We start from the raw sequence: 285,137 nt of genomic DNA, 5'->3' as shown, positions 1-285,137 counted from the left end.
TTCTTGTGGCTTCTTTGTAATCGTCACTTCTGGGTGGGCCCGGATAATTGTGTTTGTTCCTGGTGCTTGGCTGGATTTAGATAAGGAAACCCACCCCCTGGCACCTGAGCTGAAGGTCAGGCTGACAACACACCTGCCTCTGGCAAGGTATGTTTCCAGGGCATGGCTCTGCCGGGCACCGCTGGATTGAGATGACAATCTGCTCAGGGGCCTTTCCCAGGTGCTCTCTACAGATGAGAATTGACATCACAGCGGTGAGCTGTCTCTGAGCCTGTTATTTCATCTGTGAAATGGGACGATGACAGATTTGAAATTCTGCGTGAAGACAAGTGTTGGGTAATTTGACAAGCGTTTGAGCCACACGTCTCCCATCTGCCAGTAGGCCAGCAGGCTGGGGACAGTGGCAGGGTTTTTAAGAGCCACAAGGGAGTAAACCTCGAGGCCTAGCTCTTTAAAGCAAGTCGCACCGCCGGGTTGAAGGGGTGGGGAAATTGATGGGCTGGAGAGAATTTGGCCAGTTTTGCCATCTACTATGGTTGTTTTGAGGATAAAATGCGGTCACGTAAGTAGAGCTCTGGTTAGCACTGGGAGTGCTCAACACATGTATTGACAACGATGACATTTCTCCCTTCCAGTTCTTAATAATAAAACGGTAGATGTAACAGTAGGTATGAAACAGTGAGTTTGAATGTTTGTGGGTGTCTCGTCTTCGTCCCTGTGGACCCGGTGGCGGGTGGAGGTGAGGATGGAGGCGAGGGATTTGCAGAGCCTGGTGCAGGCCCACAGGAGTTCCTATTATTGGTATAAGATCCATGTCTCCACCTCCTCCCCCTGCACACACAAAGGCAACCCAGACTTGATCGCTTTTACCTTCTTGTTTTATTTGGACCCACATCCCACTTTTCAAAACCCCGGAGGCTGGGAGCTGTTTGCAGGAACTCCCTGCGGGCTGTCTTTTCTTCCGCTGCCTTCCCCGCATCTCCCTCCCTGGAGGCACCTCCTTCCCTTGTATTTCATCCCCCTTCCTCTGTGGTGGCCCCCTGGATGCCTAGGGGGCTGCTCCCAGCAAAGCTTCAGGGACTTCTGAACTACCGGGAGCCACAAGGCCCTTTCAGGGAAGGATGGAGAAGGCGGGGAAGTGCTGGGCACCTGTCAGGGCTCTAACTATCTAAGTATCTTCCAGTGGCTCTGAGTGGCTCTTCCTCCCCGTCTGTGAAGGGCAGGAGCCCCTCCACCCCACACCTTCCCAAGGTTTGGGCACCGGGGCTCTAAGCAGCTCCGTCCGTGGGAAGCTCCTCTGTGGTCAGACAGCCTGGGAAAATGCTTCATGCGCTGAGCCTGGGAAGCTCAAGTCAGCAGCCAGTCCGTTCTTCACCACCCACCCCACTAGGGGCGCAGAGGCGCAGGGTCTCCACACCTAGATGACCTAAAATATCAATAACTCGAGCACACCCTAGACCTCGTCGGACCAAATGGCGCCCCTGCAGCTTAAATGTCAGACCCTGGCCTCCCCGGAGCGGGCTCGGGCAGCCCCCTGCGGAAGACACCAGACCCACTTTGGAGCAGTCCCTGGGCTGGGTGCTTTACACACATTCTCTTAGTTCTTATAACATCCACGATGGGCTGGCAGTGGCGAACCCATTTTACAGGTGCAGATAATGAGGGTCAGAGTTTAAGAAAGGTTTGAGTTCCAAGTTCAAGGATAGAGCGTGACTGATTGGTGTGGGCGGAGAAGGGACTGGGGACAGCTCAGATGACAGCTGATGCCCTGAGAGGGGAGTGGAAAGACACTATGCGGGGAGTAGGCCCGGGTCCAGTATGCTCTTAAGGCAACTGAGGGTCTTTGAACTTCGCCACGAAGGGCAAGTTCTTTTGAACTCTCTGAGCCTCAGTTTTCTCACCTGTAAAATGGGACTGTTGTGAGGATCCGTGAGATGCTGCTATGCAGGAAGCATCTCGTCCAGTGCCTGCATGTGCAGATCAGGGGCTCCATCTCACAGCTCCAGGAACAACTCAGGGTGGGACACCTGGGATGGCCCCTCCAGACAGCTCTCCTTTCAGGCTGGGCATTTCCAAGGGCAGCCCTGTGCCCTGCAGTCTGAGGGGGGCCCAGGCCCCAGCCCTGCTTTCACAACCCTGCTATTCTGGACACGACCTAGGCTGGGCTTCTCTTGTAAATATTGATGAAGGCCTCAGACAGAGAGGAAGAGGAAAACAAGGGACGTTTTATTTATGATAGAAAAAGAAACCAACAGAAAAAAAATCTACAAGCCCAACAGGGCGGGTGTGGGGGGATCTTAAATAAACCGTGGTGCAGCCACTGGGTGGAATGTTGTGCAACGATTGAAATGATGTTTACCGAGGGTTTGTAATAACACGGGAAAATGCTTATTTTCAAAAGTGAGGTGAAAAAAAAAAGGAAGCAGAACTGATTCAGCATAATCACACCTAGGCCAGAATCAAGCCCGACCGAAATCACACACAGAAGAGACAGGCTGGAGAGACCGTGTCACAGCAGGGGTTAATTGGGGAGATTTTTTTCATACTTTTCTCTCTTTTCCAATTTTTCTATAATGGCATGGTTGGCCTAATGTAAAAAGCAACCCAAATTTAAGATTCTTTTTTATTTTCCCCTGAAGGAGAAAGAACTCTTGTTGGGAAAGCAGATGGCCCAGGGACAAGCTTTATTTGACAAACAGGCCACTCTGAGGCTGTGGGCCGCAGGTGAGCAAACCCGGCTATTCACCCAGGTCAGGTGGAAATCCTAGACCCTGAACCCGTGGTGTCACGTGGGCCGCCTGACACCCAGCCACACACCCAGCTGTGGCGGCGGTGATGTCCTGGAAATTATTTGGACTCTCCTCTCTGAATGTGCGAACACGGCTTCTCTCCTGGGAATGCACTTTCTATCCATGCAAGGAACCTCTCTTACAAATGTCAGCGAGACAGGATTCTCTCCGTTAGGTGAAGGGCTGCAGCAGAAGAGCTGGACTCCGGCCAGTTCACCCCATTCCCCTGAGATGGAGCTCCCAGGAGGAGGACCCGCCTCTCCCGCCCATGTGACAAAGGCTCTCAGGTGCAAGGCCGGGCTTCCTGGGCCCTGAGGCACCCCCGTCTTTGCAGGCCCCCAGGTTTGCACTCAGGTCTCTGCTCAGTGTGTCTTATCAGGAAGGCCTGCTCACACTATCCCGCTCGCCTGCTTAGCTGGCTCGGTGACTCGTATCTGACATGGGTTCTATTATTTATGTATCTTTTCCAGAATTGCCCATTCTCCTGCACTACAATGTGAGCTCCTGTAGGGCAGGCACGAACAGTCCTGGCCTCTCCTTCTGTAACTGAACCTGACCATCATGCCCCCAGGTGGTCATTGAGGGCCCCCTGAACTATCCCCTCCTGTCACCATGGCCCTGCCCGCTCTCATCCCTGAGCCCAGCTCCAGAGAGAGAGCACACCTGCTCTAGTCGGTAACGAGGCCCGGGGTCAGCTTGAGGGGTCACTGGGGGTCACCTGGCACCTGAATGGTGGTTGTGATAAGGCTGTGCCCCTAAAGTGTGCTAGGGTCCTGGGAACCCCCCCTCCCCCAATTCAGACTTGAAGCCATCCCGGGAGATGTGGCTGCCCTCGGCCTGGAGCACCAGGCCCTAGCTCTATTTCACCCTCGCCCTCTGCAGCCTGCTGGCACCAAAGCATCTCGGAGCCCAGCCACTGACGGAGGTAGGACTGGAATTCACCTTCTGCAGCCAAACTCCTGGCCGCCTGGTCTCCCAGAAACGGCCCATGGAGCGGCGGGCAGGGGGGGTGCTCTTTGCCTCCAGCTTTGCAGGAGGAGCCCAGCAGGGGGGCAGCTAGACCCTGGTCTGAGGCACATGGGGGCTGGGCAAGGTCAGGACCGTGGGCAGGAGGGTGCCCTGCGGGGAGGGGAAGCTGCGCAGCTCCTTGGGCACAAACCTGGGCGAGATGTTGTCAGCCAGGAAGAGGAGCGTGCGCCGGCGCCCCACGCAGTAGATGAGGCTGTCCACCACGGCGCACTGGAAGGCGTCCGGGTAGGGCGTCCGGTACGTGGCGCACTCGTACCAGAGACGGGCACTGGCGCTGCAGCGGTACACGCTGATGCCCAGGCTGCGGTTGAGGTCGAAGCGGTAGAGGAAGCCATCGACCGCCACCATCTCGGCCGTGCGGTCCTTGCCGCCCCCCGTGGGACCGACCTGCCAGCGCTGCTCCAGGGCCGAGAAGCGGAGCAGCAGGTAGCGCAGGGTGCCGCCCGTGACGAAGATGTCCCCGGCACACGCCGTGGCCGTGTGCGCCAGGGCGAAGGTGTCGTTGGGGAGGGGCGGGGCAAAGGCCCAGCGGTCCACGCGAGGGTCGTAGCGCTCCACTGTGTTCAGACACTCGCCCCCAATGGCGTACAGGTAGCCGTCCAGGGCCACCAGGCGGCAGTGCGGCCGGGCTTGGTTCAGTGGGCACACCTCGCTCCAGATCCCGGTCAGAGGGTTGTAGCAGAAGACCCGGCTGGAGGGCCGGCACCCGGACCCCTGGCACCCGGACACCACGAACACATAATTGAAGAGGCTGCAGATGGCACAGCCGCGGGACACAGCCTCCGGGGGCAGAGGGGCCAGCAGGTGCCAGACGTCCTGCTCATCGTCATAGCAACAGAGGCGGCCAGCATCTTCCTGGGGGCACATGTCGGCCACCACCAGGTGCTTGCGGCCCCTCAGCCGCCTCTGGAGGACCAGCTCCCGCTCGGCCCCGCTCAGGCGCCCGTAGATGTCCGGGCTGCGCAGGACCTGGAGGTAGTTGTCACTCATCACCTTGTAGGCGGCCTCCTTCAGGGCCTCCAGGTTCTGCCTCTTGGCCAAGGTCAGCACCTCGTAGCAATTGCCCAGGTCCAGGCGGACATCAGGGGCTGACCCTGGGGTGAGGGGGAAGTGGAAGAAATTGGTCCCGGCCACGAGCAGCAGGTTGGGGTCCCCGCTGCTTCCGGTGGCGCTGGACTCCAGAGGCTCCCCGGATATGGGGGGGCTGGATGGGGCCGTCTGGTCTGTGCAGGATGCAGGGGGGCTCCCGAAACCGTGGAGCTGCAGCTGAAACTCGGGGTTGTCCACGATCTGGAGGAGGCTCTCCTTCCTGCTGAAGCCCCCCGCGGGGGGCAGCACAGGCTGGGGGGAGGCAGCTGGATCGACTGCGCCTTCTCTGTCATCGGCAAGGCCTCTGGGGACTGTCCCTGTTCCCAGGGGGCCTGGCACGGGAGGTGGCGCCTCCGCCAGGGCCGCGGTCCTGGGGGCCAGCCTGCCTCTGGAGGTGGCCTGGGAGGTAGATTGCACGTAGTACTCGTACACCTTGCCCTGCAGCCTGGGCCGCATCCCCGCCACCTTCTCCTGTAGGAAACTCTCCTCTACTCGAACCCGGGCCACCGAGGAGAAGGTGTAGGAGGCGTTGGTGGCCCCCTCCTGCTGATGCAGGGCCAGGCCCATGTCGGAGGCAGCCCGCAGGGCCCCTGCCTCTTCCCTGCAGGCCCCCAGCACGCGGGCGAGGACCCAGCTCTGGCTCACGTCAGTCTTGCCTTCCGAGTGGGCCATCCAGGGCTGGAGGGGGGACGCCTGCTCCCCATCCCCTGGCTGCTCGGGGAGCCCGCCGTCCTGCCATGGAGCAGGCCTACCCCCCGCACCGCTGCCGTCCACCGCAGCCAGGACAGCTGGGGAGCTTTTGGGTTCAGTGCCCAGAGGGGGGAGGTGGGGCAGCTCGGGCTTATTGCCAGCAGCTGTTCCGGCGTCCTGGCCGCTGCCGCGAGGAGGTGCCAGGCCGGACTCCAGGCACCGCCCACCCTCGTCCTCACCAGCTCCTTTCCTCTCGGGCTTCCAAGTCTCTCCGGCTTCCAAGTCGCTGGAAGGGGTTCCCAGGACCCGGGAGCCCCCCGGATTCTCCCAGCTGCCGCCCAGCGGTACTCCAGGTCCCTTGCTTCCGCTCCGGCATCTCAGGCCCCGATGGGGTGCCCCAGGAGCAGCCCCCTGGGCTTCGGGCTGCCCGGAGCCCTCTGCCTCCTCCTCGGCCTTGGCCTTGGTGCTCCTGCCCCACAGCGGGGCTTGGGCAGGCCTCGACTTGTACAGCCTGTAGGCTGCGGTCAGCAGGAGCAGGGCGGCCGCGGACAGCACCACCTTGCCCGTCAGCTGCATGTCCAAATGCCAGTCCTGGGCCTCGGCTCCGCCTCCTCCTTCAGGGAGCATGTTTCCCAAGCCAACCTGGGGCGGAGGAATGTCAAGAATCTGATTAATAATTGCCCAATGGGGGCCCGGCTCCTGGTTCCTGCTGAGCTGAGCGGAGGGGGTTCTGGGCCAGCTCTGGCCAGCTGAGGAGTTAGAGCAAAGGTGACTTTGAGCTGGCGGAGGGTGGCCACCAAGCCCGGCCGGCCGGCCGGCAGATCCTGGCGCTGGCCTCCTGGGACCCGGCAGTGCCTGCCCTGGGGGTGGGGTCTGCCCCGGGGCTGAACTTGTGATCAGCCACCTGAGCCCGCAGCAGCTGGAGGATGTCAGGAGTGTCCGAGGCTCGTGAAGAGGGAGGAAGCTCTTGACCAAACATCACCCGATGCCAGGAGACGCATGGGGTTGGTCACTATTTGTGTGCGTGCTTTATTTTCTCTTTTGCAAATCAGCTGTGCTGGGTGGGTTGGGTGTGGCGAGTGTGGGGCAGGTGGAGCCTCGGCAGGTGTGGCAGGAGACCCGCCTGGGTCCCTTTCCTCCCTCTTGGGGGCCCCCTGGTTCCCACAGTGGGGTTGGGGTCTGCAGTGAGCAGCAGGGGAGGCTGAGCCTGGGAGTGCTGCCAAGCCACCTGACCCGGCTCTTGGTGCCTCTGTTCTCCTGAGAAAGCTCGGAAAAAACACATGGCATTCATGCCCGGGCCAGGGGCAGCGTGGGGCACAGTCTCACCCTCCAAACCAGACAGCTCCCGGGATGAGAGGCCGAGGGAGACTCACCCGCACCATCTCACCAGGGCTAGGGGTTCCAGGTCCAGACTACCCAGCTCTACCACTTACCAGCTGTGTGACAATAGGCAAGTGACCTCACCTCTCTGGGCCTCAATGTCTTCATCTGAAAAATGGGGGTGATAGCATACCAACCTCATCAGGTTGTGGTGAGAGCAAAAATGGGTTAATGTGGGGAAAGCCTCGTAGAAGCTCAGTCACTGTCAGCCATTCTTTTCCTCTCTTCTCTTCCTCCTTCTCCTCATCCATGTCCTTGTCACTCTGTTAATCAGCTTCAGCTGGACCTTCCGTAGCACAAATCTAATTGTGTCCTCCGTAGACCGAGGTCCTCTCTGGGTCCCCAAAGGCCAGGGTAGGGATCTCAAACCCGGGCACCCCACAGGGGCTGGGCAGGTAAACCGAGGATTCACCCCGTGATGGTGCCAGCCGGGCAGGCCCTGCACTGCCAGGCCCCACTGTTCAGAGATGCTTACTCTAGGCAGTGATGCGATCCGTTGTGATTTCTAAATGATGGCATCAATTTAAAAATGAGAATAATCCCCTCTCTGTGAGGAATTGGTCTCTGAAGCCTTGACGAGGAGAAAATCCTGACTCATGCCTGTGTCCACAGCCCCTCACACTCCCTCCTCGGTTTACCACCCCGCCCCCGCCCCCAAGTTCATTTCCCGTTGGCTGCCTCACGTGCCTGCGCAGGGCTGGGGCTCCGCCCGACCTTCTCTGATGGTGCACATCCCTGCAGCCCTGTGGAGTCGACTCAAAGACTGTGCCTCCCGTGCCTTCTTCCCGGTGAATCCATCTTCCACCATCATCTTCTCCTTCGTTGGGTCTCTTGTTCTTTTCTCCTCTTTTAGCCTCTATCATGGGCCGTGGGTCAAAGTGCATTCTGTTCGCAGGTGCTGGATTGGGGCCAGGTGCAATAAGGACAACAGCCCGTGTCTTACAGGCGCCGTGGACGGAGGTGGGCGCGGGACGAATCTCCTCTCCTGCTCAGTGTTTGTTAAAGAAAACTACAGCTGTCACCCCGACTTTATGGCAGCACCACACTTATGTCACTTTGCTTGTAAACAGGGACTTCCCTCTCTGTTTCCAGACCCCCGAGTTTTGCAGACCTGAGTTCATCCAGTTGGCACCCCCCCCCCCGCCCCACTGGTGACGGGCAGCAGGATCCCTGTCTCCCCATCGTGGCCAAGGCAGTGATTCTGAATTCCACAGGCACTGACACGGAGGGTGTGTGTTAGAAATTCACTTTCCAAGCCCACCCCTCCCCATCCCTTACTGATTCAGGAGGTTTGGGGTGGCTCCCAGGAAATCCCCATTTTCCCACAATCCTCTCCGGAGATTTCGGTGGGTCTAGGGATGTGTACTAGGTCAGCGTTTCTACCCACCTGCTGAGAATTCCTCTTTGTCCTGGGTGGGGCGAGCAGTTACTCCCTAGATCACCAAGGTGAGGCCCAGGGAACAAGGGGGCGGGGATGAAGTCCTGGGCACTTTGCATAAGTAAAGTCATTTCGTTTCCCAGGAATTTGGAGAGGGGGTATTGTCAACAGGTGAGGAAACTGAGGCTCAGAGGGATGTGTTAATGTCACATTGGTGGTGAGTGGCAGGTCTTGATTTATAACCAGGCCTCTGCAGCTGCATGGCCCATGGGTCTTCCCCGGGGAAGGAGAGGACCGGGTGTGAATGGCAATAAAAAGGATGTGTCCAGTGGTGGAGCCAGGGCTTTGGGGCTGATGTGGGGTGGGGACAGCTGTGGGACTCTTCTACCGTGGAGAGGGGGGGACTTGTTGCACACACCCCAGGTGTGTGGTGACCTCTCAGATGCCACCTGGTGAGCAGGGTCTGGGCCCTTTTGATGTGGGCTTTTCTACCCAATGAAGGCTCCACTGTGCCCGGAGTGTTCTCCCAATGGCTCCAGGGTAAACCAATGGAGTCAGGCAATCACCCCTTCCAGCTGGAACTTGCTCTTGGGCACTGCGTGTGGCCAGACCGAGCCCCTGGGGCAGCAGGGAAAGGCGGTGGGGGGGGGGGGGGGCGTGGGAACCATAGACTCAGCCTCAGCCCCAGGGGACTGATGTCCTGATCGGGAAGACGGCACATGCCCCTAAGTTATGATCAAGCCACAATCTATCACAAAGGGAAAATTAATGAGGCCAGGGAAGGGTTCTAGAAAGAGGTGCTTAGCATTGACTATTTTTTAAAAAATATATTTTATTGATATTTTACAGAGAGGAAGGGAGAGGGATAGAGAGCTAGAAACATCGATGAGAGAGAAACATCGATCAGCTGCCTCCTGCACACCTCCCACTGGGGATGTGCCTGCAACCAAGGTACATGCCCTTGACCGGAATCGAACCCGGGACCATTCAGTCTGCAGGCCGACGCTCTATCCACTGAGCCAAACCGGTTTCGGCAGCATTGACTATTGATAAAGGAAGCAGGGGCATAGACTGATGGATTGCTTGAACCCATATTTACCAGATGCTTATCATGTACCAGGCCCTGTGTTGGGATGCAGTGACATAGGTTAAAGAAACACGCGTGGCCCAGCCAGCGTGGTTCAGTGGTTGAGCCTTGTTCTATGAACCAGGAGGTCATGGTTCTATTCCCAGTCAGGTCACATGCCCGGGTTGTGGGCTCAATCCCCTGTAGGGGGCGTGCAGGAGGCAGCCGATCAGTGATTCTCATCATGGGTGTTCCTATCGCGCTCTCCCTCTCCCTTCCTCTCTGAAACCAATAAGAAGCAGTATCTATATGTAAAAAGAAACACAGGTGGCCCCTGTGCCCATGGAGTCTGCCCGACTCTGGGGGAGGAAGGTGCTGAGTGAGGTGGTGAAGTGTGACGATGCTCCTGCCGGCGTGGCGCTTCCTGGGACCTTCCCTAGTCTGAGGGCAGAAGTGACACCTGTGACACAGCTGAGCACAGAGGAGCCTTCATTAAGCGAGGCTTCCCGCTGTCCGCCCTCCAGTGGAGCTCTGAGAACACAGCCACCCGAGATTGTGTTAAAATGCAGGTTTTATTGTTATTCAAGTTCGGTGAGGCTAACACATCAGGAGATGAGTGCTGTTGAAAGATAGTTTGTTACTCCCAGTTCCCATGAGGAGTTCCCCCTTTTCCAACAGGCCACGCCAGACAGGGCCACACTGGGAGGCACCGGGGGCTGTAGGGAGGCAGAGCGGGGGCTGCGGGGGGAGCCTAAAAGCCTTTATTGTGGTTTTCCTGGGATGGAGCAAACACAGCAGGGTTAGCAGGGTTAGGATTGGCTCACTTGAGTCATTTCGGGGCCTCCAGGCTGCCTGTGGTTGATCAGTGCCTGGTCTGGGGGTGCGTGATAAGGGCAGGGAATGTTGGCCCAGGTGAGTAAGAGCCTTGTGAGAACCTGAGAAAGGTGGTGGTTGGGGTAATGGCTTTGGATTGGTTCATCTGCACGTGAAATGTGTCCTAGGTGAGTCATTGGCTATCTAGGAACTAGCTAACCTGGGCGGGGAAGTCCCTCCCCACTTAAGGTTAGCAGGCCTGGATGTCAGAGCATAGCAGTGCAATTTACAGTAGCTAAGCTCTGGAAACAGTCCACATACCCATCAGTAGATGAGTGGATGAAAAAGCTGTGGTGCATTTATACCATAGGATACGATGCAGCAGTAAAAAAGAAGGATCTCTTACCCTTTGAGACAGCATGGAGGGACCTGAAGAGTATTGTGCTAAGAGAAATAAGCCAGTCAGAGAAAGACATGTATCACATGATCTCATACATATGTGGAATGTGAAGAACGAAATAAACTGATGAGCAAAATAGATCCATGGACATAGAAGCATGGAGCAGACTGTGGAATCTCAGAGGGAAGGCGGGGGTGGATGGGAAGAGATCAGCTAAAGAACGTGTATGCATATATGCATAACCCGTGGAACAGAGAATAAGGGTGGTGAGGCCTGGGGTGGGAGGGGGGTGGGCTAGAAGGGGTCAATGGGGAATAAGAGGGGACACCTGTAATGCTTTCAACAATAAAGATTATAAAAAAGAAAACAGAGAATAAGAGGATATAGTCACTATAGAGTCAGAAGACACAGGAGCAAGGACTTGGGGCCCCTACGAGGCAGGGCCATTGGAGTGAGCTTTCGACTCTACCCTGAGGTCCCTTTCCTCTGACAGGTGAACCCAACACTCCCACTGGCTGACTTCAGACTCCATAAATTCAAGCTTATTTTTTTAGTCCGTTTGGAAAAAGTGAAATGAACAAATGAAGACAGGAGCGAAATTAAAAGATAATTGGAAGTCTATATTGGGCTTCTGCGAACGTGCGTGCGTGCCTCCAATCTGGCCTCTCTGTGCGGGCAGGATAAATTGAGAACTCCTCAGTTGACTCAGAGGGTGGATAAAACAGGCAGAGACGAATGCGTGCCATGCAAATAAACAGCCCATCTTCCAGTGATTAGCTCTGACTCCATCCGGCCGGTGCCCCCCCAGGTCTTCTCAGCCTGGGGCTGCCTTTACCAAAGGCTCATCATGTGGGTGGGGCAAGTGAGGCCCTGAGTGGTGGGCAGAGACTGGGAGGAGGTGGGCCTGGGCACCTGGAGAAGTGAGGTGTGTGTGCAGAGAGGGGTTGGAGATGTCAGAAAGGGAGGCACATCCATGCATCCATGCACACACGATCCCACATGCACACACACGCATGCATATACCCATGCGCACACGTGTGCACTCACATGCAAACATATGCATGCATGAGCGTGCACACACACACACACACACACACTTATAGGGGAGTGTGGACCTTTCAGTCTACACTCCGATAAACAGGTCATAGTTTGACCAATAGGGAGACTGAGGCCTAGAGTGAGAAAGCGTCTGTCTGGCTGGGACTAGGACTCAGGGGGTCTCACTGGGTCCAGGGGTGGAGGAAGAGGTCAAGGTTAAAATCCTACTGGTCTGCAGGATAGTTAGTGAGTATTTGGTGGTGGTGACATGTTGGGCAGTGCCGGAGGCTGCATCCCCAGCTGGGTGCACGCCATGTCCACACCGGTGCTTAAAACACTGAACTATTTCCATTCTGCCCCAGCCCTCCAGCCTGGCTGCCGTCACCCCAGCTCCCTCTGTCCTCCCCACTATGTATGAACTACAAGTCAGCGCTTGGAAGGGCAAGTGCCTCAAACTCTGCACCACTCAGCTCGGGCGCTGCCACACCTGGCCAGGAGGTCAGATGCCGAATATTCCCACCCCGGCTCTGCCTCCCCCCAGACCCCCCAGTCCGCGCATCTAGGGTGATGCTGGCTTGGGACTGAGGACACCACCTCAGTCGGGATTCAGAGCCTGCAAAGGTGTGTCAAACCAGGACCCTGGTGGACCTGCCGTGGTGAATGACACCTGCCAGGGCATCTGAACAAGGCTTCCATTCACACGAGCTCAACAGATAGCTGCCATGGTGGTTGTGGGCACAGTCCCTGACTGGGTACTTCTGACTCTACTGCCCCGTGGGGTCTGCATTATCACCCCCATTTTATAGATGAGGCTCCCCAGAGGCGAGGTGACCTCGCTTGAGGTCTCACTGCTGGTGAGTGGCACGCAGGTGAGACTCCAAACTAGTCTCCTCTTTGACCTTGGACCCTGCACCTGCTGCTCACCCCGCTGCCTCTGCGGAAACTCAAAGGAGGCCAACATGGCTCTCCCAGGAGACAGGTCACTGCTGTTCCCTTCCCTCCTGGGATGAGCAGTGGCCTGGGGCAGGTGTGGCGAGGAATTTGGAGAGGGCGAGGCATGCTGCAGCCAGCAAAGGGGAGGGGGAGGGTCTGGCCTGGAAAAGGAGTTTTAAAGAGTTGGAAATGCCAAGGGCATGAAGAAATGTCCTACTTACAATTTTCACCGCACAGGCCATTAAGAAATGGAATAATGGCATGCGATACGTGCCTGTGAATTTGATGGGGAAATTGAATGTGAAACGATTCGTGGGTGCCGTTTGAGATGGCAGAGTGCATCCTGATTTTTTGCTCCTGGGGTGGAATGAGTTGAAGCAAAGGAAGAATCCTGAGGTTTGAGTATGTGGCATCACCCTCTGCCTGCATGTAGGGAGACAGCTCTCACAGAGGGCTCAGAGCCAACAGTAATAATAATAATTAATAATAGCAGCTGATGTTCGCTGGGTGCCCACTCTGTGTCAGACCCTGTGCTCTGCTGAGGCTGCAGGCACCATCTCCATAAATCTTCACACCAGCCCTGCAGGGGAGGTAAGACCCATTCTACAGATGGGGAAACTGAGGCTTAGGCTCTTCCCCAAGGCCCAGTCTGTTTTACTCCTAAGCCATTCTCTAGAAACCCTTGCTACTTAAAGAAGTGTTTCCCGGAAGTTTGTTAGCATGCAGGATCTCCCAGCCTCAAGAAGCAGAATCCTCACGGTAAGCAGAAGCCTACGTGAAGCCCTATGAACACCTGGGTCAGGACCCCACCCACCCAAGAATCCATCAGCTGTGTGACCTTGAACATGGTCAAGAGCATGCATGTTCTCTCACCCTGGGTCAGAGAGAGGTCACGCTCTTGTCTCTGACCCCCTGGCATCTGACTTCCCACAACAACCTCCCTGCTGATTCTGGTTATGAAAACAGCCATTGTGCCTCTGCTTCCTTATCTCTCCAATGAAGGCGCGATGCCATCCACCGATGGGGCTATTGTTAGAAAGCACATTAGGGTGCCTCCGAGAGCCCTCCGTGCGGGTACATAACGGGGACTGATGAGTGTTTACGGAACGAATTGGTGGGTCGTGAGAGAAGCCATCATTGCCGGGGGCTGGCCGTGTGCCATGCGCTGGGTGAAGAGCGTCAGAGGCAGTTTCTCACTTAAGGGAATCTTCACAACTTTACCAAGCAGGCACGGTGAGCCCTGTTTTAAGAGGAAGAAACTAGGAGTGTTCAATTATTCTCCCAAAGCCTCACAGCCAGGAAATGGCAGGCCCGAGGCTCAACCCAGGCACCTCTAGGTCTAAAGACCTTGCTCGCAGCCGGCCGTCTCCTCCCTGCAGCCGCCAGCCCTGAGAGCCCTTCCAGGGGCAGCACGCTCCCCCATCCAGCTCCGGGATCCACCGAGCCTCATCCAGGGGGCTCCCCTCTCCCCTCTCCCCTCTCCCCGCCCCTCTCCCCTCCTCTTCCTTAAAGCCCTTCCTGAGCCCCACTGCCGGCTCCAGCACATGCGGGGCTCCCCTTGGCCTCTCCCAGCCCATCTAAACGCCGGGCCTGTTCTCCAAGGTCCCTTCCACACCCCGACCTCATTTGTCACTGTTCCCAAACTCCCGTTCTGCTCCAGCCAAGCTCGTCGCTTTACTGTCCCCTCGTCCCTGCTGCTGCACGGGCTATTTCTCCCACTCACGCTGCTCCTCGCCACGTCTCTGCCGTGCTGTTCGCTTTTGCAAACCCCCGGATTAACACTGTGCCTTCTCTACAGGGACTCAGGCCAGGGGAGGGGTTCTTCACTCATGCCTGGTCCCGGTTCTTCACTCATGCCTGGTCCCGGGCTCCTCTGAGGATCTACTGGGAGTTACGAACCCTTTCTAGCTAGAAAAATGCGCACACATCCTATTTCACGTGCAAATTCTGGAAGGCCCAGGTCCTTGGGGTCCTGGTTAAGAACCCCTCCGCTAGGGGAGGGCACACGCTGAGCCTTTGGAAGTTATGTGTCAGACTGGCCACAGGGTGAGAAACAGGCCCAGCTGAGGGTGACAGTGTGTGCCCGGCTTGCTCCATGCAGAAAAGGTTTCCTGGCAGTTAAGTTTAGAAAATACTGCTTTGTGACTTCTGAGCCTCGATTTCTTTTTTTATTCCCCCCCACCCAAACCCCCCAATTACTTTTATTTATAACATGGGGCCAATCAAACCTGCTTTTGTATAAGTTGTCATGGTGATCGGGTGAGCTAAGGTGAGGTGAGGACCATCCTGTCTTTGGGCCCCCTCATCTTGTTCTCTTTTCAGGAGACTACCAGGGGGGAGACCCTCTCCTGCCCACCCCTAGTGGACAGTGGGCGTGGCTGTGGCTCCCAGCTGCTCCCAAAACCAGCAGGGCAGGGCTGTGTGAGGAAGTGAGCGCGGGCCTTGCTGGGAGAGGCCAGATCTGACTCTTGTTTCTCCCAGAGGCTGGAGAGCTGTCTGGCTCCAGAGATGCAGGGCAGGTTTGCGTTCCACAGTCCTGCGCCTCTAATGGAGCTAACTCAGCGCAGCCCGCCTCACTGGCCCATTAGAGCCACCCTGGCCGAGAGCAAATCAATGCTCTGAAAAGAGACAGGTGCGCAGGTGCGGAAGGTGGAGAAAGCAGCCCCAGGTAAGCTGCAGAGAGCCAGAGGAGAGAGGGAGGAGGGAGGAGGAGGGAGGGGAGAGGTGGGAAGAAGGAGGAGACGGAAGGAGGGAGGAGGAAAGGGAGGCTGGAGGGAGAGCAGCCAGGGAGGCCTGGCTGGGGGCCCGAGGGCCTGCACCGAGCACCTGCGACCTCTGCTAGGAGCCTGACCCAGGCTGGTTCTGGGGATGGGGAAACAATGGAGAATAAGCAGCTTTTTTGAGCACCTACTATGTGCCAGCAACTAGGGTAGGAACTCCGCATTCTTTGTCATTTAATCCTCATGACAACCCTGTGGCAGAGACAAGGCTGTGGTTCAACCAAATCCTGGTTCAGTTTCCTTTTCTGGGCACCCAGGAAAACGGCATTTCCCAGACCCCCTGCAGCATGCACGTGCGCGCACACTTGTGTATGTGTGTGTGTGTGTGTGTGTGTGTGTGTGTGTGTGCGCGCGCGCATATGTGTGCATGTGTGTCCTAGGAAGGGCAAGCAGAAGTGACTCGAGTGGCACTTGGGATGAGGCGGTGAAGAGACAGTGTGTGGCCTGCTTCCTCAATCCCCACGCCGTGGTGACCCCAGAGGCCACATGTCCCAGGTGGATGAGGGACCCCCGCCACATAAGACTGTAACAATAAACTGGTAGTGGGTGAAGCCACTGAGAGTTCAGGGTTTGTGGGTTGCCAAAGCCAGAGTAATTCCCTGGCCTGTATAAGGTTCATGGTAGAAGGGCTTGCTCCCATTTTGCAGATGGGAACACTGAAGTCCAGAGAGGCTCAGCTCACTCAGCTAGCAGGCTCAGCCCAGGCGTGGCGCCCTATGAGACCCATCCCAGCCCCCCAGAAACTCATGGGGACAGGACCGCATCAGACCCAATCATGATGACACATGACAGGGGGTCCATGGGGTGCCATGGAAACAAGAAGGACAAAGCCAGGGCTTTGAGGCAGCTTCCCAGCGCTGAGTCTTGAGGGATTTGGCAGGTGGGCAAGGTAGGGAGAGGGCAGCTGAAGTAGAGGGCGCACTGGGTCTCAGCACTCGAAAACGTATAGGATGTTGAAGTGGCCAGAATGAGTCCTCACCTGGGTGGGAATGCCATGGAGACCAGATGAGCTCTAGGACTTAAAGCAAGACAGACTGAGATAAGAACTGAGGAAGGACTTCCCTTGATGGGAACATTCCAACTAACACCAGGTGTGAGGCTCCCCCATCAGCAGTCACCCCAAGCTGGCAGGAGACAGGAGGAGTGACAGTTCCAAGCTGGAGAGGGGGCGGCCTAAACTGTGTTTCCTGGCCCGTGCCCCCCAGTGTGACCCCGTTCTTCCTGTCCCCCACGCCCCATGGTTCTTTTCTGTGTTCTGTGTTCCGAGTTCTTATTTCCCAAGTTCCATCTGTTCAGGCCTGAGTCCGGCCCTGTACTCTGGGCCCCTGATGGGAGGGGATGGGGCGCTTTGCCTGATGGTTTTGGTTCACAGCCCTTGAGCTGGCGAAGGCTGAATGCCGCTTATTTTGTCCTCCATCTTCAGAGGTGTTGTGTTTCCGTCTTCATCGCTGTCTGAGAGCCCGGGGCTGGGGCGGCGGGGACGGGGGGTGGTGGGGGCGGGCGAGGGGGGGCCAGGGAGCACGCAAAGGAAGCTTACGCCTCTCAGGGCAGAGCCTTGATAGCCGCTGTGTCCAGGCAGCCAGCTGGCTTTCCCAGTGATCTGAGCTGAAAGAGGCCTTGCGGGGCGCGCAGTCCAGTCCTCTCGTACCGCAGGTGGAGAGCGAACGGAGGGACCCCCCACATCCCTAGGAGAGCATCCTGCAGTGCCTTTGCTTTAGGCACGAAAAGCTCAGCCCAGGACCCCACAGCCTCCCACGGTCCTCACCCTCACCCCATGTGCGCAGGCCGCTGCCCCATCCCACAGCACACCCCTGAGCTGGGAGCCCCCCGCGCTGTTACACAAAAGAGAAACAGAGGCCCAGAAGGACGGGAGCTGCCCACGACCCTGGCTCAGAGGTGGCAGAGCTGGGGGGCTGTCCACTGGAACTCCGGGGCCGCCAGGGGGATGCAGGAGGTTCAGAAGCCTCCAGAGCTATCGCCTGGCAGCGTCCGAGAACAGGGGAGAGACCCTCACCTACCTGGCCAGGTTCCTGATGGGACAGCTCCTGAGACAAAGGCAGAGCCCCAGGGTCACCCAGCACCCACCAGCCGCTACCAGGGGCCCGTGATGCCTCCCCCAGGGGCGCCCTCCCCACAAGAAGGAGAGCGGCCGGCGGGCGGGCTGTGTACACGGTGAGTGTCTGCTCGGTGTTGGTGCTCAGAAAACATTTGTTGAAGAAACGAATGAATGAATGAGAACGAGAGGTGAATCCATGTTAATGAGAGCAAATGAATAGAGTACAGATGGAGCCTTCGATTGCTTTAAATATCGAGGGGCAGGGCCAGTGAGCCGATGTCCGCAGGGCCAAGAACCGGTAGGGCGGCTGAGGGCAGGGGGGTGTGGTTTGCAGAGGTCACGGGGAGGGCATTTGGGGGGAGGGACAGGTGTGCAGAGGCTCGAGGTGGGAGGAGCTGCGTTGGATGGAGGTAAGTGACGGTGGCTGGAGCAGTGACATGCGGAACACAGGGGAGTGGAGCTGGCTGCTGTCCCCGAGCTCAGCAATCCATTCTTTCTTGAAGCTACACTCAGAGCTCCAGGACCAGTCCCTTGTGTTGGGTTAGATGTCAGCTCAGGCTTGGAAATGGGAAAGAAAAGAGAGAAACAGAACCGGTGCTGGAGCAGCTGAGCCTAGTCATATCCACACACCGCGGTGGGTCATTTCCTCCGGAATCAGGGCCCCAGGTTGAGGCCTGGCATAGTCAAGAAATAGCTGTGTTCCTGGGCCAGAGACTCCCGTTCTTTGGGCCTCAGTCTCCCCACCTGTGAGTTGAAAGTTTGTCCCAGGGGTCCAAGACCCTGGAACTATGTTCTGCTAGTGGGGACGTGCAGAGGGCAGTGAGTGGAGAATTCAAGATTCTGTCAGCCTTGGGGCCCCATCAGAGCCCTCCCTGTGGTCCTGGAGGCCACGGCGGGGATCTCCAGTCAGGGCCCCATTCTCCCTGGCCTTGGCGCCTGCCCCTGCGCCGTTCCCCTGAGGGGCTGTGCTAGTCCTTTGCCAGCCCGACAGTTCCTCTTGCCTTTAGGATCCAGCTCAAGCATCCGCTCCTCCATGTACTGCAATGAAGTCTTATCACATTATTAGGACAACGAATAGCGTAACATTTTCTGTGCTTTCAACACGTGCCGTGCACTGAGCTAAGCACCTCATTTAACCCCGAGCAACAACGATTCTCAGGTGGGAAAGCTGAGGCTCAGAGGTGTCTGGGAGGGGGGCTGCCACGCTGTAGCTCGGAGCCCGACCCCAGGCTCACCCCAGGGCCCCTCACCTGGGCACCGACCCCTGCCTTTCCCGCTGCAGAGTTAAGGTCGGGCAGGAAGGTGGCCTCCTAGAACTGGTTTTTCTTGCTCTGACTCTGAGCTGGAGGCAGCACCGTGCCACGTCTGGACTCGGAGGATTTGGAAACTGCTCTTTCCGAACCTTCCAGGCCCACAACCTTCTTTTCCCTCCAGGGGCTGGGTGAGGGCAAAGGGAGGCCGCTCAGAGGGTTGGCGCCTGGTGTCTGATCAGCCGCAGAGGACATGTGCAGGTAAGTGGCAGCGGGCAGAGAGCACAGGAGAGTGAGTCAGAGGACTGGACTGGCATGCTGGCTCCGCTGGTAATCGCTGAACGGCTTAGGGTCTGGCACTTCCTGTTCCAGCCTCAGTTTTCCCATCTGTGAAATGAGTGCGTTGTGCAGATCCTAACCAGCTCAGACACAAAGAACAATCAATGCAGTAGTGGCCAAGGTTTATACTGACATTGTATGCACGAGGAGAGGGAGAGGCGTGTGTGTGTGTGTGTGTGTGTGTGTGTGTATGTGTGTGTGTGTGTGTGCACACGTGTGTGCGGGGTGGGGAGGAGCTGGCTCTTTCTCAGGTCAGAGGTGTTGGCACATGGAAGAAGGCGGTGGGAAAGAGTCCCAGATGGACAACCAGGACACCAGATCCTCATCCGGGCTACAGCACTAACTTGCTGTGTGTCCCTGAGAGTGCTGCACCCCCTCTCCGGGCACATGGACCCCCATCTACAAAACAAGAACCGGAGTCCAAATAATCTGTGGTGGCCTATGGCTCTGAGTCTGATTCTGCAGAGTGGCTGGAAGGTAAGAGAGCGGCAGGGTGATGGCGATCTGAGCATGTCCCAGAGCCCGGGGGTCCGGCTATGGCCCCGGGCTCTGCCTCTTGCTGGCTGTGAGCCCTGGGTGGTCCCTTTGCCGGTCCCCAGGGTCTACTTGTCCATCAGGCACAGGGGTCACAGGAGAGCCCGGGACACTTTGAGAGGCCCATGAGATGATTTCACTTCTTTTTAAAAGCAGAAATAAAAAATGAATAGTATCCACCCAAGGAAGTCATACAACATACTTTTAAATATCTTTTCATGAAAGAGGCAAAGTCAGATGTGGCCCAACTCTCCCAGGATTTCATCCACAGGAGGTGCCTCCCCCCCGAAACAAATAGTGAGGATCTGGGGTGAGTGCTGTGATAGCTGAGCAGTGACCCCCCAACGATGTCCACATCTTAACCCTGGAACTTGACCATTAGGTCACAGAGCAAAAGGGAATAAAGGTTGTTCAGCTGCCCTTAGAGTGGCGATGACCCCGGACTCAGGGTGGGCCCAAGGTGAGCACAAAGGTCCTCCCAAGTGGACAAGGGAGGCAGGAGGCAGTGCCAGACTGAAGAGATGGGAGAAAGACTGACTGGCCATTGGGGCCGCTGAAGGAATGTGGCTGAGGATGGGGCTGCCAGCCAAGGAATGTGGGCGGCCTCGAAACTCTAGAAAAGTGAAAGGACACGGTTTCCCCTAGTGCCTGCGCAAAGGAAGACAGCCCTGCTGACACTGGGCCTTAGCCCATGAGACCTGGGTCAGACCCCGATCTCCGGGACTGAGAGGGCATACATCTGTGTCCTTTAGAGCCACTTTGTCTTTGTAGCTGGGACAGCAGCAGTGGGAAACTAACAGAGGAGGTGCAGAGAAACAGCAATGCGGGAAGGAGCTGGGCCCTAGCGCGGCCCCAGCCTCTCTGTGATCAGCCCCCACCTTGCAAAGGCATCCCCCCACCCCCCAGGCCTGGCACAGAAGGCAGAAGGAGGTCGTGCAGGGTCTGAGGGTCAAGGGAGGGGCCAGGCTGGGCTGCTCATGTTTTGTTTCTCCTGATTTGCTCTGTCCCTTGACCCCAGGCTCATTTCTTCTAGGAGAGCAGACAGCTGGCGATGTCCACTCCTGTTCCCATTTCGCTCCCTGAGCCCTGATCCCAGCAGCGCCCCACCCCCCTCTTCTCTGCCCCTCATTCAGCAGAAAAGACTCATTCCCCTCAGGCTGATTAGACTCTGAAATCCACCTCCAGGCCTCCGCCCGCCCTGGCTGGGCCTGTAGATAACCCAGCGCAGGTGCTGGTGGACTTGGCGCCCTTGGGAGGAAAGAATGTGACCTGCAGCCCCCTGTGAGCACCCCTCCTGCTCTTTGAGCTCCAGATCCTTGCCTAAGAACAGGCTTCTCATCTGTACTACTCTCAACAGCAACAACAATAACAATAAAAAACAATAGGCTTCTTCCGGGAATGCTGTTGCCACAAAGGCAGGCTTTGGTACCAGCCCCTGGGAGGAAACAGGCCTTCCTCAGATATGTATACACCCTAGAGGGGAGAAGAGAAGAGGGAGCCATGAGTATAGTTGCTTAGTGTTCAGTCTCTGGGGCCAGAGGGCCTGGGTTCGAATCTTAGCTCGACCACTTGAGACCTCTTACTCTTGGGCACAGAGTTTCTGACTTGGAGGGATGTGCAAAGGCCCTGAGGCAGAAGTCTAATTTATGTAGACTGAAAAGCCAGAGTGGCTGGGCAGGAGAAAGAAACAGGATGTATGGTTAAAGCTGAGGACCTAAAGCAAAACACACTTTAAATAGGTCACGGTAAGCTTCATAGCAGAATGATGGCAACCGGCAGACATGAACACAAACTGGGAGTTTTGTTTTTCCCCCCTCTGGTTTGCATAGAGGTGGGGGAGGTTTTGTCAGGATCAGCCTTAGAAAGGGTTCATCCGGGTAACAGTGATACGATCTAGCGCTCACACTGTACGTGCCCCGCACCAATCCAAACATTTAATTCTCTCAAGAACCCTTTGTACTAGGTGTTCCTATGCCAGCAGTCTGCAGATGAAGAAATGGAGGCTTATGGTATTACCCTTCTTGCCCAATGGTACACAGCTAGTAAGTGGTTAAGCTGGGATTTGGACTTGGGACTTCCGGTTCTAGGGTCCTTACCCAGCAGAGAGAACCACCAGGCAGAAGTGGGAGCCTGGGAAGGATTTACACACACCACCAACCACCTTTATTGTACATCTCCAGTGGCAAGGCACCCAACGAGGCGTGTTAGGAAGGGGTCCCCTGTGATCCTCAAAGCCCCGCCGTTCCCCAGTGGGAACACTGCAGCCCCCCGCCAGGGGCTGGGAGAGGAGCTCTCACTGTGCAGATGGACAGCACAGGGTGCCTCTGAAGACGGGAGAGTTGTGGTTATTTCAGCCTGACATGCCAACCCCCTGCTGTGCTCACACATAATGTGAGATGAAGCAGCAGCGGAGGGAAGAGGCTGGGATGGTGTGTATGTATGTGTGTGTGCTTGTGTGCATGCATGGGTGTGTGACTGTGCATGCACATCTGTATGCATGTGCATGTATCTGCATATGTGTCTGTGTTGCATGTGTGTGCATGCATGTGTATGTGTGTGTAGGCAGAGGCTGGAGGGACATGGGAAGACCTGAGCCAGAGCAGGCAGCAGCACAGTGATTTAATCAGTGCCTGCCTGGCCTGGCAGGGAACACGGGCCCCATGGAGCTTGGTTTAATAAGTAAGAACTGTAGCCTTAGAATCAGCTCCAAATCTTGCATCCACCTCTCACAGGCTGTGCTACTTTGGGCATCGCCTCCCAGGTGCTGGCTTAGTCTTTTCATCTGAAACACGAGGGAGCCGTGTCTATGAGATGGACAGAAGGCCTGGCACATCGTATGGGTTTTGTTCTACCAAATGGGAATGCATGTGAGTAGGTGTGGAGCAGAGAGGGGGTGTGGTCTGACTTTTGAATTCTGTAGTGTTATCACTGTTGGTCACGGTCAGACCTCTATGAGAATAAATGCTTGGTCAGAAAAATAAGAGTCGTCCTGGATTCCTCTTGTATCTGCATATTCCACACCCAACCTGTCTCCACAAATCCTGTCAACTCTCCCTCCAAAATATACCCCACGCTGACCCCCTTTCGCCTTCGCCAGAGTCCACGCTCTCGCCTGAGTGATCTTTGTGAAATGAGATCATGCAGCCTGTGTCATTCCTGGACAAGATGGTCAGCCACTGTAGATGGTATAGAGGAGGGAGGGCTATGATCCAGAGAACTCAGAGCCACAATGTGGAAGGAGTCTGGGTGCCTGGCTGACCCTGAAGAATGGAGCCACCAAACCAGGTGATGAGTGAGACAGACAAAACTTTCCTTTTGTTTGAGCCACGGTTATGTAGGGCCATGGGTGCATGCAGACAAACCTGTATTTAACTAATAACCACCTTATCCAAGAAGGCTCCTGGCCATACTTTGTCCCCTCACCTTGCTTTATATTTCACTTATCACTCCCTGACACTATATTATACGTTGGTTTTGTTATTTATTGTCTGCTTTCTCTCTAGAATGTGAGCTCCATGAGGGCGGGACTTGCCTGTTTGCCTCGACTCCTGCTTGACCCCTGGTCCCAGCCACAGGGCTCAGCACAGAGCTGGGTTCAACACATGTTTGTGAGTAAACAGAAGATGAGCCCCTGCTACGTGCTGCTGTTTCGTTTGCATTATTGCACCTGATGTATGCATGTGCATGTATCTGCATATGTGTCTGTGTTGCATGTGTGTGTCATTTCAGATCCTTTGGAAAGTGGCAGAGCCAAGATTTAAACTCAGGACTGTTTTCCCACCAAATGAGCTCCTCTCTTCTTCTCCCCAAAGCAATTACTATACGAGAATGTGGCTTTAGTAGAACAAACCAGACTCTGACAACCCAGCAGAAGACAAATAACCCAATTAAAATGGGCCAAACAGGTTTTAATTTATATTTCACCAAAGAAGATACACAAATGGCCAATAAGCACATGAAAAGACGCCCAACATCATTAGTTATTAAAGGCAAATTAAAACCACAGTGAGAAACCACTTCATGCCCAGTGCATTGGCTATAATAACAAAATATGGACACTAGCAAGTGTTGGTGAGGATGTGGAGGAATTGGAGTCTGCCTGCCCGCGCCCCCCTGCCCCGCCACTGCTGCTGGGAATGGAAAAAGGTTTGGCAGTTTCTTAAAAAGTTAAGCATAACTTTACCATATAACCTAGAAATTTCATGAGAAATGAAAAGTAAGACTTTCACTCAAAGATCTCTATCTCTATGTGGGTCACTCAAAGATTCATGGTCGCATCATTAGTCATAATAGCCCCAACCTGGAAACAGCCCTAGTGTCCATCAAGTGGTTAATGGATAAGCGAAACGTGGTATAGCCATAGGATGACATCCTGGTTGTCAATAAAAAGGGACATAGTACTCACGCATACCACAGCGTGGAGGGACCTCAAACACACTAAGTGAAAAGCCGGCTACAAAAGACTCAGTGTTGTAGGATTCCATTGATATGAAATGTCCCAAAAAGCACATCTATAAGACACAGGAAGCAGCTGAGTGACTGCCTAGGGCTGGGCGTGGGAAGGATAGTGACTGCTAACGGGCAGGTGGTTTCTTTTTAGAATGATGGAAATGTTCTAAAATTAGATTGTGGTGATCGTTGAACAACTCTATAAAATTTACTAGAAATCACCGAATTCTGCACTTAAAATGGGCGAGCTTTGTAATGTGTCAATTATACTTCAATAAAGTTGTTAAAAATAGATGTATTTTTAGCCTGTAGCATGTCTTCAAAGGCAAGTAGTTAAATTCTTGGGTAGTGTCTCCAGCTTTCTGACAGGGAGGTGGCAGAGAGCAGGGCTGCAGGCCCCAATCTCAGGGCCACAGCCCCAGGCTGGGTCCCCACTCTGCCACTTGCTTGGCGAGTCACTTAAGCTCTCCCAGCCTCAGTGTCCTCATCTGTAAAGTGGGAGCAACAACACCCACCTCGATGTAAGGTTCGAGGCGCAGGAAATGGGAGCCGGAAACCAAGATATATTAAAAGGGAGGTTTATTCCGCAGTAAAGAGTGAGATTCCTTACGGAGGAGGTAGAGAAACCGGGAAACCGGGAGGAGAAGGAGGGAGGGACCCAACCGGACTGACCCCTGCAGAAGGAAGAGACAGTAACACGTGCATAGGTGGAGAGTCCTTTTAAGGGAAGGAACAGGAAGGGGTTGGGTCCAGGGCGGAACGGGAAGGGGTGGGCCCCAGGGCACTCCTAGCACGCTGATTGGTGGTTCAATGTCCCAGAAAGTCTTGGCGGCAGACGTCTATAAAGTCATAACTCCGCCCACCAGTTGGGGGAAGGGAGGATCTCACATTCCAGGCTTTCTGTGGTATTATAAAAAAATTGAGAGTCCGGGCAAGGTCAGGGGCTTGCAGATGCATGCATCGGCTCTGGACTTCCCCCCTGCCTCGACCTAACATCCCGGCCTTTTGGTGATAGGGGGTGCCAAAATTGTCCTGGCTACTTCCTGCTGACCAGGGGCGAAGAGGGTGGGAGATGTAAAAGGCCAGGGTCAGGCAGAGGCGGGTCAGAGGGCAGGAGCTGGTTTACAGTCACCCGAGACTTTTCCACGATCCTGGAGCGGATGAATTTGAGGAGGCACGGAGCTAGGGAAAAAAAAAAGACACAGATGAGAATTAGGGGCCCTGTCAGGGGTAGGATCCAGGTAGCTAAAGGGCTTTGGAGCCAGTCGAAAAGAGAGTTGTCCCGGGAGTGTCTTGCACGTAGCTCTTCACTCAGCTCAGTCAGGGTCTGCACGTTCTGCTCCACCACTCCGGACTCGTTGATGTAGCAGCAGCATTCTTCCTGAAGGAACATGCAGGTTCCCCCTTTTTCCGCAGTGAGAAGGTCTAGGGCCCGTTGGTTCTACAGGGCTATGTGGGCTACCAATGTTACTTGCCGCTGCAGGGAGGCTGAGGAGGTGGTAGTAGACTCCAGGGCTATCTGGAGTTTGTCACTGAAATCCTGAGCAGAGATTATGCTGTTCCCGAGGCCCCCCCCCCCCCCCCCCCCCCAGCTAGGCCTACCGAGGCAGCGATACTTACCCCCAACATGACAGGGAGGAAGGCGGCCCGGCGGGCCCAGGGGTGGGATGACGGGAGCAGCCAGGCAAGCTCGACTCTCCATACAAGGTTAGTTGGGGAACTACTGTGACCCCGAAGCAAGGCCCGGGGTCAGAGGAGTTGATGCAGTTGCTTAAGGTGCCATTGCACCAAAAGAAGGTGCCCGGGCTGGCCTTGGTGGGACCGGCTGCAGTGTGGTTTTGGGTACAGTTCCAGGTGACCCGTCCCCCAGTTACCGGGTTGCTGGTCTGGTAGCATATCCGTGGGGGCAAGGTGGGTTCTGGAGTTCCGGGTTCCCAGAGGGGAATGCCAGCCAGGGGAGGCTGACATTCACCGTGTCCCTGGGTTCCTGGAGGAGTCATGAGTGGGACGGCGGCCAGCAAAGGCCTTTGGAGAGGGACGCATAGAAAGCAGTGTGAGACATTGGGCAGGGTGCGGGTCTCGTTGAGGAATAGTAGAGTGTGTTGGATAAGTTGGAGCCAAGAAGACAGGACTTCTACCCGAGGGAATGAGGCAGCTTCCCTTTAAGGGACTGTTCGGCCTGCAGGATGCTGTTGGAGACCTGGATTTGGGCCTCCTGGGCCATGACATATTCCCGGGAGATGTAGATGGTCCCTGAAGCGGTCGAGCTCCAACCACCCCCATATAGTTTTCCCATAACGCCTGCAACCCATCGCTGGTCTCAGGGGTCCCGGACCCTGATGTTGAAGGTCCCGTCCTTCCAGAAAAAGGGGCCAGACCTGACCTCATTGTAGGCATCATGGATGACACAGCCTGACCAGCAGCAACCCCCATAGGTGCTGACATCTTGATTACACCTGTCTGGGTTCTGCTGATGGTCGTAAGCAAAACAGACGTATGGTTGGCCACTGTTGGACACTGACTGGAGGTTGACAGTAATCCGGATCTCTGCCTGGCATCCGACCAGAGGGCAGTCCTGAGATCCTACCTGCCGGGTGACTTGTGTGCTGTCCTGGTCGTAGGTTTCACAGACCTTGGACCTCCATACATAGCAGGTGGGGGTGGGTGTAGGTTGCCCAGGGCCGGGAGGAGAAGGAGGAGGGGGAGGGCGGCTAAGGCGGCCCTTAGTGGGGCCCAACACCTCACATTTATAGAAGTCATGCTGCTCCGGGGTCCTCTTGAGTCTGGAGAGGTGGTGCCACGATGGATCGCCAAGTAGTTTGGCCGCGGTGGGGGTTGTGAGGATGACTGTGTGAGGTCCCGTCCACCTGGGCTCCAAGGCCTTGGGATTTAGATTCTTAAGGAGGACTGAGTCCCCCAGCTGGAGGGCTGGTCCTCGGGAGTCTTGGTTGGATGGTTCTGGCCTGAGCAGAAACCTGTTAGCATGTTCCCGAAGCAGTTGCCTGAGTAAGGGCAGGTATGGAAGATAAGTTCAAAAGGGCTTAAGAAGGTGGGGTTCCTTGGTGTAGCCCGGATTCCAGTCAGGGCCATGGGCAGGAGGTCTGGCCAGGAGCTGCGAATTTCTAGAGAGAGTTTAGTTAGATGGTCTTTAAGGAAGCCGTTGATCCTCTCGTTCTTACCCGATGATTGTGGGCGATAGGGTATGTGCAGTTTAGTTAAGTCAGGATTAGAGAGAGGAAAATCTGAGAGTCCCGCCTGAGGTTGAGTGAGGGCCTCGACGACCTCGGGGCAGGAGTGCATTGCCTCAGGTTGGGTGGAGGCAGCGGGAAGGAGAGTGGCCGGGTTCAGGGCTGGGGACTGAGTTAGGGAGATGTCAGGATTCTCGAGGAACAGGAGATGGAGTTCCTGCATGTGAGAGGGGGCAAGGAGAGATAAGGATCGGTGGGACAGAAGATCCTGTAGGCTATGGGTGGAGAAGACCTGTAAGGGTTGCTGGAGGCAAATCTTCTGGGCCTCCTCCATGAGAACAGCAGCTGCAGCCAGAGCCCAGAGGCAGGGCTGCCATCCCCAAACCGTGGGATCAAGCTGTCTGGACAGGTAGGCTACAGGGGTGAAGGCTGGCCCTAGAGGCTGGGTGAGGACCCCCATAGCTATTCTCCTAAGGTACTTTGGGGAATGCAAAGGGGATAGGGAAAGGTTTAGCAGGTGCCTAACACAGAGATTGGTTCTTGTTATACATCCTGGCCCCTTCTAGGGGAGCCACAAGGCAGCCTCAGCCCCACTGGTGAGATCCTATTGGGGAGGGGATAATGTGATTCACTAATTCAATGAACTAATTCATCAATCATCTCCTCAGCCCTTGCCCTGTGCCAGGTCCCACCAAGATGAACAAGACCCAGTCTGCACCCTCCAGGGACTCGGGGTCTAAGAGGGTGACAGTCATTTGCAACTCACTTATACTACTGAGGATGTAGAATAGAACTGAGGGAGAGGGCACCAGCCCAGCCTGAAGGAGAGCGGTGAGGGTAGGGGATGCTTCAGAGGGGGTTCTGGGGGTGTGGAGCCTCAGAAGACAGCCAGGAGGTTGAGAAGCAAAGGAGAGGTGTGAGCACCCCGGACTGTGGCGTGAGCTCGCACCAGCCCCGCTCAGCCCATTTGGGCTCTCAGAGGACACGAAGAAAGAGCAGAAGAGAATCTCAGGCCCTCATGTGGGAAGGGATCTTCCAAGGTCATCTCCTCCACCTCCCTGCTTTCTGGGACCTGCACTTCAAAGGCTTCCAGCAAAGGAAGCAGCTGCTCCTTAAGTCAGCATCCCTTTGAAGACGAAGCTGTGAGGCAACACTCTGTGACTTGCAAAGAGAGTTGCAATCAAGTTTCAGGAGCCCAAGGGCCTTGGGGGAATCGCTCAGGATGCAGGGACTGGGTCCATGTTGGTTGAGGTAGAGACGGCGAGGGAAATCCTTCCCATCCGTCCTGTGCTAGGGCCTCCGCAGCAGTCGCCAGTGTCCAGATCTGGGTGGTGGGGCACCCCCACACCCCAGAAATACCCACAGAGTGTAGAGAAGGAAAAGCATTAGTCAACGATTTTGCTAGGGGGCTTCTGGAGGTCCTAGGGGAGGGGGGAGCTCTGAGGATTTAAGTGACTCACCCCAGGTCACACAACTAGAAAGGTCAAGTTCAGCTCTGCTTGCCCCCGAGTTGCTTGCTGCTTCCCACTCCATGCCTTACATGTCCTGCTCGTATCCAACATCCAAGAGCCAGGTCCCTGACATACTGGCACCGCTGGAGATTCCACACTCATTATCATTTGTTGTATTTTAAAATAGGACATTCAAGGCAAGAAAAATTAAAATAGCAACATAAAATAAACACGAAACAAACACAATTTAAAGGAAAGCCTAATGAATAATCCATCCAACGACCCATTCCGCATTTGGGGGGATTCCACCCTTCTAGACCTTTTCCTCGGCCACAGAACTCCTTGTGCTTGCATAGTTGATACCATCTTGCGCATACCATATTGTGCCCTATTTTTTTTTCTTCTCAAAATTGTCTCATAAACACTCCCTGTGCTACTTCAAGTTCCTTGCAAACATTTGGCGGCACAATCTTCATCAATCTGAATGAGTTTGTTTAACCAGTCTCCTGTACTTGGGTATTTAACTCGTTTCCATTTTATTTCTCCATACAGCGTTTTAAACACCGCCTGACAGGTGAAGGTGGGAGCAGCAGCTCCCTCTGGGTCTATAATGAGACACACTGACACATCTGTCTCCCGCTACCCATCCGTCAAGCAGGGAAGGGGAAGGCGGAGGCGACAGCCCAGCGCGTGCCGGGAGCTTCCTGGCCTTTTCCCATTTAGTCTCTTAAGAATCTTGGGAGGTGGGCACGGCTCTCCCAGTGTCACGGTGGGGAAACCAAGGCCCTGGAGGTTCGTGGGCTGGAGCTCATCTTGGAGCCGAGGGAGCCAGGACTCTCACATCAGCCCGACCCCTGGTCCAGCCTCCTCTGTGCCCCATGCTGCTCTCTCCCGAGTGTGGCCCAGAGGACCGCGGTTCTATCCGACGAGCGGACGGCTGCCTCTCCCCGCAGATGGTGGCATAAAAACTCTGCCGCTCCGTAGGGGACAGTAGACTAGAAAACTCAGCTGCTAAAAGCAGTGGTTCCCAGCCTTTGGTTTGGGAGCGGGCAAATCATGGGTGTTCGCCCTTACTCTAATGCCCCTCCTGTTGGCACCCTCTCCGAGACTGTTGCCATTCTAGGGTTAACCTTGAACTTACTCTAATTCATATATATTTTTTAACAAAGCAAATAATTTGCAATTTTTTACACCCTACCCTTTGTGAAGAGACTTAGTTTGGGGGAACCCTCCTCGTATGTCGCAGTGCCCAGATTGAGAACAGCTAATCCAGAACACAGACGAGAACCAGGAAATTACAGAAGACCCTTGAAAATCCCTACACTACAGTTCCTGCATGTGGCTCAGAGGAGAGGGCCTCAATTTCCTAATCTGTAGAACAGGCATCTCTCTTGCCGAGTATTGCTGTGAGGGTTAAGTATGGTAATAGGTAATAATAATAGGTTAAAATGGACTGTGATCGAGAGGAATAATGTTCTTGCCCTAGTTCCCTTGTCCTTCCTGGGCATACAGAGACTACATTTCCCAGCACCCCTTGCAGCTAGGTATGGTCATGTGACTAGTTCTAGCCAATTGAGTGTGAGGAGATATACAGCTTGTCATTTCCAGGCCAAGGCATTTAAAAGTACATGTGAATTCTCCACACTGTCACTTACCCTCCCACGGAGACTCTGGAAGCCACATGTTGGGACAGCAGCATCATAAAGAGGTGGCACCTCCATCAACCTGCCTCTCTGTGCGATTCTAGAGCATAGCCACCTGCTACCTGCATCATGCATCTAACACCAGAGAGAAATAAACCTTTGTTATGTCGAGTCCCTGGGATTCCAGGGTTATATTTGTCACTGCAGCATAACCTACACAATTCCTGACTAATGCAACTCCCAGCACGGGGCCTGGCCCAGGGCAGATGCTCCTGCTTTTCCCTTGTCCCTCCCTTAGTGACTCAGGTAGGCATACGTCACAGGCCAATACAGAAAGGGCAGGTATTAGAGAGAAAGATTTCACTGATCTGGAAATGGTTTGGGCCCCGAGACAGAGCCTTCTGAAAATCCCAGGGGCTGTACATTCCCAAGTTCTGGGTTAAATAAGAAGAAAGGTTTCTTGGTTGATAATCAATAACAGATTGTTGTAACAAAACATCCCCAGAGGGTTCTTTGCAGGTGATTGTCTAAATTGTCCTCTCAGAAATACTCCTTCCTAACTTCTCTGTAGAGGCTTACTCGACTCTTTGATTGCTTAATCCACTGCCGGCTGAATGTGCTCTGCCGAGAACTACACAGAATCAAAGCTTTGGGTCCTAGGCTGTCAGCTCTGAGTGTTTGCTTAGGGATTATTCCTCCCAGTGGGTTACAGGGTTTGTGATGGTTAATTTGATGAGTCAACCAGGCCAGGCCATGGTGCCGGTTGTTGGGTCAAACAAGAGGCTACGTATGACTGTGAAGACATTTCATAGACGTGATTACCAGCTACAATCAGTTATCTTTAAGTACAAGAGATTGCCTTCAGTAATGGGGTGATTGCATCATCCAATCAGCTGAAGCTTTAACAGCAAAACCTGAAATTTCTTGGAGAAGTAATTCTGCCTCAAGATTATAACACGCACCCCGCCCCCTCCTGCCTGAGTTCTCAGCCTGCCGGCTCCCCCCACAAGTTTTACCCTTGCCAGCCCCACAATTGCACAAGCCAGTTCTTTAAAATAAACCCATACCTCTAGCTATCTAGGCTTCTATATGTCTTACTGGTTCTGTTTCTCTGGAGAACCCCAACCGACACAGAGTCCATCTCTCATGCTAATCTGATTAGTTAGCGGCTTTGAAAACTGTGTTAAGAAGGATTCTGAGACCCCAGCCAAACTCAGTGAGTAAGAGTAAAATGAGAGCAAGTTCCACAGAGCGGAGAACTTCTCTATCTTGTAAATTATTGTACCTCCAGTACCTAGGACACCACCTACTTACTACATAGGTGGTACCCTGTGAGGATAAGCACGTTCGTTGAATGAATGAATGAATGAATGAATGATCTTTTAGCAATATCTTCCAAGGGAACAGCAATGGGAGAAGTATACCATTGCTCACTCATTTCACAGAGGAGGACTCTGAGGCCCTACGAGGACTTGGCTCAGTGTCACACAGCTAATGAACAGGTGGCGTATTCAAATGTTAAACGCTCCTTCTGACTTTCTTGCCCCAAACTCTCCGTTATCCTGCCTGAGTAGGGAGTTGAAGAGGAACAGGGAGTTCTCAGGAGAGGAGACCCATCTGCTGGAAAAAGAGGTCCTGTCCTTTATTTTCCAAGAATGACTTTGTGGGTAGAGCGTGGGCCTGAGGACTGAAGGATCACCGGTTCGGTTCCGGTCAAGGGCCCATATCTTGGTTGCAGGCTCAATCCCCGGCCCCGGTTGGGGTGTGTGCAGGAGGCAACCAATGGATGTGTCTCTTTCACATCGATGTTCTCTGTCTCTGTCTCTCTCCCTCCCTTCCACTCTCTCCAAGAATCAATGGAAGAATTACCCTCCGGTGAGGATCAACAACAAAAAGAATGACTTTGAAGAGCGACTGCTAGGGGTCCCAGGGAGACAGGCTTTTCTCCTCTTGCCTCTGCGCGGGGAACCCTCTGCATTCCAGGAGGGCATCCTGGCTACGCCCTGCCGGTCAGTCTCACTCCCTCACCTGCTGCGAGTTCCTTTCTAGGAGGACACCACAGAGTGGCAGCAACGGTTACCCACTGAGGGTCACGATGCCTGCCCCCCATACCTCTAGCTTTGCCCAAATTGGGGCCTGGGTCAGGGAAACCCAACAGGCCCCTTTGGGAGAATTGGTTACCTACGTGGGGGTTTCCTGGTTGCAGTGATGGGGAGGACACAGGTGATTTTCAGGGGAGGCTGACAGTGCCCAGGGCTTACCTTAGGGCCTGGCACACAGCCTGACTCTAATGGAGGTTTGTTCAATGACTGAAGAAGGTCCAAGGCAGATGGAGGTAGGACCGAGGGGAGATAGAGATGCCCAATGGCCATCCACAGTCAGCACGGTTCCTGCTTCTGTCCAGGCCTGGGCACCGGGGTCCCTGTGTTCATTCTGGACCTCACTGGCCGGCCTGAGCGTTCCGGCTGTTTCCATTCCCTAAGTGCAGGGCTGGCTTCTTGCTAGCGGATGGCTCCTTGTCCTGCTCTTTTTATCCCTGTGTTCCTGCTGCGTTGTGGGGCCGAGAATGGCTGTGTCCAGGCCCTGACATGGGCTCAAATTCTGGCTCTGGGAGACCTGGGCATGCTCATACATGTTCGAAGGCTCCATGTCTGCGTGAAGGAGGAGGAGAGTAATAATACTTGCTTCGGGAGGTTGTTTAAGGAGTCAGTGAGTTAGTGTATGCAAAGCTCTACAAATGGGGCTGGTATATAGTAAATGCTCAACTAACATTCGCTACCGTTATGGTAGTGGGGTGACTAAGACGATGCCCACAGGTAACTTCATATCACCACCGCCATCTATGGTTTCCCCACAACCACCTGAGGAGGTAAGCAGACCAGGTACTAACACCCCCGTTTTCAGAAACGTTGAGGCTCAGAGAGGTGAAGTGCCCTTTTCCAGATAAGCCAACTAAAATGGATGAACTTTGGCCTCCGAATCCACATTTTCTACCCAGAAGGAGGGATTGTTCCCATAGGCCTGGGAGAAAGGATGAGAGGTGTGGCTGGGAGCTCCCGTTCCTTGGGAAGTGCTAGGAATTCTAGGGTTCTGAGAAGTTCCTTCAGGGACGTGAGAAGTGAATTGGGTTGTTGTTGTTTTTGAGAAAAGGTGGTCCTGCGTGTGTGTGTGTGTGTGTGTGTGTGTGTGTGTGTGCGTGTGTGTGTGTGCGTGTGTGTGTGTGTGTGTGCGTGTGTGCACGTGTGCGATAGTGGAAGGAGCTGCTCTCTGTTTCTCTGGAGGCAGGTGCTCATCCCGAGGGCTGGAACGGCAGGCGGCAGGCCGGGGCCCCGCTGACTCAGCACCACTGCAGGCCTTTGCAGGGCCTGACTGTGAGGTTGCTGCCCCCCTGGGGCCCCGGGAACCCTCAGGGCCAGGCTCTTTGCATGGGTCACTTCCAACCTGGAGCTGCTCCTCGAGACTGTTAGATGCGTCCTGGAGTCTCCGCCAGTGTGCGCGGGGCAGGCAGTGTGGCTCTCATTTGGTTATTAGCTGCAGTAAAAGAGGATTAAGAAATGAAACCTGCGGCGGGGAAAAAGAATCAGCTCATCGAGTGCACCTCAAAGCCAAAGAGAAATGACTTGTGGATCCTCCGCTGGTTTTGGATTATCTTTGCCTGGATTCCCATCTGCCCACGTGGATTAACTACATCCCGGTGAATGGTGCACGTGGTTCTGGAAGGACTGGGGTGGGGGCTGTGCTGTCCAGGCTGGGCCCGGGGGTGAGGAAAGGTCAGGCCCCATTGGCAGCCAAAATGTGCCTGGTGGGTTTGAGCTGTGGGAGGGACATCAAAGTCCTTTGTTGGGGTCCAGGTGTGGCAGGGGAGGGCTGATTGGGAGGGACAAGGGGTCTGCTCTGAAAGGCAGGCTGGAGAGAAGAGATGGTGCTAATCAGACCATGAATTCAGGCTGAACTCCAGGCCGGTGTGCACCAGGAGGCGAGGGGGGGCAGGGAGAGGTGGAGGGAGGGAGGGGCCTGATGGGGGAGGAGGAAGCTCTCAGAGCAGAAGACAACCCTCCCCACCCCGCTGACAGCCCAGGGACTCAGGTGGTGCGAAGAGCTCGTGCTTTTTCTGTTGTTTATCCACTCTCTTCCTCACAAGTGCCTATTTATTTGTGACAATGTGGCAGGCTGTGTGTTAGGCACTGAAGATACAAGAGTAAACAAGAGAGAAATTGTCACCTCTGTTGTCAGGGATGAGTAAATAGTTACTTAAGTGTTGTTACACCTGATGGGTTCTCACCCTAAACATGATGCGTGGGGGCACAGAACCGTAACTGCACTGGGCAGAGGTAGTCAGGGAGGGCTTCCTGGAGGAAGTGATGTGCAAACTCAGACCTAAAGGATGATATGGATAATAATAATCATATAGCAAATTTTCTATATGTCCCCGTGTTCCTGCTGCACCGTGGGCCTGAGAATGGCGGTGTCCAGGCCCTGACATGGGCTCAGATTCTGGCTCTTGGGGACCTGGGCATGCTCAGTAAGTGTCCTAAGGCTCCGTACGTGAATTTTCTCATTTAACTTCCACAAAAATTCGAATGTTACCTTTGCTTCTCAGACAAGGAAATCAAAGCAGATGGAGGTAGCTTGCCGGGGTCACAAATTAGGAAGCGGGCGATGCAGAAGAAGTAAAGGCTGGGGAGAGAGGGAGGAGAAGCAGGGGTATGGTCCTTTAAGTAGAGGGCATGGCTTGTGCAAAACCAGGGAGGTGACGGGAACAGGGCTGGAAGAAATGGGCTCCCACTTTAACAATAAAATAAAATTTAAAATTAAAAAAAAAGGGGCTCCCGTCTCAAGGGTGGGTGGCCCACACACGGCTGACCTATGTACATCACCCATTGCTGCTGTGGGCTGTCGTCCTGTCACTGGAGACAGACAAAGACCCTGAATTGTTTAAAAACGGCTTCCGGTTGCTGAGCTGGGGCCCTTCGGCCATGACATTGCTGAGACTGAACGCGGAGGCGGCTGTCGTATCCGGGTCATGTACCTCAGCCAGCAGCGCTGCCTTCCCAACCTCGAATGGGGGAAGCGCAGGAAGCAAATTCCCTGGAGGCTGCCTGCCCCGTCCCTGCGGTGGGTAGAGTTCTGACAGCTCCGAGGGGAGTCCATATAGGTCCGCCACACCCTGACCCCCAGAACCCCTAAACACACACACACCACAAGCCTGGCCCAGCTTTCCATGTGTACTAAGAGGTTGTCCCCGGAGCCCATCTCTTCCTCCGAGGGTTGGTTAAGATGAGGACCCCAGACCAATGTTGGGGGCAGGGTTGGGGGAGGTCGGAAACCTTGGTGAGTACGTTTGATGGGCAGGGCTGGGACTAGGGTGAGGCCAGCAAGGCATCTTGGGCCTCACATTGAAGGAGGCACCTGAACCCGGAGTGAGGGCCTCCCCATGTTTTGCACCCGGGGCGTCTCCGCCTGACCCCGGCCCTGGCCCTGTCAATGGAGAAGAGAGACGGCCAAACAGGCTTGCACTGTGGCTCTGCCGCTCCTCTCCGCCTGACCTGGGGAAGACGCGCCTCTCTCAGAACTCCTCACCTGCAGAGCGGGGGTGCCAATGCCTGCCTCACAGGGTCCTTCTCAGAGGTACTAGCCCAGGTTGCTTCCCTTCCTCCCTTCTTAAGGGACCCGCAGCAACGAGGAGAACTATGAGGTTGGGATCATTTTTCCTGATTCACAGACGGGGACACTGTGCACAGCCTGGACGTGGCCCAGCTCGGCCTGGAACCCACACTCGTAGCGAACTATCTTGAGAAACTTCTCTCAGGACTCAGAGACGAGGAGGGCCAAGTTGGAGGGGGTACGCCAGGAAGAAGGGGGCCTTGGAGGAGGTGTGTGGGGGGGCGCCCCTCGTGAGCAATCCCTGATATTGTAGGTGCCCTCTGACTAGGCCATCCGTTCCCTAAGACAGGCGGGTGATTTTAAGTGTAGGTCTTATTATTATTCAGGCACGGTGAGGCCAGGAAATGACTGCCATGGAAAGATGGCAGTTACTCACAGCTCCCCAGAGGAGGGGCGCACCCTGTAGGGTCAGCCAGGGGTGCAGAAAGGGCCAGGGGACACGTGGACACAGAGAGAGCCTGTGTTGTGGTTTTGGCAGGAAGGAGTGAGGCAGGAAGAGCAGGCAGGCTAAGCAGGTTTAGGACTGGCTGCTTTGAATAACCTCCCAGGGCTTTGGAGTGCAGGCAATGCCCCTGGTCGCCTGGCACCTGGCCGTGGGGCGGTCAGGGCAGCGCTGACTTGAGACGGCTCCCTAGGGAGGCGGCTGGGGGTAGGGCCCTGGGTTGGTTGGTCTGCATGTGAAAGGCGCCCTTGAAGAAGGGCAGCTGTTGGCTCTCTCTAGGAACCAGCTAGCCCTGGGGGGACCTCTTTCCCCCGCCAGCAAGGCCCCCAGATGTCAAAGCATCACGCAAATAATAAACCGAAGAAAGTAGTAAAATGTGGCTAATGCACTTTCTGACCCGGGAAGTGCTTGCTTGTCTAGAGAGGTTGAGAAGGCAGAAGAGAAATGTCTGTACTCGAGACACACCTGTCAAGCAAGGCACTTAGCAGTTCTCCAAGCATGAATTAGGCTGAGGGCCGCTCGCAGGGTACAGAGGCCCTGAGGGGAAACCGAGGCACCAAGAGGTCTCAGGCTGCTGCTTCCGGCTGGTCGCCGCCCTCTCACAGTGTGACGCTGGCTATCAGCCTGTGCTTCCTAAGCCCGAGGCTCAGGGCAGTTCGGGGCCACGGCCCTGGAGTCTGGACCATGCCACCCAGGTCCAATTTTTATCTCTGCCACCTGTTAGCTCGGGGACCTTGAGCCAGTCACTAACCCTCTCTGTGCAGCAATTTCCTCATCTGTAAAGTGGGTATAATGACAGTGTCAAGCTAACAGGTAGCTGTAATGACCACATTACAACTCGGCATTTAATGCACATACAGTTCTTAGCCACGCCAGTGATTACAGCTGAACTGGCATCCATGCCTGCACCGCCGGACCAGGGGTTGGTGAGAGTTCAGTGTGGTCACCAGGCGCAGAACAAGCAGTCAATGCATGTTACCTAACCTGATGGTTATCACAGTTAGATTTTACAGTTATTGTTGCCGTAGCAACAATGGACTTGGTGGGTTCCCCTCCCTCAGTCATCCACCATGCTGGTGACCATGGGTGCTGCCATCTGCCCTCTAAAAAGGAAGACAAAGTAGGTGGGGAACAAGCTCAGTAGGCGATGCCCTGGCCTTTTCCACAGCAGGAACCACTGCAGGATCAGTGCTCACCCCCCCTCCACTCGCCTGGCCTGCACCCACTGGCCTCCGCACCCTCAGAGAGGAGGGAGGGAGACAGGCGGCAGCAGGCAGACAGGGCAGGCCGGGACTTGGGCGCAGGTTCAGTCCTTCGTGCAGACGCACAGGGCTGGCGGCCTTGGCATCGGCATGTAGCCTCTCCCTTCTCTGCCCTCCTCCTCTTCCTTTCCATAATGTCTCTTTTAAGTGCTTTTACTTTATCTGTTTGCAAAGTGTAGATTTCTCAATTTTAAAAATCCAAGCAAGATATAAGAAAAAAAAACAAAAACAATTTTCTGGAGTCCCATCACCCAGAAAAAGGGACCAGTCCGGACTTTCTGCTTTGCCTGCAAACACACACACACACACACACACACACACACACACACACACACACTAAGCACTTTGTTTTGCCACTTGCTTCTTTCACTCTCCAGTATCAGGGAGCACCCACACGTGTCATCTTGTTTCATGGCAGCGTGGTGCTTTTTGGCCACACCGTCATTTATTTCATCTATCTTTGGTCAATAGACATGAAGCTGTTTCCATTTTTTGTTTTTTTTTACTACTATAAACAATGCTCATTAAGTATTTTGCACCTACAACTTGTCCCACTTGGTTTGGCACTGATTGTTAGGAGAAGAAATCCGGAGTCAATTTGGCCTATTCATCCACGCATCCACTCACCCACTCATTCATTCGTTCTTTAAGACAGGCTGGGCATCGAGGCCATGCCAAACACTACCCGAGGCGCTGGAGTCACAGCTGTGAGGAAAGCAGGCCGAGGCTAGCCGGTAATGGGCCATACACAAAGCAAATGATTTAGAACATGGCATTCGACATACGTTGTCAAATTTGTCTCCTCCATAAAGCCGGTGCTAATTTTCGTGTCTACCCACAGTGACAGAGGGTGCCACTTCCCCCTGAACTCTTGTCACAGCTAGACAGCGTTCGTCGCCCCCCATAACTCCGGAGCTGAAGCAAATGGCAAATCCTTGCTGACTTTGTCTAACGACTAACATTTACTGAGCATTTACTTAGGTGTCAATTACATGCCCCTCTTTAAAGCTACCATTTACGGTGTAGCAGGCACTGGTCTATGCGAGGCAGGTGCTGTCACGATCCCGGTTTTACAGATAAGGAAACCGAGGCCCCGGGCTGCACGGCCGGACAGTGTGGGGCCAGGACTGGAACCCAGGGCTCTTGGTCTCCAGACTTTAAAGACCAAACCACCTCATGAAGTGCCTCTCCCCGCGCTGCACTGCTGCCTGGGCATCCCTAGTTCTTATTTAGTCAATTGTTATGCATGCCCCTCGTTTTCTTATTGATGTAGAACCTTCTAGGCCCTCCCCATTCTCATCAGTAAATGAGGATAAGTGTCCACCTGGCCCACGAACAAACGCTGGGGACTGAAAGGAGATGGCAGAGAGAGCACGCGGCCCAGCGCCTGGCACATAAGGGCCTCAACACATGTCCTTTGGAAAAAGCAAAAGACAGACAATGCACCGAAAGTGCTCCGTAAGCAAGTGTCTGTGCCAGCGGGGGGATTACCGCTCAGCCGGAGAGAGGGGCCTCGGGGGCCTTCCTGGGAGGCAGGTGTGGAGGCTGGACCTTTGGCTTTGGTTCTGGCCCGTGGGCTGGGCAGTTGGAGTTGGGCCACCCAGGGTGCATATCTGCCTCCCGAAAAGGAAAAGCCTCAGCCAGGTAGCAGAGAGGGCTCCGGGCAAAGATCCCAATGCCCAGGACCTAGGCGCCAGGGTGGCATTGGGGCCGAGGCATTTCTGCATCTATAGACGGGGATCAGAGAGGTAGGGGCTTCAGGAATGGCGACCGAGACCTCGCGTGACAGGGCTGCTGAGACAGTGGACTCGGAGTGGGGACCAGAGCTGGGTGCAGTCACAGCTCCATTACCCACTTACAGGCGCCAGGAAGATGCCAGTGAACAGACAGATGCAGTCCAGCTGCCCGAAGGCAGACCCTCTGCTTCCTTCATGGAGGATGAGGGGAGAGAGGAGAGACCAGGGGCTGCGAGACCAGCCAGAGAGCTCAGGCCCAGACAATGGGGCGAAGAGGCTGGAAGAGAGAGTTTCAAGGCGTGCAACCAACAGGAGTTGTGATGGAGGAGGAGAGGGAAGATGCCCAGGTTCAGGCCTTGGGCAGGGAGGGAAGGTGAGCTGATCTGAGGTAGGGGGCCCAGGGCATTGGGGAGGACATGGGAGACTGTAGTGGGAGAAGCCACAGGGCTGTTGCTTGGATGTGGGCAGTGAGGAAGCAAGGCCCGGAATGACTCTCAGCGGCTGGCCTTGCTGACTGGCTAGGCTAGAGTAAAGCCATTTTACTGAGACAAGACCTGGGCGAGGTGGGGCGGGAGAGGTGGGTGAGGCAGGTGGGAGGTGGGAGGTGGGAGGGGCTTCAGTGTTGGACTTTGAACCAGATGTGCCTAAGGGAACATCTAGGTGGAGATGTCAGCTCTTGAAAGCCAGTTTTCCTGGAATATTGGGGTTTCTTCTCCCTCCCCCACTGGGCCGGGGGGCGGTTTGGGGAAACTCCTGATATTAATCAGAGCTCCTGAAATGGTCAGAAAGGGCCGAGGGCTTTCTACAATGGGGCCAGACAAAAATGACTCAAGCAGGAGATGGGAGTGTTGCCAGGCTGTGCCCACTTTCCTGGATCACGCAGAGAACCCCACAATGGTTGGCCTGGAGCCCCCTGCACCCCTCACCTGACGTGCAGAAGTTCTGTCCTGCTGGGAGGCGAGGGGCGGGGGGGCTGCCATAGGGCCGTTGCTGAGAAAGCCACAGCTGTGGAGGAGAGAACTTCTCTGGGGGTGTCCACCTGAGAAGTGGGCTGAGAGGGGTAGATGGGAGAGGAACAGGGCTGTTGATAAGGTTGGGGACTAACTTTTGGGTCACCTTGAATATACCACGAGAGACTTCGGTAAAGAATGCAATTACTTTAATGATCTCCGGCTGCTAATGTGAGGTTTTGGCGTGAAGATGGCTCTGAGGTTGGGCCAGGGAAGAAGGAACACAAACAAAAGCCACTGTAATTATAACCGCCTGCTTTTTTTTTAGGGTTTTTGGCACAGGACTCTGGGACCAGACTGCTTTTGGCTTCATCTTCTTTCTATCACTTACCTGTTGTACCTCTGTTTCCTCAACTAGGAAACAGAGGGGGTAGTAACTTCTGATGATCTACTGTGTACGAAGCATCCCCAAACTCTAAGGCACGGAGCACCCACTCTTTTATGATGCTCTGGATTCCTTGGGGCAGGGGTTTGCATGTCTCTGAGCTCTCAGCTGGGAGGAGGTGACGGAGGGGTGCGTGCGGGGCGGGGGGGGGGGGGGGGGGGTTGGGCTCTCTGGGACTGCCAGCTACAGCACCCCCATGGGGCTTCTCCATGTAGCTTGAGCTTCCTTGCAGCATGGCGGCCTCAGTATAGTTAGAGTCACTCACGGAGAGTTAGGGCTCCAAGAGGGAGTGTTCCCACCAGCAAGGCAGAAACTGCTGCTTCTTCGCTGACCCAACCTTGAAAGTCACGTGGCACCACTTTTCACTGTATCCCATTAGTTGACATACAACCCACCCTTGGACAATGCCAGGGTTAGGGGCACCAAACGGCCGTGCCTTCGAAAAGCCACGTGTTACAGTGGGCCCACCACATGCTCGGATCCCAGCAGCAGAGATGGCCCTTGGACAACGTGGGTTTGAACTGCTCAGGTCAATTGAAAAAATCCTCATCGAAGCAGACCCTTGCTGTTCAAACTCATGCTGCTCACGGGCCAGCTGTGGTTACAAGCCCACCCAGACCCGAGGGGGTGCGGGGACGTAGACCATGCCTCTTGGTGGGCTGAATGTCAAAGAATCTGGGGTCAGGTTTTATAGCAGCCACTAGTCCTGACCTCCCAGAGTTGTTGTGAGGATTAAACGAATTCGTTAATATATGGAAAGCACGCGGGGCTGGGCCTGGCAGTGAGTAAGTGCTCAGGGAACAGCCATGGCGATGATCGGCAGTGTTGTTATTGGCAGACGCCCTCGTCGGCACAGAGGAGGGCAGGTCAGGTGCTGGGTGCTGAATCTGTCTGCTTCCTTTAGCCTGACGGTCCCAGTGCCCAGTGATCCCTTCCTGATGCTCCCTGATGTGTACCCACTTTTGGTGTCGTTCTCCCTATCCACCCCCCGCCCCGCCCCCGCAGCCCTGAGGCAGAGACGCTCTGGGAACCATTCCTGGCGAATGCGCTCAATTCCAGGAGCACCCTCAGATCTGCACCATTGTCGCTACTAATTTCGTGTCATTAAAACCCAGCGTTATTAGCCCCTTCTCCAACAGGTGATGGGCGCCGCTCCAACTCCAGCTAATGAAGCTTCCTCCGGCGGCTGCTCTTGGGGGTGCATTCAGTCATTTCCTCGGGCCTCCCTGGCTCTGAGAGGACAGGGCACTCAGACCCTGGCCGGGGCCTGCTGCTGCTGGGGTCCACAGGGCCCCATTCTCACCCTGATTCTCCTGCTGGAGACCCAGCTCCTGACAATGACCTACAGCAGGCATTGTGGGTCCCTGTTGAGCTCTGTGGGAGCCTAGATTTTGTCTCAGCAATAGAGCCTGTGAGCTGGGTGACCCTGGACAGCTTCTTATCCCTTCCCAGCCTCAGTTTCCCCAGCTGTGAAAGGGAGAGAACACTGCCTGCCTGGGGTAAATGCAGATCGCTGGTTCTCACCTTGTACCCAGGGAAACGGCTCCCTCTTGCCCTGAGGATGGGGTGGGAGAGCAGGAAGGGGGACGGGGAGTAAAGAAGCAAACTCACTCACCTGGACCAGCACCATGGGGTGCAGGCCCTGCTAGCGGGGGGCTCCAGAGTTGAGGATGCCTTGGTCCTGCCCTCAGCAGGGAGCTGAGAGTTGTGTGTGAATAATGACCACAGCTAGAAATCAATATATGTCAGGTCAGGGTGTAAAAATACAGGCTTGATTGTTGAATCATTCACTTAGAGCAGGATAATTTTATGCAATGTAAATTATCCTATATAATAAAGACCTAATATGCTAATTAGTCCAGATGGCAGAACAACCTTCCAGAAGGACCTTCCGGAACGCCCAGTGGGTGGGGGGCGGGGCCATGAGGCAGACGGGCCGTGAAGGTCTATTCTTGCACGAACTCTGTGCATCGGGCCTGTAGTACCTCAATAAAGCTCTTAAAATACAGCCCAAACCAAAACCAATAAGCAAAGGCTCTGGTGGCCTTTCAGAATGGGAAATGCTTGTTATAGCCAGGGGCATGGTGATCATGGAAGGCTTCCAGGAAGAGGTGGCATTTGCAATGGACTTCCAGGAGTGGGGAGAATTTGGACACTGGAGGTGATGGGAAGCAGGGACACTGGGCAATGGGCCCCGTGTGAAAAGCTTGGGTTTGATAGTCACATTCTGCTACTCTCAGGCTAGGCTGTGTGACCTTGGACAAATGGCTTTACATCTCTGAGTCCCAACTTCCCTCATTTGTAAAATAGAAAGAAAGGGTCTTTAGGAATGTCCAGAACAGTCCCACAGAGCACCTGACACAAAGCGGGCAGATTTCAGGGGCAAGCTAGGCAGAGCCAGGGGCCCATGTGAAGGTCCTTCATTCATTCAGCGAAAGTTCACGCGATTGCTGAACTTTCTTATGTCCTAATGGGCACTCACCAAAGAGGACCAAATGGAGGAGCACTAGCTGGGTGTTCAGGGGTTTGTGGGGGCAGGGGTAGGGACTGATGTTTGGGAGAAGTTGGGGTTTAGTGGAGGCCTAAAACGTTTTGATTTCTCTCAGCTTGTACAGGGAGCAGAGTCTGGAGTAGAGGAACACTGTAATCAGCTCAAGTGTGCATCCTCCCCCTTTCTTCCCTTCTCCCTTCTCCCTCTTCCCCTTCCTCTCCCCCCTCCCTCCCTCCCTCCCAAAATGTCCCTGTGCTGACCCTGGGGTTACCAGACACAGTCTGTCTTCATGATGCTCCCCAGGCAGACTTTAATCAAACGATTCCCTCAAAGACATGTGAAATTTGCAAAATTGCACTCTGATTAGCAGTAAGAGGAGAGGGGTCTGGCGCTATGAGAATTCATGAGAAGAGGGCTAACCTCATCAAGAGGGTCGGGACAACTTCTGGCAGACATGGCCACTGGGCAAGACAGGAAGGATGAGCATGAGTGCAGAGCAAAGGAGGCTGGGACACGGAGGCACAGTGCGGGCCCCAGCTCCAGGGTGGAACCGTCAAGGTGGACATGAGGTCCAGAGGGCACGTGCATGACAGGGCACAGGGTTGGAGGGGACAGGGGACAGGGTTGGAGGAGTTGGGTGATCTCACTCTGGAGGCCACGTGTGGGCTTTGATTTATCCTGAGAGCACCGGGATTTCTTGGCGGGTTTTGGCAGGAGGAGGACGTGATCAGGTGGTTAGTGAAGACCATTAATGTGGTGGGGAGAGCAGTGCTAAGGGGTCCGGAGGGAAGCAGATGTCTTAGCCTGGCATCACTCAAAAGCAGAGCAGAGACGAGGACTTGGGGGCCGGTAGCTTATTGGGAACATGTGTGATAAACTGGGAGGAGGGGTTCGATTTACTGGGATCTGCTCTAGGCAACAGAACTCTATCCTGTTGGCACCCCCTGGGAATCGAGCACAGGCCTCCCAGAATGGCCTACCCGCCCCCAATGGGAGGCTGGGACCTCATCCATCAGGGGGTCGACCTTCCCAAACTTCAGTGTTGAGCGTGAGCGCAGGTCCCCCAACATCAGAGGAGCCTCAGGGCCACCCGAGAAGACTATCACGGCACATGTTTGAGGCCAGACCATGTCAGAATTCGGTGAATCAAGCCGCCGGGAAGTGCCCACTCCAACCTCAGGTGGAACCTGAGGAGGGGCCATGAGGTGAGGCAGGAGCCCGGAAGTATCTGATACCTGTGAGGAGGTGACTGAAGTCATCCCGGTGAGAGAGGAGATGGTCTGGACCAGGTGGGGGCCTCAGGGAGACGAGGAAAGTGGGTGTCCAGGAGTTAACTCAGCAGGTCTTGGTGATGGATTTGGCTGAGGGTGATGCTCTTCAATTCACTAAGACAGAATCTTGGGGCAGGACCAGGTATACAGGTGGGGAGGATGGGCGCCTGGGAGGTCACTTTGAGTTGGAGGTGCCTTTGAGACATCCCACAGGAGGTCCTGAGAAAGCAGCTGAATACTTGGAGGGGGCGCTCTGGGGAGAGGTCCAGACGGAGCCATAACTGTGTGAGTCATCGAAGTCCAGGTGGTGATTGGAGCCACGGGTGAGCATGAGATCACCTGGGGAGAGAAAGAGCTGCAGAGTTGGGCCAGCCTCCCACAGCCGCCCCGCCCCGCCCCACAGCGGCCACCTGCAGCCCCTTCTCTCCCGGCCACCTCCATGCCCACGTCACAGGAGGCAGTGACAGAGGGCACTTGTGATTCTAATTGAGTTTAATTGTCTCCTCCCAGTTACGCTAAAACCTTTTCAAAGTCCCCTGAAATTAGGGAGCATCGATTACACCGCTCCTTGGGGCTTTAATCTGTGTCCTCCCCAAGAACAGCGATTAATTTTTTACGAGCTAATCATATCTCTTAGGCGGGCTGTCAGCAGAGGCCCCATCATCTCTCATCAATAATGAAGTGATCCCAGCTCCTGCCTCTCTCGGCAGCCTCCTGCATAATTCACCAGGAGGGCTTCAAACAAGAAAGCCTGGGGGCTGGCCCTCTTAATTGGTGTCCTTGTAATTATCCTCCAGGCTGGGCGGGGCGGGAGAGGCGGGAGGGGCGGGCAGGGGGGTATAAGGACTGATTGATGGGCCCACCTCTGCCACCCTCCCCTGCCTCTTCCATCAGCCTGACTTCTCTGTACCTCTCCTTGGAACAACTCACCTATATGCTTCTCACTGTTCCCCCCTCCCTCTCCCCCTTCCTCCTTCCTGTCTTTCTTGACATTGTCTTTTGGTCCCCACAGCTAAAGTCCCATGCGAAGCTTTGGGCTCCATTTGACAGATGAGTAAACTAAGGCCCACAGAGGAAAAGCAGCTCACTCAAGGTCACAGAGCCCGCTGGTAGCATTCAGAGCTAGACCCAGTTTGGGGTCTCCCAGACCTCAGCCCCAGTGAGTGGATGGGCCGCCCCATCGCTGCCCCAGTAGTGTCTCTATACTTGGGGGCTGAAGAGGAATTTGGTATTTCCTTCTCCATTAACACTGCAGGCGTCCCCTGGGGATGTACTGCCCCCTGTGCATAGCTGGCCTTGAGTCCTGGCACCCTTTGTGGTCGGTCTCTGAGGCCAAAGGTCAAAAGCACACAGAGGCCTGAGATGGAGTGAGCTGGAAGTGGAGAGACAGAAGGAGAAACGGGACCGAACCGTTTGCCCTCTCTCCTCCTCTTGGTGCCAAGAAGGGACTGTGTCTTCTGGCCAACCGGACAGATTCCAGAAACACGGAAGCCTTGAGCCAAAGCCCTGTGAGGGTCAGTAGCTAAGATAGCATTGAGGGAAGGGTCTTCCCGGACCCCCACTTAGCCGTCGGCCTCTGGAACCCGGTCCAGGGGTCTCTGTGCCCTCTCTGGCCTGGGAAGGAAGACCCCCTCCTCGGAATGGACCCTTCCCTCTCTCTAGGTTCCAGGGGCTCCCCAGTTCTCTGTGGGTGGACCCCAAATCTGGGCCTCTGCCCTGACCTTGTGCTGAAGCAGTGGCCAGGCCTGCTCCCTGAGGGCCCAGCTCTGCATGTCAAAAACTTTATCCATCTCTTTCCCAGCACCCCCCACCCCCCAGTCCCTTTGTCCCATTTATCTGTCATTGCTCGGGTGACCAATGGTCCTGGCTTGCTCAAGAGAAGAGTTTCCAGGGACATAAGACTTTGTTTTAAAGGCGGAGAGTCCTGAGCTAACCAGGAGGAGTTGGTCACCTGAGCGTCCCCTGTCTACCAGGCACCCAGACCGGAGGTGTGAGCATCAGAGAGCAGCAGTGCTGGGGTGGGGGAGGGGGTGGGGCCAGCTCCACCACCCCTGTCCGGTGACCTTGGGAATAATGGTCCCTAAGGCCGCTGAGCCACGGCTGACTCATCTGAAACAGAGTAATAGTAATAAAGACCAACACGATTGCTCTGAGGAGGGAGTGAGGTCCCTATGAAGCTGACTCAGCACAGCATCTGGCTCATACATGGTCACTCTCCTGACCATAGATCCCAGCTTCCCCTTCCCCACCCGCCACACTGTCTGTTGCCAAACGCTGCCAAATCCATCACTTTCCATTGCGGGCAAAATACAGTCCCCGATTCCCAGCTTGGAATTCCAGGCCCTCCAGCCGGCCACAGATGACCTTTGCACCCTCCTGCACCTTCTGTGGGTGCCACCCGGGGTCAGCCTGACAGGACAACTACCCACTTCCTGACTCTGCCTTAGACTCTCCAGTTGTTCCCTCTCCTGACCCGCTCTCCTGCCCACCCCTGAGGCCCAGTGCAAGGGCTGCCTACTGCCAGGAGCTGACCTTGATTTCACACCCAGCATGAAATCTGAGTCCCCTAGAACCCGTCCCTCCCGCCCCCCGCCCCAGTGTGTAGTCCGTACCTCTCTTGAGGCACCCCCACTTTCTGAGTGTGATGAATAGTAATTGTTGCTAATACTGCATTTGTTAAGTTCTTTCTGTGCACCAGACACTGTTCCCAGTTTGGGGGCTTTATAGTCACTCGCTTAATTCCCAGATCCAAGACCCTATAAGGTGGATGTGGCTACTATGTCCATGTTAGAACTAGAAGCAGCAGTGGAGAGAGAACACCACTTACCAGAGGCCACACAGGAGCTGGCTGGAGGGCAGGGTCCGGAGTCGTGGTCAAGAGCCTAACTTTGGGAGTCAGACAAACTTGGGTCCAAATCTAGACACTGGTACCTTCTCCTTGAGTGACCTCTGCAGCCTCCTTACCTCCCTGAGTCTCAGTTTTCCCTTCAACAATGAGGATGCCAAAAGTTACCTCCTAGGACCTTGCGAGGATGAAATGGCATGTTCTCTGCCTGGCACATAGTAGATGCTCAATAAAATACTCCACCCCCCCCCCCCCCCGTTGCTATTAGCTTAATTTATGTGATAGGTTTTTACTTGCTTTCAACTCAAGGATGATTTCTTGGGCCCCTACCCGTTTTTTTCTGAGGACTCAGGTGGTGCCACTCGACACAGAGCGTGGCCTTCCTGGAGTTCCAGAGCCGTAAGAAGGCTCAGTCCTGGCTCCAGGATTTCCCAGCAGTGCGTGACCTTGACAAGGTCTTGCAACCACAGACAGGGCTGGAGGTTAACACCTGCATGCCAACCCAGGTCATGGGGGCCACTGCAGCTGAAGGGAGGCAGGGCACTGACTCAGAGTCCATTACCTGGGCCCCTGTCCCCTGTCCTCCCCAGGCCTGGTTCCAGCAGGTGCCTGCAGCACCTGAAGGATTAAATGGGGGCCCAGAGCTGGCCCAGCTGAGCAGGAGATAGGGGACCACGGTGACTTTAATACTGTTAAGATCCGGATCTCTGGTTCCGGGGGTGACAATGCTGCATTTGCATTTAAATGGAAGTCTGTAAATCTCCATTTCCCAACCACAGAGGCCTCATGGTTAGATGAACCCCTGGAGCCCTGGGGCTTGGTGCCTCTTAAATCCACAGCAGAGACCATGATCAAATGAGGGGTGTTCGGGCAGTGCTCTTCCTCACCTCCTGGGCCAGCGCTGCTTGGAGGCGGGGCTGCCAGTTGCTTGTTCTCCAGGGACCTGGGTAGGAGATACCCGCCACCCCTGCCAGGATGGCATCCAGGATTGCTCAAAAGCAGCGGTCACCTGACACTCCTGCAGCCTTCCCTTCACTTTGCGAAGAGGACGAGCGTGACTGCGATGTGGATTGGGACTCCCCCGTGGCCGTGGGCAGGTAGGTCACGCAACTGTTCTGGGCGGCACCACTCCTAACTAGACCATGTGCTTCCAAATCATGTATGTAACGTCCCTGGCACACAGGAGGGGCTTTCCAAACAGTACTCAATACAGCCCCTCGCTTGAGAAGGACTGGCTTTAAGGCTTTCAGGTGAGTTACTGGGAAGCTCATCTAAAATGCCACCTCAAGCCCGTTCTGATTCCAATCCCAGGAGTATCAAGAAAGGGAGCCTTCTGCAGAGCATGTGCCACGTCAGCCTCCTCTGTGTACCTCTCTCTTTTCCGTGGGAGCCAGCTGCACTGACTTGTCCTACTGTGTGCACATGAATTCAAGTGGTGCCCAGCATGAGGAACTGGGCTCTATGTGCTCAAAATAATGTCTGACCGCCCTGGCTGGTTTGTCCAGTGGTTAGAGCAGCCGTGGGCAAACTACGGCCCGTTTGGCTGTTCTATCCGGCCCACGGAGCTGAAAGAGCGGAGGGTTCTCTTACTCTCCCCTCTGCTCCTTTACTTTGAATTTATATTAGTTCTCGAGAAACCAAGATGGCGGCATAGGTAAGCACCTAAACTGCTGCCTCGCACAACAATTTCAAAACTACAACTAAAAGACAGAACGGACACCATCCAGAACCACAGGAAAGCTGGCTGAGTGAAAATTCTACAACTAGAAGCAAAGAGAAAAGCTCACAGAGAATTGGAGGTACGGCAAAGGGTCTTTGTGCACGCAGAGAGGAAGGGCGGCTGAGAGCCTGGCTGACTTTCTCTGGCGGAAGGGGGAAGGAAGCCCCTGACCGCACTGAACCCCAGTTCTGACTGCACTGAACCCCAGTTCCGGGCGAGCCCCTGGGGACCCAGGCTTTTGTGGGGGGAGTCTGGACTCTTGGGCGGAGACTCGAGCTGGGAAAGGCAGAAGTCTGAAGGAATGCACGTGCCAGTGCGCAAAAAGGCTGCGGAGGTTGCCACAGGCTTTCCCTAGTGGAAGGGAGTCAGAGGCTCCTGATTGCACTGAGCCCCAGTTCTGACTGCACTGAACCCCAGTTCCAGGCGAGCCCCTGGGGACCCACGGTCTTGTGGGCGGAGACTCGGGCGGAGACTTGGGAGCCGGGGAAGGCAGAGGTCTGCGTGTGCGCGCAAGGGCAAGGCTGCAGGGAAGCCAAGACTGTCTGCTCCGCCCTGAGACTCCACCCCATCCAAGCTGAGCACAGAGGCTATTGCAATTTGGCAAGTCTAATCCTATAAGGCTGTCTCCAGCACCGAACTTCTCCCAGCATAGACGCAGTTGATCCTTACAGCCAACTGGCCTGGAGGTCAGTTCCTCCCAGTGATACCAACAACAATCAAGACTTAATTACAACAAGGCTGTACACACAGTCCACAAAGGGGTGCACCAAGAGTGTCCACCTCAGGTTAACTGGGGAGGCCGACCCACTGGGCCATATAGGAAACCTAGCATACAAATTTACCCTACCAACTCAGGGAAGCAGTGAAAATGCGGCGTCAAAGAAACAGATCACAAAAGAAAGAAATGGAGGAAAACAAACGACTGGATATAGAATTCAAAACCACGGTTATAAGGCTTTTCAAGAATATCCTAGAAAAGGCCGATAAATATAATGAGACCCTCGAAGATATGAAAAAGGACCAACTAGAAATTAAACATACACTGACTGAAATAAAAAATATTATACAGAGACCAAAAAACAGACTACAGGAACGCAAGAATCAAGTCAAAGAATTGAAATACAAAGAAGCAAAAAACACTCAACCGAAAAAGCAAAAAGCAAAAAAAAAAAAAATCCAAAAAGTTGAAGATAGTGTAAGAAGACTCTGGGACAACTTCAAGCGTACCAACATCAGAATTATGGGGGTGCCAGAAGAAGAGAGAGAGCAAGATACTGAAAACCTATTTGAAGAAATAATGACTGAAAACTTCCCCCACCTGGTGAAAGAAATAGACTTACAAGTCCAGGAAGCGCACAGAACCCCAAACAAAAGGAATCCAAAGAGGACCACACCAAGACACATCATAATTAAAATGCCAAGAGCAAAAGACAAAGAGAGAATATTAAAAGCAGCAAGAGAAAAACAGTTAATTACCTACAAAGGAGCACCCATATGACTGTCAGCTGATTTCTCAACAGAAACTATGCAGGCCAGAAGGGAGTGGCAAGAAATTTTCAATGTGATGAATAGCAAGAACCTACAACCAAGATTACTCTACCCAGCAAAGCTATCATTCAGAATTGAAGGGCAGATAAAGAGTTTCACAGATAAGAAAAAGCTAAAGGAGTTCATCACCACCAAACCAGTATTATATGAAATGCTGAAAGGTATTCTTAAAGAAGAGGAAGAAGAAAAAAGTAAAGATAAAAATTATGAACAACAAATACATATCTATCAACAAGTGAACCTAAAAATGAAGTGAATTAAAAACCTGAGGAACAGAATAATCTGGTGAATATAATAGAATCAGGGGCATAGAAAGGGAGTGGACTGATAACTCTCAGGGGGAAAGGGGTATGGGGGGTTCATGAAGAGACTGGACAAAAATCATACACCTATGGATGAGGACAGTCGGGGGAGGTAAGGGCAGAAGGTGGGGTGGGAACCGGGTGGAGGGGAGCTATGGGGGGAAAAAGGAGAAACAATTGTAATAATCTGAATAAAGATTTATTTAAAAAAATTAAAAAAATAAAAATCCTTTTGAGAACCACAAAAAAAAAAATAAAAAATAAAAAACCAAAAAAAAAAAAAAAAAAAGAATTTATATTAGTTCACACAAACACTCCATCCATGCTTTTGTTCCGGCCCTCCGGTCCAGTTTAAGAACCCATTGTGGCCCTCGAGTCAAAAAGTTTGCCCACGCCTGGGTTAGAGTGTCAGCCCAAGGACTGAAGGGTCTTGGGTTCCATTCTGGTCAAGGGCATGGACCTCGGTTGCAGGCTCGTTCCCCGGCCCTGGGTCGGGGCACATGTGGGAGGCAACCAATCGATGTATCTCTCTCACATGGAAGTTTCTCTCTTTCTGTCTCTCCCCCTCTCTGTCTAAAAATCAATGGGAAAATAATCCTCGGGTGAGGATTAACAAAACAAAAATAACCCCTGATGCTTTTTTGTTTGTTTGTTTTCAGTTTGTTACTTAGATTCCGCATAGGAGTGCGATCATGTGATACTTGTCTTTCTCTGACTGACTTATTTCACTTGGCATAATATTCTCCAGGTCCTTCCATGCTGTGTCAAAGGGTAAGAGATTCTTCTTCTTCTTCTTTTTTTTCTTTTACTGCTGCATATAATTCCATGGTGTACATGTACCACAGCTTTTTTATCCCCTCATCTGCTGATGGGCACTTGGGCTGTGTCCAGATCTTAGCCATTGTAAATTGTGCTGCTATGCCCATAGGGGGCATACATTCTTTCTGATTGGTGCTTTGGGTTTCTTAGGATATATTCCTAGAAGTGGGATCACTGGGTCAAATGGCAGTTCCATATTTAGTTTTTTGAGGAAACTCCATACTGTTTTCCATAGTAGTTGCACAGTCTGCATTTCCACCAGCAGTGTACCAGGCAGGGTTCCCTTTTTCTCCACATCCTCACCAGCACTTGTCATTTGTTGATGGTAGCTATTCTGACAGGTGTGAGGTGATACCTCATTGTTTAGTTTTAATTTGCATCTCTCTGATGGTCAGTGACTTTGAGCATTTTTTCATATGTCTCTTGGCCATCTGTATGTCCTCTTTGGAGAAGTGTCTATTTAGGTCCTTGGCCCATTTTTCAATTGAATTATTTGTCTTCCTTTTGTTAAGTTGTATGAGTTCCTGCTATATTTTGTGTATTAACCCTTTATCAGATGTATCATTGCCAAATATGTCCTCCCATACAGTGGGCTCTCTTTTCGTTTGCTGATGGTTTCTTGGGCTGTGCCTGATGTTTTTGTGGCCCCTGACGATGTTCTGTTAGTGTGTCACAGCCACACCCACTATCTAGTGAGATCCTTAGAAGAACCTCATGATACCTATATCACTATCCCCTCATTGTGGAAGGAGATAAAGGCTCAGAGAGGGAGAGCTGCTTTCTTGAGGTCACACAGCTGGCAGTGGAACTCAGGCCATTGTGGATTTATGTCCCGTCCCCCCTTCCCCGCCCCTCCACCCCAGTCCCTCCAGGGCTGCTCCCTGTGCCCTGTGCCACCTCACACAGGCTCCAGTGAACACTTCCTGGTCTGTGTTGATGGCTATAACAGGGAGGGGCAAGGTGCCTTCCCGACCTGGCTGGATCCCAGGTTTTGGGCCAGGGCAGGGGCATTTTCAACTTTCCTTTGTCCCTCGAATTCCCGGCTGGGCCCACCAGCAACAACCAGGTCATTCTGGAGCCCGAATAGGAAAGTCTCCAATTTCAGAGAAGTTACTCAAATGCTGGCCAGAAAAAGCAGCAAGGCCTGGGGCCAGGACCCTCACTACACACCTAGGTTACCTGGCAGCCGGAAGTGCTTGCACTCGGGCTTGGCAGACTGGGCTCCTTCACCCCGAAACTGAGAGGTCATAGGCAAGCTTCTGCTTCTCCGTGCCTCAGTTTCCCCACCTGTAAATGAGAATGATAGTATGGAGACTCAGTGAGATGACATATATACTAGTATATAGCACTGATGGCCCAGCTCATGCTGAGTAAGGTAAACACCCAGTGAATGCTGTTGCTGATGTTACCATTATTGTCGCCATCCTCTGGTTGAAGGCCTGTCAGGACTGAAGACATGAGAAGGAGCAATGGGCACAGAAGAACTATCCAACAGGTAGGAGTTATGACTTGGATGTGTGCAATAGTATTCAGGGACATTGTCTGGTTTAGTAGTTAAAGACACCGTCCCTGGCATCGGAAAGACCTGGATTTGAATCCTAGCCTTACCCTTTATTAATTATATGAACTTGCAACAGTTATGAGTTTCTCTAAACCCAGTTCCCTCATCTTTGAAATGAGGAGGAGAACTCTGCCCACGTACATAACAGGGTTGCTAGGATTTGAAGCAGCCAACACAGAGCAAGGGCTCAATAAACTGGGGGCTTATTGAATAAATTGGTTCTCGGGCTCCGGGTGTTCGAATGAACCATTTTCCCTGTGTCTTCAGCAAATGGAATATGCATTTCCATTTTCTCACTTGTAAACGGAGAGGATACTCCTGTCATAGGGTTGCTGTGAAGATTAAGTGATCAATTCAGGTAGTCCAGTGCCTGGTACATAGTGGGCACTCCATAAATGTTAGGCAGCATTTCCTAACTTGCTGTGAAAGCTCCAGGGGAGAGCCCCAACAATCAGCTTCCCCCACCAGAGGGGGACAGAGCATCCTGGCCTTGACCAGACTGACCTGAAGGGCAGAGTGCCCCCTGCCTTTCCAGGGCACCCCTCAGGTCTCCAGCACCCCCTCTCCACCTCTCGCCTCCTCCCTCCCCGATCAGAGTCTACTGTTATCCGCCATTAGATTGGCGGCCCTGACATAGCTGATTGGGAATTTGTTTTATTTCGGCGTCTGTCCCCTGCCTCCTCTCCCCCCTGAAAAAGCAATTAAACTTGTGTTTACCAGAGTGGGTGGCTGTAATCTGTCGTTTGCCCATCTTATCCTGTCGAGCTGCCTTACTCCCAGCCTGCTTTGCTTGGGATGGGAGATTTGCATAATCAGTACAACTCAGGAAAGGGCGGGGGCAGGAGTGGTTTCAGGCCAGCAAATTGTAAGCACGACTCTGGGGACCCGATGAACCTGAGGGTCCTCCCGACCTGGCAGGCCATCGCGGGGTCTTGTCTTCCTGTCCCTGTTGGGCGGGTCAGGGCCTGTCCCTCACCCAGCCTGGTCCATCCCTGGAGGCCAGGCCAAGGCGTTGAGGGGCTGGAGTGTCTGCTGATCATGCCCCTCTCTGCATGCAGCTTGCAGTGGCTCCCCAGTGCCCTAGCTGCCATGTTCCCATCTCATCTTGTCCTCCGCCCCCACCCCAGTCCCTCCAAGGGGCCACGTCGGCAGAATGGAACACATGCTTCGGATTCCAACTCCTGGCTCTGCTATGGACCCTGGGTGGGTTTCCTCAAAGTCAACCCTGAACCAGGACATGGGTGCAGGGACGTTATTTGGGCGGGGATTTCAGGAAGCGCAGGGGGCGAGTGGGGAAAGGGAGTCAGGAAAGAGAGAAAAGCCCATGATCAGGTGTGTGGTCGTGAGTGGGTTACAGCTGTGGGCAGCTGGACCCACATCCTGTGGAGACTCTCGAAGAGCCCAACACCCAGCTAAGAACTGTGCCACTGGGGGCCGGGGAGCTGGCCCACTCGGCACCAGGGGAGGTTGCTAATGCACAGCTCCCCCGTGGGCCGCCCTTCCCTGTCCGCGCCCTGGCAGGGGCCCTTCCCACACGGATGCTGGGCTGGGCCACGTGACTTGCTTTGGCCCACGGACATCAGCACATGTGACCCAAGCAGAGGCTTGACCCAAGTAGGGCTGAGCCCCTGGGCACTCTGTGGCCACCCTGTGAGAAGCCTGCTGTGGACGTGACCCCGTCCTAGGTGGCGAGGTGGGCTGGACCGGACAGGGAGGGAGAGGGACCCGCCCCCTTTCCCTCTGTGGATGGGTGGCCCGGTTTGGGAGGTGGCGCTCGGCCCCTGATTAAACACGGAGCTGGAGCGATTAGGCTGCTCTGCGCGGCCTGGCTGACATCCCATTTCCAACTCTTTCATTTGTGAAGCCGGTTAGGAGGAGGCAGTCTTTTTCTTTTACTTTATTTAAATTAAATTGGAAAAGTTCTACGGAGATCTTTGAAATGTTCAGAGCAGCGGCTCTTTTAAATAAAAGGGAAGATGAAGGAAGCTGGCCCAGTCTCTGGGTCACACGGGAATTGTGTGGCCCCAAACGTTGTTTGAAATGACAAGCATCACCGTTATCCAGGGACCCACTTTGTGGTAGAGGAGATCCTGGGGTTCGTTATCAGGGGTTCGCCCGCCCCCGCCCCCTCCTCTCTGGAGAGCGCTTCCGAGGAGCTGCGTTTCCTATCCATTAGAGCTTCACTCGTCAAGGCGGGAGGCAATAAAACCCATCTGTGGAGCTTCACAGAGCACGTTCAATGACGCCCATTTGACAACGCTAAGAGTGGTCTACAGATGTACGGTACCGTTGGTGGAGGCTGCGATGGCCCGGAGAGGAAGTGACCTTCCCAAGGTCACGGAGCAAGTGGTGGAGGAGCCAGAGAAAGAAGCAGAGCCTCTTGGTCCTGAGGGTTGGACCTTGACTCCTTTCACTTCATTGTCACCCGAACGCCGAGAACAAGGCGGCCACACAGCAAGTCACCTGTTCAACGTGAATACCTTCAACGTTGTCCAGTGAATGAGTGAATGAATGAATGATGCTGTAATGGCCCCGGGGCAGGAAGGACCACTGTGACCCATCCCTGTGGGACCTTCCACTCCCCTAACGGGCATCTGGACTGGCTCCTCTGTCCTCCCACCCACAGAGCACCCCCCTCCCCTGTGGGAGACGGTGACTTAATCCCACTCCTCAGGCCTCCCCAAACCCATGCCCTTTGCAGTTTCTCCCGCTAAAAGGTGGAGGGTAGTTCCCACCCTCTGGCTTTGAGAGGTGGGAGCTATGACCTGGGTTGGCCGATCGGATCAGGTGGCTCTGGGTGAAACAAGGTGGCGGAGCTGGTGTCCACTCGCCGAAGGCTCACAGACAAGGCCACCTTAGGTTAGGGGGCTGGGAAGAGTCTTGGCATGCACAGAGGTCAAGTGCATCCGAGCAAAAGGTGACAGTGACACGCCGTCCCAGGAGGCTGTGTCTTCCTATCAGCTGTCATGGGCACCTCCACAACGATGGTCATTTTGCCAGAGATGACCTTCCATGGCCCCGCCCCTCCGGCCCGGCCCGCAGGCACGGGGCCTCCTCCTGGGGTTTGAGGGGCTTGAGGAGGAAGCACCATCTCAGACCCCCACTTCCCTCTCATCAGACCTGCTTCCTGGGCAGCCAGTTGGACCCCTCTTTCCTCCCACCCCCACTCTCCTCTGAGCCTCTTCGGCTGACAGCGTCCAGGGTGTGACGAGGGAGGCGATCCACCCTCGTCACCCTGAAACGCTGCAGGGGCGAGGCAGCCAGTGAAACAGCTTCAGGCCCAGGCTCTGGGCTGCCCTCGGAAGAGGAGCAAAGTGGGAAATCGGTGATGTGATGTCTCAGAAACACCTCCAGCGTTTCCTGGCCCCCCCCACCCCCGCCCCCTGCCCCCCACCCCCATCCTCCACAGGCGCCTCGGGCGGTTTCCAGAGAAGCCAGCTCCCCAGGCCACGCTTGCCTCAGTGGTGCCCACCATCCAACCAGTTAGCGGGGTCTCAAGGATGGGAATCCCAAATCGCCCCGTTAGTGGGCGCCCCCCTCCCCCGCCCGGGGACCCTTCACCAGAGCCCAAGCCTCCCTCCGCTGTGGGCACTGGACTGAGCAAGGCTATGTCCTGCCCTTTCTGGCAGGGGCTGGAGTCCTGCGTGGAAAGCTGGCCGGGACTCAGGATCTTGGGACACCGGGGCAATGTCCCTGCTCTGCCATCAATGGGACCTGAGACCTTGGCCAAATCACACCGCCCCGTCCAGGCCCAGTTTCCTCCTCTTCAAAATGGGGCTTGAATGCCGAAGAAGTACAGAAAGTTTGCAAAAATTATAAAGGATAATGACAATTAAAGAAAAAGAATAAGGAATGGTTTTGAAAGAGCTTTGTAAATGTCACAGGTACACATAAAATTATGTCTCTCTGCTGGTTCCTCCTTCCAGGCCCGGTAGAGAGTGTAGATGCCAATCTTGCCCACCATTGACCCCAGGAAACGGAGTGATTTCCACCCACCTGACCTTTGCTGATTTAGGGCTGGCTCTGGCCCTAATTTGCCTGCTGACCTGGCAAGTGTCTTCCCCTCTCCAGGCCTCAGTTTTCCCCATCTGCAAAATGGGGACAGGCATCCTCCTGCCCGTCACCTGACCAGCTCTGCAGGTTCCTTCCTTATTGCAGAACTGCCCTCGAGACACGTGTGCTGAAGGCCTCAGCCCAGCGTTTCTCTGAGGGACATTCCAAAGGAGAGTGGGAAACGCTGTCTTAGATGGGCCTTCTTGGAGACTCTGGGGCACATTAGTGCAGTAAGGGCTCTGAGAAGTCGTGCAGTGAGGACATTGTCTGAAGCTCATATGCTCACGGACCCTGCAGAACACTCCCTGGCTACCCTTGAGAGTTGTCAGCCAGAAGGACCCAGAGAAGCTAAGGCCCAAGCACAGACCCACGGGCTCTCCCAGGCCTCCGTCCACCTCAGGAGACAATCTCCCCGCCTCCGGTTTCAGTCCACCTTCGGAGACGATCTTTGAGGCTGAATCACAGTCATCAACTCCAGTTCCTCCTGCTGATCTTGTTCCCAGATGCCTGGAAGTCCCTGAAATTGCTGCGTGAGCTAGAATTCAGAGGCTCTAATACACCGGGTTAATTTTAGTGCCAGTGGCCATGAATGGCCGTCCTCCCTAGTGGGTTGGTTGGATAAATGAGTTAATTTTGTCCAAGCGCCAAGTGTCTTGGGGACTTCGGTGCTGAGGGTGCACACACATGTTGGGGGAGTGGGACTGGCTTGGCATGTGCTCCGGGGCCCCTGGGGACGCCGGGAAGGGGAGCTGTGTGCTCAGCAGAGCAATTAAAAGTGCTGATAATGGCCCGGAGTCAGCCCAGCGGGCGCTTGGCAGGTGGGTGGAATTTCCTTGGGAAACCTCATGTCAGCAGTCTCACCTGTGGGACTGACTGGGTGGGAGGTAGAGGGGCAATTGGGGAACAGCAGTGCCCCACCCTGAGGCTGGGCAAGGCAGGCTGAGGCAGCAGAGGTGGGAGGGGTGACCTTCCAACTGGCCCAAGCATGGTCAGGGACCGGTGTGGGGCCTCTGAGCAGACGGCACCGGGCTGATGAGCTGTGTATCCCTGGGCAGGTCCCCTGCCTCTCCCTCAGTTTTCTCATCTGCAAATGGCGACAGTGCTCCCCTCCCCGTTCCCTCCGAATAATGAATGAGAGGACCTAGAACTGTAGGCGTGGGATCTGTATTCTGCCGCTTCCCTCCTCTCTTTGAAGAAGCTCAGAGAGACTGGCAGAGGCTTTTTTCCCCACGTTTAATTGAAGTATAACATATACGCGGAAAAGTGCATAAATCTTTTTTATTCATTTTTTAATTTAAAATTCATTGCAACTCTTGCGGGCCTGAAAATGGTACAAAACCTTAAGATAAAATGTCTCGCTTTCATTGTTTTTTTTTTTTTTTAATAGCATTAAAGAAGTTATTTTGAAATAATTTAAGACACAATGAGTTGCAAAAATAGTGCAGAGTTCCCAGTCCCTTTTACCCAGCTTTTCTCCATGACCTCTGACACAGCCACGGAGCCCCGTCACAGCCAGACGGCGACATTGGTGTGTGTGATCTTACCGACTAAACTAAAAAGGGCACGTGGCCCAATGGATCTGCACAAAATGATCCCAATTCTGCACCCCGTCCCAGATGAAAAGCGAGGATGACAGCACCCCTCTAGTCAATGTTTCCCTCCTCCCAGGTAACTAGCCACGATGCGGCCTGGCTTCCGACAGCAGAGATTCGCGCGGCCCATCGCTGAACTTGGTGCGCAGGGAATCACCCGAGGTGCTCCTACCTGTTGGCATCTCCTGCTCACCCTCTTGTCTGGCTCCTCCGTGCCGTGGTGTGCGGTGGCCGCTGGCTCATGCTCACTGCTGTGCAGGCAGAGTTTGTAAAGGGCACAACCCTTTGGGATCATGGGACAGAGCGCCCCCCCCCCCCAACACACCTGTCCCGAAGAAGGTCCTTCAAGGCCTCTGGGGCAGCCTGAGGAGTGGCATCTGGTCCCTCAGTCTGAGGATCACTACCGTGGGCTGTGCTGTGTCCCCTCAAGATTCACATGCTCCAGCCTCTCCACCGCCCCCCCCCCCCCCCCCGGTGCCCTGGAATGCGCCTGTATTTGAAGAGAGTCCTTAAGTTAAAATGAGGTCATCAGACGTGTATGGAGGGAAGACCGAGTGATGACACAGGAAGAGACGGCCACCAACCAGCCGAGGAGGGGAAGTGGTGGGGGGCGGGACTCAGAAGAAACCAGCGCTGTGGACACTGGCCTCCCTGCCTGCAGAGCGGCGAGGACAGAGATTTTGGCGTTCAGAGCCCCCGGTGCGTGGAGCTCTGTGACGGCAGCCCCAGCACGTGACACGGCGCCTTCTCCTCCGTCATCTTCTGTGTTTGGAAACCTGCTGGTGGTGCCCGCAGATGACCAGGGCATGCGTCTGTCTCCGCCCAGATCGCGGCCTCCCTGCCTGTCCCAGGCCTGGTGCAAACTGAGCCCAGGGAGGTGTAAGCTGTTCCTTTATTGTCAATTTCAGCTCAGCCCCAAGGCTGGGGGAGCAGGAACTGCTCAAACGTTTCCTGCACCCCACCTGTGGGTGGGGCTTGGGGAGCAGAGCTGCCCTGTTAAGCCTTTGGAGGGTCCCTCAGTGGCATTTGAGAGTGTGTATTTCTTAATTATGGTCCAGCTGGCCTAGGCTGGCCTTGACCCAGGCATCTCTCATCTTCTTTGAACCTGGCACTCAGGCACGTCCCCGGGGTCGGCAGAAGCGCCAGTGGGGAGCAAGCTCACAGGAAGCACATATGAAGGGCCGCTCATGGTGGGTTCACTAACAGCCCATCGGCCAAAGCGAGTGCCCTGGCCCCGTTCAACATCAACGGGGTGCGGAAGGGGAAGTCCATATCACCTGGGAGGTGGTGGCGGGGAGAGAAAATGTGCTGTACAACCATCTAATCTACTGCATTCAATATGCTTTGAACCCGAAAGAAGGATTTTTTTTCCCCTAAAAAAATCCTTAGAACCACTGATTGGGATGCTTGCATCCAGCTTGCATCTCTGCAGCATCATCTTGGGGCCACAGTCCCCACCTGGAGTATTCCCTAGGGCAGTGGTCGGCAAACTCATTAGTCAACAGAGCCAAATATCAACAGTACGACGATTGAAATTTCTTTTGAGAGCCAAATTTTTTCAACTTAAACTTCTTCTAACGCCACTTCTTCAAAATAGACTTGCCCAGGCCGTGGTATTTTGTGGAAGAGCCACACTCAAGGGGCCAAAGAGCCGCAGTTTGCCACTACAGCCCTAGGGACCTTGTAGGTGACACCCATTGACACAGCCTGCCTGGCCCTGAGTTCCCTCCTTGCTCACCTCCGCCCCCTGCTGGCAGAGGAAGGTAGTGGCGAGGCCTGACCTAGACCTGGAGGAAGGACCTCATTCATCCTCAAACAGGTTGTAGGAGAGACAACTTTTCAGAAAAGCCATCAGGGTTCAAATACTGATTCTGCCACTTAGTGGTCTGGGGCCTCGAGAAAGTGCCTTAACCTCTGTAAGCCTCAGGTTCATCGTATATAAAATGGGCATAAATCTAGAACTTTTGTCTTGGAGTTTCCGTAAGGATTAAGAATAAGAACATGCCCAGCTCAGTGGTTGAGCGTCGACCTATGAACCAGGAGGTCATGGTTCAATTCCTGGTCAGGGCACATGCCCGGGTTCTGGGCTTGATCCCCGGTGTGGGGCGTGCAGAAGGCAGCCGATCAATGATTCTCTCTCATTGATGTTTCTCTGAAATCAATAACAATACATTAAAAAGAAAAATCATAAGAAAATAAGGCCTGTGGCCCCCCTGTAGGAGCTCAATAAACATTTGCTGTTGTTGTGCCAGGCGTTTGCTAGGTATGACAGCAGCCACGCCCTCACATCCGGACCCGCCATGCCCTCAAGCCCAGGGAGGGATACATTCTGTGGTGCTGGAATTCAGTCACCGAGGCAACTGGCTCCTAGGGGCTGCCAACATCAGTCCCTGTCCTCTCAGCCCAGAGCACCCCGACTGTGTGAACCGCAACGATGCCTTTTTGTGGATCCTGGCCGCCCACCCAGGGTCAGAGCCTCGAACGTCATGTCCACTTTGGAGCTGCCCCTCTCGATAGGCATGGGCCATCTGGTCCCAGTTTAGGGAGAGAACAGCGCCCGGAGGCTGCCTGGCACACACCTGGGCTCTGTGAACAACGTGGCCCGCGTGCTGAAGTGGGCGGCAAATCCATGTGCCCGGCGTGGCTCAAACCTGCTGGCGCACTGCAGTAAAACCGCCTTCGACTTAATATATGCTAATTAGATTTTAATGGGATTCAGATTTCCAACAGTAGTGCAGTGTTAGCCAGGGTAAGTTATAATCATATCTAATTGGTAATTCTAACATAACAAATTTCTTGGATAAATTATTCTTAGTTAATAGTCCCCCAGGAACAACCTCAACACACACACACACTCACTCACACACACTCACTCACTCACACACATATATATTTTAGGAAAAAAGGAGAAAAAAGAGCGCGGTGGAAGCAGGCAGGCTCACAGCAAGGCTAGCTGCTATTTAAAACCTGGACTCTTGCCCTACCAGTGGTCGGCAAACTCATTAGTCACCAGAGCCAAATATCAACAGTACGACGATTGAAATTTCTTTTGAGAACCAAATTTTTTAAACTTAAACTTCTTCTAACGCCACTTCTTCAAAATAGACTCGCCCAGGCCGTGGTATTTTGTGGAAGAGCCACACTCAAGGGGCCAAAGAGCCGCATGTGGCTCGCGAGCGCAGTTTGCCGACCACGGCCCTAACCAGTTTGGCTCAGTGGATAGAGCATCGGCCTACGGACCGAAAGGTCCCAGGTTCGATTCCGGTCAAGGGCATGTACCTTGGTTGTGGGCACATCCCCAGTAGGGGGTGTGCAGGAGGCAGCTGATTGATGTTTCTCTCTCATCGATGTTTCTAATTCTCTCTCCCTCTCCCTTCCTCTCTCTGTAAAAAATCAATAAACTATATTTAAAAAAATAATAAATAAAACCTGGGCTCTTCAGGACCTTGGCCAGAGCCCCCAGCCAAAGCCTTTGCGTTGCTAGAACCCAGAGTTCAGAGCGCCTGAAGGCAGGACTAGTGATGCGGTTGGGTACCTTCTCTGGTAGACTGCTCCCATCCCCAGGAGGTGGCACCAGGCTCAGGCCTCAGCCCCTACACAGTGCGTGGACCGACCCTACCCCTGGGGAGGCCCTCCCCACCGCAGATGCTCCTCCCCCCCAATCTGTATCGCAATCCTTCCCCAGTGCAGATTCCATGGTTCCAAAGGGATGAGAGGGGGCTCTGCTGGCTGAGTTAATATTTTCTTGACCAGGCAGACAACTGAGTGTTTTTCCAGAAAAAGGGGTGGGTCAGCCATCCTGCCTTCTGGTCATCACTTTGCCACCAGCCTGCTGTAGCCTGGGCAGCTGCCCGGCCTCTGCTCTCCCCGCGGAGAGATGCGGCAACCCTTCCTGATTCAGCCGGAAGAAGGAAGGAGCCTGCTCTCTGGCGCCGGGGGGGGGGGGGGGGGGGGGGGGGGGGGGGGGAGGGCGGACCTCCTGCAGCTCACAGAGGGTCTGCAGGGCAGGCCTCCCGGTTTCCTTCTGCCTTTTCTGTTGGGCCACTCCCTGTCCCCCTCCAGGTCTGCTTTCGGGGGAACCCACTTCAAGCATCGTATTACCTGTGGTTTGGTACAAGGGAAAGATTGCGAGCTCTTCACCAGGCAGCTGTAGGCTCCGATCTCAGAGCTGTGCCTGTAAGCTGTGTGATCATAAACAAATTACTTACCTCTCTGAGCCTCTACTTGCACATCGATAATGGAAGGAACATCCATTCATAGAGCCAGTGAGATGGATGGAATGCCTGGCAAGCGGTTGGATAAATGGTCCCAAATCAGCATCTCTCCTGCACCCCAGACATTCTGGGCACCACCACTGGCACGACCCTCCTCCTCCAAGGTCAGCTGGTCTGGCATCAAGCTTACCGTCCTCTGGTTCTTTCCTGAGTCTCGGCCCATGCAGGCCAAGGTCCCCTGGCTTGTGTCATGGTGCCCCCTCCCTCATGTCTCTCAGCCTCCATTCCTGGGGGGCTCGGCCTCCTCCAAACCTGCGCCCCTCCAGCCCCACTGCTATCCCTGCTCCCGGTGGTCAGACCCACTCCCGCCCTGGCAATGCCTCACACGGAGGGCTTGTCCCTGGGCAAGGTACGCAGCCCCTCTGAGCTTTATCTCCTCATTTGGAAAGTGGGGTGCAGGGTTGTTTTAAGGGCTAACGTATCCAGCACAATGTGCAGTAAGTCATCAGGGCTTGGCACACCTACGGCCTTCCTCTCCAGCCAGGGCCACTGCCCTTCATGGAAACTCCCACCAGAACCAGATAAGTGAGCCACTAACTGGCCTCCTTATGCCAAGAGCAGGCTCCTCAGACTTGACAGGCCCCCACTGACCTGGGATCCTGTTACGATGCAGGTTCTAATCTAGCAGGTTGGGGTGGGGCTGAAGGTTCTGCAGGTGTAGCAAGTTCCCGGGGGATGCTGGGAGCACACTGCGGGAGGAGGCTCTGGAACTGCCCAAGCATCTTCTGTGGTTCTCAAGCTCCCACCAAAGCTGCCTCCCTGTCACACAGTGAGCCCAACGGCAGCTAGCACTGAACACGTACAGTGTCCCAGGGCCTGTCCTCCGAGCTTCCCATCTATTCATTCATGTAATTCTCTGATGAGCGCCATGGGCACCGGCCTGCCCATGTTACAGTCCAGGGAGCAGAGGCACAGAGAGGTTGAGTAAAGCGCCCGAGTTGCAAAGACAGTGTGTGGCGGAGCTGGATTCAGAACCAGGCCGGCCTGTGTGCTTGACCTTGGCAGCACTGCTGGCTCCTCTTACAGCCTGGGAGTTAAGGGACTTGGGGAGGGACTGTCCCTGCGGTCAGAGAGGGAAGGTCCCAGGGGGAGGTTGAGTTTGAGAAGGTGGGGTGGGGACCCCAGTTTAGAAAAGGACTCCTCCAAAGTGCTTTTTGTCTGTGCCCCTCCAGGATCAATGGAATGAGAGGCTGGAGGGAATGGCGGCCTGGGGCTGGGTGGGCGGCTGCCTGGGGCAGGGGAGGGGGTGAGGGGAGAAGAGCAGGGGGGAGGCAGGCCAGGCAGCTGCCAGGAAGCTCTGTCACAAGGTCTGATGCAGCTGGCAGCCCAGGGCTCTGCTGTGTGTGCTGACATTTAGGCCTGCCACTGATGATTGGGCCCATTTCGGAAAAGTGCATGTATTTTGCACATCTATTTCCTTCCACCCGTCACTCAGGGCCGCCGTGCCCACAGGGGGCCAAGGGCGCAATCACGGACATAACAGCCTAAGTGCCTTTCGGAAGGGCCCGCTCTGGCCTGGTTTGCCTCCACCTCCCTGTGGCTGCAGGCTGGTCTCTCCCGCTCCATCCGTGTCTCTCTCCTTTCCCCTTGCTGTCTCTCTGCATCTCACCCTCTTTGTTTCTGTGTCTAGACTGGCTCCCCCCGTTCCCCCACCTCTCTGTATGGCCTGGAAAGTTCTCTTCCAGGATCTCTCTCCCAAGTGATCCCTTCTCTGTCCCCTCCATCCCCCCTCTGAGGACCCTCTTGTCTCCCAGATGTCTGATCCCAGGGTGAGCCTGACCCTAGTGCGCAAGCAGCTCTCCTTGGCCGGGGGCCCCTTCCCCCTCTCCCTCCCCACCCCCTCCCCCCTCTCTTCCCCTCTCCAGGCCAGCTCCTCCCTAGTCCCCTCTCTGCTCCTTCCAGCCTCTTCCCCTCTCCGCTCCCCTGACTCACCTCTGCCCTCAGGACCACCTCCCTCTCCCTGCATCTCCCTTTCCTGACCCTGGCCCACCTGCCTCTGCCCTGGAAACAAACAAGTGCGCATCCAGGTTGGGGCCCGCCTAGGGCTGTCAGCTCCCCTGAGGCAGAGCCCAGGGCCTTGTTTTGGTTTTGTTTTCTCAGCTCCGTGTACACGCGTGCATTTCATAAAGCCAAGGGCCTTTCTGGTCATCAGGGCTGGGCCCTTGACCCTGAGGCACCGGACCCACTTGTAGAAGCCAGAAATCACTGCTCCATGTCTCCCCACAGACAAGGTCATCATGGCCCTGGGCGGAGCTGGCTGCTGGCATTTGGTGTAACTGTGGTGGAACCGGGCCCCCGATCCTCTCCTGCTTGGCTAATAGCTCGGCCAGGGTAGAAGCAGGAGGGCGAATATCTCCATTCCTGGAGATGAGTGGGGCGGAAGAGCCACATGACTCCCCTTGGGGATTCTGTGTCACCCCAAGATTGAGGAGAAGATGGTGACCCCAGGCTTTGCTTCTCTTGCAGGTGCACAGGCCTTGGGACCCCCAGCAGAGCCACCTCCTCCTCTCCTCCCCAGAAGGGGCAGCCCTGGAATGAATGCCGTCTGCCTCCCCCACTTCCCATGACCTGTTCACAGCTCGAAAGCCCAGGCCAGACAAGGGTGGTCCCTCTCGGAGCTGCCACGCATGAGACTGCTAAGAGCTCCACTGACCAGAGGTGGGCTGACACCTGGCCCATGTGCTGAGGATAGCGGTTCTCTGCATCTGCCCCGTCACCTGAGCACCAGAGTCAGTGGGCACCTGGCATAGTGGCCCAAGGGGCCATTGGCCAGCTCGAGGGGCCTCTGCAAAGCCAGAGCACCATGGAGGTGGGGTGTCAACCCATGGTGGACAGGGACAGGCCTGACTTGTGCTGGGAAGAGCAGTAGGCAGAGTTGGAGCTCCCAGGGGACCAGGACTGGGTGGCAGGCCCAGCCCAGCTGCCGTGCATCTGGCTGATCTGCCTTTGAGCCAGGAGGTACCTCAGGGGACAATGCAAACAGGACCAGAACGCGAGGCCCTCCTTCTCCTGTGACTGCAGCGTCTGGGCTGGTGCCCGAGAGACAGCTGAGGCATCTGAACTGACCTGGAGCCAAACTGTGAAGGTGGCAGCATCGACTCCGAGGCCCCCTTCTAGCCTTCAAGTTCTGGCTGCATGTCACCACCTCCTGGGAGCCTCCCTTAACCTCCCCAGGTGGAACAGTCCTTCACCCATTCTGTGACCGCACTGTGCTCTCTCACTTTTCCTTCAATGCTTATTGCATAGGGTTCAATTCTTTTCCCTCTGTCTGTCATTCCAGATGGATCTGGGGCTCTCCATGGCAGATTCTGCCCAGCCTGTCTCTATGCCTCCCTGCCTGGCGTAGAGCCAGGCCAGGGGTGCTAAGGGTTCATCAGCTGAGTGAATGAGCCGGTGGATGAATAAATGAAGCACCCATCTCCCTTCTCAGGCTGGGCTCTGTTTTAGTCATTCTCGCCGCGCCCCTCCCCCCCTTCAATCCCAGGTTGAATGAAGCATGCTCTCCACCCTGCTCGGGACAAGAATCCTCAAGTTCAGTCCCCCATCCACTGTGGTACTCAGCTGGCTTTCTCTGGGTGTGTTCCTTGCCACTTTATGTGGTTTATCCACTTGCTGCTGAGATATTAATGCAACTTCGGGGTCAGTGAAGCCCAGTGACTATGATGTTAATAGGGCAAAGCAATTTCAATTTCATGCCTACATGGGCTTCCCTCTATTAAGGCAAAGAGAGGGAACAAATCCTTTTTTATTCCTTCCAGAAAACAGTCAAAATCATTGTGTGAAAGAGGCTTAGGTAGGATTGCTGGCAGGCGGCAGAGGGGGCAGGAGGCTCGTGTGAGACAGAGCAGGGGAAGAAGGAAGTAGGTTGAGGTGGCCAGCGGTACTATGTGGTTGTTGCGGACTGATCTGGCCTGGGTGTTTATACTGATGCATATCTGAGAGTCTTCAAGGCTTGAAAATCATCTGCTTCAGTGTTGCTATCAACTTGCGAAACGTGGAGAGGCAAATATTCATCGAATGAATGGATCACTTATTTGTTATATTTTTAGAAGAGAAGTTGCTGTGAGGAGTCATTTGGGCTTCTCCGTTTAAATGAGAGTATGTGAACATGGAGGGTGGGAAACCAAGATTCTAGAACAGCCATGGGCAAACTACGGCCCGCGGGCCGGATCCGGCCTGTTCGGCTGTTCTATCCGGCCCGTGGAGCCGAAAGAGCGGAGGGTTCTCTTGCTCTCCCCTCCGCTCCTTTACTTTGAATTTATATTAGTTCACACAAACACTCCATCCATGCTTTTGTTCTGGCCCTCCGGTTCAGTTTAAGAACCCATTGTGGCCCTCGAGTCAAAAAGTTTGCCCACCCCTGTAGAACATCAAGTTCAGAATGTGGGGCTGCTGAAGATTGCAAAAAATGGCCCCAATTCTGCCTCCTGCTGTATCCACATATTATGCAATGTGACTTTGCAAGCTATTCTCATCATTTATTTCTTCACCCTTTGAATCGGGGCAGAACTTACGACCTGCGCTGGCCAAAACAATGTAGCGGAAGTGACAGAGGGCAAGTTTCCCGAGGCCATGAGAGCGTGTGTGCTTCAGGTCTCCCTGGCTCCTCTGTCTTCACCAGGCTCGTCTGCTGGAGGATGAGAGACCCTCTGGGGCTGGGTTAACCCGTCTCAGCAAAGGCCGCTGTGGACCAGCCAGACCCCAGCTGGCTCAGCAGCTGACCTAGATGCAACGGGGGGGTGGGGGGGTGGGGGGCAGCCTCCATAGGCCAAACCTGGCCCGGATCAGCCGCTGACCATAGCCTAACGAGGAATAATAAACAGCCGTTGTTTTAAGCGACTCCGTTTTGGGGATGTTCATTATACAGCACCACTGCGGCAATAGATAACTGATACAAGAGCCACATGACAGTGTTCCCATTTAATGTACAGCATCCATCACACTGCAAGCTTGGCCCATGGTGAGTAGTTAATAAATATTTGTTGAGTAAATTTATGTGCTGTCAGAAGCCCTGATATAACAACTTGTCTTTCCCCTAAATATATACTAAATTGCCTGGGCTCTAGGCCTTTGCTCGTGTTCTCTTTGTCTAGAATATTCTCCATTCTCTGCCTGGTCAGACTCTGTTTTTCTTTCAAAGTTCTGCTCATATGTCACGTGTTCTCCGTGGTCTCCTCTGACCCCCTCGTTGCACCCCGACCACAGAGGAATGAATCTCTAGAGCATGGGGGAGGTTCTGCGCTGAGCACCCGTGGCGGTTTGCGGTTCCTTGGTTGGTTGGATAAATGTTCTCCCCTCATTGGGCTGTGAGCTCCTTCAAGGTGGAGAGCAACTCCTGCTCACCCCTGCAGCCTGGATGCCTAGCACAGAGCCTGGCCCTTAGCATGTCCTTGGGAGGGGCCCACTCACTCATTCATTCATTTAATAAATGGTTGCTGAGCACCTGCCACGTGCCAGGTTCTGGCCTAAGCGCCGAGGACACAGAAGTGGAGGATGCAGGTGGGGTCCCCACACTCAGAGGCTGACATGCTGGCTAAGGGGAAGGGAGAGACTGGCAATAATAAGTAAGTAGGAAAAGCATCTGATCGTGACGTGTTCTCTGCAGAGAATGGCATTAGGATGGTGTGATGGGGAGAGGGGCATGGTGGTCAGGCCGGTCCCTCTGAGGAGGTGATAGTGAAGCTGATACGTAAGTGGAGAGGAGGAGTCAGCCCTACAAAAGTCAAGGGGGGAGGATAGAGAATTCCAAGCAGTGGAAACAGGCTGAACAAAGGTCCATAGGCAGGAACGGGCTTGAAGAGTCTGAGGAATGGGAAGGTGTGTGTGAATGAAGGGGTGGGGGGGGGGGGGAGAAAGAGAGAGAGAAAGAGAGAGAGAGAGAGAGGGAGAGAGAGGAGACCAGGAGAGTGTGACTAAGACAAAGCCAGCAGGCTTTGTAGGACTTATAAGGGGTTTGGATTTATTTCCCGTGTCTTAGTCGGTTTGGGCTGCTATACCAACATACCACAGACTTGGTGGCTTTGAAACAACAGGAATTTATTTCTCATAGTTATGGAGGCAGGAAGTCCCACACCCGGGTGGCAGCATGGTCCGTTCCTCCCAGGTTGCAGGTTGCCAACTTTTTGCTGTGTCCTCAGGTGGTGGAAGGGGCTAGGGCAGGGGTGGGCAAACTTTTTGACTCGAGGGCCACAATGGGTTCTTAAACTGGACCGGGGGGCCGGAACAAAAGCATGGATGGAGTGTTTGTGTGAACTAATATAAATTCAAAGTAAAGGAGCGGAGGGGAGAGCAAGAGAACCCTCCGCACTTTCGGCTCCGCGGGCCGGATAGAACAGCCGAACGGGCCGGATCCGGCCCGCGGGCCGTAGTTTGCCCACGGCTGGGCTAGGGAGCTCTCTGGGGCCTCTTTTATAAGGGCACTAATCCCTTTCATCAGGGCTCCACCCTCGTGACCTCCGCATCTTCTTACATCATGACATTGGGGGTTAGGTTTCAGCGTGTGGATTTGGGGAGAACACAGACATTGGATCTATGGCAGGTGGGAAACCATTGGAGGGTTCTGAGTTGGAGGGCACTGTGGGATGACTTATGTTGAGAAGGATCTCTTTGGCCGCTGTGGGGGACCCGATTATTGGGGTGGCAAGAAGGCTATCTGAAGACCAAACAGGAGGCGGAGGCAGTTTCCAGGTGGCAGGTAGCTTTGTGCAGGGTGGTGGCAGTGGACAAGGAGAGAAGCCAGTGAATTCAGGATGAGTTTTGAGAGCAAAGTCAACAAGCTATTTGATTGGCTGTGGAGGGGTGAAGGAAAGTTGGACCTGGTCAGCTGGGTTGACGGTGGTACCATTTCCTGAAAAGGGGAAACACCATGTTTTGCAAGGGAAAAATCAGAAGTTGGGTTTCAGCCACATGAAGTTGGAAATGCAATGGGAGAGGGGAAAACAGTAGGAAGTTGTACATTCGAGTTTGGAATTCCAGGGAAACGTTATGGAGTCAGAGATTTGGGCATCAAGGTGGAAGTTAATGGAATGGGTCATCCAGGTCCTGACTTGGGCAGAGGCAAAGGGGCGGTGATGACAACGAGAGGACAGAGCCGCTGCTTCATTCCCAGCCTGGTGTGTCGGGGGGCTTGGAGGTATTGTAGGCAGGGGTCCCAATCCCCCGGGACATCTGCACGGACTGGGAGAGGCACAAAGGGCTCAGTGAGGTCACGTATCTCCTGGCTGGGAAGGGAGAGGCCCGGGGCACCCTGCAGCAGCAGAGGCAGGTGAGGGCCTTCCTCCCAGCCTCCTCTGGCTCCTCTGGCCTGTGCCTCTCCATGGCGGACCCAATGCATTGTGCTCACCCTGTACACAGGAAGACTGCATCTCCCAGCCTCCTTTGCAGCTAGGTTGGGGCCATGTGACTACTCTGATCATGGGTTGCAGGCAGAGGTGATCTATGTTGCTACTAAGCGTGGCACTTAAAAAAATCCTATGTCCTTTTCTAAGTTTCCTATTGCTGCTGTAAGGAATTACCACAAGCTCAGTGACTGAAAACAATGCGAATTTATTTCCTTGGAGTCCTGGAGGTGAGACGTCTGGAAAGAATCTATGGTGCAAAGTGTTGGCAGGGCCAGTTCCTCCTGGTGGCTCCAGGGGAGACTCATTTCCCTGCCTCTGTCAGCTTCTAGAGGGGGCCTGCCTGCCCTGGCTCACAGCCCCCTCCTTGCATCACCCCATGTCAATCTGTTGTTTCTGCCGTCACATTTCCTTCTTGTGCCTTCTCTCTGCCCTCTTATAAGGCCCCTGTGATGACACTGGGCTCCGCTGGATGGCCCAGAGCAATCTCCCCATCTCAAAACCCTGAAACGAATCACATCAGCAGAATCGATTTTGCCACGTAACTTAACATGCTCACCGATTCTGGGGATTCAGACGTGGACATCTTTTGGGGGAACTGTTATTCTGCACACTGCACTGGCCCTGTAGCCCCCTTTTCCTCTGCCCTGGAGAAGATTCTAGAAGCCACATGTTCCAGCTGGTGTAGCCACAGGTGAAAGAGGACTGTCCAATCTGCCTTGGGCTTTTCAGAGCCACAGATAACTTTTCCTTGTGCCAATGCCGTGACTCCGGGGATGATGTGTTCCTGCGGGCTAGCCTCTCCCTGCCAGACATTGGTACAGTGTGCCATGGGTTCTCCTTGGTGACTCTCAAGTCTCGGCCCCAGCTCCGAGAGGCCAACCCAGCCCTGCCAATGACGCATTCTTTCCCCCGAGCTAATCACTGAGAGGCATGGGGACGCTTCTAGTTGACTAGAAAGTTCCGGAACCTCTGCCCCTGATTTACATGTGACCTTGATTGATTGACGTTGGCCTTGGCCATGTGACTTGCTTTGGCTAAAGGAGTGGTCATGGACATGACAGGCAGATGCTTTCACAGTGGCTGCATAGTTTGGTTTATTTCTCCAGCTTTGGTGATCTACCATTGAATGGCCAAACGTCAGATAGCCACTTCACCTTTAGCCTGGGCCCCAGAGCAAACACCCTTGGAGGAGACCGGAGCCCGACCCGCAGCCTGGAGGCTAGCCAGGAGTTTAGGAACAACAGGAATTTAGAATAGTCTGCTTGTCACCTGAAGCAGAGGTGCCCACTGAGCCCAGACTGGATCAGCTTTACCACTTCACCCTGAATAGGAACATAATCATAAATGCTTGTTGCAGGCCACTGATATGTGGGTTGGTTTGTTACGCAGCATTATTGTGGCAACAGCAGACCATTACACTTGGCTCTGCGGAACCTTTAATTTCCTGAACGTCTCTGGCTACTCCCCACTCCTGGCTGTTAGGATATGCATGAGACTGAGCTGCATCTCCACCCCTCATCCAGGGAGGATCATGCTCCGTCTCCTTCGTCACCTCCCTCTACCCCAGTGCCTGTCCCGATGCTGGAGGCCAGGAGGCACCCAGTTGCCGTGAGAGAACAAAGGAAGAACACAGAGCCACAGACCCAGGTGGGGAAAATCGTTCTGTTTGTTTTAATTAAACCGACTGAAGAAGCCAAGACACAGACAGAAAGAGACTAAGAACAAGACTGGAAATAGTTTAGAAAAGAAATGAAAAGCGATCGCAGAGGTGTCAGTGCCGGGTGGAGTGGCGGGAGCCGGGCCGAGCCTTCACGTCAGCTCCAGGACCACTGTCAGGGCGAGCACCAGGATGAGCCGGACACCAGCAGGGCCAGAGGCGGAACCTGTGCCGGGCGCAGGGAGCAGGTCAGAGCCCGCAGACCCACCGCGGCGCTTGCTGATGGAGCCTGGGAACGGCGGAGCCTCACAGGGCCCAGCAGAGTCTGGACTTCAGCATCAGGAGGCACTGCATCCGATCCCAGCTCGGCCACCTGTCCCACCTGAGGTGACCCCTTCATTGCCCTGGGCCTGCTGGGCTGAGGTCAGGCTCCCTGGTGGCCATCAGGACCCTCCAGTGGGGACCAGGACTGGGGGCCCCCATTCTGAATTGTGAGATGGGCCCAGTGTGGGGACAGGAGGGCTGGTGGCCTGGGAGCAGTGCCTGGGTCCCTTGGGGTGGTGCCCGGATTGGGGGAATCCTGACGAAGGCAGTCTGAAGGGTCCCAGCAGAGCCAGCTGTCTGTGCTCCCAACTACCCTACGGAGTGGTCCCGCGTCCCAGACATAGCCCCATTGTCAATGCTGGACATGTGTCCTTGGGATCAGGAAGTTGAGCTCTCAGTTAAAAACACTGGAGTCGCTGCCCTGGCCAGTTGCTCAATGGTTAGAGTGTCAGCCAGTGGACTGAAGGGTCACTGGTTCGATTCCTGGCCAAGGGCATGTACCTCAGTTGCAGGTTCGATCCCTGGCCCAGGTCAGGGCATGAGCAGGAGGCAAACAATCAATGTGTCTCTCTCATGGCAATGTATCTCTCTCTCTCTCCCCCTCTTCTCCCTCCCTTCCTCTCTCTCTAGAGAATCAATGGGAAAAAAACTGGAGTCGCTTGCTGTGGATGGTGCTGGGGACACACTTAGTCGCTGGAAATCTCTGCCGCTACTTTGGGGTGCCAAGTCCCCTTTATTGCCTCAGGGCCCACTCCTGACCACCTCTGACCAGATTCTGTGAACTAGAGGCCAGTCTCCTGCCAAGGCTGAGGGCGGGGGGACAGGGGTAGGCAATGGGAGGTTTGGGGACCAGAGCTTCCAGCCTTGAAAATCACACTTTCCAGCAAGGAGCTCTGAGTGGAGACTTACCATTGGAGTCCTCCGTTCCTCTTGGAATATTTGGGTTTTCTGTGGGAAGGAACAGAAAGAGAACTAGAGAGTGGATGGCTTCGGAGCGCAGTAAAGGAGCGCCCCTCTATCCCACACCTGCCGTGTGGTTTCATGTGCTGTCTTGGTGCAGACACACCCCTGTGGGCTGGAGGTGGCAGCCCATTGTACAGATGGAGAAACTGAGGGAGGTTATGTCATTTGCCCAAGGTTGCCCAGCTGCGAAGTGGTGGACCTGGGGTTTGAACCCACAGATCTCTGGTTGTAACTGCTGAACCCCAGTGCCTCCCTGTGGGGCACCCTCTCAGGCCCTTCCTGTCCCCTCCTCCTTGAGACGGTGTCAGCCAGAGCCCTGGGTAGTCCTCCCGATCCCCAGTTGGGCGCAGCGTACCGAACACGATGAGCCGGGTGTGCGTGTCGGTGGAGCCCAGCGGGTTCTGGGCTGTGCAGCGGTACATGGAGCCGTTGAGCTCGGCGGGAACCCGCTCCAGCACCAGCTCCCTCCCGTCGAACTCGGTGCTGCCGTCCAGGAGGCGGCTCCCGACCCGCGTCCATGTGAACAGGGGCTCTGGGAAGACCTCGTTCTGTTGGCCAGAGCAGGGGAAAGTCTGGTCACAGGAGAAGCCACTCTGCCAGAGCAGCAAGGGGTCAGAGCCACGGCCCGGCCAGGCCTGGGGACACAAGCTTATCCCCAGGGTGGGTTCGGAGGGGCTTCCCCCAACACCAGGCAGAGGAGGACTGAGGGCTGGAAAGAAGGTCAAGTCCATGAGGTACGTCTACCCCGGGCTCCAGATGGGTAAGCGAAAACACAGGAACCTCTTGCCCTTTCTCATCGAATTAGCAGACAGATTAGCAGACTGAGGCCCACTGGCAGGGCTGGAGGTGGAGGGGAGGGTCTCAGAGCCTGCTGCCAGGGAGCCCAGTGCCTGGCTGGGGCCGCTCCCACCTCCCACACCCTCCCAGGGGCTCAGAGAGAGGCCGACCTGGAATCCATGGACCAGAATCCTCACTGTGTCCCCGACCCGGGCTCTGCTGGGCGTCATCACGATTTTGGGTCCTTTAGGGGCAACTGTAGGGAGAGGAAGGCCAGGTCAGAGGTGTATGTATGTGTGTGTGTGTGCGGGGGGAGGCGGGGGGGGTGGGTGGGACTGGGCAAGGAAAGCAGGGGCAGGGAAATGGAGGAGAAGGTGCCAGTCCAGTTCTAGTCCAGTTCCAGGATGCTCATCATTCATTCATTCATTCATTCATTCATCCATTCGAGCCTGCCTGTATTCATTCACACACTTTCCCTGAGGCCCTGTGACGAGTCCCACCCTGGCTGGGAGCTGGGGATTCAGCGGTGCACAGAACACGGTCTCTGCCCCAGTGGACAAGGTGTGGGGGATCCTGGGTCTCCGCCCTCCCTGCCCCTCTTCCTTATGCCCTTGTGTCACTTCTCCAAAGCCCCCTTGCACCTCTGAGCGTGGGAGACAGGTGCCCAGGGCACTGCTGTCCTGTGGACAGTCAACATCAGGATGGACGAGCCACTGGGATCACGGGGTCTGTCCCCTCAGGTTTTAGATGGGGAAGCTGAGGCCCATGGGTAACAAAGGGGTCACACGGAGCCAGCTTTCTACACTTCCTCACCTTCAGGCCAGGACTCTGCCCCAGCATCACTCACTCACTCACTCACTCATCCTTTCAACAAGTAATTATTGAGCCAACCCTGTGCCAGGCTGTGGGGCAGGGCTAGGCACAGCGGTGAACAAACCAATGCTGACTTGAGCTTGCCATTTAGTTGCAAACAAGTACACAGACAAGAAACTACCAGGGAGTGTAGCGTTATGCACAGAACCTGGCTAAGGGTGGGTAGTGGCCAGTGTCTCTTCCAAGGAGGTGGCATTTCAGCTGAGACAGGAAGGTCCTGAGGAGGGTTCCAGGCAGAGGGAACAGCCAGGGGGTGGCACTGAGGCAGAGGGTCAGGGGGTCAGGAGGGTGGGAGCTGGGGACAGATTCAGTAGCTTCCTGGGCCCTAGAGTTCTGACCAGAGTGCCAGGCCTGGGCCACGCTCTGTGAATACATCACAGAGTTGTTGGAGGAGAAAGCTCAGTCCCAGGTCCCGGGCTGGCCTGGGGACCTCCCCGCTCTGCCCTTGCCTGCTCGCCTAGCCTCTCCTTCCCACTCAGATGCTCCCAGCGAAATCAGAGCAGCGGGTGATGTGGGTGGTCTCCCAGGTCCTGCCAACTTCATTCTCTGAGAAGGAGACCAAAGGACTGCTAATTAAATCACAAGCAAGACATCTGAGGTGCCCCAGGGGGCGGACGGAGCCTCATTGGGAAGAGCTGGGCCTGCTTGGAGGCGGGAAAGGGCGGGGAAGGCCTGCAGTTGGTTTCTGAGGCTGTACCCATGGGAGCGAGAGGGGTCCTGGCCTGGGAGGCGGAGAGCAAGTTCTGCTCTATTCTGTGTGCGTTGGCCCAGTCACACCACCTGGCATTCCCCCCCCCCCCCCCATGCAAATGGGAACAGTGATAACGGCCAGTGTCCACCCCGCCCTGGATGTTAGGAAAATCAGGAGGCAAAGGTCTGAGGGCCGAGATCTGTCAGGGGCACGTGAAGCCGGGCACTGTGCTCACGCCTTGCGCAAGACCTCATTGAACTTCACGACCTTTCGAGATTGTCCCAAGGAGACGCAAGCTTAGGGGGCTCAAGTCACTTTCCGCCTTCTTTATTCACACTGTAGGTCGGTCCGCAGGTGGGAAGCGCTGCATGCGGCAGGCAGTGCAGCGGCTGGCCGGCTGGCCGTGGGTATTCTGTCTGCTCTCTCTGTCCTGCTGGGGCAGCACTGTCAGGCTGCGGCCAGCAGAGGGCGGGGAAGGGCACCCATGTCCAGGAGAGGCCTGAACCCCTGAAGGTCAAGGCAGACACCTTACCCTTCCAGGTCAGATTCCTCAGGGCCCTGTTTTCTAAAGGCCCATCTCCTCCCTTCAGGCTTGGGCCTGGGCACACTGGCCCCCAAAGAAAGGGACCCTGATCTCCCCGGCCTCCGGCCTGCCATGTCAATGACCCTTACCTAGTAACTGCCCCTGAGGTAATGAACGGGCCTTCCATTCCATGCAGAAAACCTATGTCCCCTGAGCGAATGGGTCTTTCATTTCATACAGAAAACCTCTGTCGCCTCCCGTGTTGCCAGCTGTGATGGAAAAAACCCTCCCTGACCTTCCTGTGACCCGACTCAGCAACTGTCCCTGAGAAGTCCCAGCCCTGTGCTCTTCACTCACCCAGCAAACCTCCCTATGCTTTCCATGGTCAATTTCAACCTTGAAAACCTTCCATGGTTTTTAAAAAAATGTTTTTATTGATTTTAGAGAGAGAGGGAGAGAGAGAAAGATCGATGTGAGAAACATCAATATGGATCGGTCGCCTCTTGCACGAACCCCGACCGGGGACTGAACTGGCAACCTGGGCACCTGCCCTGACTGGGAATCAAACCAGTGACGGTTCGGTGCAAGGGATGATGCTCAACCAACTAAGCCACACCGTCCAGGGCAAAGGCCTTCCGTGTTTTCTAACACTGATGCATATTCTTGATCCTGATGGACCAAACTCCCGTGACCTCTTGTGTCCTGACCTTACCCAGCGAACTCCGCTGGCCTCCCTGGATCTCCCATGCTCTCCTATCCAGCTCAGCAAAGCTCCTTGCAAACGCAGACTTTGACCTCCGTGCCTGACCCTGAGTGCATTTGCTCTACCTCCTCCCTGACTCCATGACGGCCAGCAGCCCAGAGCCCTGCTCCAAGGCTTCCCAACCCCCAGCTCTGCAGGCCCCCCACACCTTACTTACCCAGCGTGACCTCTGCCTGCATGGGCATCGACAGCGCTGGGTGCTTGACCTCACAGCTGAAGAGGGCTTCGTTGTCGATCTGCGGGTTGAGTGTCCAGGTGAGCAGGGCACGCACCTCCACGGTGCCGTCGCTGCCCGGGGTGTGGCTGTGGCGCAGGAAGTAGACAGGCTCGGAGCTGTGGACCCAGCGTGGGAACTCGCGGCTCACCACCGTCTCTGGAATGTTCTCGGTGGTCGGCTGGAGGAGGATGCTGGGGTCTGGGGTCAGGCCGAGGGAGGGGCGCTCCGTGTAGGGACGCCCACCCCGGTTCTCAGTGTCCATCAGGGACAGTGACCTCTGCACCTTGGTGTCATCCAGGTCTCGGTGCAGGAGGCTGCGGAAGGGCCTGCTGTCCTGGAGGGGCCCAGAGCTCGCCGCCGGTGGCTCTGCCAGCGGCACCGCATCGATCGGTTCCCCGTCTCTTTTGAAATAAACCTAAAATTACAAGGAAGGTGCAGGAGAAGGTTTGGTGCCGATGACCTCAGTCTCCCACTGGGCTCTCAGAGGGTATGGCCACAGGAGGCCGGTCCTTCCCGAGCCTCCTCTGCCTGGTAGCCTTCCCGATGGACCTCCTTGTTTATTTCCCTCCAGCACCCGAGACGGGGTCAGCTGGTTCAGGGGGACAGGCCGGTCCAGGGGGCAAAGGCTGTGCCCATCCTTCTCACTTCCCAGCCACAGTTTCCCTACTTCATGGGGTGTGGGATGCCTGGAAACAGTGAGCGGACAGAAGGGCCCTGGACAGCTGGGCAGCCACCAAGGGGTGGTCTGTGCCCCCCTGGGGAGAGCAAGAGGATGGGAGCAGGTGGAGGGTGCTGAGATGAAATGAGACAAGGGAAGAATGAGGAAAGGATGTCTGTGTGCGGTCCCTTTGCAGGTTTTGGAGAGGAGGCAGAGAGCAGGTGTGTGGGGGGGCAGGCAGGGAGCTAGGTGCGGGGGAGGAGGCGAAAGGGGCCATCTTCTTGCTTTCTCTGCTAGCGAGGAATTGAAGTTTTGAGAGGCGGCATTTAATTTAATTTGCTGTCTTTTTATTTTGGTACAGGTGCCCAGAGGCCTGCGGGGATTGGGTGTATTTTTAATAAATCAGATAAATAAATAGATGGGAGACAGGGAGAGCGGAGGGACGGAAGCAGCTTTCAGGATGCTGATGCAGGTGAGGGGGGAAGAGGAGGAGGGGGGAGGGAGGGAGAAGGGTGAGGGGAGGAGGAGGATGCCTGAGGAGAGACAGGAGGAGGGGGAAGAGGGAGAGGTGGGGGAGGCAGTGGAATGTGCAGCATAAAGAATCTGTCAGAGTTTATAGCGCCAAGAAGAATCTCCTATGCACATAATAGGCTGATTTGGGTTTTTTCTTTCTTTCTTTTTTTGAAAAGTGCTTCAGAAGCACATTTGTTATTTATATCAAAGAATTCTTTCAAATTCTGACCTTCCAGGCAAACGTAAGATGAGGAATATGTGTATATATGTTTTCTTACTATATATATTGGAATGTTTTAGTTCTGTGTCTTAAATGGCAGGAGCAGGCAGGCTGGGGGAGGGCTGTTCCCACAGCCGCAGTGCCGGGAGGAAACTTCCTTTCGGCCCTTTGGAAAAATGAGTTTTTCTTTGGAGAAAAAGACCAACTTGCTTGATTTTAGGGAGGCCAGGCCTCTTTATGGGCTCCACAGGGGAAACTTGGGGCCATGTCCTGCTCCCACCAGTGCTGGCTTTGAAGGTGCCTACTTAGCTGTCCCCTCGGGAGTACAGGTGTGAGTGGAGAGCAATGGGCCTCACCAAAGGCTCATCTCTGCCCACCTATTTACTGCCCCACCTGTGCCTGGTGCACCTGCCTACTGCCCCACCTGGGCCTCTCTGCACCTGCCTACTGCCCCACCTGGGCCTGGTGCACCTGCCTACTGCCTCACCTGGGCCTCTCTGCACCTGCCTACTGCCCCACCTGGGCCTCTCTGCACCTGCCTACTGCCCCACCTGGGCCTGGTGCACCTGCCTACTGCCCCACCTGGGCCTGGTGCACCTGCCTACTGCCCCACCTGGGCCTCTCTGCACCTGCCTACTGCCCCACCTGGGCCTGCGTGCACCTGCCTATTGCCCCACCTGGGCCTCTCTGCACCTGCCTACTGCCCCACCTGGGCCTCTCTGCACCTGCCTACTGCCCCACCTGGGCCTCTCTGCACCTGCCTACTGCCCCACCTGGGCCTCTCTGCACCTGCCTACTGCCCCACCTGGGCCTGCGTGCACCTGCTCACTGTCTTGGGTCTTTCTGCACCTGTTTACTGCCCTGTCCTGGGCAGCTGGGTGAGGCTGGCCTGAGCACCCCGGTCACCCCACTGGACGATGCCTGTGAGACAGTCAGGGTCTGGAATGCCTAGCCTCCCACCTTGAACTCTAACCCTTCCTACCATCCCTCACTGATCCTAGTGACGTAAGAAACTCTCAGGGTTAAGACCTGAAGTCCTCCACTACGTCCACACTGGAGGGGCCTTGGGGTCGCGCAGCCCACAGGCTCAGGGTGGCTGTGTGGAGCCCTAAGAGCCAGGGTGCTTCAGGGACCGGTACAGGCCATGTGCCCCCCTTCACTGTTAAATGTTTTATACACTGAGCTTTTGTGTATTTCATTCAGACCGAACGGTCCTACTGCTTCTTAAAAAGCTGAAAAATGTGCACATTGTCCAGCCTCTAAACCTCCTTGCAGAAATGAGCAGCGGAGGGGAGACCCTCCTGCTCAGGGTCATTCAGCGCGTGTGGCAGGCCGGGCTGGAGCCAGCTGTCAGCGGTGGCTCCCTCCATCCCTGCCCCTGCATCAGCGTGCCAACAGCTCTGGTGCTGGACCGAGCCCTCAGCGCAGTTAGGGTGGCTGCAGGAGGAAGCTGGCCCACACAGGGACTCCTTCTCTTACCTTCCCTCCTTCCTCCTCCCTCCTCCCTCCTGCCTCCCTCCCTCCTCCATCCTCCCTCCCTCCTCCCTCCCTCCACACTGGACCTGAGGCTGGAGGACCTGAGCTGGAATCCCAGCTCTGACATGAACACCATGGGTGACTCCGAGATGTCCCTTCCCCTCTCTGGGCCTCATGTATCTGCATCCTGCTCAATAACTGGGGTGAGCACGATGCTGGGATCCCCTAAAAACTGCTCCCACGGTGTAGTTCAAGGATCCCAGGGTCCAGCAGAAGTGGGGTTCCCAGTGCTGAGAGACTGGGAGCAGGAGAGGCGGGCGGCGGAGTGGACAGGGTCAGACCAAGGCAGATGCGGCAGAGTTAACTCTGCAGGCCTCGCCCTCTCCCCGTCATTACGCAGCTGAACAGGCCAGGGGAGGCTGGTCCCAGGGGTACTCACCATGGGCGCTGGCTTCCCTCCGGACACGATGCAGACCAGCGTGAAGTTCTGGGCCTGGTAGCGGTTGAAGGGGGCTGGCGTGTCCGCAGCCACCACTTCGATGGAGGTAGGAGGAGCTACCGAAAGGGAAGCACAAAAAGAAGAAGGCTTAGCTGGGAGGTTCAGGAAGAATCCACCGCTTACCTAAGAGGGGCCAGGCCCCACGCGGAGTGCTGGGCAGGGCTGGGGGCAAATGGTGCCCAACCAGAGGGTGCCACTGCCATCAACCGCAGTGAGAATGTTGTCCCTCCTGGGGTACAGAGAGGCCCTGCCCCACGGGGCTCACAGCCCGGATAAGAGGCTGAATCAAGGGGACACCTGGTTAAGGCAAGTGCACCAGGCCCCAGGAGGTGAACAGAGCGTGAAGGGGCACTGCCCAAGCCTGAGGGAGTGATGCTGCGCTGTGACCGGAGGAAGCAACATGTGCGGGACAAGCATGACAGGTGGCGTGAACAACATGCGCAAAAGCCTGGGGCAGGTTGGGGGGTGGTGGGCAGCAGGAAGGATGGGAGGCAGGCCGTGGTGATGGCAGCTCAAGAATCCAGGGCAGCCGTGGGCAAACTACGGCCCGCAGGCCGGATCCGGCCCATTCGGCTGTTCTATCCGGCCCGCGGAGCCAAAAGAGCGGAGGGTTCTCTTGCTCTCCCCTCCGCTCCTTTACTTTGAATTTATATTAGTTCACACAAACACTCCATCCATGCTTTTGTTCCGGCCCTCCGGTCCAGTTTAAGAACCCATTGTGGCCCTCGAGTCAAAAAGTTTGCCCACCCCTGATCCAGGGGGATGTGCCGGGACTGGACGCATGGTCTGGGCACGGGCCAGGGCGGCTGGTGATGGGTCACACTCCTTGGCTCAGGTTCCCACAGCCCCAGGAGAGCCCGCTGTGGCATTTTCAGGAATTCCGTGAGCCGGTGGTTAAACGGCGGCTAGGCTTGAAACGGGCCACAGAGGGCGTCTCTGCCCCCTGGAGCTCAGCCACAGCTACAGATCGGGGCTTCCTTGCTTGTGTGTTCCTTCCCTGCCCCAGCCGCCCGAGACGGGGTTTACGAGCAGCCACCGGGCCCGAGCTGCTCTTCTTGGTTCTGAGAGCAGTGGGGAGCCACTGAAGGTTTCAGACAAGGGCAGCGACGTGATCTGAGTTGCAGTGTGAAGAGACTGGAAGCAGACTTTAGGCCAGAGAGGTAGCTCCGCCCACGGCGAGGGCAGGAGGAAGAGGGGCTGACTCCGACAGGCACTGGGCGCCAGGAGGCTTCATTCTGGGTGCTGGCCGCTTGTGCCTTGTCCTGCCTCCCACCAGCTCGCCTCACCAGCTGCCACCGGCCGCTTTGCCGAAGCCAGGGCTCCGGGCGCTGTGGGGGTTGGGACGAGTGCATATGGAGCCATTGGGTACACCTGGGTCCAAGTCCCAGCCAAGCCAGCATCCCCTCCATGTCCTTGGGCCAGTGAGCCTCCGGCCCTCTCGGCGTGGCTCAGGGGTTGAGGGCGGACCTATGAACCTGGAGGTCACAGTTCAATTCCTGGTCAGGGCACATGCCCAGGTTGTGGGCTTGATCCCCAGTGGGGGGTGTGCAGGAGGCAGCCGATCAATGGTTCTCTCTCATCATTGATGTTTCTATCTCTCTCTCCCTCTCCCTTCCTCTCTGACGTCAATAAAAATATATTAAAAAAAAAAAAAAAAAGAACAGAAGACAACTGTGTGCCTCAGTTCCCCAGTTTGTGAAACGGGAATCATCCTTGGCAGCCATCTCTGAAGAACCAGCTAATCGATAAAATAGGGCTTACTTAGCACGTGGCCGGCGTTCCCTATCCTGAGATTCCTCCTATTACTTCCCCAACCCCTTGTAATCAGCCCCAAAGCCACGCTCTTAGGCCTTGGCTTGGGAAAGCCTGTCGGTTCTGGCTCATCCGGCCTCGGTCCTGAGCAGTGGGGGGAGCAGAGGAAATGAAGAGGTGTGGGCCTTTCCTTCCGGCAGGGGGTTTTCACCCCAGTTAAGTTTAATTAAATTTGACAAACATTTCCCGACACCTACTAGGTGCAGGGCATGGTGCCAGGTGCTCGCGGCGGGCGCCCAGCGATGAAGCAGACACCGGGGGCGACAGCCGCCTGGCATCTCTATTTTAAGGTCTAGGGAAACGGAGCCAGGTATGAGCCATTCATTCATTCGGGCAGCCACCGCGTGCTGTCAGCGGGGGAAGCAGAGAAACGGGAGACAATGGGAGAACAATAGGCGGAGAATTGTAATTAAGTGTAAGATGGGATGAAACAGATGGTAAGTGGGGTAGGAACTCCGAGGGGGAAGAATACATCCGAACACTTCAATTACCCAGAAGTCGCAGATTCTGCAATCTAATGTTTCTAGAACTACCCTGAAAACCTGGATCCCACAGCAAGCGCCAGCAGCGGCTCACGCTTATGAGCCAGAAGCCCTTCCAAGCCCTTGCCTGTGTTCATTCATTTAATCCGCACCCTCAGTCTAGGAGGTGAGGGTATGTATTCCCACTTACAGACGAGAAAACGTAAGAGGTAAGCAACTTGCCTGGGTTCACGGAGTCAGGGTTTGAACCCAAGGGCCCCCGCTCCAGAGCCTGAACTCGGACATGAAGCTGTGCTACCAGACCTTCGGAAAGAAGGAAGGAAGGAGCTCAGACCCATGGGCACCCGAGCCCAAGTACCATGTTAGCCGCCGGGAACATGCATACCTGGCACATCTCCACTCCCATGGACGCCTTAAGGCTGGATCCCTTGAGAACTGCTCCTGAGGGTGGCTCTGCTTAACTCGTTTGCCCCAAAGATGAAGGGACCATGCCAAGCAGAGTCTGGCACAGAGCTCTGGCACGCTCCTGATGGCATATGTGAGGTGTAAGTACACCCCCCATGATTCCTAGAGGCTCAGAGCTAGGCAGCGGGCACCTTCAAAATCACTCCTTCGTTCTTCCTCGCTTTCATTGAGCAAACAGGAAGCAGGCACCTAGAACCTTCCTTGTGGGGTGGCTTTGAGGAGTACCTGAGATGATGCTGACACAGGAAGCCTGTCTGGTACACAGGAAGCTGGCCAGGCAGTTCAGCAATGTTAACTCATGTTATTTGTAATGCAGGGAGGTAGTCTGGGGCAATGGTTAAGAGGGTGAGCTCTAAACCCCACTACCCAGGGTTCAAAGACCAGGGGACCACTCCCAGGCTGCGTGACCCTGGCATGTTACCTAACCTCTCTGAACCTCGATTTCCTTAGCCGCAGAATGAAATTATAGGGCACCTGCGAGGATTCAACGAAGTAGTGCCTGAGAGTGTTTTCACAGTGTACCCAACCCGTGCCAGCTGCTTTTATTAGCAATATTATTTACGAACATCCTTTCTCAGGGGCTCCTTGCTACCGGCTGGGAGAAAGAACCTGGTCTCCCACTTTGGGGCACCCACAGTTCGATAAGGAGACTAGAGAATGCCCTGGCCTGGTCCCGTTCCATACAGTCATCACCAACCCGGTGTGGCTCCTGAGCACGCAACTGTGGCTTTTTCAAGTTCATATGGCTGTAAGGGTAAAACATGCACGGAATTTTGAAGACAGTCTTAAAAGAATGTTAAATACATTATGAATATTTTATACTGGGTACCTGCTGAAATATCATCTGGGCTATGTTGAACTTAGTAAATATATTACTAAAAATAATCTCACCTTTACAGCTTTTCTCAGCGAAGTTATTGGAAAACTTACAATCACACATGTGGCCGGCACTACACTGAGTGGCCAGATTATTATGATCTTGGAATGCATAATAATCTGGCCACTCAGTGTATATCCTATATAATAAAAGGCTAATATGCAAATTGTCCCCTCAACCAGGAGTTCGACCAGCAGGCAGACCGGCCACCCGCCCATGTCCCCTCCCCCTGGCCACACTGGCAGGACCCCACCCATGCACAAATTCATGCACTGGGCCTCTAATATATATATATATACACACACACACACACACACACACACACATACACTGAGTGGACAGATTATTATGCATTCAGAAATCATAATAATCTGGCCACTCAGTGTATATTTCTATTGTGTAGCACTGGGTCAGACCTTCCATTTACAGGTCAGCAAACTGAGGTCAGAGAGAGGGGGCCATCTGCCTGTGGTTACAGTGTAAGTCCGTGGCAAAGCCTGGATGGCCCCCTGGTGTTACAAATGCAGGCCAGGGTTCTTTGCACAGCACTGGTGTGTCCCCCTCCCCCAACACATACATGCACACACACACACATGCACACACACACACACACACATTTGCGTGCACACACATCCCCATTCTGGAGATCTGCGCCCAAGTCACGCACGCCACCCACACAGAACCTGATTGGGAGCCGTGTTCTCATCCCTCGTTATATTTCTGAGCAGGTGTTAGCAATATGTACAGTTAATCAAGCTCATAAGACAATAACAGATTTCAGTTGTATGGACGATGACACAGCAGAGCTGCTAATATCAGCATGGACAGCCTGGGCTCCCCACTCCGCCAGTCAATGCGTTCCTCAGGACCTGTGGCCCAGAAACATGTCGCTCTGCATCTCGCCTGGCAGGGCTCTGAGGGCCGGCAGTCAGGGGGCTGCTGACACCTGGGGTCCCCGACTGCTTATGGGTGCTCCCCCACGTCACTATCAGCATCTCCCCTCCCTCCTTTGTTTACAAACAGCATTCTTTTCCCCACAACCCACTGCTTTGTAGAATTGTCTGCAGCCTTCCTTCACTCTTAGTCTTCCCAACTATATCCCATCCCCACCTTCATCCTCACCTCCATCCTCACCTCCATCCCATCTCCTCTCTATTTCCTTCTGCACCTCCATCCTCACCTCCATCCCATCTCCTCTCTATTTCCTTCTGCACCTCCATCCTCACCTCCATCCCATCTCCTCTCTATTTCCTTCTGCACCTCCATCCTCACCTCCATCCCATCTCCTCTCTATTTTCTTCTCCACCTCCATCCTCACCTCCATCCCATCTCCTCTCTATTTCCTTCTCCACCTCAATCCCCTTCCCCTTTCCAGTCCTATCTCTATTGCCATTCCCTTCCCCATCCCTAGCTCTACCTCCATTTCTATCCTCACCCCCAACTCAATCCTTATTTCTGTCTCCATCCCTTCCCCAACCCCAACCCCATCTCCATCCTCATCTCCATCCCATCCCTGTTACAATCTCTGACCAAGGTCAAAACGAGCAGCCCCTCACATGCCCATCCTGGAATAGGTCCCATGGCCCCAGAGCTGTGTCCAGTCAAAGGCAGATGGCCAGCTGCAGGCACCAGCCACTTCTTAGACAAGAATAATCCCGAGTTCCAAGCCGGGCTCTGGAATGAGCGGTATAAAGCAGAGCCGCCTGGCACTCTGGGCGGCATAGAATGGCAAAGAGTCACCAACCAAGACCCCCGGCTCGCTAATGTCTCCCCAGCTCTTCTGTGACAGAGTCCAACACCCCCACTGTGAGTGCCTCATTCCTGTGGGCCTGAGACTGTGTCTTCGGAGATGTGCTAGAACAAGGCTCTCCTGGGGGTGGGCCCTGTGCACTGAGATGACCCTCCTCGGGTCAAGAGACACCGAGCCGGCATATGTGGCTTGGGGTGGGGGAGGATAAAGACCCTGGACACGGGCAGAACTTCAGGATTTACCTGCCACACCTGGGTGCATCCTCGCACTGTGCACCCTAGTCCTGGGCAGTAGGAAGAGGCGCCCCCCACCCCCCGATCCTACAAGTCCACCATCATGGTCAAACAGAGGCTACTGCCATAAACTCCCCTGAATCCACTGACTCCAAGTCAGCCAGTGGCCTTCTTAGTTTATTTTGTCTTCGCCTTAAGCAAAGAGGACTGACGCTAGAAGTGTCTTTGATTTAATCTTGTCTCAGGAAAGGTAACGGGCGTTGCATCCAACCGACCCAGCCGTGTGTCACAGCTCGCCTCCGCGTGTCTGTTCCTTGGCCACCACAGGAGGCAGGCGTGGATGTCTTAGACTCCATGGTTAAGACAGACACAGTGAGGTAATGGTCGGGTGATCAGGTTTATGAAATTAATGCTGAAATATCGCCTGCCTTTCTCCTGAAAGCGGAAATTTGTATGGGTCATCATAATTCACTTTGGGGATAATGCGATGGCTCTCTGCTCTGTGAATCATCCTGTAGCCTTTGCAATTTGGGAAACGCTAACCTGGTCTCGAGTAGACCCTAGCATTCCTGGGAAGAGCAGCCTGCCCCATGCCTGTGTGGAACTGTACCCACTAGAGCTAAATTCTCTTCCCACCATGAGGCCCACCCCCACCCACTCCCGCTGGGGGCCTGGCTCTAAGGTTCCAGCCCGGGCTTTGCTACCAACCACCCATTGAGAATTTGGGCAAATCAACTGAGCCCTTCCCCAGGTGTCAGTCTTCTCAACTACAAAATGGGTTCAATAAAACATACCCTGCTGACCTCTCATCTCCCGGAATTTTTGAGAGGAGAAGCAAATGAGAAAATGAACAGAAGCCTCTGTAAGGAGAGCAAAGTGCTGTGCAAACACAAAGAGATTATTTATATTACCGCTTCGATTGCCCACCCCCAACCCTTGGCTGAGAGGCACGTTTGGGGGAGTTTCGGCCCCTCCATTGTCTGGAGGGAAGGATAATCCGTCCTGTTCCTTGGGTACCACTTTATGGTGGTGCTCAGCGCACTTCTGCTCTGAGTGCCATTTATCATGGGGTGGTAATCAATTAGGTTTGGAGGAGGGGTGGGGAAGGGAAGAGACAAGTTCAAAATTATATTATTTGCAAAAATCCATTCTTTCCTCTCAGCATGCCTGCTCTATTGACTGCCTTCCTTTTCAATCAGCTCCTAGTCATTACACCATATTTCAAAGAAGAAAAAAGAAAACCACCCTCTTAATATAAGTGTCCATGAATATAAATGTGCCTCCATGTTCCCTATGTTCATTTCTTCCTACTTTTTATTTCGGGTCCCACATCTCAGTTTTGCTTTCCCATCCTCTCTTCCAGTCTCTCTCTGCGTCTTTAAGATGCTGCTCAAAAGAGCACCTCGTCCAGGAAGTCTTCCCTGCTCCAGCCACCCTGAGCTGCCAAGGTTCCTTCCTCACCTTGTTCGCCTCCACTGTGCCCTGCACATACCAGTCCTTCCTCTAGCAACTCTGCCACATCCTTTAGAGCTGGCGTTTAGGTGTTGCCTCCTCCAGGCAGTCATCCAGGACTTTGCCAGACTCGTGTAGGGCTTATCCTCCAGGTTCTGGGAGCATCCTACTCTTGTCATACTCACAGGTGCTATCTGTCCTGGGTCCTGAAGGTTGGAACTTTGTCCTTCCTCAATAACCTCAGAGCTAGTGCAGGCCCGCCACACAGGAATTCTATTTCAGTTCCTGTTTGTTTCCCTTCTTCTTCCATTTTTCCAGCACAGGCAAGTTTGCAGCCTGTGTGTGGAAGGAATCCCACAAGACCCTGCATGCTGTGGGCCCTGCCCCCATATCTAGCCTTGTCTTGATCTTCCCCACATCACCATGCTCCAAACACAATGAGATTCTTGGACGGGTCCACGAACATCCTAAGATTGTTCCAACCCCAGGGCCTTTGCATCTGTTGCTTCCTCTGCCTGCAGTCCTTCATTCAGCCTTTTGCATGGCTGGGTCCTGTTCATCTTTCAAGTGTCACCCCAAAACCTAAGCCAGGGTCCCTGTTATCGTCTGCCACAGCACTTGCTATTTCTTCAGAGAGGCCGTCATAAAGAATGTATAATTACTTCATGCATTGGTGTGTCCACTTGTCTTTTTCTCCGACATCCCGCACTAGGATGTAAGACCACGAGGGCAGAAACTCTTTTTGTCTACAATCGAATCCCCAGGCCTGACACACTATAATTTACTCAATAAATATTTTATTTGTCACAGGAGGCATTGAGGGGAGGGACCCAGGTGTCCTGCCCTCCAGTTCCTGGCCAGTTTGGAAGGACTGAAACCTCTAGCCCAGGCCCCCGTCTCCCGGCAGGAGCTGGAAGAGGCAGATCCCACAGTGGGGGTGTGACTCCAGCGAGAAAGAGAGAGAAAAAGCACAACTCTTTGGTTTATGGGAAAATTAAATATTGAACTGAGTAATAACAGCAGCCAAGGGGAAAAAACCTGACAAAAAGCCCCCAAATGGAGCCGCCATCAGTGACAAGAGAGATAAACGCAGCGTCTGTGCTTATATGGCTGCAATGGGCCCTTTTATGTGGCAGCTGCTGAGCGGGGCCCACCGCCCCCTCCAGCTTGAAAGCAGTGGGTAGCCTCGTGCTGAAGCAATGGCGGGGTAGGGACCTGGGGTCTAGGTCATTGCCAGTGTGGGTGGCGGCTGCCCAGGACCCTCCGTGCTAGATGGGGGCCTTTCTAAGTGGAGGGGGCGGTCACGAGGGAGCCCAGTGGCTGCGGGCATGATCCATCCATTGCCTCCCACTCCACGGGAGCTGGCTGCAAGCACCCACTCACCTGCCTCGCCCCTCCCCTGCCAGCTGTTGTGCTTTGGCAGCGGTGAAAGATAAAATTAACAACCCAGCCGAGGCTCTGGCTGACTGCTCTGGGGGAGCAGGGCGGGTGCTGGGGTGGGGGCGCAGCATGCTGTGCTAGGCAGGGAGTCAGTAAGGCTGGGCAGAGCGGGACTCTACTCAGGTTACTGCTGAAGAAATAAAACCACACACACACACACACACACACACACACACACACACACACACACTCACTCTTCCGGGAGACCAGGCCGGAGGTTCTGTGAGGATCTGGATCGGTGTTCTAGAGCTATTTTGTAGACTTTGATCTGTTGGTTCTCAAAGTGTGGTCCTGGACCAGCAGCATCAGCCTTCCTTGGGAGCTTGTTAGGAATGCAAATTCTTGAGCCCCCATTCCAGACCTGCTGAACCAGAAACCTCAGCCTGGGGGTAAGGTAGGGTGGGGTCCAGCCACCTGGGTTTTAACAGGCCTTCCAGGAGGTTCTAATGCAAGTTCAGCGTGTGAACCACTCCCTTGACTTTGGAAAGATGCCATCTGCTCACCTCTATATTAGAGATAGCAAGCCTCACTGTGTTATGTGAACTAAGGACTTGGCCCATAGTAGGTGCTCAGTGAACAGTAGTGGAAATTATTACTGATGGGAGGGTAAGGCTCAGGGAAGACAGGCCTCACTAAAGGGGGCATAGGCAGAGCTCTCCAGAGACTCTCTGCACTGATTGGGTCAAAAGACTTCAAATTCCCAAAGCCCCGCCCTCACAGCAGGGCAGCTTTCTGCTCACGCCTTCATTGGCTGTTTGTCAATGTTCCCAGTTTTCTGATTGGTCTCCTAGGCAGTCTCATATGCATGTACCCTGCACCTGGGGTTGGCTGGCTAGAGGCTACCTGTCTGCGGCCACCGCGTGAGGCTGCCTCAACCCCTCCTCGCTGGCCATTGTCATTTATGTGGCAATAGAGCAAGTGTGTTCAGGCCCAGATGGGTGCCATTTCCGCAGAGATGAAATCTATGGGGTGTGACATGAATCCGTTTTAAATAGCAGCAAGGTTGGCTATTTGGGGGATGTTTTCAATGGATCCCAGAGGGATATGTTACACACATGGGTGATTTTACCAGGTGCTGTGCTTGTAGTTTTATGAAAGAAGCTTCTGGAAGCCTGCAGAAGCCTGGGAGGCCCTAGCAAGTGGAGAAGCATGTTCAAGACCTGGCAAGTGGCAGTGGCACGCAGTTCAAGTGCTCCCTGCTCAAGTTCAAGTTCAGGGCTGCTCTACGTACCCTGCCCAACCCTCCAGAAAGCTTGAAGGCTCTGGCTGGACCCCATCCTCTCCCCTCCCCGCCTCAACCCTGGAAAACTTCTGTCCCTTCCAGCAGAACGGTGACCCCCTAAACACCGGGCCTCGGTGTTCTGGGCTCAGAGTAGGACTTACCCTTGGCCTTCCCCACCCAGGGCCCGGGACACCTGGCCCCAAAGTCATTGCCCCTCTGTTCACAGGCGGTGTGAACCTTGGGCAGTTGCTCGCTTTCTGGGCCTCGCCCCTAGAATGCCTGTCTCATGTGTGGCACTCATGAGGACTAAAGTACATGGCAGGAGACACCCCTGCCAACCTCACAGCAGAGCCCCAACCCCTGCCCTCCAACCCCCAGCTCAGAGCCTCCCTTCCAGCAGCAGATTTCCCAGAGGGCTCTGCGGCCAGAGTGTTTCCTGTCCTGTCAGCATTTTAAGATTGATTTCCGAGTCAGAGGGTAAGTAAATCTTTCTTGCTGCTTACTTCTCATAAAGCAATTTCCAGGGGTGAGGAGAGGGTGGAGGGGAGGAGCCGTGGAGAAAGGGCTTTTGGGGGAGGAGTTTCTCATGCCAGGGACACTGGTTCATGCTGCTGATGGGCCCCAGCTCAGGGCAGCGGGAGGCACACCCTCCCAGCTCACTCCCCAGGAGTGACCCCAACTCCTGAGGCTCCCCATCAGGGAGAGCTGGGCCCTCCTCTGCTGACCAGCCTTACGGTCTCACAGCTGGTCAGAGAGTCTCCCTCCTCTCTAACCTTGAACCCTCCGGCCCTCCCTGCACAGAGCAGTAGACTTGAGAAGTGGAGAAGACCAGGAATCCCCCAGTCCAGCACCACGGGATCCTCCCCAGAGTGACCACCAGTAAGTCGAGAGGGTAATGAAGTAATCTCCCCACCCCTCACCCCCTCCCTGCCCCCTGCATCCTTGGGGACCCAGTGGGTCCCAGCCTCAGGGTGCAGAGGAGGACACTCACTGAGTAAATCCCCCCCCACCCAGTGACCCCTGCAAACATCCACTCAGCACCTTGTTTTCCTCCCCTGGCCTCTGGAAACTTGTGCCCCTCTCCGTCTCCCCATCTTCCAGGGACTCCTCCAGCGCAGACACTGGTCTTACATCCTGCGCATTCCCGGGCTTTGCATTCAGAGAGAGCAGCTGAGGCTCTCCATTCAGTCACTCACTAACCATGTGATCTTGGCCAAGTGGCTTCATCTCTCTGAGCCTCAGTGTCCTCCTCTGTGAAATGGGCACAGCCACGTTCACTCTCCCACCGGCTGTTGTGAGAATTAAACACGAGAAGGCTCCCCAAGAACTTAGTACCGTGCCTGACGCAGGATGAGTGCCTGATGGGAACTAGCTTTTCGTTATTAAGAGTGCCACGATTATTAAAATGGTTATTAAGATGATCATTCCTAGGGAGTGGCATAGTGCTGCCTCCTCATGCTCAGATGGGGAAACTGAGTCCAGGGGTGCATGACTGCTGGCAGCAGAGACAGGACTGCTGACTCCCAGGCCAAGCCAACTCGGAGTGTGCTCTTGGTCTCAGTTTCCCCTTTTGCACGTGAGGCAGTGAGATTCCTTGCTTCCCCCCTGGAGTGTCTACGGGCAGCAGACACTGCCAGGGGCCGGCTCATTGCCTTACACGGTCGCCCTGTCCCTGCTCTCAGCTCCTGACACAGCTCTGTTCACACCTGTAGCCTCAGCCTCATGCCTGCTCCTGAAATCGCTGGGCCCGAGGCACTGACGTTTCAACAGCCACATATCACTTGCAATTAAGGGCCCCGTCCTGGGGAGGGGAGGCTCACCTTCTGCCGGAGACACTAAATCCAGCTCCCAGTGGTGGAGAGGATAAAGCATAGCACTGACCTAACACTTGTCAAGGCTTAACGAGGCACCTGCAGGCCTGCTCTGGTGGGGCCAGGAGACTGGAGCCCGCAGGGGTGGGAAGGAGGTGGAGGGAGGCAGCCCCCCGAACAGGAGGCGAGTCCTGGTCTGTGAGACACAGAAGGTCCAGGAGCTGGTGAGGGCCTTGGGGGCTGCCGACACCTGTCCAGACAATTCCAGGGAGCAGATGAACCTCTACAGCTCGGCTCAGCAGGGCACGATGGGCCGTTCCACGGGAGGCTGTAGAGGGGCTCTTCAGCCAGCCAGTCTGGGTTTAAAAACCAGCTCTGCCCCTCACTTGCTGTGTGACCTCGGGCGAGTGACTCAATCTCTCTGGGCCTCAGTTTTCTCACTTGTAAAAATAGAAATACGTACCTCCTAGAGGAGTGAGGATTAAATGGATATATTTAAAATGCTTGGAGCAATGTTTGGCACCCTGTGACTGCAAAACTCACCACTATCTTCGTGTGTCCTGGCTGTCCCATATTAAAAGGAATCTCTCTCAGTCCTTTCCCCATAGCAGGCACATAGTAGGTGCTGCTAAATATTTGTTGAATCAAGAACTTGTAAGTGTGACCAGATGGTCTTCCTCAGAGAGGGGCTGGTCTGCTCTGTGGCCCCAGGAACAGTGCCTGTTGCTTATATGAGCTGTCCGCTCCCTCCAGCCACAGTCTTGAGTCAGAGAGGTTCCAAATCACGCCCACGTGCACATGTGCTATGGAAGTCTTGTCTGCATCCCCCACTCAGGGCCTCAGGTTCCCACGGACGGAGAGTGGCAACTAGAGAACATTCAGGTTCATACTCCAGGCTTCTCTTTATTAGCAGACTCAGTTTTCTTTTCTGTAAAATGGGGCTACTGAGCATGCCGATCATGCTGGGAGGAGCAGCTGATGGTGCGGCCCAAATATCCCCAGCTGTTGAGGGGATCCCTGTCTCTGGTTACGGTCCATCTGGCTGCCACATTGCCCCACACTTGGAGAGGGACAGTGTCCTTCCCTCTTCCTGGCAGCCTCGTGCAGTGGGAGAACCGAGAGCTCTGGCTCTCAGCAGACCTGAACTCAAATCCCAGCCCGCCCACTGCTGTGGGATGCCAGGCCTGCTCCCTGGCCTCTCTGAGCAGTCTGGAGTTTGCACACTGTTGGTGAGGCAGCACAGGGAGGACCGGTGGGCATCAGTCAAGGGCATTCCTACTTTGCAGGGCCGTGTTCAGAGAGGGAGGGAAGGAGGATTCTAGAAGCTGTCCAGGAGGCAGTTAGCAGGCTCGGGCCTTTGGGGCTGAAGCTGGGAAGAGGCTGTCCTTGGTAGATGACCCAGTTAGCTCCAAAGTGTCCCTCTGAGCACCCAACCCATCTGTCTGGCCCCTCTCTGAACTGGCTCTCAGCCGGTGACCTCTGCTCGCTGGGGACCTGTGGGCAGGCAGGCGGGCAGAGTGGGCAGCCTGCTCCCAGGTCCCTGGCCAGGCCAGGCCCAGGCACTCAGCACGGCCATGCCCAGTCTCTGAAGATGCTCTTATGTCCAACTGGGAAGACCCTGGCCACTCCGGCCTCAGTCACGGGACCGTAGCCCCCCTCTGGCAACCCAGCCCAGCCCAGCCATCTGTCTCATGCCCCTTCTGCCCAGCTAGCTGCCCCCTCAGGAGCCCTGGTTGGTGAGGGGAGGCCTGCAGAGGTCCTCGGGACTGTACCCAATGGCCCGTCTACAGTAGTCACCTCTGCTGAGTGAGATCACAGTTTCATTGGCACCTTCTCGGGGGATTGTCTCCTGCCAGCTCCTGCCATGTCCTCCACATCTGCTCCTGTCTTTTCAATTGGTCCCCATGTCCTCTGGCTTCTGTCTGGAAACACCTGGCATGTTCCGCCTCTATCGCCCGAGCCCCGGGCTGGCTCCTGTCTCTCTCTAACTGCCCCCCCGCCCCCCCCCCCCCCGCCCCGTGCCTTTCTCCGCACATCTCTTCTACAACAGCTCTACGAAGCGTGAACCTTCATTCCCCCCCGGTTTCCAGATGAGGAAACTGAGGCTTGGAGAGGAAGAGGCACAGCAAGACTGTGGAGGAGGTGGGGTGGGACTCAGGGCTGCTGCTCCATGGCCAGGGTGGGAGGACAGAGGGGTCCGCCTGGCTTAGAGGTCTCCCAACTGGACAGATGGCCCTCCCTGCAGCTTGGCACCCATTCTGAGGCTGGCCGGCCTTGGCAGGGTGAAGGTCAGAGCAGAAGGGGCGGGAAGGAAGAACAGCTACCCTTTTCGTGAGCTCACGGAGAGCTGGGGACACAGGCCTTCACCTGTCATGCCCCAACAGGGGAGGGTTGACTCTACCCCCCACCCGCCACTTAGCAAATAGAGAAACTGAGGCTCAAGGGGCTTACACAACCTGCCAGTGTGCGCAATGGTCAGGTCCAGAGGCTCGGGAGCCGCCCTGCCTGGGTTGGAACCCTGACCCTATCCTCACTGGGCCTGTGCCCTTGGGCACATTTCTTAACATCCCTGTTTTCACACTTGTAAACAGGGAGGGTAGCAGCAGGCCCTACCTTAGAGGGCTGTTATGACAATTAAATGTGTTGACAGGTGCAAAATAGAACTGTGCCTGGTGGAGAGTCAATGTGCAATAAACATTTGCCACTTTTATTACTAGTCGTTGCAAACGGGGTTTAAAATTCATGGCTGAATGCAAAGGTTCAGACCCTGAACACTCCTCAACTCTCCAAGGAAGTGCTGTGTCCAGTCAACCGTCCTGGGTAGAGGGACAATTCTTCACGTGGCCACTACAGCCCGCCTTCCAGCGTGGGAGAGCCGGGGCACCTGCTGCCAGCACCCAGGGTGGGTGGGAAGGAGGGCGAGGAGGGAAGAGAGCGTGAAGGAGGGCCTGCCCAGCCTGTTGCTGGGGGTGGGGTGAGGTAAGGGGGCCTGATTCTCAGGACCCAGGGGGTCCTGGGGTGGCACCCTCTGCTCCTCAGTGCCCTGGGCTCCTGGATCCTAACCTGCCCATTCCTCCTCCTGACAGGCTCTCTGGAGCCTGTGGCCACTACACTACAGTCGCCTGGGGCCAGTTCACGTAATTAGTTGGAGCCTAGCAGGAGGCTCAAATGCTCAGGCTCCCAGACAGGGGAGGGAGCTGATCATTTCCCACCCAGCAGGCGTCCTGGGCTCTGAAGACGGCTGGTGGTGGCTCTCAATCTTGCCTCCCAGCGACCCTGCCTGCAGACCCCCAGGGATTCTCATTTAAGCCGCCTCCCTCCAGGGACCCAGAGAGGCTCCTTGGAAGGGCGGCCTGCAAATGGAAGCCCCCTTTCCCACCGGCACCCTTCAGAGACTCAGAGTTGTGTCTCTTCCGCTTCGCTTAGGCCTGTGAGAGCACCACCAGGCCTTGGAGGGCACAGGGTCTACCGTCAGCCCGCAGATCTCCCCATCCCACGAGGAGCCATAGACATCTCGGCTTCCCCAGTCAAGAGAGGTCCTCAACCCTCCATTCATTGGTTCTGGGAACGTGCTCCTTTTTCTAGAGAGGAGCACTGGGCTGGGAGTCCAGAAACTCGAAATCAAGATTCTGGTCCTAGAAAGCAGAGCTCCAGGTCTCTGGAAATCCTAGGTTTTGGCCTGGCCTCATGAAAGTGGGCTCAGCCTGCCCAACCCCCCTCCCCCCTCTCCGCAGCCTGTAGTCTCCCTTTAGGAGCGCTCACCAGCCCCAGGGCGAGCTTCTTGCAATGGGGGGGCTGGAGGGACTGCTGCAGGGGGACTCCTCGGCCACAGGCACACAGCAGGGGAGCGACCGGGCCAGACTGGAGGAGGCCAGATGGTTTTAGAAAGCAGCAGAAGTGCATAAAGATGAACATACAGACCAAGGGAATAGAACAGAGAGTCCGGAAATAAACCCTCACATTCACAGTCCATTGCATCTCAGCAAGGATGCCAAGACATTTCTACAGGGAACCAAGAGCCTGTTCCCGAACTGGTGCTGGGACAATCGGCTGTCCACCTGCAGACCACGGAGGCGGGCTCCTCTCAGCCACGCACAGAAACAGTCTCGAGGTAGGCCACCCACCTGAACGCGAGAGCGCAGACTACAAAAACCGCTGGCAGCAAACCAGGAGCCAAGCCTCCTTAGACCGTCAAACGCACAAGCAACCAAAGAAGAAATACATAAACTGGACTTCATCAAAGTGAAAACCGCTTTCTCTCTAAAGGACACCATCAAGAAAGTGAGAGGCTAACTCGAGATGGGGTGAAATATATGCAAATTATATATCTGACGAGGCGCTTATATCCGGAATAAAAAACTCTCGCAGCTTAATGATAAAAAGACAAATAACTGAACCGAAAATGAGCAAACGATCCGGAGATATTTCTCCAAAGCAGATATCCAAATGGCCAAGAAGCACATGAAAAGTTGCTCAACATCATTAGCCATCGGGGAAATGCAAATCAAAATACCACTTTGCAAGGAAATTAAAAATATATGTTGACGCAAAATCTTGAACATGAATGCTCATAGCACAGCTATTCACAATAGCTCCAACATGGAAACAACCCCCTGGCCATCGGTTGGTGAATGGATAAATAAAAGGTCGTCTGACATATGTAGACTATTACTCAGCCTCAGACAGGAATGAAGTCTGATACACGCTCCAGTATGGACGCACCTCGAGGACATTATACTAAGTGATGGAAGTCACAAAAAAGCACACATTGCATAACCCCATTAACATGAAATGTCCAGGCAAATCCACAGAGGCAGAGAGTAGGTTAGCGTTTGCCTAAGACTGGGGGAGGGGATATGGGATGGAGGGCAATGGCTAATGGGTACAGGGATTCTTTTGCGGCAACGAAAATCTTCTAAACATGATCGCACAACTCTGAATATGCTAAAAACCACTGGATTGTACACTCTAAATGATTGGAGTATGTGAATTCTATCTCAATAAAACAATTTATTTAAAAAAGAAAACATGGGGGGCGGGGGAAGCACCAGATGTACTTAATAAAAATCCAGTAAAAAAAAAATGCCCTAGCTGGTTTGGCTCAATGGATAGTGTCAGCCTGTGGACTGAAGGGTCCTGGGTTCGATTCCAGTCAAGGGCACATGCCTGGGTTGCAGGCTCAATCCCCAATAGGGGCGTGCAGGAGGCAACCGATCAATGATTCTCTCTTATCATTGACTAGTGACCCGGTACACGAAATTTGTGCGGGGGTAGGGGGGTGGTGTCCTCAGCTCGGCCTGCACCCTCTCCAATCTGGGACCCCTCAGGGGATGTCCGACTGCCTGTGGGATTGGGTCTAAACTGGCAGTCAGATATCCCTCTCGCAATCCGCAACCGCTGGCTCCTAACCGCTCACCTGCCTGCCTGCCTGATCACCCCTAATCACTCTGCCTGCTGGCCTTCTCTCCCCCAACTGGCACCCCCGCCGGCCTGCTTGCCCGCAACTGCCCCCCCTACTGGCCTGATCACCCCCAACTGCCCACACTGCTGTCCTGCTTGCCCCTAACCGCCTCTGCCTTGGCCCTGCCACCATGGCTTTGTCCGGAAGGACGTCCAGAAGGTTTCTCGGTCTAATTAGCATATTACCCTTTTATTAGTATAGAGGTTTCTATCTCTTTCTCTCCCTTCCTTTCTGAAATCAATAAAAAGAAAAAATCCGGTAAAATACACTGGAAAAACCCCAGCTGTGCAGAGTTCATTAACAACTGTTTCCCGGGGTGGGTGCTGTGTCCCCTGGCCCCAGGTCTGGAAAGCATATGGTGTGCTTTGGTGCCATTGCAGCCTCAGCTTCCAAAATTCTACCTTCATCTGCCAACCTCACTTGGAAGCCTGCAGAAGAGAGGCAGGAATCCTGAGATGGGACATTTTACTAAAGCCTATCGATCCTTTGCGACTTCCGGTAGAGCAGAGAGGTGACCTGTGGTGGAGGCACTACCCCTGCTCCGCCACCGGCACCACCGGGGTGGCCTAGGCAGGCGGTAGCATCTCTGGGCTTCCTTATCTGGCAAAGAGGGAATGGTGTGCCCGCCTAATGGAGCTGCTGTGCCGGCTCATTAAGTTAACTGATGAGGAGCTTAGCACAGTGCCTGGCATATTAGTAAATGCTCAGTGGAGGGCGACCCCTGTGGCTGGGAGCAGAGAGTGTGGGATTCAGAATCAGATAGTGGCGACTCCTGCTCGGCTCCCTCCTGGCCCAGTTACTGGTGTTGGCTGAATTGTTTCCCCCAGAAAAGATTTGTTGAAGCCCTAACCCCCAGTGCCTGTCGGCGGGAGCTGACTTGGAACTAGGGTCTTTGCAGATGTAACCGCGTTCAGAGGGGCCTATTCTAGTATGTTTTCACAGGAAAGACATTCTGATACCATCGTTCCTAGAAAGGAAGTTCAATACCAGACCATCCTTGTCACAAGGGGAAACCTACCTGGATTTGGACTCAGAGCTGCTGGACTCCAAGTCCAGTGCTCCTTTCAGAGGTTTGGAGTAGAGAGGGGCCCCGGGTCGCAGAGGATGGGAGAAGGGGCACACCCATGGGGACTAGGGCGCAGCTCTCTGTCCTCCCAGACTCCTACAGGCCCCGATGGAAAAGGACCCCCACCCAACGATCTGAGTTTTGGAAAGCCAAGTGCTCCTAGGAAGGCCTCGGTCTTACCGAGATGAGGTCCCCTCTCTCTGCACTCTGCACCCCACCTCCCACTGCCCATCGCTTTCTGGCATTTGAGTGACTAAAGGTAGGGATGTTTCCCTTGGGAGTTCAGAGTTGCTCTGATGTCATCAGACCTGGTGGGACTGTCCCTCACGTGGGTGAGTCCCTGGAACTCTCAGAGCCTCTGCTCCCTCATCTGTAAAATGGGGGTGACCAGGCCTGCCTCGGAGGGCTTTCGTGGGGGTCACAAGGTTAACTGCGGGTTGACATTCAGCACCCAGTGCTGGGCACACAGACCACGTTGGGCGGAACGTGGCCTTGATTGTTAGCTGTGGGTTGGAAGAGCCCCCTCGGTGGTGACAGCTCTGCCTGGCGACGGTGGCCGAGAAGCCCTGTGCTTCGGTCTTCTGGTGGCACGGGGTGGGGGTGTCTGGGCCTCGCCACATTTAATTGATTGTAACATCGCATCCTGAACATGCTCTCCTGCACACCCTGCACCCCAAGAAGAGCCTTGGCCATGCTCCTGTGACTGTGTGTAATGCGTTCCCGGGGCCCAGCATGCAGCTTTGAAATTGGCTTACAATTTATCTGCAGTTCGGATAAAAACATTTTAATGACGGCGTGCGGCACCAACCCTCGGTGTCCCCCACGGGGCTCCCAAATGTCTTTCCCCACCACATAGCGGGGCTGTTACAGGCGTGAAATTACAGCCTCTCTCAAATTTTGATCTCTACCCAGAGGCCTCTGGAAACAGCGTGTTAGAATATGCTGGATGCACACTCGGCGAGGGCAGACTGGGAAGTCGGGCTCTGCAGCAGAACCGCTCGGAGCTGATGATGCACGTGGGGCCCTGGGCTGTGCCCGGCTCCCTGTCTCCCCACTGTCCTGGGGAGCTTCCCTTTGACCCCCAAATTAGCCAGGGGCGGGGCCATCTTGCACCACTGTTGGCTGCTATGGTCCTTAGCATCCCCTGGGGCACAAAGGAGACCCCACTGGCTAGGAGGCAGGGTCTGTGTGTGCGTGTGTGTGTGTGTGTGTGTGTGTGTGTGTGTGTGTGTGTGATGCAATGTCACAGACAGGCCACAACAATGAGGAGATTTTAATGTCTGAAACCTGCCTTGACATATATTTAAAGGAGCCATGGAGGTGGAGGAGAGGGAGGCACAACTTTTCTCCTAATTGTGCCTGCTTTTTGCTGACATGATTATGATTGGCTGAGACTGCAAGAGACACTATTTACTGGGCGCTGGAAATTGGCCTGAGCTCAGAGCATTCTGTTCTGTGGATTATCTCAGTTAACCCTCCCACCCTTGGCCAAGCCCCTCCGTTCTCTGAGCCCGGGTCTGCGCAGTGGGCACAGTACAGTGCCTGCCTGGCAGCTGGCGTGGCCGCTGAATTACGGGACGTACTGTACAGAAACTTCCTCATGCTGCACCCCCTCCCCCGCCAGCCCTCCCCTCCCCCCCAGCCCTCCCCTCCCCCCAGCCCTCCCCTCTCCCCCAGCCCTCCCCTTCCTCTCCCTCCCCCTCCCAGCCAGTGCTGAGCCAGGAGGCTGTGCCTCCTCCTGCCTTGCTGGAGGCCAGAGCGCTCCACATGCAGCCTCCATGGGAATCAATGTCCTCCTGGAGGTCTGGCCTTTGGAGGTTTTCAATTTCCCCAGAAGCTGCGGCTTTCCATGGTGCCTTTATGCTTCCATTGATTGCCACATCCCGCAAGCTTTGTTTCCCTGATAAATACCATTTGATAAGAAAATGGGGGAACACTGGAGCCTGGAGCTGAGACCACGTCCGGCCCTAGAGTTCTGGAGGCAGGATCCGAGCATGTTCCTGGCACGTACATCTGTGCTGAAGGGGCTTCGGCCACCACTGGGAGCAAGGCCCTTGTTTTTACAAATGGGGAAATTAGGGGAGGGGGGTGGACACAGGCAGCCAGAGACAGGCCTGAGCATTAGCATCCCCACTTTGCAGATTAGAAATGGAGGCACAGAGCCAGCCCCAGAACCCAGGAGCCCCGACATCCAGTCCAATGTGCTTTCTACTTGGTTCCTTAATGCGCAAAGGATCGGGAGGTCCAGGGAGGGGCATGCGGCCGGGTCAGAATCATTCTTTCTGCAGCAGGTGTGCGTCCCGCTGGGCCGATGTCTCAGACCCCCCGGAGGCTCCTGGGTTGTCCTCCCTGAGGAGCGCCATCCACTGCACTTCCCCACGGGTGTTTCTATGAACATGGCTCTCGGCTTCAGCTCGCAGCTGCTCCCACAGTGCCCTGTCCCTCCCTCCCTGAGTTCTCACTGGCTTACAGAGCCTGAGTCTGCGTGGTCCATGAGGATCCATTCGTCCTGCATCCCGCCCCATCTAACAGGAGGGACAACTGAGACCCAGAGTCTGCGACAGCCCGCTGACCTGTGGGAGGCTGACTACTCCCTCACTTCCTCATTTGTGCCCATCAACGTGTCAGAGCCCCTCCAAGGTGCCCGGCCCGTGAGGACCTGGGCTGGTAGAAGAAGGGGGTCCAGAGAGGAAATCCTCAGTGGCAAGGACACACCGGTCACACCTCAAGGTTGAGGGTGGGAAAGGAGAGGGCCCGCTGCCAGCACAACAGGCATTTTAGCAGGTGGTGCCCGGGACAGCCCCTCGGTGCACATGCACGTGAGCGCGCACACCCAGGCACTCACATGCACACACATGTACACATGTGTGTGCACATACACGTACACATGTGTGTGCACATACACACAGCTCTTCACTGGGATGCCGGGGCCAAGGCCCTGCACTCACCCATGACGTTGAGGAAGATGTTGCCCGATGCCAGGACCACCTTCTCTCTCGTGGCGCGGTCGTAGATGCCCACGTGGCACTCGTAGGGACCATTGTCCGAGACGCGGACCTCGGGGAGCCTGGGGGAGGCAGAGCAGCAGGGTGAGGGCCCGTGATCCGGGGCTGAAAGGCACCACCCCCAAGCCCCATTGTTCAGCCTTTGCTGAGCAAACGCTCCTGGATCAAGCGCACGCCTGCTGGGCTGAGAGGACGAGCCACATTTATGGAACGCCGACTGTATGCGGCCTGTGCTCAGTGCTTCAGAGGGCAGGGGTGAGGCTGTGTTCAGCCGAATTAAATCTGTGCTCCTTTTGGCTTCATGAACTGGACAGAAGTGGTGCCCACCCCGAGGGGGCCTGGGGATGCCATGGGCCCGGAGGCACCTGGTGTGTGGCACAGGCTCAGAACTGTGACCGAGCGCATCCCCTCCGTGGCCGCCCTGCATGCACGGATCGTCATTCCCATTTCATAAACGTGGAAACTGAGGCTCTAAAAGGGACACAGTGGCTAATACGAGCTAAGGTGGGAATCTGAACGCTGCCTTACTGCCACTTTATGCCCAGATCTGGGGATTGGAGAAGAAACGCAGTAAAATTCTTGTCTTCAAGGAGCCCCCGCCCCCGTGGACAAGGAGGCAGGGCAGCTGATCATCGCTCCCAATCACATGGGAAAGGGTGGGCCTATTGAGCACAGAGGGAGCAGCGGCTTCTGCCCCAGGTCGTCAGGAGGGCCTCTCGGAGGAGGTGACCCATGGGGACAGGAGAGACCCATTCAAACCTTACTCCTCTAACAGTCCCGAGAGTAAATATTTTAGGCTTTGTTGCTTTTACAGTCTCTGTCCGTGGCAGTAGTTCTCAACCTTTCTAATGCCCTGACCCTTTAATACAGTCCCTCATGTTGTGGTGACCCCCAACCATAAAATTATTTTCGTTGCTACTTCATAACTGTAATTTTGCTACTGTTATGAATTGTAATGTAAATATCTGTGTTTTCCAATGGTCTTAGGCGACCCTGCTTGCGGTTCTCAACCTGTGGGTCACGACCTGTGGGTTGAGAACCACTGTGGTAGAGCCTAAGACCATCGGAAAACACAGATATTTACATTACGATTCATTAACAGTAGCAAAATTACAGTTATGAAGTAGCAACGAAAATAATTTTATGGTTGGGGGTCACCACAACATGAGGGACTGTATGAAAGGGTCGCGGCATTAAAAAGGTTGAGAACCACTGGTGTAGAGTAAAAGCAGCTACAGACAGGGCCTGGGCAAATCAGTGTGGCTGTGTTCCAATAAAACTTTATTTATTCCCATTGCCATTTGAATTTCAAATACTTTCTTGTGCCCTGAAATCTTCCGTTTTTACTATTTCCCATCATTGGAAAAAAAAAAAAAGTAAAATACATTCTAGTTCACAGGCTGTTAAAAAACAATAACAGCTGGATTTGGCCCACAGGCTGTAGTTTGATGATCCTTGTTCTAGAATCTAGATCAGGGGTCCTCAAACTTTTTAAACAGGGGGCCAGTTCACTGTCCCTCAGACCGTTGGAGGGCCGGACTATAGTTTTTTTTAAAAAAAATTGAACAAATTCCTATGTGCACTGCAGGCCCGGGACGAGTCGGCTGCTAAGCAGGATAGGCAGCGGTACCCGGCGGGCCAGATAAATGTCCTCGGCGGGCCGCATGTGGCCTGCGGGTCGTGGTTTGAGGACCCCTGATTCTAGATCCTTCCTCAGGGTGTGCAGGTCAGACCATGCTAAGAATGGGTTGCTACGTGGTTCTTTCTCCCTATGGAAAATGCTGACAGGGCAGCTCTTTCCCCACTCCACAGGTTCCAGAGAGCCAAGTTCAATTCCTGCCCCTGCGACCTTATGTGAGTCCTGCCATCTCTCGCTGAGCCTCCGTTCTTTTATCTAAAGGATGGGGCTGATACTCCCCAGGACCTCAGTGAGGATTAAACTAGACGCAGTCCGGCCAGACCTCTGTTAGGCATGAAAGTGGCATTGAGTGGAGAGGCACGGTCCCCCACCATCCTTCATCCTGAGATGCCCTGAGAGCTTGACCTGCAGTTAGAGGCCACGCAGCGGCTGCATCAGGAAATCTGCGTGTCCTCCAGCCAATTCCAACCTTATCTGGGTCCAGTCACGCAGCCAAAAGGGAGTCTATGCTGGCCACAGCTTAGAAGTGGGGTCACGTGATTGGCTCTTAGAGGTGCTCATGCTGCAGCAGGAAAGTGGGGGGAGAAGCTCATACTTACAAACGCCTAGTAAATGCGGAGCGGAGCGCGGCGCCCTTCCCACCAAACTGGCCCCACAGTCCTGAGGGAGACACCCTCTGGGGAGGGCGTGGGGAGGGCAGTGGCTAAGAGCACAGGCTCGGGGTGTCCATCCCAGCCCTGCCACCCTGAGAAGGGAGGCTCCTCAGTCCAGTTCTTCGCTCCCACCCGTCGCGGACACATTTTCCACGGTTCCGCTAAGCCTCTCTCTCTCTCCCCCATCTGCTTCTGCTGAGCAATCTGACCTCAGATTTACGCCTTCCTCCTCTTGCTTCTGCTGTATCCCCTGTTTTTGTCTTCCAGCTCCACTTCCTGTGATTCACTGTCTCCCCTCCCTCCCCCTCGCCACCCCACACCTGGGCCCCAGCCTGGATTGCCATGGCTGCTGTCTCATTGAGCGGATCCAGCCCCTCTGTAGCTCCCCTTCCTCCCACCACCCAGCCCGCATTAGCATAAACAAACACCTTCATTTACATAGAATATACAGAGGTTGACATCTGGTCCACCGACTGTCATGAAAGACTTAAAGAACTGGGAGCTTTTCATCAGGGAAACTTTGTGGGGGCTGCTGCCTCCCTCTCCCTCCTGCCGGGCTCTCAGAAACAGCGGGGAGCTCTCTCCCCTCCGGGAAGTGTTTTCTTTGTTTGTAACTCAGCTAGACCAGAAAAAAAAATGGCCTCCCCACAGGGGCACTGTTGACAGTGACAGTCACCTCAAGTGACATGTTTAGGCGACACTCATAGGTGTCAGGGATCGAGGCTACCTGCCCAAGTGACTGTGTGGGTGACAGGTGTGCAGGTGACATGCTCCGGTGCCTGCTCTGCAAAGACACCGGCTCGGAGGACCCGTGTGGCTGGAAGCCACCCAGATGATGTAATCAGATGGTAATGACATGGTCGACACGCCGGGGGGACTGTTCAGGTAGCCGCCACATAGGTGATCTACGCAGATGTGTTTATGTGCTAGCGACACAGGTGACATGTTTAGGCAATCGCTACACTGATGACATGCTCAGGCGACAGTAACATAAGCAATATGTTTGAGTGACACGTATGGATGACATGACGCAGATGGTATAGAAGACAGCTCAGGGGACACCTGGGGGGTGCTGTATGAGGAAGGCAGCATCTCACACAGATGCTCTCCCGCCTCAGATGGTCGCTCTCCTGGTTTCCCTAGCCCCACAAATGATCCAAGTCTCACCCTGGGCTCCATCCTTCATCTCTCTCATTTCTCTCTCCCCAGGTACAGTCAGGGACCACACCCTCGGGTTCTGCCTCCTAAACAGATCCTGAGCTCTCCACTTCCCCCCACCTGCACTTCACGCCGCTGCTCACCGGGACAGGGAGGTGGGCAGATACCGGCTTTCTGCCCCTGCCCCTCTCCCTCCTGATCTGTTCTCCAGGCAGCACCCCAAGTGTCTCAAATGCAAATGGCATTCATGGTGCTGCCCTACCCATCGCCCTGCAAAGGCTTCTCTCTGCTCCAGGATGAAGACCAGGATCCTGATCTTGGCCAAGAAGGGCTGCACACGCGGTCTCCGGCCACACCTCAGCCTCCCCTTCGTCAGCTACAGGGGTTTCTTTCCATCACTCCTGGGTGCCAAGTTCCTTTTCTAAAACGTACACTTTTTATTTCAGAATTATCTTAGGGTTACAGAAAAACTGCACAGAAACTAGAGAGCTCCCCACACCCTCGCCAATTTCTCCCGCTGTTGGCACCTCACACGAGCACGGTGCCATCGTCAGAGTAGGAGACCCACGCTGACATGTCACTGCTAACTCAACTCCAGATTTTACCCGGATGCCACCAGCTTCTCCTTTTTCTGCCCCAGAATCCCATCAGGGTCCCTCAGAGGTGACACTCACAGGTGACTTTAGCCACGTTCCCTTTTTGATTCAGCACGTTTGCTGACAACATTCTCTTTTCCTGAGAAGATGGCATTTTCTTCTCCTGGCACAGCCTTCAAGTTACAAAGCAGCAGCCAGTTCTTAGTGACCTCCTGGACGGGGAGGGTGCGGCTGACTGATGGCATCGATGGCCAGGATGGGCAGCCTCCCTTATCCCTGCCTCTTGCCATGTGCCGTTGCAGTTCCCCTTGTCTAGGGGTGGAGTCTCTTTCCCCTGCGTGGCCCTGCAACTTGTTTTGACCAACAATATGTGGTGAAAATGATGACATGCAAAATCTAAGCCTAAGTCTCAAAAGAACACCCCCCCCCCACTTTCTCCCTTTCTCTGCCCCGAGAACAAGCCTCTGAAGGAAGATGAGGGCACATGGAGAGAGGCCTCATTGACCCAGCCCTTCCAGTTAAGGCCACATTCAGGAATGTGCCTAGCCAAGCCCTAGCCTCGTGAGCAATAATACATGGTTGTCACTTTAAACCATCCAAGTTTGGGACCGCTTGTTATGCAGCAATAGCTAACTGATACAGCAGGTCTCCCCATACCTCTCCTTAGTAGTATTTGTCTAAATTGTAACTTAACCGGGTATGTTGTGACTCTCGAATGTCCTCCCCTCCTGGCCATGCTCAGTAAGCTCCATGAAGGCAGGGTCTGCATCCATCTGGTTTACCAGTGTATCCAGGCCTTGCACAGTGCTCACCATCATGGTAGGTCCTCGATCCATATTTGTTACATGGGTGGGTGGTGGCTGTAGTGTGAGCATGGAGAACCCTGCCTCCCCCTGTGCAGAAACCAGGCCCAGCCCCTCCCCACCCCAGGCAGATTCTAGTTCTTATCTTCAGATCCAGGCGCCGCCAAGCCACAGCTTTGATTTGGATCAATCCGCCTCGGTGCCTCATCTGAGCTTGTGCCTTCAGCGTTATCCTTCCAAAGTGGATTAAGCAGCCCAGAGACCCCTTTTCCCCAGACTTGAGTGGCATTGATCTGCATGCGGAATAGAAGGCCTTCACAGATAGCAGGGCCCCGAGGGGGCTGGGGAGGAGGCCTACTCTCATCAGCAATGGGCTGCGATCAATAAACTATTAATAACGGCAAATGTTTCTGGCGAGATCAGTGTAATGCAGGTTAGTGGCTGGAGTTTACCAACACTGACAGCGGCTCTGAAGGGCGAGTAATTGTGGTTTTGAAAAGCTGGGCTCAGAGATAGCGGGGACCCCACTGGCTCTCTTCGTGGCCCCTGTGGCTCAGCTGAGGCCATGCCAGGGCTGGTCACGGGGGCTTCTGCCAGGCCTGGGGTCAGGGCTGTGGGCTGCCCACCTTTGGCACAAGCATGTATACCTACTGGGTGCCATGCCCCATGCTGAGCCTTGGTGGAGGTGGATGCATAGCTACTGAGGATTTGATTCCTGCCTCCATGCCTTTGCCCAGGCTGTTACCTCTGCTTGGACCACTTTTCCTTGCTGTCTACATGGCATGCCTCTAGCCATCTTTCAAAGCCTATCTGTGATCCCACCCCATCCGACAGTTGAGAAGATTCTATGGAATGATTCAAGGACTTAGCTCAGAGCTGGTGTGGCATGAGAGTCAATGGAATCACATAAGCGGTCTGTAAGCTCTACATTCAGATGCCACCTCTGCCAGGCAGGCTGCCCTGATTGCCCACCCCTGTGCAAAGAGAGTTCCTCTCCACCTCCCCAGGCTGCATCTCACTGCATTGTTAACCCATCTGTCTCTCCTCCTAGGGAAGCATACGAGCCCCTTGTCTGTGAGCCTGGTCACCTGGTAGGTGCTCGGGCATACCCACTGAGTGAATGAGGGCAGTGGGAGCAGCCTAAGCCTGGTTATGCTGTTAGGCACCTGGGCCCTGGGCCCAACCAGCTGTGTGTGGTTGGATGAAGTCCTTTGGTTTCTCTGAGCTTTGCTTTCTCTATCTGATAAACGGGTATACTCACCTTGTGGGATGACAGCTTTTGGGGGAATGCTGATATTTATAATGAGAGGCTTTGTATAGCAAGCATGTTACCCTATCTCACTGGATCCTTGACACCACCCTATTCTATGACACGGTATATAAGTTATGCTCTAATAGGCATTCTGTAGCGATAATAATATTATTATGCTTATTGTATGGATGAGGAAACTGAGGCACCCAGAACAGGTAACATGACTGAGGTCACAGAGTGAGTAGGTGGTGCCATTGCTTAAAACCAAGCCCGGTGGAGGCCAGACCCACACACTGTCTTCGGAGCCCCTCTCCCACGCTGCTCCTGCCACCCTCCTGTATGTACCTGCCACCCTCCTGTATGTACCTGCCACCCTCCTGTACCTGCCACCCTCCTGTACCTGCCACCCTCCTGTATGTACCAGCCACCCTCCTGTACCTGCCACCCTCCTGTACCTGCCATCCTCCTGTACCTGCCACCCTCCTGTATGTACCTGCCACCCTCCTGTACCTGCCACCCTCCTGTACCTGCCATCCTCCTGTACCTGCCACCCTCCTGTACCTGCCACCTCCTGTATGTACCTGCCACCCTCCTGTACCTGCCACGCTCCTGTATGTACCTGCCACCCTCCTGTATGTACCTGCCACCCTCCTGTATATACCTGCCACCCTCCTGTATGTACCTGCCACCCTCCTGTACCTGCCATCCTCCTGTACCTGCCACCCTCCTGTACCTGCCACCCTCCTGTATCTGCCACCCTCCTATACCTGCCACCCTCCTGTACCTGCCATCCTCCTGTACCTGCCACCCTCCTGTACCTGCCACCCTCCTGTATATACCTGCCACCCTCCTGTATATACCTGCCACCCTCCTGTACCTGCCACCCTCCTGTACCTGCCACCCTCCTGTATATACCTGCCACCCTCCTGTATGTACCTGCCACCCTCCTGTACCTGCCACCCTCCTGTATATACCTGCCACCCTCCTGTATATACCTGCCACCCTCCTGTATGTACCTGCCACCCTCCTGTACCTGCCACCCTCCTGTACCTGCCACCCTCTTGTATGTACCTGCCACCCTCCTATACCTGCCACCCTCCTGTATGCACCTGCCACCCTCCTGTACCTGCCACCCTCCTGTACCTGCCACCATCCTGTACCTGCCACCCTCCTGTACCTGCCACCCTCCTGTACCTGCCACCCTCCTGTATGTACCTGCCACCCTCCTGTACCTGCCATCCTCCTGTATGTACCTGCCACCCTCCTGTACCTGCCATCCTCCTGTATGTACCTGCCACCCTCCTGTAACTGCCACCCTCCTGTACCTGCCACCATCCTGTACCTGCCACCCTCCTGTATGTACCTGCCATCCTCCTGTATGTACCTGCCACCCTCCTGTACCTGCCACCCTCCTGTACCTGCCACCCTCCTGTACCTGCCACCCTCTTGTACCTGCCACCCTCCTGTATGTACCTGCCACCCTCTTGTATGTACCTGCCACCCTCCTGTACCTGCCATCCTCCTGTATGTACCTGCCATCCTCCTGTATGTACCTGCCACCCTCCTGTACCTGCCACCCTCCTGTATGTACCTGCCATCCTCCTGTATGTACCTGCCACCCTCCTGTACCTGCCATCCTCCTGTATGTACCTGCCATCCTCCTGTATGTACCTGCCATCCTCCTGTATGTACCTGCCATCCTCCTGTACCTGCCACCCTCCTGTATGTACCTGCCATCCTCCTGTATGTACCTGCCACCCTCCTGTACCTGCCACCCTCCTGTATGTACCTGCCATCCTCCTGTATGTACCTGCCACCCTCCTGTACCTGCCACCCTCCTGTACCTGCCACCCTCCTGTACCTGCCACCCTCCTGTATGTACCTGCCATCCTCCTGTACCTGCCACCCTCCTGTATGTACCTGCCATCCTCCTGTATGTACCTGCCACCCTCCTGTACCTGCCACCCTCCTGTATGTACCTGCCATCCTCCTGTATGTACCTGCCACCCTCCTGTACCTGCCACCCTCCTGTATGTACCTGCCATCCTCCTGTATGTACCTGCCACCCTCCTGTACCTGCCACCCTCCTGTACCTGCCACCCTCCTGTACCTGCCACCCTCCTGTACCTGCCACCCTCCTGTACCTGCCATCCTCCTGTATGTACCTGCCACCCTCCTGTACCTGCCACCCTCCTGTACCTGCCATCCTCCTGTATGTACCTGCCATCCTCCTGTATGTACCTGCCACCCTCCTGTACCTGCCACCCTCCTGTACCTGCCACCCTCCTATACCTGCCACCCTCCTGTACCTGCCACCCTCCTGTATGTACCTGCCATCCTCCTGTATGTACCTGCCACCCTCCTGTACCTGCCACCCTCCTATACCTGCCACCCTCCTGTACCTGCCACCCTCCTGTATGTACCTGCCATCCTCCTGTATGTACCTGCCATCCTCCTGTATGTACCTGCCACCCTCCTGTACCTGCCATCCTCCTGTACCTGCCACCCTCCTGTACCTGCCACCCTCCTGTATGTACCTGCCATCCTCCTGTATGTACCTGCCACCCTCCTGTACCTGCCACCCTCCTGTATGTACCTGCCATCCTCCTGTATGTACCTGCCACCCTCCTGTACCTGCCACCCTCCTGTATGTACCTGCCATCCTCCTGTATGTACCTGCCACCCTCCTGTACCTGCCACCCTCCTGTATGTACCTGCCATCCTCCTGTATGTACCTGCCACCCTCCTGTATGTACCTGCCACCCTCCTGTATGTACCTGCCATCCTCCTGTATGTACCTGCCACCCTCCTGTACCTGCCACCCTCCTGTACCTGCCACCCTCCTGTATGTACCTGCCATCCTCCTGTATGTACCTGCCACCCTCCTGTACCTGCCACCCTCCTGTACCTGCCACCCTCCTGTACCTGCCACCCTCCTGTATGTACCTGCCACCCTCCTGTACCTGCCACCCTGCTGTACCTGCCACCCTCCTGTACCTGCCACCCTCCTGTACCAGCCATTCATTCGAGCACTCTGGTTCCAGAGTTGACCTCCACTGCTCTTGAGCGCATTTCTATTCTGAGCCTCACCACCCCTCCAGGTAAGGAGAGCCATCTGCTTCCTCCCGCTGGGAGAAACAGGATGGGCTTTTATGTTCCTACTAGAGGCCCGGGGGGTCCCTCAGTCCAGCCTGCACCCTCTCGCAGTCTGGGAGCCCTCGGGGGATGTCCGACTGCTGCGGATTTGGGAGAGGCTCGTGCCTCCAACGCTGCGCTTGCCAGCTGTGAGCCTGGCTTCTGACTGAGCGGCGCTCCACCTGTGGGAGAGCACTGACCACCTGGGGGCAGCTCCTGCATTGAGCATCTGCCCCCTGGTGGTCAGTGTGCATCATAGCGACTGGTCGTTCCGCGGTTCGGTTGATTGGCATATTAGCCTTTTATTATATAGAAAATTCCCTTCCTCTGTGTCCGTCCAGTGGGCCCCTTTGTTCTGATGACTCGGGTTGGCTGAGCAAGTCATGCTCACATTCTCCAAACCCACATGACTTAACAGCCTTGGGTCAGCGTTCCTTTCCCAGCTCTGTCTTTCCACGGGGAAGAGTCCTCAATTCTCGTGGATCCAGATCGAGGGCTTGGGTGCAGAGGGGGTGCTGTGAGGACACAGGGGTGGATCTGTGAGTTACTCATCTTGTGCTGTTGGGGAATCAAGGACCAGCCGGTGACTTTGCTGGGAACTGAAGCTTAACGTGAGGAACATATGTAAATGCACTTAGAACAGAGCAGGCGTGCTATAGGCATTGTCAGTTTCGTCTTCCAACACTGTTAATGGATTAAAAATTCAAAACAAATGATTCAGTCCCTACTATGTATCAGGCGCTGTTTGGGGTATTGAGTATACAGCAGGGAAGAAGACAGGGCAATACTTTTAAAGAGCAAGAGGACGTTGGCCGGACATGAATTCAGTGGCCGCAGATTCAAGGTCAGAAGAAACACCACTCTCATCCTGCCCGTCTTAGGGGTAGTGCAATGTGTCAGGTTGGTTTGCCCGTACACTACTCATCTCCTGGCATCCCTGCCTTTGAAAAAATGTGCTTATTGCTTCCTTGAGGTATGACTGACAAACAACAAGTTGTGCATAAAGTTTACACATCTGTAGAGTTTCGACGTATGTGTACACCATTGCAACCACTGCCGCAGTCAAGATAATGAACACATCACCTCCCCAGAGTTTCCCTGGGTCCTTTTATAATCCCTCCTACCCCCACCCCCTGTAGATCACGTGTCCTAGGATTTCCTATCAATGACTCATAGAATGGGTACTCTTTCGTTTGGTTTCGTTCACTTATCATTACTGGGAGATTCATTCATGCCGTTGCCATGATCAATAGCTGGGCCCTCTCATGGCTGAGTAGCATCTCATGTTGCACCCACCCACTCCTGTGTCCCTGGCCCCGCTGCAGGTGGAGGCGTGGGCTGCCCCCTCTGTGTGGGGGGATGACAAACAGCAGTGCTCTGAGCCTGTGGGGACAGTCTTGGTGTGGACACATGCTTTCATTGCTCTTGGTAAATACCGAAGAGGGGGAGGCTGGGCGTAGGTTTAACTTTATAAGACGCTGTCCAACTGTTGCTAAAGGGATTGTGTGAGGGCAGCCTTTTATGAGTTTTTGTCTCTCACACACAGGGCTCGGGCCTCCCACCCACCCACTCCTTCTCAGTCAAGTGCTGCCCCCCTCCCCCCCCACTTTGCAGTGAGCTTTAACCCCAAATAACAAGGCCTGTTGGAACTGTGGGTGCAGTAGGGATAAGAAGGCTCGGCAGGAGGGTGGGGGCTACGGGATTTCTCTAAGTCAGCGATTTTCAACCTTTTTTATCTCATGGCACACATAAACCAATGACTAAAATTCTGCAGCACACCAAAAATATATATGTTGTGTTTTTTTTTTTTTTTGCCTAACTGACAAAAGAAATAGGTGTAATTTGGATTCATTCACACCGAGGGCTGTTGTGGCGGCTGTTGTCATTTTTTTTTTTTTAATTTGACAGTCTGAGAGAAAAGAGGTCAGTGCCCCTGACTGAACAGTCAGATACTGCACGTTTTAAAAATTCTCGCGGCACACCCGCTGAAAATCGCTGCTCCGAGAGAAGAGTGCGCGTGACAGCTGAGGGCAGGGATTTAGACCCTCTTTCCTTCCCATCCTCTCTCGAAGGAGGGCGGGCTGTGGGACAAGTGACGCGTGGACACCGCCTTCCCTCCACTCCACTGCCTCTGCTCTGCCTGAAGTCCCCCCTGTTGTTTGCACTTTGCCACTTCTCCTGGCCTGGGTCTCTCCTGTCCGTCCTCCCTCCACCCTGCCGCCAGCGTGACCGTGAGTCTGGCCCGTCCTTTTCCAGCTTAAAACCTTCCCTTCCCCTGATGCCCACACGCTGGAGAGTTAAGCCTAAACTCAGTCTGATTTCAAGACCTTCCCAGATCTGGTCCTGACCCAAAAAGGAGTAAGGGAGGGAGGGAGAAGAGGGGCAGGGAAGGGAGAGGGAGGGAGGGAGGGAGGGAGGGAGGGAGGGAGGGAGGGAGGGAGGGAGGGAGGGAGGAAGGGAAGGGTGTGTGGCCTCACATCTCTTGTGAAATAAAGCAGTGGAATCAGAAGGCTTGTCAGGACCAAACTTTTATAATCCACCCTATTTAGAAGGCATTTTGTGATTCAAACATCTTCATTTATATACATAGTATCTCATTCTGGGCTAATGGAGGAGATTCAGGTAGCGATTGGTCCTTTGAGGCACTGCTTTAATGAAGAGACTAGAGAGCCTTTTCATTTGTATAACCATTGTTTGCATGGAAACGGAGCTTCTAAGGGGCCAGGAAATAGTTCATTCTTGCAAGTAGGTTAAACACACCCCCTGCAATCTTATTAGCTCAGTGCCTGCTCAGCGCTGCTCCCCCTCATCCCCGCTGGAGAGCTCTCAAGTGGGAAATAATGAAGTTTTACTGTTTGCCATGCTTCCCCGATTGTCTGCACATCCTCCGAGGCCTGGCCCTTGTTTCTCCCTCCCTCAGACACCTGCTCACGCTCCAAGTCCAGGGTCACGCCCCTGGATGCTGGGGCCACACATACAGAGTGCCACAGGGCAAAGGTCAGGTATGGGTGCTGTTGGGATGTTTGCTACTGAGACACTTGAAATAGGGTCGCTGCTCTCTGGATAAACGGGGGTGGGTGGGTGCTGAGGTTCCTGCCCCTCCTCCTCTCACCCATTACAGTTCGCAGAGCCTGGCTGGGAGCCGCTTGTTCTGCCCACTGGCCCAGGTGCGCACCTGCTCGGCCACCCCAGCTGCCCTCACTGCGTCCTGCTTTCCCCTCACAGACCCTGAGCAGCTGCATGGACCCATGAGAAATGGACCAGGTACTGGGGTGGCATCTGTGGCAACTGGCAGATCAGGGAAAGCAGGTGGGGACAGGCGAGAAAGGGCCTTGTCTGGACCTAGACTTATCTTGGGATGGGATCCTCTGTAGGAGACCCTGGGAGGGGACGGGAGAGCAAAGCGTGGCTCAAACTTGAATCTGAGGCAACTGGGGAACGAAGCATGGCTCACACCAAGGAGTACCCATCCTTTGATCCATTGATATGAAATCCTTGGGGATCTGGTTCAAATGCAGATGCTGGTAGGGCTGGGTGGGGCCCGAGAGTTCCTAACAAGCTCTCAGGTGGCCCCGCTCTAAGTCTCAAGCCTCCAGCCCTTCTCCCTTCCCCATGGGTCCAACCACCTGTTTGACCTCCCTCTTCCCCACCAGACACACTGGGTGGTCCCCTCCCATTGGCTTCACCTAGAGCTTGGTCTGACTCAGGGTGCGTCCCTGGTGAGAGCGGTGCAATGGAGAGTATCTGAGAATAGATTTTGCAGCTTTGAACGAGCCCTCTGAACCACCAGGGGCTGCCACAAAGCCGGCCGCACACAAACCGCGCTTCCCCCGTTCTCCCTCTGCACCAACTTCATGCTGATCCTGCCCCCTGGGCCCCACCCTGCACCTGTCCTCCACCTTCTGAAATCGATGGTGCATTCTCCATCTTTCCTGGCCTCCGGAGGTGGGTCTATGCTCCGGTTCACCCCAGACAGGGGACCCTAGACTTAGATCAAGAGCAAATGGTCTCCTTCTGCTTGGTGTGAACTGGGCTAAAGTCACCTGAATCGGTAAGACCTGAGCTACCCCTCGTCACTATATTCTCGAGGAAGCCACCTGTTCAACCCCACTGGCACAGCGACAGAACCGAGACCCAGAACCGAGTCCCTTGCCTCCTTATGGCCACTCCCTGGATTTTCTCCTCCGGCCAGGCCAGTCTTTTCCAGGAGCAGACTGGGCCCCGCCCCACCCAGACTCTTCCAGGAGCTTCCCCGGAGGAGTGGAGCCAGGGGGACTGTGCCAGCGGAGATGCTGGTGGAGAAAGGAAACTCCCGCTGAGCTAAGGACAGTCCTCCGGGCACAGGGTGCATGGAGAGTAGGCCAGTTCTCCTTAATACCAATCTCCCAGCCTAACCTGGTTTATCCAGGGCTTGCCTGGTTTGGGCACTGAAAGTTCCATGTCTCAGGGACTCTTCAGCTCCAGGCAGATGAGAATGGTTGGTCACTTACATTTAACAAATGAGAAAACTAAAGAGAGAGGAGTGACTGGCCATAGGCCAGACAGCAGTCAGGAGCCCATCAAGGATAAAGAGTGCCAGGTGACCCAGCGAGGGCTCTGGGAAATGGGCCAAGGACACCCCCTCTCCCCGGCAGGTGGTTTGAGGGCTGGTGATGGTGTTACAGAGCCCCTCACATGGGGAGGGGGCACAAAGCAGGTGCTCATTGAACTGCAACTGTGGTTGCTAGGAGCCGGAAGACTTAATAAAGTGGAGTCGCAAGAAGCCAGAAACATCTGGTGCTCTTCCCTCCACACAAAACTGGAGAGTTGGGGTCCAGCTTTTTCCAAGGGCCAAGCAGAAGGGCAGGCCGGACCCGCTCCATGGGCCTCGGAGCCCACAACTGGGGCCCCACCATCCTCCAGCCATCCCCCCAGGCTGGGGAGCCAGTCAAGGTCCAGCTAGTCTCACTGTGGCAGGCTTGCCTGGCTGGTATGGCTCAGTGGTTGAGCTCTGACCCAGGAACCAGGTCATGGTTCGATTCCTGGTCAGAGCACATGCCCGGGTTTCAGGCTTGATCCCCAGTGTGGGAGATGTGGGAGGCTGCTGATCAATGATACTCTCTCATCATTAATGTTTCTCTCTCTTTCTCACCCTCTCCCTTCCTCTCTGAAATCAATAAAAACATATTAAATAAATAAATAATAAATAAATAAATAAATAAATAAATAAACCAGTGACTAAAAAACGGTGAGAACCCTGAGCAGCACCATGAGAGGTGGACAGGCTGTCTCCATTTGGGGGGAGGGGGCCCAGGGAGGGGGGAGGGGAGCTCCAGGAAAAGGGGCTTGGGCAGCCAGAACACCTGCTTATTTAAGAAGCCCTCCTTCAGCACCAAGAGTTTTAGTGCCTTCTTCCCTCCGTGGTTTCACCGTTCTTTCCAGAAACTGCCTGGAGTCTTTTTTCAGGGGCCTTTAAAAAGCCATTAGCGTGATTTTTATCCCCCTTTCAGCCTGAAAACGGTTCCCATCACGAAACTGCTCAGTGGATGTGAAACACCGGTGGCTTCCAATCAAATTCAGGGCTGAGAGGGAGGGATAACGAAGACCCGTGGCAAAGGGGGGAGAAATTGCAGAACATGCCAGACGCTTCCTGCCCCGCCCTAGCTCCCCTCCCTTCAGCCATCCTTCCCTGCCCAGGGAGCCTTGAGCCATCTCAGGCCCCGACCCACCCAGACTCCGGATTGGCAGTGCCCCCCCTGAGCGTAGACATTATAATTAGGGTCCAACAGCGGCAGTCTCTGGCCAGCCCCTACTTACAGGGACAGGGGAGGATGAGGACCCAGGTGAGCCCCATTCTGTCCCTCTCACTTTTCCAAAGGACGGGGCCTGCTTCTCCGCGCGCCCCCCCCCCGCCCCCACCCACCCCCCCCCCCCCCCCGCTGCCTCCCCAGCTCCGCTCTCCTGCATTCTAGCGTTTCACTCACGCCCAGGGGACCTTCCTGCTGAACTGGAAGGTGGGGCGCTCATTCAGCCCAGCCCAGCCTCTGAGGACTGGGGCTCAGGCAGGTCACCCATGGCTCTGCACCAGGGCTGTCCGGAGCCTTTTCTGAGGCTCAAAGGAGGTCACTGTGGAGGCCCCCTCACTCCCACCCAGAGGGCTGCTTCAGAGATGGAGGTCACGCTTGCCCCGGGGCAAGTGGGGTAACCTGTTTCCAATGTGAGAAAACACCTCTCAGAAGTCAGATTTCTGTCTCCCAGCGATGACTTCCCAAAGAAGACAGCCTCGCCTGGAGGTCCTAGATCACCAGCCCAGGCAGTTAGGACCCAGACCCTGGATGGTGACAGATTTGGGGTCACTGGCCCCTACCGCTCTGGCCTCCTGGATGCCCAGTCACTGTGCCATCCATCCTGGCCCTTCCCACCCTGAGCCTCAGGCCCTGAATCCCACTCCTATCCCATCCCCCATCTCTCTCTGTTGACCCCACTCCCCTCACTCTCTGGCTCCCTGCCTCCTCCTCCCTTGCCCCTCCCATTCTGACCCCTTCCTCTCTTCTCTTCCTCCCATTCCTCCCCAGGCCTCTCTTCTCCAGTCTTTTACTGCTGCCATGGAAACCACTTTCTCTTCCACATCCTGATTGATCCATTTAGCCCCTCATGGTCAGTCTCCTCAACTCAGGGTCTGGTTGGGAGGCGGGAATGGGTGGGAGGGGCCAGGAGTTCAGGATGCTGCCTCTACCTCATGCCATCCCAGGCCCAGCAAGCACAGGGCGGGATTAGGGTATGTGGCCCCTGACAGAATGTGTGGTGGGGGACTGGAAACCAGGCAGCAGCTAAAGGAAACTCAGACCAGGAAGCGTGGCAGTGAGCCAACCAGAAGTGAGGCGGCAACGCTGAGGGCACGTGGCTTTGCCAGCTGCCCCCTCTCTATCTCTCGTGGCTGCTTTGCTCTTTAACAGGAATCTCTCTGTCTTTGCCTCTCTACATGGCAGTGAGTGAGAGTTGGCATCACGAATACCTCCAGCCCCTTGGAGCCAAGCCTGCCTTCAGCAGGAGAGGGGAGGCATGACAGGTGGCTGTCCCGGGGTTCCTGCACCTCCTGGCACCGCTGATCATTCTGATTTTGTGCAAGGCCAGAGTTAGGCCCCTGGACCAAGGGATTCTAGGGGACAGTATGTGCTTCCTTCCCCTCTGCATGTCAGTGGTTTACTGAGCACCTACTACGTGCAAGACCCTGTGTGAGTCACTATGAACACTGATCTCTTTCAAACCCCACAAAGCCATCTGTAATAATAAAAATGATAATCTATATTATATAAGGCTAAGTGACCGACCATCCATTCGTACAACCATCCGACTGACCGACCGGCCTGTACATATGACACGCACTGGCAATTTAAAAATAAACATTGCCTCGCACATGTGCAATACATATAAAGCTCTCGCTGGCGCCAATCGCATGCGTGTGTTTCAATCTGTCATTGTTGATCGTGAATTTGGTTGACACTTCTATTATAGAGAAAGGGCGAATAGCGATATTAAAATATTTCTTCTAATTAATTTCCTTTCAATGTGCACGAATCTGTGCACGGGGCCACTAGTTAATAATAATAAACAGCTTCCTGTGTATCAGACACTCTCAGCTAAAGCTATGGTTGAATGACCTGGGACAAGTTATTTAGTATCCGAGCCTCCGTGTCCCCATCTTTAAACTGAATCTTTACAATAATCCCATGAGGTAGGTATTTGTGTCATCACCCCAATTTCACAGATGAGGAAACTTAGGCACAGGATGTGGTTTAGAACCTGACAGTCCCTCAGCCAGAGAATGCCAGAGCTGGGGTTTGCACTCTGGCAGCTGGCCTCACAGTTGATGCCCTGAACCCCATACTCATTGCCTTTTGAGGTGGGAGTGGCCCGGGCTTCTGCAAGGTCTCCGGTCAGGGGCAGGATGGAAACCAAGTCCCGCGGAGTAAGAAGAGTGGTGGTAAAGGGGAAGCAGGAGGAGCGGGTGCTCTGAGGTCGGCCACGATCTCCACTCTGGGCCTCCTGCCCGCTGAAGTGACATGAGGCCCTGGGTGCCCCGCCTGGCTGTGCCTCTGGTGACCAACAGCAGATCTCTTCCACTGCAGCGACCACCTGTTCCCTAGACGCAAGCGCCAGCGTGCATCCATCACCTGGGTGCCCCTCGTGGGAGACCAGACCAGCCTGGGGCCAAGCCCTTCCACCACAGTTTGACAAAGGGATCAGAAAAGAGCTGAAAGAGATGGCTCTTGACCTTTAAAGAGCAGGCGGCGGGCCCGAGTGTTCCAATTCGGCGAAGCCTCCTCTGCCGGAGCCAGCCCGGCCCTCAGGTGTGCTGTCCATCAGCCCAGCTTTGTGCAGGAAGAGAATCGGGGGACATATCCTCAAAGTCTGAGCTGGCATTCTATCATTTAGTACCACTGACACTGCAACCACCCAGTGAGATCAAAATGACGAACCTTGTTGACCAGATTAGGAATCTGAGGCCCAGAGAGACCCAGCGATCTGTATGAGGCCCTGCAGCTAATGTGTGCAGAGCTGGGGCGGAGAGCCCAGGACTGTCTGGCTCCAGCAGCCCATCAGGAGGAAGAAACATCGAGAGTGGCCCAGAGCTCACTCCCTCTTTTGGGATGGGCCCGGGGCCGAGTCAGGGAAGGACCAATTCCCGGCTGGAGTAAAGCCCTAACACTCCCCACAGCCTGCAGCTGGGCCTGGGCCCCACAGGAGGCCTTTCCCAACCAGGTCAGCTGATGGGTGACCCAGGGCCGAACCTGATTCCCGCTGTTTCATCAAAGCCGAGCTAAAAATGGCCCTGCGTTGGCAGTGGAAAATTGAAACTCCCAGCTCCCTCTTAAGGCTCTTAAACAGGTCAGTCCACCAAAAAACCCAATCCTTCAATCTGGGTTCTCTTAAAAAGTAGGGCAGGCCAATTACGCTTTACTGTCCTGAGCTCCGTCGGCTGAGAGCAGGGAAGGTCAGGCCAGGGCGCCGGGGACTGCGAGCAGATGCGAGGCAGAGGAGCCAGCCAGCCTCTCCCATCAGCCTCTTTGTCAAAACAAAATTAAAACGCCTGGACTCCTGCTGGCACCGAGATCCCATCCAAGGTAATAGGTATTTATCTTCATGTGTTCGGCTTTGGGCTCGATGCCACGGGGACGTGAAAACTGGCAGATATCTCATTCTCTGCTCTGTCTCTCACACCTAGCACAGTGCCTGGCATGTGGATGACATTCAAGGAATATCTATCTGTTCGTTCGTTCGTTCGTTCGTTCATTCATTCATTCATTCATTCATTCATTCCGTGTATTTTTACTGAGTACCTACTCTGTGTCAGGGCCTGTCCTGGGTGCTGGGGACACAGCTGTGAGCAGTACGGACAAAAATCACTGTCCTCATGGAGCTGATGTTCTTGTTTATGGTCCGAGGAAGACAGACATAAACAAAACAAATTAAAAAAATAAATGAAGACAGGCCAGGGATAGAGAGTGATGGGGGGAGGGGGTGGTGGGGGGTTAAATTTTAAATTGCAGGATGGTCAGGGGAGGGGACATTTAGAAAAGACAAAAGGAGGGGAGTGGACATCTGGGGGAAGAATGGATGAAGCCAACAATCACTGAACTGACATTAAGTGCCACACAGTTGGCTATGCATGTTGACATCCATCATCTTTTTGTGAATTCCTAAGAACTTTATGAGGTGAACAACAGTATGTAAATTGCCAATAAAGTAACAGAAGCTCAGAGACAAAGCCAAAGACAAGTTCTCCTCTTCATGGCCTTATGGTCTGTGTAAGGAAGTTAAATAATTCAACAGTTATTCTCTTTGCAAAGTAATAGAACCCCTGGCAGCTGGACACATGCCTGCCTAAAATAAAGACTACATTTCCCAGTCATCCTTGCAGCAGGGATGGTCATGTGACTATGTTCTGGCCAATGGGATATAAGTAGAGATATTATGTACAACTTCCTGAAGGATCTCCCTTTCCTTCCGGCTGGAATGTAGTCCTAATGGCTGGAGCTGGAGCAGCCTTATTAGACTTTGAGGTAAACTTGAGAATGGAGGCTGTGCTTACTGGACATCAAAAGGGAAGGAGCCTGAGTCCCTGACACCAAGGAATACCCCACATGCTACATAGATTTTTAGGAGAAAGAAGAATAAACTTTTATCTAGTTTAAGACACATTTATTTTTATTTTATTTATTTTTGTTTTTTCACATAGCACAAACTAATTCTGACTGATATAACTTAGACAGTAGTGAGTGGTATGGGCTGTGGGGTATGGACAGGTCGTTCGCTGATTTGAGTCCAGTCACTACTTATAGCAGTTGATTGCTACAATTTGGGAATAACTAGTAGAAAAGTCACATATTCAGCTTTTTAAAGAAAAGCAAAAATAAAGATTTGTATGTAAAATCTCCTGATTTTCAAAACTTGTCATTAAATTTAATTGAAAACATTTTTAATTAAAAAAAATTCTATGTCAGTTATACAGAACTCATTACTGGCCAGCTTTGACCTGGGAGTCCCTAGTCTGTGAGTGAGGCCCCACGAGAGGAAGGACTTACAGGAGGACTGAGCGAGGGAGGGGCAGAGATGGGACCACCACGCACTCAAAGTCGATCCTTCCATGGAAGAGTTGGGGTGGCAGCGCCTGTATGGGCATGTCCCCACTCCGAGCCCCATTGGGTTCAAGCTCCTGGAATGAGCATCTTGGATTCTCACCAAGTCCAAAACAAAAACAGTCCTGTTTAACCAAACAGACACCACACACACACACACACACACACACACACACACACACACACACACAAATACACACACACACACAACCCCCTTATCAGTGGAGACAAGGCAGAAGTGAACCGTGGCTTGGCAGACTGGAACATTTTAGTGGACGCTCACTTACAGCCGATACCTCCTACCAGCTGTTCCTTCTACTAACTGCCAATGTAAGGAGATGTGGTGAGAGTTGGGAAGGTGAGAAAGAGGAAACCCACCTGTGAGTTTGGGAGGGAGGGCCAAGGGGTCTCCCTCACGTGCACAGTTACACTGAGCAGGAGTAGAACCCTCTGAGCCCCTGAACAAGAGGCAGGAAAGGGTGGGCAACTGTGCTTTCTGAAATGCACGGGGAGACCATCCCCAGTGGCAGCAGGGACCCCACTCTTCAACGTTCAGCTTTGGAACTCACTCTGTGTGGCCCTGCAGTGGCCATGACCATGCTGGGAAGAAGGGGACAGATAGCAGATATGTTATGAAAGAGACCAAAGTCTACAGGGCCTCCTCCCCACAGTGTCCTGCATCACTGCCTGGCAGAGCCCAGGTCCAGGGACTGGCACAGGCCGAGGATCACAGTGGGCCTCTGCCATACCTCTGTCTTGGCTGGCTCTGGGTTTTGGTTTCCCATCAGGAGCTCTGCCTTTCAGAAAGTGAGCCTGAGGCACAAGTCAAAATCCCTGCACTGGAGCATGGCAGACCTTTGCGTTTCCATCCTAACTAACACTGGGGGATTTTTCTATGCCAGACACCATGCTGGGAGCTTCCACATAGGATCTCATAAAACTACCCAGTGCTTCCATCCACCCATCTATACATCCACTCATCCATCCATCCAATATCCATTCACTTATCCATGTGTCCGTCCATCCATCCATCCATCCATCCATCCATCAAACTACTCATCCATACATTCATCATCCTTCCACCCATCCAACTATCCATCTATTCATCTATCCATTCATTTATCCATCCAACTATCCATTCACTCATTTATCTATCCATTCAACTATCCATCTATCCATCATCTATCCATCTGTCATCCATTCATCTAACAACTCTGCATTGTGTGTCTGCTCTGTTCCACTCAATAGCACATGGGGTAATTACTAGAGACAACAGTGAACAAGGCAGGCATGATCCCTGCTCTTATGCAGCTTACTTTCTGGTGCTCCAGTCAGGGATGGACCAAACCACAGAAATATGTGTTTAATTAATAGTGTGATGAGTTCCATGAGACACCCAGGGTTCTACTAGAGTTGACAGCGGAGGATCTGAGCAAACCACCCTGGAAAGCCAGGAAAAGCTTTCCTGGGAAAGGACATGAAAACAGAGGTCAGAAGGAGGAGCAGGACTTGGCCAGTGAGGCGGTGGGGGAGGGCAGGTGGCGAGGGTTCCGGGCAGAGGGAACCAGATGTGTGAAACACCTGGGAGGGTGGTGAAGTGGTCATTGAGGGAGTGAAGGAAGGTTTGTGGAGTGAGGGGCAGTGGTACAGGATGCAGAAGGTGAGGCAGGCCTTCTGGATCATGTTAATGAGTTTGGTTTCTCTCCTAAGAAGAGTAGCTAGCAGTCACTGAAGCAATCTGAGGGGGAATGAGGGCATTGGCATGCCATGGTTAGTCTGCATCCTAGCCCTGCTGAGTAGAGGGTGGGATGAGGAAGGACAGAGTGGGTGTGGGCTAAGCAGCCAGGAGGCTTCTGCAATGGTGTGGATGAGAAATGCTGGTGGCTTGGTCTGGCAGGGACAATAGAAACAATTGCCCCTTGGAATCAATTCAGGAGGCATCGGGGATGGGACACAGTGACTGACTGGGTGGGGGAGTGAGGTAGAGAACGCCTGAATACATTCCTGAGTTTCTAGTGTGGGTAGCTGGCGAGTGGCCGGGCCCTTCCCTAAGACGAGCAGCAAGGAGTGGCTGAGAGGGGACCATACGAGTTCAGTTGGAGTTTTAGTTGCCTGAGACAGACAAAGGGAAATGTTGAACAAGGGGCTGGGCTTGTGGGTCCAGAGAGAACCTAGGCTGAGGATCAACGCCCCTTGATGTAGATAACCCCACCCATTTGACACAAGAGAAGGCGGCTTTGGGTTTCGTATGTGCCCAGGTGCTGGGTTAATCTCTGGGGAAAACAGCACTGCCAACCCCGATTCACGTGCGGCCAGACTTCCCTCTTTTCTCGGTTCCGGTGGTTCCATGTGGGTTCTGGTGGTTCCATGTGGGCCAGGTCTATGGCAGCACATAGACCTCTGTCAGCTGACAGTAGCATCGTCTCCACAGCGCGAATGGGAATACTGGTAGCCCCGAGTCTGTGCTGGACCAGGGCAAACGCTCCCACATGCCCCTCCCTTCACTCTGGCCACCGATCTCTGCGTGCCCTGCCTGGCTTTTGGAATGCCCACCCCCTGGAATGCCTTCCCCTCCGTTTCTTTGTCTGGCCTCCCCACCCCCCTACCCCCACCAACCATGGCCTCTGATACACCACCCAAGCCCCTCAACCTCCTGCACCTCTGTCAGCCAGGCTGGGTAGGTGCCTCTGGGCCCCGGGGGCCCCCAGTAACCACTGTCTAGGTGGCCAGATCTCCATCCCCCCTCCCCCCACATATACACACCAGGTTGTGAGTGCCTCCCACAACTCAAGCAATGTGTCTCATCGCAGCCAGAATTCCTAGCTGCAGCCCCAGCCTGAGGCATCATGGAGGCTAGTCTGCTGAGAGGTAGGCGTACCGTGGTGAGGCCCAAGGCTTTGGCCTCAGACCACCTGCCTGGGTCCCAGCCCAGCGCCCAGTCATTCTCTGTGTGGTCTCAGGCACATCGTCCCTTCTCTGATCCCGTTTCCTCCTCTGCAAAGTGGGGTCGTGAAGGATGGCCCTGGCCGGCTTATCACGAGGATTAAGCTAATCCATAACATACGCAGAAGGCCGCCGCGGGGAGCCCAGCCCACGGCACCAGTCACACACGCTCACAGCCCATAGCGCCGTTATTATCATTAATTAGGCATGAATCATCGTTATACAGAGAGGGTGACCTCCGCGAGCCTCCAGAGAACCAGTCACACCTTCAGCGCCGGAACCGTGCGTCGGAGCAGCAGCCAGGCCAGGCCGCGGGAGGAGGGGTGAACAGACTAGATACCGTCTTGGTTTAAAAAAATCATCGTGGGGCTCTGCTCACCGGGAAGCAGATGCAGGAGAATAGGTTTATCAAGGTGGTTTTCAGTTCCACTGCCATTTAGAATAAATAAGTCAATTTAATGTTTATAGAGTGAGTTATGCCTTATTAGGGACACGGTGAGCTGAGGAAACTTGGCCAAGGCAAAATTTGAGGAATTGGCCCCAGCCGAGAGAGTAATTACGGCAATGCGTGAGTGTGCAGTCTTGCCCAATGATATTTTCATTCCGTCTAATTTATTAGTTTATTAGCTTTATGGTGAATAGGGAAAGTTATACCACAACAGGGGCCTGATCTGATCAGAGCCAAATGTTCACGCGCTCCCAAGATGGCCGTAATCGGGAGAGCCCCTGGCTTCCAAACCATTTTCAAGGTTTCCAGAAAGACTCGGTCCTGGGGCCTGAGTCAGAAAGGCGACAGGCAGAGGACCAGACGCCGCCTGCTTTTAAACAGCAGCTCCTCTGCTTCCTGCTTATGGGCCCTCCAGCACTTACAGGTCTAGGTCTCGGTTTTCTCACCCATAAAATGGGAGCAATAATAACTCGCCCCCACCTGGTCATTGAGAGCCCTAAGAAAAGGGCCTGCGCCCAGCTGCTCCCCACCGTCTCCCAGCCCAGCCCCCTGCCTGGCTTGCTCACAGGCACTCAGTACGCGGTGCTGGTGATCGTGGCCGATGCCACCATCCCTGGGAGGTGCTTAGCACACAGTCACCATGATCCGATGGCACGTGCATTGTGCCAGTTCTAGGAGCTCTGCCAACTCGTTGAAGCCTCACGAGCACTCTGCCAAGTAGGTGCTATTATTAGCATCCCGTCTTAGAGATGGGGAAACTGAGGCACAGAGGGACAGTGACTTGCCTAGGGTCCCGACCCCAGTGAGTGGCAGAGGCGGGATTTAGAGGCCAGGAGCCAAGTTCCAGGGCGACTCCTATCTGTTACCTCCTGCTCAGCGTTCCTTGTTTCAGCTTTATTATTCATAACCAAGGTCCAATTCAATGACACTGTGACAGTGTCACATAAAACACCTTTTCATCAGGAGCCCAAGCCCTCCCTGAGCTGGCCCCGCCTTCCTCTCTTGCACCGGCCTCCCCGGTCCTCCTCCTCTGCCCAGGTAGTCTCCTCCCTGGTCCCACACAGCACCTAGTGAGTCTAGTCAGTTCAACAAAGGCCTTTGCGTCCCCAGCCGGCCAGGCCTAGCCCCAGAGAGCTGGGGCACAGGCATCGATAACAGGGGCTTTTGCCTTCGAGGTGCTCATGCCGAATTCCTGAGCACCTACTGTGCGCCAGACCCTGAAGAGGGATCTGGAGATACAGAGGGAAGAAGGCAGTGGTACCTTGCATATGGCAAAAGGAACTTTGTGGATGTGAATAAGGATCCTGGGGTGTGGAGATGACCCTGGACCATCCAGGTGGCCCCGTGAAATCACAGGTCCTCAGGAGAGGGAGGCAGGAGGGGCAGAGTCAGAGAAGGAGATGTGGCGGCCGAAGCAGAGGTTGAGCGATGCCATTGCTGTAAGGAGCCCCAAGCCAAGGCATGCGAGCACCTCTAGACGTTTCAAAAGGCTGAGAAACAGGTTCTCCCCGGAGCCTCCGGAAGCAGATCAGCCCTGCCCACACCTAATTTTAGCCCAGGGAGCCCCATGTCAGACTGCTGGCCTCCAGCATTCTGAGCTATTAAATTTGTATTGTTTTAAGCCCCTAGGTTTATGGTGCTTTGCGGCAGAAGCAATAAGAAATGAATACAAGAGCTAACGCTGATAGAGTTAGCGCCCGCTGCGCTGAAACTAAGCGTGGTCTCATTTCATCTCCCGAGCACCACCCCTGGCCACGAGCAAGCCGGCCTCCTATCCCCAGTCAGCTGGTCAGTCCCTTCATTCACCCATTCAACAAATAGTCATCGACTGCCTCGGGTGGCCTTCCAGGTGCCGGAGAAGGGGCCCTGAGCAGGGGACAAGAGGAGGCTAATTTCTAGCGGGAGCGACAGGGGAGAGCTGGACGGTAGGTGGGCCCCGGGTGTATGCGTGTGTACCGATTCCCTGAGCTGGACTTTTAGTCTAAGCACTTTCCTGCGTGCCTGCTATACCCCGATGTAACAGGAAAATAGTTGGCAGGGCAGCGGGAGTCGCTTCTGTGGCCTTCAGGGCTGGGGGTGGGGCATGTTGAGCAGAGGATGAGATGCGTGCAGCCATGGGCAGCACGGGGGCGTTTAGTGGCATCTAAAGAGATTGATAATGAGTCCAGGGGCCCCCTCGTCCCATCAGCAGCTAGAGCAGCTGGCAGGGCCTCCTTATGGCCCTCCCCACCCTGATCTCACAGGCTGGCATCCCAGGCTGGCATCACCGCCTGGGCAAGCAGGGAGGAACAGAGCAGGGACAGCTAATGGTGCAGAGACGCAGCCCAGGCGGCTCCCTCCTGCCTGCCTCTCCTCATCACCTCGCATGCTGGGCCCTCTCTGTTCTCATCAGCTCCGTCCCTCCCAGGGCACCCTGGTATGCACTCTGTCAGACCTCAGCACCTCCACCCGCCTGCTCTCGGGCCCAGACCTCATCACTCGCCTCCTCTAGGGGCCCGTTGCCGAGGCAAAAAGGAGGCAGACCTTCAACCGCAAGCTAGCACAGCGGAGGGAATGGCCACCGGAGTAGGACTGAGCCCCTGGTCCAGGAAGTGAGGTATGGGGCTCAGAGAGGCCAAGGGACCTGCCCAAAGTCCCACAGCTCTGAAGGGCAGATCTGGGCTCCCCACTCCTGTCTGCTTCACCCCAAAGCCCGGCCCCCTCCTCCACACTCCCTACCCTTCCCTCGGTGCCATCCAAACAAGTGAATGGACTTACAGGCCAGTGGTGACCAGGGGTGGTGTGGCCTAGTGGAGAAACACAGGTACCCTGGCTGCAGGCCGCTTGGGTTCAAATCTTTGCTCTGCCCCTTGCCACGTGCTTAACCTGGGGCAAGACACTGACCCTCCCAGGCCCTCATTTTCCATCTGCAACAAGGGACTAATAGTGGTTGTCTCCGCCCTAGGTATGAGGGGTGCACACCTGGTCCCTCCCTCCAGCAGGGTGGTCACACCAGGGAAAGGTGACGAGAGGCGCCTGAGACCACGGGGGTGGGCGGGGGGGAAGGTGTCCTTGCAGGACGAGGGAGGACAGCCTCCTGTGAGCCAACCACCTCTACACTCCATTATTGTTATTATTATTGTCATCATTTGACATTACGGCATAAAATGTGTCTCATACAGAAGAATATATGGAAGAGGCCTACACATTGGAAGTATATTATAAACAAGCACCTGTGAGTCTGCTATTTTTTTAAAATTCTCAATGTGCTTTACTGATTTTAGAGAGATGGGAGGGAGAGAGAGAGGGAGAGAGAGAAACATCAATGTATGAGGGAAACATCGACCCGTTGCCTCCCGTATGCACCCCACTGGGGATTGAACTGGAAACCTAGGGATGTGCCCTCACCACAAATCGAACCCACCACCTTCCCTGCAGGGAACGACGCCCAGCCAGCCGGCCAGGGGGTTCAGCTATTGTTTTCACTTAACACCACTGTGGGCTAGACATGAGGGATTTTGAAAATAAGCATGCCTACAACCCTCACCACAGCTTGGGGAGCTGAAATCAGCCTTCGTTTCTTACCGATGAAGTAGCCCAGGCTCCAAGTCCTGCCCGGTGTCACCACGAATAGCATCTGGCAGAGAAAAGCCCTTGCTGCTCACCGGCTGCACCAGCGTCAAGGTGCTGGGGGTCCTGTATCCCGCACCCCAAGCCGCCGGAACACTCACAGAGCAGCGGCTGAGAGCCTGTGTCCCGCCTCTGACCTCCGGCAAGTCACTTTACCTCTCTGAGCTTCCCTTCCCCCTACCAATGAGGATAGTAACAGCACCTGCATCGATTTACGAGTCAATGCATGTAAAGTGCTTACAGCGGGCACACAGTAGGAGCTTGTTAACACTGGCGTTGGCATGGTTATCAGGCCTCAGATCCCAGGGCCCTGCCTCTCTCATCACCCTCAAAGGTCCGGGAAGTTCAATTCAAGTGCCCAGAAGCCCCCGGCGGGGTTGGGGAGCTGTGGGGGCTTTAGTCCCATGGTCCCCACAAAACACTCGACACGCCCAGGAGCATTAACCTCGCAGGGGACAGATAAAAGACACGACTGAACCAATGCCCTGTCGGGGAAGGAAATATGTAATCCATTAACCGAGCCTCCCCAAACCTTTCCAAATAATAATTAGGAGTGTCAGCCCAGCTCAAGAGGAAATTGCTGAAGCAAGAGCGAGCCGCTCCCCCGAGAGGCCACGCACAGACTCGGTGGGCACTCAGGACGGTTCCTAGCTTGTCTCCCTGCCCCAGCCCTGACTGTGCAGCAGCCCGGCGCCCTGGGGGCCGGGGTCACAGCCTGTCCCCTTGATAGTGTGGCGAGGAAGGGGCGGAGAGGGGTGGAGCTGGGAGGCTGTCCATCACCTGGGCCCCTCCCATTAGTGCCCTGGGGAAAAGCGAAACTGAGGCTCAGGGAAGTGGGTGTCTGGCCACGTCTCACTGCAGCTTCGCGGCAGACTTGGGACTAGAGTCCATCCTGAGACCCAGGGCTCTTGGCTCAGTACTGGGCAGTGGTGTGATAGCCCGGCCCCCTGACGGTGAGTTCCCTTATCCACGTGAGAATATTGACCGGCCATTGATATGGAGGTGCCTGGTACTGCTCCGGATGCTGGGGGAACAGGAGAGGGCCAGAGGGACCAAGTCCTCATCCTCAGGGTGGCCTTTGAGAAGGAAAAGGGAAACATCCAGATGCACAAATGGGAGGGTCATACTGGATATTAACAAGCCAACGGAGCGAAGGGTGAAGCGTGCCTGGGGTGGGCGTGGGGACTCTTCCAGGCCAGGGCTCAGGGCGGCCTCTGTGGAGGTCACACTTGCTCGGGGACCTGGGATGGAAGAAGAGGGCCCCTGGCAGAGGAAAAGCAGTAGCAAAGGTCCTGAGGTAGGAACAAGATGGCAACAGAGTCAGGGGGACCTGAGGACGGTGAGGGAGAGGGCAGAATGGAGAGTGAGACAGAGGAGGCCTTGCAGGCCTGGTAGGAAGCGGGGATTCTCTCCCCAGGGAGCCAGGGCGCCCTTGGAGGGCGTCAGACAGCAGGTGTCACAGTATAATGTCACCGGAGAAGCTCACCTGGCTGCTGGGTGTAGGAGGAACCTGCATGTGCCCAGACAGGACGCAGCTGTGGGGACCTGCGAGGAAAGGTAGCGCCTGACTGGACACCAGGAAGCCTGGGGCCCGGCTTCTCCGTGGCTACTGAGCTGTGTGACCTCGAGCAAGTGGCTCACCTTCCCTAGTTGCCTCTTGGCCTCCACGCCCTGCAGCCTGTGTGGCGGTGCTTCACCATCTCAGCCGATGTGCACACAGAGCTGGCAGGTGCCCTTTTGTACAAAAAGCCAGTGGCCCACCGACCTTCTCTCCTTTCTCTCTATCAATGGCAAGTTTTAGGTGACTCCCTTTCCTTGACTAAGCTGTGCGACAACCTGGTGGTTCGGCTGGGAGCGCCTCCTCCGTTTAGCCATCCCTCCCTCCATCCCTCGGTCCGTCCTTCCATCTGTCTGTCCATCATCCACTGTGAGCTCAGCAGGGCACTCGCTCTCCTGCCCTCTGCCCACTGTGTTTTCCAGGACCCTTAGGCTCCCCCGCCTCCCCCACCCCCATTCCCCATCAGCCCCACCTAACCTTCACCTCCTGAAGCACAACTACCTTCCAGGGCGAAGAAGATTCTCCCCGAACCTGGGAACTTGATTAAACTGCATAATATAGTAAAGAGGAGGTTTGAATCACCCAGAGCGAATCCTAATGTGAAGAAATACCACAGCGACAAATACTTTGTTCTGAACTGTTTACTAAATTAAGTCTTTCCTGGACATTTTTAGCCTTCAGTTTTTTTTAAATACCAGCAATAAAGTAGTTGTGTAATTAGTAATAAAGCTGACAGCCGGCTACTGATTTTTTACTTAGAAGGAAAAGGATAATGTGCGTGCGCGTGCGCAGATAATTTCTAACAGCTCGTGTTTTCTGGCTGCGGAGATATAAATTATTTGCCATCTCAGCAACTCTGTCCCTGGAAATGTGCTTGGGGCCGGGGTGGGGGTGGGGCAGGGAGCTGCTCTGGGCTCTGTGGAGCGGAAGCCGCCCCATCTGGGAGTCTGAAGTTGAGATTTAGTTCCATAGCCGACTTGCTGTGTGACCTTGGGGAAGTCACCCCCAGTCTCTGGGCTTTGGTGTTCTCATCTGCGGAATGAGGGGAGTGGCCTCGGTGAAGCCTGTGGGCTGCTGGCTGCGCTTCCCGTCTGGGAGGGGACAGTGACTTAACCTGCATCCCCCATCTGTATCTGTGACCACACCCTCTCCCTCACCCTGTGCTTCCATCAACCGACTCACCGTCTCCGTTCTGGTGTCTAAGAGACATGCCTTAACTTAGTCCAAACAGACTTGAGAATTCTACACCCCATCCCCAGCCCTAGCTGGTCCTCATGGGTCTCCCCATTTCAGAAAGGAACTCCCCTCCACCTACATGCCATGACCCTCGCCCTAGAGGTCACTGTCAATTTGTCTCTTTCTGAGTCCCCCTCACGCCTGCCCCCCCCACCCCGCCCCGCCACTTCCAGTCCATTCATGAGTCTGGCCAGGCCAGCTCTGCTTTCAAAATCTCCCACCCGCACCCGCCGCCCATCACCACCTCTCCTCTCCTCCACTTCCCAGCCTCCCCAATAGCTCAGGAGGGTTTTATTAACAACACGCAAACAAACGAATCCAACTGTGATGGCTCCTCCCCACTCCTAGAACACGAGTCAGACGTTCTCTGACGACCCAGAATGCTCTACACCAGGGGCTCTCAGCCTGGCCTGCAGAGTGGGGTCACCTGGAGGGTTAACCAGCAACGTTCTCTGGGATTGGCGGGCGTGTGGGGAGTGTGTAACGCTCCCTCGGTGTTTCCATGAAACCCGAACAGCAGCACTCGCCCCACCTGGGACACCGTCAGGCCCCATCGCAGACCCAGTGCATCAGAATCCGTTTGGACAAGGTGAGTCCTATGCCCGGCCAAACTGCGCCCCGCTCCCCTGCACTCGCCGCAGAGCTCCTGTACTCGCAGCCCCTCCAGCTTCTCTGCTCCTGGTTCACACATCCAGCTCGCCTCCTCTCAGGCTCTGCTTTCTCCTCTTCCAGAATGCTCACTCCTGGTCTTTGCGTGGCTGAGTCCTCTCGCCATCCAGGCTGCAGAGAGCCCCTCCCCTGACTCGCCCTGGGCTGCCGGCAGCGCCCTGGGCAGATCACCTCCGTGGGGCAGGGACCTTACCTCCCTTGTTTACTCCCGTGCCTTTTTAAGAAATCTCTGTTGTTGAAATTATTACATCTCCCCCCTTCAAACCCCCATTAACCCTTTCCAGCCCCCTCCTGCCCCTTGCCCCAGGTACCCCTGTTGTTTGGTGTCTACACCTAACAGAGAAACACACTTTCAACAGCAAGTGAGAGATCAGGGCAAGCCCTTGCCTGAGGTGTCTGGAACACGTCTGGGTGCATGAAGCATACATCAGAACCACCTGCTCCCCTGCCCCTGCCACATTACATACAGCCACACACGGGGCTTGCAATTCCTGGGGGTGATTCTGGGTGAGGACACTGTCTCCAGAAGGCCCCTAATAAAAGGCAAACTGCCACCCAGAGGAGAAAAGGGGTTACCCCCGAGACGCCCCATTCCGTCAGCACGGGCTCAGCCCACTTGCTGGGAAGGCCCCCAGGGGGAGAAAGTCCTGCCCGATGGGGAACCTCCCGCTCATGGGCCAGTCACTTCTCTCCGGGCTGAGCTGGAGGCCCGTTAATAAGGTCTGAGATCTGCACTTCATAAAATTGTCATTAGGGTTTAAGCAAATGATGGATGGGAAAGAGTTTTGCTGAACGTTTGAAATAATAATTCCACATTTGGATAACCTGTCAGCTCATTAATTTAACAAATCTCCACTGAGACCCTTGCTGGGCCCGGAGGCCCTAGAGATGAAGTAAGGAGGTCCCTACTTTTGAGGGACAAGACCCATCATTCTTGGTAATGGGTGGGGAGCGGCCACAGGCAGGGGACCACCCTGCTAGTTGCAATAGCCCAATGCATCACCAGAGGGCAGCAGACAGCTTTGCAAGCACTTCCCTCCCCAGGAGAGAAAGAGGAGTGAAGCAGGAGTCCTAGAGGCCTCCTGTGTGCCTGGGGCAGATAGAGAACGGGCAGGTGGCTGGAGGAGTCCGCTTGGTGCCTGCTGTGGATTCAACAGCGTACACCTTAGTCCCCTGCTTCAAAGGTTCCACTAACCCAAGACCCAGCCACAGAGAAGTACCTCTACCCGCCTCTCCCCACCCCCCCCCCCAATGTGGAACAGGGACTGCCTTGATGCTACTGGGGCCTTGAGATCCAGGGTCTGTGCTGCTGGGAGGTTCTGGGCCACAGAGGGGCTCCAAGCCAAGAGATGCCAGGCTGTGCCGGGGGAAGAATAGCCCCACGTGGGCAGCGTGAGGCCCAGAGCGGGAGAAATAAAGGACAGAAGAGCATCGCCCAAGGAAGGACCATCATAGAAGCAGCAGAAAAGACGGGAAGCCAAGGAACAAAAGGAGAAGAATGGACCTTGACTGGTGAGAAGGAGGGACTTGGGAGGAGGGGAGGCAGTGCCCATCCCTCCGGAAAGTGCCGAGGGCCAGCCGTGTGAGTGACACTGGGCCCTGCCCACTGGGCGCTCATGGCCTCAGTGGGGACAGCATTCTGGGTAATGGCAACCAGCGTGAGAAGAGGGTGCTCCTGGAGCAGGACTGACCCTCATGGGGGAGGTGGGGGCCACTTGGGGGGCTGTGCTGAGCAGGGCATTTGAGCTGGGCCTGGAAGCACTACTCGGCTCCAGGAAGCCACTGGAGGAGAAAAGTGGAAGCTGAGACGTGGATGAGGAGAAGGGGCGGCGGCGAGTCGGGGAGCCAGAGGGTGTCCCGCTCCATGGGGAACCTGGGCAGAGCAGCAGAAGCTGGTCAGGTCACCGGACTTCTCGGCACGTCAAAGGAATGGGTGCTGCCAGCTGGGGTGGCAGAGGCTCTGAGAGCCCCACTTCTGGAGCCAGGATTGGGCATCGCTTGGTCGCCTGGCCAGAGCATCCATGGGCCTGGGGCTGCCAGGCAGTGGCAATTTTTAAGGTGGTGACTGACTCTGGCAGCTTCCTACCTGGAGGCACCAAGCATCTCAGGCCAGGTATCCAGTGTGTGTGTGTACGCGCCCGTGTGTAAATATGTGCATACAGGGATGGAAACACAAGGTCACATGCCCTCACTAAGTCACCGAGTCTCCAGTGCCTGGTACTGGTCCTGGCACAGGGTGGGCACTCAATGACTCTTGAATGACTGCCTCAGCGATCCAGGGACCCAATACGGCTCTAACGGCCTATGGGGACGAACCCAGGCTTTACCGTGTGCAACCCGCCAGACCCTGGCAAGTGACTGCACCTCTCTGTTCTTCCGTGTCATCAGCTGTACAACACGGCAGGATTCGATGAGTTTGAGACCCGCCTCCCCTGGATGCTGTGAGGGTTAAAGCAGATGATGGATGGGAAAGCATTCTGCTGACTGTTTGAAATGGTAATTCCCCATTTGGATAACCTGTCAACCTATTGATTCAACAGACCTTCACTGAGGCCCTGGACTTCCATCCCAGGCCGTGTGCCAGGCACTGAGGACCTAGATATGAAGGAGGGAGTGTCCCCACGCCGGGAGACAAGGCCCAGGGAGGAAGGCTGGGAGAAGATCTGGTGGCCTCTGCAGAGCGCCACCTGCAGGCCTGACAGAGTGGGTCCGGTGACTGCATTCCCTAGCGGGTACTCAGGGTGGGAGGCCCAGGATTGGGTTCAGCAAGACTTTGGTTCAGGGAGTGTGGGCACACTCAGGGAGAAGGGCACACTCAGGGAGCGTGGGCACACACAGGGAGCAAGGACACACTCAGGGAGCCTGGGCACACTCAGGGAGCAAGGACACACTCAGGGAGCCTGGGCACACTCAGGGAGAAGGGCACATTCAGGGAGCAAGGACACACTCAGGGAGCGTGGGCACACTCAGGGAGCAAGGACACACTCAGGGAGCAAGGACACACTCAGGGAGTGTGGGCACACTCAGGGAGCAAGGACACACTCAGGGAGCGTTGGCACACTCAGGGAGCAAGGACACACTCAGGGAGAAGGGCACACTCAGGGAGCAAGGACACACTCAGGGAGAAGGGCACACTCAGGGAGTGTGGGCACACTCAGGGAGCAAGGACATACTCAGGGAGCAAGGGCACACTCAGGGAGCAAGGACATACTCAGGGAGCAAGGACACACTCAGGGAGCGTGGGCACACTCAGGGAGCAAGGACACATTCAGGGAGCAGGACACAGGGAGAAGGGCACACTCAGGGAGCAAGGACATACTCAGGGAGCAAGGACACACTCAGGGAGCGTGGGCACACTCAGGGAGCAAGGGCACATTCAGGGAGCAAGGGCACACTCAGGGAGCAAGGACACACTCAGGGAGAAGGGCACACTCAGGGAGCATGGGAACACTCAGGGAGCAAGGACACACTCAGGGAGAAGGACACACTCAGGGAGCGTGGGCACACTCAGGGAGCAAGGACACACTCAGGGAGCAAGGACACACTCAGGGAGCAGGACACACTCAGGGAGCAAGGACACACTCAGGGAGAAGGGCACACTCAGGGAGCATGGGAACACTCAGGGAGCAAGGACACACTCAGGGAGCAAGGACACACTCAGGGAGAAGGACACACTCAGGGAGAAGGACACACTCAGGGAGCTTGGGCACACTCAGGGAGCAAGGACACACTCAGGGAGCGTGGGCACACACAGTGAGAAGGGCACACTCAGGGAGCGTGGGCACACTCAGGGAGCAAGGACACATCCAGGGAGCGTGGGCACACTCAGGGAGCGTGAGCACACTCAGGGAGAAGGGCACACTCAGGGAGCAAGGACACACTCAGGGAGAAGGACACACTCAGGGAGCGTGGGCACACTCAGGGAGCGTGGGCACACTCAGGGAGAAGGACACACTCAGGGAGCGTGGGCATACTCAGGGAGCGTGGGCACACTCAGGGAGAAGGACACACTCAGGGAGCGTGGGCACACTCAGGGAGAAGGGCACACTCAGGAACGTGGGCACACTCAGGGAGCATGGGCACACTCAGGGAGAAGGACACACTCAGGGAGCGTGGGCACACTCAGGGAGCGTGGGCACACTCAGGGAGAAGGACACACTCAGGGAGCGTGGGCACACTCAGGGAGCGTGGGCACACTCAGGGAGAAGGACACACTCAGGGAGCGTGGGCACACTCAGGGAGAAGGACACACTCAGGGAGCGTGGGCACACTCAGGGAGAAGGACACACTCAGGGAGCGTGGGCACACTCAGGGAGTGTGGGCACACTCAGGGAGCGTGGGCACACTCAGGGAGAAGGACACACTCAGGGAGCGTGGACACACTCAGGGAGAAGGACACTCTCAGGGAGAAGGACACACTCAGGGAGCGTGGGCACACTCAGGGAGAAGGACACACTCAGGGAGAAGGACACACTCAGGGAGCGTGGACACACTCAGGGAGAAGGGCACACTCAGGGAGAAGGGCACACTCAGGGAGCAAGGACACACTCAGGGAGCGTGGGCACACTCAGGGAGAAGGACACACTCAGGGAGCGTGGGCACACTCAGGGAGCAAGGACATACTCAGGGAGAAGGACACACTCAGGGAGAAGGGCACACTCAGGGAGAAGGACACACTCAGGGAGCGTGGACACACTCAGGGAGAAGGACACACTCAGGGAGAAGGACACACTCAGGGAGCGTGGACACACTCAGAGAGAAGGACACACTCAGGGAGCGTGGGCACACTCAGGGAGAAGGACACACTCAGGGAGCGTGGGCACACTCAGGGAGAAGGACACACTCAGGGAGAAGGGCACACTCAGGGAGAAGGGCACACTCAGGGAGCGTGGGCACACTCAGGGAGAAGGACACACTCAGGGAGCGTGGGCACACTCAGGGAGCAAGGACACACTCAGGGAGAGGGACACACTCAGGGAGCGTGGGCACACTCAGGGAGAAGGACACACTCAGGGAGAAGGACACACTCAGGGAGCGTGGACACACTCAGGGAGAAGGACACACTCAGGGAGAAGGACACACTCAGGGAGCGTGGGCACACTCAGGGAGAAGGACACACTCAGGGAGAAGGACACACTCAGGGAGCGTGGACACACTCAGAGAGAAGGACACACTCAGGGAGCGTGGGCACACTCAGGGAGAAGGACACACTCAGGGAGCGTGGGCACACTCAGGGAGAAGGACACACTCAGGGAGAAGGACACACTCAGGGAGCGTGGACACACTCAGAGAGAAGGACACACTCAGGGAGCGTGGGCACACTCAGGGAGAAGGACACACTCAGGGAGCGTGGGCACACTCAGGGAGAAGGACACACTCAGGGAGCGTGGACACACTCAGGGAGAAGGACACACTCAGGGAGAAGGACACACTCAGGGAGCGTGGACACACTCAGAGAGAAGGACACACTCAGGGAGCGTGGGCACACTCAGGGAGAAGGACACACTCAGGGAGCGTGGGCACACTCAGGGAGAAGGACACACTCAGGGAGAAGGGCACACTCAGGGAGAAGGGCACACTCAGGGAGCGTGGGCACACTCAGGGAGAAGGACACACTCAGGGAGCGTGGGCACACTCAGGGAGCAAGGACACACTCAGGGAGAGGGACATACTCAGGGAGCGTGGGCACACTCAGGGAGAAGGACACACTCCGGGAGAAGGACACACTCAGGGAGCGTGGACACACTCAGGGAGAAGGACACACTCAGGGAGAAGGACACACTCAGGGAGCGTGGGCACACTCAGGGAGAAGGACACACTCAGGGAGAAGGACACACTCAGGGAGCGTGGACACACTCAGAGAGAAGGACACACTCAGGGAGCGTGGGCACACTCAGGGAGAAGGACACACTCAGGGAGCGTGGGCACACTCAGGGAGAAGGACACACTCAGGGAGAAGGGCACACTCAGGGAGAAGGGCACACTCAGGGAGCGTGGGCACACTCAGGGAGAAGGACACACTCAGGGAGCGTGGGCACACTCAGGGAGAAGGGCACACTCAGGGAGAAGGGCACACTCAGGGAGCGTGGGCACACTCAGGGAGAAGGACACACTCAGGGAGCGTGGGCACACTCAGGGAGCGTGGGCACACTCAGGGAGAAGGACACACTCAGGGAGCGTGGGCACACTCAGGGAGAAGGGCACACTCAGGAACGTGGGCACACTCAGGGAGCATGGGCACACTCAGGGAGAAGGACACACTCAGGGAGCGTGGGCACACTCAGGGTGCGTGGGCACACTCAGGGAGAAGGACACACTCAGGGAGCGTGGGCACACTCAGGGAGCGTGGGCACACTCAGGGAGAAGGACACACTCAGGGAGCGTGGGCACACTCAGGGAGAAGGACACACTCAGGGAGCGTGGGCACACTCAGGGAGAAGGACACACTCAGGGAGCGTGGGCACACTCAGGGAGAAGGACACACTCAGGGAGCGTGGGCACACTCAGGGAGCGTGGGCACACTCAGGGAGAAGGACACACTCAGGGAGCGTGGACACACTCAGGGAGAAGGACACACTCAGGGAGAAGGACACACTCAGGGAGCGTGGGCACACTCAGGGAGAAGGACACACTCAGGGAGAAGGACACACTCAGGGAGCGTGGACACACTCAGGGAGAAGGGCACACTCAGGGAGAAGGGCACACTCAGGGAGCGTGGGCACACTCAGGGAGCAAGGACACACTCAGGGAGAAGGACACACTCAGGGAGAAGGGCACACTCAGGGAGAAGGACACACTCAGGGAGCGTGGACACACTCAGGGAGAAGGACACACTCAGGGAGAAGGACACACTCAGGGAGCGTGGGCACACTCAGGGAGAAGGGCACACTCAGGGAGAAGGGCACACTCAGGGAGCGTGGGCACACTCAGGGAGAAGGACACACTCAGGGAGCGTGGGCACACTCAGGGAGAAGGGCACACTCAGGGAGAAGGGCACACTCAGGGAGCGTGGGCACACTCAGGGAGAAGGGCACACTCAGGGAGAAGGACACACTCAGGGAGCGTGGGCACACTCAGGGAGAAGGACACACTCAGGGAGCGTGGGCACACTCAGGGAGAAGGGCACACTCAGGGAGAAGGGCACACTCAGGGAGCGTGGGCACACTCAGGGAGAAGGACACACTCAGGGAGCGTGGGCACACTCAGGGAGAAGGGCACACTCAGGGATCAAGGACACACTCAGGAAGAAGGGCACACTCAGGGAGAAGGGCACACTCAGGGAGAAGGACACACTCAGGGAGCGTGGGCACACTCAGGGAGAAGGACACACTCAGGGAGCGTGGGCACACTCAGGGAGAAGGGCACACTCAGGGAGAAGGGCACACTCAGGGAGCAAGGGCACACTTTGGGGGCAGTGCCTTGGCCAGGGAGCTGCCGAAAGAGCACCTTGCTCCAGGGCCCCCCCTCCAGCCATGGCCTCACTCAGCTTTGTCATTCTTCTGATTAACTGGTGGCAGCTGGGCATGGGGGTGGCCCTGGCTGGGGGACTGGTCAGTACCTGGGAGGTCACTCTAGACTGGGAGGTCACTGGTTGGTCCAACTATTCTGTTACCTTCAACCCAAATAGGTCTGGCCCTGGGGAGCAGGAGGGGCTCAGGACAATGGTCCATCACCGGCTGCCAGCAGCAACCAGCATTATCTGTGCCTCACAGCTTCCTGCTGAGTTCTTTGGCCCAGATCTGCACATCGGAGCAGATGGAAGGTGTGTGAGCAGAGCTTTCCAGATCTCGCTGCCAACGTCTTCACCTGGAAGACTTTTTAAAAGACTATTTCCAGGCCCTGCTCCAGACCACTTGAATCAAATTCCATTCGGAATTGGTCTTTTCAAGCAACTTCCAAGGTGATCCTAATGCAGGTGGTCCCGGGACTGGCCTGCGGTGTAGAGATGCAGACTCCACGGGAAGGGGGTTGGCTGTTCAGGTAACTCACTTGCAGCCTGTCCTTGCTGAGGGGAGAATGGGACTGAAAATGCCCCTTGTGGCGGGGAGGGGAACTGCAGCCCTCGCTCCTAAAGTGTCCCCTAGGGTTGAGATGGGGACCCCACTCCCACATGGGGTGAAAGACCTAGGGCACTCAAATCTGATGCTGAGAGGCATGATCTGTTATGAATAACGTCCTGAAAGGGGCTCGCGGTTACCCTTACAATCTCACTCGGGCTCATTCACGTTCCCGGGTGATTTCTGGGTGGGGGAGGGAAGCATGGGCTTACAGTGGATTAGGAATGTGGCGCAGCCTCCACAGTCATTTCCTGTGCACAGGGCTTGGGTGTGTCCTGTTTTCCCAGTGCCTACCGCAAGCCCGGCGCACAGTAGGTATTTAACGTATGTGTGTGCCCAGTGTCCCCACGCCTGGAGCAATGAATGGCGATTTCCTGTGCGAGCAGCGCGCGTTATGTGTATCTTGGAGAAAAGAGATGTATGGCTCAGGACAATACAAAGAGGGAGTAGCGAGCTGTGGGATCCAGGCTTTGAAACCAACCAGGGTCAGCCCGCATATTTCTTTGTACCCATCGCGAAGAGAGCGTTTGTCCGGCTCGCTAATGGATGGGACTCAGAAGGGACATTTAACTTTTCAAAGGGAAACAAACCTCTCAGCTCTTTGGACCAGACAGTTAATGCGTCTGTTTAAAAAGCCAACTACATTTTTTTTCGTTTGAACGGATTCCAGAGGGCATCTGCTGTGGAACCTCTGTCTGCCCGCAGGACGCCAGCCTCCCCGCCCCCCAGCCCTTGGCGCACGCAGCGCCCTCCTCCCGGGCTAGACTCCCTGCTCCCCCTCTTTGTCTCAGACCTACTTCTGCGTCTAGGGCCACTTCAAATGCCACCTTCTCCATGATTTCCCCAGTCTCTCCATCTCTGACTCATCACTGCTTACATCTGAATCTTGCCTATGACAGCTATCACTTTATTACTTCAATTGTTAGCTATTTATCTCCCTGTTTTATCTCCCCTTTCTCTCCTTTCATTCCACAAATATTTATTGTTCCTCTCGAAATGTCGAGTCGGTTCTGGGGTTACTAAGATGGAAAAGATAAAGCGCAGCTGCCTTTGAAGGAGCTTATGGGTGCGTGGGGGCGGGGGGGGGGCTGTGTGCTCCATGGAGGCAGGGGCTGTGTTTTCACCCCGCGGGGTGCTGTGCCTCCAGCTCTGAGCCCCCACCTCTGGGCCTCCAATGCCGCAAATGCTCAATATGCCCTGTTGAGTGAATACGTGAACGGCTGCATCTCAAAGTAATAAAGGAAGGAGGGTTTCTTTCCACATCTTCGATCCTCAAGGCTCCTTTTTCATTTACTTGATTTTCCCCACATCTCCCTCCCCTGAGCAGTAAGAATTAGGAGGTGTAACTGTGCTCCCACATTCTCCACGAACCCCCTAGGCTCCACCCCACCCAGCTGTTCCCAAGCGCAGTCAGCTTTGGGGGACAGGCCTGGAGATCAGACCCCGGGTGAGCTGGTTCTCTGGCCCCCTCTTTGGCTTGCCTCCTGGCCCCGCCAGCCCAGGTGGGCTGCCAGCTCCTCTTCCCAGCTTCCCTCAGAGTTGGAAACTGAGTCCCGAGGCCTATGAAGACACCTGCCTCCCCTCCCCGGGCTCTGAGGAGGAGGGCTTTGTCCTACCCTCGCACCTCCAACCCGCCCTCCACTCAGCAACCTGGGTGAACTTTACTAAGCACGTATCACAGTGGCTTCCAGGGCGCCGAGAATAAACGTCAATTTACTTCCTGAGCTCTGGCCATGCAGTGCCAGATCTGGCCGGCTCTTTCTCACCCAGGACCTTTGTACTTGCTGTGCCTTCTACCTGGAATGCCCTTCCTACCCCCAGCCCTGTCTGGATGGCTTCTCTTTAGCCCACAGATTTTTGTTTAAATGTCTGTTCTAGGAGAAGCCTTGTAGCCCTCCTCCCCATTATTCTTCATTCTCCATGACACGACCTTATGTCCTTCAGCACACTCATCACCAATTGTAAATATTTTTCTTATTATTCTAAACATATTTCTATAGTCTGTCCCTACTCACCTGCTACATCATAAACCTCATGAGAGCAGGTCTGCTTGTTCACTATTTTATTTCCAGCACCATCTCTGACATAGCAATTGCTCAATGCCCTGTGATGAATGAATGACGCAAATATTGGGGGAAGGCTCAGAGGCCTGACTTGCTCCTTCCCAATTCATCCAACACCACAGCTTCCACCACTAACTCATGCACCCCTCAAATATTTACAAATCATTCACAACATGCGTGTGTGTGTGTATGTGTGTGTGTGTGTGTGTGTGTGTGTGTGTGTGGTGGGGGAGGGAGGTGTGCTAGGCTGAGGACTGGCGAGATAGTGGTGAAGACATCAGACCCAATCCTTGTCCTCATGGGACTTCTGGTCTAGTTGGGGAGGCAGACTCTGAATACCTAGTGTCTGGGCCAGCCGTGGGCAAACTACGGCCCGTGGGCCGGATCCGGCCCGTTCCATTCGGCTGTTCTATCCGGCCCGCGGAGCCGAAAGAGCGGAGGGTTCTCTTGCTCTCCCCTCCGCTCCTTTACTTTGAATTTATATTAGTTCACACAAACACTCCATCCATGCTTTTGTTCCGGCCCTCTGGTCCAGTTTAAGAACCCATTGTGGCCCTCGAGTCAAAAAGTTTGCCCACCCCTGGTCTGGGCAGTAAGTGTATGAAGGGGAAATACACTGAGGTATCTGACCCAGTGTGGGCAATCAAGACTGGCTTCCTGGAGGAGGTGCCATTTAAGCTGAATCTAAAAGGATGAGTAGAGCCTTGGCAAAATAAAGGTGGGCAAGGAGTGCTGGGGGCAGGAGAACACTTAACTCCTAGAGTCTAGATTTTCCTACTGCCGAATTAGAGCCAGTGACACTGCCCAGTGCTCCTCATGACACCCTGGGCAGATGGAATGGAACAAGGGCCTGCAAAGGGCTTTGGGAAATGGAAAACACAGCGTCTGTTTTGGGGTGGGGGGGAGGGGGGGTGGGTAGAGGGGTGGTTGAAGGCTCATGGGGATTCACCCTGACCTCTAGGGAGGCCTTGACAGCCATCTGGGGACAGCCACGTTCTACAGGAACCAATAACCATCTCCATGGTCAGGTCCACCAGTCTGCCCATACCTGTGCCGGCCTGGTGTAACAGGTGAACGGAAGTGAAGACAGGGCGTGAGAGGGTGGGTGTGGACCACAGCCAGCCGGTGTGCAGGCGGCCAGCTGGTGGGACTGTCGCCCACATCGTACCTCCCCACTGCAGAGGCCCCTGAGCAGCAGACCCCGAGACAAGGATTCTGAGTGAGCGGCTTGTTTGTGAGGGTGTCCCCGGTAGCTGGGAGGGGTGGAGAACGAGCAGGAAGGGAAGGTGCCGATACAGGTGCATCCTGCAGGTCATCCTTGGTGGAACGTGTAGTGATGTATTATTTATGTCTCGATTTCCTAGATTACTGCCTGCCTCCCCGCCTTTCTCGCACCTCTGGATCCCGGCACCTCGCATCACGCCAGGCTTCTAGAGGTGCTCAATTACAAACGCTTCGAAGGAATACATCACTGCCCATTTCAAGCAGGGAGTTCTGGGTTCCGAGGCTCAGAACTAGAAAGGCCTTTGACAGTGACCTGCCCAAGGTGTGCCACACCTGCACGCTCCCCTGCAGGGACAGAAGCCCTGGCGCCCCGGGACGCCCATCCCCCCGGAACCCCACCAGCGGAGGAAAGCTTGGGGAGTCCCCGGGCAGCCTCTCCTCTCCGCTGCCCAGGAAACGAGGGCTCTCTGCCAATTCCTGCTCATCTTCTCAGCCTTCTCTCCCCCTCTCCCCAGCTGAAGAGGAAGTGGCTGAGACAGCTGTGGAGCTGGGACTCTCTCTAGTTGATATGCATTAATTTGTAAATATCTTCATTTATATGTAAATGTGGAGTCCCGCGCCCCACCACCAGCCCTAATGGGGCCCTGCAGCCTCAAGAAGCTGCCTCTTCCAGCAGGGCGGCCCCTGGGGCTGGTGGAATCAGATTAGGCTCCAGAGGGTCTGCTCCTTTCTTCCTTTCTGCCCAGGCCTTCCCCCTGCCACCCCCCCACTCCCCTCCTTTCCTCCCCCCCCCCCGCACCCCCCCCACACTGTCTGACTGAGACCTGAGAGACCACCACTGGAGCCCAGGCCAGGGAGTGAGCACAGGAGGGCGGGGCTCTGCTGTCCTGGTGTTCTGGTCACCCTGGAGACCATACCTGTGGCAGGGGTGGGGCACTAGAAATGATGGGGTCCTGGAGTGGGGTTGGGGGTCTCAGAGACCATGGCCACCACGCAGGGGCGGGGCAGCAGGGCTCTGGGAAGCTTGGGGATGATTCAAACGTTCACGTTCACTTGACGTAAACTCATCTGTGGGTCCCAGAATAGTTATTTTCTTCTCCAGAATGAGTGTCTGCCTCCGTTTTCATCGTGATTGCCACGGGCTGGTCTTGGGTGTGCTTTAATATTTTAAGGCGCCCCAAATCCTCTTTGGAAGCGGGTGCAGGAGAAATCATAAGTATACGAGTGAGGGCACCTGTGTGGCCACGTGCCACCAGGCGCCTCCGAGCCCCTTTGTACCCACATTCTCACCAGATTCCCCAGCAAGAGGCGGGGTCTGCCTCCGGCCCGAAGCCCGAGAGGAGGGGACCCAGCAAGGCCCTCCAGGCGCACACCCACCTCCCTTTCTTACAAACGTGGCCAGGGAGGGGCCACCTGCCCGAGTCCCTGTGCTGGCTGGAGGTACCCTTTACAATCCTCTCATCCCATCTCCTCATCTTACACATGGGGAAACTGAGGCCCAAGGGGCCAAGGAGCAAACCCAGGACCATCCAGTGGATTTGCAAATTTCGTTGTGCACCTACTGTGCATCAGGCCTTGTGCAGGGAGCTGAGGGTACAAGGTTAAGGGGTGAAGGGGCACCTGCTCTGTCTCCTGGTGCTCATAGTTACAGAAAGGAGAAGCAACCCAGGGGTGGAGAGTGGAGGGTCAGGCATCAGGCACTGAGTGGGAATGTAAGAGGCCCCCCAGGAAGCACAGTGCACCCCACTGTGTGTGCTGTAGCATCTCCCCGTGCGCCCAGTGTGGCCCAGTCAGATTGAGATTGCACTTTCTCCACCAGGCAAAGCAGCTGGCTGTGTGAAAGAGCATGCACGTGTGTGTGTGTGTGTGTGTGTGAAAGAGCATGCATGTGTGTGTGTGTGTGTGTGTGTGAAGTTGTGCGCATTCAGCGCCTGTGTGAAGCTACTGTTCGTTAATGTGGTAAGGTCCCCTTCCTTTGGGGGCAGGTACTGGAGGGGTGGCAGCCATAGGCTTTGGGGGAGATCAGTTCTGCTGGGGTGCAGGGGAGTCTAGAGAAGGCGTCCACAGAGGAACCTGGGTTGGGTTCTGAAGGCGGATGAGGAGTTGCCTGGGTGACCACAGGGACAGGCACTCTGGGAAGAGGGCCCAGTGCGTGTGAAGGTCAGAGGAATAAAAAGGGATCGGGGCCTTTTAGGGAGTGGGTGGGAGGACGTGGCAGGGCCTGGCATGGAATTGGCTCCCTTAAAGTCTTCTGGAAAAGGGGGAGAAGAATTAAGTCTCTCCATCCCAAGGCCGCTTCCCTCCCCTTCCTTCCTCTGCTTCTGACCCGGGGCCTGCTATGTAGGGTCTGTTTTCCTTGCCACGTTTGGGGCCCATGGGCTTCTGAGCCAGGCAGAGCTGGTTCCCACGGCAACTCTGGCATTCCTGGCTGTGTGACTTTAGGCACACTGCTCACCCTCTCTGGACCTCAGTGTCCTCGCTTGGAAACAGGGCTTGGAAAGCCCATCTTGCAGGGCTTGGGACGGGCTGGCTGTCAGGGGTCTGCTCCGTGTGGCAGAGCTCAGACTTGACCCCTTCTTGCTTCTTCCCTCCAGAAATGGGTCCCTCTTCTGAGCAGAGTCTTACTCTGCCTTCCAAGCCCATGGAGGGTGATCCTGAGGCCCCCTGAGAACCTTGTGCGATGGATGTAAAAGGGGTGGAGAGGTGGCCCTCCCGGTCCCCGACCCCTGCCCCTCACCTCACGGTGGACTGATACACCAGGTCCTCTCTCTTGCGGTAGTTTTCCATGTGCGAGTAGTTGGTGGAGAACATGGCATCGAAGGTAAAGATCTTCTGCTTGATGGTGCCGCCATCCATCACCTGCAACAGAACACAGAGGCAGCCACAGGTGAGCGTGCAGCCAGTGCTGGCCACCCTTTCCTCCAGGCAGCGGGTGGGCTCCGGGCCCTGGGGAGATGCAGAAGCCAGGAAGCCCACTGCCCTGTTGCCCCTGGAGAAGCCTCTGGGTTCCCGTCGCAGCTGTCACTGCAACCTCCCAGGTCATCCCCATTTCATTGATGTGCAGACTGAGGCTCTGCAGTGCAGTGGCTTCCTCAGGTCCTACAGCTGAGAAGGCTGGCCCTTCTCTCAGCCTCTTTCCACTGCGCCAGGGGCTCCGCTGCTGCGGCCCCTGCTCGGCCTTGCCCACAGAGCTGCACACAGAGGCAGCGCGTGTGCATGCATTCTGCAGAGTCACGGCTTGATCCCAACGCCATCCCCGCCTGAGAAGAGACAGAATGGGGGTGGGGGGGTTAGGCTGGACAGAAGGAGAAGGGGGAACTGGGCGGCAGGGGCAGCCACTGGAGCAAAGAGCTCATGGGGGACACTAACCAGCTACATTGCAATAGTTTCTGATGAATCCTGCCAGGGGTGGGCCCAGAATGGCAGGGGAGCCCAGAGGAGGGCAGCCCCCATCCTGGGGATAGGGTCGTCAGAGAAGGCTTCTTGGAGCAAGAGATTTAAGTTATCTCCTGAAGGAAGAGCAGGAGACAGCCTGGCAAATGGCGGGAGTGCTTCCAGCAGAGTGGACAGCAGGAGCCAAATCCTGCGGCAGGAAGTAACCGTGAAAGTAGACTGTTCGGGGTGCCAGGGCAGCAAGTCGTGGAGTGAGGAGGCCTGGGGAGAGAACGGCGTGCCCGATCATGCAGGCAAAGGAACCCAGCTTCTTGGGGTGGGGGTGGGGGCCATGGGGCCGCAGGGTTTCAGATTCGTCCTCTGGCCTTAGTGTAGGTTGAGGACGGATTCAAGGGGCACATTGGAGCCAGGGGGCCTGGGAGAAGGCTGAAAACCCAGTCTACTGGCGTGGGGCATGGAGAGAAGCGGACAGCGTGGCGGACCCACTCTCCCCTGGCCGCCTTTGGGACAGGCCAGGAGCCCCCCAGCCATTCACCTGGGAACACGAAGTCCGGAGAAGCCAGGGGACCCAGGAGGCTACAGTAAAGCCTGAGCCAGAGGACGAAGCCGCTCAGGTGCCCAGCTGTTCACCGCTGACTCACAGCAAGACCCCAGTGTCCCTGGCTCCCAGCTGCCGCCCGCCGCATCCCCGCCGCCCGCATCCCCGGGCCTGTGCTGCCTCCCGCTAATGAAAGTGTTACTCCACAAAGCAGCAAGGTATGTGTTGTCACTGTTTCAATTATTTATCTGTTTACTCGGCTGCAGTTTTCCGCTTGTCTCAGCAACTCTATTATAGACTGAAAGCTTGCAGCCTCTCGCCACTCAGCTGGGCTCCGGGCTAACAGCCTGCGACGGAGGCCTCATGCCTGGGCCTGGAGAAGTGGAATTAGCTCCATGCGGCTCTGCGTGTGGAGGCAGGGGGAGAGGGGCTGGGAGGGTGGTGGCCGGGGCCGGGGTTCTACAAGGGGCTGGGGTGGGGGACGCTGAAAGCCCCTGCCCCCACCCGCTTTGGCTGGGCATTGAGCTTGGACCTGTCACCCTCCTGGGAGGGCTGGCCTGGGTGCAGCTGGGCCCCTCTGGGCACATCTGGGCCCAAGGTGACGTGAGCCACAGCTGTCTGGCTCAGGAGCTGCTGCTACTGCTTTAGACAGATGCAGTGCAGTCCAGCCGGCAGTTACTGAGCACCAGCTGTAGCGTGTTTGGCTCAGTGGATAGAACATCGGCCTGTGGACTGAAGAGTCCTGGGTTCAATTCCCACCAAGGGTATGTACCTAGGTTGCAGGCTGGATTCCCAGCCTGGGTTGGGTCACATGCGGAAGACAACCAATTGACGTGTCTCTCTCCCACCGATGTTTCTCTCTCTGTGTCTCTTCCCCTCCCTTCCACTCTCTCTAAAAATCAATGGGAAAAATATCCTCGGGGGAGGATTAACCAACCAACAAACAAAAGAATAAGGAGGCCCCTCCGCCCATGTAGGTGGGAAGCTGGCACCACGGCCTCTCGCCCCCTCCCTTGCCTCTTCTGCATCATGGGGCCAGCTTCCCAAGTAGGGTTTTCCATGGTTTCAGTTACTTCCGGTCAACCATGGTCAAGTAGGGGACAAGGGGAAGAGGGAGGAAGAGGATCAAGGAACCCTTAAACCCGGGTCTTAGCTGGAGGCCATTTGGCAATGTCTGGATCCGGTGTTGGTTGTCACAAGTGGGGAGGGGAGAAATTGGCATCCACGGTAGAGGCCAGGGACGCTATAACCATCATATGATGTACAGAACAACCCTCCAAAGAATGATCTGGCCCAAAACGTCAGCAGTGCCGAGGGCAAGACACCTGCTCTAGGCCCACCTCTTCGTGTGGACCCACAATGCCCCTGAAAAGTCAGTGGATTAGACAATTATGTTCCCATTTTGCAGATGAAGAAACTGAGGCTCCGAGAGGCAAAGCGATTCAGCCGAGGTCCCACACTGGACTCGGCAAAGCTCTGGCTCCCAGAGCAGAGTTCACACCCCACCCACTGAGCGGAGAGAGGCTGTGGGTGGGCTCATTGCCGCCCAGCCCCTCCTTTGCTCCAGTGCAGCTCCGTAAGGGGCAGGGTGGGGGGGGGGGGACTCAGATGCGCAGAAGGGGAGGTTGGAGGGTTTTCTCCTCCCTGATAGTGGAAGTTGACTCACAGCCTCGCCTCCTTTCTATCTGCTCCTAAAATCTGGCAGCCCTTATCGTCTCAATCTCAAATTTCACTCCTATTTTAAAATTATTATTATTATACAAAGGAGAAAAAAAACCTGTCGGTAAAACTGTCTGCTCGAATTTATTCTCCAGACTGAGAGTTTTATTACTAGGAAAATACACTCGCACGCCACACGCACACACACATGCCCACACACCCCAGATAAAGTACCGGAGAATTATCTGAGTCATAAATCCCTGTTTCGGGCCGAGGGGCAGGGGAGTTTCAAGGACTCACCTAGTTTTCCTGTGGTTTTATTTACATCTTTTTCTCTGGGGCCGTGTCTGGGCTTCTTTGTCGGCCTGAGAGTGTTAAACGGGTCTTGGGCAGTGGAGACGAGCATGTGTGGCGGGCCTGCTATGGGCTGGGCATCGCTGGCAAACACACATTCATGTAACTACAAAGGGAATGGCCGATGTGAACGAGCTGGTGAGGCAGTCCCCCCTTATCTGCAGTTCTGTTTTCCATGGCTTCAGTTACTACGGTCAACCATGGTCTGAAAATTATAAATGGAAAATTCCAGAAATAAGCAAGTCCTAAGTTTCCAATTGCACGGGTGTTCTGAGCAGTGCGATGGAATCTTTCACCGCCCCGCTCCGTCCCAGCTGGGCCGTGAATCACCCCTTTGTCCAGCACACCCGCATTATGCATCGAGTAGAATGAGGTATTTTGAGAGAGAAAGAACATTCACATAACTTATTACAGCATATTGGTATAATTGTTCTATTTTATTATTTGTTTTTCTCATTAGTCTCTTACTGTGCCTAATTTATAAATTAGACTTTATTGTGGGTGAGTGTGCATAGAGAAAAACAGCATGCATAGGGTTCAGTACTTGTCATGGTTTCAGGCCTCCGCTGGGGAGTCTCAGAACATGTCCCTCGTAGAAAAGGGGGGATTACTATGTTATTTAGTTCCAAGGTAGGAAGGTTGGTTAGGGTGGGCAGACTCTGATGAAGGCAGCAGGCACGTAGTAGGTGCTCAAGAACGGGTGGCTTTTCTCCTCCCCGCCCCTCATGAGCATCTGAGTCATGCAGTGTGGAAGGATCCACTACATGTGTGGAAGGGAGTGAGAAGGCGGAGACCTGGCTTCTAAGTCCCACGGGCTCTCTCGGCAATGACCCCCGCTCTGGGCCTCAGTTTCCCTAAATGCTCAGTGAGGGATATTTGGGGCAGAGTGACCGCAGAGGGCCCTTTCTACTTACATGCCCACAATGTTTTCATTCTAGAATAGCTGGCCCTAGAAACCACAGCTACTCACGCTCTGGGCTGGCCCATTAGGGCTCAACCAGCTGCCCCCAGGCCCCTGTGGGATCCCATCCCAGAGCCGCGGCTGCCCCCACCAGCAAATTTGCCTTCAGCCAGGCGAGGTTGATTTTCAAGTGGTGCCACCAAAGCATGCGGACAGACTTGGTTGGACAGACTTGGTTGAGCCAGCAGCGCGAGAGCCCGCCGGCCAGCCGGGGGTATTTCATTTGAAAAACAAATGTCTCCAACTCCAGCCTCCTCACCAACAACATCCCTGGGTGCCATCATCAGAAGAGGGAAAAAAAAAGAAAGAAAGAAAGAGGGGGGGAATCACCTCTCCCACCCCCCAACCTCCTTTTCTTTGTGTTCCACAAAACCAATTACAGATTGGAAATAGCTGTAATAAACTTGATATCCCACTTAGGGGCCAATTCCGCTGCGGCTGGAGAGCGTAATAGTGGCAGAGTGGAAAGTGCTGGTGTATTTTGCTGGAGCTGTTTAAATTGCCTGCCTACATTATCCCAGCGCCTCTCCAGCCGGGAAGGAATGGGCCGTCCTGGAGATGGAGCAGCTGAGGTCTCCAGGGCTGGGCAGTGAGAGGGAGGGTCTGCCAAGAGGGTTTTAATGAACGGATTAGATGTGGGAGAGTGGATGGTGCCTGGGCTCTCCGGGCAGGCAGACCCAGGTTCAAGGCCCAGCAGGGGCAGGTCCTATAGGGTTGTCGTTGGGGGTAAAGGGACAGCTAATTAGATAACACAAGTGACGAATGTGGGCTGGATACCACAGCCAGCATTAGGAGACTCTGTTCTGCTGAGGGTGCTGCCACGTCCTGGCCCTGGGTTCTCAGGCAAGTCATCGATTGTCTCGGTGCCTCCGTTTCCCCATCTCTCACATGAGGGATGTTAATGGAACCCATGCCCCAGTTGTTCGGAATACTCTAAGGAACAAATATACGAGACCGCATCTTGGAAAACGTGAATCTACTGCTCAGTTCCTAGTGTTGTGTTCGTGATGGAAAGCTTCTCTAGAACCTTCTGCCACGCCAGCAGAAGTCCCTTCCCCACCTCACTCAACCCCGTGAGCCTAGAATGTGGACTTGCACATAGTATGTCCTTAATGTAAGCTTGTGGGCTGCACAAGTGAGTTGGAGGATGAAGAAATGGGCCAAAGCAGGCCTGTCTCGGTCCAGCCATTCAGCCACGATGGGGAGGACGCTCCCTCCATGGCCCGGGGTGCAGATGGCACCTGATTAACTAGCGCTCATGGAGGGCTTCTCAGATCAGGTCAACCCCAGTGCCAGGGCTCCAGCCATCCGTGCCTTTGAGCTTCCGTTTGCGGATTGAGCTCCTTTCACAAGCAGTGCTTCTTCCGGGAGCAGAGCCCTGGGCCCCGCGGAGGAGACAGTGAGGAAACACCATCACCTCCCTTGAATTCTGCAGTCCCAACCCCTCCGCTAGAACCTGACGCCCATGCTGTACCTCTGATTCCCAGAGCAGAGTTCTGCTATGTAGGGGGCTCTCGGCCCACGTTTTTACAGAAATGAGCATCTTTTTTATAGATGCACATATTGGCTGCTAAGCGGGTCAGTGAGGAGCAGAGATTTGAACCAGGGTCTGTATCTGAGGTCTGGATTGGAAGTAGCTCAGGCAGTAGAGTTGGATTATTAGTAAGTGTTGGGTGGGGGGCAAGGAAGGGAGTGGGTATTCTATACCAAGGGAAGCCTGGGCAGAGGGGTGCAGTGCATGAAACCACCTGCTCAGGGAGGAGAGAGAGGAATGAGGGTGGAGAGGAACGAGGGTAGGGAGGAAGTGGGGGACAGTGATGCGGCTTCTCCATGGCCTGCTGGGTAAGGGGAGGGGCAGCCCAGGGTTCCTGTCTTCCTTGTTGCCATGGTGACCCTGGACCACTCTTCCCCCAGACCTCCTGCCTACCTGTTCTCCACCCTGGGTCTGGGAGCTGGGTCAGAGGCGCAGCCAGAGAGGGTAGGGCAGGCTCCCCTGGGGCCCGGGGCTGGGAGAAGCCACATTTCCAAGGACAGAGAGAGGGGGAAATCCTCAAGCCAGGAGCCACCCACCTCTCCCGGTGGCCGGATGCCACCTCTGCTGTGTCTCCCTTGTGAGTCCCACCTTCTGGCAGGGCTGGGCTCAAGTAATTGGCTTCCCCGTGTGTGTGAGATCCGGTTTTGACAGAGACAGCTGGTGTCATAAATTGCCTTGTCTCATCTGGTTACTGCGTGATGGTAGACAGCAGCTCGGGGATGGGGTGCGGGGAGGGCCGGGGCCCCGGGGGCTGGAGAGAATGAAAGGCGGCTGCTGGCTTTGTGGGTTCCACATATGTGTGCAGGTGCTTATGCACATGTGAGGAGGTGTGTGCGCAACTGGTGTGAGCACAGGTCCCAGGAGTGGCCGGCATTAAGGGGTGTGAATGCATATGTGTGTTAGCAGGGAGGAATATACAAGCCTGCGCGCTTCCGGGCTGCATATGAGGGTGTGTGTGTGTGTGTGTGTGTGTGTGTGTGTGTGTGTGTGTGTGTCTGTGTGTGTGTGTAAAGCAAAGGAATGGTGAGAACGCTTGGTGCTGTTCTAAATGTCTAGATGAGGGTTGGGGGTGGTGTAAGATCCTATGTGTGTGCATGTTGAGGCTTGTGTGTCAGTGTGTGGATTCCTGGTGTGTGTGCACGTGTGTGTATGTATGGTGCTTGAACCCACAGTGTAGGCTCAGTCTATACTCCCTGTCCCCTGCTCCAGGCCAGTGGGGAGGGGATGTCAGCTAGGGTGCCTGTGTATGGGGGTGATTTTCTGAGAAATGCCAGGTTGGGAGACAACATCATGTCAACCCTGCCCCCTTGGCATCTGCTGCCCCAGGCAGGCACCCATTGGTCAAATGCAAAGCCACAGTCAGCTCCCAGCCTCCTTACCCCGCAAACTGCCGGGTTCGGGCCTGGATGCTCTGGGACCGCCCTGTGCTGCAGGGGCTACAGGCAGGCAGCAGGGAGACAGGCAGGGCCTGGGTAGATGCCGAACACTCCACTTCCGTGCACACCTGGGCAGGTGGGAGTAGGTGTGACAATGTTGATTTCCCTGGAAGCCCACCCAGAGGTTCCATTTCAGTGAGTCCTGGCTGGAGTCCCAATCCTGAATTTTTAACAAGCCCCATGGAGTCGGCCGGGTGCAGGGGTTGGGGACCACAGTTGGGAGATGCGGTCCTGAACTCCCCAGATCTTCCCCAGCCAGAGCCTCTGTTGCAGCTTTCCCCGGGTGCCCTTGGTGGCCCGCCTCTCAGGGCGGGAGACCCTTCACTGCCCATCTAGACCTCTCCCTTTATAGACAGCCAAACTGAGAACCAAAGAGGGGAGGGACAGGCCCGGGGCCACACAGGAAGGAGGCGGCAGGGCCAGCAGCCGAGTCCTCAGCTCCAAGGCACCTCTTCTTTGCACCACACCCTCTCGATGTTTGGAATCCAGACCCTAGAAACCCAGGCTCACCACGGGTGCTGTGCAGCCGAGGCACCTGGGACACCGTTTCCCACTTTCAGGTCAGGCTGGTGGTGTCCAGCTCCCTGATGCCTCTTCCCTGCCTCCTGACAATGGTCCCAGCACCAGAGATGGGCCCCACCCCAACGGGAGGGCTCTTTCCCATGTGGCTAAAGCTGCCCCGTCATGTTCTGGATGTGGTGGGGCTGATGGAGGAGGAAGAAACAGCTTTGTCACCCATCTCCCCGAAGGCCAGTCCTCATCACCTGCCCTCAGTCTTCATTCCTCTAATCCAAGTGACCTCAGCTTCCCATTCATTCATTCATTCATTCATTCCCTCCTGCGGCCAGGCCCATGGACAAAGGGTAACATCAGACATGATCCTGGCCCTCACAGAAAGGGCGGGGCAGGGAGATCACAGAGAGAAACATCAGCAGCACGTGCTCACCCTGCCACTGCGGCCAGTGTGGCAAGGAGGTGGCACAGGGTAGGGAGGGGGTAATGAGTCCTGCCAGGGTCCACTGCGCTGTGCCCTGGAGGACAGAGAAGGGTCTGCAGGGCAGACAAGGGGAGGCAGGAGGGCAGAGCCGAGGTTTGGGTAACATGACCGGGATTCAGGATGGGTTCTGTGGGATGCTGTGTGGGATGCAGGGACTTGGAGCCTGGCCGTGGGAGCAGGGCCTGGTGTGAAGGGTCATGCTTCATACTTGATGGTGTCAAACTCCTAGGGTGTCAGATCAAATTCAAGCACTCGGGCAAATCACTTCACAGCTCCTGCCTTAGTTTACCCATCTAGAGATGGGGATAACAGAGGACCACCTCATAAGTGGCGGAAGGATGGATGTAGTTTTCCATGTAAAGTGCTCAGAAAAGAGCCAGGAAACGCTCTATAATTGTGTGCGATTGGTATTACCTGTAAGATGCTTAGCACAGTAGCTATTAGATAGTCGATATTATTATTGCTATTATTCTATGGGAGAGAGATGGCAGCCACCGAAGGCTTCAAGAGCAGAGGAGTGACAGCTCCCACTCGGGTCAGGAAGAGCTCCCTGGATGCCGTGTAGATAATGGTCTAAGGACAAGCGGGTCTGGACTTGGGAAGAGGCCATAGGAATGAGGGAAGAGCCCATTTCCCCAGCCCCTCCATCAGAGCTTCAAATGGACTTTTGGATCCTGCGAGCCTGCTGAGCAGGTGTGTGTGGGGATGGGGCCTGGCTGAGCCCTGTCTGAGCCTGGTGTCTGAGTCTCCGTGTGCAAGGCCCTGGCCCCAATCCCCTGCCGGTGCCACCTCCCATGACGCCCTGCGTGGCCGTACTCAGCGCTCGGTCCCACTGTACCTCCTAGACTGTCTGTCAGCGAGCACACCTGTGTGGACAGGTTGTGTCCAGCAAGGGCTCATCATGGGAACAGATGCCCAGCTTGTGCCAGCCTGGCTGACCGATGCAGCCAGGAGGGGCTGCCAGTCCACGGGGAGGGACCTCACTGTGCCAATCTGCCGAGTCCTCCACACTCCGCAGGCTGTGCAGACAATTGGGCCTGTGTCAGCAGGATCGGCCGCCAGCAGACCCATGGACATGGCCCATCGGCGGCCTGTGCCAGCCTGCCCACCTGCGGACATTGCTAGGCTGGCACATCCTGCCCCCTGAAATTAGCTCACAGCCTCGCGGGCAGCCCAGCCGGGTGGAGCCTGCGTGTCTGTCCATCTGCGGCCACCCCCGGGGGTGAGCACTTTACCAAGAACCCAGCAGCCTGCTGGAGGAACACAGCCCTGAGTGGGAGCCGGGAGGCCTGGGCTCCATCTCCCCTCAGCCACTAACTGGCAGTGGATGCGGGAAATTTGCATTTTCTCTCTCGGCCTCAGTTTCCTCATCTGTTAAATGGGATGAGATTGGCTGATTCCTAAATTCACTCCCTACTCTTCCGTGCAGGTGATGCTAGCCACAGGCACACTCCGGGGGGCACAATTCTACATTTGAGGGGTTGCCCTGGAGCTTACCCGACCCTGTTCATCTATTTGTTCCTTCAACAAAGAGTCACCATGTCCCTCCACATGCCAGAGACTGTTACAACAGGTGCAGGGGATAAAGCCTCAAAGAAGGCAAAATCCCTCTTCTCCTGGGGTCTCCATTCTAGTGGGAGGAGACAGATGATAAATCATATGAAGGAAGATCGAAGAAATGCACCAGATTGGGGAAACTGTCATGCAGACAATTAAAATAGTGTGATGGATGGAGCAGGTGGGGTCACGGCCGACTAGGTGGCCAGAGGAGGCCCGGCTCGGAGCCCACGTTTAAGCTGCCATCCCAGTGAGGAGGGGGTCAGGCTTGCTTGGAAAGGACCAAGTTGCTTTCTGCCAGATCCCCATGGTTTGCTCAGTGCTCCTGGCTTCCCGTTGAATCGGGGCGGTGCTCTCCGCGTTTTGCAGTTGGGGCCAGAGTCTCAGAGAGGCGACGGGGTTTACTGACTGCCCACAGTCCAGATCCAGCTGGGCGGACACAGTCCCACTTCCACTTTCCCGGAAACGAGCCTCAGTGTTTGTGGCAGACTGTGTGACCTCGCACAAGTCACCCCACTGCCCTGGCGTGGCCCTCCAGCATCGCGTTTTATTCCTCAACGCTTGATTATCAACGTTTTCGAACATACGGAAAAGTGTAAAGGGTTTTAAGAGCAAACACCTGTAGCCTTACTACTTGACATCTATAATGGACATTTGACCACGTCCATTTTATCTCATGCCCCTCCCTCTATCCACCCCTCTGCCCGCCCAACCACCCCCCTGTATTTTCTGGATGAATTCCAAAGTGAGCCGCAGACATCGGCACACGGCGCTCCTAGCTGCTTCAACATGCATATCGCTGATTGGACGTCAATATTTACGCACAAGTCTCTTTTTTAGGTGAACTTTCCCTACAATAGAATGCACAAATCTCGAATGGACTGCCCAGTGAGTTCTGACAAATGCATTTACCTGTGTAACCCGAATCCCTCTCAGGAAGCAAACATCACCATCACTCCAGAAAGTTCCTTCCCCCCTCCCCCAGTCCAGTTTCTGCCCCCACGCTAGCATTATGCCGATGTTTCTCACACCATTCTTTTTCTGCTGTAGAATTTCACATACGTGGATTCACACAGCAGGTTATTGTTAGTGGAGGCTCTTCTCTCCCGGCGGAATATTTTTGGGATCCACCCATGGAGTTGTGTGTGCTCATCGCTCCTTCCTTTTTATAGCTGAGTAGTATTCCACTGGAGGAGAGACCACAGCGTGTCAGCCATTCTCTTGTAGTAGATGCCTGGCCAGTTTCCTGTGTGGCTCTCACGGCCTACGCTGTGATGAGCATTCGTGCACACGGCTTTCTAATGGACGTATGTTTGTATTTCTGTTGCTACTGCTTGGTTTGATAAAGAGTCAGTTGAACTCAACAAGTGTTTCCCCAGTGCCTGCTAAGTGTCAGGACCTGTGCTAGACATTGAGGTGAGTGGCTCAGCCTGGGCGGGGGGCTTGGGCTCCAGAAGCTCCGAGCTGGCGCAGGAAGTCAGAATGCACAGGGGACCAATGCTGTGTGCACGTCACCACGTTTTATTCTCACGAGAGCCCAAGGGATGCTCATGGGGACCCCAACTTTCAGAGGAGGCAACTGGGGCCAGAGTGATGAAGTGACCTGTCTGAGACACGTGGCAGAGCTGGGCTTCAGACCCGGGGTAACTTCAAACCACGCTCTTTCCTTTGCCGTGCACGATGCCAGGGAGGCCAGCGATCTGCTCCAGCTCACACGGGCAGTGCCTGACAAGGACACAGGCTCCCGGGTCTCCTGCCAGGGATTTTTCCTGATACCAGGATGGCTTCATCTTGAGGACCTTCAGAAAAGGTCTCGGCATTTGTTGGACCAACACGTCCTACCGGAAGTAGGACTGGGAGAGCTGAGTTACATAAAAGCCTTGATTATTTGGGGGTTTCTGTGTCCTAGTGCATGAGACCATCAACTAAACTTGTCCCCGTGCCTCCTAATCCAGGACTGTGAACTCAGGGGCCCCAGGAGCCAGGCAGGAGCTGCATGTGAGCCCCTGGCAGACAGGGGGAAGTGGTGGGACCACTGCTGAGATGGAGAGGCTATGCAGGTCCGAAGTCATTTAATGACAAAATAAACCCCAGTGTATATCGAGGCAGCACAATCTGTGAACTTGGTCTCAGACAGCAGTTTTGTGAGCACAACTCTAAGCGGATGAAAGGGGCCTGCTCACTGGAGGAAGGCGTGTGTGATGGATCAAAGGTGGAACCACATTCTCTGACAAACCTCCACTCAGAGATGGAGGGTCCATGCTCCCTCCCCCTCCCCTTGGAAACCGGGGACATTCTGACCAATGGAATACGCGTTAGTGGCGCAAGTGTACCAGTTTCCAGTCCAGGTTCTTAGGAGGCGGCATCCACTTCCTGTTGCTGACCATGGTGCTGGAGCGGCCACGGGGAGCGGGAGGGGCTCCTGGCGGGCCCAGCCTTGCAGCCCTGCCTGCACACGCATGGAACTGCCTTGACCCCTCCAGATCAGACCAGCTGCTGACCGAATCAGACCACTGACCCCAGCTGACACCGTTTGAAGCATGAGAATCAGCCAGCTGAGCCCTGCTTGAATTCCTGGCCACATAATCGTGCGATGTAATGAAGTGGCTGTTGTTTTAAGCACTGCATTTGGAGGGAGGGTGGTACACAGGGATAACGAGAGCTGGGTGCGCAACCTCTTTGGAGGAAGAGTGCAGTGTCAGTACCTGCACACACGGGAAGTACCTTGAAGTTTCCACCCGATCGTGAAAGCCTCTGTTTGACTAAAGCCACATCTGGGTGCGGGGAGCTGGCTGTGTCAGGCAGGGCCCATCCAGAAACATGACCCATGCATAAAGGTAAAGGAAGAGACCGCAACATTAGGATTACTTACACAAGTGTGAGCATGGCATGGGTGGCACCTGGAGCAGGGACCAGTGGGGCTGCTACTTTTCTAAGGAGCAGAGGGGAAGGTGCAAGGGACTGGGAGTTTACCTGTACTTGAGAGAGAGAGAGCAGCAGGTAAAGGAGAATGCCACCCAACAAGAGCTTGGGCAGAGGCACACAGGAACCCAGCGGAGAGGAGCTGGAGAACGAAGATCCTGACCTCAATTTCACCTGCCCTCCCATCTTCTGCAGGTGCCTCCCAGGCACCAGACAAACACAACTGGAAGCCGGAGGGCAAGGAAGCCCATTGATGCCACCCATGGAGTTCATCCTCTGGGTACAAAGAAGGATGGAGAAGCATGAACTGGGTCTGGAGCGTCAAGAGGAGATGTTCCCGTAGGGACAGGTGGCACGGACTCTAGGAATCCAGGGGGCTGAGTTTGAGTGGTCACCCAGCTTAGGAGGTTCCATCAGAGGCTGTTCCTTGTGTGCTTGTCCCATGGCTGAGCAAAGCGAGGTCCCTTCCCCCAGAAATGCCCTCTGGCATCGCCAGAGAGAGATTCCCATTCACCCACCACGTTTCTTCCCAGGGCTGCCTCATTTGCCTGGAGGGCACGAGAGCCGGCCCATCTCTGCTTCTTCATCAGATCCAGGCTCTGCGAAGTGGGGGGCAAGGGGAGCTGAGAAAGGAAGGCCGGTCTTCCCTGGCCTGGCGAGTAGGTCTCGAGACTGGTCCTCCCGGGAAGTTTGGCATGGGGCTTGGAGATGCTGAGCCCTAACACAGAGCCCAGGTGGAGTTTTCTCCCCACCACTTAGTTCCCAGGGCAGTTTTCTGGGAAAAAGCCTGACTCCCACCAGGCTGCTCCACCATCAGCGTGCCTGAGTGGTCACATGGGGGTCCTGTGCTTAGAGGGCCCCACACTTGGCTAAATGCTTTGCTATTGCCATCTTGAAATTTGAAATCTGTAATCATTTTTGAAGGAAGGAGCCCACAGCTTCACCCACACAAATAGGTATTGCCAAGCAGGCGAGAGGCCCCTGGGCCTTCCCTTGGTCTGATTCCTTTGTCTTGATCAGGATTCAACATGCTTTCTCATAATAAATATTTCAGCATCCGCAGGCTCTACAGACTGTCTCACAACCAATCAGCTCTGCTGTTAGAGTGTGAGAACAACCATAGACAATCTACAAACAAATGAATGAACATGGCTGTGTTCTAATAAAACTTTATTTGCAAAAACTGATGGAGGGCCAGATTGGGCCCCTGATCTGGATTGTAAGCCCCTGCTCTCCTGAGTCGAATTCTTTATGACTCAGCTCCAAAGCTTTCACTGACATCTCCAGAGAGAGCTCAGCTGCTCCCCTCTGCCCTCGCCTGCACAAGCAGCCGTGCATATTTATCTATGCAGCCCGAGCTGAGAGGCAAGCTCTGTGCTCAGCACGGGGCTACAGTGGTGAGCAAGAAGGCGTGGTGGCAGCCTCCATGGAGCTTTGTGGTAAATGCTGGGGGAGCACCAGGTACACACTGTGGAAGACCAGGGCTGCGACCACTCTGTTCAATGCTGTACATCCCCAATCCCAGCACAGTAACGTGGTGACGGAATGAGCGGGCCAATGCCCAGATGCATGACCATATACTTACAAGTCTTTCCTTCCAGTGAGCCCTGAGTCATTTCTGAGGTGGACCTGGCAAATGCCTTTACCAGAGAGGTTGAGCAACTTGCCCTAAGACACACAGCTAGCAACAGACCTGAGATTCTAATGCCCAGGCCAAGCTCATTTCAGCCACATCCAGGAGTTAGACTGACACACTGGTTTCCCAGTACAGCCACAGAGGTAGCACGGGCAGCTGGTATCACAGGCCCCGAAAAGAGTGTGTAGATGTTCTCACATCCCACGGGGTCAGCAGGGCTGGTTTCACTCCTCTGGGAGAGAGAAGATGGAAGAGGCTGGTGTTGGTCCTATTACAAGGAAACTGTCCAATAAAAATCACCCAGCCTATTAAAAAAAAATCTTTACCTGGCTTTGAACGACACTTGGTGTTATTACAACAACAACAAAAAAATCCCATTTGCTTTTCATTATAGATCTGGCTGTATTTTGTTTCCTTGTCCCCAGAGAGCAATGACTTCCCTGGCAGGGTGATTACTAAAAGAAAGAGAGAAGGCAGTGGGCTTTGGAGTCAGACAATCTTGGATCCAAATCCCAGCTCAGCCACAGGCTCACTGAGAGACTGAGATCCCTCATGAACTCTGTGGGCCTCAGTCTTCTCGCCTGTAAATGGGCATACTGCTGCCTCCTGCCCAAGGTTTCGGCAAAGATGAAATGAGGATACAGTCAACAGTTACGACTTTGTGCCAAGCACCCATTGCACCGAGAGACCAGTCACTCACACATAACTTAGAAAATCAATCAGCAAGGTGACCTTGAGGGGCGACCATTTCTATGCAGCAAACAAACCAGGGTGTGGGGTCTGGAAATCGGCCTGGGGATTCCGGGAAGGGCCAGAGGCGGCCTCTGGAAACCCGAATGGCTCTGGGAAGACTGGAGGAAGATAATGCCACACGGAGGTCAGAGCAACGGAAAGACGCTGAGAAAGAATGGAGCTGGTTACGTGAGGGAAGAAGAACGTGATCTGAATGGCAGCAGTGGACTGAGTGAGGTGGAGAGCAGTGGGCCCTCAGCTCAGAGGTGGCACAGGTGGGTTTGAGCCAGGACTGAGCCTGGTCCTTTCACCAGCTGGAGACCCAGCCAGCCATTGTGACTGGTTGGCCACTGCCCGCTGAGGTGCCAGGGCACTCGGACTGCCTTTGAGCCTCAGAAAGGTGGCCAGGCAGAGGAGGAAAAGCGGACCCAGGCTTTTTCTCTGTAGGGTAAGCAACTGTCCAGATTTGCTGGGGACTGAGGGGGCTGCCAGCCTGCAGGACTTTGGGGTTTAATACCAGGTCAGCTGCAGGCAAACCAGAAGTTGGTCTTCCTCACTAGCTCAGTCCTGGGCAAACTCAGATGAGTAAGTCACCCTAATTCGATGTCACCCGTGAAATGGATAGAGAGTAAATAGGTTGAAGGTATGGGGTGGCAGATTCCATCAGTATCAACCGGGCACTTTTTAACTGTCAGAGGTACTCAGCGATGGAATGGTGTGTCTGCAGCGGGTGGTGAGCTCCCCATCATCGGGGGCATGTAAGCCACAGGTAGATGCTTCTCGGTGAAGAGTGCCCAGAAGCCCCCCCCCCCTCTGTTGTGAACTCTGTGAGCTGGAAAGAGGAGTGGTCTCTCTGAGCTCTTGGGCCTGCTGTCCAGAGTCGACCCCATCCCTGCCTCCCTCCATGCCTCACCGGTCCACTCAGTGAGGCCTGAAAATGACTTGCACAGTCAGGTGAATATGACAGCAGTCAAAGGTGCGGCTTTGGTGGGGAGAAGGATGTGTAATTTGCAGAAATGCTACCAGTGCATCAAATGACATACACGACCTGTGAGTGGGGAAGAGTGATGGACAGTTTCAATGGCTCTGGTTTGGGCAGGGTTTTTTTTTTTTTCTTTTGAAATCTTTGATAGACACTGATATGAAAGGGCCTGAAGATCACCTCCTCCGGGGCTGAGGTCTACCTGGAGGGTAAGAAGCCCGTTGCCTCTGAGCCTGGCCTGTTTCCAGGGCAGCGAACATTGTTATCTCTCTGATCCTGGCCAGAAACCTGGTCCCCCTCCAGTCAGCGGTGGGCTCTGAGGAGCCTGAGGAAGGGGGGTTTAGGGCTCTGCCTCTGTGGATCCCCGAGGGCGCGCCAGCTTGAGCTGCCATGCCTCTATCTGAGTTAGGGTACCAAAGGCCCCCTCCAGCACCGCTCCCCAGGAGTTATTCAGGGTGTCCCCGCTGCCCCCTGGGTCCTCTGCCCATTCTTGCTAGACTGTCTGGGGCCAGGGAAGAAAACAGTTCTGAGGGACAGAGCCAGGAGAGTGGGATGGATCCCTCAGCTCGGAATTGTTTTCTCTTGTTTCAGTTGAGGTCTTCAAAGGAGCCACTTCCCTGAGCTCCGGGGGGTGAGGGGACAGACAGGGTTTGGAGTCTCCTAATTTGGGCTCCCTGCAGGGCTGGTAATTCAGCCACCTGTGCGCACAAAGAGGTGGGAAAGGAAGCTGCCAGGAGCCAGCGGGAGCACAAAGATGCTGCCTCAGCCTCAGCCTCAGCGCCAAGTCCCTGAGGAGGAGAGGATGGTGGCGGAGGACAGGGGCCGGTGCTGGAAACAGGTGCCTCCGGAAGGCGCAGGGTGCGAGTTCAGGGCTGCAAGTTCTGCATGGGAGGAACCGAGCTCCGCAGCGGGGAGGGGCTCGCCGGAGGCCGCTTGGCAAATTCCAGGTGCTCACTCCCTGGCTGGAAGCCTCTGCTCTTCTCAATGGGCCCTGTGGCCCCCATGGAGGTGCAGGCCTAGAATCACGAGTGGAGAGTAAGGAAGGCGCCCCCTTGTCGCTGGAGTGATGGGGAGACGTGCACTCAGACTGGAGTGATGGGGAGACGTGCACTCAGCTCCTGCCCTCCGGGGGCTGCCTGGCTGCTAACACATACCTGTTCCTTCGTCTGGGGGCATCGCCAGTCTGAGGGAGGAGACGCAGATGGACGCTAATGGAGCGCCCACTCTGACTGGGAGACTGAGCCCCACACAGAGAGGGGTGGCCGTGGGGCTCTGGGAAGCTTCCAGGCTGGGGACCTTGTCAGGCCGCTCCTGAGCTGAGGGAAACCCACAGGGAACTCTTCCAGTGAACTCAGCATTCATCCATAGGTGCTGACACTCCTCCTCCTCCAGGAAGTCCTCCTCAAGATGGCATCCCATTCCACAATACAGGAGCAAGGCGGTCTGGATCCTTCTTCACCCACTAGGAAGGGACTGAGAGTCACCCAAAGTCTCAGGCAAAGACCCAAGCAGCCCCTCAGGGTGTCACACTTGCCCCAGGAACACCCCAGGTCTGTCACCCCGAGTCCCATCAGAATCACGCACCTTCCCTCACCTACAAATGATATCGGAGCCCATCAGAGCTGCAGGCACCCCAGTTCGGCCTGACCCTGCTCCCCTGCCTCTCATGTGCCCTAAGTAGCAGCTCCCCTCTCATCCTGACAGTTCATTTACAGCCCTGTCAGGGCTTCTGGACTAAGAGGTCTGGTGCAGGGGCTGGGGCCCCGAGAACAGGCCACCAGCGCAGGAAAGAGATGGCCCTGAACTGACTGACACAGGCGGAGGGTTCGCTGCACAGAAGACCCTGGAGCTACCGTGAAGATAGAGGGAACCTGTGAGTGTGTCCACCTGCCCAGTCCGCCGTCCACAGGGCTGAGGGGGATCCCTGCCTTGGGACAAGTGACTGTCCCCCTGGATAAACCTCTGGGACAGTCACTTGCCCCCTCCCTTGCACCCTCCCACAGAGCCCCCAGGATGGAGGCCAGCCACAGGTTTGGTGCCCCTGTACTTCCACCTGCTTAGAGTCCCGGGAGGAATGAATTGGTTTTTGTTGGGCAGGTTGGCAACAGCAACTTCCTCCATTCCCAAGGCACGTGGGTGGCCGCCCGAAGCAGGGCTGGAGGACGGGGGAGGCAAAGCACAGCCACACCATGGGCTCCCTCCTTGAGGCTGGGTGCTCCTCTGGGCACATCGCAGGGAAGCTCGGGCACCTGCTCTTGGGCCATCTCTCCTTCAGCTTCACTCCCCAGGGACACAGGAGTCCCTAAGGCACTGGGTGCTCCTCTGGGCACATCGCAGGGAAGCTCGGGCACCTGCCTTTGGGCCATCTCTCCTTCAGCTTCACTCCCCAGGGACACAGGAGTCCCTAAGGCGCTGTCCACAGCCCCAAAGTCCTTACACCACATGGGAACCCCCTACAAAGCACCAAAGCTGGAACCTCAGAGCGGACTGCTTAGGTGACTGTGGGGATGGGGCCAGAGCGGGGACTGTGGGGCATATGGAGTCCGGGGACCTGGGTCCTAGTGCCGGCTCTGCTGACAACGAGCAGGAGGAGTAAGGCTGCTCACGCTGGCCTCTTCAAGTTCTGTTTTCTCACTGAAATGATCCGCCCGGGGAGAACAAATGGAGGAGCAGAGTGGGAGAGACTCCTCCCTCACCCCGGCAGCAGCGGGGAAGGAGGAGAGGCAGGGCCCTTCCTGCACTCGGCAGGCACCGAGGAGGCACCTGCCCTGTGAGGCTCCGGGTGCTGGGAGACAGCGTGATTACAACAGAGAGCCCGCCCCTCCGCGGCTCACCCTCTAGAGCAGGGTTGGCAAAGGTTTTCAGTAAAGAGCTGAGCGTAACTATTTAAAGCTTTCCGGGTCACGTGGTTCCTGTTGCACGTACTCAGCCCTACTGTTGATGGGTGCAGACAATGAGTAAATGAGTAAGCTCCGCTGTGTTTGAATAAACTCATTTGCAGAAACAGGTGGTGGCTGGACTGGGTGTGTGGGCTGCAGTTGCGTCTGTTTGGGGGACCCAGGCTGGAGAATGAGCGGCTCCGTCTCTATGGTGGAGCCAGTCCTGGCCCAAAGAACGGAGCCTCACCCTCTAGGAGCTCAGGGTCTTGGAAAAGCAGCAGGTTCCAGTGCAGGGCTTGCTCTACCCTTCTCTCTCCTTTCCTCACGCGTTCCTCCTTTCTACGAGCTTCACAAAGGAGCCTGGGGCTGCCTTCTCCAAATAGCTTTGAGCCCAAGACTTTCCTTCTCCACAGCAGCTGCTTAGTCCCCACGAAGGGCTAAGGAGCTGGAAAACCAGCTCCCCACATCCTCTTCCCCTGTGTTCTGTGACCCCACCTTCTAATCTTTGCCCGGCAGGGAGCTTCCTTTGCCTTCCTAACTATGGACAAGACGCACCTCCTCCAGGATGCCCACCCAGGTTGAGTCTCCTGGATTGGGTCTTGCCTGCATCTTTCTAAACCAGTTTACAGTGGCACTTGTTTTCTAACTATATGGATGCCCATCTCGCCTATTAGACAACTCGTTCTCATTAGGGTGAGGGCAATATCTAGGCCAGCCAACAGTCAGCCACCCCCAAGCAGGCGAGCACAGCCAGGAAAACAGAATCACCTAGTTCATCCCTTCAGATATGCGAGCAAAAAGAGCTTATTGCTGTAACCAATGAGACTTTGTGATCATTTGTTACACAGCATTACTGGGGCAATAGATAACTGATACATGTTTGGTTAAGAATTTGGTTAAGTAGAGTCCAATTGCCTGGGATCAGCTTCTGGCTCCACCATATACTAGATGTGTGACCTGGAGCAAGTTACCTAGCCTCCCTGACCCTCAGTCTCTTCATCTATTCAGTAGGGTAATAATAGAAGTCATCTTAGAGGATGTTGTGAAGATTAAATGAGATAGCTCATGTAAAAGTGCTTAGAACACACAGCAAGTGTTTGTTAAAAATATTATTGCTGTTCGAGGGCTGACCAGAGCCTGCGAGGATAAATTCCTTGGTCATTCCCACCTCTGCACAGTCTGATTAAAAAAAAAACCACAACCTCCCACCCCCTGTCACTCCTGGCTCCATCACTGTTTCATTAAATCACTGACAACTCTTTCCTCAGGGGCCACCTCCAAGCTCTTAATCTCTGTGGCTCAGAAGAAAAACCTGCAGAAGAAAATGCAGGGGAAGATCCAGGACCTTGGACAGAGCCCTCCAGCGGGCACTTCAGAAAGGAGCCGGCTTGCCCGGGAAAGGCGCACTTCTGTTTGGAGACCCCTGGCTGTGTGGACCTGGTGCCAAAAATCGGTGTGAGGAACGGAGAATGCAGCTGGCGGCGCCGCGTGGGGGAAAGGCAGCCTGTGGATGTCAGGCAGGGCGGAAGCCTTCCTTCCAGCTGCCTGGTGGGCACAGACATCGGCCTGGAAACAGGTGATGAGGCGGCATATTAAAAGGAAGAGTCAGCAAGCACCTGAAGAAGGGGCTGACCAAGGATGTGGCGGGGCGGGGGATGCTGAGCGCGTGCACATGTGTGTGTGTGCATGTGCATGTGTGTGTGCATGTGTGTGCACGTGTGCATGTGCGTGTGTGTGTGCGTGTGAGTGTGTATGTGTGTGTGTGAGTGTGGCATGGCAAGAAGATGCGCCTGGGTAAGTGGGTTTGGGCTGGATTTACATGCACATATGAGTGAGAGGGCAGCTGGGTAAACAACGATTTTCCAAGAGCGGAGTCTTGCAGGAGGCACACAGCAGACAGAGGTGAGAACCTCACAGGAACAGTCCCACCACCGTCCATACCCCAGATCTGCAGCCCGACGGCCTCGTTCTCCTCGGGAAGGTGATGCGGAGCTCGCTCAGTGTGTTCCAGACCCACCAGGGGCTGAGGAATCACTCCGCAATCACCCACATCAATATTTCTGCAGCGAAACGTCTGGATAGTAACACTAAGTGAGATCAATACAGACCATAAATAACCTCCCATTGGCTCAGGCTGGGTTTTGCCTCCAAGTCAGTTCAAATCAGGTCCAGTGTGGCCAGCAAATAAATTATAAAAAAAAAACTCCTTTCAATTTTCAGATCCCTTTGGGTTTCCGGGCTGCAGGTAGGGGTTGTGGGCCGGAGAAAATAGAGTAAGAATGATGGCCAGATGCGCAATGACCTCTACGACAGCTGCCACGGATGGGGTGTCCACCATGCGGTCGGCCCTGCTCACAGGTTGGCTGGAATGACCACCAGGACCTTAAAAAGTGGGCACGGCCTTTTCCTTTCCATAGAGAAGGAGAAAGGGTGGGTTGCCAAGGTTACAGGAGTACCTAAGTCCCCACAACAGGTAAAAAGAAGCAGGAGCATAAAAGAGGTAAATTGCATTCAGAGAATCATCTGGAATAAAGTGCTAGGAAGAGAGAGGCTTAGCTTAAACTCAATGGTCCGAAGCTGCATCTGCACCTGCCGGTCGTTTAGTTTCCGTTTATATGTGGAATAAGGGAATGATGGGGCCTTGAGGACCACCGACCCTTTGCCCAGGTGCTTCCTATCATGATGTCCTCCCGGAAAACAGTGGCAGCATATGCATCCCTGCTCTGGTCTCACCGTGTCCACACTCCCCACCCCCATTCACAGCTGGAGAAACTGGCTCATGCACAGTGACTTGCGGGAGGGCACACGTTGTCTTGGCATGACAAGAATCACGGTGTTCAAATGCCCCATATTCAATATTCTTCACAATAACAATCAGCAATAGTGTTCACGTGAGTCGGGCGCTTACTCTACACCAGGCCTACTTCTGTGTCCTTACGTGTAGAAGCCCATTTAATTGAAATGGTGGGTGCTGGGTTGGAAACAAGCTTGCGGAAAGGGGCTCATCCATGCTTGGCTTCCTGCTGCTGGGTTGCCACAGGAGGCTGGTGATGTGGGAGACACATCAGAGATAAGAGGCCCCCTGGGAGACAATAGGAAATGGCAGAGTAGGACCCTCCCCTGGCCCAGGGGGAGGCAGGTGATGCAGCTTCCTGGGAATCTAAGATAATAAGCAAGGAAAACAATCACTTGATTTAAATGAATGGAAGAAGACTTGGCCTCCCTCTGTCAGAGGAAGCCGTTAAGGGGTTTTATTTTATTTTTGGCCCTAATAATATTACCATCTCCAGGCTGGTTATTATCTGTCACTTTCCAGGGAAGATTGAAAAGAAAATAGTTCTATCCCAGGCAATTGCAAACCGCTCCATTTGATGAGTTGCTGTTCCCACTTAGAAATTACATGCACCAGTGTCAGGTGACCGGGCCCGGCTGGGTGGCTTTCGCTGGTTACAGGAGAGAGGGGAGAGGAGAAAACCCTCCTGTCTCAAAATGCAGTGAGTGTGAGAGTTACCGGGGGGAGGGAGGAGGGCACGCAGCGAGGACACACATCGCAGCCTACTCAGCAAACCCCCGCCTTGGCAGACCCGGGAGTCTGCCCCTAGCAAGCTCCCTTCTGCGGCTGTGGCCGGCGGCTGCATGGTTTGAGAAGGCTGCCCTGGCGTCTGCCAAGCCCGCTTGGCTGGGGAAGTGGATGGTTCTGAGGGACTCTGACATCACGAAGAGTCAGAAGGTGTCGGACGGAGCAGGAGAGGATCTTGGAAAGAACCTGGTAAATCCACATCGCAGACCGCGGAGCCCCAACGTCCCACGGCAGCTTAGAGCTGGAGCCAACACTGGTTCCCTGCCCTGTGATGTCTAATGGAGACGGGGCAGGACAGGCAGACCCCCAGACCCTCCCCTCTCCTTCCTCAGGCTCGCTTCAGGGGACCCTTCACAAACAACGCCAGAAGGAAGATGAGGAAAGTGCAGCCTGTATTCTAAGTCAAGGGTGGGGAGCCTTTTTTTTTTTTGCCCAGGGCCATTTGGATATTTACAACATCATTCTTGGGCCATACAAAATCATCAACTTAAACATGAGCCTGCTGTATATGGTCAAACATTTAATTAACTCACCCTAATGCCTTGGCAGGGCCAGACCAAATGATTCCCGGGCCTTATATGGTCCGTGGGCTGGATGTCCCCCACCCCTGTTAAATGCTCCATGAGTATCATGCCGCTTAATTGTGACACGATCCCCTGGAGTAGGCACTGTGGCCAGCTGCTTCCTATTGAAAGGAGCCCAATGGGCTGAGGTCAGCTTGCCCAGGTCACCCAGCCTGGCGCTCCGGCAGGCTCACCCCCGGGCAGATCAGCACATGAGAACTACGAGTCCATGTTAGGATGCCTCTGGCATGAAGGCAAAGAGATGCCCCCAATCTTTTCACCTTGGCTCCACCTGCTGATCCCTCATCCCCACACCTTCCCTCATGCAGGCGACCCTGGTCATGTGGACAAGGCCACGCTAGCCAAGACCAGGATGGGTTCCTGTGGCCATTGTATGAAAGTTATAAGGATGAAGCAGGGCGCCTTCCCGCCCCTCTAGGCCTCTTGGTTCTTGACTGTCCCTGGGCCCTGGGACCAGCCACCTGGCCCTTCTCTTGACATGGACAGAGAGTCATTTAAGAAAGGATGTTGGGCTTTGACTCTCCTGGGACACCCTCAACATCCCTCCTTCCTACCCTTTCTGCACCTTCCCTCATCCTCTCCTCACTCCCCCAGCCCGGAGAGGAGAGGCAGCTGACATTTGTGAAGAATGTCCCAAATGCCACCAGCCATATTTGAGGCTCCTCTTAAATCCCCACCCCCACATCAATAAGGTGGAAGGCTCATATCCATTTGAGAAGGGAGGAAACTGAGGCTGAGATGAAGAGACCAAGGCTGCCCATCTAGCCAGTGATGGAGCTGGTGTTTGGACCCAGGGTTGTCTGTCGCCAGAGTCTCTACATTGTCCAGAGTGCCATCCTGCCCTACCGTGGGAGACTCGCACTCCTTCCCATGTGAGCCCCTCCACTTGACTGCTGAACCCACCCTTGCCTACACCTGCTGGGGCCTTGGCCTTCAATTCTTTCCCCCCCCATGTCACCCCAAGCTCTTCCCATGCACTGGCTCCTTTTCTTCAGCCAATAAACATGTGTACAGCTCCCCTCCCTAAAGACAGACACACACACACACCCTGGACCTGCTCCCTCACACTCCTGCCCTTTCTCTTCTTTATATAAACTGTCAAGAGAGGAGGCCCTACCCAGTGGCATGGCTGAAGGCGAGCGGTTCCAGGGAAGTGAAGATGGGATGAAGGCGGCTGAGGGATGGACTTCATGGCCTCAACCCCACTGGTCTTTTTCAGACCTCTTCTCTGTCCTCTAAAGTTAACATGGATGATCATTTCATTTGTAAAAATCTGCTGGGCAGAGAGAAGAGGCCTGTGGGAAAGACATGCCTTTCTCTGGATTATTTTCCTACTCCTTTCCTGTAGAGGTCTGTGCCAAATTCTCACAGGCTGTCATGTGTGGACCTGCCACACAGTAGGCACTCAATAAAAGGCTCACTGGCCTTGGGCTTGGCGCCTCTGCCACACAGTAGGTAGCTGGTGTTTATTGATTGGAATTGAGGTCAGTGAGTTGGGCGTTGGAGAAATTGGAACCAGGAGCTCTAGTTCCAGTCCCATCAACGACACCACATGTAACCTCTCTGAGTCTCATTCGCCTCAGCTGTCCTGGGAAAAATGCCTGTTCTGGCTGCCAGTGGTGTTTCATGGGGAAAAATTAGATAACATATGGAAATGTGCTTCATATACAAAGTGTAATGCATTGTGATTGCAAGGAGCTTTCATGCACATTCTCTCCACTAACACAATCAGGAAGTTCTTCCTCAGGCCTAATTTCCATCCTGTCTGCCGTGGCTTCTTGGTAAAGATCAGGAGACACAGGCGAATGCACCCCAAACTGCGATGGCACTATTGGTCAAAGAGAATGTGGAGATGAAAATAAAATGTGTGTCTTCTTTAAAAAATAGCTTCTTCTACTGTTAAGTGTAAAGAGTATAATTTGTTTGACTTGCCCCCGTCCATCGGCTTATCACAGAGGGCCCAGTAACATGAAGAGCAGAAGATTATGCAAATAAAAATCAGCTTTTGAGAAAGTGGGCTAATCCAATATTACCAAGAGGGCTGAGTGTGAGAGGAAAAGGGGAAGCCACGGAGATGGGTGAGCTATGGAGAGAGTGAGCCAGTTCCTGGCATGATATGAACAAAGAAGCTGGCTGGAGAGGGTGTCCTGGCTGGCACCTAGCCAGGTAGTAGGAAGGGGGATCTGGTCTCCATTTCCTTGATAGTCAGAGATGAAGGGAGAAGGAACAAAGCTGGTGGACAGAGAAAATCTTTATTGAATTATTTGTTGCTGGAACGGTCCCTCCTCTTTCCTGGAAATCTGGCCCAATGCTGAGAGGTAGGTGTGGTATCAGAGGCTTGAAGTTTTCCCACATAAAGGCAAATCCAAACCCACCAGGTGGGGCAGATCGCAGATTCAGAAAGTCAGACCAGAAGGTTCCCCCGCCCTTGGGAAATATGCAAGGAGCACAGGATGGTGTCTGAGTAAGGCTGCTCCTCAACGAAACAGGCTGCTGGCAGCACCATGGACCATGCTCAGAGATGGCTCCTGGTTGCCATGCACCCAAGGCAGGCTCAGTTTCTCACTCTGTACACTTCTCCACCCACTTCCCTACAGTAGAACAAGCTGGAGACTGAATGGCCAGGGGTCTGGGCACGGCTAGGCCTGTCATTTGCCCTGGAGTCAGTGAATTTCACTTTGTGTATTCAGAGTACCTATTACTTGACAAAGCGTGAAGGCAGATGGGCTGGATGAACTAACCTCTCCATTTCCCAGAAACTCCAAGCCTACCGTGGTTTTGAAGGCCCAGTGTAAGGAGAACAAGGCTACCGTGTCAAAATAAGTGCTGAGTGGATTTGTGGGTGAATGGATGGATGAATGGATGGATGGATGGATGGATGGATGGATGGATGGATGGATAGATGAGTGGATGGATAGATGGATGGATGGATGGATGGATGGATGGATGGATGGATGGGTAATTGATTAGTATATGGATGGATGGATGAATAGATGCATAGATGGATAGTTGAAAGAAGGAATAAACACCTGATCATTATGCTCTAATGGATTCTAGGCATGGACAAAGCCTCTTTGGAAGATTCCAGAAGTGGGACAGAGCCACCAGCCTGAGCAGTCTATATCCAGGAGTAGTGCAGGCATTAGCCTATTTGGTGGTTGGTAAGGAATTCCAAGACTACCAGCCACAACCTGAGAAAGCCAACTGACAGGCACTCCCTTGGGAGTAACAGCTTTCAAAGGCACCTGCTGGAATAGAAGGAAAGAAGACAGCTGAAAAGAGGGAATGGGACGTAGAACAGGTCAGTTTCGGTGGTAGGTGCAGAGCTGGTGAGTGGGTAGACAGAGCTACATGTCCTTGGGAGGCTCAGAAAGAGGGAGATGGGGACCTGTGGACCTCCAGTAAATATAAACTCTACCAACTTCACAACCCTGTACTCCTGACCCCCTCCACGCCTCTTCTCACATGTTTCAGCCCAAGACTTCAAAGTGGACACTGGCCTGGGTCACTGGCCTGGGTGCTAGTCCACACTCTAGTACTTACTAGAATCATGAACTGGACTAAAGTACCTAAAACTCAGTTTCTATATCCCCTTTTCCTCATAGAGTTATTTGAAAGATTAGAGATAAGTGGTACAGTGCTTAGCACAGTTCCTGGGACAAAGAAATACTCCCCAAACATTACTGGTTACTCCCCATGAATCCTGTCTTTGCTCCTGCAGAGCTTCTCACCCAAGATGGCCCCTCTTTTCTCTCCACTTTCCCCTAACTTGACCTACCTTTCAAAGCCAAGTTTAAAGTCTGTCTCTTTCAAGAAGCCTTCTTTGACTAACCTCGCTCCACTGTCTCATTTCTCTCCACTGCTTTGTGAGTTCCTAAGGGCAGGAGCAACGTCAAGGAGTCCTTTGGCCTCTCCTTGGAGCCTTCAAGGCAGGAGGCGCCTCGTTACTGTAGACGATTGTCCCTGTCAGAGGAAGCTGAGATGGCTGTCTCAGGGCCTTCCTTGCCTGCACCTCCCTCGTGTCTCCTCTTCCAGATAAGATGCTACTAATAAAGTCAAGTTGAACTGGCCTGTCCCTTTAATTGGTGCTTTGGCAAAGAAAAGATTCCCTGCTAAGTATTAAAAGGCTTTAAAATTCTCTTTATTGAACTACCTCTGAGAGCCCATACTGGATGGCAGGATCCAGCCTGGAGGTTCCCTGGGCAGGACCACGAGAGATGAAGGGGGCCCTTGCACCCCCTGAGAGGCCAATGGGCAGGAGCTAGAGATCTGGATCTGACCCACCCCCACCACGCAAGGGAGTTGGTGATTTCTCCCCTTCCCCCTATAAATATGATCCGAGGCAAACAACAGAAGCCCATTTAAGGACATGTGGGTGCCAGGAAATAGTGCAGCCCCTCCAATGACTCAGGAGAGTTTGGGTTTGCTGTGGCCCCTTGATCTCTGGCCATGGAGGTAAGGATGCTGAGTTCAGTCCTGTGACAGAGGAATGTAAAGTCTCATGGACCCTACACGGTGAATGACGATGCCAGGAAAGGCCACCTGCTTCTTGGGGAGAAGGGAAGCCTTCATTAGAGTGAGTTCTCAAACTTGTCCTGGTCCTGCAGGAGCTTTGACAACTTGGTACAGAGTCAGCACCCAGGGGCATAGGAGGGGTGGTGGCGGGGGGATGACTTGGCAGTTCTTCCCAGTCCTTACCTCCATGGGCTGAGACCCTCCTAGGTGCCAGGCTCTGAGCTTGGGGCTTTCACCTACACCATTCAGTCCTCATAACGATGGTGTGAGGCCAGTGTCATTAGACCCTTTGTCTGAAAAAACAAGTCTAACGTTCAGAGAGGTTAAGTAGCTAACTCAAGATGTAACAGTGGAGAAATGGTGGAGGTGAGATTGGAACCCTGATCTTTCTCATGCTGCATACATTCTTTCTCAAGAGCATGGAGACATGAAAGAGAGCAGCAGGCTTGGATGAGAGAGCCCAGTCACCCTCTTCTCCCTCCCTCCCTGTCCACTCAGATCTCACCAGATGTGACCAGGAGAGGAACTTTGCCTGAGGAACTTCCCCAGTGGTTTGTCATCTTGGACTTGCTGGGGAAGGAGAAAACCAGAAGGTATTTGAATGCATAGAGAGGCACATGGGGTATGCAGACCTGGGCCCAGGCTCTGGTAGGCTAGTGATCACCTCAATGACTGGGGCAAGTCCATTGCCTACTCTAGGCCACGCTTTCCACCTGGACCGGGAGGTCTCGAAAAGCCGTCCCAAGGCTAAAGCTCCAAGAACGTATGACCATGTCAGAGAACATAGTATAACCCTGGTCAGAGAACATCTCAGCCTATTGACCTTATGGAATCAGAACAAAGGCCTTTGGGGTATTTGACTTCATCCTGCAAAGGAAAAGTTAAATGTTTCAATTTTAAGGGATACAATAAGAGTGATCACTTTTGGGGCCTCCTGGGCAGGCATAATACCAGGTGTTGTATGAATGTTATGACCCTGCCCACTTCTCTGCATCCCCATTGTCACCACCCATGGCTAGGCCACCACATCCGACGTCTAGAAGACTGCAAGAGCCTCCTGTCTCTTTCTCTACTCCGCTCCTGTCCTTAGCAGGGAGGGTGCTGGGTCATCACTAAATCTAATTTTGTTATCTTTTCCCTGGGCATTCAGTAAAACTACATTTCCCAGCCTCCCTTGAAATTGCAGCCAGGTGATGGCATTCTGGGTAACAATATGAGCAGAATAACCTAAGTCACTCCCATAAAAGCTATCCCATGACATTCTTGCTTTTGTACTCCCTTTAGGTGGTAACCATGCATGCTGATGGAATAGAACCACAAGATGAAATGAGCCTGGATCCCTGAGTCACCTCATGGATGAGAGCTGTCCTGGATGACCCATATCCAACTTTTTGTGAACAAGAAGCAAACCTTGCTTGCCTCAAGCCACTGGGCTTTGGGGTTATTTTGTTAATGCAGCACAACCTAGGCTATCCTGACTCATACACTCACCCAAGTCCAGGTAGAAAAGTTAAAGGATGGATAAATGGTGATGGGAGGAGACTTGACTTGGGGTGGTGAACACAATATAATATACAGATGATGTATTATAGAATTGTACTCCTGAAGCCTATATAATTTTATTAACCAATTGAACTGAGAAAGGAGGAAGAGAGTGCAGGAAAGGGAGATAGGGAGGGGAAGAGAGAGAGAGAGAGAGAGAGAGAGAGAGAGAGAGAGAGAGAGAGAGAGAGATGTTTAGAGCCAGCGCCAGAGTGATGGTACTGTGAGCACGGGACATCTGTATGTCCCTCCACAATGAGAGGAGGAGAGTAGACTGTCTCACGGACCATCAGGCAGAGATGTGCCCAGGCTTCCTCGGCGACAGGAAAGGAGTCTGAGGACACACATGTATGTCGGTGAGCGTGGTCGGGAGCCAGGACCTGGGTGGATTCTGATGGTCCAGCTCCCGCACCAGTGGGTTTCCATCACCGTGCCAACAGCCCAACCCCTCCTCTGGACCAGTAACCAGGGAGATTTCGGGGCACAGAATATGGAGAGATGCCACTAGCATAAAACTGGGCTTGGGTTTTGGAGTGGCAACCTAACTGTACCGGCCCAGTTCTCCAAGCTCGGAGAAGCTGCCTGGATACCCATGCTGCTTGGCACCAAGGCCACCCCTGCCTGGCCCACTTTTCCATCTCCCCTCCTTCTCCATCTGGTGAACCGGTAAAGGCACCCACACCCCCAGGCCACCTCCTTTCTAAGACTTCTTCATATTCCCCGCCCTCCCTCAGTATTTTAATCCCTCTGCCGGGCATCTAGCAGGTCCCTGGCCATTAACCCATCCCCTGCACTCCATCCCCCACTGCCAGTTCCCTATCTTGGGCCACCTGGGCTGCTGCATCAGCCTCCATCCCGGAGTGTCTACTTGCCTGTGGCCTCCCTAACCTCCGCCCAATCCTGGTTCATGGACCTCACAGCAGCCAAGGACAAGACAGACTGTGCCCACTGCTCCTCTGCATAAAAATGGGGTTCCCCTTTGCTCTCAGGGTTAAGTTCGAACATTTTATCAAGATAGATAACGGATCGAGGCTCCACTCAACATCCACTGCTTTCTGCTTCTTCTCCTCTCCCTGTCTCGGCCCCAACAGACGGCCACTTTAGTTTCCGGGGCGCCACACTGTCTCTCATTTTAAAAGGTCTGCCCAGACTATTTTGGCTCTCTTTACCCTCCGAACCTTAGCTCATACCTTCCCTCCTTGGGAAGCCGACCCTGACCACCCGGTCTGGGTTGGGGTCCGTGCCATGGACCCTCCCCATTGTTTGCCAGGTTCTGGTCCATGCCCTCGGCATGCCCAGTAGTATGTCTGCTCCCTGGGAGCAGAGAGGACCTGTCTGTTTTGCTCTTGCTGTATCCTCAGCATCTGGCGCAGAGCCTGGCACCCCGTAGCTGCCCAGGAAATATTGGTTAAGTAAATGAATGACTTGGGGATGGCGGATAAACGAACACTTTCACTCGGAGCACCTGACACGGGAGAGCACGCCATGGAGCTTCTTCCAACCACGTGTGACCAGTATCTGTGTCCCGAGGACCGCGGCAGGCGAAAGCGAGCAGACTGAATGCATTTCTCAAGGCCCCGCGAGGAGCTGCCGGCCTGCGCTGGAGGCGTTTTGCAGCCCCTGCCCCCGACCCAGAAAGCCTCCCAGCACGCCGCCCGGCCCTAATGGAAAATCGCAGCACTGCTCTCCCTCGGAGGCCAGCCAGAAGCCACGCCGCAGAGCTGGGCCAGCACCACGGAAATCGGCCTCCAACTGTCTGCCGAGAGCCCCCACGTGGCGTGAAGCTTGGAGATGTACCGAGGGGTTAATCCCAGCAGCTTGAAGTGAGCTGCAGGGTCTCCCTTCAAAGCCCCGTCAGCCCGCATTGCTGGGCCCCCATGGCCTGCGCAGACCCAGTGCAGCGAGCAGGAGGAAAGACACAAAGGGAGGACAGGCCGCCTTCGCTCCCAGGGAATCTACAATCCCACCTCGCTGGCGCCTCTCCCCCGGAACCATCCTCCATGCTGTGCAGCCACTTCTATTCCTGGGCCTTTCTCATTGGACTGTTCACTCCTTTTAGCTCATGGCTCTATGTGCCTAAGAAGATGGGGAGGGGGGAGAGGGAGGGGAGGACAGGGAGGCATGGGAAGGAGCTAACCTTTGGAAGTATTTACTAAAACAGAGTGGAGACCCTGAAGCCCCACTGACGGGGTTGGAATCCCACGTCTCCAACTTGCCAACTGTATGCTCTTGACCACGTGACTGCCTGTTTGCGCCTCAGTCTCCTCATCTATGAAATGGGAACAACGACAGTACCTACCCACAAGGCTGCCATGAGGACAATGAGCCGGTCTATGTGAAGCGCTGACCCGGTGTCTGGCCTATCGTCAGTGCTCAGTATGAGCGTGTATTGTTACTGTTATTGCTGTTCTGTGGCTGACACCGTGGGAAGCCCTTGCTGGAAGGAGCTCATTCCACCCCCGCAAGGCCCCCAGGAGGATGCTCTTTGCCTCATTTGCCGATGAGAGAGCAGAGGCTTTGGGAGGCCGGGACCTGCCAGGACCCACGGACCCGTGGGCTGGAGCGCGGGAGCCCCCGCAGCGCCCTTTTCTTGCTCTCACCTCCCGTGCCCCTCCTTGCCAAGCGCTCTGGCCGCTCCCACTCAAAGGACTGCTCTCATTCATTCCCTGCCGCCACCGGGATGGCAGACAGGCAGGAGGTGAGACTGTGGCGGCGGGTCCCAGGGTGGGTGTGGATGGCCCCGAGGAGGAAGGGGACGCACAAGCCCTGGGTCTGGAAGCCTGGCCAGGGCCAGCTCCATCCTGGGGTCCCCACGGCCGCAGCCCCTGGGAACTGGAAGATTCCCAGCCGCTGACTGTCTCAAGGGAGCAAGAACACAGCCTGAGCGGGGCTCAAGTCAGAAGGACCCGGCGTGGGACTCCAGCCCTGCACTTTCGGGAAGTCCTGTCGCATATCCGAGCCTCAGTGTCCCTGCACATACGATGGAGCTGCTCACAGAGCCCGGCGTGGCTGAATGGTCAGGGAGGCTTCCCCCTCTCCTCTTCGAGTCCCCAGCAGCTTCCAAACTCAGCCACAGCCGCTGATGAGTTTCCCACAGTCTCTGAGAGCCGGGGCCGGGGGCAGAGCCAGGGCTGCCAGGGACCCCAGGAGGCTCTCAGGCCTGGGTTTCTGTGGGCAGGGCAGCTCTTTGGGGCCACAAGGACACACTGGACAGGCTGGCTGCCACAAACCCATACAGCCATTTGGTGTGAATTAGTAAAAGGCGTCAGAAAGAAGCCTGGGACTTGGAGATGAGAGCACCGGCTGAGTCAGTCCCCCTTCCCTCTCTGTCGAGCACCCAGGCGCTGCACCCCTGCAGGGAATCCGCAGCAAGACCACCGCTGCCATCTTTGCAGGAGGCCCGAGGAAGCCCGAGGGAACCAGACCACAGAGGGCGGTTGTGGGAATGAGCCCGGAGCTCGGAGTCCTCAGCTCCACGGGATAATTAAGTTGACTGGTGTTAGGTGAAGGGAGATAACAAGGTACATGCTCCTCGGGGTGCGAGATGCTGGGAAGCGGGAAGGGGCTGTCTGCACAATGAGGAGCTGGAGTAATTAGCGTGAAAAGCCAGAGCCAGACGACAGGCAGGAAGGTGTGGGGCCTGCGGCAGCCAGAGGCGTGCCAGGCAGCAAGGGGAGTCCATGGGCACCAAGATGCCAACAGTCAGGGAGCAGGAGAGCATCGTCCACAGGCTCCGGGGAAAGCCGGGGACCATGGCACCTGGCAAGACTACCTCAAGCCCTTCAGAGCTGAGATGCCGCTTGAAAAAAAATCCCCACAAAACTAGAACTGAAGCATTAGCTCCTTTTTAGTCCAAGCAAGTACCAGATTCAAGGGCAAAAAGGGGGACAGAGAGCTGGACAGTTCAAGGTCAGCTGCTCGTGTCAGGGCATTTGGCTTCACTTTCACTTCGACGAGTGACCGGTGCATCTCAGGATGCATCTTTGATCCTGGCTTCCCCTTGGGGTCAAGGTTAAGTGCTCCTGCCCCGGAAAGGGAAGACCCATCAGCTGGGAGGTGGCCTGGCCCCAGGGTTAATGGTGTTTGAATCCCAATCAGAATCTAAGTGGCTTTGGGGCCTGGAGGGATTTCTTCCCTTTTTCTGTTCTCAGTGTATCAGCCGAGGAGGGTACCCCAACTACCTCATCTTCCAAACAGCCACGAGAGTACTCAGGAAGCAGAACCTAGCTCAGTGCCTGGCACTTAGTAGGTACTCAGCACACAGTAGTTAATTACTCCTGCCCCTGCAATGCCTATCCAAACGATGGATGAAAGGAAGACGTTCTTTGAGGAAGACTGAATGCCCAGACAATACGAGGAAAGCCACCACGTGCGTATTAAATGAATTCATCTAATTTATAGGATGCAAGATAAAGCCACACACACAAAAAAAAAATCAATTGCATTGCATTCCTACGTCCCAGAGACCCACAGAAAATCCAATGAAAAAGATTCCATTTATAATAATAAAAAATAAGTGCTTGAGCATTCCTTTTATTTAGGACACAATATGTTTGCTTAAAGAAATTATAAAATTCCACTGGAGGATCAATATGAGAAAAATCATGAATATAATTCATTACTTTAGTAAATTAAAGGAGAAAAACCATATGATTACTTCAATAGATTCTTAAAAAGCATTTAATTAATTTTTCTTTATAAGAACTCTAGGTGAAATTGGAATAGAAGTAAACTTCCTTTACATGAAAAAAAAAAGTACTTATCAGAAACTGGGAATAAATAGGACAGGCAATGTTTAAATAAAAGCAATCCTAGACAAAAAAGAAATAAGACAAGGAAACATTTTATAAGCATTCCAGAAGTTTCAGACAATGGAATAAGGCAAGAATTTATAATAAGTTCAATAAGTAATAACAGCACCAACCGTGCCAGGCACTGTTCTAAGTTCTCATGTAAGATCAGAAAACTGGGGTACAGAGAGGTTAAGTAACTTGCCCAAAGTCACACAGCTCCCAAGTGGCAAAGCTAGAATTTGAATCCAAGTGATCTGATCCCTTGCAACATGAGCTTTTATACATTCTGAGATACTCAGGTGTTCGATGAGAACAGTTATCATTATTTGCAGATACTGCTATCATTGCATGACACCAAAACCCAAAAGGTTGAAATTTTAAAAGCCTGTTAGAACAGATAAGTTGTCAGTAAGATGTCTGCATAGAAGACAACATAAGACTATCACTAGTTTCCTTTACTCCACTAGAAAGGAACCTCTACCGCAGCCCCCAGCACCCTGCCCGGGACATAGCGGGCTCCTCATAACTATCTGGTGAAAGATGAATCAACAGAGAAGGCAGCATCCTTTGGCAAGACCCAAATAGTCCAGCAGCACAGCTGGATTTCTTTGAGGATCTCCTGAGGGACTCCCCTCCAGCTCCAGCTGGTCCCCCTCCAGCACGCGTCCCCTGCTGCAGAGGAAGGAAGGCCCCCAGCATCTCTGCAACAACCCATTCAAACCAGTGATCCCTTCCCTGTTCCTACAGGAGCTAGCTCTGTGCATGAAGGAGTGAGGGCATGACCTGGAGCCCTCATGAAGCCTGAGCCCACTGACTCAGGCAGGCTGCACTTCTCTCTCTCCAAAGGGCGGCCTGCATGATTTCATATTCATCGAGTAAACAGGGTGAAAGGGGAATGTTTAAACCACTTAAAGAAATAAACAGCTTTCCAACACCTTCAATTATTTTGGAAGCACCTGCTCACGTATAATTAATGTGCCAATTAAAATGATTATTATAACCGTTAAAGCAGGTCCCCTAAGGACCACTACTTGACAACACATGTTTAGACTCATTTGAGTTACTCCACCGCCATGCAAAATAATAATAATAATTTAAAAAACGGCATTGCTTAAAGAATAGTCTCCCATTCAGACTTTCCACGAATCCAGGCCACCTGTCTCCCTCATTAACAGATTCCTGAGGGCCGTGGGCCATGGTTTGAAAAAGGTTTCACTGAACATTGTGCAAGGCTCACCAAAGGGATTTGGGGCTTAGGCAGCTGCCGTGTGCGTGTGTGCATGTGTGTGTGTGTGTGTGTGTGTGTGTGTGTGTGGTGTGTATGTAGCGTGGGAGGGGAGGCCCTGTCCCTCCACCCGTCTGCTCTGCGTGTTCCTGGGGTACGTGAGCCCTGCCGCCCATGTCTTCTCTGCAGTGGAGATGTTCTCCCTCTGGCCTCCCTTTGATGTGGCAGCCTCTGTGGATCTGGAACACTGTCTCTGCCGACAGGTGGCCCTGGCCGTGTGATAATGAGGACAGCCCACCCTGTTGGCCCTCTCTCCCTCTTCTCTGTGGCAGAGGCTGAGGAGCTGCCAAAGGGGGACCCAGAGAGCCCCTGCCGGGCTGTGAGGGGGAGTCAGATGGGCTGATGTACAAATCCGGCTCCACATCACTGTCTGTGAGTCTTGGGGCCAGTTACTTCACCTCTCTGAGCCTCAGACGGTGCCCAACTTTAAAATGGGCAAGAGTACCAGTATCAAATGGTCTCTGTGGGCATTCAAGGAGGTGATTTGTCACATCCTGACCCGGCCCCTGACCCACACTACAGTGATGGCATTAACAATGATTACGAGGAAGAGACAGGCTCCCCAAGCCAGCCCTTCCGAGGGGCCGGCCCTGGGGTTGCCTGTCGCTCAGGGGAAATCCCTCCCACCTCTCAGTATGGTACTGACAGCCTTCAAAGGAGCCTCACATCTAGCACATTGCTTTGGAGTTGGACAGCAGGTTCAAAAGCATGACCTGACCACGCTCTGGAAGCAGAACTTACAGCAAGGAGCTTAACGCCACCGCCCCCCCCCCCCCCCCCCCCCGCCAAAGCTCGGTTTCCCTGGCTCTAAAATGAGAAGAATGGTGATCAGTTTGCAGGGCCCTTCTTGGGTCCTGGTGCCCACGCTTGATATGGGGCTAGCCTAGCTGGCTGGATGCCCCAACCCTACCTCGCCATGATGTCAGCTGGGCAGCTGGGCGAGCTGCAGCACAGAATTCCAGAACTGACATGGACAGTCACCCTGCCCTGGACTCACTCGGGCTCAGAAGCCACAAATCCTTTCTATTGTATTTGTGACAGTGGCTTAAACACCCTCAGCAGTCCCCAAGGCATCCCATCCATTGTTGAAAAGCTTTAATTGTGAGAAAATTCTTTACCTCGCCAACTAAGAGTTTACTTCTATGTCCCTCACAACCACATAAGATATTCATTCAATCTTCATTCATTCATTCATTCATTCATTCATTCATTCATTCTCTAAGTTATGTTTTCAGGCACAAAGACTAACAGGATGCCCTAACCAGTTTGGCTCAGTGGATAGAGCCTCGGCCTGTGGACTGAAGGGTCCCAGGTTCGATTCTGGTCAAGGGCATGTACCTTGGTTGTGGGCACATCCCTAGTGGGGAGTGTGTAGGAGGCAGCTGAATCGATGTTTCTCTCTCATTGATGTTTCTAACTCTCTATTCCTCTCCCTCTCCATTCCTCTCTGTAAAAAATCAATAAAACAATATATATATATATATATATATATATATATATATATATATATATAAAGACTAACAGGACACCTGGTCCTTACCAACAAGAGGCTTGCATTCTGGGAGAGACATTCCACTATTACAATCAATTGCCCTGTCGCGAGCTCTTGGCTAACAGACAGCCGTCCAAAATTTTAAGGAAGCATTTATTTAACAACCTTTCATGCCATACTTGTTCCCCTGCCTAACTACAAGCTCCATAAAAGCAAGGCCAGGTTGTTCTTATTCAGTGCTCTATTTCCAGTGGTTAGCACATAGCAGGTGCTCAAGAAATAGCTGCTGCATTCATGGACACACGAGCCCAGTGTGTGAAGGCATAGGGTAAAGTGCTGAGTGTTTTGAGAATGTTCTGAGGGTCTAAGTCAGCCTGGGTCATGGCAGTTGCCTGAGGGAGAAGGTGGAAGGGGGAAAGGATGGGAAAGGTCTCTGGGGGTGACACCACAGCTGACCTAGGAGGGCAAGTCAGAGTTCAACAGGTGGAGGGGGCAGGGGCGTGGCAGGCAGGGGTAGCAGCACCTGCATCTGCGTGGAGGCAGGAAAGAGGGTTGGCAGTTCTGAGAACTGTAAATAGGCCATTCGAGTGGTGAGCCATTTGGGAATGTGGTAAAAAAACAAGATTGAAGAAATCAAGAGGGATCTTATATGCTGGGCTAGTGACCTTGAACTTGGTCCTAAGGTGATGGGAGCTCTTGTAAAGGGTGGTGTGGTCATGGTACGATCAGATGTGTGTTCTTTAGAAAAGCACCAGGCTGTGCCTGTCTGCAGCAGGGAGACGGTGCCTGCCCTGTGGGCATCGCCGAGTGTCCTGGAGAGGGGGCACGGTCAGGCTTCCTATGAGGGTGACACACGCAGAAGGTAGAAATTGAAGGAGGAGGAAGGACTTGGGAGGAAGGAGGATTCTGAGCTGGTCTTCTGGGAAACATCCCTCATTTCGGGCTTGCTATTTTATTTCGTCAGTGTGCTGGAGTGGAAGTTCACCTTAAATCCTCCTCTGACAAGTTAAGTCAGCCCCTTGTCATTTAAACCCGGCAGGGCTAAGGCAGGCAGTCGTCTGGAAATCACACCCTAGGCTTAATATAGCTCCGAGTCCACTGGCTCAGAGGCCCCCGCAGCAATTCAAGCACCTCCATCCCGATGAGCTGTCCAAGCTCCCCCTCGGGAATGCCTTATCGGGGAAGCACCAGCCTCTTCCCCCAGCCCGGGGTCCTGGGGGTGGGGGGAAGGAAGGAGGGAGGTGGGCTGCAAGGTGGGAAAGAGACAGCACATTCTATAGAGACCATCTCACGTCACCCTTTTATTGAACGGATGAAGATCCTGAGGCTCAGAGAGGGGCAGTGATTTGCTCAAGGTCACACAGCACGACATTTGGCCCCCAGGCCCCTGCTCTTTCTCCTCTGTGCACTTGGCAAGTGAGGACAAACTCTCCGGACGAGATAAGTCATTTACCTTCTTGAGCTGCAAGTCTACTATCCAATGGGACCGCTTATTCCTGGCGGAGTCCACCTGTGGCCCAGTAGACCCTCTAGTTACCCGGGTGTCCACGACAACTGCTGGCACCTCGACTCAACAATTAGGGAGCCAAGGGTTCTCATCAGGCCCACATGAAAGCCTCCGGGCAGAGAAACCGTGTCATTGCCGGAAGGCAGAAACCTGAGGTTAGTTCCCCAAAGAGGATGGATTTCTCTGGTCAGGATGCCTCCCCCTGTGCCAGGAAGAGCGATGGCGGGCCGCGAGAGCAAGGCTTTCCTTTCTTCCCACCTTATCTCCTTTTCCCAGCCCGGGCACATCCCTGCTGACTGTCCTATGGCATCTGGACTGAGTCTAACCGTTCCCCCACGCCCACTGCTCTCCCCACCTAAGGCTGACGGCAGCACCACCTCCCCAGCTCTCTGGAGAGCTCAGGTCCTACAGGCTTTCTGCTGGTGCCGCAGCCCTTGGTCACCTAGGTGCATCCTGAGTGTGGACTGTGATGACCCAAAGGTGGAGATCATGATGCCCGCACACTCACAGACACCTGGGCACCTGCTGCTGCCGCTCTTGAACTTCTCAGGGGCTCACAGACCCCTTGGAGAATCTTCAGTCCCCCCCCCCCAATGCACACAACATATTGGACTCATTTCCTGGGTTTCAAGCACCCCAGAAGCCTATCCACCTATGTCTTAGGCATCCAGAGACCCCACATAAGGACCCTGGCCGGGGCTTGCCGGCACCGCGGCACTCACTGCAGAAGCAGATAAATAAAAGTCAGCCACAGACATAAAGACAAGATGGATAAGGGAATCCAGGTGACGGCTCTCTAATCGAAGGACGTACAACACGCTGGGGGGAGAAGACAGCAGGAGGATCTCTTAATTCCGTCTCGGTGAGCCAGGTCAGGGGCCTTCGCAGAGGAGAGGATGAGTAAGACCAGGCTGGGCGGGAAAGAGGGTGAAGTAATGCAGGCGAAGGCTACCTTCCCTGCGCCCAGGGTGATGGAACGACTTGTCTGCCAAGCGCATCCTTTGTTTGACTCAAACCCCTGTGAGATGCTTAGGGGAAGTCGATCAAGCCCATTGGCCTGATGAGGAAACGGATCTTTACCGCTGACTGGCACCTGGCTGGACCGGAACCTCCGCCCGCGGGGGAGGTGAGTCCACTGTCTGTACATCTCCAGCCCTGGTACCGTGCTCAGCGCCGAGCAGGGCCTCAGGAAGGCTGAGTGAATGGCTGGGGTCCAGAGGCCACCGAGTTCACTGGATGGTAGAGCTGAGATCTCTTTGCCAAATACCAGAGGTGTTGCTTACTCACTCTAGAGTCCCCTGAACGCTCGCTCGGGGCAACCCTTTTCCCATTTTGGAGGGGGAGCAAGGCGCCACAGTTCCGGATGGCAAGGCTGGGGATGTTTACAATAGATATCATACTTTGTAGCTGATGGAGAACATGCAAATGGAGATGAGCCAAATAGAAGCAATCGTGTCTTTATGCTATCTGCAAAGATTTGTCCGGAAGTTCAAGGTCAGATCCCCTTAATAGTCAAAACCTCAAGGCCATGCTTCATTCAGTTCACTCCAGCTTTTGTCCATCCTAACTCCAAAGAGGCTACTCTTGTCCAGGTCCCCAGAGGGCACCATGTTGCCAAAGTCACGGTCATTTCTCCGTTCGTATCTTAACTCAGCTGGCTACAGCACTGGGCAGGGCTGACTGTTCTCCCCTGGGTCCTGGGCACCCCCTCCTAGGTTTCTTCACGCGGGCCGCTGCTTCTCAGTCTCCTGACTGCGCTACTTTTTTCTCTGTGAATCGTGGGTGCCCAGGGTCCTGCACTGGGTGCTCTTCTCTCACCCCCTCCCTCTGTCATCTCACCCAGGCTCGTGGCTTTAAACCCATCCATACTCCGATGACCCTCCCCCGCCCCCCCCGAGCAGAAATCTCCAATCTTGACATCTCCCCAGAATTCCAGATTCGTAGCCTCCACTGCTGCTCTGACAGCTCCGTCTCCATGGGTTAGAGCCACGTGGACCCTAACACAGAGAATCCTTTCCAAGGTCTACTCCCTCCTCTCCTCTGAGTCTCAGTGAATAGCACTGTCCCCCACACCTGGCTGCTCAGGCCTAAAAGCCAGGAGTCACCCTGAATCCTCCCTTCTCATCCCTTCCACACCTGAGCATCCCTTCCACTCTCCCTGCAAGTCACCGCAGCATTTCTTTCCCCCACTGTCACCACCATGCGCATCCTTACCCAGGCTACTGTTACCTCTCGCCTGAACTGCGGTCTCTGCTCTAGCCGGGCCTCCCCTACAATCCGGTCTCCGCCAAGAAGTGACCTTTTTGTTAAGTAAACTAGGTCCTGTCACTTTCCTGCTTAAATCCCTCCAAGGCTGCCCTTAGAAAAACTCCAGATCCAGGTCGCTGAGCACAGGTCCTGGCACAAGCAGTCCTGCCCACCCGTCTTGCGTCACCTCTCTCTCTCCCCACTGGCTTCATTCCCAAGGCCACGGGTTGGGATTCCTTCTGCTCTTGGTTCCTAACATTGGTCCTTTGCATTGACTCCTCCCTCTGCCTGGAATGCTCCATCTCCTCCTCTTGGCATTGTGGGTTCCTGGTTGCCTTTAAGCTGCTTATGGCATACAAAGGGTTGAGATCTTGGTTTAAATGAGTCTTTTCCTGCCCACCAATCCCTTCCCATCCCATCAGCCTATTTTCACTATATGCACTGCCCTTGTCCATATCTGGTAATTTTCTTGTTTGTTTATCTTTTTAACTCCTCCCCCAAGGTAGACTGCATGACTTCGGGATCTTGTCTTGTTTCTTGATGTGCCCCCAGTGTCTGGAACCATCTTGCTCAGGAACCATGTGCTGAATTAATGTTGAATGAATGAATGAATGAATGAATGAATGAATGGAGCAGCTCCCTCTCTCAGTTTCCCAAACACCAGAAAGTGGTCCCTGGCTGAGCCGAGGGCATTACCATCTCCAGAGGGAGCTGGTTAAAAGTATAAATGCCCCGAGGCTCCAATCCTGGAGATTCTCATTCCATAACTGGAGGAGGAGGCCCAGCCAATAGTGTATCTTTACAGGTCCCTCTGAACATTCTAAAAAGCAGCCAGAGTGGGCAACCCCTTAACAACCAAGCTTCCACTAAAGACTATGGATGGGGGCAGCAACAACTGCACTTCACACTCTGACCTCTAGGGGGAGCTGAAGGTTTCTCCCACCACTCCATCCCCGGAAGAAGGAGCTGTAAGGGTCTGGAATGGATACAAACTATGGCTGAAGAAGGAATAAAAGAATTGCAATGGAATTCGACTTAGAAACATATTCTCATTTCTCCTTTATGTGTTATTATATTTATTTTACAGTCCACTGTCCTTTGGTGGGCTCTCTCTCTGGTACTCTCTCCTCTTATCTGACCGGTGTGATAAGATTGGGCGCGGAACACTGCTCAGCAGAGGAGTCTGCCCCTTTGGAAGGCTAAGGGCGGGGGGAGGGGGAGGGGGACAAGGCAGCTTGGGCCTGCTTGGCTCTGACTCTGTGAGGAAGATCTCTTGTCTTCCTTATTCCCTTCCTACTCCAGATCTTGGAGCGGTAAGATCTGTGAGCCCAGGATCAGGCTGGGGTCCAGGGAGGCAGCCAGGAGCAGCCAGGTTGTGTAGCTGCCATGCTGAGCTCCAAGCCAGAGGGGCCACAGGGGCGGTCCAGCTCTGTGCTCCAGAACGTGGGCCCTGGTCTACAAGCATCACCAAGAGTGTATCTGCCTTCTTGCTCTTAGGAGGCCAGTGGACTGTAATGCCCTTTATGATAATCATTTTCTATTTTGTTTCAGACAACAAAAGGACAGAGTCAAGGAGAGATTCACAGAGAGGCAATGCCAGTAAAGCCATTTTGAAATAACTCCTTACTTCAGGGAGAGCTAAGACCCATTGAAAAGGCTGAGCTATGTAATGATATTTCCAAGAACTGAAATCCAATGCATTCACTAGCAGAACCACATAAGGCCAAAGAGTTCCAGCATAAAGGATGGTCTCTGCCCACCTGCCCTGGGAATGTAGGTGGTAGGATGGAATTTAAGGAATCTGATCTTGGTGATCCTCCCAAAACACCTTCCACTCTTGTTTCATAATTTTCCTCTCTGGATCCGTTAAGCTACCAAGAGACAGGATAGGACCACGGACACCATTGATTAAATCGGTGCCATAATGAGCCAAGCACTGGGCTTGTTTGTTGCAGACATTACCTCATTTAAGTCTATGATGCGGGCGTGTTTGTGTCCAATTTCAGATGAGGTTTCTGAAATGCAGAAAGGTCAGGCCACTGCCCAAAGTCACACACCCTGAATTCATCTGCAGGCATTCTGATGCGTAAGTCCTCTCTCTGTCTACCTTACCCTTCCCAGCCTTCTGCCTCACCCTTTCTCTAATGGTCCAAAACAGCCATGAGCTCTCACTACAAAGGAACCCAGCAGAGAGCCCCAGAGTGGGCGCTTGTGTAGCCAGGTAGCATCATGGAGGAGGCATTTACACCACGAAACAAACACCCAAGCACAGGATCCCCACAAGATGAAAGAGGCCAGTAAAGGAGCTCCTGAAAGTGGGGGTGCCACTGTTTGTAGATCTTCTCACTATCTTGCTCCATGGCTCTCTTCACTGTGCCTTGTAATATGGGACCAGCGCAGCTCTTGGGAACAAATTGGGAAGGAAAGAGATAAAACAAAGGAGAGATAATAAAAACTACTGTGAACAGTTAAATTCCCATGATCCTGTATGGCTGATTAATGGATTCCTATGATCTAAACAGACCTTTGCGTTGCCTGTTGGACCTCCAACTAAATGAGTTTAGACAGTGTTCCCTGATAAGAAATGTTCCTTTTATCCATATTCCACAAAGCCCTGAGTATTCAAAGACTCACACTCAGCCCCAAGCAGAATAATGCTATCAGTTGTATACATATGGCCACCGGAAATGGAAGTGGGTACCTGGTGTGGTTGGTCAAACGTGCACATGTATTTATATTTACAGCTCTACCATTTGTTCACCTAACAAAGACTTCCTGAGGTGACTACTAGGCATACGTAGTAGGATGCAGCTGGCCCTTTTGCTCAAGATGCTCAGTGGGCAGACCGGTGTTTTGATGATGGAGTGTAGACCCACAAAGAAGAATTATGGAGTAGGGAGTATCTAGAACTTTCTGCAGAAATCAGGGACAGCAACATGAGCTGAGATAGTCTCTTTGAATGATCTCAGTTTCTTCATGTGAAAAATAGGCTTAACAATAATACCTACCTCGCAATGCCAACAGGAAAATGAAATATAGGCATGTATGCATGGCACATAGTAAAGGCTCAAATGTTAGCCACTCAGATTAGTATTAGCAGCATTCCCAAATAAACTCCAATTATAGGTGTAAATGAATAGAAATGATTAAGTAAAGGATGTTATTTATCATTCATTTTCTAGAACCAAGTCCTGACTTGCACGCTAAGGTAGTTTGGTTGTTAAGTGAGAGCCTCCTACTGGCCATAAATGGAATTGCACCTCTACTCTATTAGCCACTGTATTGTTTTAGGGAAAAAGGAGAGCTATGTGGCTGAGCTGTGAAGACAGAGCCAGGGAGACTCAAAACTAGGGGAGGAACCCATGAACAGGGGAGAAAGCATCGGGAGATGGTGAAAAGGTCTGGGAAGCATCCTTAAGTTGAACAAGGCTTTGACAGACAATGAAGATACCCAGAACTTTAAGGGCCTGACAACTCTCTCGACATCTCTATGTTTTCAAAGAAGTCCTCTGAGAAGATGATCCGTCTTCCCACCCAGCCCCGTGCCCCACAATCTAATGATAGCAGGTTACAAAACAAATACAATTCATTTCTCTGAGATTCACCTTAGAGTGAGTTTTCCTGGGAGGCGGGTTCAATGAAATCCACGGTTATTTAATAGGAAAGCACAGTATATACCAGAGACCACAGAACATTTTTTCAAATATCTACAGCAAGCTGCCCAGTAGATCTTTCTGTGCTGATGGAAATGTTCTCCATACTGCTGCTCTGTCCCATATGGTGGCCACTGAGTACATGTGGCTAGTGAGCTCTTGAAATGTGGCTGGTTTGACTGAGGAAAAACACTTTAAACTTAATCTGATTTAATTCAATTTAAACTTAAATAGCCACGCGTGACTAGTGGCTACCACACTGGACAGCACAGCCCCAGGGGCTCTGATCATGTACACTTCCTTCAGTCTAGTCTACAGTTTTGGCATCTTCTACAGAATGGCCAGGTTGTGGGGCAAAGTGTCCGAGGTGTGGACCCTGGCTACCTCCTCCTATTCTCCTTGGCCCCCACCCCACTCCCAAGGGGTCCACAAGGCAAGACCTTCCCAAATATTCAGCCAGAGGTCTTATTAACCCCAAGGAGGCAATCCCTTTTGCTCCAGGAAATTTCATCAGCTCCCTCACTTTGCCCAAAGAATCCGATCCACTCACTGCGTTTCTGAAAGCTCAGGATGACCCCCTTCCTAAGACAATGTCCTCAGGACCAAGGAGAGGCTGCTGGGCTTTACACATGTTTTGGACCATCCCATGCCCACGGGGCTGAGCGGGCAGGGGTGGCCTCACCACAATGCCCTGCTTTTGCCTTCTAAAGGGATTGGAGACTCGGCCCTGGCTGGGCCTGTGTAATCTATTCATTTCCTTCCAAGCCGGGCTCTGTAAGCTCATTCACGGAGGATGAGGAAAGGAAGCTGGGGAGGCAAACACATGTACAGAAAACAAACAACACTGGCTCGGCAGCTCCTGGTTGGGTGGGAGAGCTGGGGGGTGAGGCGTGCTGGTGAGGGGGTCTGGCTGGGGAAGGAGACTGGGGCTCCTGTTGATGCTTCTCCTACTCCCTCCAGAAGCCCTGCCCAGCCGTGGTTCCTGGTGCCCCCATCTTGGTAGCCTCTTATCTCTCTCCATTCAGTCGGCTCCTTGGGAAAAGAGGCAGTCTGCGAGGGAAGGCCGGAGTGGCAGCAGGCAGAGGGAGCTGGCAGCCTGGAGCCATTTCCCTGTAGCTTCCTCCCATCCTCCACCTCCATCCTTACCATCACAGACAGGGCACCCGGGGCTCGCCTGGTCCCACGGAGAGTCCCAAGTCAGCTGAGCTGCTACCTCAGTCCAGCTACAGAATCAAAAGGACCCAAGCATTTTGATCCAGTGGGCAATTTGCATGCGATTTGCATACATCTGCATTCCCCCCCTTCAGAGGCCCTCCGTCAAAGGATGGGAAATGAAATAAATTAATTAGTGCAGCCTACCATAGCCTGATACGCAGGGCTTGACACCGTAAGAGATTCTTAAAGCAATCTACGTGATCACAGGCCAGGGTGGAGGGAGATGAGGCTGCGGCAGGGACGGGGTGGGCCGGGGTGCCCCGTGTTGGGGGTGGAGAAGGGAAGGGAAAGTCTCTGTCTGCACTGGAAGCTGGGCATTTTCCTCCTGCCCAGCCTCAGAGAACATAGAGTTGAGACATGTGGAGGCCGGCTCCCGGTTTCCTATCCCTGGGCCTGGGCCTGGCACCGGCATCTCCCCCTCCCTGGCAGCGACCGCCCTAGAGAGATGTTCACCACTGTGATAGCGACAGTTGATTTCAAACAAGAGCGAGGATACTTGCTCCAAGGGCTGGGCAGGCAGTGAGGTGCCCGCTGGTATTTCCCTGTCTCCACGCTCCCTCCCACCTCCACCGCCATTAACTGTTCCCATTGGGTGTCCCTGGTTCTCTCTGCTGGCTGGTCAGGTCTTTCACTACCCCTCACTCAGATCCCATCTCCGGATGGTTGAGGGAGAGACAGGCCCCATCAGCAGCAGCGAGGAGCTGGAGCTAATTCATCCCAGTGCTTCTGCCAGGTGCTAATGAGATGCTCACAGCGTGTCAGCCAAGCAGTTCCTGTATCATGTAAACACGCCTCTGAGCAATGCAGTTCGTGGCGCTATCTAACATATGCCTCGACGCTCTCTAGGCCTGCCGATCTATCTAGGATGGAGCCCTCATCTAACACCGGGGCCCCCGGAAGTCAGTGTCACACCTGTGGGGCCCGGCTGCTTGGGTGGAGGGTCCTGGAGGTGAATCTAAGGGGGACGGGCTACAATGTGAAGACGGAGAACAACAATTTTGGTTCAAAGGAACCCGGGTCACGGCCGACAAAATAACCGTCACCAGCCAATGATGAATCAAAGACCAAAAAGTGCAAGAAAGAGCGAGGGCAGGATGCTTCAAAGCAAGACTGGACCAGGATCAGGAAGGAAATGGAGGCGAGCGGCTCTGAGTCACGGCCGCTAAGGGTGAGCGTGAGCCAGCAGGCTCCACGCGCTGCGCCGTGGGTGTGGACAGAACTCGGAGGAACAAAGGAACCAGTTTCAGATGCCTGACCACCAAGCTGTGCCCACCCCCTTCCCCACCCACACTCCCCACCTCGCCCCCACTCTCTCCTCCGAGCTCCATCCGCGCCATGGACAGCAGCTCCATTTGACTGTCATCCTTGGTCACATTGGAGGAGAGGGCGGCGCAGCTTACAGAGGTTCGAGGAGTGTCATTTCACACCAGGGGCTGGCAAACTATGGCAAAATGGGGCCAATTCCGCCTACAGCCTGTCTTGTGTGGCCTTCAAGACCAGAAGGTCTTCAAAAATTGTTTTCAGTGGTTGAAAAGGATAAAACAGGAGAATACTTTGCGACACATGAACATGATGTGAAATTCCAAGTTGCGGCCCCCACGAGGAACATTTTATGGGAACCAGCCACGCCCTTCCATCGACACGCTGCCTGTCGCCGTCTTCACACTGCGGCAGCAGAGCTCAGTCGTGGCGACAGGGACCATATGGTCACCGGAGAGGAAAATATTTACTCTCTGGGCCTCATTGAAAAAAAAAAAAGTTGCCAACCCCTGTTTTAGATCATGGAAGAGGAGTCCTCCGCTGACCCTGTCCCCGAGACGGCGGTGCCTCGCTCTGGGCAAACCCGCCGCTCACTGCCAAAGGATGTCAATGCGTCCCGTCCGGGATGCCCCGGGCAGACACAGGAAGGATTCCATCCGTGCCTGAAAAGACCAACACTCGGGCCCAAGCCTACAAGCTGGTCCTCCTGCTGCCTCACCAGGGCCCTGGCCGGTGGGCATCTGCACATTTCTAGTGACACCCCTTCTCGGACCCAGACTTAGGGTGCCAGCCACCAGGACTAGTCCTCTAAGTGACGGATTGGAAGGCAGACAGCTCTGTGGTTAAGAAGGCAGGAAGCTGTCCTGGTCTTCTCTCTCCACTGCCAAAAACAGCACCCAAAGCCTCCTGCCCGAACTTCCACCTGTCAACACCCCTTGGGGGTTCCCCTGCACCAGGGCCCACACGCAGTGTCCTGGGTGCTTGTGCGGTTTCCCGGGCATAGCGGCATCATGGGCACAAAGGGACCAGAACGAGACAGATCTGAGAGCAGAGGAAAGACGGAGCGAAGCGGTCTTGGAGCAGGGTGTCGGCAGAAGATCCCCGCCTGGCAGAGGGCACAGGACAGCTCGGGGCTGGCTGAGGGCTGAGGGCATAGCTCTGCCTGGGAGGGTCTCCAGACAGGCTCTGGGGGCCCTACCCTTAGCCCTGGCCAGGGGAGTGAAGGGGACAGTGGTGGCGACTTACCCGGTACCACACGATTTCACGCATGCGGCCATCTGTCTTGAAGTTACACTTCAAGGTCACGGCATCACCAGCCACCACGGGTGGGAGAGGCTCAATGTTGACAGTCAAGTAGCCTATGGGGGGGAAAAAAGGAGAATGAGGAGTTGAGGGCATGAGCTGATCAGGAGGGTGGGCTGATCGGGGCGGGTGGTGGAGAGGGCCGGCACCTCTGTAGGGGGCGCTGTTCTCTGTAGTCTCTGTGATGGGTAACTGAGCCAGAATGAGCCACCATCCTTTTCTTCTTCCTTCTCATTGGCGTCCCCTTTCTGGGAATTGCCCTGGCTCTGGTGGCTCCCTCCAATCCTAACACTTCTTCTTGGGATGAAATCTGTGAAAGCAGTGCCTGCTGGCACCCGAGGGAGGGCCGCCGTGTATTTCTACAAGATTTCCCTGGGAAACCCTTCTGTGGTCCAACACTCAGCCCCACCCCCTTTTAGAGAGCCCCGGATGTGTGTTAGCCTGCTGGGCCACGCAGGAAGTGAGCATGCTAAAACACATTTAATCTCGCGTTGCCAAACCTATTTGATTACAGGTCCTGTAGCCATTCCCTAAACGCCATCAGCATCCCGGGCAGCCAGGGTCCCGCGAAACCCACATCAGGATATGGTGTCCTAGGTGCCAGATCCCTCCATTCCCAGCCTCGCAACCCAATTACTTCTGGTGAAAAGGAAGGAGAGCCCCGGGGGACTGCTGTTTGCTTCCTGGACCCCGAATCCCGCATTGCATGCACCCTGCCCCCCAAGGGGAGAGGCAGTCCTAACCCTGGCCCTGGGGATGGGGACGTGGTGGAAGGTGACTATGGGCTGAGTGCCTGGGAAGAACTTTCAAACTTTTGCAAGCTCCAGATGTTACTTCTCGCCCACAGCTGTCCCGAGCACCCCGGGGACTCTCACCTGGTGCCATGCCCAGGGGAACAGAGCTGCCTCCACACCAAGTCCAGCCTTGAGGCCTCTGATGCCCCCTGCCTCCCTGAGCCCCATCCAGAGGGCTGGGTGCCCCCTCCAGCTCAGCAGAGGGCCTCCTTCTTGGATTTACCATCCAGGCTCATCCGATTGGCTTCCCACCGGCTGATGTTCAGCCATCGACCTCATGGATCAATCCAGTCCAATCGTCTTAATGAGAAAACTAGCCAGGATGGGCTCGGGGGTTTCAATTGTGCAGGCGACCTGAGCAGATCGAGCCCAGGGCCCTGGCCCCTGCCTGGAGCGTAATGGCTACAACACTCCAGGGTAAAACACAGAAATCGACCTGGGAGGATCAATGTGGACGCTGAAGTCAGACTCGACCTCCCTAGTCCAAGGCTTCAGGTGCCAAGGCCCAGGGTGAGGGGGGAAGATGTGGGCTCATCACTGGGCAGCCTCTAACGTACGCCTAAGTCGGCACACAGGGAGCCCCAGAGCCATGGGCCTGAGAGATCGGCGGTCAGAGGGGCCGGCCTTCCGCCTCCTCCTCTCTTCCTTCGTTCGGCCACAGTGTTTGCTCCCACCCGCTCTGCACAGGCGCTGGGCCGGATCTGGGATGCAGGAGGCTCAGGCATCTCCCGCCCTCCAGGAATGCAGTGGGACACAGGTTCACAGTCAGGGGTGTGATGGTGGGATGAGAGTAGGGGACTATGAGAGAGGAGGGGGGAACTGCCCAGCTTGAGCAATCAGGGAAGTCCCCAGGCCCAGCCGGGATCCCAAACCCTGACAAAGAGGCTGCCCTCAGGGGGATGGACCCATCGTGACCACCCTAGGAGAGAGGTACAGGTATTACTCTCACGTTCCACCGGGAAAACAGAGAGGCCAAGGCACCTGCCCCGATCACACAGCCCTAGTGGCAGAGCTGGAACTCGAACCCAGACCTTCTGCTCCTTCATGACCACCATGCTGAATGCACAGGCTTGCTAACGATGGGTGAGGTGAGGAAAGGGGTGGCAAACATGTCACACCCAACCCTAGGAGGAGGGGGTGTGTGCCACTGGGAGACCACGGCAGGAGTCCAGGACGTGATCCCATCCAGATTCCCGTCCCGGAGCTGACCCCCTGGCTCACCTTTCCGGTGGGGCTGCCCTCCCCTAGGGACTCACATGTGACGCTACAGCTAAGAGTTAGCTGAGCATAGTCAGTCCGGATGGCTGAATAGCGCAAGACCAGAGAAGGGCCCCTTCCACCGGAAGGAGGTGGGAACTCACGGGGGCATGCCAGGCCAGGAGCAGAGAACAGCCCCCTGCACAGCAGAGACAGGGGTCCCTGGGGCACCAGAGGGAGGATTTGAAGTGGGTGCCTGACACCGTAAGACAGCATTAACCAGAGTGTGTAGAAAGGAAGGAACTCCTAGTGGGTGTTTCAGCAACGAGATTCTCTGATCTACAACTACGTGTGGGAGATGTTGGGTTATACCAAGTTAGACATGCTCTTTCCCTTCAAGAACTCTCAGAACCTTTCTCTCCTTCCTTCTTCCTGTCTGGCCTTCATTCGTGAAAAGAAAAGTTATTGAGACTCTATTTGTTATCAGGCATTGTGCTAGCCACTGGGGATACAGCAGCGAGAACAGGCCCTCATGGAGCTGACGTTCCAGTGGAGGAGACAATGAAAAAACAAGCACCCGCAAACCTGTCAGGAGGGTACATGTAAATCCGGGTAGAGCCGCAGAGGGCCAGGGGGGAGGGGTTGCTCTGCACCAGGTGGTCTGAAGAGGCCAGAATAAAGGAAGGTGTGAGCACTTGGGTATCCAGGGGGAGAGCATTCCAGACAGAGCCCAGCACACGTGCAAAGGCCCTGAGGCTGCAGCATGCTCAGCGAGCTGTGACTCCACACGTGGGCCCTGGTAGGAAAGGTTTCGTGCCCTGGTACACGCTGGAGCCCATCTTGGACGGAGCATCTTTGTGGAACGACAACCAGGGCCGGGATGAGGGTGAGGCAAGCGAGATGCCCACGATGCAGAATTAAAGGAGGATCCTGAGTCCCGCTGGCCTGCCTCTCGTCCTGGTCCTACTGGAGTCCTTTGGAACAAACATCAGGAAACACCTCTCCAAGCTGAGGCAGAAGTCACAGCCTCTGGCTCCCCCCCGAGGTCCCCTACTGAGAGCCGCAAAGGGCAGAGGACAGGGTGAGCCATTCCTGGCCGAGGCTCCTCCTCCTCTCAGCCCCCTGGGACTGAGGAGCAGCTCCAGGCTGCAGAGCAAGTAAGAGGTCTGGGCTCTAAGGATTAGAGCCGCCTTCCTGGCGCATGGATGGAACCTTCCAGTTTTCCCAGCACTTCCACTCTGGGTTTCCCATCGGCTCTTGCAACAGCCCGTGCCCGCCTTCCACGACGCCAGGATCGCTGTGTATGTCACACTGGAGTGTAATTGCCTGTTTGCACATCTGCCTCGCCTTCTGCCACGCGAGTTCCATTCTCAATAGTGTTGAAAACAGAATCAGACACGAGCTGCTTTTTGCGCTTTCTTCCGTGTGCGTTCTCCATCCTCACCCCGCCCTGTGGATATTCCTCTGCCGCAGGAGGAATTGCGGTTCAGAGCCTCGGAGTGCCTTGCTCTATGGCTGCGATGTAAGTGGCATACCCGGGATTTGAACCCAGATCTGCCCGACCCTGAAGCCAGTCTCATTCCGCCACCGCCTGCGATCACCGGGAGGAGAGGCATGCAACGTGCTGAGGTCACGCAGGACATGAGTTCTGGTCTCAGCTGCCAACCAGCTCTGGGACCTCAGGCAGGTCGCCCCTCTCTCTGGGCCTCAGTTTCCTCATCTGTAAACTGAGGAATGAGCTGGATTGTGGGGGGCCTTCCTGTTCCAATCAGTCCCATGTCCGATGTTAACTGAGCCCAGATCTTGCCACCTTCGTTTCCGGTACGACTCACCGCCATTTCTCCGAGAAGTGTCTGCCAATTACCCAGCCACCAGATAAAGACAGACTCTGTCTTTTCCAGCATTGACTTTGCCACCAGTCAGCCTCGATGCGTAACCCTCCCACCCCCCACCCGCAATATCGAGGCGCAGCATCAGGAGTGGCACGGATTCATCTTAACTAAGTAGTTCATTATCCCGAAGGCTGCCATCACTCTCCCCTCTATCTCCGACAGCATTTATATGGCTCCCGTTAAGACACATTTAGCAAAATCGCAGGCAATATTGACGAACCGGCGCCCTCCCCATGAGGTGATGACAAATAGCTCCTCTGTCCAGAAACTGACTTGCAATATCCCAGTGCTGCCCCTCCCCTCTCCTGGCTTGGAGGGGCTGCTTCTAGAGGTGGTGCTCATGCCTGGCCCCGTGGGTGGACAGGAGTCAGTGAGGGTTTCCATGGGGGGGGGGGGATACACTGGAAAGAGACGTAAATTATATTAAGGTGACCAGGTGTCCCAGTGTGCCAGGACCAAGGGATTTTCTGAGACAAGGATTGCAAGCTGAAGTAGCTTGGTCACCCTAATTCTAATCCCACCACGGCCATGTAACTCACACCTCTCCGCCTACTTCCATCATGAGGGTAGCCACGCCTCCCTGGACCAGCTGTAGGGGCCGTGGGAGTGAGTGCAGACCTCCTCCCTGGCACCTGCGTGTTCAGGGGGTAGTCAGCAGACAATGGCGGAGATTAAGAGAGGACATTGTGAGATCAGGATTTGTCTTGGACTTCCTGCTTCCATCCATGCCCGCCCATCCTCCTCCTCCAGCAGCCACAGTAACTTCATTCTCTAAGATGCTCACCCCTGGCCTTCTTGGGCCCTCAGAGCCTCCTGGGGCTCCACAGAAAAAGTCGGGGGTGAGCTGATCATGTCCAGCTCTCTGGTGTCACTGGCCCCTCTCAGCTCCTAGGCCCATCCAAGTCCTGCTGCGTCCTCCTCCTCCCCCCCCGCACCTTCTCTCTGTCCCCTCTGGCCTAAGCCCTCGCTCTGCTTGGGCAACTCTTGTTCATCCTTCAAGGACTCACGGGAGCCTCACTTCCTCCAGAAGCTCTCCCTCGCTCTCTAGGCTATCCAAGTCCCCAAACCCGCCCTCCCTGCCCCGCAGGACACTGAGATCACCTGCAGTGGCGTATTCAGTGCACATTCACCACCGCACATGCACACGGCCAAGAACTGCTTCCATTTGCCATGCGACCCGCGTGCCTAGGACAGCACCTGGATCAGAGTGTGTGTTGAAAGCAGGAACAAATTAATCCCGCCCCTTCCCCAGACCTCCCCGTCGTCAGAGTGGGTGGCGTTCCCCAGAGGCCCTCTCAGAAGCACCCCCTCCCTGTGGGCCTCGGCTGAGCTCCAGGGCCTCCCCTGACCTCAGGTGCCTTCTGATCCTCCTCTCCGACAACATCTGCTCGGACCAGTGTTGGTGCCACCGTGGAGTATCCAGGGGCCTCTCGTGGGGGCCAGGCAGGAGACCCTGTCCAACAGACCCTGTCCAACACCGATCCTGCTTGGGTTTGGGCTCTGACAATCCTCCCCCAGGACCCTGCACGGCCAGCTCGCTGGTGTCCAGCCTCCGGACTTGTCCCTCCAACGCGCCCACCACACCGGCGTCTCCACGATATTTCTCAAGCATAAATGCAATGACGCCCTCTCTCTGGTTCATGCCATTCATTTTCCCAGCCCATTGCCTTCTAATTCAGGATTGAGTTCAGACTCGGTCATGGCCAACTGGGTCCCCAGTGATCTTGCCTCTTGGCCTCTCCACCTCAGCCCGTCTCACGCTGCGTTGGTGCCACCTTGGAATCCACCCGCCAGCCCTGCCAGACCTCAGGCTCTTCTCGCCTGTGCCACTTCCTCTCCCTGGACTGTCTTCCTCCTTTGAGTTCACCTATGGAAATTTCCACATGTCCTTTCAGGTTCAAAGCCACAGTCACCCGGTCCTTGATTTATATGAGTCTGATACTCCCTCTTCTGAGCTCACAGCCCCATGTAAACATCTCCATCACAGCCTGTCCGCATCACGTTGTAATATAACATATGCTTCTCTCAGTGTGGCTCCGCCATCGGACGGGGAGCTTCTTAAAGTCAGGGACCTGGTGTGCGTCTCCAGTTCCCTGCATAATGTTTGGCACATGATAGGTGCTCGGCTAGTGCGCTGCGTGAAAAAATGAGTGAATGAACCAACACCGAGACAGAGGCAGGGCTTAGTGAGCCGGGAGCCCTGGACGAATGGGATCATGCTGCAGTCCAGGGCACTGCTGTCCCGCCTGGGTCCCAACCCTTCTTCGTCTTCCCACTGCCTTTGGGACAAAGTCCAGACCCCTTCCTCTCACACTCATGGCCTGTTCCTCCTCAGTCCCTCTCTCCTGTCTCTTTGCCTTTTGCATGCCGAGCCTCGGCCGCCCTGAGCTCTCCAAATACGCCTCGCTTCATCTGGCTGCTGGCTCTGTGTACCTGCCATCCTTCTGTCTGGAACACCTGCCATCACTTGACCCGCCTGAACCCTCACCCCCAGCTTTGATAAACCCTTAAAGTCTTAGCTTAGCCATCATTTATCTTAGAGGCCTCTTCTAACACCTACTCCATACCCAGCACCCCAACCCTGGGCTAAGTGTCCCTCTCGTGGCATCTGCCATAGCCCTACCCCATTGCCTGGTGACACCCTTTTTTGCTATCACCATGGACTGCGAGCTGCTAGAGGGCAAAAGCTTGTCTCAGTAACTGCTATTAGTGCTTAGCCTGCTCTGGCCACACCGCTGGCATCGAAGGCATGTTGAACGAATGCATGAATCCATGGTGACTAAATTCTTCAGCTCTCTGGACTAACATTGGCCATAGCATCCATTCTGATGTTACTGGGCTGTGAATTTGCCACCCTACATCTGAGCCAGGGGAGACTATCTAGAGAGGGAGGCCCCACCCTCACTTTGGTTCTCACCTCCCCCAGCAGCAGGCTAGCTTGGCTCTGGGCCACCAGGGACCTCAAACACTTTGCAGTGTTTGCCTAGAGACGTGCCTGCTGCTTTCGGGGGTCCCTCCCCTGCCCTGGTCTCCCAGGCTCTTCTGGAATATACCTGCTGCGTGATCTCCAGACAGCTAATCGGATCCTCCTCTGTCAGAGGCCATCGATGCTCAAAAGCCTTGTTGTATTAATGTATTATTCCTGACATATGTATTATTTATCATTTGTTTGTTTATTTATTATTAATTTGTGTTTCATTATTGATAATGATGTGGTTATACTATTAATAACAAGCTTTGAGAAGGCTTCCATGGTCCTTTGTAGATACCCAATGCTCCCCCAATTCCCTGGAGAGCCAGGGTGGGGCATTTTCACCCCATTTTAGGGGTGGGAGACACTGCGGCCAGAGAAGGGGGGACTTGTTCAGGCAGTGCCATTGCCCTGAGATGTCTGTAAGGGAAGAACTTCCTTGGGCAGCAGCATGTCCTGGGTTGACAACAGGATGGAGGGCATAGGTTCCTGCAGGAGACTGATGTAGGCCTGCCAATCACATCTCCATCTGGACCCTTGTGTCCTCCTGCTTGTCCCAGTCCCTGCTCTGTGCTGTGTGCGCGCCCCTAACTCCATTTCCTTTCCTCCCAGGTGCTCAGCCCAGGACCAAGGGATTTTCTGAGACCAGCGTGGCAAACTGAAACAGCTCGGTCACTCTAGTTCTAATCCCACCACGGCCATGGGTGGCCCTGGTAGCTCACTCACACCTCTCCACCTACTTCAATCATGAGGGAAGCCACGCCTCCCTGGACCAGCTGTGGGGGCCGTGGGAGTGAGCGCTGACCTCCTCCCCGATCCTGCGTGTTCAGGGGGTTGTCAGCAGACAATGGCGGTGGTTAAGGAAGGATGTTTCGAGATCAGGATTTGTCTTGGACTTCCTGCTTCCATCCATGCCCGCCCATCCTCCTCCTCCAGCAGCCACAGTGACTGCATTCTCTAAGATGCTCACCCCTGGCCTTCTCGGGCCCTCAGAGCCTTCCAGGGCTCCACAGAAAAAGTCTTGAACCCTCTCGGGGTGATCCGCTTCCTCTCAGCTCCCAGCCTTCCTTGCAGTTTAGTGGGGCCAAGTGACTAAATCTTGGTAGGGGCAATAATATGCCTTCTCCCATGCCATTGTTCATACCCCCTCTCTTCACCTGCTGTCTGCATGGAGAGGGCTCTAAGGACTGGAAGAGGGCAGAGCCATAAGATAGATAGAACAAGGGTACTTGAATGACAGCATGAAGTGATGCCCTCCCATGGTCTCTGACAGACAGTGATAAGAGTGAGAAATAAAATATTATTATGTTAAGCCACTGAAATTTTAGAGTGCTTTGTACAGTAGTTATTCTACTAATATATTGCACATAGTAGGCATTCACTAGGTTCTTGGTGAAAGAAAAAAGTGAATGAACAGATGAATAAATAGGCAACAAAATACATCAATGCGTCAGGCTGAGAAGTCAGTCCCCGAGGCTGTTTGGTTTCCTCTGGGGGGTTTTAAATCAGGGTGCACAGAGGGCCTGGCAGCCCCAAGTCCTTGGACATGACCCAGAATCATGAGGACAGACTCCTGAGCAACGAGAAGGCTTCTCTGACTTGGGATAAAATTTAAAATATGGATGGTAGGTTATTAAGAAATATTTTAAAAGAAAAATAGTTATGACTCAAGGAACACAGTCTAAGTGAGGTTATAAACTGGTCTTCATCAGTAAAACGAGGCGGCTTAATGAAAAAAATTGCCGTTTAAAATGGGCCTCCATGAAATAATAATGCCTCGTAAACACACAGTCCGTTAGCATGGAAGAATTAATTGCTGAGCTCTGAAGCTCGAGGCACAATAAAGGAATCCTTAATTTTTTGGTCTTTTATTTTCCTCTCCCCAAAACGCACACGAGACTGGATTTTCTCATGTTGGCACCAAAGGGCCTGGCCATTTGCAAAGGGAATTTGCTCAGTGACAGTTCTGTCTCCCTCCGGCTACTCATTTAAGAGATGGTCTGAAGGAAGCGTGGCTTCGTGCTCTGGATCTGCGTCAGTTTTAAATAAACTTGCGTGACAGCGTGTTCCCCCCGACAGATCAGGGAACGGGCTCATTTTGCAGAAGGAAATCTCCGAATCCAGACTCGTCAAGCCCACAGTTCAGTTATCAGCGCAGCAGCCTCACTGGTCCAGCGCGGTCTGCATCTGTGTTCTGGCAGCCGTTCCAAATAGCCCAATACAGGCAGAGTGGCCCCAGCCAGGGCTGATCCCACCACCCCCTGGGGCCTTTGGCAACATCTGGAGACATTTTTGGGTGGTCACAACTGGTAGGGGGGGGTGCTACTGGCATCTGTTGGGTTCAGACTAGGGTTTCTGCTAAACATCCTACCATGCAGAGGATGCCCCTGACAGCCAAGAAGCGTCCAGCCCCGAAAGCCAGCGGTGCCAAGGTTAAGAAGCCCGGCAGCAAAGAGAGCCAAGGCCCAGGACACAGAGAGAGTCCCCAAGCATCAGGACCTCCTTCTGGAGCTGGAGTGTAGGTGGCTGAAAACTCTCCCTCTGTTACCCCCACCTGTGCCTCGCACCCGACTTCCCCTCAAACCTCCCCATCATCACAGGGGATCAGCTCTCTCTGCGAGAGCATCCTTCCTGCCCTCCGGAACCCGTTTTGCTCTTGTGATAGGCGAATCCTAGGAGAAAGTTCTCTACGGTCACCCCTGGCAGAATGCATTTGTTCTGCCAAGCAAAGGAGTCCCAGCTCACAAAGGAGCGTCTTCCGGGCTCCCTCCTCCCTGGGGAGGGCGCCGCGGCTCCCTCCTCGCTAATCTCGCTCTGCCTGCTTGGCAGGAAAAGCAATCTGGTCTTCATATTAATGCTTTATTAAACGCACCCATCCTGCAAGATAAACATCAGCCGATTACAGTTGTTCAGTTATAGAGTGCCGGCTTGTCACCCGGAGGCTACTGGGGCCTGATTCGCTCCCCATCTGACTTCTTCCTGCTGGAGGCCAAGGTAGAGATTGTAGACATCTTACTGAGTGGAGGGGTTAGGTGGGGAGCAAGTGGGCTGGGGCGGGGTGAGCAGGGGGCATTGTGTTCCCATCCTCCAGGGCCCAAGGCAGAGAGGCAGCCTCTAGTCAAAGGTGGTACGAACCATATGTGGGGCCAAAAATGCTGTATCTTACATTTATCCACTTGCTTACTTATTATTTATCACCAGGGCCTAGAGAGCGGACAACCCAACACCTGGATACTTCTAGTTCCACTTAGAAACAATGGTGCACCTACTATGTGCAAGCATATATCGGGTAAGCCCCACCCCAGACCAGCTGCCTTTCTGATAGGAAAGGGCTTGCATCAGGCCATGAAACCAAGTTGGAATCTTGCCCTGCCTCTTCCTAACTCTGTGCTCTTGGAATATAAAGCTCCTGTCTTTTGATCCATGAGGTAGGAATCCAGATGCCTACCCCCCCGCCCCCTCCGGGCTGGAGAGAATGGATGCACAGGGCTAATGTATCACTCAGCACCTGGGGGATGCTACCACTGTCGGGACGAATTTGCTTCTTTTGATAGGTCTGATTAACAGCAACATGCACAAATCTCAAGTGAACACCTCAGTGGAATTTTACATATTGCACACCCACATAACCACCATCCACATCAAAATGCAGCACATGCCCAGCCCCCAGGGAGTTCCCTTGCGCCCTTGGCCAGTCGCCGCCCCCACGCCCAAGATCACCTCTGTGCGGGCTTCTGCATCATAGCTTGGCTTTGCTACTTCTTGATCCTCCTATAAATAGAATCATGCAAGATGTGCCCTTTGGTGTTTGGCTACGTTTTCTCAACATGATGTTTTTGACATTCAGCCATGGGCTGCATTTATCAGTAGTTTATGCTTTAAAAAAAATGTTCCCAGGGCAGTATTCCATGATAAGAAATACCACAATGTGTTGATCCATTCTAGCATGGAGGGACATTCAGAGGGTTCCTAGTTTGGAGATATTATGGATAAAGCCCATTGTTGTCATGAAAATAACTTTCCTAGGCCCAAGGGACAATGGACTTTCTCCAAGGACAGAACGGATCCTGTCCTGAGCCAGCTCCGGGCAGGGAGGCCCCCTGTTGGATTTTAGAAAAAAAAAAAAAAAAAGTGAGTTGCTTTCATTATGCCCACTCAGCCCTGTGGACCCTTGCCCTTCCTCCCAGGGGCACTGGGGGCATCTCGTAGGAATGCTGGCCATATATTTGCCTTTGATGTGAATCCTCTCCCCCCATCTCTCTCTAGGGGCATGTCAAAGCCAACCCCTGACACTCCCCCAAATAGATGACATGATGCTTGAACCTGCTTTGCCTTTGGGCCAAGTGTACACGTCCTCCTATTTCTGATCTGCCCATAAGCCTGCGGGGAGGCCCACACCCTATTTTCCGGGTAGAAAAACTGAAGCACATGGACTCATTCACTTGTTCACTTATTAGACAAATATTTATGAAGCACCTGCTAGTTGCTGGGCCATGAAAAGAGCTTTGAATCGGTCTGGTGGGAGATGCGAGGACATAGAATCACACCCCTGCCAGATCCTTCCTGCTTTGCAGCTTTAGCACTGAGCTCTCTTGTATTTTACTGCATCCACTGCCTGCTCTCTGCATCATTAGCCCCAGCTCCCCAGTGAGACAAAATTGTCTGCTGTGTTTTTTTTTAATACTTCCATAATACACAACACTCTCAGGATTACAGCAGTGCTTAATAAATGCTTCAGAAGAGTGCAATGGAGACTGGTGTTGTCAACTCTATAACTCCATATTTTCAAGGTCCACGTTACAGATCTGCACATACCCAAATAGCATTGTCACAGGCAGAGCTAAACCATATATCACATTTTGGAGGTGGAAGAGATTCAAGGTCCAAGAAGGCCTCCATGTACCCTTGCTGGCTTTGAAGAAAAAATATGGGCAGCTTATAGGAGCAGAAAGCTACCCGGTCGACAGCCAGCAAGCAAACACGGATCCTCAGTCCTACACCCACAAGGAAATGAATTCTGCAACAACCAGAAAGAGTTTAGAAATGGATTCTCCCCCGGAGTTTCCAGATAAGAGCCCAGTCGGTCAACACCTTGGATTTGATCTTGTGAGACCCAGAGCAGAGACCTGAGCCTAGCCTATGTGGGCTTTGGACCTTAAGAACTATGAGATTAAACAAACACGGGTGTTTTTTTAAGCTTCTACGTTTGGGATAACTTGTTATGCAGCAATAGCAGACCAATACAAGGTGTTTCCCGAGATCCCAGCATCTAGGGCAGGGGTGGGCAAACTTTTTGACTCGAGGGCCACAATGGGTTCTTAAACTGGACCGGAGGGCCGGAACAAAAGCATGCATGGAGTGTTTGTGTGAACTAATATAAATTCAAAGTAAAGGAGCGGAGGGGAGAGCAAGAGAACCGGATAGAACAGCCGGATCCGGCCCGCAGGCCGTAGTTTGCCCACGGCTGATCTAGGGGGTTCCTCGGAAGCTTCAATCAAATCATGCCATTCCTCTGCTCCAAGCACTCAGTAGCTCCCATCGCAATGGACAGTGAGAGGCAAAGCCTTCTCATGGTCCTGAAAGCTGGGATGATCTAGCCCAGGGGTGGGCAAACTTTTTGACTCGAGGGCCACAATGGGTTCTTAAACTGGACCGGAGGGCCGGAACAAAAGCATGGATGGAGTTTGTGTGAACTAATATAAATTCAAAGTAAAGGAGCGGAGGGGAGAGCAAGAGAACCGGATAGAACAGCTGTATCCGGCCCGCGGGCCGTAGTTTGCCCAAGGCTGATCTAGCCCCTGGCCTCACTCCCACCTCGCTTCTTACTCCTCCCTCTGGCTCACTCCATTTCTCACTAACCTGGGACAGTGAGCACACCCTGACCTCTTTGCTCTTCCCTGAGCACCCAAGCCCATTCCTACCCCAGGGCCTTTGCACGGACTGTTTCTTCTTCCTGTAACGCTTTCATCCCAGCTATGCACATGGCTTGCCTACTCATTTCATTTTGATCTCCACTCACTGTCATGTCACCACAGAAGCCTTCCTCAACCACCTCGTCTAAAATTCTCTAAAACTCCCACCCAACTTCTCTCCCTCTCTCCTTAAAACAGCTTTACTACTGACGACACCACTTCTCTGCCTGATGCTGTATTTTACATTTATCCACTTGCTTACTGTCAATGCTATATACCCTCTTACTCACTCCACCATCCCAGACTAGAATGTCAGCCCCGCCCCCACCTCCGAGGGAATCGACTTTGTTTTGTTCGCTGTAGTGTCTCCAGCACCGGGAATGGTACCTGGGAACCACTGGCATTCGCAGCGCCCTCGATGCGCTAGCCACGGCATCAGGTGCCATCTAGCAGCTTTAATAAAAAGGACAAGTCCACACGACCACTCACCGTCAAAGCAGATCACCTGACGGAGAAAGACCCACTGTAGGCAGGATTCCGGAGCTTCCTCACTAACCCTTGACAGCCAGCACTCACGGTTTCCCCTGACTCTGATTCTACATTTTGATTAGGATCCTGCACAGCGGTCACCTTGAGTCAGTTGTCCCCAGCTGAAACGGGACTGGAGGGTTTCCGTGGAGCTCGGCCGGCATCTCCTGGCGAGCAGACCTGGCGTTGTATTTCATCCCCCACACTGAGTCCTGCGATTGCCTCCCTCCACAGCGGCTGCTTGAGGCATGTCCCGTAGGCTCCACTGGCTCAGGGCCCCTTCGCCATCCTTCTCTTTGTCAGCAAGATAAGAGGAAGTCAGGGAAAGACCTGGCTGACCAACATCCCCTGTGCAAACAAAGTGGTTTTTCCCCCCGAGAAGGTAACTTTCCCGTTGGGTTCTGGAAGAGAGAGACACAGCCCTGCGCTTATCGATATTTTCATCTTTAATGGCTGCTCCCTCTGGGGATTTCAAGATGAATATTTGTTTGTTTTAGAAAATAAAAAAATGATACAAGTAATTGTACAGGAAACTGAATTCCTTCCTGTAAACCATCTGACAGAGAAAGTCATTGTTAGTATTTTTGGAATTCTCATTCATTCTCTGTCTCCCTTTCTCTTTCTTTTCATCGACTTCCTAGCACAACTCTGTGACACTAGTTTCATTTGACATGTCGAGGCACACTCTCTCCTGTCCGGTGGTGGGGTTAGTTTTATGTGTCAACTGCAATGGGTCACAGGGGACCCAGGTTAAACATTATTTCGGGGGGTGTCTGTGGGGGTGTTCCTGGATGGGACAAGCATTTGAATTGATGCTCACGAATCCCTTCCTCAGAGCAGTGCCTGGGCCCTGGCGGGCTCTCCGTGCCACCTGCTTTAGGACTGTGCTGTCACCCCGTGCTAAACGCTGCTAAGCCTCATACCCGCGAGGGACTCTCCACAACCACCGACAAGGCGAGGCTTGGTCACAACTTACAGGTCAAGGAACCAAGGCTTAGAGCAGCGTGTGCCAAACTGCGGCCCCCAGGGCCAAGTCCTGCCTGTCACCTGTTTCTTAGGGCCCACCAGCTAAGGATGATTTTTAATATTTTTAAATGATTACATTATAAATGGTACCCACATAATAGCTTCCATTTTACCTCTGGGCCCGCAAAGCCATTTGGCCCTTCATAGAAAAAGTTTGCCCACCCCAGGCTTAGAAAGGGTTAAAGGCTGGAGGCAGGATTCTGTCCCCAAACTGGTCCAATTCCATATAGACTCTGCTGCTTTCCTTCTAATGAATGTTTCTCCTTTAGCCCAAATGGAAGGGTATTCAAACACCATTCATTCATTCATTCATTCATTCAACAACTATTTACCAAGGGCTGGAGGCAGAGCCGGATGAGGCCTAGAGTTGAGGAGACACAGGCCAGCTCCTTGCTGGACCTAGAGTCTCCCCCTGCCCTGCCCCCCCGCCCCCCTTTCCCCAGCCCATGAGCCTTGCAACAGCTGGGCTTTGCAGGGAGGAGCCGAGGTCTCTGGTAAAATGAAATTGATCAGGAAACCCCTCTGGGTGACTGACAGCTGATGTCCTCCAGGGAAAGCTCACCCACCCACCACCCAGAAGCCCAGGGACTTCAATCCCACTGTCACACCGCATCCAGTCCCTTCCCATGGTCCCCAGAACCCTACAGAGCATCAGGGTGGTGTCCCTCTCCCAGAGCCCAACCCAGCATGGGTCCAGGGGGCCAGGCCCAGGCACCTCCCTGGGGTGACGAGGGCTTGGGGATGCATGCTCTATGCATGCTGTTTGAGGGTTTGTCCATTCCCTTGACTAAGTAGTCTAATGGGTTTTAATGGCGCCAATCATAAATGGAGATGGTACTGATTTAGGCGTGGAAGAGAGGCCACCCGATTGTGGCCTGGTCACCCAGTGAATCATAAAGGTGACATCTCTGAGTTTCGGCTCCTAGTGTTCGCCTTGGGCTGGCTTCCTGGGCCGTCCCCTCCGGGCCCCACCAGCTCCGCCCAGCCCCCGGCGTTGGAGATGACATGGCTCACCTACTCTGAATGTATGGAGAACCATAATAGGCTTATGAGAATATGGGTGTTTACAGCCTATTCTCATCATGGGAAAATTGACATTAGGAAAGTACATGATAGAAATCTTATGTACTTTCCAGAATGTAAATAGAGTTAAAAGTGAAACTGTCAGGAGGCGGCGAGGCGCTCAGCGGTGGGAATAAGCTGAGCGGGCCTGGAATGGAATTTTCCAGTCGCTTGGTGCTCTCCTGGATGAAACTGACCACTCTGGGGGTGAAAAGAGGGAGCAAGGGTCAGGGAGGGAGGGAAGATTAAGGTCGTGGATTTAATATCTGGCTCATTTGCAGGTGGGTTTAATCAAGATCAGAGGACAGAAATAAATGATTCCACTTACAGGGCACGGAAATGGAGGCCCGGGTCTCATGGAGCCTCTCACTGCCAATTTCTAGGAGCTTCTACCTGCAGGGCTTAGTCTTGGATGTAAAAGTTGAAATCTTGGGAGTGGGGTAGGCGAGGGGTGCCAGGGAAGAAGGGCGGATCCTCATGCCCTAATCAGCGGCACAGGGGGCCAGGTCCCAGCCCCTGGACATCCTGGGCCAAAGCTGGTGTCCAGCATCAACACGAAGAGGAAATGAGGACCAGAAAGCTGCGTCACTGTGGCTGCTGTCTGCCCAGCTGCGCTGAGGGTCCCACTGGGAAGTTCCTAGTGGACAGACTTCTCCAGCCCCTTCAAAGTCCAGCGATAATGTGTCTCTAGGTAGAAAAGCCTTCCCTTCGCAAAGCCGTCGAATGTCCTTGCTGCTGGGTTAGCCCTCTGCGCCACAGATCTGAGCCCACCATGTTCTCTGCTCTACAACCTTCATTGGCTCCCCAGTGCCCAGGACCAATGTGCTCCTTAGCCTGGCCCTTCCAGGTGTCAGTCCAGCTGCCCCTTAGAGCCTTATCTCCAGGGAGCGCCCTCCTCTCCCAGCACATACTCAGTCCCCGACCCAGCATCCGGGGCCACCCACCCACTTTCTTCTGGCCCTTTGCTTGGTCTGTTCCCTCCGCCCAGAATGCCCTTCTCATCTCGGCATCCTTCGGGGCTCAGCTCCATTGATCCCTCAAGAGCTTGCTAATTTTACTCCCCGTCTGTGCAGAAGGGACACCGTATCTCCCATCCATGCTCATCTCTCTGGTGTGGCCTGTCTCATGCAGACACCATAATCTGTTCACACACCTATCCCTGCCTCAGAACAGGATGGGGCGGCAGAGGAGAGAAGGGGGACCCATAACAGCAAGCTTTTCGTGGGGCTGTGGTGGGGTAGATGACATAAGGCAGGTGACCCTCTGGGCAGGGTGAGCTTAGTGTCAGAGGCTGCATCCAAAGGCAACAAGAATCCCTCCCCATGGCCTGAGTTGGAGGGCTTGGCCAAAAGGTGGAAATGTGGGGTGAACTGTGTCCCCGCCGACACTAAAAGATATGTGGAAGTCCTCACCCCCAGCCCCTGTGACCTTATTTGGAAATAGGGTCTTCGCAGAGGTAACCGAGTTAAAGTGAGAACAGGCCCTAGTCCAATACGACTGGTGTCCTTATAAGCAGAGGGACATCTGGACAGAGACAGATGTGCAGAGGGAGCAGACCATGTGACGACAGAGGCGAGATTCCAGCGACGCAGCCACATGCCAAGGGCGCCAGGACGGCCGCAGCCACGGGAAGCGGGGAGAGCAAGGCAGGGTTCTCCTGGGTCTTCAGAGGGAGCGCGGCTTTGGACATCTAGCCTCCAGGACTGCGAGAGCGTAAATGCCCGCGGCTTTCAGCCGCTCTGTTACGGCAGCTCCAGAAAACTAACGTAGGGTGGAAGGAAAAAGGAACAGCTATCTCTGCACCAAACTTGAGGCAATTGCACATCCATAATCTCACGGGACTGCACTTTGTAGATGAGGCAGATGGCTTTTTCCTTATTTTCTTACGAGCTGACGCAGACCCAGAGAAGGGAAGTAACTGTGCAGAGCCCATGGCTAGGAGGAAGCAGAGGTAGGATTTGAACTGAGCCTTCCCCCTGCCTCACAGCTAACAGAGTCCCCGAGGGTCCCTAGCCGCCCAGGGAGTAGCAGACGCCAGGAGTGGGCCTTCTTCCGGCTCCAGGAACCCCCAGAACTGCCCCCCTCACCCTGCCTGTTATCCTGCTGCAGACAGTGCCGCTGCCCGGGGATCGATTCCCACAGGAGCAGCTTCCCAAGCGTGAGCCCAGCAGGCGGGAGCATCTTATCTGACGAAGCAGGGAGGGGAGCCCGGCTCCCGATAAAACTTTGCCCATTTGTTAACACGTGTTCCAAGCCGAGATTACCCTGCACGGAGCAGACAATGGAGGCGATTAAATAGAGCGTGAGGCTGTGACTGCCGCCGGTGAGATAGGGTGAAGGAGGGAGACCTGGGGCGTGCAGGGGGCCGGAAGGGGCTGCGGCACCCTCCCCCTGGACTCTGTTACCGCAGCCGCAGGGAAGGGCCCAACCCCCCATGACGTGAAGGCAGCAGTGCCAAATCAGAGACCCATGGAGCCACGGGGCTGGGATGCTGAGAACTTTGAGACAGATGATGCTGGAAGCAACAGGCCATCTTCGAGATGTTTCCAAGGGTTGTGCCCAGCAGAGCTGAGGGATCTGAGGGTGGAGCGGGCGTGAGGGAGTCCAATACAACCATGGATGGGGATGTTTGCGGCGGTTTCACCCTGGATCAGGCACGTGTCTTGTTTAATTTTCACCGAGTGAAGTAAGTTCTAGCATTATTCCCATTTTACAGATGATGAAACAGAGGCTTAAAGAGATCAGTAAATGGCAGGGGCAGCATTTGAACTTGGGACACCTCACAGGTGGGGTACAGGGCCGTCAACCCACCCTTCCACCAGGGCAGCTTCCCATTTATGTGTTTGACATTTTGGGGTGCTCCCCAAAGCTGTGCATTAGAACGGTCTCATTCATTTGCCTCTTTCACAAGCACGGCGCGTCCACACTGCGTCTGGGCCTCCTTCCTCCCAGAGCTGAGGCCATGGGGGTCCTGAGAAAACTGCTGCCGGGCCCGGCCTCCGTGCCAGTCTGTCCAGTCTTCTCTGTGCCCTGCATGCCGCTGCCTCGTGCCCCACACGGGCTCCCTCTCTGCTCAGCCCCACGGACGCGCACCGGGATCCTGCTGCCGCCCTCTCCGAGGTGCTCCTGGCTGAGCCCTCCTTGGCTCAGCACAGGCCACGAGCCCCACATCTGGCCCCACACCTGAGGTTCAGCATCCCAGCCCCAGTCCAGGACCGACTGGGGAGGGAGGCCAGGAAGAGAGAAGGGGAAAGGAACTGACCAAGAGCCTCATCAAACCACCCTCTCCGTCCCATGAAGCCTGCCACTGTCACAGGCCCCTGCTCTGGGTGGGCATCTGTGCTGGGGGGAAATGGCCTTCCCACCATCAGCGTATGCTAATCCTTTTAAGCAGTAAAGCTTTTACCTCCATGATCTCATTAGATCCGCACACACCCCAGGAGTTAAGTGGGGCCAGGAGGGAGGGGACGGGACCTGGGGTCGCCCACCATCCAGTGACGCCCAGGCCTGTGCTCTGCCTGGCGCCGAGCCTGGGGCCCTTTCTTCCCTCCTCTGCGCGCTCTCTCTCTTTCTCTCTCTCTCTCTCTCTCTCTCTCTCTCTCTCCCATGCATTTTAGACACCGGCCTGCTCCCTAAATTTAGAATTTTCCCTGGCCAGGGAGCACCACTCGTTTGCTCTAGCAGGAAGCAAGCTCCTGGCAGGCCTTGTCTAACATCACAAGCTCATCTGGAGACCGTCTGTACTTTTAAAGGCCTGGCGATGTGGCTTCTCTCGCTTTATAGCCAGGAAGATAAAAATGGGGCGACAAGTGACAAATGTCCCTCCAGCAGCCCAGGAGCCTGGCTCGTAATCTCCCGCAGTTTTCTCTGTGGCGGCTGCTTTGCACAGGTGGGGGCCAGCCTCCCGGCCCACGGCCTTCCAGGAAGAAGTACAGGTGGGCACAGGAACTGCTACATCGGAGACTGGGGCACCTGTGACCTGCTGAAGCCCAGACCTCCGCCAGGCTCCTGCCCTGGTAAACAGACCCCCCCCCCCAAGGGGACCCCCATGGCCACTCAGGAAATGAAGCATTCCAGTCAATTGAGTGTTGATACTGAGATACATTCCATTAGACACTTCTTTGTTATACATTTCCAAAGGTATGCAAGACATTAGCTACAGGTAAAAACCAAAATTGTCTTTAAAAAATCCTTCTGCAAAGAGCCACATTGTCAATGAGTGATGAAGAGCCTACTATGTGCCAAGCACTTAAGAACTTTGAACTTTCAAATCCTCATTCTCTTTTTACAGATGACGAAACCAAGGCTTGGCGAGGTGAGGGGACGGAGCAGTCACCAGACAGGACTGCTATTCCCTGAGGACAGTCACACGTGCCACACCCTCCATTTCCACCAGAGGCCCCATGAGATGGGCTTACTGACTCCCCCCCCCCTTCCAGAGGAGGAAACTGAGGTTCAGAGTGGCTAGGCCACAAACCCAAGGTCACACAGCTTGAGTAGCAGAACCAGGTTTGAACCCAAGCAGGCTGCTCAATCCAGAGCCTGGATTCAGGTCCACCCTCTTCCCCTACAGCCAGTGGCATCTCAGTCCATCCCACTGCCTGGGAAGCTCTGAGCGCCAGTCGGTATTAGGCACACTCACTTACTAGGACATTCAGCTGAATGAATGGCATAGCTGAAGTCAGAGTTTGTGGGACTATATCCCTGGAGGGGTTTCCCAAGGTCCAGAAACGTTAAGTAACTCCTCGAAGGTCACACAGCATAACGCGGGCTAATGGAGACCTGGAATCCCAGGCCAGACTTTTTCTTGGGCTCTCACACCTCCTGCATCCAGGAGGCCCTTCCGGGCCCAGAGCCCACTGGGCTTGCTGTCCGGGGTCACATCACCTCTCCCCTCTGGGCCTCGCTGCCCTCCCAGACCCTGAGGATGCTGGGTTGCCTGCCTGTGACCTTGGGAAGGGACGGGAGTGATTTTAACAATCTAAACACACTCCTTCCTTGCGTCGAGATGCCCGGGCGCTGAGTGATTTGTATGCTCCGAGCACGTCACCTCCTTTCAGGAGACGGAGAGGCTGCCTGAAAAGTCATTTTTCAGCATTTGACACAAAGTCTCTTTCGCTCTCTCACGAAGCCAGATAACCATCAGCAGCAGGGCCGATTAGAAAAAAAATATATACTTGGTACCGGGAAGCCAGGAAAAGAAAGGAAGCCAGCCCATCAGTCTTCCTTCACGCGTGGGGACAGGGGTGCGGGGGGCGGGGGGGCGGCTTTCCCACCCCGCTCTGCAGCTCGGGGTGAAGGTGATCTTCCAGAGCCAGCAGCCTCCTGGAAAAACGGCATCTTCCTCGGGTGGGGGCACAGGCCAGGCTCGGGAGTCATACAGACAAGCGTTCAAGTCCTAGCTCTGCCGCTTCCAAGGGGTGTGATGTTGGGCAAATCACTTCCCCTCCGGGAGACTCAGTTTCTTCATCTGGCAAATGGGTATAATGAGTCCCTACCTGGTGGGGCTGCTAGGTGGCTCAGGTGAGATAATGCATAGAGCGCTTGTGGCAGGGTCTGGTGAATAGAGAGCCATCAATAGATGTCAGCCCCGACATGGACTGTTTCGGGGTGGCATCTTCAAGACCCCCCGTGCTAAGCTGTGGCTGTGAACACAGACCTGGGCTCTCTTGCTGACATCTAAGTGTATTGGTTGTTAAGCTCTGGGCCATGCAGTGTGCACCTGGATTCTGCAGACACGCCGCCCATTGTGAGCTTGTGGGCAAGGGAGAGAGCCCGATCCCAGGAAATGGGCAGGCCTGCTCTATCACTAAGGTATGGCGCCCAGAGACCGCTTTCCGGCCTTCCCTGTGCTCACCCCACACTCCCCTCCCCACCCAGCAGGAAGGACCCTCCTCTACTCAGCAGGGGCTCAGGAGGTGTGACCCTTCCTCCCTGCACTGAGGTCAAATCAAGCCCTGCAGCAATACCGAATCCAGTGCACTGAGCATTTACTGATACTCAGGTGTCTCCCTTCTTCAGCACCCTCCCTGCCCCGAATCCATTAAGCCCCCTGGCCTCTTTCTCCTGGATCACAGGATGGGCTCCCTGCTGCCTCCAGCCTCCCTCACCTGCTACCAGGAAAAGCCTTCTGCCACGTTTAGTCCCCAGCTTAAAAGTCCCCAGTGCCGCCTGCCTCCTGTCTGTCTCAAGGGAAGAGCTATCCCAGGAGAACGCCCCCACCTCCTCATCTGGACTCCTCCAGCAACCCTTCCCTGCCCACCTTCTCTCTGGACCCCCCGCCCTGCCCCTGCCGCCCGGCCTCAGCAAGCCGCCTGCAGTTCTAGAAGCTCCGAGCCCCTCTCCTGCTGAAGGGCTCCTCACCTGCTGCTCCTGCAGCTGCACTGACCTTCCCTCTCCTTTCCTGTCACTGTGTCACTGCACTGCCTCCCCTGTCACGCTCCACAGTCGCCTCCTCTGGGACGCCTTCTCTGCCTCCCTTCCACTCCCCATTCTGGACCAGAATCCTTGCTGGGCTCCCATGATGCCCTGCACTTCCCCCATGGCCAGTTTGCGTGTCTGTCTCCCACCATGCCGGTCCGTGTTTCCAGTTTACAGCACGTGATCATGCTAACAACTCCCTGTGGGTGAATGAGGGAACCTGCAGTGCACCCCGATGTGCCGTTCCCTGGGTTGGTGATGGCAGCTCAGAAGAATACAGCCCAGTCCTTGCCCAAAGGACGTCGCGGTGACTCCGAGTCAGGGAATATAAGGTGCAAAGAGGATGGATTCATTCCAGAGAGACACCGGCAACGAGGCTGGGCAGCTGGAGCAAGGGCTGACACCCCGGCCATGCGAGGGAACCTGGGAGAGGGCAGGTGGTCTCTGGCAGGTCCAGAAGGATCCAGAAGGTGGAGAAGGAGAGAAAGGAGGGGCCCCTCTGCCGCTCCACGCCTGTACTGAACCTCATGGCAACTCCTTTTCAGCTGATCTCCCACCATGCAAACCCCAGCGCGCCAATCCATTTGGGGAGCCCTGAGCACCCCAGGGTGCCTTGCACTATTCTGCTAGCACCCATGCCAGTCCCTCGGGAGGCAGCTGGTGGTTTGGCAAGAGAGTGAACCTTCGTCGAAGCGAGGTTCGAATCCAGCTTTGTAGCTGTGTGAGCTTGAGTGGGTTATGTAACCTTCTGGAGGTTCTATGAAATTAGGGTGAAACCCTTACCCCCTTGAAAGAGTCGGTATACTGGGCTGAGTAGTGTCCCGGCCCTCACACCCACCTGCAGCACCGGGATGTGATCTTGCAAGTAAGGTCTTTGCCGATGTAGTTGGTTAAGATGAGGTAATATTGCTTTTGGGTGTATGGCCCCTAATCCAATACGGCTGGGGTCCTTATAAGAGGAGAGACAGACAGACACACAGAGACACAGAGAGAACACCATGTGGCGACGACAGGGGCGGAGACAGGAGCGGTGTGTCCACAAGCCAAGGAATGCCAGGATTGCTGCAGCCCCAGAAGCTGTGACAGGCAGGGACGGAGTCTTCCCTGGAGCCTGGGAGAGAGCATGCCCTGCCGGCACCTTGATTTCAGACCCCGTGCCTGCCAAGGTGTGAAAGAATGGATTTCTTTGCTTTTAGCCACCTGGGCTGCAGTAATTCGTCAGGGCCGCCCTACCAAACCAACACAGTGGATGTAAGAGCCCAAAGATGGATTTCATGTAGAGAGCGAGCATGGAGCCCGCACACAGTAAATGCCCCAACACATTAGCTCCGGCCGCTTTTATTAATTCCGTCTCCGTGTCTCCGTTCTCTTCCCTCCCCTGGGGTTCCGAGACCTCCGGCTCCACAGAAGCAGGACTTCAGCGGCTTCCCCTGCTGACCAGTCCACCCAGCGTCTTTCACACCCAGCTTCACCCTAAAGCCCACCCATTAGCCTAAATTCGCTCCTGGTCTGGGGACTTGGAAAACAAGCCGCAGAGCTGTTTCTCCATAAAATCAGAGTCTCTGAGTCCAAAAGCACCTCAGACGCTGACTCGTCCAATTCTTTTCTGGTTCTTTTCTCCCTCCCTCCCTCTCTCTCTCTCTCTCTCTCTCTCTCTCTCTCTCTCTCTCTCTCTCTCTTTTAGGGGAGAGCGCGAACGCAGTCCCCACTACCACAAATTATGCAGTTGAGTTTCCCACATTTGGGGAAATCGCAGGGGTCAGCACACCCAGAGCGCAATGGATGAGCCTCGCCCTGGGAAAACCTCCTTCGTGATCATGGCATCTTCCCCGTCAGGTAAGTATCTCTTTTCTGGTTCTTGATTGTTCTCTAAATCATAGCAGTGTCCCCACACTCACAAACACCCTCCCCAAACACTCAGAAACACGCCCCTGCATGTGTGTGTATGCTCACACACACACACTCATGGGCAAATTTGTCACCCACCATAGGCTAACTAGTATACACACACACACACACACACACACACACACACACACATATATATATATATATACTGTATATATTTTTTCATCTTCACTTGAGGATATCTTTAGTAAAAGGAAGGGAGAAAGAGAGAGAGAGAGAGAAAGAGAGAGAGAGATCGATTGGTTGCCTCCTGTACATGCCTTGACTGGGGATAAAACCAGCAACCTAGGTATGTGCCTTGACTGGGAATCGAACTCGCAACTCTTTGGTGTATGGGACAATGCTCCAACCAACTGAGCCACTCCACCAGGTGGCTAACCAATATGCGTATACCCCATGAGTGTAACAGACAAACATCCCACCAGACCATGTCCCTCCCCTGCCCAAGCTCCCCATGGCTCCTACCTCCCTTGGAATGGATCCTGGACTCTGACCTGGCCTCCAGGCCCTGTAGGGGTGGCCCTTGGCCACCACATTCCCCTCGTTATCCCTTGAACAGCCCCCCTTCTATGCTGCACTTCCCTTTGCCCGTTAGTCCCTGGCCCCATGCGTCTGTGAGCTTGTCCCCACTCACTCAGCTATCATGTCGAATGTCACCTCCTCTCATGGCCTCCCTGCCGGCCCCTGCCACAGCCTTCAGCCCTCCATGCTGAGCGCTTATCTCAGCACCATGGAGAGTTCATTCCCGGCTGGGTGGGATGTGCTGCCCTCCGCCCCCTCTAGAGAGAGGACTCTGTGGGGACTGGATCCGGCCTGTCCCATTCACCCAGGCCCCAGGGCCAGAGCAGTGCTTTCCAGGCAGAAGCTCAGTGGAGAAATGTTAAACAAATGCGTGGAATCAGTCCACTGTGCTTCGGTTTTCAAAAAAATGTTAACGTTTATTTTCTTGTTTAATTCTCACGAATGCTTCAGGGGAGAGATGATCTTAATTTTCTGGGTAAAGAAAACAAAAACTGAACTTGGTAGGGAATTAACCAGCTGGAGTCCACCCAGACAATAGCAAGGGGAGAGACTCGAACCCGAGTCTTCTGATTCTACCTGCATCCCCCCCTCCCCCGCCACACACACATACCTACACACAGAGATCAGCCCAGATGCTGACCCTGGTTGGTGCTCAAGGTGCCCTGCTGCTGACCGGGCCGTGACCTGTGCCCTCTCCTCGGCCCCAGGATAATGTTCCTGGACAGGAATGATGCTGGTGGTGAATGATGACAAGGCATCACCGCATGGTTCTAGGCACCTGACAGATACATAAACTCTCTGACTGCTCCCCTCCACTCTACAAGGCAGGGCTTGCTCCCATTACGTGGATGAGGAAAGAGAGGCGTTAGCTTATGTGCCCTGGCAGACCCAGGACACAGGCTCCACCAGCCAGGCCCAGAGTGGCTCCTCCCGCATGCTTATCCCAGGCTTCATGCCTTTGCACCCTCAGGCGACCCCCAGGCAGGCAGAACTATCCCCATCTCACAGAGGCGGGAAACAGGCTCCCGGAGACGGCGAAGGATGCTCAGCTGTTAAGTGACAGAGCCAGGGGCAAACCCAGCCTCGCTGGGCTCCAAAGCGAGTGCCGGAATACCAGGCTCTTCCACTGCTCGAAGCCTGGCGTGGGAGAGACAGCTGCGCCGGCTGGAGAAGGGGGAGCCCACGGTGGCCCCCCGAGATGCCGGGGAGGAAGGGAAGCTGCTGGCTTCACTCTCAGCAGAGGCAGGTGCCTCATGCTTGGGGTCAGGAAGGGCCAGCGCGTGAACAAGGGTTTTCTGCCCTCGCCCCACCCATCCCTGGTTCCATCCCCAAGACCTGCTGCGGGTGCCGGAACCACCTTCTGCCCTCAGACCAGGTGCCCAGGTTGCAAACAGATCTGAGCATCAGAACACAGAAGGCGGGGACCGGATGGAGCCCAAACAGATGCCAAGTTCAAAAGAGAACCACAGGGAAACAATGACAAATGGGGAATTCAGCAGAAAAGCATCCAAACAGCAGGAGAAAAACAAAGCCAGATGGGCCCGGCCTCCCTGACCAGCAAGGCGGCTGCTGGCCAGCTCCGGGAGGGCCTGCCCGAGTGACCCTGCCCACCGCCTGTGTAGACGGCATGCCTTTGCCTGGAATGCCCTCTATTACCCCCTCCCTCTCCACCCCTAGTGTAATCGCTAGCACAATCTGCTCCCACTCATGGAATCCCGCTCTGGCTCCTGGGACTACCGCACCCCACTCTCTTGGGGTGTAATCCACATGCAAGCTTATCCGTAGATTATGTCCTTCCTCTGAGCACAAGACTTCACAGTTTATATGGCGGCTCCCTCACAGTCACTGCCTCAAGGCGCCCTGATGATAACCTGGTGAGATGAGTACTATTATTCCCACTGGACACCTGTGGCTCAGAGGGCAAGTGACTGGCCCAAGGTCACACAGCTGGAAACCATGAGAAGTAGAAATTTGAGACTAAGCTCAGAGATCTGGGCAGCTAAGTGCTGGGCACACAGTAGGTGTGTAACAAGGAATAGGCAGATGAAGGGGGTCACTGAGGTTAATGACACTATTTTTTTTAACCCAGAATTTTCTCCTTCTGGATTCCTGGAGCTTTGTGGGGTCATCCCACAGTCTGAACTCTCTCTGCAGGGAAGAGAAGGAGAGGGGACACGCACACTGCTTTGTCCACTCTGATGTCACACCAACCCCGCAGGCAGGCCTGATGCCCTCTAGCTTCCCCACTGGACTTGGCTGCCACTCACCCAGGATAACCCGGCTTTCCCTCAATCACAGGCCAAGTTCACCTCTGATAAGGCCCAGCAGGGAGCACCCTCGCCCAGCACCGTGTTTTACAAGCTCACAAATCCCAGATAAGAGCTGGCCTGTTGGCTGGCTCCAGAGAGATAAGGAACTGCCCACCCCCTCCCTGGGAACTGGGTGGGACGAGTCCCTGCTCTGGCCCCGTGGCCCTCAGGGCCCCAGCAGGCAGACACCACCACAGCCCATTGGCCCCACTTTGCAGATGAAAGGAGGTGAAATGAATTGCTTCCTTAGCTGGGGATCCCCCATCAGGGATTTGGGTAAATGTTTACTGAATACTTCCTGTGTTCCAGGAGCTGGGCTGAGCACATCACACACACACACACACACACACACACACCTTCACACCCCTTCACACCTTTGCCTACAACACACCCTGGAGTAGCTGTGCGCATAGCCCCAATTTATGCACGAGAAACTGGTCTGAAGACACCAAGGAGGGTCTGCCATGGGTGGGCTCTGAGGAACACACCAGACCAGAGCTGTGTAGGTTTCTCGGAGTGTCTGGGCCGGCACCGGGGAGGAATGCAGAAAGAGAAATAGGCGGAGGGGAGCTGGCTGCGGGGTCTCTGCCAGGCCCACTGGGGTTCCTGGAGCTGAGAGGACCCTTCACAGTTGCCCTGACTTGAGGCAAGAAATCAGGGCCCCTGTCCCCATCCAGCAGCCATTGGATAGGGCTGCCTCTGGGAAGGCACGGCGTTGGGTTAGGTGGCGGCTTCAGGGCTGCTCCTGAAGAAATGCTCTGCCATGGGCAGCAGGTGGGGAAAGAGGGCCTGGGACCCCCAGGGTCAGCCCCCTGTTTATAAGTGACCCTATCTTGCCAAATAAACTTAGGATCTAAATGTAGTTTTCTATACCTTTCAGAGAGAGAGAGAGAGAGAGAGAGAGAGAGAGAGATTGATTAACAGAGAAAATGGGAGATACTTGCTTCAAAGGCAGGTGACTTGGGCTTCTAGGCCTGGCTCTGCCCCTGCCCAGCTCTGGCCTAAGCTTCTAGTTAAATTCGGGGATGGGCCCAGCTGACCCCCCTGGTTCTCTGTCCTGATCCTCACCCAGGGGAGCCCAGGGGACAGCACCCATCATCTCTGACTCTTGCAGGGGTCCCCACTCCCTCACCCCTGCAGCAGCAGAGAGCCTGTGGGGGGTCACATCACCCAGTGCCACAGGTCAGACCAGGGGTTGCATCAGCTCAGCCAACCGAAGGGCAGTGGTTAAGGGTAAAGTCTCAAGGGGCAGCCGACCCAGGTTCAAATCCCAGCTCTGGCACATTCCAGCTGTGTGTCCTGGAGCACGTGACCTCACTTCTCTGTGCCTCAGTTCCCACCTGTAACTGAGAAGAACCGTAACAACGTCACCTTCCTTTTGGGGAACCCGAACTAACACATAAAACACTCAGCATGGTGCCCGGCACATAGGAAGTCCCAGGACATCAGCTGTCACCACCACCACTGCCACCCAGCTGAGGGTGGCGCCAGCATGGCAGGTGAGTCTCCATGCCCAGGCCTGTCCCAGCCTCTCCCGTCCCCCTGACAAGTTCGAAGGAAGTCCAAGTTCCAAAATGTCATATTAATAATTTACCTTCTCTGCTTTCTCTCCCTCTCCGTATATTTATATTGTATTTTGTGAGGCTGTGGTAAAGAGCCCCACTCCCAGCTAGCGACTCAGCCTTCCCTGCAGTGATCTAATCAAAAGCCATATTTTACTGGCATGTGCTAACCCAAAGGCCATATTTCACGGGGGGCGATCTAATCAGGAAACTGTATTTGCAAGGTGGGGATCTAAATTCATGGTTATATTTCATGGCTGGAGATCTAATCGCGGGACAATATTTTATAGCAGGGATCTAATCCCAGGGGGATAGTTCATGGTTGGGAGATGGAGCAGTTCAACGTGACTTTTTCCTCTTCTTTTCTTTTTTTAAGAAATTTATGTTTCAGGGAAAGCGACATTATCCTAGCAAGCCAGAGCTTTGCCAGCCGTTAGGTCACTGCTAATAAAAAGCAGAGTCTTTGCTGAATGATGATTCTTCTAGCCTCTCTGGTATCACAGAAATCTCTTGGGACATATGTGGGTTTGCAGGGTTGGTCTCAAATCTAGGAGGGATCTGCAGATTCAATGTCCAAGCAGGACTGTAATTCCCATTCATTCATTCATTCATTCTTCCTTCCATCCATCCATCCATCCATCCATCCATCCATTCGTTCATTCCTCCCTTCCTCCCTCCCTCCCTCCCTTCCTTCCTTCCTTTCTTCCTTCTTTCCTTCCTTCCTTCCTTCCTTCCTTCAACAAATATTCTGAGTGCCTGCTTAGTGCCAAGAACTTAGGATCGGTGATCTAGAGGGGAACAAGAGATCTACCACCTGTTATAGACTGAATGCTTGTGTACATCCCCCGCCTCACCAATTCATATGAGGAAGCCCCAAGCCCCCCAATGTGACAGTATTTGGAGGTGGGGCCTTTTGGAGTGATTAGGTCTGGGTGAGGTTGGAGCATGGGGCCCCCAGGATGGGATTAGTGTCCTCATAAGAAGAGAAAGAGACATCAGAGCGCCCTCTCTCTCTCTCTCTCTCTCCCATGCGAGGACACAGCAAAAAGGTGGCCAAATGCAAGCCAGGAAGAGGGGTCTCACCGAGAACTGCACCAGCTGGAACCCTGGTCTTGAACTTCAAGCTTCCAGAATCATGAGAAATAAATGTCTGTGGCATTTTGTTATAGCAGCCGAGCTGACTGAGACACCACCCTTACCATGCAGATATTGTTCTTACAGGAGATGTAGGTCGTCAACAAATAGTCACAGAGGGGTGATGCAAGTAGGGTATGTGCACTGAAGAAAGGGAGAGGGCTGTGGGCGTAGACCCCAGGCCACAGGGAGACCTCCCCGGCCAGTGCCGAGGGGACAGGCACCTGGAGGAGGAGCAGGAGCTGCCCAGGTAACGTTAGGTGGGGTTAGGGAGACAGAGAGGAGGGAAGCGAATTCTAGGTGATTCTAGGTAACAGGAGAGGCAGTGCAAGCCTCTGAGGTTCGATGGAGCCTGTTTGGTCAGCGGGACAGAGAGACCAGTGGCCTAGAGGAAGCTGGAGAGGTGGACAAACCCAGGCTGCTGGGGTAAAGATCCCGACCCTGACACTTCTGAGCTGTGGGACCTGGGGCCTGAGTGCATGAACTGGACTGGGCTGTGGTTGCCTCCTCTGTAAAATGGGATCTAAACAGTACCGACTTCAGAGGATTTTGCACTTTTTTTGGTATTAACAAAAGGACGCCACCAAAGCTTTAGGGGAGGGCTGATTAGCATTTTTTAAAGACCCTACTAGCGGCTACTTGGAGAATGGAGTCCAGGAGGATGAGAAAGGAAGCAGGGATCCAGCTAGGATGCTACTGAGGGCATTCAAGGGAGAGGCTGGACTCGGCGGTCCAGGAGGGGGATGGAAGGGGGCGGCTCCCAGTGGCATGTTGGAGGGATCATGGTGAGTGCTGGGCCATGGAGCATGAGGGAGAGGGGGCATGGAGTGACTTCCAGATCCTTGGCTTTGAGACAGACGGTGTCCATCTCATTCCTCCATAGTTCTAGGGAAGGGAGGAAGACATGGAGAGAGAGAGCAAGGTGGGGGGGGGGGAGAGAGAGAGAGAGAGAAAGAGAGAGAGAGAGAGAGAGGGGGAGAGAGAGAGAGAGAGAGAGAGAGAGAGAGAGAGAGAGAGAGAGAGAAGGGAGAGTGAGAAAGAGAAGGGGGAGAGAGAGCAAGGGGGGAGAGAGAGAGAGAGAGAGAGAGAGAGGGAGAGAAGGGAGAGTGAGAAAGAGAAGGGAGAGTGAGAAAGAGAAGGGAGAGAGAGAGAGAGCCCGAGACTCTACAATCCACTTCCCAGTCACCCAGCAGCTCTCTGCTGGGGGAAGATTTACAAGCGCCCCTCCATTCCGCCTTCCTCAAATAGCTTTGCCTTCCCCAAGCCAATTTTGAGTGAATCAGTCTCCCAGGTAGAGAACAGGAAGATGTTCCAACACAATAAGTGTTTGGGGACTGGGAAATAAAGGCTTCTGGGGAGCTTAGAATTCTCATTTAAATACCACAGCTCATCACTCTCCTCATTGCCAGCACATATCCGCAGCCATCTCTCAAATAATCTTCCGAAAGGCATGATGCTTTGTCATCCTGCAAAGCACTTTCACCCACTTTATTTCACCTGATTCTCACAAGAGCCCCGGGGGACAAATAGCAGCATACCTATTTTACGGATGGAGAAACTGAGGCCCAGAGGCAGGGAATGACACGCCCAGCTATGGAGACGCAGCAAAGTGGCAACAATTGTAACAGCAGCAAATGCAGACGGAGCCCTTGTTCTGTGCCTGGTACTCTTAGGGCATTTTTAGGCACTTTGATTTATTCACCCTTACAGAAACTCTCTGAGATAGGTTTTATTAGTATCTCCATTTCTCAGAGGGGGAAACTGAGGCACAGAGATACAAAGTTGCTTGCTCAAGGTCACATAGCTGGTAAGTGGTAGGGCTGGGATCCTGACCCCGGAAGCCTCACTCCAAAATCTATCTTTAGCCACCGGGTTATACGGTCTCACATTTAGGAAGCAGGAGTTCCGCTCAGAACTGCCCAGTGTCGGTGTAACAATACTCCCGCTGTGTGGACTGTACAATGTGCGGTTTACGCGCCTGAGAAATGCCATAAGGAATTACAAATCCACATGGATCCTGCTGCCTGGAGGGCCAGGGGTCGGGACATGCTTGTTTCATGTTTCTCCGTGATTGTTCACTTTTATATTTGGAACCATCTTGAAGCTTTGCGGGGGGAGTATTTCCTAGAAGGTCATAGAAATAAGCTTCCAGCTTTCCAACCCACATCCCAGAGATGGACAGAAGGACGGACCGGCGTGACCTGACATTCTGCTAGTCCCAGATCCTCGATGCAGCCCCCGAGGGGCCTGTCGGTCCCACACACTGTCCATCTGTGGGGACACCTTGATCCCTTTCTGCAGGGGGAGCCAGGAGTGAGAACCACCCAGGCTCTGGAGCTGTACGGAGATGTCTTAAAATCAACCTGGAGGATCAGACGCTTAGACACATTGTATGTAAGACAGGACACACATCCCATACAAGGGGTAAATGGTGGCCAACTGCCACGTGGGAGCTGGGTGAGGGAGCATGCGTGTGTCCAACCACCCATCCCTACTGCAGGAAATACAGGTACCGACGGTCCTTCCACCTGTGGACAGACACCAACCAAAACTTGGTTTGGGGCCCACCCGGTGTGGTTCAGTGGATGAGCGCCAACCCATGAACCAGGAGGTCGCAGTTTGATTCCCGGGTGGGGCACATACCCTGGTTGCTGGCTTGATTCGGTGCTCAGCCAACCGAGCCACACCAGCCAGGGCTGCGGCACCTTTATTTTACTATCAGTGGGGAAACTGAGTCTCAGAGAGGGGGTGTGTAGTAGAGCTAAGCGGCTTGACTCCTCGCTTAGCGCTCTGTCCCCTGCCCACGGCGCCCTCAGACCTCCGGGGAGGAAGCCTCTTCAGCCAGCCAGCGGGTCTGACCTCGAGCGCAAGGCGAGACGATGCCTCTGCCAGGGAACCACCGGCCGCCTCTCGGGCGCTCCGGGGCTGCTGCTAGAATGGTACACAGGGGTCAGGCTCGCTATTAGAAAGCAGCATTACGAGGGGAGGGCAGCGGGCTGGGAGGTGGGGGCTCCCTGTGATCTTGGGCCTGCGGTCAGCAGCAGATGAAAGGGGTGAGGTCGCACCTGCTGGGTTAGGACAGTGACGGCAGCTATGTCCCCGGGACGCCAGTGCTATGGAGAAATTATGCAGGGGAAGGGGACAGAGAGAAAAGGAGTAGGAGGGGCTCCTTAATGGGAAGGTCAGGAAGGACCCCGCTGAGCTGTGACATTAGTGGAGAGAACCCCAGGAGGTGAGGGCGGGAGCCAGGCCTGTGGCTACGGGAAAGGGGGTTCCAGGCAGAGAGAGGAAGGCCGGGCCCTGAGTCTGCAGTGGGCTGGGGCTCTTGAACGCCAAGGAAGTCAGGGCAGCCAACACAGTGAGTGCCTCATAATAATAATTATAACTATTATTAGTAGTAATTTATGAATATGCATTAACATAAAATGTAATCTGAGCCTGAAAGGTGGGATCTGAGTTTCCAACTCCTCACCACCTTCAGGTGGTCCTGCCTTCTCGGGGACCCTTCCCCCGAGGACGTCTCCTCACACCCCACCATTCCTGCCTCCCCAGGTTCAGCATCGGCCCCACCCTGGCCAGGGGCACCTACTCATCCACCCAGACACAGTGCCCAAGGCCGGTGACAACGTTCTCATTGTGGCCTTTTTTTTACATTTTTTTACAATCAGGGGAAAATCCTATATAATAAAAGAGCAATATGCAAATCGACCAAAAGGCAGAACGACCGATTGGCGGGGGTGGGGGGGGGGCAGTGAGCAGGCAGCACCAGGCCAGCCAAGGCACCTGTGCCAGCGGGCAGAGGGAGGGGACAGCAATGGGGGGGGGGGCAGAGGCAACCAGCTGCAGTGGAGGGGCAATGATGGGGGGGGGCGGGGCTGGCTACTCGCTGGCCTGTGCTGTCCCCTGATTGCCCAGTTGCCTCCCACAGAGGGAGGCCAGGCTGTGGCTCAGTCGGACATCCCCTGGGGGCTCCCGGACTGTGAGAGGGCGCAGGCTGGGCTGAGGGACCGTTCCCCGCCCCCATCCCTCCCCAGTGCACGAATTTTCTAGTAATGTAATAATAATGAATATATAACCACGAATCCAGCATGGATCATGTTTGCTTTTAGACCAGTGTGGTCATTAAATATACATTGTAATGATTTTATAGGGAGGACAGGGCCGTGGAGAACAGTGCTGGGCTCCTGAGAGTCCATGGGGCTCCTCTCTGGGGGGTGGGGAGCGGCTTTGGCTGCCCCTGCCCTCCGGGACCTGGGAAGGCTGTCTGTTGAGCCGCCCTGAGCCCCTGAGCCCCTGCCCCCTGTTGCCTGCCCCCCTGACTGATGGAGCCCCGCCCAGCTAGGCCAGGGACCGGGACCAGCAGCCTGCTGCAACCTCTCCCCACTCCCACATCTCATTCCTGCGAACCGCCCACAGTGGCAGCGCCCGGAGAGCTGCGGCCTCCGTTTCTTGGTGAGCCCCCCTTCCACCCCTTAAATCTGGGGAAGCAGCGATTTAATATTAATATTTATTCATGTACTCAATTCCTTCCCTGTTAAATAATTTCTCAGCTGTCGGAGGCTTCTGAAGGCTAATTTAAAACAGGTGTCACGGTTATCTAACTTATGCCCTCAAATTCTCAAAGAGAAGGGGTGGGGGACCTCGGGTAACATCGACAGACCTCCTCCACGGGCAAACCCCAGGGTGAGAGGCAGGAAGTGCCCTCATGGCTGGCTGGAGAAGCTGACACCAGACTTAACTCTAAACGGGAGGGGGATTGGGCAGGAAGGGGGATTGGGGAGAAAGAGAGAGAAAAGGACTTTCGAGGTCTTGCTGAACAAACTACACACACAGAAGAAGAAGAAGAATAGAAGAATAGCTAATACTTGCACAGAATTTAGCATGTGCCTGGCGCTGTTTCATGCATTTTACAGATATTCACTCATTTAATGCTTACACAGCCCCAGCGAGTTCCGTGGTATTATCCCCATTTCACAGGCGAGTTAACTGAGGCAACACAAGGTTAGATGACTTCTCCGACATCACCTGATAGGAAGGGGGATCAGGGATGTGAACCCAGGAAGCCCCACGTGTGGCTGAAACCTGAGTCTCCCTGCTGGTGGCCGAGGCCTCCCTGAGGTTCCACGTCCTCACGTGTCAACGGAGGAAATCCAGCTTAATCCATCGCAAAGGGACATTGTGAGGGTAAGCCCTGGGCCAGGCCTGGCTGTGTGCATCCTTGGCCTGGCTACAGCAGGGCAGCCAGAAATGGATGGAGGTTTGCCGCGTACCTGGTATTCAGGAGACATCCCCACCTCCACTCTCTTTCCGGGTTTCTTCTCTCTCCCCGCTGTCTGCTCCCACCCTTCCTTTCCTCTCCTTCCCAACAACCTCCCACTTCAAGGTTATGTTTGTTACAGCTGATTGAAATCTACGCGAGGCCCGGGCCCTGGCCAATGAGGACTTGCAAAACAAAGGAGACATGTCCCTCCATGGCTGCCTTCACACCCCACCAACCAGCAATTCCAGGCTTGCTGACGCTCCTGGAGGTCTCCACCCTAACCTCTGCCACTTGAGATAACGCCCCCCCACCCCCCACCCCCCACCCCCGCCCCGCCAGGAGGTTCACATTCAGATGTTGGTTGTCTCCTTCATCCACCAAGAAGCGTGACTGGCTACAGGATACGCATGGAAGACCACAGGCCTATTGAATATTGCTTTTAAAAGTCACCTGCCACCTTCCTCTGCTCCCCCACACCCAGTCCCATCTCTAAGACACAGGCCTCCTCCCTGCACAGGGTGGTTGCTGTAAAGGGAGGGAATTCCCAGCTTGCGTGACGGCGAGAGAGGAGTTAGGGCCTTGGATCTTTGCTCGGGCACTGCGCAAACCCATGCAGACGAACGAAGTGCAGGCCACGCCAATAAGTGTGTTTGTGAAGAGAGATGAGGTCGGGGCAAGGCAGGAATCAGCTGGGAAAAAATTCATCCGAGAAAGCTTGTGAGTGGGCTATGGCCTGTGTTTATGTTTTTGTTTGTTTGTTTGTTCGTTTTGCTCACGTGAGGTGTGCAGACAGATTCATGCGTATGCACCCATGTGTGTGCCCAGGTGCTTACACACACACACACACACACACACACACACACACAGTTCTTACCAGTCACCTCTGGGTGTGGGCTCTGAGCTCTGTTGGGCTTTCCCGGGCAGAGTCAAAACCCTGAGCCCTGCCCTCCTGCCCTGGGCCCTGGGCCCATCAGAAAGTGCCCACTGACTTGATTACTGTTGGCTCTTGACCCTCCAGGCCACCAGAGCCTCTGCAATCCTTACTTAGTTCATGGTAGGGTGTATACCCCCCACACCAAGTTCACTTACGAGCTAGCTTCTTGGACCAAGCAATACATCTTCCCGGAGAAGCAATGTCAGAAGATGCAATAAATAAAGGCCTGGTGAAAAGCACAGGCATCGAGAATGACAAACCTCAGCAAGTAATTGAACCACTCCGCTTCCTCCTCGGTAAAAGGGGGATAAAAATACCCGCCAACCTCAAATGGGTTGAAAAATTAAAGGACATAATGCATGTCAAGTGGCCAGCACCCCATAAGCGCTCAGTACACCGTGGGTGTGGCTGTCGGTACCATCGCTAATGTAGCAGCTGCATTGCTATCGTTATTGATGATAGTCAGAGCCCCAGGGTAGCCCCCCGCCCAGCCCCTCGATGTGGGGGGGCTGCTGACAACGTTTTATTTGTATTTGTGGCTGCCAATGATTGGAAACACTGTTTCCTTGGGAATTGCTCCATGTTCTCAATTCTTTGTCAGGACCCAGGACCTCATCCCACCTCACCCAGGAAGAGGCGGCAAGCTCTCCAGCGCCTGGGTGGGGGTGGGGGTGGAGGTTGGGGCTGGGGGGAGATGGGGAGGGTGAACACTCCTCAACTCCAGGACCTGTAAACTCTCCACATCCATGGTTAGAGGGTTTGTCCTCGGGCAATGTATTACCGAGGAGCATCCACCATGTGCCAGGAGGTATCCCAAGTTCACTGTGTCCTTCGGCCTGACGGTGGGTCTGGGAGGTGGGCGTCACTGCCCCATTTTTCATGGTGCCTGTAGCCACGCCCATGGTGTACTGAGCGCTCATGGGGTGCTGGCCACTTGGCAGGCATTCTGTCCTTTAACTCTTCAACCCATTGGAGGCCGGCGGATATTTTTGTCCCCCTTTTACAGAGGAGGAAGCGGGTGTCTGGTGTTCACCCACCCTCAGGTATTTGTAGCTGAGGGTGCCCCACCCCCACCCTCCGGCCTCCTCCTGCAGTTGTCTGATCAAGCAAAGAGTTCTGCCCTTTCTAAAGCAGTTTGCCTACAGGTGGCCGCCTCACAGCCCACCTTGTCCCCACCCTCTAGACCAGGGGTGGGCAAACTTTTTGACTCGAGGGCCACAATGGGTTCTTAAACTGGACCGGAGGGCCGGAACAAAAGCAGGGATGGAGGGTTTGTGTGAACTAATATAAATTCAAAGTAAAGGAGCGGAGGGGAGAGCAAGAGAACCCTCCGCTCTTTCGGCTCCACGGGCCAGATAGAACAGCCGAACGGGCCGGATCCGGCCCGCAGGCCATAGTTTGCCCACGGCTGCTCTAGACCCAGCCCATGGCCCGAGGAGCAGGAATTCTGGCTCCTCACCAGGCTCAGAGCTGTGTGTCCATAGTTAAAGCCTTTGGCATCGCTGAACCTCCTTCTGCAGGTTCCTAAGCCCCGGCCAGTCACCAGTCCTTCCTCCTCCCCAGAGTGGAGTGAGGGGGGCACCCAGCCAGGGGGGTGAGCCCCCACCAGGGGGTGCTCAGGGATCAGTGGGGAGCCAGCACCCGATAAAGACACAGTCTGTCAGCCATGATCTAGCATCAGGAGCGGGGAGCGGGGAGCAGGGAGCGGGGAGCGGGCACTGGCCTCCACCAGGGGCCTCTGAGCCTCTCCACCGAGAGGGCCCGGAGAATTAATATTAGCACAATCACTTTAATCAGGGTGTGATTAACAGGCACATGCATAATTCACCCGCGCGCCCCGCCGCCTTGCTCTTCGTGTGCAGAGGTGGACAGAACATGGCACTGGCTCATTAGCTCTCCCTCCCCTCATCCGCCCTCCTTTGTGCTGGGGAGGCGACCTCCCGCTGAGGGGGCCTCTAGGGAAGGAGGATGGGGAGCACCCTCTGCTCTGGGGACCCCATGTAAGGGACAGTGCAGGGGAGCCCTCCCCCAGGTCCGCCCAGAACACTTCCAGCCCAGAGAGGACTTGGAGGAGTGGTTCCAGGCTGACACCCCTCCCCGGCCATTAACCTTGGACTTCTACAGCCCACCCCGTCTCCCAATGTCCTAGGGCTGCCTTTTCCCTCCAGGGCCAACTTGCCCTGAATCCTCAATGGCTCTTTCTCTTTTCCCTCCCTCCCAGTCACCTGGGCTAGCTACATACTTACTCCCCGCTGGGTGAAATTGGGGGCCTATTGTTTGTTCTAAAACCACCTCTGCAACCTGAGAGTTTACCAAATGTCAGAGCTAAAAGGGCCCGTTTCCATCGTGCAATCCAATCCCCACAGATGGTAATGAGGAAACGGAGCCCAGAAAGGGCAAGTGACTTGCCCGAGGCTGCACAGCACACATGGGGCAGAGTTGGGACAGAAGTCTGATTTTTGGACTCTCAAGACAGAGTGCTTTACTCAAACTCTAGATGAGGGCCACACAGATGAGAGAGAAAGAGAGAGAGAGAGAGAGAGAGAGAGAGAGAGAGAGAGAGAGAGAGAGAGAGAGGGAGAGAGGCTGAAACCCAGTTTGGTCATTTACTGTGTGACTTCCAACAAGTTACTCATCCTCTCTGAGCCTTGGTCCTCTCACCTGCAAAATGACAGGAATGGGACAGGTCCCACCTCAGGGGACTGTGGTGATAATAATGCAAAAAGCACCTAGCCCCAAGCCTCAGGAGGGATCCCCCAGAGGCAGGCCCAAGACAAGGATTCGAGTGCAAGTAGTTTATTGGGCGGGGGGGGGGGTGGGGGGGGGGCGGCGGGGGGTGGGGGACAATTCCAGGAAACACTGCTAGGGCTCTGGGGAAGCCAGATGAAGCATATTATCAGGCAGCTTAGCACTGTGGGTGACTGGGGCTCGGCCCCCCGGCCACATTGGGAGCCAGGGTCCTGCATAAGCCTCTGAGTCCTCCCACCGAGGGGAGAAGGCCATGGGGTGTTGGTGGGCAGATGGGCTGTGCCAGGCCCAGCGAGGCCCTAGGCACATGCTAGCACTGGCAGGTGGGAATCGGAAGTGTGCTCTGCAGTGAGAGAGTGAGGGGATCTGAGGGTCCCGACAGCATCAGCTCCACCATTCACCGGCTTTTGTATAACCAGGGACGTGGGGACGGGCTTGTGGGTCTCCTTATCGGTACTCCCCGTGCCTTCAGACCCATACATTTCCCTCACTTCAAAGCCTCCATTCCATCAGCTGCAGGAAGGGTGGTAATGAAGCATGAAGGTTTGGGACGAGATGAAAGAAGAACTGCCCATCTGTGAAGATGCTTAACACTGGCTAAGGGATTTGAGGAACACGAGGGATTCCTTCCCCGAAGGCCCTTAGACTCAGGGCCTCAGCGGCACAGACCCTATCCTCCCAGACACCTCTGCATTCAGCGTGCGCCCCCTGCAGGAACACGGCTGTGATGGGGCTCAAGGAGTCACAAACGGGGTGGAACTTCCGGGAGTGTATTCATATGATAGAGTACTACTCAGCAATAAAAAGGAGCAAGCGGCGAGACTCCCAGCCACAGGGCACCTAATATGAAAAGCATTATGCTCAGTGAGAGAAGCCAGACCCTGAAGACACAGACTGTGCTTCCATTTATATGAAATTATTCTAGAAAAGGCCAAGCACAGTGGCTGGGGAGCAGAGCAGTAGTTGCCTGGGCCCAGGGATGGAGATGAGGGGGCAGGAAGGGACTTTGGGGGGTGATGGGTTTGTGCCACACCTTGGTGGTGGTGGTTTTCACAGGCATACATCTGTCCAGTTCTTCTCATTGGACGGTTAAAATCAGTGACTTTTTGGTAGGTAAATTATACACTGAGTGGCCAGATTATTATGATCTCTGAACGCATAATAATCTGGCTACTCAGTGTGTGTGTGTGCGCGCGCGCGTGTGTGTGTGTGTGTGTGTGTGTGTGTGTGTGTGTGTGTACACATTAGAGGCCCGGTGCATGAATTCGTGCATAGATGGAGTTTGGCCAGCCTGGCCAGGGGGAGGGGACATGGGCGGTTGGCCCGCCTGCCTGCTGATCAAACTCCTGGTCAAGGGGACAATTTGCATATTAGCCTTTTATTATATAGGATATACACTGAGTGGCCAGATTATTATGCGTTCAGAGATCATAATCATCTGGCCACTCAGTGTATATACCTCAACTGAAACTGGTCTAAAAATAAGAAATATCAGTTTATCTCAGAGTGGGATGATGTGTGGATCAAAACACGCACACACCACACACACACCCCAGAGGTGTCTGACTAGTAGAGCACTTTGGAATTGGGACAAGTTTACGTTCATATCCCAGCTCTGTCCCTTGTGAGCTATATAACTTTAGGCAAGTCATTTCACCTCTATAAGCCTAAATATTCTTGTGTGCTATGGACTGAATGTGTTCCCCCAAAATTCTATGTCGAAGCCCTAATATCCAAAGTGACTATATCTGGAGATAGGGCTTTTAGCAGGTCGTTAAGGAATTATGGTAAAATGAGGTCATAAGGGTAGGATCCTAATCTGATAGGACTGGTTGCCTTATAAGAAGGAGATCTCTCTCTCTCTCTCTCTCTCTCTCTCCCTCCTACCGAGCAAAGGGCATGTGAGCACACAGCAAGGTGGCCGTCTACAAGCCATGAAGAGAGCCCTTTCCAGAAACGGACCAAGATCTTCCAGGGTCCAGACGATGAGAAAATAAATGTCTGTGTTAAAGCCACCCGCTCTGTGGTATTGTGTTATGGGAGTCCCAGCGGACTAAGACAGGTGGGGGTACTAGTTCTGTTGTATTATTGTATGTGGTGTTATATATGTTGTATAGATTGTGAGGATAACCGAGATGACATACACATCAGTGCCTTGCTCCAGGACACCCAGGTGCTTAGTAAACTTTAATTATTTAAGACACAGTTTGGGGTCGATACTTTCCAGCTCAGGTCACAGGAAACCTCATCTCAACTTGGCCGAACACAATGTTGAAAATGTATGATCTCACATAAGAAATCCTGATCGAGGGGAATTCTAGGGCTGATTAATTCCACAGCCCAGGCCCCCAGGGGGTCCCAAGTCTTGTTTCTCTTCCTGCCCCTGCCACCCTCAGCCTGTTCGTGCTCCTCATGGCTGCAGGGTGGCTGCAGCAATTCCAGCCATCAACTGCAGGCACAGCTCTGTCCTGGGACGAAGAGGGACCATTTCTCCATAAGCCCCCTTGCAGACTTCTTCTCATTGGCCAGAACTGTATTAGGTGCCTGTAACTCCACCAATCACTAAGCCAAGATTGGCTTAGTCTCAGACTACTAATGACTCAGTCGGTGGAGCTGGAGGAGGTGCCACCTCCCTTGTCCACATGGAGGAAGGTGAGTTCCTGAACAAAATTAAACTCTTGTTAGGAAGGAAAAAAATGAGCAAACATGGTTGTTAGGTAGATGAGCCAGAGCATTTGTGACAAGAAATAATAATGGCTTGTGTTTATTGAGTGTTTGTGGTGCCTATGGTGAATCATCTCATTTCTAGCAGGTTTTATGAATTCCCGTTTTACAGCAGAGGAAACTGAAGCTCAGGGAGGAAAAGTCACTTGAACACATCACATGGCTAGTGAGTGGCAGAGCCAGAACTAGAATGCTCCATCTCTGAGGACTGGGCTCCTAGCCGCTCTGCTCTGCTGCCGCCTCCGCACACAGCTGTCCTGACTTTATCTAGTAGCATTGTTACCCTTGCCGGGAACTCACGGCCCATCAGGTGCTTCCCGGTGCAGAGCAGCGAGGAGAGCAACCCCCCTCCAGGTTGCCGTGGGAGCCTGGGCTCCGGCGTCCCGTCCCTCAGCCCCTGAATCAAGGGAGCCCGGCGAGTCCTACCAAATCGTGTTTTTTTTTAAAAAAAAATATACTTTATTGATTTTTTACAGAGAGTAAGGGAGAGGGATAGAGAGTTAGAAACATCGATGAGAGAGAAACATCGATCAGCTTCCTCCTGCACACCTCCTACTGGGGATGTGCCCGCAACCAAGGTACATGCCCTTGACTGGAATCGAACCTGGGACCCTTCAGTCTTCAGGCCGACGCTCTATCCACTGAGCCAGACTGGTTAGGGCTACCAAATCGTTTTGAAGTGAAGCAGTGGGTGATCCCTTTCTGGGCTGTTCTTTGTACCACAGACAGATTCTCACCAAGCTGAGGAAGGTTCTGGAAAAGAAGGAGTCTTGAGGGCCTATAACCCCCCAATTCCTCCGCATGCCCCACGTGACAGAAATCCCTCTGGAGCCTCCAAAGTCCACTCTGTGCACCCACCTCCCCTCCCCAGGGGCTTCCCAAGCAGCCTCTCCATGACACCATCACCCCTGCTACTGGCTGGGTGCCCCCGGGGAGCTGAGCTGGGGCGTGACAGAGACTGGGATGGAACACAGAGCTACGTGACCCCAAGGCATGTGCCTTACCCACCAGGGGTGCTGCCTCTCGGCAGGTCCACTCTGTTGACACCACCTGGTCCCATTTCCCACAGAGCAATGTCCCCCCAGCCACCCTCACAGAGACCCTGCTCCCCTCTGGCTCACAGCCCCTCGTTTTCAGGCTTGTCTGTCACTACCACCCTTCAGGCCGCTTGTCTGCCAAGCACCCACACCTGGGACCCCAAGTGCTTTAGCATAGGACCCCATTGACTACCCCTTCCCTCCTTTGCAGGACTGAGATTTGAGAGCTCGCTCTCCCAACCAAGTAAGCCTCCCGCATTCCCGGCAATAAGCTCATCTTCCATCTTTGCTAATCAGGAGGAACTAACTGCCAGCGAGGAAGAGGAAGAGGTCCGCACCCCAGCTGGGGTGGGGGCCAGCCCCAGCAGCGACACTGGCTAACGGGGCCACCCGGGCCACTGTCCTCAGGTAGGTAGAAGGAGCAAAGGAGGCAGATGATGTCCCTGAGGCCTTGAACCCTGGGGCGTCTTTGTGAATCAGAAAGAGCAGACGACCCCAGCACACTGGCGGGCATCTCAGCCAGTGTCAGAAGGAGGGAAGGAGGCTTGGAACAAAGGAAGAAGGAAGAAATATCACCTGGGCTTTGGCTTCAGTTGTTCCCAGGGCAGAAATTGAATTCCCCAGGCACAGGGATTCCGTAGTTCTCTGCTCTTCCCCTTCCTCAGGACTAACATGGACCAGGCTCCCAAAGCTGCATAAGAGGCGCCTGCAGACACGCCTGCATGTGGGGCCTCGCACGGAGACCTGATCCTGGGTCCCGAGCCCTCTGCTGAGGGACAGAATCACTGAGTCAACAGCAATTCCCCCAGAGCCACCCTCGCTCATTAAATATTCACGCTGTCCATTTGCTGGCTTGCAAGTGCCCCCGCCCTGGTGAGCCCCGAGGCCTTGTCTGCAAACCCACAGAAAAGCTCCCGGCCTCCCCATCCCCCGCTCTCCTGTTGCCGTGTCTATAACCCCCGTGGGACTCCTGGGTCCCCCCCGGAGCTGCCCACCTGCGCTAGGACCTGCCCCCAGCCCAGCCCAGCGCTTTGTGTTTCTTGCAGGTGATGCTTACTCAAGGCACAGAGACAGGTTCAAATCCCAGCTTTGCCGCTTACCGGCTGGGTGACCTTGGGCAGATTGCTGGATGCGCTCAGCTGCAATGGGGCAGAACAGGTCAGCGCTGCGTAAGGGCAAGGCTCTGTCATGATAATGCATGCAGGGTGCCTGGCACGTCATGGGTTAATTCCGATGCTGTCCCTGTTCCTTCCCCTGCCCCTCATGCAACAGGAAGGGCAATTGAGGAAAAGGCTGAGGGAAAGAAGGAAGGCGGCGGGCACATTAAGTAACAGGCCTCCTGGTGCATCCAGCTGTGGTGAGATCACGGGGATGCGGTGGCCCCACTCTGGGCCAGTCCCTCTGTCCTCGGGGCCCCTCGCCAAGTGGCGATGATGGGGTGCAGGGAGGGGTCTATGCTGCTGAGAAGCCCGGACACCGAGTGGAGCTGAGTGATGCTTTGATATCACAGCGGTTCTTATTTATGCACCAATGTGTGTGTTCGGCGTGCTGCGAAGTCCTTAAGCTGCCCAGGACCAGCCATAAAAGCCTCCATATATCACCCTGAAGTCCCTTCCTGGGTAGTTTAAAAGAATGAGAGGTGACTTAATGGCAGTGTTAAGGATTATTATATATAAGTTAATGGCCAGGTGCTCCTCCATGTGGGGGGACGAGGAGGGGGCTCTGGCCACAGCAGAGACCCTCCTTGGAGTTCAGAAAGTTTACTGCGTCTCCACCTTGCTCCCCGCCCAAGGGCAGCAAAGGACCCGCTGAACCTCAAGGCGTCCTCGGCCCATTGGAGGCTTTTGGACCATGATGCTAAGCTGGCTGGCCCCTCCCATGAATGCAATCTTTAAAAGGAGAGCCCACGTTCCTACAATAGATGCGAGGAGGTGTTTGGCCGACCTGGAGCCGGGAGAAGCATGAGGGACCTCTGGGAGGAGACCTGGCCTGGGATCCACGGCCAAACAAGAAAATCCAGAGGGACACCCGCCCCTCTGGCTGTGGAGAAGGGGAGCGCATTCACTGGAGGGGGTCCCCGCCTCTCCTCTGTATCAGCAGGAGTGGGGAGCAAAGGTGAGGCTCAGTATATGCTTCTCCCATCAGGGCACGAGGGTGAAGCTACAAAGTGAGGTTCCAGCAACAGTTTAAAGAAAGGTGTCCTTTATTCCTAAGAAAGGAGCCAGAAATGGAGCGGTGGGGAAGATGGGGACTGGGTAAAACATGTGGATGGTGGGGGTCACTGAACCCCTCACTAGCATCACCGAGCCTGAGACCTTTGCCACCCAGCACAGGGGCGTGAAGGGACTGGGCACCAAGACGTTGGGCAAACTCTTTCACTGTTTTGACCGTTTCCTCCTCGGCATGATGGGGCCGATCCTCTCCATGCTGCAGGCCTGAAGCAGGACGTGGATGAGATAAAGCGCCAGGCACTGAAGTCCATCATCTTGTAGGGCCACTTCCATCCAACGTGCTCCCTGGGACCGATCCCCACTTCATTTCATCCTCCCAGCAGCCCTGCCAGCTAGCCTTGATAGCCTCACTTATGGGAGTGGGACTGTGATGGAGTGACTTGCCCAAGGTCACCCTGCTGCCAGGGAAAGTGCCAGGACTCGGTCATGTGGCCACTCAAAGGGACTCCCAAGTCAGCCACACCCTTCCTGCTGGACCACACTGTCTATGAAGACAAGTTAGGCAACAGGGCAAAGAGAAATGCTCCATTTTCCGGATCAGACTAGATTTCAGATATTCCAATTCAGGAATTTAAGAAGCTTTATGACATAGTGAGAAAAATATACACGTAAGGTTAAAAAAAGGCGACAGAAAAAAAAAAGTGGGACTCTGTTATGGGCTGAGTTTTGTCCCCCCACAAATTCATATATTGAAATCCTAACCCCTAGTACTTCATAATGTGACTGTATGTGGAGACAGGGTCTTTAAAGAGGTGACTACGTTAGAATGTGGCCCTTAGAGTGGGCCCTAGTCCAATCTGACGGGTGTGCTTAGAAGAAGAGGAAATTTGGCCACCCCAGAGACACCAGGAATGTGCTCACACATACAAAAGACCAGGTAAGGACACAGGGAGAAGGCAGGTGGCCCCCTGCAAGCCAAGCAGCGAGGCCTCAAGGGAAGCCAAAGCTGCCGACACCTTGATCTTGGACTCCAGCCTCCAGACCCGTGAGAAAGTAAATGTCTATTGCTAAGACATGCAGTCTGTAGTACTTTGTTATGGCAGCCTGAGCAAACTCATACAGTCTCCTATTATCAGTAATACCCCTAATATATAAAATGTCCTAGAAGCCAGTGAGACCCACAGACTAATATAAAAAATGGGCAAAGAATATGATAGATATTCATCCAAAAAGCAAGTACAAATGGCTCATAAATGTAGGAAAAGACGCTCAACCTCCTTCATGATAAATTTAAACTGCACGTCTTTTACTTATCGGGGGAGCCAAATTCCCAAAGGTTTGCCGACACCGTGTGTGGCAAGACTAGGGGGTTGGGAAGTGAGGGGGGGAAAAATGAAAGGGAGAATGTGTGCTCTGGGTTCAGTTGAATCAGGGTTCAAATCCCAGCTCTGCCCATTTCTTCGTTGTACACCCTTGGGCAGTTACTTCCTCTGTCTGTGCCTCAGTTTTCTCCTCTAGGACCTCGAGTTCTGTCACAGTTCCCAGGACCAGCCCCTCCCATCAGCCTGCTCAGGAGGGCCAACGCCGGGAAATTTCATTAGCTTGCCAGAGCCTCTATAACAAGGCGAACGGAATGAACATTTATTGAGTGCTCTCTAAACGCCAGGACCTGTGCTACATCCCTAAGATCTATTAACAAACCCTGTGCATTGGGTGCGATGATTCTCTTTTGCAGCGGAGCAAACAGGCTCAGAGAGGGGAGGTGACACGCCCAGGGTCACACAGCACTCCAAGGGGAAGCTGGGATTCCAACGCGGGCATGCTTCATCTGCTTGACCCCAAAGCCTTGTGCCGTCGGCCCGTCACCTTGCCTCTGGCAGTAAGCCCTTAATAAATATTTGGCCACTGAACACAGAGCCTCATTCCACCACCCCGTTCGATGGTTGCAGTGTGACTTGGGAACACATCTGTCTGGCATCTGCTTTCCTTTCAAACAAATGTTTTTGTTTTGCTTTGTTAATGCTTGTATCAAGATCTGCTCTCCTTGCGCACTCTGGCGGGGCTCTGGGCCAGGGGATTCCCGAGGGCTCCGGCACCTGCTCTCCTGTCCCGGGCGGGCACTCGGAACAGCACTCACAGTGGGAGCAGCTGCCTTGACCTGCTGGTAGGTCCCAGGAAAGTGGGCTGGGAGGAAGGTAAGAGGCTCTTGGCGGCTTGGGGACACTTTCGGGACTCGAGCAGGTGTCCACAAGCCCAGAGGACACAGCGTGACGTTGGACTCAGATGGGCCTGGGCTGATCCCAGCTCCGATGTCCACTCACTGCCTCCGTTTCTTCCCACAAGCTGCCTCCGTTTCCTCATCTGGGGCACGGGTGGTTTCAAGGTGCCTGCTGCCTACAGCAGGTGGTCAGTAAAGGCTGGGTGTCCTTCCCCTTCGTCCCAGTGGGGTTGGGAGGCCCTGAGGGCCTCTGGGTGAAGGACAGCAGTGCTGACCGAACAGCCCTTTTCTTATCTCAACCCCCTGAGTCCCAGGAGTTTGCTGAAGGCGGTGCAGGCCCAGGAGGCCAGACCCTGACGCCCACAGAGCCAGAGGCCCAGGGCTTCGCAGCGGCTCCCATGCCCAGGACTGCCTCTAGGGGGAGGCGTGCTGAATGTGCAGTGATGGCCTCTATGAAGAAGGGGGTGCACAGAGGCATCAAACCCGGGGCAGAGACCCTCAACCCTGGGACCCCAGGGGCAGGGCAATTCTGGGAGGTGGGGCTGTCCAGGCAGAGCCCTGAGGGTGAGTGGGGGGACCCTCCTCAGCACCCCTAACCCTGGGTAGCGCCCATCTTCCATCTGTCCTGAACACCCACATTCCTCTCTTCCACGCTCTCTGCCTGGGCTCCCCTGCCCTCCTCTCTTGATGTTGTGTATCTCCCAGGACATCCCTATTCTGGGAACCCCCTAACTGCACATTTCCCGCTGCCTCTCCTCCATACCCCTGAGCACCTGCAGAACATGAGGCGACCTGCCCGTGGTCACACAGTAGGTGGCACAGTGGGGATCAGAACAGGAGCCCTAGGGTTCTGCAAAAGGGAGAGAGAGAGAGAGAGGTGCAGGGGGAGGGGGGACAGTTTATAAATCTCCAGGGGAATTCCAAAGGCAGAGGCGGAGGGATGCTCAGCGTGCCTCTGCCGTGGGGCTGGCAGGTCAGCAGACACCTGGGCCTGAGTGGGTGGCCAGTCCTGGCTCAGACATCCTGTCAGGGGGGTATTAACAAGCCATCCATCCAATTAGGAGCCAGTAATTAAAATTCATCTTCCTTCCTACTGCACAGTATTAAACCACAAACACTTCATTATATGCCTCTTACCTCACTGATTTGCATAAATGGGAAAAGGCACTTAACAGCGGCAACACTAATTAATGCCCGGGGTGTACTGTGGCTCTGCGGCCATGGGCAGCTTCCAGCTCAGGCTGAAGGCGAGCCCCGTGCAGGACATGGCCAGGGCGAGGGGTGCCACAGACAAGGGAGCCTAAGAGTGGGGTGGGGTGGGGTGAAGGGCATGGGCAGAGGCACTGAAGGACTTCAGACTCACCCCTGTCCTCAAGGAGCTCCCAGCCTTAGGGACATCCCAGTCTAATGGGAGAGAAACAACCCTCCCTAGGATATTCCCAGTCTGATGGGGAGACACAGGTCCTGCCGTTGGAGGGTCCCCGGATGAGTGGAGACACAGCCTCCACCTCGGGGATCTCACAGTCCAGTGGCAGAGACAGGGTGCCTGCTCTGAGCTAACGCATACCCTGCTGGAGGCGACCCAGCCCTTCCCTGAGGGGAGCCCTGCGTCTGATGGGGAAACAGCCCCTGCCCAGATCCATCTGTCAGAGCGGCAATGTGATGAAGTGGAAAAATCATGGTATCGGAGTCAGGCAAAACCAGTATGTGACCCCCGGGAAAGTTACTTAACCCCTCCTAATTGCAATTTCCTCATCTGCAAAATAGGCACTTAGCATCCCATTAGGGCCGCAGCCGGAGGAAGAGAGGCCGACTTGCCGTGCTGCTGACGTTAAGTCTTAATGAGTGCCAGGCCAGGCCAGGGGCAGGAAGCCAGCACACACAGGCTGGGAAGATGGTGATGGAGGCCAGGGCCTGGGGAGTCCGGGCTGCGGGCGGTCCAGGGAGCGCTGGAAGGGTGTGGAGACAGGACTTGGCTGGAATCACCATTCAGTGAGTCCCCGTGACGGGGTCCTGCTCCAGCCCAGGCTGGGGACACACCATGAGGCAGCATTAAAGCTCCCAAGAATGTGCTTAATCCCTGCCCAACACCCCCCCACCCCCCCCACACACACACCCAAAGCCCTCCAGGGGCAGAGAAGGGTGGGAGGCTGGGGGGTCTGGGTTCTGGACTGGGAAGCACAGTGGGCAGCCAGGGCTGCTGAAACTTATTTTAAATCTGAATGTCTTTTTGACTCTAGGTTTCCCCAGCCCCGCCCCACTCCTGGCCTCCCACCCACTGCCCCTCACGTTCATGTTCCCTCCTGGTCCCGCTGTTCCCTGAGCTCTACAAACTCAGAGACAAACGCCGCTGCTGGCTGGTAGGGGAACTGCAGTTGCTGGGGTCTTCCCCAAACTCTCTTTATGAAACCAGGTTTCTAAAGGTTGCGTTACATTCCAGAGAGGGACCCAGGATGCTACACACCGCCCTCAGGATCCTCCTGATAAGGGTTAAAAGGAAAGGGTGGCCTTGGTCTTGCCTTTCCCAAGAAATAACACTTGGACTTGAAGCCAGGGGGACCTGGATTTGAATCCCAGCTCTGCTACCCATTTGCTGTGCATCCTTCAGCCAGTTACTCACCCTCTCTGAACTATTTTTCCTCATCTGCAAAGAGGATGAGATGCAAATAGGAGCATGAGGTGGGGTGGTGTGTGCACAACGCACCCACCCTGGTCTCCTTCCTCCCCCTCTGCAGCCTCTTAAAGGTCTCTGGTTCCTGAAGGCCCTGGAAGGACCCCCTACCCACCCCCCACCCCTCCATTGGTGAGCAGGGCCAGCTGGAGCCCAGCCCACCCCAACAGGGTGGAAGCTGGCTGCTGGGTCTGAGAGGGGCCTGCACGCTGCCCACGTACCCAGATTAGTTCCCAGCTGGGTAACTATTTACACAGGCTGCCGGCCGGTGGTACATCATAATTATATATTATATGTATTAATACTTCACCTTTCACCAGCACTGCATCTGGGCCCGTCAAAACACATACCAACATTAATCAATTAAGGGCCCAGCTCCGCCACCAGACCGCAGTTATTAGCTTCCCTTTCCTCGTCCTGGAGGATGCTGGGAGCAGGGCTCACCAAGGTCACTGGCCAGGCCTCAGGGGAGGCTCAGCCGGGCGTCTGGGCCTTCAGCACTGACGGAGGGACACTGGGACATGGCTTCCCTCCTCTGGCCTGTCCCTGCTCCACTCAAGGCTGCACCAGGGCTCATCAGCCCCCAAGCCCAGACCAGTTCCCAAGATGGCCTCTATGTCCCTATAACTTGTTTGGGGAGTGGAAATCCTGGGCACCATATGCCCTGTGGCCTGCCCTTCCCCAGAGGGCTCAGCAGAACTGCCCCTGCAGAGGGCAGGTGAGCTGGCCCCTTTCCCTTCTAACTACCGTTTGATGGACCTTTAAGAAGTGCCAAGCTCATCGTATACAGAGGCCAGATTCTTATTCCCACAGCCACCCTACAAAGCAGGTATTATCATCTCCATTTCACAGACGAAGGAGCCGAGGCTCAGAGGGTCTAACCGCCCGTCCAAGATCACAGGGCCCCAAAGTGGCAGGGTCGGGTATGAAACACAGATTACTCCCTGGTCACTTCCTGTGCTGGTCCTTCCCTCAGGGGACAAAGGTAAGGGGTGGCATCCAGGTGCATGCAACGTCCCACAGGCCCAGGGAGCAGAGGGGAGGGAGCAGGGAGGCCACCACAAGAGGCTGGGATCCCTGAACCACTGTTTGGAGGTGAGTCACCCAGGGGAGCCTCTGACTAAATTCAGAGATAGATGCTTTTGACGTTGCCCAAGCAAGAAATCCACTCTTACTGTGCTATCAGTAGGAGTTTGGAGTTGCTTATTACAGCAGCTAGTGTTAATGTCCTGACTATTACAAGTGGTCAATGAAGGTCTCTCTGGGGAGGGGACATTTGAACACAACCTAACTCAAGTGAGATAACATAACAACATACAAAGGGCATGGCCAGTGCGAAGGCCCTGGGGATCCAGACGTCTGACTCCTGGTGGCCGAGCTGCATCCCTCAGCACCTGGCCACGTGATAGTATTCAGGCCACATAACCTGCCTGAAACTGTTTTCTCTACTGCAGGCTGGGACAGGCACGGCCCTGCTTTTCTTTCCTAAAGGCACCCAGGTGGGGCTGATGTGGTCACAGACGTGAGAGAGCTTTAGGGACAGGGCTGCCTTGTCAGCTCAGGTCCACTCTTGCCCTGTTAGCAGACCCGACACTGTCCACTTTGAACAGTCCAGATGCACTGGACTGGTGACCCCACTTGGTGAGACCCTGCCGAGGTTGCAGCTGCCCTAATGAACATTGGATGGCTCTGCCGGGGTAGCTAGCTTGCAGGGGTGCCTGGCGGCACTACTCTGAACTCAGGGATCTCAGTCCCTGGGGAGGCTCAGAGAAAGTGATTTAGATCCTCTTGAATCAAGGGGAATGGGAAGGGCAAATGTTTGTGGACTGCCTGGTCCTGAACTAGGTGTTTACATACCTGTCCTCACCAGCCCACAAGCAATTCTTCCAGGAGGCCAGTGTTCCTGTCCTGGGCCACCCAGCCTCAGACATCTGGAGTTAAAACAGAATCCCTCAGGGTCAGGCATAGTGACTGGCACACAGTAGGAGCTTAATTTTAAGCCACCTTAACTACCAGGTGCCAGGTGTTATATATGCACTATCTCTACCCTTTCCAACCTCCCATAAGGTAGCTACTATCCCCATTTTCCAGATGAAGAAACTGAGGCTCAGAGAGGTCCAGGGTCAGAGTGGCAGCAGAGGGATTCCACCCCAGATGGACCAGGTTCCAAAGCCTATAATCCTGCTACCAAATAAATGAACACGACTCACCATAACAATAATTGCCGTATAGTGAAACCTGCATATGTGTTCCATTCAATGATGCATTCATATTACCTCAAGATCGCTTGAAACTACCTTTGATAGTAGGTATTATAGCACCCATTTTACAGGTGAGGGACCAAGGGGGGCAAATGACTCACCCAAGGTCACACAGCTAGAAAATGATGAAGCCCGGGTGGCGAGGTGGATTTAAAAGCCAGGGTCCTACCCTGGAGGGACCCTCAGAAAGACACCCAAGATTTCCATGACCTGCCCATGTTAGCTTCCCTTTCCTCATCAAAGGCCTGCTGGGGCAGGATGTGGGGGCTGGCCTATAGCCCAGAGCCCATGGGCTGAGCGATGCCGGGGAGTCAGGTCTGGCTGGCCGGGCACCCCGCCAGGGCAGCGGCAGAGTCAGGATATATCACCCTTATTATTAGCGACATTAGCTCCGTGATTCATAGTATTGACACTAATGATTAGCATAGCAATGAGTCGGAGCCTCTGAACCATGCCAGGATGCCCACTGTGCATATCATCCTCATCTTGCAAGGCTCCCTCAAGTCTGTCCCTCATCCTGAAGCCTCAGGACCACCCCTGATACCAAGCTCTTCCCCTATATGCCCCCCTCCCCCCATCCAGCTCTCTGGTCCTGAGCCGTGTTGCTGGTCCTGTTTCAGCGCTGGCAGGTACACGGATGCAAGCACATGTGGGTGACACATACCTGGCCTGGCTGTTGGCTCAAGTTTAGAGAACACGGGCCCCTGAACCCTGTCTGTGCTGTTAGTCTGTCACGAGTCCCCGGACATCGCCAGACACACGCTAGTGAGCACGTCTTGCTGACGCGGGCAGAGCCCTGGACACTTAGTTCAAGGACTGGGTTTACAGCTCTGGCTTTTTTAATGGGTGTAAACCATTAAGTTGTTTGTGTGGGGGTGGGCGGGCAGGCCACTCTGTTCTTGAACAGAATCAACGCCATTCATTCAAGGATAAAACACTCCTTTACATTCCACAGGTTTGCTGTTTCCACTTCTTATGCTTCTTTCCCCATGTCTCCTGAGCATTGAAATAAGCTAAACTATGAGACCTCTTGCTCATTGGAGTCCACACACCTTTACTCGGCAAACATATACTGTACACCCGTTCCATGGCTGACCTCGCACCAGGCGCCGGGGCTGCACTAGGGAACCAGACAGACCTGGGCCCTGTCCTGGCGCAGCTTACAGTCTGGTGTTGTGGTTGAGACCCTGGACTCTGGAGCTAAAGTGCCTGGGTTCAAACCCCAGTTTACCCACTCCCCAGCTGTGTGGCCTTGGACAAGTTACTTAACCTCTCTGAGGTTAAGATGGATATAATAATAGGACCTCCCTCACAGAGTTGTGCATTTAAATGCGTCATGTGTACAAATCCCTAGTAAGTCTTGGTATGAAAGAGGCACAAGTGTTTCAGTAATGACAACAATAACAATAGTATATTCTAGTGGGGCATCAGATGATGAACAAGCAAATGACCAAACAAGATGACGAATGATGGACGTGCCCTGAAGGATGGCTCAGATGCGTTCCTAGAGAAACCGCGGGAAGAGGACAGTTGGATGGATGACAAGGAAGACATCTCTAGCCCTTTTTACTTAAACTGAGCCCAGCAGGAAGGGAAGGTGGAGCTGGGGCAAGATCCAAGCAGAGGAAACTTCAAGTTCAAAGTCCCTCACGCAGGACTGCTCCCAGCAGGTAGGGAGGAAGGCAAGGAGAGTGGGGAAGCTAGCGGAGCCAGGTGAGGTCACACAGGGTGGCCACCGCCAGGGCGAGGAGGCAGGGCAAGGAGTGGGATTTGACTTCGAGCACAAAGGCAAACCTTGGAGGGTGTTAAGCCTGGGAGCAACCTGATCTGATTTACATTTTAATAACATCTCTCTAGGTGCAGGTGGGTGAGGGCAGCAGCTACGAATGCCAGCTGGGAGGCTGGGCAGGCCCAGACCCATGGTGGCCTGGACTGGGGGTGGCAGTGGCAACAGAGAGAAGCAGCTAGATTTGGAATGTGTCGGGGGAAGAGCTGCCAGAACTTGTTCTTAAACTGGATACAGAGTGAGGGAAAGAGAGGAATCAAGGGTGACTCTTCTTTTGGCATCTGCTGGGGGACATACAGTTTATTTCTGACCCTGCCATTAACTAGCTGTGTGACCTTGAATACGTCACCACACCTCTCTGAGCCTTGCTTTTCTCACTTGTTAATCAGGGTAGTGTCATCTGGCTCTTACAGAGTTTGCTGTGAGGATCAATTAAGAAAAGATGCCGAATGTGAAAGTGCTGTCAGTAGAGAGGCAGGAAAGAGGGCTGGGAAGGAAGGGGGAAGTTGGACCAGATTCTGGTCCCACTTGGGACCCTCCGTGGCTCTGACCTTGGCTGGAAACCAGTTCCAATTTTCTTACCCATCAAATGAGGCAGAAGAAAATGGTTGTCTAGATTACCTCCGCCCACATCTGCCTGGACCAAAAACAGGTACTTCAACCCCAAAAGAGTGTGGGTGTGGCCAGAGGGAGGAGAGCCTATTGCTTCCATTTCAGAGCCCCTCCCTACTGAGAAGTGATGTTCCCTGGAGGGCCCAGGAGAAGGGCCCTGGCTCAGGTCCAGTGAGGTGCAATGACTCACCCAAGGTCACCTGCTGAGTCCAGTAAGGGCCCAGAATAGATCAGAGTTGCCCCACATCCCCACCTCCCCTCTATACACCCCCAGACTCTGTCTGAAAGACAAGGGGGCAGTCCCCAAACTGAATGAAACCTGCTAGGCCTTGGGCTTCCAACTTGGCACTCTGAGACGCATGGCAAGGGTCTATCCTCCCCCAGGGTTTGCAAGAAACGAGGAAACTGATGGAGGATGGGGAGAATCTGCCACTTATAATGCACTCCCTCTCTGCCTGGTTCCTCACAGCATGGCACTCAATCTTGCTCATGCCCTTGCTTTCTCTATTAGATGGATGTCCAAATGGGATCAGAGGGGGCAAGTGATTTGTCCAAGGTCACACAGCAGAGCCCGGTTCAGTGCCAAGCCCATGCTTTTTTCACTGCCCTGGCAGAAGCCATCCATTTCTCCCCCAAAAGACCAAGCCAGGCTCCTGTCCCTTTCTGCCTGGGAAGGGCTTGGGCAGGAAATGGAGCAAAAGCCTGGCATCATTTATGAAAGGGATGGAGGAAGGAGTGGCTGAAGGCCTTCCCAATTCTGGGTGCCATCCCCTGCCAGAGCCTCGACTCATCTGTAGGGGAGCCCAAGGACAGCGGCTGGATTGATCTAACCTCCATCCTCAAGTTAGCAAGTATCCCTACACGTGATGACCCTGCCATGTTCCCTGCCCCGAGGAGCCGATAGGAGGGATGTCATTTCATTAGTCCCTCCCCCCGCCCCTCGGTGTGGACTCCAAACATCTACATACATTACAGTCCCGATACGTCTTGCCTGTGTTGTCCCGGCAAGGGCGTGTGTGCGCTCCGTGTCCCAGCGGAGGGAAGGACTCCATCCCTGGCTCCTCCCCCCCCCCCCCCCCCCCCCCCGTCCCCTGTCCCAGGTTCAGTGCCAGCTGGGATGGCAGGAAATGGGCGGCGTGGTCGGACCCAGGAGGGGCCGGGGCACTCGGGCACTGGGGAGGGAGGGAGGTGGGTTTTACGGCGCTTTTCACATGGTTGGGTTTGCCGTTAACTCTGAATGCCTCTGTGGGTCTATAAAGTTCCCCAGGGTGGTTTAGAGGGAGTACGAATAGAGGAAATTGGTGGCAAAAACAGGGTAATGGGTGGCTTTCAGACACCCACACAAGGGTCAGGGAACAAAAACAAGGAGGTGTCATCTCCCCACAAAAACTTCTCCAATGGGAACTTAAAAAAAAAAAAAAAACACACACACTTTCCTTTGTTTACCCCGAAATGCCGTGTGTCCGTGCCCAGAAAGGCAGGGGACGCACCGCGGCGTGAACAGTGGCCATCTCTGAGCGCCGGTACTTGCTTCTTTGTGCCTTTCTAAATGCTCCAAATTATCTCCGGCTCTCGGGATTGCTTTCTTAATGGAAAAAAAGTGACTTTTAAAGTCAGATCATTCAGAGCAGCAGGAAGGCATGTTTCCCAGGCCCCCCGATTCCCCACAATAACCCGTCACCACGGCGCCTGATCTGGCATCTCGTTTTGTCCTCCGTGACCTTCCAGCTTGACAGATGGAGAAACTGAGGCACCAAATGTCGTATTCAAGGTGATCCAGAAAAGGGGCCTCGGCGGGAAGCGGCGTCAGCCCCTCCCAGCCTTGCCGTTGCCTGCCACCCTCCCCTGCCCAGGCCCCTGCTGGCCTGGGGTTGGAGGTCAGGGTTGACAGCCCTCAGGTGGGGTGAGGGGCCCCACTTTGGAGGGTCCCGAGCATTCTTTCTGGTGGTCTCAGTGCTGTGTTTACTGGAGGCTTCTCTGGTCAGACTTAGAACATCAGGTGGTGTCTTTAGGGGGTAGAAGACTGGACCTAAAGGCTTCCAGAAGGTTCCAGACGCAGGCTAGGCTAGGTCAGGATTGAGCAGACACAGAAACTGGGTGTGGACGAAAAAGTGGACCAGGTTCCTGCAGGTTTGGGGAGTCGAGCCAAACCAGCTGCTTCGGTCCCAGGCCACATGGGCAAGGAGCAGCCCCCGGAGGGCAGGGCCTGGCTGGATGGGTGCAGGGGGTGTGAAGGCTCAGGGCTCAGAGGAGGGGGGGCTGCTAGTCACCCATGGACCCCGGTCCTTCCCACTCAGTTCAGACTTCCTGAGAGGCTGCCCTGTCCCGGTGAGGGCTGTGCCCAGGCGGGAGGGGACAGAGGGCTCCCTGTGTGCGGGCCTCCTGCCTCTGCAGTGTCTGCCTGGGATGACCGTGTGAAACATCACGGACAGAGACAGATGCGATGGACACGTTCCCCTTAGGCTGAAATGTGATGGTATCTCAGGACACGGGCCCTCCCCTCAGGGGCTCCCACCCTGATGGGAGGAGACGGTGCCCCCGCCATCATGAAGCCATAGTCTGACAGGGGAGACAGCCCCTCCCCGCAAGGTCTGCTTTGTTGTGGGAGATGCAGCCCCTCCCTGGGTTGGTCCCAAGTCTGATGGGGGAGACGTACTCCTCCTCTATTGGAGAACTCCTAATCTAACAGGGAATCTAACAAGACGCCCACCCAGAAAAGGAACCTGGGACCCTTTCAATAGAGACCTAGAAATGAGGACACCGCCCACAGGGTCGTCTGCATTAGCTGAGTTTGCGAGAGACGTGGAATCCAGCCAAAGGGGGTTCAGGGAGAGTATGCCTGGGAAGGGGAGCTCTCTGGCCTCTGAAATTCCAACACAGCTCTGCCAGGCTCTGAAGATACAAGACTGAGTCCCCACCCTGCAAGCACGCATGGTGGGTGTAGGGGAGAGGGGGTTGCTGGACCAGGAAGCAGGGATTGGAAACCCACGTGACAGGCCGGTTAGGAGTCTGGATGTTAGGTCTGGACACTGGGGAGCCATGGGAAGTGTTATGCAGAGGGGAGGATGATCATATTCGTTATTTTTATTTTTTTATTTTATTTTTTTTTAAATATATATTTTATTGATTTTTTACAGAGGGGAAGGAAGAGGGATAGAGAGTTAGAAACATCGATGAGAGAGAAACATCGATCAGCTGCCTCCTGCACACCTCCTACTGGGGATGTGCCCGCAACCAAGTTACATGCCCTTGACCGGAATCGAACCCAGGACCTTTCAGTCCACAGGCTGACGCTCTATCCACTGAGCCAAACCGGTTTTGGCGATATTCGTTATTTTTAAAAACTGGCTGGGCTGCAGGGAGAAGGAGGGAGAAGGGAAATTGGGGACAGGAGACCAGGGACGAGACTGCTGTGGTCATGTGGGGGAGGGGACATGAACAGCCCAGCACGAGGACCTGCTGCGATGGAGGGGACAGCCCTGGCAGGAGGACTTAGACAGAGGTCTTGAAGCTCCGTATTCTGAGCTCAGCCTGGCAGAGGGGCCGATGAGGTTCAGTGGCGTGTGCACTCTGAGCAGCTGCCTGGCAGGGCTCAAGGACGCAGGCCCAGGAGCCTTCTCTGCAGATACCCGCCAGCCTCCGGGAGCCTTTGCAGCTGGACGGCGGGCATCCGCTGTTACTAGGCATGTGTGGGGCCAAGGTCAGGTTCATGAGTCCTGTCCCTGAGAGGAGAAGGCCCAAGGCAGGCCCTGTGACTGGGAGAGGCGGAGAAACACCAGCCCACGGTCTCCATTCCCCATCAAAACACTCAGGTCCCGATTGGACTCTTCAGCTGTCAAGGCCATGGACCTTCCCTGCCTGCCGAGTCCTCCATCTGCACGGGCATTTGGCCCATTGGCTAGTGAAGCCTTTAAACCAGGCAGTGCAGGGGGCAGGCTGAGGCCTGAACTTACCCATCTTGGAGAAGAGCTAATAAGCCCCCAATTTGCATATATGCAAACAAGGTCCACTGTCCACAGAGCAATTAGCATAGCCTGCTGCCTGGCCAAGCCACCGGATTGGCTGCAGTGCCTGAGGTCTGAGCTGCTGGGCTCAGAGCCCTGCTCCTGCCCAGCTGAAGTCTGGCTGGCTGAATGCTGACATCCCAGACTGGGCCCGATGCCCCCTTCCGGAGGGCAGGGGACCTGTTCCGGGCTTTCTGTGGCGGGACCCGGAGAGCCCAGGGGCCTGAGAAGATTTCCTGCATCTTGTCATGGGAGGAAGTAGGGAGAAGGGCCATCAGGTCATCAGACGAGTGTGGGACATCTGACCGTCCCAGCTCTGACAATATGGCAAAGAGGGACACACCAGGGCTTTGACTCAAAGCAGCCTGAGGGTTGCTGCTTTCACAGTGAGCAGGTGGCTCGCCAGGGCTGTGATTGAGCACTGACGGTATCTGTTAGCATATTAACCCCATCTCGCAGATGAGGAAACTGAGGCCCAGGTCACACAGCCAGCACACTGTAGGGCTCAATCCCAGGGATCTCCCCAGAGCCCGGAATGGTAACCCTGGAGCCACACTGCCCGATGGGGTCCCCTCCTGAGAGGAGGGCAAGAGGGAGATGGGGGGGGGGTAAAAGATGAAGATGGAGAGGAAGGGGCGGACAAGAAGTGAGGGAGGCCAAGACTTGCTGGGAGGAGAGCCGGGGTGCATCCCCAGGGAACCCTGAGATGTTCTGGGAAGGGGGACCCCCACTGATCTCATCCCCGATGTGGCCCAGGCAGTGCCTCCCAGAGTCCTGGGTTCTGAGCCTGAAAGGGATTCCCTGAGCCTGAATGGGCCCCCTCCCTCACTTCGAGGACCACGTTTTCCCAGCCCGATCTAGAATGCCTTGTTAGACACAGCCTTCCCCGTGGGCAGGGGAGAGTACATTTATTCATGCGAAAAGGCTGACAAGGGCCGGAACATTAGCGCGCATTTGGTTATACATGTCACAAATTGTCTTTATTGAAAAGGGTAAAAATACTTGCAACTGGGACCATCGTGCAGAATCCGGAAAATACAGTCTCTGTACCCTGGAGGGACGAGAGCTTGTACAAGGAGAAGTGCCAGGTCAGTGGTTCCGAATGTGGGTTTCAGAGTCCTCGCCAGGCCCGGGCACATGGTCGGTGCCTATGCGTGCTCGGTGACTGGTGGCTGGGTCTGAACCCCAGCTCTCCCACACACTCCGTGCATGGCCCTTTCTGTGCCTCCGTTTCCTCATCTGTAGGAAGAGGAGCATCATATCCCTTGAAAGGGGATGTGGGTGAGATAATCCAGGGAAGGCCTGGCTTATAGTAAACTAATGGCCCAGTGCACGAAATTGGTGCACATTAAAAGGGAATTAGAGGAAATATTTTAATAGTGCTATTTTCCCTTTCTCTATAATAGAAATGTCAGAGATGAAAGAAAATTAGTAAAATGTATATGAAAATCTTCCTCCTGTCAGAGTCTGGGGCACAGGACCCAGAGTCAAGTCCCTGCCCACCCACACGCGCCTCGAAATCGCACAAGACCCAGACCCAGCCAGCCCCACCCCCATTGGGTGAGATCTAGACCCGGCTGGCCCCACCCCTGTCAAGCCCCACTGGGTGGGGGAGCACAGCCTCAGGTTCCCTGGCACACCCTCAGGTCCCCTGGCCCGGTGCCATGGTGGGGGGGCATGGCCTCAGGTCCCCCGGCCCGGCACCAGGGTGAAGGGCATGGCCTGAGGTCCTCCAGCCTGGGCCAGGGTAGGGAGCATGCTTTGAGGTCCCCCGTCAAGCCCCGCCTGGCGGGGTCATGGCCTGAGGTCCCCTGGCCCAGCACCAGGGTGGGGGGTGCACCTTGAGGTCCCCCATCAAGCCCCGCTGGGCAGAGGGCATGGCCTAAGGTCCCCTGTCAAGCCCCACTCGGGGGGGGGGGGCGCAGCCTCAGGTCCCCTGCCCCAGCCCAGTGCCACGCAGCCTCAGGTCCCTGCTGATTGCTCATTAAGGCTTATTACAGGAACTCAGCCTCCACGATGGGTGCAGCCATCTTGTGTTACGGAAACCGCCCCCCGCCCCCGCCTTTGCTGTGGGCGCCGCCATCTTTGTTGTGGTGTGATGGTCAATTTGCATATTCCCTCTTTATTACATTAGATGCTCAGTTAACAGTGGTGGTGGCAGCGGTAACACAGATGCGGGGCTGGTATCCTACATTTCTCCACCTAACAGGAGACTCCACAGTGGCTCGCTTGGCCCACATGTTCAGGCCAGAATAGTAGTGCCCCAAAGAGGTGCTCAATCAATGAGGGGTGGGGACTGGTGGATAAACACCCCAGCTTCCTCCCCGATAGGGGCGATCCTGAGGCATGTCCTCCCCTGCCTCTGCTGGCCGGGTCCAGCTTCCTTCCTTCTCCTGGCTTCCCTCCCCTGCTGGTGTTTCCTGGGATGGCCCCCAAATAAGCTCCCTGCACCCAAAGATTGTCTGATGGGAACCCCCAAAGCAAGTAAGAACAATAATAGGAGTAGAACTGGCTCCCGGCCCTAAAGAGCTGAGAAGTAAGTGAGTGCCCGGATGGCCCTGGTTTCTGCTTCCGTCTTTCTTCAGTCTGAGTAAGGATGGATTGAGATAAACAGCCGGACAAGGCGGAGGAAAAGAAGAAAGTGAGGCCACGCGTCCTATGAGGGATTATTTTAGTCCAGCCGGAGATAAGGATCTTAAAGCTCGCTGGTTCTGTAGCCCGCATGTGGGGCTCAGGCACAGACTGTCTCGTCCTGTTAATCCCCTCATCCTGCCTGTCACTTAGGGCCGCCTTCTCTTCAGCCCCAGCCCCAGCCCCAGCCCTGGGGCAGATAAATGCTTCCCTGGAACGGATCCAACCTCATCAACCTTGGCCATGAGACAGAAAGCACCCTCCACTTTGGGACCTGATGGGTCCAGGGGGAAGAGGGCATGTCCCTCCGCTCCCGGCCCCAAGTCAAGCCCCGTTCCAGGCTCAGCCCTGCCGCTTACTCACTGACCGTCGGGGACAGGCCACTCCCTGCCCTGAGCCTAACCGCTTCTCCTCTAAAGTGTGGAGCACAAGACAGCAGCAGAACCAGAGATCAGAACAAGGAGCTGGGTTATTCCCGAGATGGAATCCCAGCGGTCACTCACTAGCTGTGTGGCCTGGAGTCAGGTACTGAACCTCTCTGTGCTACTGTTTCCTCATTTATAAAGTGGGGGGAACTAATAGAGCCTAGCTCATGGAGTGTTTAATTCAGGTTAAACACATTAATATTTATGATGCTCCCTGCACAGGAAGTACTACATAAATATTTGTTCAGTAAACATGAATATTGCTCACCTCAGAGGGCTGTGGTGAAACCACCAGATGGTAAATCTCTGAAAACCCTTTGTATGTGGCAGAAATCATGCAAATGTATTAGAGTTATGAATTCTCTTTTTATCTCCATCTCCCCCAAGTGGCTTCCCTCGGTGGCTTTGCAGAGCAGTACGCAGTGGGGGGACTTTGAAGTTTCCCAGAGCAGGTGTGGAGTACGCGCTGCTCCTCCCCAGCCTTGGGACCTTGAGGAAGTGAGTTTCCACCTCAGGGCCTGTTTCCCCATCAGGGATAATAACGGCACCCATCTCTCAGGGTGAGGTGAGCATTAGGGGAAGACACGTAAGGCAGGCACCTGGCCTGGTCTGCCCCCTGAGGTGCCCAGTCAATGTCAGATTCACTCCTCAGTGACCGGAAAAAATCACTTTGCTTCTTTAAGGGTCGGGGCCCTCCCCCGGTAACAGGAGCTCGATTCCGCAGGTCACTGGGCTGCGGGGGGGTGTGAGGGCTGGTGCACGTCAGAGCTGGAAGTCCAGGTCTGGGGAGAACATATGTTCAGTGACAGTCTCCTTTTCCTCCAGAAAAATCTGTTGATCAACCTAAATCGCAGAGAATCCTCTAATCTCCCAGGCATGGCCGTGGGACTCTGTGTAGGATTTCTCTGTCTCGCCGTGATTGACTGAGGCCCCTGTCGGAGCGCATCTGCTCACAGAGCAAGCTGGCAGGGAGGCGGCCAGGCCAGAGCGCAAGCTCGCAGCCAGGGTCCCTGGGATAGAGGACCCGAAGGGGGGTGCCTGGAATATTCAGGACCTGCAGGTGGATCCTAAAGGCCTGGGCCGAGTGCGCCTTTGGAGGCAGGGATCACTGGCGAGCAGAGAGCAATGTCCGACTACCCCCGCCGTGGCGGAGAGATGTTTGTCAAAAGGCTCCGGGTCCCATGAGCCTGGCCTGTTTGGCCTAATGTGTTTGCCTAAATGCTTATGCCCCAGATAAGAGGTCTGGGAGATGAGGGGATAGCGCCGGCGAGTAATTAACCTTCGCCCTGAGAATTGAGCTGGCATCCGAGCTGGACCTAACGGAGAACCAGACCAGGAGGAAAGGCGTGGCGACAGGATTTCTGTCTCTGGAGCTCCTAGGCCCTGTCTACAAGAGGCAGAACATCCCTCCCGCTGAAAGGAAGTTTGAGATGACAACCCCACCCTCTCTTACAGTTGGAGAAAAAAAAAGGCCCAGAGAAGGCAAGGGACCCAGCAGGGCAACACAGCCAGAGTTGAACCAAGTCTCTAAATGGTCAGCACCAAAGTGAACTCCCTCAGGCAATGTAGAGTGGGAACCTTGCAGGTGAGAGTTACAGGAAGTCGCAGATGGGCGATGGCTTTCCATTCATTTATTCATTTGCTCACTCATTCATCACTCAGTCGTCATTGGCAGGGCGCTCTCCAAGATGCTAGAAGGGACATTGCCTCCCACTGGTTTGTAGCTCCTGGAAGGTACGGACCACACCTACGCTGCTCACTGCTACGTCCCCGAATCCCAGCACATAGTGAGAGCTTGATAAAGATCTCCCCAATACGGGATTGATCACACTTAATTCTCACCTGCAGAGAAAAGATTCTCATTCTCATTTTATAGTTAGAAAACTGAGGCTCCAGAGGTAAAGTGACTGGTGAGCGCGGCTGTCATAGATATGTCCGGTCAAGAAATAAACATTGTTTGTGCACGTACGATGTGTCACCAGTGAACAAGTAGACAAGGCCCTCAGGGCTTCCAGCCCAAGGGAGGAGTTGGTTAAATAACAAAGATGCTAATATGTGTAATTGTAAGCCAAGGCAAGGGTCATGGGCAAAGGGCCTGTTCTGTATTCTGAACTGTGTGAGTCCAAAGCCTGTGTTGTGGCTGGCCAGGTGGTCGAGGGAAGGTCTGAAAGTAAAAGGGTGGCATTCTTCTGACATAGAAATTGGGGGCTCAGAGAGGTGAAGTGACTTGCCCAAGGCCACACAGCAGCTGTGCAGTGAAGCTGGAGTTCAAGCTCAGTCACTCTCCAGGCCCATTCTTTTCCCACTGTATCAGGGGTTGGACTAGAAAAGGTGCTCTGGTCAGCAGAGCCCAGATGGGGCTGGGGGCCCTTGCTCCCCTGACCTGGGGGCCCATCTGGGCAGAGGCCTGGCTTCACCCTCAGCCCCAGTGAATGGATGTCTTAAGGCCAAATCCAGCCTCCTCTTCCCCTCCTCCTCCTCTTGCTTTATGGAGACACTAATTTTAGCCAGCCAAAAAGTCAGCCTGAGCTTTTAAAAATGGACTGATTTATGCTTTTCCTTAATTGCTCCAAAAAGGAGTTTTACATCTAGTGGAAATGAGAACAAATATAACTCTATTTAGGTTAGAACATTAAAGGCAAATTCTCACTGGTCTGGCAAGAAGAGAGGGATGCACTTAACCCTGTCTCAAGTATCTCTCCCTCTCCCACAGAGCCCGCCTGTCTGCCCCACGGCCCTGACCACCACAGAGGAGAAAGCAGGGAAACACCAGGGGTCCCTCCGGGGCACTCAGTGAGGGCAGGGGACTTTCTAAGGCTGCGCTGGAGAGATCTGCAACATCTCCTTCCTCGACGGCCCCTAGAGGTTGCCTCAGCCCAGAATCTACTGAAGGGGCAAGAGTCTGCAGTCACTTCCCAGGTGTGGGAGTTGGTGCATACCCAGGGACTCTCAGGCATTCTTCTACCTGAAGGCTGGGGCTGCCAGGGCTCAGCCCAGGTTCAGATACCGACCTTTCCAAAGGATCTCTTAGCATTCCATCCAACAAACACGGAAAACCTGCCATTTTCCAGGTACCATGCTCAGTGGTGGGAATCTAACAGTCACTGAGGCCAGAATGTCCACCTGACTGACCATAAATGTATGAGTTCCCTTAGTCATAGGTCTTTGTGGTTTCATTCACTTTCATTTTATCCATCTATCCATCTACCACTTATCCATCCATCATCCACCCATTCATTCATCTATCATTCATCCATCCTCCATCCATTATCTACCCATCCATCTTCCATCAATTCTCCAACGATTCTCCATCCATCCATCATCCACCTATCCATCCATCCATCCATCCATCCATCCACCTATCCATCATCCATCCATCTTCCAAACATTCATCCTTCATCCACTATCCATCTATTATCTATCTACCCATCCATCTTCTATCCATCCTCCATCCCTTCTTTCCTCCCTCCTTCCATCCATCCATTCATTGTCCATCCATCTTCTACCTGTCCATCCATCGATCATCCATCCATCCATCATTCATCCATCCATCCATCCATCCATCCATCCATCATCCATCCATCCATCATCCATCCATCTTCCACACATCCATCCTTCATCCACTATCCATCTATTAGCTATATACCCATCCATCTTTCATCCATTCTCTATCCATCCTTCCATCATCCATCCATCCATCCATCCATCCATCCATCATTCATCCATCCATCCATTATCCATCCATCTTCCACACATCCATCCTTCATCCACCATTCATTTATTATCTATCTACCAATCCATATTCCATCATCCTCCATCCCTTTTTTCTCCCTCCTTCCATCCATCCATTCATCATCCATGCATCTTCTACCTGTCCATCCACCCTTAATCCATCATCCATCCATCCATACATACATACATACATCATTCATCCATCCCCTATCCCTCCCTATGTCCCTCCCTCCATATATCCATTATCCATCCATCTTACACCTATCCATCCATCCGTCATGCACCATCCATCCATCTATCCATCCATCACCCACCCATCTATCCATCTTCTACCCAACCATCATTCATCCATATCTATCCATCTATCCATCCATCCATCCTCCATCCATCCATCTATCCATCATCCATCCATCTTTTATTCATCAATCCATCTTCCACTCTCACCTAACCATCCATCTATCCATCCATAAATCTATCCTTCATTCATCTATCATTCATCCATCCTTCACCCATCCATCAATCCAAATATTCAATAAATACATATTCTGTGCCCAGAATAGTGTTAGGTTCTAAAATTACAGAAATTAATAAGACAGGGCAAATAAAACAACGAAGGACACTATCCTTATTGATTTCATAGAGTGGGTGAGGCAGGCAAGTAAATATGACACTTACTGAAGCAGAGACATCATCTGGATACAAAAAAATACCACACAAAAAATACACACCCCCACCTCCACCCTGCCACATACAGTGGGGCTGTCTCTAAGAGGCAACTGCCACCCTTCCCCTCTGCCTCCCCCACAGATGGCATTTCTCAGATGCTTCTCTGCTTTCTCTTTTCTCTTCTACTGGCTGGAAAGAAGGACCCTGAAACCCCTAAGACAGTGGTCGGCAAACTCATTAGTCAACAGAGCCAAATATCAACAGTACAACGATTGAAATTTCTTTGGAGAGCCGAAAACCGACTTCTGCGCATGGGCCACGAAGTTTCAATCGCACTGTACGTGCGCGCCCGCACGTGGTATTTTGTGGAAGAGCCGCACTCAAGGGGCCAAAGAGCCGCATGTGACTCGAGAGCCGCAGTTTGCCGACCACTGCCCTAAGAGATAGCAGGGTCACAGATAAAAGGAGCCTGGATGCCTGAGTCTCCACATGGAGCAAAGGCACCCACCTGTAAAGATGCCTGCCAGGTAAGCAAAAAATAAACCATTGAGCTTGTGTCCGTTATATTTCAGGGTGGGTTTGTTATAGCAGCAATGCTGCCCTCTCTAATTTCATTAAATTTATATTCCACCATTCTGCAAACCCATGCTCTTCCCACTATAATAAAGTAAACAAAGGGGTAGATCCATGTCATTTGATTCTTATAACCACCACCTGGGGTAGCTAATGGTTGCTCTCATTTTTGGACGAGAAAACCATGGCTCAGAGCAGTAAATTAACTGGCCCAGGGAAACACAGCTGGAAAGTAGTGGTGCTAGGACTTATACCTGACTCCCACATCCACTCACTTTACATGGCAACAGGCTCCTAGCTGGGGATACAGATAGGGAACCACAGCCTGGAACAGGGAGGCCCGATGTCCTCCTCTGCCTCTGGCTGCAGAAGCTGAGGCTGGGCGATTGTCCTAGGGCCACCAGTGTGGTTTCTGTTACCAAACACATGGAATAGAAAACCAATAAAAAAAAAATCCAACCCTGGTGTCCCCACCTTCCCCAAGCAGGGACAAGAGGGCCCCAGGCCGGATCCTCTTTCTCTGGCAGTTGTTATCTTTCCAGAAGGGCTTTTCTCAACCCATTGGAACCCCCGTCCCTTCCCCCAGGATGAAAGGAAGTGAGATTGTGGAGACACTGGGTTTCACCCCTGGGAGGCAGCCGGCTTCCTTCAAAGGCCTGGCCCAGTCCCTGGCAGCCCAGGCAGACCTCCAAGACATCTTCATTGGCTGCCTAGGGCTGCCAGAGCTCAGGGTGCTCCGGGTCCCCCGTGCAGGCTATCAGAGCCACACACAGGGAGGGCTGGCTCAGCCCGCAAAGCAGGTTGGCTGATAAGGGGCAGCTAAACACGGACAGACCCTAGAGGCAGGTGGGTGGCAAGAAACCCCACTGCACACTCACAGAAGGGCTGCTGCTCTCCATTGGCAGCCTGGAGTCAGATTCCTTCTCGGGCAACATTGTTTTCTCCGTGATTTTCTGGCTGTTGAACAAGGAGATGGTGCCATGTGATGAAGGGCGCTGAGCTTCTGAGAGCAGACGGATCTGGGTTTGAAACCGGACTCTGACGCTCACTAGCTGTGTAACCTTGGTCAAGTAACTCACCCTCGTTGAGCCCCTCAGTTTACCTAGCTATAAAATGGGGCTAATGATGCTTGCATCACAGGGGCTATGGAGAGGATTAAGTGCCAGAGTAGGCAACGGATCATTTAAGAAGGGAGAAACACGGAACCGGAGAATGTTCTAGCTGGAAGGACCCTCAGGGATCTGGAGGGAACACGGGGCCCAGGAGAGCTGGGCGCTACCTCTGGGTGGAACAGAAAGGCGGGTGCTCATCATGCATCCTAGCTGCTGCTTCCTCCACCTTTCCCTCTGACTTCCAGGCTCCTTCCCACGGCACTTCCTGTCCTGGTGCGGAGTGTGGAACTGAGGAGGGAGAGGCGGAAGGGGCAGGTGTGAGGCGTCCCCTTGCTAAACCCCTGGTCACACTGAAAGGCCGGTTCTCACGCGTTTTCCCACGGCTTTTGCTGGAGGTGGCCCGGCGCTGGAATGATAAGGACGCAGGCTTTCACCATTCAGAGACAGGTCACAGCCTGGCGCTGCGGCACCTGAGTAGGTCCCTTCGCCGCCTGCCCCTGCTCCCCTCTGGACTCGGGGACAAGGCACCTGTCAGGATGCTGTCAGGACGCTGCTCAAGGTGCGACCCACCACCTGCTGTGGGGGCACAGGCGGGACGGCTCCCAGTCACCAACTCGCTCTGCCCTCTTCTTCATACCATACGGCCAGCCAGACTCCCACTCTCCACCCACCACCAGCCTCCCAGCCGTCACTGTGGGCGGAGGCGAGGCGAGGCCAGAACCCCGTCCAGGCTCAGCAGTTGAACCAAAGTCCAACCCAGAGGCCCCCCGCCCCCCATCACAGAGAGGGACCGGAGGGGCACACAGCAGAACTAAGTCTGTGGCGAAGATCCCTGGGGAGACTGGAGGGTCCCCCCTTCCCGACCTCCCACCCTATCATCCCCCTCCCACCCCCTGCCTTTTCCCAACAGGGGTCAAAATTCTCCATCCTGATGCTCTCCCGATGGCCCAGGCCCCTGTCGATTTCTCTCCCCCACTCCTGACCCAGGCCCAGCGAGTGAGGAATTGTCCCGCCTCGCTCCCTTAACGCTACACCACTAATAAGATTAAAACATATCTCCCTCTTACAGCATCGATTCAGGGCACTGATTTACTGTTGCTTCTCGGCTGCTACAAAACGGATGCGCAGGCCGCCACCTTAATCTCTATCCATCTCCTCACTGCCAGGGAATAACTGCTAATTAATACTTCTCTGCCTCCCAGCGCCTGCCAGCTCTGAGGGCCATCGATACTCTGTGGGCGCCCTGCCACCCAGCCCACTCACCCCACTTGCGCCAGCCCCAGCCCAGAGACGCCCCGGGGCTTCCAGGTGGAACCAGAGGAGGTGAGGGTGGGCTTTGCCCCTCTCAGAAGGGGCAGAGCAGACAGACCTCGGTTCAACCCCCAGCTCCTCATCCAACTCTGAGAGTTTCCGTTTCTGAGTCTCAGGCTGCTTGTCTGCAACATGGAGAGAGAGGCACAGGACTCACTTCCTAAGGATCCCGTGAGAACAGGCCCCCTGCTTCCCCGAGGAGGGTGCTGTCCTGGGCCAGCTGAGCTTGTAGCACTGGTGTCAGGGGGGTGGCAGGTGACCCCTCCACAGGGATGGAGCAGGGTCCAAAGGAGTCCCCAGCAGGAGAAGGGCTCAGCTGTAAACATGCATCCTGGCCAAGAGATGCCAGTGATGGAGCTGAGCCAGCCTTTTCCTGCTTCTCTTCTTCTCCCTTTCCAACGCAAAGGCACCTCCTCCAAGAAGGCTTCCTGGACCACCCGATCTGGAGAGGCTGCTCTGCCCCCAAGCCCCTCGCCCTCCCACAGCCCTGCTTCATTGTCCGCCCAGCGTGGCACCGTCTAGAACGAGGTTATTAATGCATTGGTTAATTTCTGCCTCATCCACCAGAATGTCAGCCGCAGGGGGCCAAGGCTCTTGACTGTCTTGTTGGCACCATCTTCTTGGGCACATAATAGGAGATCAATAAGTATTTGATAAACAAATAACAAGTTCTCTATTAGTGTCAGGAAATGATGATAATAAGCAAGATGATCACTTCCTTCTTCCCTCAGGTGAAGATCTGATTAAACGCCCTCTCTCCTTTAATGGGGGAGCTCATTAGAAAACATCGCCACCGTGTATTAAACTTCCACTAGGTATCAGATGCCTTAGGTGATGCCTTCAACATGATAGATAGTGTTACTCCCATTTTACAGATGAGAAACTGAGGTTCAGAGCTTTCAGATCTAGGTGAGCCACCCTCTAAGGGCTCTACCTGGCCCCTGATAGGGCACAGTACCTCCCATCAGGAATAAAATGGGGAGCACTTCTCCACCAGACATATCTGGATGTAGGGGCTTTCCTCCTGGCTCTCCGATGGAAACCAAGAGCCTGCTGAGAGCAAGGCACTCCCTGTGGTCGCCGGCGGATATAGCATGACAAGCTGAGGAGGGCCATCAGCCTCATCTTGGATTTGCATGGGTGCATGGGGAGGGCCAAGCCTGCAGGGCTGGGTACATCTAATGTGCTGTGCAACTTTGGACTTGCCCCCCACCTCTCTGAACCGGTCCCCTCCAGGGGGGGGGGCTGCAGGACCAGGTGGGGGTAGGGATGTGTGAGCACACAGGATCATCCTCCTGAATCTCCAATCTGTCCTTACCTGCAGGGTTCCCTTTATCGCACGGACCCTGACAGCCTGGCTGGGGCCCTGCTCTGGGAGGGAAGGGGTGGCGGTGGAGTGGCAGCTGTCTGTCTCCCTGGCAGTCAGAGGATGGGGGTGGAGAGGGCGAGGAAGCCCCAGGATTGAGCCTGGCAGATGTGACCGTAGAAGCCAGCACGGGTGCTTTTAATAAAACATAACCAAGCATGGGATCATAAAGTATTTTCTCTAATCCCAGGCTCCCAGGAGGGTGCGGTGGCCCAGGAGGGCTGGTAAGGAGAAAGGTTCAGAGGGGTGCCCTGTGGTTGGGCTGGGGGTGGAGCGGGACAAGGTTCGGGACAGCAGCCCCAAGCCTCCTGCCCAAGGTCAGGGTGCACTTTCTCACACGTCTCCATTCCAGTTCGAACCAGGGGAAAATCAGAGGCTTTGTCCCAGATATGGTCCCCGCCTGCTGGTGACCTGGGACAGGTCACCGGCCCTGCTGTGCCTGGTCTCCCCACACACAGAGTGAGCGGAGGGCTGAACCTAACCAGAAAAGCTCCAGGACCTCCTCCAGCCCTGACGGCAGAGACATCTCCTCATCCATCCACTCACTTTCCATTTCCTTCCGTGGCTGCAGGACTCTGCGTTCAAAGTAGAGCTTGAGGAGAAGATGGTGTTTAAAATAGGCAAGAAGGGCTCTTGGCTTAATTGGGGACAAGGTCCCCCCTCACCCATCACCTTGACCCATATCCTGGCCTCTCAAAGTGGTATGTGTGTTTGTGAGGTACCTCCATGGGAAATTGGGGTCCAAAGGGGCACAGTTTGAGAAACATGGGTCTGCCAAATCCTACCTAAACCCTGTCATCCTCCAAGGCCCAGCTCACGTCTCAGGATCGTGCGTCTCTCCTAGTCACCATCAAATGCCCTGGCCTTCTCCATCCTCACACTTACTGCAGTCAGTGATTATGCTTCTTGATTGTTTGCAGCCCAGGGCCTGCCAGGGCCTGGGACACAGACATTCAATAAACAGGACCCTTCCCTAGGCTTTGTAGACCGCAGCTCTACTATTATGAGGCCTTATTCTCCTTTGTAGCAGTTATCACTTCCCACCTTATGTTATACTAGTGGCCCGGTGCACGGATTTGTGCACAGTGAAAGGGAAATCATTAGAAGAAATATTTTAATATTGATATTTACCCTTTCTCCCTCAGCGCCTGGGAGCCAGGCGGTGGCTCCACCCCCCACCACCGCCGCTGGCTGTCATCAGTGGGGGAATTGGGACGCCGTTTGCACCTGCCTTGGCCTGGTGCCACTGCTCACCAGCTCCACCATCCCACCGAGGTCCCACTCTCATGGGGGCCCATCAGGGCTGGCAGCGCCTCCACTGCTGCCCACTGCCAGTGCTGCATCGCCGACACCCGCCATGTTCCATGCCGCCCCCTGGTGGTCAACACACATCATAGAGAGCGGTCGAACTCCCGGTCTCCCGGTCGAACTCCCAGTTGACCGCCCGTCCGAGGGGACAATTTACATATCAGGCTTTTATTATATAGGATACTCCTGTGTACTATCTATCTAGTCACACAGTCTCAGAGGTAAGCTCCAGGAAGGCAGGTTTTACCTTTATCTTTTTCTACTCACCACTGTATCCCCATGCCTACCACACTACCTGGAACCTAGTAGGTGTCCAATGTATTGGATGGATGGATGATGAATGGAGGATGGATGGATGATGGATGGATGGATGATGGATGGATGATGGATGGATGATGGATGGATGATGGATGGATGGAGGATGGATGGATGAATGGATGATGGATGGTCAAAAGAAGGAAGGACAGAATTCTCCCTTCCTTCCCTGAAAGGGCGTGGCTCTGTCAGGCCTGTCAGCTCACTCAGAGTTTGTAACATCTTTGGTATGGCTCTCTAAGGCAGTGGTTCTCAACCTTTCTAATGCCGCGACCCTTTAATACAGTGCCTCATGTTGTGGTGACCCCCAACCATAACATTATCTTCGTTGCTACTTCCTAACTGTAATTTTGCTTCTGTTAATGAATCGTAATGTAAATATTTGTGTTTTCCGATGGTCTTAGGCTCTATAGCAGCAGTTCTTAACCTGTGGGTCACGACCCACAGGTTGAGAACCGCTAGCAGGGTCGCCACTGCTCTAAGGAGTCTATAAGCTCCTGGCAGGCAACTGTATCCTTCCTCCAGATCCCACAGCATCTGCATGAGCTTTTATTAGTTTCATAAACACTTGCTGATGCCAGCTCTGCACCAGGACCTGTGCCAGGCTCAGGGGACATAAAGATGAGTCACTAATAGCTTCTGTGTCCACGGTGCTGTGAGCCTAGCAGATGCAGGGAAATATTGGTCGAATGAATGAATCAAGTGATGTCTAAGGTGAGACCTGCATAATGAACAGGGCTTAGTCCAAAGAAGGAGGTGGCTTCCAGCAGAAGGAGCAGCATGTGCAAAGGTCCTGGGGCAGTAGGAGCACAGTGTCGTCAGTGTTGAGGTCCTGTGTGGCAGGGGGATGGGGCTTTTTATCCAGCTCTATGTTTCCCCAGTGATTCCCCTCACATGGCACCCATCTTCCTCTTCCTAGAACACTGCACAATAGGTTTCCTCTGAGGCCACACTTTCTGGGGGAGGAGAGGAAGGGGAGACCAGCTGCATAACCTCCTGGTAACCTCCACACCCACTGAACCCCACACTCATCTGCTAAGACCCACACTGCACTAAATATACCCATCACATATGCCTCTTCTGTCTCCTTTCCAAGGGAACTAACATTGTTTAAGTAAAGCACTTTAAATTTTAAAGAGCTGGCGTTGCGTGCTCTCTGCAGGAAGTTTTTAGCAGCATGTTGGAAAGAAATAATAATAATAATGAGTCTAGAGGCAACAGAGCAGAACTGAGCAGGGAGGGGCCAGGACTGCAGTCTTCTACAGCGACTCAGCCCTGGGGCCCACGGTCAACTCGGGCTGCTGCTGGAGCATCTGAGTCCCCGAGAACCATGCAGAATCAAGACGGAAAGTCCATAGAGCCCCAGAACCACAAAAGGCCAAGCTGGGAGGGATCTCTGGCACAGAAAAACAGTGAAAATGTGAGACCTCCTGGGTTCAAAACTCAGCACAGCCACTTACGAGCTGTGTGACCCTGAGCAAGTGGCTTAACCTCTCTGTGCTTCAGTTTCTTCTGCCATAAAACGAGGATACTAGAAGTACACGCCCCGTGGGGGTTTGTGAAGATGGTGTCATGAGTCGTTAATACAAGCAGGAGCTACCACAGTGCCTGTGTACACACAGCAAATGTGCAATAAATGTTTGCTATTGTTACCACTTTGCAGCTGACAAACTCCTATGCATCCTTCAAGACCCAGTCACGTATCACCCCTTCTAGTGACATATAACTTTCCCCGATACCTCAGGCAGATTAGTAATCTCTTCTTCTGCCTTTGCACAAAGATTTGGTAGATATTTCAATTTTAGAATTTCCAATATTATCCTGTAATTTATTTGTTGGCCTGCCTGTCTGCCCTAGGAGACTGTGAACTCCACGAGGACAGGCACTTGGTCTCATTTACCCCTGTAGTGCCAGCCCAAGCACAGGGCCCAGCCCAGAGCAGGTGCTCAGTCAACGGCTGCTGGACGCAACGGAAATGAGGCCAGTTCTGTGCTCCAAGGAAATGAGGGGCTATTGGAGTGTCCCACGTCACTGTCACAGCCGCTCTTTAGCAAGGTCCCCTGGAGCAGGGCGCTTCATCCCAAAGGGAGTGGGTCTGGGGCCACCGAGTGTGTCCCACAGGAACCATTTCAGAAGAGACGGGTCTCTCCTTCCCACTGTTAATGCACATCAAGGACTCTCAGAACTGGAGCAGCCAGCGCCACCTCTTTGTTGATGGGCCTGAGGCTCAGAGGAGGGGTAAGCCAGTCACACAGCAAGTTAACGCCGGAGTGACCATCAGCCCCCAAGGCTCATCACGCAGAGGCCGGTGTCCTGTCCACCAAAGGCTGCTTTCCACCACAGCCCAGGGGATGGTGCCAGGTGGTGTGGGACGCTCTGCAGACGCGAACATGATGCTGTTGAAAATACAGCAAGAGAAGGAGAAGGGGAACTCCAGGAGAAGTCACTGACTGTGCAGCTGGGCGCTGGGAAAGACGCAATGAGCTCCAGGACACAGGACAGAGTGTGGCTCAGGCTGAAAGGGGAGAGGCAAGAATTCAAAGGAGAGTTCGTATCGAAAAAGCGCTGGATCCCAAGGTTGGACGGTACAAAGCACCTTTGCATCAGCCAAGACTGTGGTAGTAACCAAGGAAACAACCATCCCAAGGAAGAAGACCGTTTCCTCATCTGCCTGCGTCACAAATTGGATTCGACAGAGAAAATGTGTATGATGCATGGCGACCGTACGCCGTTCCGCAACGCTCCTCCGTTCAGGTGTGACCGGTTTCCTACGTCCAGCGCTCCCCCGGAGCTCCAGAGGGTGGGCACCCAATGGCCTTGATCGCGAGAGAAGACGTGGGACTAGAAGAGAAGGAGAAGGTGGGACCCAGAAGAGAGGACCAACACCTTCCACACAGAAACGCCAAATGGGTGGGGCACCCGGCGGCCGAGGGAGGAAAGAAGAGGCTGGGACGTTTGTGACATAATCACTAACTTTCAACCCGTCGCTCTTTCATCAACAGGTCTTCACACGATGCTCAATCGTCATGCCATTCAGAGCCACCGGGTTCATCGGTTTCCCGAGCTAGAAACAGAGCACGCAGCTTCACCGCTTCAATGCAACAGCTGGGCCGAAATTTTTCATCATTAACACTTGAAATAATAAAACAGGCTTCATTTATTAAAAAGGAAATTGAAATAGTCACACGTTTACTTTAATATGAATTAAGAAAAAATAAACTCAGTATAACAAACTTATCCAGTATGCCTTTGCACAAAACAAATAGAAAGGGAATCAATTTAAGTTTGATTTTAAGAAGATGATGATGTAACTAATAGCACGGAGGGGGTGTAGATATGACAGAAGTCGTGAAGGGGTGACTGAAGTTTGGTGATCTCTGCAGTGTGCTCAGGCTCAGACCAGGGCATGGCTCAGAGCTGGCCAACCTGAGGGCGGCACCACCCCCCTCCTCCCAAGGAATCGAGGCTCAGGAGTTACCCCTGAAGCCAGAGGCTGGCAGCCCTGTACTCTGATGGAGACCAGGCAGCCAGCACGGAGGGAGGACCAGCCTGTGGATATGGCCCCAAATTCAACTGGGAAATGAGTCAGGTTGAGAGCTGTGGTAGATGGAAGGGGACTGAACAGAGGAATGTTGCCCTGGCCAACTTGGAAACTGAGAACCAAGGAGACTTTTCGTGGAGTTTTCCTAGGGAATATTTACCCCCAGTGAGCAATCGACACCCCTCCCTCCCCCACCAAGGGTCCCTCTGCCACTGAGCCAGTGGGCAGGACGGAGACCAGCCTGCACGGGGCAGGGCGAGCAGAAAAGATGGCGGTGCTGCCAGATGGCATGCTGGCAGGGGCAGGGGCACGCTGTCTCGCCTGGAGCCCTTTGGAGAATGAACTGGGGATGAGATTGCCGCGGGTATTTGTCATGGCAATTTCAGCAAAGCACGGGATGTGTGTCTCACGGATTTCAACCGGCAAAATGAGTGCTCATCAAAGTCCATTTGAGCAGCCAAGGTGGACGGAAAAGGGCCAAAGGGACAGAGGGGCGCAAGGCAGGTCACCTCGGCCGACGGGGCGCTGCGAGCTGAGGGCGCTGCTGATGGACGTTCCCCCAAGAAACCATTTCCTCAGTGTAGAAGGCAGCAACCCCCTGAACTCCAGTGACACCCTGCCGAGATCTCGCTAAAAGTGCAGGCCAGCGTGGCTCGGTGGTTGAGCGTCGACCTATGAACCAGGAGGTCAAGGTTGGATTCCCGGTCAGGGCACATGCCCAGGTTACGGGCTCGACCCCCAGTGTGGGGCATGCAGGAGGCAGCCAACCAATGGTTCTCTTTCATCATCGATGTTTCTCTCTCTCTCCCCCTCTCCCTTGCTCTCTGAAATCAATAAAAATATATTTAAAACATAAAATAAGTAAATAAAAGTGGCAGTGGTACTTCTGGCTTCAGGTAAAGGACAAAGACCAGGTGGTCCCAGGGGTGAACTTACTCAATGTGCCCTCCCTTTCCCACACCTGCCTCTCCCCGCGGAAGGACGAAGCGTGGAGCCCGTTCATGACGGATGTGGGCCAGGATGCATGTGGTGAGGGCCAGGGGGAGGGCAGGAGAGATGACTAACTGGGTCTAAGGAGAAAGAACCTCTCCGTGGGCAATAGGGTGGAAAATAGACTCGGGAATGACGCATAGGTGCGCCCTGGGGTGGACTCATCAATCAGTGAGGTGGCCCGGGGCACAGGGGAGGGGGAGGGACATTGAAGAGTCTAGAGTAGAGACGAGGCATCGCAAAGGTCAATGCCAGCAGTGGCGAGGGCAGGCGTTTCCTCTCTGCAAACGGCACTGCTCTCTCAAATTCATAGGTCCCTGGAGAGCCAGCACCGTACTCATTTGCTACTTTTTGGCTCAGGAAAACTCAGCACCCACTCAGGACTGGGCGTATGAATTGACTGCTGCTGTTATGACCATGAATGGCCAATTATTAGCACCGTACACCGCCTCGTTTCACCATCACCCCCACTCTGTTGGGTAGTTAGGTACACAATCCCCATTTTATAGATGGGGAAACTGAGGCTTAGCAGGATGATGCGCGCGCTCTGCTATTTGCTCTCCCAGCTCACTCTCCTCCCCTCTCCACCAGCTCTGTGCCTGGCAGGCCAACCTGTAGGGGCATCCAATTGGGTTTGGTCAATGAGCGACACCAGCAAGAGACTCAACGACAGAAAAAGGCTGAAGTTGGGGCATTTCTCCCTCCAGTTCCCTGCCAGGTGCCCCAAAGTTGGCTGCATCCCTGTCCCCAGAGCCACAGTCTTGTCGGGCAGCCCCCTGCACAGCCCTCTTCCCAGTCTAGGGGTGTGAACAGCTCCCACTGTCCCTAGCCCCATGGGGCTGCACCATTCTCTAAACTCCACGCAAACAGCCCCTGAAATAAGCCACCTCAGACACCCCAGCCGAGCTCCGTGTTCCTTCTGGCACCTGGTTGGTACGCAGGGGAGTAAAAGAGCTCACGAAGCCACAGAGCTCGCCAACAGCCGTGCTGACCCTTGAACCCGGCCTCCAAAGCCCGTGTGGGTCCCTCTGAAGTGGGGTTTCCCAACGGCCAACGTTCACAGCCACCACGGTCACAGACTGGCCGCATCCACCAGCTACCTGCGCAGCAGTGTACTTAACATTTCTCTTCAACGCGACTCATTTTTTACTTACATAAGCCGTTTTATAAAAAGAGAGAGAATTTAAATCACTGCCCCAAATGCCTTAAACAGAGGGCGACTGAAAAAGAATTACCACAAAACCAAAACACTGTTATTAAGTCTTGCTGCCACTGGCTGGCTGAAGCCTGGGTGCCTAGACCGATAGGGTTTGTTTTGGATTTTTTTTTTTTTTTTTTTGGAAAGCGATCAGCAAGTGATAGAGGGTGTTAAGGAAATGAGAGCATCACCCCAGGCTTTCTCCTGGGCACAACTACAAGGACAGGACAAGCGAGAACCAGGAAAGGCCCTCCCTCCCTGTGATTCCCTCTGGTGGGTTGCCAATGGGCAGGCTCCACCTACAGAGGATCTGCTGGGGTTCTTGCTCCGGCATTAAGAAGGGTTCAGCCATCTGGAGAAAGGCTGTGTGTAACTGAAGTAAGAGTCCAGAGACGAAAGGTCATTTTGAAAGGCTTTGGGGGTCAGAGGAGCCCAGCTAAAGAAACTAAGTTCTCTCTGTCTCAGGACCCCTTGCTTTTTATTAACACAAATTGTCCTAAGGCAAGGTGCAGACACACACTTCAAAGGGTAGGGTTTCATCTACAGAGTCCATTCTCAGAATGGGGAATAGCCTACGGCTATTCAGGTGTTTGGCCAGTAGGAGGCAATAACATGTAGATTAAGATGCCCTGAGCTGTCCGGCAGCAAACCATCAATTTAATGCATCCTTTTCAGGTTTGGGGAAATGCCTTTAGCCATTCCAACAGGTGATAACATATGTGACTTAGCCCTTGTTGAGTCCCCAAGTTCCATCAACCTTTTGATGAAACTCTGGCAATTATGACATGCTGGAACTGGCTTCCGGCAAGGGTCATTGCCTTGGGCCCCAAGTTCAAATCCAACAGAACTTCCTGCAATGGTGGGAATGTTCTGTCTACACCTGTGCCACCCAGCGCAGGAGCCACTGGTCACGGGCCTACGGAGCTCCTGGAATGTGGCTGATGTGGCTGAAGAACTAAATTGTGTTGGATTCAGTTCAGCAAAAGCTGAGCTACTTTGCTTAGTTTTAATGTAAACGTCAGTCAGCACCCATGGCCACATACTAAACAGCACAGCCCTAGACTGTGAGAACTCCCCTGTTCATTCTCTGAGTTTCTAGAACAACACAGTGCCGGGCCCCTGGGAAGCATTCCATTAATTTTTGCTGCACCAATGAGTGAGTCAGGGAATGAATGGCACTGCTTCCTGCAACAGGAACGGCACTGCTTCCTGCAACTCAGATTGTCCTGGGAACTAACTCTTCCCCATTAGGTTTGCCTTTCTCCTACCACCGCCCCCTCAGGCAGCCACAGGCCTAGGAATTTCCCATCCAAGGATGCTTCTTCCCCTCCACACTGCGCGGCCCAAGTGAACAAAGACGTCTTTGTGCTTGTGGTTGCCTTCAGTCCTCCACCTCACTCTCTCCTCCCCCGTCTGGGACACTAGGTGCCCAGTGACAATTAGCCACTTATCACCTGCTTCTGTGGAACCAGGCACCTGGCCTTGGGTTACTGTACAAGCCGAATACTCACTGGACAAAAACCTGCACGGGGGCAGTGAACGCCAGGCCTAAATGCGGATGCCACCCACCCTCTGTCCGCACCAGCCTCTGTCTTCACTCTGAGCCCCCGCCCAGGCCAGCCCAGCCAAGGCCACCATGATGGACGCCTTCCTCTGGGCAGCCTTAGGGAGAGGGGAGGAAGAGACAGTGCTGGGAGATAAAGGAGGCGCCAGGGGTTGGTGACAAACAACCCCACCGGAGGAGCGCCAGTGCCTCTGCAGAACGAGAAACAAAAGGGCAAAGGGAACCGCTTGGCAAAGGAACAAAAGAACCCAACAGCTCAGCTGCTTCTCTCCCTGGCGACTCCCAAGCTGCTCCTATGATTTATGAGGCCGGGGTCGCTCCCCACTGGAGTGCCGCCAAGATCCCCACCCGAGTCTGGGAAACACTGATGGGGGTGTGCGAGGCTGAGCCCTGGAATGGGCCCCAGGACCTGGAGGGAGAAGGCCCAGGGTGTGTGCCCACACAAGAGTCACTCCTCTCTCCGGCCTCAGTTTCCTCAGCTTTCAAATGGGGGCAAGGGGAGAGTGGCAGATATCTCTCAGCTCCCTGCTGGTCCCGCTGCTCAGTAATTCCAAACCTGAGGCTGGATCACGCTCCACACAGAAAATCTACAACGTACCCCCTCCTCCTGGGCACTGGGGTTTGTAAACACTTCTTCACACCAGCACATGCTGGGGGGCCAACCATCATTAACGCTGCGGCAGCCACTTTTCACACACCCACTAAGGACTAGACACTGTGCATGCAAACCCTTCGGGTCATGTGACTTGCCCTCCTAGCAGCGCCACCCAGACAGTCACGTGTTCAATGACAGCAATGGAAGCTGAAAGTGATGAAGAGGTTAGCTGAGCTCACATGCTGGACAAGTGGTGGAGATGGGATCTGATCCCTGGTCAGACTCCAGAGCCATGCCCCCTGGAAATCTAGAAGCTTCTCCCCAGAGGCGCCCTCCTCTCATCACTCCTGGCTCAGACCAGAGGTACAAGTTCCATCTGGAGCAGCCCCCTCCCAGGCCCTTGCAGGTCTGGACACTCCGGGAGAGGTGGGCAGTCTCCAGATGATGGCTTCTCTTCCTTGAGGCCGTGTCTCTTTGGGAACCCAGAGCCGTCATTTACAACCCAGTGGCGGTTCCAATGAGCTTCCAGCTTCAGGTGGCCCAGAAAAGCCAAATTAATCTTCCTGGAGCACTGCTCTGGGACGGTCTCTCCTCTCTCTTCAACGGCTCCCCAAAGCCCCGGGCTCCAATCCAGACCCCTCACCAGGCGCTGGGGCCTCCGCCAACAATGCCAACCTCATCCCCAGTTTCTCGTGAACACTTTATGCTCAGGTGGGGCTTGGCACAAATAGACGTTTAGTGCATGCTTTTTCCCTCCTTTCTCTCCATCCCCCGCCCCATCACCAATCAAGAGCAGCTCCCTCCCCCGCAAGGGGAACTCAGAAGGAAGAGGAAGCCCTTTGGTGTTCCCATCACCTTCTACTGTTGGCTCATCCCCCAGATGCCAGCTGTGATGCCAGCATGAGTGATGGTGGGCAGAGTGGACAATGAACACCTTCTCACACTGGAAAGGACCTCCAGTGGTAACTGAGCAGGGCCAGGCTCAGGGAGACCTCATTCATTCATTCATTCATTCATTCAATAAACACATCTTGAACATCTGCTCAGAACCAGAACCCATGCCAGGGATCTGGCCCTCAAGAGCTCTCTGCTCAACAGGGAGACCAATGAACCTCCCAGAGGAGGTGGTTTTAGCAGAGTGTTGCCCAAGGTGCCGCTGCTAGCACACTTAGGGGACGCCGGAGTCACTGGGGCCCGGGGAGTACTGGAGGGTGGGAAGTGGGCGAGCAGAGGATTGGAGAGAGGGTTACTGGGGGTCAGGGGCTGTGCTGGCTGAGGGCAGATGTCTGGTCTCTGTGCCAATAAAGAGCAGAAGTGGGGGAGGAGGGGAGGAGATGATGAGAAGGCCAGGAACCTGCCAGGCAGGCCTAGTCTGTGGGCTGGAGAGACGTGGGCTCTGGTCTCCATGCTGTGTGACCATGGACATCAGTGTCCGTGCCTATGGATGGGGGATGTTAACACCCAATGGGATGGCAGTGGAGGAGGGAGGAGGTCACATCAGCCCAGGGACAACTGCAGCACCCAGCTCATAGTGCATGCTTTTTGGTTGAAGTTTCTGGCCTGTGAGCTCATGGGGAGCTGGCCTGCCTCACTCCAGACCCCTGTGGACCAAATGAGGCAGTGCAATGGGTGGGGGAGGGAAGGAAGGCTGGGCAGCCACCAAACCTGGGTCCAGTCCAGCCACTTCCTACTACCATCTCTCATCTCCCTGAGCCTCAGTTTCCCTGGGTGTTCAATAGGCTCATGAGAAGCTGCCTTCATGTCTGATACAAGGATGATGTGGACCAATGGGTCTGCCAGCAGGTCATCAGCTCTCGATTGCTATCAGTGGGCACAGAGTTGGGGTGCCTAGAGTCAGCATCTCCACCACTTTGATTATTTGAGCATTTCCAAGAAAGATAGAAGAAGAACTTGGCTGACAGGAAGTTCACCTGTAAGGCCAGTCTCAACTCCACGTGCCATAGGTAAGCTTTTGCACACGCTTTTCTGTAGAAAGCCATGTACCCAGCCCTCATCTAAATCAAGACACACGTGTCTAAAGGCCAAAGGTGGCGTAGGCACCAAACAACCTCCATTGCGCGCCTACCATGTGTCTCATGGAGAAGATTCGGTGGCAGACCTGCACAGCGTCCCTGTCTTCAGGGAGCTTCTAGTCTACTAAGGTGGGATGTGCGCGGTCCACAGTGAGACTGGCTCCATCCCCGAATTTCACTGGGAAAATTTTCATTGGATCTTGAGCTGCACTGGGGGGAGCGTGTGGGACAGCAATGCTTCAGGCCTCCAGGGAAAGGCAGGGAGCAGACGATGGAATGGGTCACCCCAGCCAGGGGATCATGAACCATCCTCCAGGGGTTACCCAGAGCGGCTAATCAACGACTCTGAGGCCCATCGTGCCTTAGGGAGGCTGTCAAGTGGGGTCTTTCTTGCAAGTAGCAGAAATCACTCCGGACAACACAAGCCAAAGAAAGGGAACTAATGGAGCAGGACAAGCCGAAGCACTTGGCCTTCGGAGGACTCTTGCCACATGAGCTGGACAGCTCTGGCGTAACCGTGGTTAATGCTGGTACCCTCATCAGAGCCAAGAGCTCTGCACGCCATGACTCGTTCCACCCTGTCAGCGCCCTGCCAGGCAGGTCCCATCATTATTTCTTGGGAAACCAGCAAAGCACAGTTTATTGGGGGCCTCCACTGGCCAGGGAAATGCACCAGGGATTCTCAGCCTTCCTGACACTATGCTTACTATTCAGGTTCCAGGGTGAATGTCTCTGATGGGCTTGTCTTGGGGGGGGGATGTTACTTGATTGTGCTCCCTACAAAAGTGGGGTGCAATTGGGGGTGGCGCTTGTATAATCCCCCAAAGCAAATCTGGCATTTTGCCAGGAGATAAGATGCAGGAATGGCCTGGGGCCAAGCCCAACACCAGATTCTTTTCCTGGGTGTCGCAATGTCCGTTTCCACCCCTGTGGGCACTGCACACCTCCCGCTCCATGCACATGGCATCGATTGGCTCCATCCATGGGACCGTGGACAGTAGATCGTGGTGATTGTGGGCCCCTTCAGCTACTGGGCCCCCCGGATGTGTAACGATGGGTTCCAGGATCTCATCTCTCTGGTTCGTTCCCAAGAACCTCATCCTGAAGACAGACACCTCTTAGGAACTGATGTCATGTGTTTCAACACCACCAACATCTATCACTCAAAACGAAAGGCTTTGCATCCTCTCGCAAATGGTGGAGGCTGCTGCATCCCCCTTGCAAATGATGAAAAATAACTAGTTTCTCCTCCCCTCCAGGACCAGCAGTGTCGGATTGCCTAAGACCTGGGTTTGAAACTCCCAGATCTTCCACTTAAAAAAGATCCCAAGCCTCATTCATTATTTAAGAAAGAAAAAAGGAAGAAAGATGTGGGGGTTGGGGGGGGTGTGGGGAGAAAGATCCTGGGTCTCTTGTCCTCATCTGCAAAACGTGGCTAATAATCCTGCCTCGTGGGCTGTAAAGAGCCTCTCTAGGTGCATAATACACGGTAGCTGTCAGCAACCTCGCTCTTCTTTGTCCCAGTCCTCGCCGAGACTCTAGGAGACAGCCTTGGTCCTGCCTCTGGCTCTTTGCTCACACAGGTTTCTCTTCCTGGCACATCCCCCCCTTCCCCTCCCACCCCCACAGCCCTGGGCTTATGAACATCCTCCCTTTACTTCAAGGTCTAAATGTCTCCCTCCCCTCCGAAGCATCCACAAGAACCTGCTGGAGGGGACATCAATTCACTTGGCATCTAAGCAGGCATCAACGCACTTCCACCTGGACTGCCATGCATCTTTCCAGGAACATGCCCAACCGCTCACCCCACTGGGGTGAGGACCCCCCGTCTCAGGTCTTCCTCTTTTCAGAAATGCCCTGCCCACAGCAGATGCCCATTCATTGTCTAGAGGATGACGAGGACTTTCAGGGACACCCGCTCTCCCATCTGTGCAGACAAACACACTGGTAATTCTCTCAATGGGGATTTGGGCAGGAGAAAAACATCCAGAGAGGGAATTGGATCCATTGCAACTGTCCATGTGGCTGGAGCGGGGAGGGGACTCAGGCCGTTCTCACTAGGAGACAGCAGAGCACAGAGGGGAAGAATCCTATGTCGAAATCTCTGCTTGCCGTGTACTGACTGGGTGGCCTTGGAGAGGTCACTGAACCTCCCTGAGCCTCAGTTTACTCATCTGCAAAATAAGGCTAATTTCACCTCTCACGGTGGTTGTAAGCATTAAAGGGGACGAGAACGGCAACACACAATGCCTGACATACAGTGAGCTCAGCTAAGGTCTAAGCCAGCCGTGGGCAAACTACTGCCGGTGGGCCAGATCCGGCCCGTTCGGCTGTTCTATCCAGCCCGCGGAGCCGAAAGAGCGGAGGGTTCTCTTGCTCTCCCCTCCGCTCCTTCACTTTGAATTTATATTAGTTCACACAAACACTCCATCCATCTTTTGTTCTGGCCCTCCGGTCCAGTTTAAGAACCCATTGTGGCCCTCGAGTCAAAAAGTTTGCCCACTCCTGGTAGTCTAGCCCCTCGCTCCAGATAAGTGAAGAATCAATCTTCCGCTAAGCTGTTAGCAGAAAATCCTACCACCGTGTTCAGGGCTGTGTTCCCAATGCTTAGCACAGTGCCTCGCACACAGTCAGTACATACTAGACATTTGTGGGCTCATGAATAACTAAATTTCAAGGGGCCTGAGGATGGAGCAGAGGTGGGCAGGGTGGTAAGCCAGCTCAGACACCTACATGGATGCCAGGAAAGCCAGTTAACAGAACTAACCAGCCTCCTCTTTGTTTGGCCTCTGCCTTTGAAGTCACAGACTGCTTATCCAGAAACCTGGGCAAGCTGCTTAAACTCCTCCACCTCCGTCCCCCACCGCCCCGCCCCTGAACTATAGCAGCAGTTAAGTGCGTATGAGACAGAGGCCCTGCAAAGTCAGGTAGCCAGGCCAATCTAAGGCATCACTGGTCCCTAGCATGGCCCTGCCCCCGGGACTCTCTGCAGCCCGAGAGAGAGGGGTCATTGGAAGGAAAGAGGGAGCCTGGGGCTGAACCAGCTGGGAGCTGGAAGGAACCAGTGCTCCTGCCATGAACAAATCTTAAAACGCTGAGCCTCACTTTCCTGATCTGTGAAAAGAGAAGCTTAAACCCATCACACAGCATGCATGAGGGCTGTGAAGCGGACAGCACGTGCTGGACACATGGCAGCTGATCCACATAATCGTGGTTATTGAAAACACAAAACCCCAGCTCCGACATAAGACAGGAGCGATCTGAGCTTGTTAGAGGCTTGTTGTTGTGGAAGGGTTGTTAGATGCAGGGTCTCGGCACCGCACGGACCAGCTCTCCTCTTGAGCCTATCATCTAGCCTAAGGCGTTAGGGTTGGGTAGGAGCAGAATCAGTTCCTACTTCAACAAGATTCTCCTGCTTAAAAAAACAGAACTTCTCAGAACCACTGAAGTGATCTCGGAGGTCGCTTCCAGCTCTAACATTCTCTGCACATAAAAAAGAAAACCTAGCGCAACATCTCAGGCAAAACTCCAGTTTGCATCTGGGGTGGGAAGGGAGTGGAGGTGCTGCCTGGGGGTCGGGACATTCTGGGGGAGCTGGAGAGAAGCAGCCTGCACAGAGCAGGCCCTTTAACACAGCTGCCTAGGGCTCAGAAGGAGCCTTGTGGTGCGGAGCCCCAGCGGGTCAGGGCGTGGGGTGGGGGTGGCGAGGGAGGATAAATATATAAAATCCTCACACCAGCTCCAGCAGCACAGCCCTGCAGTCTCAGTGTTGCAGCTGCCTCAGCCCAGCCAAGCTAGCCACCCCCTCCAACCCACCTGCTGATGCTTGATTGTGAAGAGAGAACTGGCAGGGCCTCTGGCTCCACCTAACTGGGCCTGCCCATCCCTACTCTTCCTGAAGAATTTCCCAGAGCCCCATGTGGCAGGTCCAAGAACCATTCTCCAGCCCCCACTCCCCATCCCTGGTGCCCCCACCCCCACCCCCACCAGGGCCACTGCACAGGCCCAAGAGCAGAGCTTCCTTCCCAGAAGTGCCCAGTTGAAAACGCCATTCAGGTGCCCTGGGTGATGGGGAGACCTGAGAAGTGTGGGTTTCTCCTCTGGAGTCAGATTCTGGGGAATGGGGGGGTGGGGGGGCAGTGGCAGGCATTTCCCGCCACCCATCCAGCCAGCCTGTGCAGCAGACTCCTTTCTCCTTTCTAACCCACCTCTCCGAAGAGGAACCCCTTTGCTTTGCAACCCACAGGGGCAGAACAGGCCAGGGCGCATTGGCCGCGCCCCTCTCTAGTATGACCGCCCCGTCCCCCACTGAGCAAGCATGTTTATGGTACTTGCTCCAGATTCTATGCTCCTTGCCCTCGAGGCAGCCCCCAGCAGGTGGGCCGGCAGAGCCCAGCGCCAGGTGCTTGGGTCTTGGTCCAGGAAGGGCGCCCTCCTCCGGCAAGTCGGCCTCTTGCATCTCTTGCGGACCCTATTGTATCCCCGCCCCCTCGTGGGCACTTACTTGGAAGTGGGAAGGAGAGACCCCACCCACGCGCAGTCTTTTCTCCTCTGCGGAGAACAGACTGCTTCCTTGCCTTCTGGGACCCCGGTCCCCGCCCCAGGCTCGGAAAGTTTCCAGTGCGCGATGCGGATCTGCGCCTTTCCTTCACCCTGAGCAGCGGAGCTCAGAGGCCACGCCAGCTCCCCAAGCCCAGATGCGCTCACGCCCGGCTCCTGGGCCCCGCCTCCCGCAGCCTGCGTTGGAGGTGGGTAAGGGGGCTTCAGGACGCCCGCAGCTCTGCAGCCAGAAAACGCTGCTCGCGGTTCAGGGAGAGCTCGCAGGGTGGGGTCCTGATGGAGCGGGTTTCCCACCAAAGCTTTTCCCATCACTCGCCGCCATCCCCCTCTCCTGCCGGGTCTCTCTGTTCTGAGCATTGGGGGGCGGTGGGGAGGGTGCTCCCTTCCTGCCTCCAACCCCAACCCCTGCTCCCTGCAATGGCCAGGTGAGGGCTCCAGTGCCTCTCAACAAAGCCGGGCACCCTCTCGGTGTTGGAAGCGCAGAAACGGGTCAACCCCTACCCCCACCCCTCCTCTCCATCTAACCTTTCCCTCTAGGGGCATCCCAGGGAGGGGGCCCTGGCCCGAAAGTTGGGGGTAGATTTTGATCCACTTTGAAAAGTCCATTGCTCCAAGGATGGGGGACAAAGTACAGGGCCTGCATTCCTCTGGGTCACACCTGCCTCTCCCCCTTCTGCCAGCAGGGCCACCACCAGGCTCCCATTCTGCAGCGGCTCCCATCTGCAGACCAGAGCGCTCCAAGGACCGCGGAGAAGAGGGGGTGGGGTTTAGAGGCGCCCCTTCCTGGCAGGCACTCTGGGAGCCTGTTAGACACCACCCTTTAGGGCAAGGTGCACACAGAGGGCAGTTGGCTCCCCCACCTCCATCACCCCATTGAGCCAGGGGCTGAGCCCTACTGGTCATGGTCACAATGGCTACTTTTTGGCACCCCACGTCCCTTTCCCCCCTCCATGGCGGAACCAGGCTGTGTTTCCAGACGGGGTGGTTTGGGGCACCCAGGTTTGACAGAGGCTTAGGGACGATCCAAGACCAGGGACCCTCGCCGGGCTCCTCCCTGGTCCCGCCCCCCTCCAGCTGGGCGGGTAGCCATTGCCTGGCTCCCGGACGGAAAGGTGCCTGAGTCGCAGGTTCCACTCCCGCAGCTTTTAAGACCCACCAGCCAGTGGCGCGGGGCGGGAGGCACCGAGGCAGTCGAGAACCCCTGGGCTGCGGAGCCTCGTATGTATCTCCGATCGCTAGCTCTGGGGAGCCCGCTCCAGCTGGGACCCAGTCCATGCGGGACACACTCATACCACCGCTCACACCTCCTCACCCCCACGCGCCCACACCTGCCCTCCAACCACACGCTCGGTCCACGACACGCACACACACTCGTGTCCATGAAGCAACACGATCCCCCCACCCCCAGCACCCCGCACGGGCACCTCCAGGCTCTGCCCAAGTGTCACATTCTCACCTGCTGTGCACGCACGCCCCCGCCCAGAAATACAGTCATCTGTTGTCACATACCCCTCCAGGGACCCGCACACTTGGGGCACGCGTGAAATGCCACACCTCACATATTCACTCACCCTTTACCACGCTCACACATACAGCGACACGAGCTTACACACTTCACACCCTCACAGAGGAGCTGGCACCCACTCAGCCCCACTCTCGCTCACACTCTCACACACACACCTTCTCCGCGTAACGGACATAGACTCTCTACACCCCTCCAGACACTCGCTCACTCACACACCATCACACACATTCGCATCTCTAAATGCGCTCCGCACCCTCTTCACACGCAGCTCCTTCCCGGGCACCCTCACACACAGGCGCAACAAAGGCACGAGCGCGCACACACACACACACACACACACAGACACACACACACACACTGGCACAGACCCAGAGCCCAGAGCGCTCTCTCCACAGGAGACATTCTCCCCGCCTCCCTCGCCAAGCCGACCAGCTCCACAGACCCCCACGCCAAGACCCGTGCTCGGACCCGAGCCTCTCCGGAGCAACCCCCGCGTGCGCCCCTCCCCGGCGGCCGGCCCCCCGCACACGTCCGCTGCCCGGGCTCCCTCAGGCGCCCGCGCACTCACCGCGCGCCAGGTCCAGGATCGCGGCGAGCAGCAGGCAGACGCAGCCGCGGAAGCTCAGGGCGGCTCGCATGTTGCCCGGGAGCTGGAGGCGCTGGCGGGGCGGCGGCGGTGGCGGAGGCGGCGTCGGAGGCAGGTCCCCTCGCCATGGGCTCAGGCGCGCTCCTGCCTCGGGCCGCCGGCCGAGACAGTGGGGGACAGCGCGGGGCGCCGCGGGGGCGCCCCCATGCCGCCGCGGCCCGGCTGCCCAGGCGCCGGGCTGGACTGGGCTCGGGCTCAGCGGGGTACCGCGACCCTCGGGCTCCGGGCGGGCGTCCTCAGGGCGCGCAGCTGCTGGCTCCCGGCTCCGCGGCTGCGAGCGACACCCACCACCGCCGGGATTCGGATCCGCGGCGGCGCTGGAGTTTGGAGCCAAATTGCGCTCTCGTTGCCTTGCGCTCGCCTCTCTCGGCTGCGCGAGCGCCCCCCTCCCAGCGCCCTCCCTCCGTCCCTCCCCTCTCTCCCCGCCCCCCACCCTCCCAGCCCTCCCCTCGCCGCGCTCTCCGCTGTATTATACAGACTTTTCTTTAATCCTTTCTGGGCTGTTCGGTTCTCTCCGCTAAGCCGATTTATTGCAGGGAGAAGAAGAGCCCCCCTCCCCCCTCCCTCCTCGTCTCCTCCACCCACCCTTACGCCCGGGGACCCCTCCTCACTCACACCTCACTTGAAACCCTTATCTTCACAACCATCTCCCAGCTGACCTAGGCTCCTGCCCTCAGAAGCCAAGCTCCAGCTAATCCCTCTCCACCTAATTCCATCCCTGGGATTCACCTGTCCCCCCCACCCCAACCCCCCCCCCCCACACACACACACACGCACTGATGGGGGAGGCAGCCCCATAGCCTCCTTGAGAGGGATGCCTCCACAGCGGGCAGAGCAGGCAGGGTGTGGCCCCAGTCCTGGCCTTGCCCCTTACCGGTAGTAATGCCCTTAGTGGGAAGGATCGGGGCATACGTGTACTGAAACTTCCCAAATTAGGGGTGCCCTCCCCCAGGAACCCTGGGGAAATGGGGTGTTTTGTCCTTTCTTCCTGGAATAGCCACACTCTTGGATCCATCCGGGAATGGGTAAGGAACTGGTTGTTTCCTCTTGGCAGAGACTACATTTTCACTTTGTTGGCAGATCTGATGCCTGAGGAGTGGGGTTTGGGGCTTGTATCTTAGCATTTACCTCCCACCAACACACACACACACACACACACACACACACACACAATGGAGCCTGGGCTCTGGCAGTGGGCCTTGGGGTCTCCTAGGAGGGGAGAGGTACTCTAGCCCTCCGGGTGAGCTGGGGGCGAGGTTGGATGGGGCAACTCAGCGCACCTCATCCCTGGAAACGGCCAGCTGAGGCACAGCCAGGCCAGCACAGCCAGGGCAGGCCTGGGCTCAGAATGCAGGTCTCGGGTTCCGGACCCAGCGTTCTCTCTACAGCGCTCCATGGAGAACCCCCAGCTCCCCCAGCTCTGTCCCCTTGCTGCATAGACTTTTACACTACTTACCTAGCCGGCCAATGGGTACATAGCCAGCTCCATCCCAGGAGCCCTTTGAGGGAGTGCAGTGAGCAGTGGGTGGCTGCTAAGCCATCTGTTGGGGAGCCCTGTGCAGAGATACCCCATGGCAGGGACCTGCCTCCTCCATCTGCCCTCTCTCAGCCTCATCACAGGCTCCCCAAGGCAGCCCTGCCGCAGCTCTGCCCCCCAACCCCAGAGAAGGAGCGATTTGCATTTATGAAGACCTGGAAGCAAACATTCACCTGACAGGCTTTAGAATGATCCTCTCAGTAAAATAATAATAATGATCATAATAAACCCTTATAAATAGGTGTTTGATTACAGTTTGTCCCTACGAGGATTTTTTTTTTTTTTTTTTTTGAATCAGACTAATTGGCTGCCAGGCTGATGGGGTTGGTTCTGGCTTGAATATCAGAGTATTGGGTCCTTTCTTTTCACTTTGGCTGGCTGTTCTTCCCTCCCGCTCACCCCCTCCCAGGTCTCTCCTTTTCCAAGTTGCTGGGGGCCAGCTTAAGTCACCTCTCCACCCACCCCCTCCTTTGGGCTGATCCAATTATGCCAAGTCTCTGATTGCCTCCTCCCCTCCCCGCCCTTCCCCAACCTCAGCTCTGGCCAAGGAAAAAGCCAACAGAACCCAACTCCATCCTGAGTGCCAAGCTCTCTGCGGAAGGCCTTTCCTGACTGGGGAGCAGTGTCAGGACCCTCATGTTGGCAGGTTGGTCTGAGTTCGAAGGTCAATGCCAGGCATCACGGTGTAGACATTCCTGCTCTGTGGGTCTTGCTGCAAATCAGGCAGGTGGACCCTGAACAGGTGAGGGCTCCTGTCTGTACTCACTGCAGCCCAGCCATTAGAGAGGAGAGCCAGGGCTAGGTGGGATTCCAGCTTCCTGCTCACCCATGGGTCCGTACAGCGGGGGAAACATCCCCAGGGAGCAGCAGGAAGGGGCTAGAGATACCTCCATTGTGGCAGCTGTGAGCGACATCTAGCAAGAGGCTAACACGGAGGGAAGGAGGCCTGACAGCCAAGGGTAGGGGCTGGGTGGGGGGGGGGTGCTCTTAGGGCCAAGGATTGCACCAGGAGGGGAGTGGTGGGCCCTTCAGCCCCAGGACTTCCGAATCATTCCCACGCTCTTGTAATCTCAACCTGTATGAAAATTATTGCTCCTCCTAGCCAGGTCCTGGCACACAGTAGGCCATTAATAAATACTTGTTGGATCGGTGGATGAATGGGTGGGTGGATGAAGGCAGGGCACTGCATTCCTCAGCTCTTAGTGCGAGGCTGCCACTTGGCAGGTGTTGGCGGGCATTCTGTGGCAGGAACCTTCTCAGAGAACTAACGCCCTCCCCCTGGATTGCGTGTTCAGGGAGAGGATGTCCTGTCCAGGTGCAGAGTTGGTTCCCCCCAAGAAAAGCTCAGCCGTAATGTGCGTGTTTGTTTATACCACATGGTGATTGTTCATAGTAATACCACCACCTTTGTACACCCTCTCTTGGGGGACCCCGCTCATCCAGCTCCTGTCACAGCTTCCGAGACTTTTCTTCTGCCCCAGAGACGGGCATATTTGAAGGACTGAGAGCACGGTTAGCAGAGGGCACGGGGTGACTTAGCCAAAAGAAAAGTCACCCAGGGCAGCCACAGGCTTTTAATTTGCCTAACGTCCCTTGGCTCCTGTCTCCTAATGGATGCACTGCCAGCAGCATGGTCTCCACTTGGCAGTCCTGGCACTCAGATCCGAGAGTCAGGGTGGCGTATGCCTCCTCCTTGTGCAATGGCTCAGCAGGTAGGTGCCCTGGACCTCCCAGGGGCCAAAGTGGGATGGTCCATCATCCCCAGCCTCCCTCTGTCCATGGTGCTGAG

General features: G+C 54.7%; 2 protein-coding genes across 2 annotated transcripts; both read right to left on the bottom strand.

Moving 5' to 3' along the window:
- Positions 1-867: 867 nt before the first annotated feature.
- KLHDC7A (kelch domain containing 7A) lies at positions 868-6,224 on the bottom strand (the record flags this gene model as incomplete). The annotated part of the gene is made up of 1 exon (XM_080655134.1): positions 868-6,224. The coding sequence occupies one exon, from the start codon at positions 6,222-6,224 to the stop codon at positions 3,846-3,848; it is 2,379 nt and encodes a 792-aa protein (XP_080511260.1). The 3' UTR covers positions 868-3,845.
- A 66,034-nt stretch (positions 6,225-72,258) lies between these two features.
- Positions 72,259-282,169, bottom strand: IGSF21 (immunoglobin superfamily member 21). The gene is made up of 10 exons (XM_080654871.1): positions 281,734-282,169; positions 194,001-194,113; positions 146,240-146,361; positions 101,784-101,902; positions 80,705-80,820; positions 77,339-77,813; positions 74,502-74,587; positions 73,910-74,102; positions 73,501-73,539; positions 72,259-72,493 (listed from the first exon to the last, which is right to left on the bottom strand). Exons 1-10 carry the CDS (start codon positions 281,801-281,803, stop codon positions 72,420-72,422), a joined length of 1,407 nt encoding a protein of 468 aa, XP_080510997.1. The 5' UTR covers positions 281,804-282,169; the 3' UTR covers positions 72,259-72,419.
- Between the last annotated feature and the right edge of the window lie 2,968 nt (positions 282,170-285,137).

The sequence above is a fragment of the Plecotus auritus genome (assembly GCF_963455305.1).
Source record: "Plecotus auritus genome assembly, chromosome: 2".
NCBI lineage: Eukaryota > Metazoa > Chordata > Mammalia > Chiroptera > Vespertilionidae > Plecotus > Plecotus auritus.
The sequence above is the reverse complement of the archived record's forward strand: the minus strand, read 5'-3'. Positions and strand labels throughout refer to the sequence as shown.

Excerpts from the sequence above, each read along its gene's own strand:
- IGSF21 (XM_080654871.1), bottom strand. The coding sequence starts at position 281,803 with ATGCGAGCCGCCCTGAGCTTCCGCGGCTGCGTCTGCCTGCTGCTCGCC. Across the intron at positions 146,362-194,000 it reads GTGAAATCGTGTGGTACCGG|GTGATGGATGGCGGCACCAT; the intron begins GTAAGTCGCCAC and ends GTTCTGTTGCAG. Across the intron at positions 77,814-80,704 it reads GAGGGAAGCCAGCGCCCATG|GTTTATTTCAAAAGAGACGG; the intron begins GTGAGTACCCCT and ends TTGTAATTTTAG.